Source organism: Dermacentor albipictus, chromosome 6 (genome assembly GCF_038994185.2).
Source record: "Dermacentor albipictus isolate Rhodes 1998 colony chromosome 6, USDA_Dalb.pri_finalv2, whole genome shotgun sequence".
Classification (NCBI taxonomy): Eukaryota; Metazoa; Arthropoda; class Arachnida; order Ixodida; family Ixodidae; genus Dermacentor; species Dermacentor albipictus.
The window spans coordinates 124,638,429-124,926,786 of NC_091826.1; the positions used below are offsets into that span (position 1 = coordinate 124,638,429).

At 46.7% G+C, this 288,358-nt stretch overlaps 2 protein-coding genes across 2 annotated transcripts; one reads left to right on the forward strand and one right to left on the reverse strand.

Annotated features, from left to right (window-relative positions):
* Positions 1-71,796: 71,796 nt before the first annotated feature.
* Positions 71,797-96,200, reverse strand: LOC139047091 (uncharacterized). The gene is made up of 3 exons (XM_070521050.1): positions 95,529-96,200; positions 73,508-73,585; positions 71,797-71,868 (listed from the first exon to the last, which is right to left on the reverse strand). Exons 1-3 carry the CDS (start codon positions 96,198-96,200, stop codon positions 71,797-71,799), a joined length of 822 nt encoding a protein of 273 aa, XP_070377151.1.
* Positions 96,201-98,352: 2,152 nt separating this feature from the next.
* Positions 98,353-231,569, forward strand: LOC135899414 (putative sodium-dependent multivitamin transporter). The gene is made up of 11 exons (XM_065428660.2): positions 98,353-98,411; positions 105,266-105,406; positions 134,388-134,517; positions 142,599-142,687; positions 156,745-156,854; positions 164,805-164,872; positions 181,711-181,797; positions 184,434-184,654; positions 184,876-184,982; positions 187,763-187,848; positions 230,220-231,569. Exons 1-11 carry the CDS (start codon positions 98,353-98,355, stop codon positions 230,364-230,366), a joined length of 1,245 nt encoding a protein of 414 aa, XP_065284732.2. The 3' UTR covers positions 230,367-231,569.
* Positions 231,570-288,358: the final 56,789 nt, after the last annotated feature.

A 288,358-nucleotide genomic window follows, 5' to 3' on the forward strand; every position in this document is an offset into this window, starting at 1 on the left:
TGATGATGTTTTCTTCCCATTGTTCGTTCGTGATGAGTGTGGGGGCGTTAAGGGCTGGGCACAGCCAGAGCATGTGTTCAAAAAGCATGAGTCAGGACCACATTTGGGGCACGACTGTGAGTGGTCAGGGACTATTCTGCTAATGCATAGTTTTAGTTCACCGTCAGGGACTATTCTGCTAATGCATAGTTTTATTTCACCCATACATCATTTAGTAGGAGAATGGACGCTCCCATTGAGCTATAAAAGACGCGGAACACAACTACTAGCGCTCAACTTCCCACCGGTGTTCGGCGTCAAGAGCGTGCGGATGTGCAGCATTCTTGCTGGGGCATGCACGAAAACAGCAGTGAGAGGCCTCGTTTTGGCCTAACTTCAGCTTTCGGTTTCCGGGCGCACTTACGGTAGCTCTGTGGCGACGTGAACTAATGAATAGTTTAGTTTATTCCTTCTTTAATACGAGACCTTCACTGTACCATGCCTATCGGCATACTAAAGTTTACTTTAATGAGCAATAAATTTTAGATTCGATTTATAATATCAGAACTATGGGTGCTCTCACGTGAGTTATTCTAAACTTTTCTATTCCAATTGAGCAATAAGTACTCTATGACTGATCGAAATATTTTCAGGCCAACCCCACTTCACCTGTCTCTCACAATACGTCACGAGAACTGCGAATACATCCCATCTGATATGATATGCGGAAAATATTTATGCATGATTAGACCAAACAAAAGAATAGTAATTATTTCTGATTCCACGCCTTTTTCACCATAATCCTCTGCCATTCATCATACGTTCTTGGGCTGCGACCACTTCGCCTGTCTGTCACACAACGTCAAAAAACCGCAAAAACTCACTGCGTCGAAGTGACATGTGCGCGTTAAAAACTCATTAATATACCGAGCAAAAGTTAATTTTTTTTCTAAATAGGACACTGCGCCATTCCAAAAGGAATAGGAGATGGCTGCCCGCCGATTGCTTTGGCACTTGCTACTTGGAGCGGCCGGGGAGCATAGATCTATTTGCTTATAATAAAGAGTTTGCCGTGGCAGTATAGCGTTATCGAGCCATTTCGGCACGTATACGACATCATTTTGCGAACTTTTCTTCGTTGAGGATTCGTTTTATCAGTATTCTTAACTTTCCGTTGCAAGCCACCACAAGCTAAGCCACCGCAAGCTAAATAAAGGGAAACGGGCCAATCGTAGACGCCCGCATGACCCTCTTCGTACGGTTATATAGTTTGCTGTGGTGACTCGGCCCTATCGAACCCCTTTTCACTTGAGTGTGCTGCTCGCCTATTTTAAGGCAATTCTATAGCAAATCTGCTCAATGTAGGCAGCTTTATTTGCTTTGCATGAAAGAAAAACTGGCCTCCTATAAACGAGGAACGCCTTTGATTGGACTTTTCAAACTGCGCTGCTGGTTGCCGCCCGATGCTTGTGTGGGCATTTAAGTAGAGTTGGCGTCAGGAGATTGGAATAAAAACAGATTGAAGTAGTTTTATGTTAGATGACCCTGCGCTTGATGCACTTAGTTTCTATTGTGAGGTAATTAATCTCGAATACTTCCTTCATACACCTCTCGTAAGCAAAATTCTGTGTAGACAATTGCACGCATTGGACAGCCTCGTGCAAACACCAAAGCGTCGCACAACCTTAATTTTTAATCTTTTATTTGGGTGCTTTTCGTAATTATAAGAACAATGCGTGTTTAGGGCGGCATTTCTTATCAACGTGTATTTTTAGTTATTCATGAGACGCTGAATCTGAAGGAACAGATATACTTGTTATACTGATATACTTGATAGGTACTTGTTTTCTTTTATGGAACATTCCGATCACAACGAAATAGTATGTTAAGGTGGAAATTTTCTAGTATGCCATTAATAACGCACAATTCCGGAAACAACCAACACGCGGCAGCAGCTACGAACTGTTCTATCTGACATCAGTGCTTTGTCCATAATGACCGCTGTGTTGCGCGTCACGACTCGCGATTGACCTATTGGGAACACTTTTTACTCTTCTTTACGCACTAATCACCGGCAGAAGTCATGTTAATAAATGAACATTCGCAGAGCCGATCACGTATAAAGATTTATTGTTAGAGCTCTGTGGAATCTGTTTTAAATTCAGCAGCAGCGTAGCTACTGAAGCAACAGAAATGATACACTACAGCCTGCACAAAGTAGGACTTAGCTTGAAGCGAGCAACGTCTTTCGTTACCTCGAGGCGTTTTCTGTACTGACGGGCTTTGGCAGCGCGTTCGCCTTTTTTTATTGAGGCGAAGCCATCAAATGGCACATTGAGTGAGTAAGCCGGCGTCCGTAGCAGCGAAACAGCGCCTAACTTCCCATCTGCTGTGATGCCACATCACGTACGCGCCTCAACGGAGCAGAGCGGACAAAAGGCGCCACCTGCTGCCGAGCTGGTGCGCGAGCTATTGCGTTAGGGGAGAGGGGATCACCGTGACGCCGCGTTACGGTCGCGCTCGGAAGCCTCTGTTATCCGCGTCTTCCTTGTCAGTGCAAGTTTTGCCTGCGCTCTAATGTCGCCTTGGTAATTGCTATCAGGAAATTACTTAATAAAAAAAAGAGAATAAATAAAAAAAGGAAAACGTTGGCGGTAGAGAGTTTCGAACCTACAACCCCACGTTCAGGGAGACGAGTGCCTTGTCTACTGGTCTACAGCGCTTCCCAGATAGCAGGCCTGTGCATTCTGCTTTATGACGTCATGCCACTTGGACCAAACATTCAATTGCTAAGCCCTGCGTGAAGAAAGACGTGACGTCAGAATCACCGCGGCTTACTCGGGAGTGTCCCCATTAGTTTATACGGAAGTCGGGCAAGATAGCATGATTCCACGGATTGAAGTGCACTGGGCGTGTGCTATGCAGAATGCGTTGACCAAGCTTCTCAACATCGTTGCTTGGCCGCGAGGAGCTGATAACTCGAAGGAAGACTCAGTGGCGCTTAACTGGACATTTATGCTTGCGCATTAACACATAAGAAGCGCTCAGGCGTCCTCGGAGTTTTTTTTTTTTTTGCACGCGTTCTTAAAACGCTCTTAAACCACAAGTAAATGACGCCTACCGCACTCCTGAATGAAACTACGATGAAGATAAGGGGCGTAAAGGACACAGCCAGTGCAGGCTCGGCTATGGACTCGGCCTGTTCCTGATCGCGGTAGCCACTTTGTGTAACTCCGTATGCGCCGTGTTAAACAGTGTTGTTTTGTTGTTCTTTTCATTCAATATTTGATTAACTTTCGTGCAACACTATTTGATGAACTTCGACATTGCCAGCAGCTTACATTTCTAACAAAAAACACCGCCCTTGGTAGTCGACGTAAAATGAAAATACACGACTGCGGCGCCATGTGTGAATGAATACTCGCGCCGGTATGCTAACTCTAATCCCTGTCGCTCTTGGACCACTGCCAACTTCTCGCTGCGCCCTAACTAAGCAAGAAGGCATAGGGCGCGCGCACAGCTGCCACAAAAGAAAGAATTCACGCTTTGGAATTCGTTTGGAGGCTAGTTTATTGTGAAGCAAACGCCTACAGTGGGGAACGGCATGGTGGAGGAAAAGGGTAGAAATAGCTGAGGCAAGAGGCGTAGTACCGGCACCAGAAGCGCCGCGGAGAGGGTTCAGTGGAAACACCAATTAGGTGTGGTCAGTGGCCAGTGCCATTTTGGTGGCACGGGGCTGAGGTGGAATTCTTTTGTTCGGACGGTTTCGCTAGGTATTCCGTTCGGTTCCCGCTGCGACCAGCCTGAACATATTGTCACGCTCTAACACATGAATAAGTGACAGTAGGATCAGCCAGAGATGAAAAATGCCAAGCACTGAGCGATGGTTCTCCAGCTGGCGCGGGGTCTTCGACTTCGTCGTCTTCTTCGCCGTTTTGCTGGGCACTCAATGCTGAATGTTCGCTGGCTCAAAACACCAGGTGGCATTATTCCCCCTCCCTATGAAGCATCGACTCGATGCTCAAACACAAGACGTACACGAAAGGTACGCGCATTAGGTAGGACATAAAAAAAAAGGGGGGAAACGCGCTAGCACACATACGGGCATGCACACGAGGGAAAAAAAATGGGTTCCGTCGGCGGGAGCAAAAAAAGAAAAGAAAAATCACTTCGCAGTTCTTTGGAGGACGACGCGACGACAGCAAAAAACAAGAGTTTGTTTCAACAGTAGACTTAACATCACCGTGCAAAATACGGCTTGAGGCGGACGACATGTACAGTCTCTGCGCGTGGTAAACGGCGCTTGGACGATGGTAGGTCTCCGTCTGGAATCACTTCATAGTTCACGTCGCTTACACGCCTTAGTACTGTGTATGGTCCAAAGTACTTGCTCAGGAGTTTCTCGCTGAGGCCTCGCCGTCTAATGGGGGTCCAAACCCAAACTTGGTCACCAGGCTCATAGGTAACTTGTCGATGGTGAAGATTGTACCTTATGGCATCTGTACACTGCTGCTGTTTATGTGGACACGGGCCAGTTGACGTGCTTCCTCGGCACGCTGAACGTACTCCTCGACGCCAGGAGCTAACTGGTCGAGCTTATCAATGTCTTCATACGGAATCATGGCGTCTAGCATAGTTTGAACATCTCGACCATAAACGAGGTGAAACGGCGTAAATCGTGTAGTTTCCTGTGTGGCAGTGTTGTACGCAAACGTTACGTACGGCAGGATTTCGTCCCACGTTTTGTGCTGCACATCGACGTACATAGAGAGCATGTCTGCCAGTGTTTTGTTTAGTCTTTCTGTCAAGCCGTTAGTCTGAGGGTGGTATGCAGTGGTCTTTCGATGAGTCGTGTAACTCAACTTCAAGATGTCGTCCAGAAGCTTCGCCGTAAATGCCGTCCCTCGGTCAGTGATGATGAATGATGGTGCGCCATGCCGAAGCACAATGTGGTGCATAAAGAACTGGGCAACTTCCGATGCTGTCCCGCGTGGTAGTGCCTTCGTCTCAGCGTAACGCGTCAAGTAATCAGTTGCGACAATGATCCACTTATTGCCGGAGGAAGACAAGGGAAATGGTCCAAGAAGGTCCATTCCAACTTGATCAAACGGCGTACGCGGAGGGTCGATGGGTCGTAGAAGGCCTGCAGGCTTCAAGGGTGGTGACTTTCGGCGCTGGCATTCACGGCATCCTTTCACGTAGCGTTTGACGCAAGCAGTCAGGCCAGGCCAGTAGTACATTTGCCGTACCCTGTCCAGAGTCCTTGAGTAACCCAAGTGACCAGATGTCGGCTCGTCGTGGCAGGCTAATGGGATGTCGTCGCGAAGGGCTTGAGGAACTACTAGAAGATGTGGCTTGTCGCCGGCACCTGTGTTTCTTTTGTATAGGATGCCCTCTCGAAGGCAAAATGACGACAACCGTCGCGAAAGTGGGCGAGGAATGGGCGCGATGCCGCCTTCTAAGTGATCAATGATGGGCCTTAACTCAGCGTCCGATCGTTGTTTAGCAAGTAGGTCAGGTCTGCTGAGGGCTCCCAGGAAGGCGGTGTCGTCTTCCTCGTCAGGATTCTGAGATGCAACAGGTGCTCGTGATAGCGTGTCAGCATTTTCATGTTTCCTACCAGACTTGTATACGATGGTGATGTCAAACTCCTGGAGTCGCAGACTACAACGTGCCAATCGTCCAGAAGGGTCTCGGAGGTTGGTCAACCAGCACAAAGCGTGATGATCGGTCACCACTTTAAATGGCCGCCCGTAGAGATACGGCCTAAACTTTGTAGTAGCCCAAATAACCGCAAGGCACTCCTTCTCTGTGGTGGTATAATTTGACTCTGCCCGTGACAGAGTGCGGCTCGCGTAGGCGATAACTCGTTCAGTTCCGTCTTGCCGTTGCACCAGGATAGCTCCGAGACCGATATTGCTGGCATCAGTGCGTACTTCTGCGTCAGCATCCTCATCAAAATGACCGAGCACGGGAGGAGAAGACAATCGACGTTGTAGCTCCGCAAAGGCAGTCTGTTGTTCATCAGTCCAGAGGAATGGTACGTCGTCACGTGTAAGGCGAAATAGCGGCTCTGTAATCTTCGAAAATTTTCAATGAAGCGCCGATAGTAGGCACACAAGCCCAAAAACCGTCGGACACTTTTCTTGTCGGTTGGAGTGGGGAAAGCAGCTACGGCATCAGTCTTCTCGGGATCGGGCCGAACACCTGCCGCGCTCACGACGTGACCAAGGAACTTCAGTTCCTCGTAACCGAAATGGCATTTCTCTGGCTTGAGTGTAAGGTCAGCCGATCGAATGGCTTCGAGTACATTCCGAAGCCGTCGAAGGTGCTCGTCAAAAGTCTCCGAAAAGATAACGACATCATCGAGATAGACGAGGCAGCTTTTCCATTTGAGGTCAGCGAGAACTGTATCCATCATTCGCTGGATTGTGGCTGGCGCGGAACAGAGGCCGAAAGGGAGTACTCTAAATTCGTAAAGGCCGTCCGGAGTCACAAACGCGGTTTTCTCACGGTCCCGCTCATCTACTTCAATTTGCCAGTAGCCACTTTTCAGATCGATAGAGGAGAAATACTTCGCGCGCCTCAATCTATCCAGAGAATCGTCGACACGAGGCAACGGGTACACGTCTTTCTTTGTGACGTTGTTTAGCTTCCGGTAGTCAACACAAAACCGAAGCGTGCCATCTCTCTTTTTAACGAGAACGACTGGCGATGACCAGGGACTGCATGAAGGCTGTATTACGCCGTCTTGAAGCATTTCCTTCACCTGCGTTTGAATGGCATGTCGTTCGGTCGGGGAAACACGATAAGGCAGTTGCCCTATGGGGGACACGTCGTCATAGGTGATGATACGGTGTTTCGTAATCGACGTTTGACGTATCTTCGACGACCGTGCAAAGCAAGAGTGGAACTGGAGCAACAGCTCACGGAGGTGTTGTTTGTTCTCTTCAGGAAGCGTAGGACTAATGTCGACGTTGCGTATAGATGGTTCAGCATTGTCGATTGCCTCGGAAACAAAACACTCCGTGACGTCAGCGATCGGGTCGGCGTAGGCGATGACAGTACCGGGGAAAAGGTGCCGGTGTTCGTAGCTGAAGTTCGTGACAAGAACCTCACAGTGGCCATCATGGAGATCAATAAGGCTTCTTGCTACGCAAACACCTTGAGAAAGCAGCAGAGAGCGATTGCTTTCTGCGACCGCTTCACCGTGCAAGAGTCTGTCACATGCCACCTGAACCACGACACTTGCACGTGGTGGTAACAGGACAGCGTCGTCGACGACACGAAGAGGTGCTCGAGGGTGGATGGTGTTGGTCGCCACTGCCGCGCTCTTTGTCGAGAAAGTGACGAGGCGTTGGCGAATGTCGATGATAGCTCCGTGCTCCCGGAGAAAGTCCATGCCGATGATTAGGTCTCGAGAACACTGAGGCAGAATGCTTAAGCTGGCAACAAACGTAGAGCCGCGAATCTGTATTCTTGCCGTGCACATGCCGAGTGGGGTGACGATGTGCCCGCCAGCTGTACGAACTGGCTCTTGATTCCAAGGCGTTGTCACTTTCTTCAGAAGGGTGGCCAGTTTTTCGCTGATTATAGAATAATCCGCTCCAGTGTCCACTAAAGCAGTCAACTCGCGACCGTCGAGGAGTACAGGAATGTCCAAGGAAATTCTTTTTCTGTAATCAGCAGGTACCGTCGTCGTCGATGTATCGTCGGTCCGCGTACGCGTCAGTAGGGGTCCTTGAGCACGTCCAGACTGAGCGGCCTCGCCCCCGAAGGTCGCTGTGGTTAGTTTTCCCGGCGCGGGATGGGCGACCGACCCCGCACCACACTCGAATACGTACGGCGAGTCGGAGAAAACCGCCGCGGCGAAGGGGAGCGTGACTGGTGTCGAGTTGATGGGGATTCGCACTGTTGGGCAACGTATTGTTCAATTTCAGGAGGACGCTGGCCGAACCTAGGTCGCGGCGAGTTTGCTGAAAATCCGCGTAGCCCGAACTCGCGATAGGAGCACTGTCGGTAGACGTGCCCAGCTTCGCCACAGTGAAAGCAAAGGGGACGGCGATCAGGTGCCCGCCACACGTCTGATTTCCTTGGGGCCTGTCGGTGGTCCTGGTAATACGAGGCCGCTTGGACGGGCTGTAGCATGGCCGGGCACGCGGTGCGAAGCGGGGAGGGAGGTGGGGCAGGTTGCCTCAAAGCTTGCGCATACGACATGCGGGAGCTGTCAGTGCTTAGTGGTCGAGCTTCGGTGTTGAAGGGTGGTTCTCTTAGCGCTTGCTGGACTTCGTCACGGAGAACGCTGGACAAGGAGTTGAGCGTCGGCTGTGAGGGTACCGACAGCTTCTGCAGTTCTTCGCGGATGACGGAACGAATGAGCTCTCGAAAGAAATCGACGTGGCCCCCGAGAGCTCCGAAGAAGTCCGTAGGTGAGGCAGCGTTCACTTGGCGTTCGTAGGATGGTGCCCGCTGCCGAAGCGTCTGTTCAATGGTGACGGCCTCGGAAAGAAATTCTGACACTGTTTTGGGAGGACTGCGCACGAGGCCGCCGAACAGCTGCTCTTTCACACCGCGCATCAGGTACCGCACCTTCTTTTCTTCCGACATGCTGGGGTCGGCTCGGCGAAAGAGACGCGTCATGTCCTCGACATACATTGCGACACCTTCGTTCGGCATTTGTATACGGGACTGAAGATCACGCTCAGCTCGCTCCCGGCGATCAGGGCTCGCGTACGTCTCAAGAATCCGGCGTTTGAATTCTGCCCATGAATTTAGGGCATCTGCACGGTTCTCGTACCAAACACGTGCACCATCGTTAAGGCTGAAATATACGTTTTTCAGTTTCTCTGCGTCATCCCACTTGTTGAACGCGGCAACACGTTCATAGTGGACCAGCCAGTCAACATCCTCATGTATGGCGCCGTGGAAGGGATTTGGCGTTCGCGGATTCAGCAGCGTACAATGAATCGGCGTTGGGCCTTCCATACCTGTTGGCGTGGTCGGGGCTGCCATTTTCTCTGGGAGGAGTCCAAACTCAGGGGCTTGTCCACGGATCCTTCTGCTGGCGCGGTGTACAGGCGTAACCACCGGTACAGGGCTGGAGCTCCTACTGCTCGGAGGGGTGTGGTGCATAGATTAAATTACCCAGCACCTCCACCAGTTTGTCACGCTCTAACACAAGAATAAGTGACAGTAGGATCAGCCAGAGATGAAAAATGCCAAGCACTGATCGATGGTTCTCCAGCTGGCGCGGGATCTTCGACTTCGTCGTCTTCTTCGCCGTTTTGCTGGGCACGCAATGCTGAATGTTCGCTGGCTCAAAACACCAGGTGGTAATATCACATCTCTACTCGTTTGTGGCGTCTTTGCCGTGTAATGAGGGTCGCGCTGTCCTCGCAGGTCTCGATGAATACCCCCGCAACGACCACCGGCTCATTCCTGGCCGCCATTCTCCATACAGGCTGGCTATTGGTTCATTGAGCTCCAAAGTGTTCAATACGTGTAGGGGCTGTCACAGCTCGCTTTCGTACGGAAGGATTGTACAAGCGCGTATTTGGCTGGTGCTTGCTGGAAAGGTTTCCAGAGCGTGGCATATTTTCCAAAATAGAGTGTGTAAGCGTGACTCAATGAGCACGTAGAAAGAAACAGACACACAGAGACTGCCTAATTTCAACTATACGATTTTATTTTTGCATGCATACATAAATATAGACCATGCGAGCAGAGAGAAACGATACAGCAAAAAAGAACATCAGTGGTGCATATCGATGAACCGTACACATGTCGAAGGCACTGCAAAAGTTACAACGATAAACGGAGGAATCCTATCTTTCTTTCAAATAGCGAGACTGATAGCTTGCTCACGCACCTGTCCTCTCATTTTTCCAATTTCATATGCCTCCACAATATTTTTGTCATCCTGCTATGAGGCCTATACAAAATAGAAGTACTTTCAAATATGCGTTTGCAAGGACATTTTCGGCAATGAATACCAAAATGACTCGAGATTACTCTAGTGACTTCATATTATTGCTCTTTCGGTCTCTCATTGAATAAATTCCCACTCTCGCCAACATACGTTGTTCCGCATGAAAGCGGAATGGCATAGACAAGTTTAGAGTGCAGGTTACAAATTGTTCGCAATGTTAAGTAGAACACGTGTTCCTTTTGTTATTCGCTGAATTAACCTGTTTGCATAGCTTTCGTATACGCTTAGGCGCAGAGAAAAAACCGCGTCCACCTCCCACTTTGTCGCTATTCTACGGAGATTATGTGAAAGACAATGAATGTATGGTACCACAGCAACATTATTTGCACTAGCAGTGGTACAGCTTCCCTTCGATGCGTTCTTACACTTCCTTCTCAAGCACTCCACGACAGAGGTGGGCACACGCATCCGGTAACCAGAACCTGCCAGGCGCTTGGCCTGATCTCTAAAACTGGTTTCCACTTCGTGGTCACGTGACTTCGTTAAAGAATTATTTAAACATGATGTTACTACTGCGCGTTTTACGAGTTTTTAATGAGCCGAATGAAATTTCCTGTCGACTGATAAGTCCAGCAGATTTTCGTGGTGAGAAGTACACTCCCAAGTCTAAAAACCATATGAAATCGGTTACGGGGACATCATGTGTCAACGACAGAGGAGACAACACTCCAGTGAACGAGTTACTGTTTCTGAAACTACCGAGTCAAATTTATGTGATTAGGTTTTGAAAATTAATAAAAATTATTCAGCAAATGGGAACACTTTCACATCTGTGTTATTTTTCATGCGTTCATCAAGAACCTGGTCATGGTTCGGTAGTTACAAGTCACTTGAACCAATGCATGAACCAATGAACCAATGCATACATGAACCAATGCATATGCCATGTTTTGGTTTAATAACATTTTCCTCCAAAATCGCGTAAGTCGAGCTAACATAAAAACTAAGCAGTTCTAAAAATTTGTCCCAAGTCGAACCGGAAGCGTTTTGAAATCGAACCAGTCAAAACTTGTCGATCCAATCAGTTACATATTTCATCAGGTCATTCTGCTGTAGAAACCTGTACAATAGAAAATAACGACAAGGTCTGACATTATCTCTTGAAGGAGACATTCCGGCTTGTGTGTTTTTCTGAGAATCGAGATCTCCCTTCGCGCTTTTTTGGATAGACCGGGATAAGCCATCTAGTTTGGAACTTTTACTTAGCTTTTTTGCTTCATTTTGTACTGTATTTGTGGACCCTGAAAGTTGTAGAAATGGCTACACGAGCCTTTGCATGATACATCGTTCTGTTCATCACCACGAAACCACCCTCCTTATCCGCAGGAGTAAGTGTGAGCGCATTGTCTTTCATGATCTTAACAGTGTTATTCAAGGAGAGCCTCTTCTTAAGGGGTTGGAAGGCGTTAGGTCATCCACTCCCTCTGATACACACCCTTCGGACTCGGCTTCAGGTACTCCTTTTGATACTTTTCGTACCATTGCCGAGACATCTGGAACAGAATTCATCGGCTAAGTCGCGAACTTCGGGCCACATTTGAGTGCTTGCTGTACGTTCTACGGTAGTACGACATCACCAAAGATGTGCACCTGGCTGCTTGATGCTGAGTTCTTCTTCTGTACACCCTTCCTAAGGCTTGGTAGAACATGCTGCCATAGAAATTCCATCGTGTGGTCGGTGATCCAGAAGAACTGTCGCCACGAGTGCTCACTTGTTGCAGGTTCCAGAAGTAGCCACAAGTTTTCTCAGCACGTTCCCTCTTGTCGGTGTCGAATGTGGTCCGAAGTCACGACTCAGCCAAAGAAGTCTGCTCCCGATCGGTTGGCAATGGAACAAGAATCAAAGCGAGTACCTGAAGCAAAGTCGGAAAGGTGTGTATCATAGGGAGTGGATGTGCTAACACGGTCCGCCCCTTGGCGAAAAGTTGTTCTTGAATAAGGCTGTTAAGTTCATGACAGACAATGCGCTTACAGTTAGCCCTGCGGATGAGGGAGGTGGTTTCGGGGTGATGAACCGGACGATGTATGATACAAAGGCTCTTGAAGCCATTTCGTCAACTTTCAGGGTGCACAAAGACATAACACTTAAGAAAGTACAAAATGAAGAATCTATGTGAAGGTTTCCAACTAGATGGTTTATCCCGGCCTACCGAAAAAACAAATAAAAAAGGAGACCTAGATTTGCTTTTCTAAGCGAAAGCGAACAAGCCGGTATGTCCCCTCCGAGTGATAGTGCCAGGGAATGAAAGCTAACAGAAAGATGTAGGGAGGTTTTTACAAAAGTCCCTAAAGCGCTTGCCCATCGAAGACCCATTTTTGGTAACGAAGTCTGAACAAGTCATCGAATTCTTTAAAGACTGGGAAAGCAGGACCTTTCGGTTTTTATATTGACTGAACAGAGCTGTACTATTCTCTCCCACAGAATGACGTGATGATGTGTGTGACTGGCTGCGTTGACAAGTTTGGAGATGTTCGATATTAAAACGCTTTACATTGACTTGCGACAGATTTTTAGAACTTCGTGTTTATGTTAACTCGACTTAGGGACTTCGGAGGAAAATGTTGTCAAATAAGAAGACGGTATAAGCATTGGTTCACGTATTGTTTAAGCCACTTGTAACTACCTAACCGTAACCAGGTTCTTGATGAACGCCTGAAAATAACACCGATGTCGTGAAAGTGTTTATATTTGTTGACGATATTTAATTATTTCTTTAGCGAATCAGACAATTTTTACTCGGTGGTTTCACGAATGTAACCTTGTACACTGAAGTGTTGTCTCCTTTGTTGCTGAAGCATGAAAGCAATTTCACAAAGTTTTTAGACTTGGGATTGTACTTTTCACCATCAAAAGTCTCCTGAAGTTGTCAGCCAAGAAGCAATGAGCCAGTCTTGCCAATTCATTCCGCTCATTAAAAACTTCTAACACACGCATTAGTAACATTCTGTTTCAATTATTGTTCAAGGAAGTCATGTGAGCAGAAAGTGGAAACCAGTTTCAGAGATCAGGCCATGCGCCTGGGAGATTCTGGTTACCCGATATGTTTACTCACCTCTGTCGCTACGTGTTTGAGCGGGAAGTATAAGAGTGCGTAGAAGGGAAGCAGTGCCACTACCAGTACAAAGAAAGTTGCTGTGGTACCATACATACATTGTATTTCACATAGTCTCAGGTTGTGGACACAGCTTTCTCTGCCCATTGAACGCCTACAGAAGCTATGCGAACAGGTTAATTTAGAGAATGACAAAAAGAACGCAAATTCGACTTACCTTCGCAAACAATTTGTAATCTGCACTCATAAGCTTGTCTATGCCACTCCGCTTTCGTGCGGAAGAACGTATACTTGTCCAACTAGCAGATTCATCAATTAGAGACCAAAAGAACAACAATATAACGTAGGGTAATCTCCAGTCATTTTGGTATTCATTGCCGAGATTATCCCTGCAACTGCACGTTTGAAAGTAACTTCTATTTTGTACAGGGCTAATAGCAGGATCACAAGGGAGATTGTGGAGGCCTATAAAATTGGAAAGTTAGAGGAAAGGTGCGTGAGCAATTTTTCAGCGTCGCTATCTTAAAAAGAGAAAGGATTCCTCCGTTTAGCGTTGTAACCATTGCAATGTATTTTGACCATGCCTTGGAGACGTTTAAGGTTTATCGACAGGCACCACTGAATGTTCCTTTTTGCTGCCACGTTTATTTCCGCTCGCATGGTATACATTTATCGTGCGTGCGAAAATAAACATCTATAGTATAAAGTAGCGTAGTCTCGGTGTGTCTGTTTCCTTCTACGTCCTCGTTGAGTCCCGTTTACGCATTCTATTATGAATTCAAACCAACTAACCTTCTAACGTGTTTCAACTCGATATTTTCCACATCTGGCAAAGTGGAAAATTAGGCCTTAGTTTTGTGACCTGGGCTTAACGAAGCTGCAGGTGGTATTCGCGTCTCCACCGCAGCAAGAATTGGTGCACAAACCCGACGCACCTACTCCATCATTGTGTTCGCCTCTGCTGTGAGCCGGACTTAAGCGGCTTATCGGAAGGGCGGCAATCTTGCAAACCTGCGATCGACGAGGAAGTGGGCTGTGGTAATGGCCATAAGGTGCCCCGTGTCCGGACAGACGAAAGTCAATTAAGGGATGACAATTTACGAGAACTTCGGCCGGCGGTAAAGCCACAGAGAAGCTATCGTAGTCAAGGCAGCTCTTTCCGAGCACTTTGCGAAGATTGGCCTGACGGGTTCTCCCCAATCTTTCGCAAAAGCCATGCCACCAGGCAGAACTTCCGACAATGAATTTCCAACTTACATGACGTGAAGAATGACTGAACGTCGCTTCCCTGTACGGCATGATACATACGGTTAAAATCTTTTGACGCTGGTTTTAAGGTGAATGCATTGTAGGGGAACACAGTCTTGCATATTCTCTTCCTTGATAGAAACATTTTGAATGCCACCAGAAATTACAAGCACAAAGCATGCGGCTCGTGTTGTCGCACAAATCTGCGAAGCAATATCAGCTGTGTTCGGAGCCACTCTTGTACAATATGGGCCTCACAAAGTCTATATTCGCTGCTTAAAATAGATCAGCATGGGGGACTTGTCAGAAGCAAGTGGGGCAGCACACTCTTTTGCGGCCCGGCAACTCTATGACACCGACGACCGCGTCTAATGACCGATTTGATTGAGTGTCTTCATTGAACAGTCCGACAGTCTTCTCGGAGTTCGCATAACTTGTCCCGTAATCCAGCGTGATGTAGACGTCTATACCCCCCTGCAATAAGCGAACATGGGAGCAGATAAGAGGGTGGCTATGTAAAAAGGTTCTTAGCACTTTCTTCTGTGCTGTACTCTCATTATGCCGTCAGTGCCCAAGAACGAGCTCAAAGGCACCAGTGAAGATCCCCGGCCGAGTGGCCTGGAAACATGCAGCCCGCTAACGTCGTTCCGAACGTGGCTAACTGACGTGCTCTTTGGAAATGATTTTGTGCATGGGTTACCTCTTCAGCCGTCAGCCGCCAACTTCTGCAGTTTCGAATGAAACTTCTGACCCTAACAGTTACGCCGAGAACTATTCTCGGTGAGCTGTCGTCTTCCAGTTTCAGTAGAGCCTCCACTATGCCCTCTGTTGTAATGTGCAAAATGTGGGCAGTCCACTCTTCTGCTATGACAAGCTGGGTCTTCCCGATATCTGACAATATAGGGACTCATTCTGCTTTTTTTTACAACCACTCTGGACGTGTGCCCCGGCTCTAGCGTCAGGTGAGCCTCACCATGGTCTTTCGCTTCCTTGGGGTGTCCGGCTTGCATATATTTCCGCTTTGTGTGCTCGTAGACGACAAGTGTTTTACAGGGAGTCGATCTGTTCAACTCTAGTCTCTGTTGTGGGGAAGCGCGACTCTCACGCGTCTTCTGACATGTTATTTTGCCGCATAGATCTCGTGTCCTGTAATGCGGCTTCGCCATGTGGCATGGTGTCAGCGGCAGTCGGTCTGGTTGAAGTGCATTGTGAGATATGGCGCGAGTGTGGCTTTGCCAAACTCACCTAACAGCGCGGTTACTTGGGGGCAGAAGGAGAAGGCTCTTCCTGTTTGGTTCGCGGTCGTCAAGCGGCGCTGACGATCTGCGCGTCCGCCTATCCATACTTCTGTGAGACCATCTCGTGAGGCCTACTCCGGAATGAACAAATACGATCGTTCGAACGCGCCCGCGTTCGCGTGACCTTATGCGCGAACGACCAGGCGTTGGTGTCAAGCGTGGGGCAAACATATTCACTCCTTATCCGGTCGCGGTCGCATGAAAGTTCGTTATAGGCAAACGCAAAATCGTCACACGTGGAAGCTTCGACGACTCACCGTCTGTTTCGAGCAATGAAAATCGCTGTTAAACACTGGCGGACTACACATATGCAGACGCTCCACCTCCTGAGTTCTCCCTTCATAGCCACCGAAAGTTGTCCGCGAGTGTAGTTTGCTTTGTTTACAGGAACCTCCCTGAGAAATTTGACCTCAATCCGAGTATTTCGGACGTGTTTTTACTCTTTGCCCATCCGCCATTTCTGGCACCATGGCTCGGTCACACCGTCGCCGACGACGTCGGATTTTCGCCCAAAGGGGCATATATATCTTTCGCATTTCTAAGTCTCAAACTACAATTTCATTAATACGCAAGACCTTTTAGTATTAGCGGAAAATATCAAAAAGAAAATAAAACATCATCTGGCAATTTCGTTTAACTTTTTATTTTTGCCGATACTCGCGTCAATTAACACATGGTAGGAATGTTGCGAGTTTTTGCAGACTGCATGGTTATGGTGAAGGTTAATACTGGTACCGGCGCACGCCTGTGCCGTAGCCCTTTCCTCTCGTAGGGAAAGTCAAAAGCGAGTCACTGATGGCGGCCCATGACTCCTGCACATCAACTAGCCTGCCTTTTTTACGTCACCTATGAGCTCGTCGATCACCTTTTTGTCGGCACTTATTTCTCGACATGATTGTTGAAGTCAGTGTCATCCCCACTGCACGCACTGATTGTCAACGATCTGCGATTTCCCTACCGCTTCAAGTCATCAACCATTCCAAATTCTGCAGTTGCGGACGACGTTCCCTCACGTTTGACCATGACCTAAAGCGCACTTTTCGGCGCGTGTTTGTATTCGCCGACGTGCATTTTGGCTATTTTGGGAGCAAACGTCTTCAGCGCTTTCGGCCTCAGCGTCGACCTATGCTCGCGTCACCTCTTACACACCAAGTCACGCGTGTTTGTTCAGGGACTACTTACGTCAGTCACATCCACAATATGGACAGCACTACACGTGCCTTCGACGACTTTCGCCTCGATTATCGCCGACTTTCCCGTCAGCATCTGGCTAAGGAAACTGGAGCTCCCCATAGGCCCCTCTCTTCGGCATGACTTAACCTGCACGATTTTTGTGGACCAGCCGAGGGTACTTCTCAGTGATTGCGACCCACTTCTTCACGGGTGCCTCCCACTCAAGAAATCTTCGAGAGCGAGGACGTGCCACAGCGATCATCATTTTCGTCCACGGGCAAGGCATTCGACTGTCCCTCGCGCCACGTTACGACGGCTAATTTTTTGATTTCCACCGAAATGATAAAACGCTGACTATCCTTGTTAACCTTGAGGAGATTGCGGCACTCGAGCGCGTCAAGCCAGCGCTTTTATAGAGCGCAGCGCTCACATCAGCGCCACATGACGCATTATTTGCCTACTTCAGTCATTTTAGGACAACCTATCTACTATATAGCCTGCTACGCGGACCAAGTGGCCCAAGTTGTCTACCTGGTTGGGCCACTTGGCATCTGCTCCTGTTCGTGATGCCGCCGTGGTCGTTCTACCATGGTCATTCTAGCTTCGTGATGCCTTACCCCCTTCAGGGCGTCGTCGTCATCATGGCTTTCACTCCAACCCAACGGTCGAAATTGCCTAATAGCTTGACCCACTAGGTATTGACTCGTGGTCGTGATGACGTTGTGGTTGCATCGTCCTCACTGCAACTCTGTCATCCGACACTCATCATGCCATCGTCGTCATACAGTCGTCATGCATTTGTTGTCGCACCGCCATAGTGATGCCGTCATGGCTGATTAAGGGCCATCATTCCAGCTTCGTCATCTGATTCTCGTCATGCTGCCGTGGTCACGCCCTCCAGACTGACCCAGTGGTCTAATCGAAAAGCTCATGGCACTGGGTATGTGTTTGGAGCCATGAAGCCACCAGGGTGATTGCACCCTCGTCATTTTAGTTTTGTCATCTGACTCTCCTCATGCCAGTATCACAGGTTCATCATCACGCGGTCGCTTTATTATTTTCATCACCTCGGTAACGTCATCCCATTGCCATCATGCAGTCATCGTCATCGTACGTTCATCGTTCCACTGATATCTACCTTCGTCATTGTATTGTAATGATTCCGTAATCATTCAATTGCGATTATGTTACCCTTGTCTTGACGTCATCGCCATCCAGTCGCTGTCATGCCTCCTTTGTCAGACCGTCACGTCCCTTGTCAGGCCGTCATGTTATGCTGTCGTAGTCGCGCCATCGTCATCATTCCAGCTTCATCATCCTACGCTCGTCATTATGTAGTTACGCCATCATCGTCCTCCAGGTTTCGTGACACTGTAAAGCACTCATTGTCATCCTATTGTCCTGATGCCATTGTCATGCCATAGTCGTCACTGTATCGCCGTAAAACAGTCGTCGTCATGCATTTGTTGTCCTGCCGTCAATGGGTACCAGTGGTTTTATCACCCTCAATATAACTTCGACATCCTGCTCTCGTCATGCCATCGACGTCATACTGTTGTCGTCATCCCATCGTCGTTACGACGTCATTTTGCCAACGTCTTAACCTCAGTATTGTTATAGCATTGTCGTCATGCCGTCGTCACCATGCCGCCTTCATCGATACATCGACGTTATTCCTTGTTCATCACTCTATCGAAATCATGGTTTAATTCATTGTAGATTATCTAACCATTGCCATTGCATCATCGTCACAGACGTCCACATCGTCGTAACATTACACCATTGTTATGTCGTCTTGGCCGTGCCTACAACGTCAGTCCTCCTTCTTTACCCGGCGACCACCATACCATTACCATCATGCCATCGTCATTGCAGTCGAAGTCATCTTTTTGTTCTCGTGTCACCGTCGTCACGTTCTTGTTATACCAGCCTCATGATTTTTAAAGCCAGGACCTCATGTGCCCCATGACATATGACGCAAAAAATCTGGCCAACGTCCAACGTTAACCTACATGACCATTGATTACGTCCCGTTCCGGGCGTTAGGCCTCCGTCGACTCGCACTGCGAAATCCCACAGTCAACAGCCACGACATCGGATGGACACCGTGGCCCACACCTAAAAAATTGACTTTGCTCAATTAGAAAATTGACTTTACTAACGTTCAAATTCGACCTGACGCACTCCCAATATTGACATGGCCCAGTCCCAAAATTTCGGAGGCCCATTCCCAAAATTGACCTTGCCCAATTGGAAAAATCAGTTGACCCATGTAATAATCCTGCCTGACCGACTGCACAAATTACCTTCGCCCGCCCCCAAAATTTGGGTAGCCTACCCGAAAATTGACTTTTGCCCAAATAGAGCACATAACCAAGTGAAAAGTATAGCGCGGACGAGTCAGAATGCTTTTTCTTTCAATGCACCTAAAGAGACTTAAGTGCCTTAAGTGACTTAAGCACATAAGAGACTTAAGTGGAACTTAATTACCATGTTAGTGTCTTAATTTCGTCGTTGTTATGCGCCTTTGTACGTAGTTCAATGGATATATTTCTTTCTTCATTTTATCATCACTGATTGGGTGTCGCATGGCCGTAGTCATGCATACGCGCTCGTGGGTGACATTGGCAAGTGAGCGCCATAGTAAACTGGTATGATATGGGAGTGTGTGGGATATACACGAAGCAATGAATGTCTCAGAATCACCACTACATCTATCGAATAAACGTGACATTAGTAATAGATATTGTTGCTACATTCGAATTGCCATCGACACTCGTGGTCATGTGAGTTCTACCGTAATTTGTTAGGGTTGGTTTTTTAACAATTGTGACAAGACGTTTAAAAATTTTCTTTCACTGCTACAATGTCCCTTTGCACAATCTTGACTCTTCACGACAGCATTGCCAGTCTCGGAAAATACTGAATGTTTTGCCTTTGAGTCGTAAGCAGATACTGCCATCACTCTTGTCATCACCCTGCCATCACTCTTCAAAAGCAGATACTTTTCAAGAGTGATGGCGGAGAATCCTGATCTGAACGGAGGTGTTAGCTTGCATCCGCACTGGAGCCGTGTAACTAACGTAAATAAACCCATGTTCCTTCATTTTCTACAATTGGACATCATAGTCGATGAGCTTCGTGGATTCTATGCACTGAACGCTACCCTAGTCGCAGCTAGTGGCTGGCAGTGGTAAGATCAAGAAGGCAGTCCTCACGATCTGGGATCGGCGGACCTGTGTACATGGCTCCTAGAGGCGCGAACTTCGCAAGATCGAGCAACACTACGGCTGGAAGAGCGACTTCTGCGGATCCGGGATCAGCAGACCTCCTCTTCGTGACTCTGGGAGACACAAACGATGCAGTAACGGCGTGGAGTCTTGGCCGACTCGAGGAATCTGGAAGGAAGAGATCAAGAAGGCAGTCCTCACGATCTGGGATGAGCGGCTTGTGTACGTGGCTCCGGGAAACACGAACATCGAAGATCGAGGAAAACTATGACGGAAGAGTGACTTCTGCGGATCCGGGATCAGCAGACCTCCTCTTCGTGACTCAGGGAGGCACGAATGTCGCAGTAATGGCGTGGAGTTTGGACGACTCGAGGAATCTGGAAGGAATATGTGCAATTAGCTATGATTGATTGCCACCGGGTGTGTGGGCAATACACTGGAAGTTGTAGTCGCCTCTCGGAAATATAGAAATGACAGCGTCATAGAAAGAGGAGCTACTGCTTTTGCAGCAGAACTCGGTATGGAGAATAAACATAGGATGAGGAAGCCCAAAATTCGTGCGGCGAATGTGGAAGTGGGTTTGAAGGGGAAGAGCTCACGGATGCCTGGGAAAATATATGTAGCGAAAAGGAAGAAAAGGAGCGCAAGACGAAAATAAGGCAGCAAGAAATTGAGCTTGAGAGGGAACGAAGGCAGAATGGAAATAAAGTGATGGAAATAAGTCTAAACATCGCGAGATTAAGCCGCAGGGCCCCGCCACAATTAGAAAGCGTGAAAGTGACGACTTTGCTTCAGCCGTACAAAACAGACGATGACATCGGTCTCTACCTGAGTAATTTTGAACAGATTTGCGAGAACCTGTCATTTCACCAAGACAAATAGCCGGAGCAGTTGTTTGAGTTCATGCGCGAAGAGGTCGCGGTAGGCCGTAGCCCGATTGAGCGCAGACGAGGCAGGCAGGTACACTTTAATGAGGGCGGGTTCGCTAGCTAACTACAAGCTCACCGCAGGGGAATGTCGGGAGGAACCGATTCCCTCAGCTGCAATTCAGGAAAAAAGTCTGCCGCTGTGTTACGACGAGGAACACAGTGCAGAGAAGGATGATGAAGTAGCAAGCTCGGGAGGCGTAATTAAGTCGGAGGAGAAAATGCTTGCGAATTTCTTTACAGAAAATGATAAAGAGAAGTAGGTGCTGTGTTGCGATGCGGAACACAGTGCAGAGAAGGAGGTTGAGGTAGCTAGGTCGGGAGACGTAATTCAGCCGGAGGAGGATATCTTGCCTATTCTCCCTCCCGCTTTTCAGGGAGAGACTCTGCTGCATAAATACGGTGAAGAACTCAGTGCGAAGAAAGTGGAGGAAACGGCAAGTTCGGGAGACATAGTTATGCCAGAGGAGGAAACCTTGCTGACTTTCCAGAGAGAAATTCAGCGAGTTGGACAAGCCTAGGAGCTACCAACGGAAAGAAAAAAGGCACCCGGAACGGAACACCAAAAGCAGTGTGAAGAGAAAGAGGTGTCGCAAAATCAGACTTGCTGCAGAAAATAAAACACGACCTAGTAAATCTAAAGCCACTAAGCCCTTTGGGGAGTACCTAGAAAGATTAAGAAAGGCGCGTTTGTCATTTCAAAAGTTTTGAGTCAGAGTGCATATGAGTCACCAGACGAGGTTGAAAGGAAAGCGACGTTCGGCGAGGAGGAGGAAAAAAGCCAGGGTGCAGTTATGTTCCCCCTTGTTTAGCTTTTTTTTGAGGTGTAGCCTGTCTGACAGGACAGATCGCGGTGGTTGGAACATGTGGATTGCTCGAGAAGGAAGCTTGGCCCTCACAGCCAGTATTTGTCGTGCCAGACTTCTGCAGAGAATGTATTCTCTGGTTTGACGCCAGCAACCGTGGGCAAGGTGTCGTCCGTGCCCACATTAACGAAAGTGGTGAAGCGCACCCGGTGTGGTACCTCAGTCAAAAACTGACACCGCGAGAAGAGGCATTTAGCACCTCGGAGAAAAAATATTTTTGCATGGAATGAGCAATTGAAAAGCTAGGACACGATATCCAAGGCGCTAAATTCTGGGTCGAGATTCTCGGCTGAAGCAAAGGGTGAAATAAACGGGAGACGAATGAGATGATTGCATTTGGCCGGAATAAAAATGCCAGTGAGCTGGGCCGAGCCCACGGGCACAGAGCTTTTTTTTTAAGTTCGTGTTTTGTATGTATCGCTAGGCATGATACTGAGTTAGGCAGCCTATTTCTGTCTTGTAGAGAGCTGACCACGACTAAACATGAGGAAGACAGAGAGAGGGATAAAACATTGTAAAGCGATACGGAGATCATAGTGTCAGGTAAGCGTGTCGCTCAGCCACGCCGGCGAGTGTTTGGGCGCGTGTGCCTGTGTATTCCCAGGGAGGTGAACACAACGAAGCGAACGCTGTGCCTTGCTGCTGGCGTGTGACACCAACCGTCTTAACTAGAACTATCCTCGAGGCCGCGGCCGAACACCGACGCTTAGGGCAACAGGATATCTGGTCACCCTCAGGTGGGTCCTCGTGACGGCTGAGGTGTTTGTTAGGTCTGAACACCACAAAGTGTATCAATTGAACGTTTGAACGTGTCATACCACAACACCTCCTAACAAGACATCAGCGCTGCGTGGACAACGACTAAAAGCGCTCATCCCATCATTACTTGAAAATCGTAGAAACGAATGAACGGGAGGAAACCACGACAACAAATGGAGAGACACAGTTAATTAGAAGAGTAAAATAGCTACCCATCCCTCGGCACTTATCCAGCCAGCATGACAGCGCGTAAACCGGCTGTTTGCAGGGTTGCACGAAGGCACCTCAGCCGCCCTTCACCTTGCAGACTGAGCGAACAAAAGGGTGGGCAAGACGAACGAACCAGGTGTCGCTGGATGACTTTATTCTTCCACAAATTACAATCCAGTTTGTTCGAGGCGGAGTTACTGCGGTTTATGGATAGCATGGACGCGGTATCGCAAAGAAGTCGACGATGGTGATTTGCTGTTGGACAGTGTTCAGATTCCTTAGTCGGCTCGACCAGGGAAGACGAAGGCTTGAAAAGCAGACCCTTATCGAATGTGATGGCAGAGGGTCCTGATGTGAAATGTGAAGTGAGACATTAACTTGCTGCTGCATGGAGAGGCCTTGCGCACTGAAGCCGTGTAACGAAGCTAAATTAACCCTTTTTCCTTCCATTTTCTACAATTTAACTCCGTATTCGCATGGCTTGATGGATTCCATGCCCTGAACGCTACCCTAGCCGCAACAGCAGCCACAAAGTTCTTAGAGCACAATTTACGACCGCGTTTGTTGCTGAACTCATCAAGGCTATTTTCATTATCGACATCTCAATATAATTTACAACCAAAATGTTTTCTCTCCAGCCACGCTGTCATAAATATCGATGTCAGGTGCAGATGGCCGAATCGATAAGCAAGAAATGCGCATTCCTATACAGAAAAGCACCTTATGCTCCGCAAAAGAAATGAAGCAGATGTATGGAAACGGTTGACTGTATATAACCAACTTATAACAGCGAAGCTGCATATGGCTAGCCGATTCGTCAGTCCATCCATCCATCCGTCTGCCGGTTGCCTGTACGCCGAAAACTCCGGTGCAGCCACATGCGCATGCGCAAAAGGAGAGAGAAAGGGGCCCGCGGTTAGTCAACACCACCAAGATAGCACAAGGTCTGTTTACTCTGATTCAGTACGTCACGCTACCTGGCCCGAAATTTCGATTGACAAGGCTGGCGTGATGAAAATGGTGACGTCAAAATCACTGTTGTCTACTCGTGAGCATCCTCATTAGATTTGATGGCACTCGGGCCATGTAAACATGGCGTCTTGGATTTGACAGGAAAGACCTAGTGCTATCTAGGCGGCATTGGAATAGCTGCGCCAGTAGTGACATCGTTTATTTCTGTCGCAGCCGATTGTGCACGCAGCAGTTTCTCTCCGGCTCCGAAATGAGTCAGCTATGCGTCATACGTGCTCCTTAGCGGTCGGCAGCTTTCGATGAGCAACACCACGAACAGAACTAGGAACGAGCTCATCTATGCCGTGCTGATGCTGCATCCTGGGCAGAAGAACAGGCTCGCGCAGCCAAGCGCAAGCAGCTACTGCGTACCAAGGAGCCGTCGTGTATTGAACCGTAGGGATTAGCCCAGTGGTAATCATCGGGGCTGCACGTTTCCGCTTCGCTGGTTAACCATTCGCCCGGATTTCTTGGGCGATGATTTTCTTTATTTGGCCTCACGAAAGTGACAGGAATAGTAAATGGAATCATTTCTGCAATGGTTGCTGCGAAATTAACTCTATGAGCCATAACCATTCAGAAATGACAAAAAGGAAGCCCTCCTTGTTTCAGCTCACCTCGGTGTCTGAAACCTTGCCAGCCTATAAGTGACATTAAAGAAACGTGCAGTTTTTTAGGTGCGAAATAGGTTGTGGAGAATTTGGCTTTTTTAACACATTTTGCGCAGTCCCAAGAAGATGGCCACCATGGCCTGGAAGTACACCCACGGCGCTTACATGCCGTGACTGCACATAATCCTGCGTACCTTCAGATCCTGCGGGCGACAAGAATAGCTAGACTGTGTACAGAACTGAGGTGACGCAACTGGGCTCACGCTGGACTTTAACAGAAGTGCTGGAGCAAGAAGGTGCCTGGCGCGTCGAATATGGGTGCAACCAAGCGATATTGCAAGATATCAACCAGACCTTACAAGAATTCAGCCATCTGCCAGGAGACCGAGGAGGAGGCCCCTCTAAGTCAAGTGAATGGTGGTCAAAAATGCAAAGCGTAAGGCTGCATTGAAAGACACCAGCCTAATGGGTTCGATAAATGATTTGGGAGCCGTGCCAACTTGTGCTTTTTACCATATATGAACCTTGGGATGACCTACGCCAACGTCACAGTCGAGCACAACACTCCTTTCTTCCCTCCATAGGACGAAAACAACTGAATATCACAGTGCTCTGCTTACTTAACAACAAATAATAATTGCAGTGGAACTAAAAATTTAGTACTAGTGTTTTTATGAGCTTTGAAACCGAGAATATTGCCTATAAAATCGTCATAGCTACTACAAAATGCGACAATTGATCACTTGCTCAGACGGCTAGACCCCTTATTGTTGCAGTAGGTCACTGAGACTGGGGTGTCCGACCCCTGCCAGCTCGTATAACCTCTAGCATAGGTGTACAACATCCTAAGGAAAAAGCAAGGAAACCTATCCTATCATCCTACACATTGTAGTTGCGTTTGCTTGTATCAAAACTGCAGCATTACAGGTAAGGAAACGGAGCATCTTAGGAGACAGATAAATGAAGGATATATAATAGACCTACTAGTGCGGCTATATGTCAGAGCCCCTGCCATTTATTTATTACACAAAGAAATTGCTTTTCCGCTCAAACGTGCAGAATATTGCCTAAAGTTGCATGTTGTGCTTGTTGGTATGTCATGAAGTTGGCAATGTTGCATTGATTCTCTTTTTCCTCCTGTACAACATGAGCATCACTAGTGTTTCCTGTGCCGATAACTGAGCTTGGAAGTCAGCGCCCAGCTTCTCTGAATGCGATAGCATGAAGGGCCCCGTCTCGCAGAAAATCCGATGTCGATGTCCGACGTCCCACACCCCACTTCAGCTATTTAACGTCGCTTTGGCAGAAAAAATTTCGAACCAGGAATACCCAACTGCGCAAGCCCCTGCATATGGTGCAAGTAAATTACCGAACTAATTCAATTTCACAAGATAAAATACATATAAAAATCATAAAGCTCAACTTCCACATAACCTACAGACATGACAGCATCGGATTGTATTTTCAGTATACGAGAAAACATAATTCCGTTAAGCGAAAACTAAGAAAATCCACAAACCCCTTTTTCATCGTGGGACACTTGCAAGGTGGCACACTTTTTCATAGGGACATGTGGAGCATCGATGACAAAAGGCACGCAAGACTACTGCAGAGCATGCAGACACCATTCCCATGGCAGCACAGGCAAACTGTCAGAGGACAGCGAGAAAAGCAGAATGGCAGTGCTATCCTGCGGCTGCAGGTGAGCACTTCCATTCTTCTAATAATAATTAAACAATTAATTAGTTGAATAACTAACTAACTAATTAACTAATAATTAATTAATAAATAATCACTTAGTAAAATAATTACTAATTATTACCTAATTAATTATTTAATTATTTCTTCCATCCATTCTATCATCCTGCCATAAGTCCTTTGGAATCGTGTGTAAAACAATACCAATAATGTGTAAATTGATTCTGTAGTCTCCGTTCTGCTCTAAAGCATGCATCCAAACCCCTTTCATTTTCTTGCCTTGCAAATGCATGTCCTTAAGAAGGTAAATTAGATGCGTTTGCTATACGTTTGGATATTCTAAGATCCAGTGCGAGTAATCTGTGGGAGAGTATACGCTTGTCTGCTCGCAAATTACCTGAACGGCTTCATAGCGAAAAGAGCTAGGAAGCACGGATAAAAGAAGAACGCGAGGACGATCCCTGACTGCGAAAAGAAGATTTTATTATGCGTGTACAAGTTTATCTGTAGAGTTCGACAAAAGCTCTTTTGGTCAGGTGGCATGCTGTAGCATGTTTTCGGCTTGGTTAGCGACCGTAATTTTTTGTTAGTGTACATACATATAGGTTGAAAACTAGCAAAGAGGAAGGAATAGAGCGAGTGATTACCAAATAAATTTTACTACGCATGCGTCGAGTAGATAAAAAGTATTTATTGGAAAACCAGCTGGAAAAGTTCGGTAGAGACGCTTACGACTGCTTACATGCGGGAATGTGAAAGCATTGTAGCCACTTTGCGGAGATATGTTCGCTAAGATATTCATCTGTATGTCGTCGTGCACGTTGTAAGCTTAGACGCCATTCCTTTTTGCGTTCCCTTGCTTTGTTCTTTGCGGCGCGCTTCCGTGGGTGACTACGTTTCAGAGATGCCGTTGAGGTAGACGCTTAGGAGTGCATTCAGTGGACGCAGCACCGATAAAATCCGAAGAGCAAGCGCGGGAGGTAGCGACGTGACCTGTACAATGACGAGAGCACTAGACGCGCTTCATATTATATAGTCAGGATTTAATATCGAGAGTACATCGCAGCAGACAGCACCGATGAAATCTAAAGACTAAGTGACACGTGAAATCCAGTTATGGTTACAGTGACGTGACGTGTGAATTGACGCGCGTACTAGGCACAGCTTTAGCCAGCCATAACAATTGAGCAAGCGCAGCGTCGGGGAAGCGTGCTTGTCTCGCATTCCGGAGGTCTGGGTTCGATTCCCACCCACACCGAAGTGCGCGAACCTTTCAATTCTATTACTTGTGTTTGTTTTACCGAAACTTGCCTGACGAATTTGACGTCAATAAGAGCATTTTTACGTGTCACGTCACGCCATCAGTCATTTTTGGTACCATCTTTAGGTCACGCCATAATGCATAATGGGGCATATAACACTTTCACATTATTTCATTGGAGAAAACTGTGCTCGTTGTCTAAGAGGGCGATCGATGCGAACTTACGCAAGACATTGAGAATGCTTCGAAAACTTCCCTGAATACAGGATCGTTGTAGCGAAAAATTTGTGTGTCTGCGAGTGCAGGGGCGCGGCAACGCTTGACACAAAGAATACGGAAATTACTGCCATTGTTAGACGCCATGTTCGGCACATGCTCCCGCAGACGGTCGATTAGACAACATATCGTTTGGCATATGCATATATAGGATCTGCCACAAGACGTGGGAATGTCGTAGACGACGTCTGTGTTAAAAAGAAAAAAACAAGAGCGATGAATGCTCACCTCATTTCACCTTGAGTTCACCTTAATGCACATTCACCTTCACATTCACAAGGTGCCTAATTTGTTGTGGCCTGAATAAACAACACGAACACGAACGCGCCAAGCTGCTTTCTTGACTCGACGTGAGGCATTGTGTGCATAAGGCATGACCATGAACTTGCAAAGGTCCTGTTTTGGTCTTGCCTTGTCATTAGTGGTCGGAACTTCCCGTAGTAGAACTTGACGCAGTAACGAAAGAAGGTGCTGCTTGGGATAGCGCCTTGCATGTAGTCGTAGTTTGTCGAAGCTCCTGCTGATAGGGTGGCTACAGGAGTCAACAGGGAGGTCCTGAGCGCCCCAAAAGCAATAGCTCTGCTCGCTACGTTGAAATAATTATAAGCGCTGCCTGCACAACCAACAGGTGTGGCGTTTGCAGAGGAGGATCTCGAGGTTTGAAAAGTGGCTGCAGCCTTCAACAGGCAATTCCCACGTGAAGGACAACCCTATGAAAATGGTATGGAAGGCGCAGAACACAAGTTCAATTTGGCGAAAGTATTTCTCAGATTTGGCTCCGAATTCCACAAAAGAATTATCTGCGTAGTGAAACCATTTTTGTGACCGACCTGCTTGAAGTGCTGCAGTATGAGTCTATCATAGTGCTTTCTTCACTATCAGACGCTCTACTGCAGGAAGTATGGACCACCAAAGACGAGGCCAGATCTTAAGAGGACCTTCCCAAGGTTCCGTTCTGCTATCGCGGTGATAGCATAGGTACACATTGTCTCACATCGAGTCAAGTAAACAGCTGGGCGCGCAGCTGTACCTGTTGTTTTTTCTTCAGGGCGCAACAAATCAGGCGCCTTGCGCAAGAAGTGAATGCAAGGCAACCCTGTCACAGGCTGTTCTTTGCAACAGAGAAATCTACGAACTCCCATATATTGTGGCAGATAGTATATAGACCAAACGGGACGCTGTCTAAACGACCATTGTTGAGACCATGCGAACAACTTGATGTGCAAGAATGGAAGCAATCTTGCTAGTCGTTGTGTCAAGTGCGGCTGCGCCGCTTCACTCGAAGACACACGAGCTTTGCGCAGATGAAGAGGTCCTGTAGCAAGGACAATTTTCGAAGCATTGTAGATGTTGAAAGGCCCGTCCTACGTAAGTGCCCAAACAAGAGAAAGAGGTATCTGACAATCACTCGACCCTTACCGCCCCCCTTTCCCAGTTTCCAAGGAATACATTTATTCACTTACAGTAACACTTCTTGTTGACAGTCAGCGCTCGTCCTTGCGTTCTCTTGTCCGTGTACTTCTAGCACAATTTTACCTTTAAGGTATCGAACTAGCTAGCTCTCTCCCGGGCCCTACTAAGCTACCTGAATGGCACTGCAGGCCTGGAATTGGATTCACTGTTCACAAGCGCTTCTATATTGTGCAGCAATTCGTTTCAGTGACTCCCCAAATGCCAGAGCTGCCAACCTGCCACCCCCAAAACGATAGTCCCAGAGTGTCCCAGCTTGCGCTGCCAGAACAAACCCTTGCGAAGATGTCAGTAGCGACAGTTTCACAAAGATACATGGGAATTTTTGTATTCAACGCTTGCGCAAGTGACGTGGGCTCCTTGTCAAGAGGATCCTTTGTATTGCTTTGTGGCAAGGATATCTGATATCGCCTCTGGGCGAGTTCTTTCTAGGCAACAAGCTAACCAGTTATTTTGTCGGCTTTAGCAGAATGAGTCATTTTCTATGCTACTAGGAAAGTTAACGTTGCCAAAATAAGGCAGCTGTCGTTTAAATGGACCGCACTATATACAGTAAGTTATTCAAGAACATGGAGCTATATTATCAATTACTAAAATGGCCGGTACCAGTTTCGGAGTTCATTTATTCTTTCAGTGTATTTTTCTGTCCCTGCCAAAGTTGATTGCTAAAAATCCCGTGCACTAAAGCGGACTTTATAAGAATTGAGTTCTGGTCAATTTGGACAGATTTATGATTCACATTGCAAAAAGAACATGCTCGAGTGGTCCCTGCTATAATTTATCTCCCTCCATTTACATTGTAAATGATGGAGCAGGCTTGATGGCACAATAAATGCCGACACATCTGATTCTGTGTCTGCTGTTGTCTATAAGGGCTGCGCTCTTCAACATACTTTTCTTTCAGAAACGGTAACTTTCGATGACCGCATTTTTTTTCTTGAACCTCTCTGTGCATAAAGCGAAATGAGAACAAGGTGAAAGCAGGATGCAACGTTTACAAAAGTGGACTTGTATACCTCAAGGCAAGTCCTTGGAGAAGACATGTGGACTCATTTCTAATCATCTTCAATTTCCATTTCATGCTTTCCCCCTGTTTTCCCTGGACCTCTCTGTGCATATACGATAGAACTGATACATTTTGCTTGAGCCTGCTTTGAGAATTTGACGAAGTAACCATTGCTTCCATATCTAACACAATTTCCTTCCTACACTAGTTACCCGCCGTGGTTGCCTACTTGCTATGGTGTTGGGCTGCTAAGTACAAGTTCGCGGGAGTGAATCCAGGCCATGGGGGCCGCATTTCGATAGGGGCGAACTGCGAAAATAACCGTGTACTTAATTCAGGCACACGTTAAAGAAATTCAGAAGGTCGAACTTTGCGGAGTCCTGCACTACAGCCTGCCTCATAACCAGATCGTCAGTTCGGCACCTAAACCGCATAAGCTTATATTACACTAGTTGATTCGTCACAGAAATCGTCGAATAATTGAAGCTTTATTCTAATATAAATACGATGACCTCTCCACTTGCTTTGTTTTGTCAGGTGTTTTTTTCTGAAGTGGCTTTTTAAGCTAACTTGTGTGGGTGAAGTATTTGCAGCTGCTGCCTTACTTACAAAATTTTGTAGAATCCTCAGCACATCCTTGCTGATCATTTCAATTGTGTGCTTAAACATTGCTTGTAAATATTTTTCATTAAACGATGTGAAAAAATAAGACGGGTTTGTACATTCACAACATGATCTGTGTGGAGGGTCCTGCTGTTTCTGCTCTAAATGTCATGGCTCGCTTTTTTGTGTCATTCGTTGGAAAGTTTGAAAGCTTATTTAAATTATGAACTTATACAATGGTAAAGTACACACTTTTGGCACCCAAAGAATTTGTTAAAGGGTCCCTACCGATTATTATTAGGAAAAAACACATCTATGGCAGCTGTTTTTTTATGCTGTAAAATTACATAAAACTGAAATAGCTGAATAAGTAAACAAGAAAATTCAGTAGTAGAGGAAATTTCACAAATGAGATATATTTCTCTTAAAATTTTCTTTGTTACGTCATCGAAAACATCGGCACAGGAAAAAAAGAAAATTGAGGACAAGTGCAAGCATGCGCAGTGTTAGGCATTGTTAATAAGTGAATGTTTGAATTGTTTAAGAAATGTATGCAATGTTCTTAGAGTGGTTAGGTTACTATCAAGCTTATTCGAAACCGAGGTGCCTGTAAACTGTAGTGTAGAGCAACCGTAATTAGTGTTTACCTTAGGCAATAAAAAACGGCAGCGAGATGCGTTTCCAACGTTGCGCAGTGAGGGAAGGGGCGACGCTGTTGTCAAGACTAGTTTGTCATTAACTATTTGAGGCATGACGAAGGCGATGTTGTATGTTGTGAAATCGTAAATGTTGAGGATGTTCAGGGTTTTCAGTAAATCTTCACTCTTAGTACGCATATTGATGGGTGCTATAATGCGAAGAGCTATTTTTTGAAGTGTGAACGCCGGTGCCAGATGGTTTTTGTATGTGCAACCGCAGATCGCTAAGCAGTAATTAATGTGAGAGGGAACAAATGCGTAGTAAAGATTGATAAGTATGTGCGGAGGGAAATAGTTTCGCTATTTCGACAGCACATGAAAGCCATATGAAGCCTTATGAACTACGGAACGCACATGAAAGCGGAATTTTAAATGGTAACCGATATCTGAATGAAACGACGTTTTCCTTTTTTCAGTGTGAAATAAGATAAAAACTATCTTCGTTGGGTTAAGATGAAGGGCATTCAGTGTACACCAACCGGTGCAAAATTTGTAATTTACGGTTAGGCTTATTAATTTGGTTGCATTCTTCACGATCAGCTATAATAAGGTTAGTATTTTCTGCATAGAGTACAGGGGTAGCACACACAAGCTGCGTAGCCAAGTCATTTATATAGAGTAAAAAAGAATTAGAGGTCCAAGTACGGATCGTCAATGGGGAACGTCAATGTTAATAACGGTGCTGTTGGACTCAAAGTCACCAATTAGAACAATTGGTTGCTGATTTTCTAAGTAACTGCGAATTAACGTCAATGGTATTCCATTAATTCCGTAACGAAGCAATTTAGCGCTCAATAAAAAATGATTGAGGGAATCGAAAGCTTTCGCAAAATCTATGAACAATCCCGCGACAAGATAACCATTGTCTATTGATTTTCTAAATAAGTCTGCAAATGTTGAGAGTGCAGTTTGTGTGGAAAGGCCTTTCCAAAACCAAATTGGTGCCGAGAACAAAATGATGTGCTTTTTCAGGTAGTCATTAAAGCGCCTCGCGAATATTTTTTCGGGTATAATTGCTGAACAATTGCTGAAGGCACCTTCCCATCAAAAATGAAGGTTGCTAAAGTCATTACAATATATAAGAAGGCTGACAGGCTCAATATTCAAAATTATCGCCCCATATCAATTTTACCGCACTTTTCCAAGGGACTTGAAAAAATAATATTGATCCAGTTAACATCCTTTTGTGAAAAATATCGTGTAGTCACGAAAGCTCAGTACGGCTTTCAAAAAAACAAATCAACACAGTTAGCACTACTGCACCAGAAAGACCATATACTGCAAAATTTTGAAAGGAAGCAACTGACAATAGGTATATTTATAGACTTTACTCAGGCATTCGATCACATTAACCATAACCTATTAATAACAAAGCTTGATACGTATGGTATCAGGGGCCTCCCACTGCAGTTGATTAGGTCATATTTAGAAAAAAGACGGCAATATGTGCACATAAATAACTTTAAGTCGTTTTCTGGGGAAATAAAAACAGGAGTCCCCCAAGGAAGCATTCTTGGACCGCTACTTTTTAACTTATATATAAACGATATCGTTCTCATTTATCCCAAGGCAAAATTTATCATATATGCAGACGACACTAGTGTGTTTATTTCATCGGCATCTTATACTAGTTTAATAAACAGCGCAAACGAGTTTCTCCATAACATATCATCATGGTCTATAGAAAATTATCTAAAATTAAATTCAAATAAGACAAAAGCCGTAATCTTTCATGCGAAAGGCACAAAAATTCCACAAAGCCACACTTTAGAGATGAACAAAGGGAGCATAGAAATAGTAAATGAAATTAAAGTATTAGGTACATACTTCTCTAGTACGCTAAACTGGGATCGACAAGTAAATTCTTTAGTACAAAAGCTTAGCCGTATAACAGGAATGCTGATCAAGAACAGATATCGCCTACCAACATCCATAAAAATATTAATTTACCACTCACTATTTGCATCACACATTAATTATACACACCTTGTGTGGGGCACAACAACTGAAACTAACCTCAGGAAAATACACTTACTACAGAAAAAGATCGTACGTATCATTGCAAATGTGCCATATAACAGTCACAGTGAACACCTCTTTAAACAATACAACATACCTACAATCTACTCTCTATACAACCGCTCTCTCCTTCGTATATGGCACTCAAACTCAAACTCTGAAAACAGCGTATTTAATGAAATTGCTTGTCTGCAAAGGAATACAGCTACCTATATTACCCGTCACGGAGAATATTGGTCTATACCCCCTTCAAGAACCAACTACGGTTTGCAAATGACCAAAAATAAATTACCCAGACTGCTTAATACATTACATCACGCTGGCATCGACATCATTAACATAACACGGTCAGAACTGTCGTTACTTATTAGAACCTTCTCCTAAATGATGAATCAAGCGTAATTTATTTTTCACCTGTATTCACATGTGTCTTGCTAAATGTTTGTAATGAGATAATTTTGCTCGCCCTTTTCTTTCTCATAATTATTCCAATATTAATCGACCATCGTATCTTTTCACTTTTAATTATGCATCGTCAAGTGTACGCGATATTCACTTTTACTTACGTATTGCCAAGTGTATGTAATGTTGTGGTGCGTAATATCTGAATTACTTTTATTTGTCCTTATCCCATTTCATTGTTCCTTTCTTGTTTGTTCCGTTATAGAAAATTCTCTTGAATTGATTGATGATTGTAATTATTATTTATATGCATTGTTCTTTGTGTACGGCTGATTGAGCTACTCACTGCCACCATGTAACACGGGGGCTAAGGGCACCTCAAGCTGCCTCATTGCAGCTTTTTTCTTAGCCCCCGTCATTGTATTTAGCAATGGAAACAAATAAAGAAAGAAAGAAGAACGGAAGCACTGAAATAGGACGGTAGTTTTTTATTCTATGCTTGTCCTTTGACTTGTACAGTGGGAGCACCTTGGCAATTTTCATCCGTTCTGGAAACACACCCATGACGAATATTGTATTGAGGTTGTGCGCGAGAACTGGTGACACGATGTCAGTTACAAGTTTAACGACATGCGTCGAAACATTGTCAATTCCAGAGGCTGTGTTTCGCAAATTAGAAATAACTGAAGCTACCTCCAGCTTACCTGTAGGTTAAAGGTAAAAAGAAACATTTGTACGTTGAATGTACGTTGCATAAAGATCCTTACCAGTTGAGTTAATGTGGGACGAAAAATAGGCATTGAAAGCATTGCAGATACCTTCGGGTGTAGTGTACACAACGTCACTTTATATATATTTTTCTGGAGGATGTGGTTTTACGTCTCGCCCTAGAAAGTGTTTGAGAAGGCACCAGTTTTTTTTTTTCGAATCCTTCCCGTTCTGCTCAATGCGATTGCTAAAATAAGCTTTGTTTTCTGCATAAAATGTTCTATTAAGAATCTGCGAATACGTAGGGTATCTTTGCTTCAGGGAAGTGTTATAAGGCTGTCTTTTGAATTTCCTATACATGTTATATTTCGTTTTAATAAAGCGCAAGAGCGCGCCTTTTAGCCAAGGATCTCGCGGGATTGCATGTCTATTGCGCACACAGTAAGCGGTGGAGTCGGTGGTGATCGCCTCAGTAAACATGTCTACAAACATGTCCTAACTATTGTTACAACATTTCGAAGAGTATACACGTGACCAATCAATTGCACGTACATTACTTGCCAATACGCAGCGTTAAATAATATCCTGGTAAAACACTTCTTGCTTGAGTTCAGGCAGTTTGACATTACAAAAAACAAAGGGTAGTGATCAGTAATATTAACATCTAAAATTTGCGCATATTTGCAAACAGGAGTGATAGAAAACAGGTGGTCTATAAGTGTACTACTGTGTTCTGTTACACGCGTTGGTTTGTCTACAAGGAATGAGCAACCAAAACTAGCAAAACAAACACATATTCATAACAAGAAGAATGAATGCCACTTACATCAATATTCACATGAGCATTAGCACACGAGCATTATAACTCAAGAACGCATTAAATATACAGTCAAGGTCATCGCAAAAGCCGTGATAAGATGCAGGCGGCGACCCATATATAACGCCCACAATAAGGTTGTGTGACGGCTGCAAATGGCTTTTATCCACCTGAATCCATACTGATTCTCAATGAGGTGTTTTAAATTAAGTATCATATTGTCTCCTGTACGTAATGCTATCGCCTATGTACAGGGCAGCACCACCATGGGCGATGCCAGATTGATTGTAGGTTGCGCGGCAGTTTGCTTCTAGCTTTTAAGCAGGTTTATTGTGAAGTCCGACTTCATTTTCCATCAACCATGTCTCTGATATTCCAATAAAAGAGAACTTCTTGTTAAATAGGCCAATAAATTTACGGATTTGGTCCTCGTTTTTTCTGAAACGAGCAGCAGCACGTTTTCAGAAACAGTCTTTTTATTGAAATCGTCTACTAACATGTACGCCAAGATGTCTGTGATTTACTGGCTAGCTCATACGACTAAGATCAGCTTCATAAGTAACACGTACAACAGGGTTATCAGTTGCTTTCTGTGCTTTCATTTGACCTTGATCTGTCCAAAGAAACCCCCACTTCGTTTCCCTTTTTCCTTTCAATGCCTGAGCCAACAATTTCTTGTTTTCCCGTGTGAGATGGTCATTTACGTAGATTGCCTATTTTCTGACCGAAGAAAAGGCTGACGCATCCGTGGAGAGCCACGCTTTTTTCGCTCGCTGATAAAATTCATTTCAGACTTTCCTTGAAGCAAAACGAACAATTATGTTTTTTTTTCAGTGGTATTGCGCGGAAGAGACACACGATGGCAAACATCGATGTCTTCGATATCAATGGGGTAACTAATTTGCTCTCGTATCTTCTGGACTTGTAATTCACAGTTCTGATTTCGGGTCATAGGTATGCCCTTGATTTCGATGTTGTTGCCCCTTGAATATTGTTCTAGGGACATCACACGGCTTAACAGTTCTTCATTTTGTCGCTTCAGATTCTCGTTACCTTTGTGCAAGGTTGCGTTTTCCTTAACTATTTCATCACATTTACTGAGGAGGGATTCAAAGTTTGAATTCATAAGCTTCATGCTTTCTTCAATAACATTGACCTGGTTTGGCAATTGCGGAAGATGGTCCAGACGTATAGTTATGTCATCCACTCTGGAGGTAAGTGCATTCACACTCTGACTATTGGAGCTACCTGTCTGTGCGGTAGCACCCTCAATTTCTTTCTGATCTGCCGTCGTGCTCGCAGCTGCTGAGCTACCCCTTAACCTTGCTAAGCAGCATGCAAATAAAGGGAACACCTGATAGGTGTTCCTCTTATTTTTTCAATTTTTATGAGTGTCTTATATGCGCTGCATAATGGCGGTTGTGCTTTAGGTAGCTTCACTGCAACACAGATGTGTATTAGAGCAAGCTTATTTAAATTTTTTTCTTCATCAAATATTTACGTGATAGCCGAGAAGCCCCCACTAAAAGCAAAGCTACTCAAGAACACCGAGACGGCTCGAAGGAAAGCACGTAGAGACCTCCACAATGCAGCCAGACCGGAATCCAAAGCCCGGGCCGAAAACAAGTATATCGAGCAAGATGGCGAGTAATACCGAGAGAAGATTCCCAGAACTGCCAATTAAGCTGTAGAAATGGAACTGTTGCTCTATCAGAACCAAAAGTGCAAACCTCCAGGAACTGACCAAAGTGGAACAACCAGATATAATCGCTATCCGAAAAATATATCGCACCAATCTGCGCATACAGGGATACGATACACACACCGGATCTCAGAGAACAACCATCCTGACGAAGAAAAATCACACCACGCAAGATCACATAATCCAGGGAACAACAGAGCAACACACTCTAGTGGGAGTGATACCTGTGGAGCAGACACATCAAAGGTTATAACGTCCTATGCTTAGATAGTCCACCCTGGGATCCCTCGTACGACTTTGTAAACTTCATCACGCAAGTCAGAAGACTATCTAAAGGCCATCAACTTGTAATAAGGGGTTTTTTAATGCCCCCCGCACAGCACGGGGTTACCAGCACACGAGCAAGAAGCGCGAGTGCACCGATTGAGCGCAACAGAATCATCTCACCCTCTGGAATGATCCTAAACTAACGACTCTAATAGGCAACAGTTTGTCCAGGGATACAAATTCCGACGTCACCTTTACAATAGGAGTATCCAAGGCCGAATGGACCCGATTGGAAGAAAATCTAGGGAGCGATTACCACATGCTTCAGCTGGAAATCGTGCACCATAAGAAGTCAAGCACAACTGAAGCGACAAGACTGACGGACTGGAAGGCCTTCCGAGAACACGACATAGAAGAAATCATCGAAAAAATTGAAGAGTGCCACTCGGAAGTGGTCAAGACAGCGGAGAGGCACACTATAGCAATACAACTCACAATGGACACGCCGGCCGTAGACCCTGATCTCCTACATGTTTGAGATGCCAAAAGAGGACTACTGAGGCGGTGGAAAAAGATGAAACTTAAACGCAAACTGCATAACAAAGCAAGCAGAAGGATACGGAGGTCAGCTCAGCAGTCAGAACTGGCATAAGCTGTGCGACGAACTTCAAGGCACACTGAGCCCGAAAAAGACCTGGCATATACTGCGAGCCCTACTAGCTACCACCAAAAGCAAAACCCAACAAAGACATGATCTAAAAAAAATCATTCACTGCCGTCCAGGCAGTGAGAAACAAATTTTCGAAGAGGTCAAGCGTAATCTTGTCAGAGACAATGTTCCTAAGGTTACAGATTCCCGACCGTAGAAAGGCGAAACAAACCTGATCCTCGACGGGCCATTCAGGCTTCTTGTACTCATGTCGCACTTGCCAAATTGACCCGTAACACATCGGCCGAAAATGGCAAGGTGACTAACAAGATCCTATGAAACCTCTCAGACATACACCAAGATATATACCGCCCGTGCTGTTTATGTGTTCTCTCCCTGTGTGCCCGTCTTTATTTGCGGTCCATATAATATACTCCCAGACAAGGCCCTAAATGAACTCCTGGTCTACATGAATAACTGCTGGGAAAAAGGAGAGCTCCCGGCAGAATGGAAGCCCGCAAAAGTCATTATGATCCCAAAACCCAAGAAGCTACTACAAATCGGCAACCTACGGCCCATCTCCCCTACTTCTGGCGCTGGAAAGCTTCTCGACCACATGGTTCACGATCGCCTCACCCCATGTCTCGATGACTTAGGACTCATGCCTGACACAATTTTTGGCTTCCGACGGCTCCTTTCATCACAAGGTATACTCCTACAGCTCAAGGAAGACCTCTTGAACTACTAGAGCGCAACAAAAAGTTCTCTATTTTAGCAATAGATGTAAAAGAAGCCTTGGATTATGTGAAGCGTGAAGCAATCATCCAGAATCTCCAAGACACAAACTGCGGAATCCGGACCTACAAATACGTACAAGACTTTCTCAAAGACTGCACGGCTACGGTGGGAATCGGCAACATCCGAAGCGACAAATTCTAAATTCCCAACAAAGGAACTCCACAAGGGTCAGTCGTTTCACCTTTGCTGTTCAATCTCGCCATGATTAGGCTCCCGAAACAACTCGATGGCATCGAAGGTGTAAGCCATGCAATATACGCCGACGATATAACGTTATCGACAAAAGCATGCACAACCGGCCAGCAGCAAACTACCCTCCAAGAGGCAATCGATCGATAGAACATTACGTCTCAAGATGCGGTTTCCAGTGCGCCCCTAAAATATCGGAGCTATTTATAATCATTTAAGGACCCGAGGGAGACCACAATGCTACGTCGCCCCCGATTCCAACGTCAGACTCAATGGAATCGGTATCCCTCAAGTAGGATCCTTGCGCGTCCTTGGCCTCACAATGCATAAAAATGGCTCTGGCACAGCTACCCTTCCGAAATTTCAGAAGACCCTAACGCAAGTAAGTGATCTCATTTGGCGTATAACCACCTAAAGAAGGGGACTTAAAGAGAAAGAAACCATCCATTTAATCCAAGCACTCCTTATCAGCCGGATCACATATGGCACCGCGTATATACTCCTCAAGAAAGCTGAAATTGACAAACAGAACATCGTCATCAGAAAAGCAATCAAGAGCGCACTAGGACTTTCCAGTACGATCTCAGCCACGACACTCTTCAAACTTGGCCTTCATAACATCTGGGAAGAAATGAGTGAAGCGCACAGAGCCAGCCAGCTCGAATGCCTCAAACTGACTCAAACAAGCAGAGCTATACTTCGCTAACTCGCATACAGTGAAAACATCATAGCAAACTCAGACGGGAAAGCCCGATGGCCGCCACGTCTCAGCGACTCTATCTCAGTCGCTCCAATACTTCCCAACATGCATGCAACACACCACAACGACAGAAGACAAGCAACAGTTAGAGCACTGAGCATGAAATACTCAAAGGACCCCAACACGAGACATGGATATGCGGCAAAATATCCAAGTAGAAGTGCATACGCAATTACCGGGACAAACAGCCATGGGAATGAGCTAGTCCCTGCCACCATACCGGCCAGAAATCCAGAAAAGGTGGAGGAAGTGGCCATCGTCCTCGGCATCGGCAAATGCAAAGACACAGCAAACATCTTGAGTGACCCGCAAAGGGCATCTATAAACCTACAATGATGACAATTTTCTGCCGCAGCAGTGAAGATTCTGAAAGAGACAACAATACACCAATAACTACCTGAAACCTACGTCGCATGTACCCCAGGCCATGAACACATGGCAGGAAACGAAGCGGCACATGAAGTCGCCCGAGAGCATACCAGCCGGGATTTCCTGCCGCATGTTCTCCCGAAAGCGACGAGGGTAGAGGATGTTCCCATCAACTACGCCGTAATATTGCAGCGCTACCAGTTGGAAAGAAAACAATATGCTCTACCACATCCAAAATTAAGCGAGGAAGAAGCCACCGCCCTCAGCAGACTACAAACCTATACGTATGTCCATGCAATCATGGTGCACCGGATGCACCGCACCAAATTCACACACATATGCCGATGTTGTACTGTACCAAATACCCTTCAACAAATGGTGCTGGTATGGTTACACCGCGAGAAAAACAGCGAAGATGATGCGTCATAACCGCTACAAGCCATCGAAGAAGCAAGGGAGGAAATGTTAAAGGCACATACCCTGGAAGATCAGCAAAGTCTGGTGGATCGGGCCAGGGCTGCGGCATTAGCCAACTGCTTTCTGGACTAATACAGCCACCACCTAGGCTGAAGCAAGAACGCTTTCTCGCTGCTTCTCACAAAAAGTTTCGTTCCTCCTCGTCCATCAAATATTTATATGGTAGCCCAGGAGCTCCCAGTAAAAGATATCTCTTGATATGTTGACGCAGGCGAGGACACCTATAACACCTTGGCGGAATTCAAAGATGCAAAATTAAAAATGCAGACTGACGAATACCTCAGGAGAGCATCTGAGATTATAAGAAAAACAGGTGGTGCCAGATCTGCACAGAATTCGAGGGGATATTGAGAAATCAGAATTGGAACCATGGACCAGCCTATGCTGCAGTTCAGTGTGTTCATCACCATTTAATAGAATCAATTGCGGTGAAACTACTATTAAAACTCGCAGAAAAGTGTTGATGTCTTTTTTTGCTTTCTCATAACCCACAAAGCTGCGTGTATTACTGGTTTCTACTGTATGTCCTAAGTACTATATTGCAATAGTAAGCCCCCATACCATGTTGTACGTATACTTGCCTTTTTATGATAACGCATCCTCTTCATTAATTGTGAATATAACGTTTCGTAATTGTTTAATTGGCAGCACGATATTCTCTTTGTAGGCTTATCTACACACAGCTTGTAATATGTGCGTTTCTCATTTTGCATTGGACGTCTCACTCACTTTGCGTAGCGCCAAATGATATTGCACAAGTGCTGCGCCAATAAACGGAGCAACTGTATGCCCGAGTAACATTTCTGGCCGTGCTGTCATTCTCAGGAATATGCAATTAATTCCTGTATGTTTAACTAAGCCTTACCGTGTCGCTGCTGATGTTGCGCGCTCAAAACATCACTTCGTCATCAAACCGCATTCTTCGTTGTCACTGCGAGCGTATTGATTTTTCGCATAAATGTTTTCCGTGTCGTTGGAAATTAAGCGACGTGGCTCTCGGCAGGGAAGCCTACTGTTGGAAGGGCATGCGCACAGCGTTTCTTGGAGCCTTACAAGTTCTTCACGTTCCTTGCATTCACCGCACTGCAAGCGGTGCGTGAGCGTATCACCTAATGGTTCCAATGCCCATTGCTTTACCGTGTCTACAACTGCGTCTGAGCGCAAATAAACGCGTGCATGGCTACAGCGAGCGCGAGCAATCCCGTACACAACGTCAGAGGCTCCGGCTCTAGATGCCGCCACGCTGGTGGGAGCGGGTTGCGTCGAAAGCCAACAGGCACGCCGCACGTGACTATTCAGGTCACATTGCATTTTGGGAGCATGCAGGGGATATGATTTCGTTTCACGGAGCCAGGTTCGCGTATCCTACGACACACTCGGGAAAGCCGTCCTTTCGTTGTGCAAAGACAGCACCGAAGCCAGTGCCGCTCCCATTCATATAAGCATCGGTAGGAGCGTGAGGGTCGTAATGGCGGAGTACTGCGAGGAGGGGGGGGGGAGGCGAAATTAGAAGGCGGCTTGACGTGGCAAACGTGTCGCACGACGGCGAGCATCCAGAGATGTGCGCATCACATGTCAGCAATTTGTGAGTATGGCGACGATAGGAGGAAATTTCTTCTCAAAGCGGTGAAAGTAGGAGCAAAGGCCACCCGCTGTGATTAGGCTGTGGGGGCTATGGTGGGCTATGGTTTTGGGCTGCTATGCACGAGATCGCGGGATCGAATTTCGGCTGCGTTGGCCCCATCTCAATGGGGTCGAAATGCGAAAACACCCGTGCACTTATACTTGGCTGCGCGTTATCCGGAATTCCTCACTACGGCGTGCCTCATTGTCAGATCAGGGTTCTGGGCCGTAAAACCCCACAATAAAATTTTAATTATAGGAGAGAAGGCCCAAAAAGCTACGTATATCTTTCACAGTAGTCAGCTTCGGAAAATATACGACTCCAAGAAGCATTTCAGGATCTTGAATGTCAACTTCATTAAAGACGACTTGGCCGAGCTTTGTTAGCCTGAGGGCACCAAAGCTGCACTTTTTGAGATGAGGCTACGTCAGCCATCTCAATATTGCGCATTGAAAAGTCATAAAATCATCAGAAAGCACAACATTGTCCAAGTAACACAGCCAAGTCTCCCATTTCAGGCTGCGTAAGATGCTGTTGTTCGGCCTCTCGAACGCCGCCAGCGCTATACAGAGGCCAAAATGGAATATGTGTTATTCATAGTTCTCATCGGGAGTTAAAAATGCTGTTTTGGGCGAAGAAATAGGGCCATGAGAACTTGCCAGTCATCTGATTCCAAGGCCAGATAAGAAAATAAGTTGGCGCCTTTCTAAGTGTATATCAACGAGGGTAGGAGGGTAAACATCTACGCGAGTAAGTTTGTTTAAGCGAAGGTAATCGACACACAATCGAGTTTGGCTATCTTCCTTTTTGAGGAGAACTACAGGTGACGACCCACGACTATCAGATGGCTGGATAACGCCTCGCTGCAGCTTGTCCTCCACTTTGTCAGTAATTACACGTCGTTTAAGCAGTAGAAACGCGGCAGGAGCGCCGGCGCTGAAGTTCATGAGAGCCAGTGTCGATATGAAGTGCAACTGCACAAGTTCAACCTAATGACTTCTGCTTCCAGTAGAATTAGTTGCGGAACTTTCGTAGAAAGGAAATACTCTGTACTCGGTGGCTCGTGTCTAGCTAGCTCTTAATAGTGCAGGTAAACACATCTAGTGTCTGAGAATCAAGCGCAGTAAATGAAGGAGTCAGTACACTGGGCAGCGGGTGTAGTAGCTCATTTGTCAGGATTTCAGAAGCATCGAATTAAAGGATGAAGGTCCGCAGGCTGCATATGGCCTCAGCTGCATCACGAAGGAGAATTGAAGGACTTGGCAGTGTATTGAGAACCAGAATGATGAAAGGGTCATTTTAAACTTGGAGAACTGTATAAGGAAACAAGAAGCTCCTACAGCAAATTATGATATCGGAAGGTGGTGCAACACAAGGGTATTACGACTGCCTTATTGGCGGTATGTCAACGTCTTCAGCGGCAAGCGCTTTATCGGCGTTGTGACCTTACTGCTGGTGACGGGTAACTTGGAATCCCGCGCAGCGAATTCCACCTCAGCACTGGGGCAGTCGGTTACGCCATGGTGAACTATAAGAAAACCCCAGCTAAGGGATGACTTGGTAGGTGCAAAGAGGGCGCACAGTAAGCTCGAAGACAGGTGACAGAGCCTGAGCTATGACGCGCTTGGTGTATGCAGCTGCAGGTTCAATGTGAAGGGCACTGGCGGTGTGAAGCGACTGTCCGGGTAACATCGTAGTCGCCTACAACATACTTCGGCAGCAACTGCTGCATGGCACTGCCGCAAGCAGTCGCGCAGGCTTGAATTTGGAAGCGATCTGCTTTGGGGACACAGTCTAGGCTGGTTGATGGCTCGCAGTTTTCAGTGTGCAGTGTTCTTTCACGCAGCTCAGTTTGCGATTTAAGTGATAGACAGCACGAACCACTTCGCTTGCTGCTGCTGCCGCACTTCCTCATGCCAGCGTTTTGACAGCGAGTGTCTTCGGTCATCGAATTTAATGTGTTTATGCTTGCACGTGCGGGTGTACGCGCTGACAGCGTGCTTGTTCATTTATTTAGTAAGCGAATGTGTACAGGTTTACACGGCAGATAAAACTGCTATCCCTACTTCTTATGACTGTCTAGTGATCTGCTGTCGCAATGGATTTTTGTCTAAACTGAGACATGTTTGATCACTGGCACAAATAGCGGCCCCAGTATTTACGGGTACTGGGGTAGGAGAATCCTTAAAAAAAGGCTTTCTTCTACGACTTCGATGCAATTTAGTACATCGGGAGCTTCGGCGCGTAGTATTTCGTCTCAAGAGGAGGGTGGTCGGCGATGGCGCGGTGGCGGGCGATGGCTGATGAAGGCTTGGTTTGATGGCGGAGAGCACTCACGTGGTGACTCAGGTGGCGCACGAAACCATCCAGCGTCGCAGACAGCCGCTCGTGTAGGACCCATAGATGTCTGAAAGCGGCGCCGGCAGAATCTTGGTACATGTTCAGCGCATGCGCTATCGTAAAAATAGGACGGTTGTCTTCGTTACTGCATGTATTCACATTTGTTGGAGCGGCACGCTAAAGAGGAACTAGTGGTGGTCGAGCATGAGGGGGCACGCAAGAAAACGCCGGTGCCGGTGGTCAAAATGGAATAGCAGAATGTGTTCAGCGGAAAGGGATCAAATTATCAGGGCGGGAGGAAAGCATTATGAAACATTGTTCCAGTGCACAAATAAACATCGACGAGCAGAGAAAGACAACAAGAAAGTCGGATTTCAACTGGGTTTGATTCAACGGAAAGGACTTTGTATACACTTGGAAGCGCTGCTATCCAATGCTGAAAGTTATTTGCTAAACCTGGCCACAATTATTAAAGACCGCAATATTCAAACGAGGGCAATAGTTCGATATAGCTCAAGTACATTGTTGAACATCTCCAGCGCTACCTGGCTGACGCGTCAAGCACATTTGCCTCATATAATAAGTTCATTTCTTACAAGCGCAACTGAAAGAGCGCTGACGCAGTATTATTTTTCATGGGAGATACAAAAGGCTTCGAAAGATTCCCGGAGTTTGTAAGCGCCGTATTTGCGCCACACACGTGTTTGCTCGAAGAATGCCTTACTTTCTGGTCTATGCATGACTGAGGCTCATGATACAAGTATTGGCGAGAGGAACTTTCTTGCTATTTTTCTTACTAAAGCTTTTGAAGTGAACTTCACGCAAGAACTGCCACATGATAGTCGTATCCAGGGGCGTAGCCAGGGGGGGGGGGGGGGGCTTATGGGGCTTCAGCCCCCCCCCGAAATTTTTTCGTGCTGTCCATGCACCGCCGACCAAAGCGACCCCCGGCGCCGGAAATCACTCTGGATTTTGTCTAGAATGACTTTTTGACGCTTGAAAAGACATTTAACCGAGAAGATTTCAAACTCGGGCTGGATTTCGTGGCAACGCCCATACACCGGGAGTCACATAACGCCAAGCAGTCCCATCCTAGCACAAAGTTTCAAGGGCGCTTTGATGGTGAGCGGGCTCGCCGCGGCATCTCACTGAGGCCACGGAATCTATGGAGCGCATGGATATCAATTGGGAAATTTTATGGGTATAAATCTCATAAGCTCTTGATGTGAAAGGTGCATTGACATTTCCAAAGTCCTGCTTTAGATTTTCAATTGCGGAACTTTGTGGGTTTAATGTTGTTATAAACATTTGACGCCAAAGGTCTATTGACTTTTCTAAAGTCTTACATCGGAACATACAACGAGACAAGCCAAATCAACACACTAGCAGACGAGTTGACAAAGCAGGCAGCGAGGTCCAATGAGACGAAGCGTTGGGGTGGTTCATTTGTGCCGTCATGTGACATAAAAAAATATCAACATTTTTTTTAACCTACGCCAGAACATCCATGTCAAACACTAAAGCCAGCCAAAGTAACTACGTTCTTATTTATTTTTTCTACTTTGACTTTTATTCGCGAGGACACACTGAGCCTCTTCAATTTTTTATTTTTTTTTGTTCTCGCTACCCTACCCGCGGGCTGCCAGAGCCAGCCAGAGCGCAAACGTTTTTCTCGTATGGCCCCGACCACCGTGCGGTGCACTTCGGTGCGCGTTCGGTTTGCTCTGGCCAAGTGGATTTTCACCGGACAGGGTTTTGGACGCTTTCTGGCTAGCAGACGAGAAAAAAAAAAACAATGGTCGCTCGCCGCCATCACTGTGGGGACTCGAAGGATTGCACCGCATTCCTTGAGCGGAACCTTTCCGGAAAGTCTTGTTTCGCCGCTGTAGGATACTGAGCAGTATGCGTATGGTTCTCAGTGGACCAAGCGTCTCATGTTTTCTTCGGTATTCCTTCCGTAGCCCCATTAGGTGCCCGAAGTAGGTATTAGATTCTGGCCAACATACTTCCCTATGCGTTTTTTTATTCATTTTGGTGCCTCCGCCTCACAGAAAAAAAATACATTGTTGCGGCGCAGCGAATTGTCGCATGGTGAAAGTTCGATTTTGATACTTCTTTTGCGGAAAGTAATGGGCGACGGGACGCTTCAGTTGCCGGATACGTTTATTATATTATTGCGAAAGCAATTATATGGACACTCATGGCGCATTCGTGCCATCGCCCTCATGTTTCGTATAAAGTCCAAGGGTGATAACATCGTGACCACGCGCTGCATGCTGTATGTGCGAGTGAAAGCGTAGGAGGGGAGGTGGAATGGGTGAGCCGACGATGGTGGCTCAGTCTTGTGTGCGCAAAGAAGAAAAGCGGGGAGCAAGCGCGCCGCCTTCCGTCGGGCGCAATACATCGGGGGGAGTGGATGGAATGGGGGCGGAATCTAGGATTCTGTGAATCTGTGATTGTGCAATATGTTTATTTGCCTTGTTTGACGGATTATATACAGTTACTTCTTCTTACATACATAGACTCATTGGAGACTTATACGTATACTTAAATATCTTGTTGCGAGGTTTTGTGTACACATGCAGTGAAGTTTGTTTCCTGCGACACTTTTTTGTCCTTTATCAAGCCGTATTTTCGCATTTGCATATCCCATTGTATCTTTGCATTTCTAATGTACGAGGGCGAGTCAAATGAAAGTGAACCTACCCTAACCGCGCAATAATGGTTCGGTTCATTATCTGCGAGGCATGCGCGCAGGAGAACGGCATGTCTCATTTACAAAAGTGACACGCAGGTGTAAAGATAAATGTTCTTTGATGTTCTCATACACAGGGTTGAATATGGTTGCGTCACATAATGGACACTTCAAAAGTTGAACAGCTCGGTGTCGCGAATTTTTTGACAGCTGAAGGTGTTTCCAAAACAGAAATTAATTACCATATGACTGCCATGTACGTTGAACACTGCATTTCATTGACCACTGTGAAGCGTTGGAGCAAACGGTTCAAAGGACGCTGCAAAGACATTGCAAGACCGGGCGAAAACCATCGTGCAATCACCCCCCACACAATTTCAAAGGTTCATGAGCTGCTGAAACAAGAACGGAGGATAAGCATCGATGAACTGGCAGGCCGTCTGAACATCAGTCATGGTTCGGTTCACGCCATAATTCATGAGCTTCTCGGTTATCGGCTCTTTGGTGCGCAATGGATCCCCAAGATTGTTATCCATCGCGAGAAGACGGAGAAGTTTCACGCTGCCTTGACTCATCTGATCGGGTATCACAATGAGCATGACGACTTCTTGTTTGCAACTGTGATCGGGGACGAAACTTGGTGCCACTACTACAAGCCTGAAACACGACGGCAAAGCTTACAGTGGAAACATTCGAATTTACCACGCCCAAAGAACGTAAAGGCCATCATTTCCGCTGGAAAGGTGTTGTTGACTTTTTTTTCGATCGACAGGGTCCATTACTGATAGAATTTGCTAAATCTTGAGAGGCTATCAATTGTTTCCGGTATTGTGAAACGCCAGAACGGCAGCGTGTCGCAATCAAGAACGAAAAACGTGGAAAATTGACGAATGGGGTCATCTTGTTCCACGACAATGCCTGCCCCACGTCGCTTATGTGGTTAATGCAAAAATGGCAAATTTCAAGTGGGAAACGCTGCAACATCCGTCATACAGCTCAGACCTGTCACCTTGCGACTTCTACATTTTGGGGCAATCGAAAAAACAGCTCAAGGGAACCAGATACAGACTTTTTGAAGCAGCAACCCAAGGTGTCTTATAAGACGGGAATCACGCAACTCGTTAGTCAATAGGACAAATGTTTAAATTCTCATGAAGACTACTTTTAAATAAAGTACCCCGTTGTTGGCTCATTCATTTGACTTGCCCTCATATATCTTGCAGAACTCCTGCTTTTTATACGTGCTCTCTGTCGCGACTATAACTTCGGTGCAGTTACTACGATACACGACAAGGGACAGCTGCTCCTGCATAATACATTGGAACAAACGACAGCGTCATTGAGATTTTTCACTGGCCATTGCGTATATACAAGAATGTAAGCACGGTTCTTGAATGACAGTTTCATTAACATATTTGTCCTCAACTTGTTCAGTTCATTGCCTTTTAATTTTTCATATCAGCGGCATGCACTGCTTTCCTGGTTTCGAACTGCTATAGTTCTAAAGCTCGTGTGATATTTTCTTTACTTAATAAATAGACAAAAAACATGGAAGCATTGACGTCAGTTATGTTGGGCACAATTTTTGGCACATACGAGTATAGTATTTTATGAAAAAATACATATTTTACTTGTATTTACAGTGTGTAGCTTTCAAGAATTCGTTTGCAGCATCTTTGGAAATGACAATGCAGTTATTATTCATGTATTTGATCCCTCGATAAATTGTTTAAGAGGAAGCTTTAGCTCGGGCCCATTCCGACGCGGCCTATTCAAATACTTGCAAAACGCAGAAACGCTTTTCTGAGATAATCCTGCTAATCACTTTTATTGAAATTGGTTGCATTTGAGAAAGTTAAATCCTAGTGTCTGTTGGAAACAGAACTTCGATTTAGGGCCTGAATTTTGTTTAAAATATTTTGGAAAATTCGAAAGTTTGAAAAAATAGAAGCATGACGTTTACAAACTAATAGCTATGCATGAAGAACAGATATTGTGGTTCTGTAAACGGCATTTATTATAACAGTCAAAGCGGACAAGTTTGCTGTGTCAATTTGTGTCTTACGTGAATTGGTTAGTTGTGTACAAGGGTACTGCAAAAGCCGCATTTCCACAATACTGAATTTTTTTGAGATTCATGTGTAACATATGTATTTTGTCCGCTGTAGATGTACTATTAGATGCAATTCACAGAATTGTGATATCATTTTTCATTGTTGAGTCACGGAGTTTTCAACTTGATAGTTTCGTTTTCTGAAAATGTTCAATTTTGGCCAATTTTTAATGAATAATTGACCACCTAAATGAAAAATTCGAAGCCAGTAGTCACTAGAAATAAACTTTTTATTTTAAATGCAACAAACCTCCTCAAATTTGGTGAAGTGGTTGGAGGGAAAAACAAATTCCCCTTCTACATGTACTTAAGTAGGAGCACCCGAGCTAAAGCTTCCTCTTAAGGAGGAGGCTGAGCTGCAACGTGCAGCAGGGGCGTAGCCAGGGGGGGGAGGGCTTATGGGGCTTCAGCCCCCCCCGAAATTTTTGCGTGCTGTCCATGCACCGCCGACCAAAGCGACCCCCGGCACCGGAAATCACTCTGGATTTTGTCTAGAATGCCTTCTTGACGCTCGAAAAGACATTTAACCGCGAAGATTGCAAACTTGGGCTGGATTTCGTGGCAACGCCCATACACCGGGAGTCACGTAACGCCAAGAAGTCCCATCCGAGCACAAAGTTTCAAGGGCGCTTTGATGGTGAGCGGGCACGCCGCGGCCTTTCACTGAGGCCACGGAATCTATGGAGCGCATAGATATGAATTGCGACACTTTATGGGTGTAAATATCATAAGCTCTTGATGTGAAAGGTGCATTGACATTTCCAAAGTTGTGCTTTAGATTTTCAGTTGCGGAACTTTGTGGGTTTAATGTTGTTATAAACATTTGACGCCAAAGGTCTATTGACTTTTCTAAAGTCTTACATCGGAACATACAACGAGACAAGCCAAATCAACACGCTAGCAGACGAGTTGACAAAGCAGGCAGCGAGGTCCAATGAGACGAGGCGTTGGGATGGTTCATTTGTGCCGTCATGTCACATAAAAAAATATCAACATTTTCTCTAACCTACGCCAGAACATCTATGTCAAGACACTAAAGCCAGCCAAAGTAACTACGTTCTTATTTATTTTTTCTACTTTGGCTTTTATTCGCGAGGACACACTGAGCCTCTTCAATTTTTTTTGTTCTCGCTACCCTACCCGCGGGCTGCCAGAGCCAGCCAGAGCGCGTACGTTTTTCTCGTATGGCCCCGACCACCATGAGGTGCACTTCGGTGCGCGATCGGTTTGCTCTGGCCGAGTGGATTTTCTCCTGACAGTGTTTTGGACGCTTTCTGGCTAGCAGACGAAAAAAAAAAAAACAATGGTCGCTCGCCGCCATCACTGTGGGGACTCGAAGGATTGCACCGCATTCCTTGAGCGGAACCTTTCCGGAAAGTCTTGTTTCGCCGCTGTAGGATACTGAGCAGTATGCGTAAGGTTCTCAGTGGACCAAGCGTCTCACGTTTTCTTCGGTATTCCTTCCGTAGCCCCATTAGGTGCCCGAAGTAGGCATTCGATTCTGGCCAATATACTTTCCTATGCGTCTTTTTTTTTTTCATTTCGGTGCCTCCACTTCACAGAAAAAAAAATACATTGTTGCGGCGCAGCGAATTCTCGCATGGTGAAAGTTCGATTTTGATACTTCTTTTGCGGAAAGTAATCGGCGACGGGACGCTTCAGTTGCCCGATACGTTTATTATATTATTGCGAAAGCAATTATATGGACACTCCAAGCGCATTCCTACCGTCGCCGTCGCCCTCATGTTTAGTATAAAGTCCAAGGGTGATAACATCGGGACCACGCGCTGCATGCTGTATGTGCGAGTGAAAGCGTAGGAGGGGAGGTGAAATGGGTGAGCCGATGATGGTGGCTCAGTCTTGTGCAATACATCGCGGGAAGTGGATGGAATGGGGGCGGAATCTAGGATTCTGTGAATCTATGATTGTGAAACATGTTTATTTGCCTTGTTTGACGCATTGTATAGAGTTACTTCTTCTTACATACATAGACTCACTGGAGACTTATACGCATCCTTAAATATCTTGTTGCGAGGTTTTGTGTATACATGCAGTGAACTTTGTTTCCAGTGACACTTATTTGTCCTTTCTCAAGCCGTATTTTCGCATTTGTATATCCCATTGTATCTTTGCATTTCTAGTGTACGAGGGCGAGTCAAATGAAAGTGAGCCTACCCTAACCGCACAATAATGGTTCGGTTCATTATCTGCGAGGCATGCGCGTAGGAGAACGGCATGTCTCATTTACAAAAGTGACACGCAGGTGTGAAGATAAATGTTCTTTAATGCTCTCATACACTGGGTTGAATATGGTTGCGTCACATAATGGACACTTCAAAAGTTGAACAGCTCGGTGTCGCGAAGTTTTTGACAGCAAGGTGTTTCCAAAACAGAAATTAATCACCATATGACTGCCGTGTACGTTGAACACTTCATTTCATTGACCACTGTGAAGCGTTGGAGCAAACCGTTCAAAGGACGTTGTAAAGACCTTCCAAGACCGGGCCAAAACTATCGTATAATATTTTATGAAAAAATAGATATTTTACTTGTATTTACAGTGCGTAGCTTTCAAGAATTCGCTTGCAGCATCTTTGGCAATGACAATGCAGTTATTATTCATGTGCTTGATCCCTTAATAAATTGTGTAAGAGGAAGCTTTAGCTCGGGCCCAATCCGACGCGGCCTATTCAAATACTTTAAAACGCAGAAACGCTTTTCTGAGATAATCCTGCTAATCGCTTTTATTGAAATTGGTTGCATTGGAGAGTGAAAGTTAAATACTAGTGTCTGTTGGAAACAGAACTTCGATTTAGGGCCTGAATTTTGCTTAAAATATTTTGAAAAATTCGAAAGTTTGACAAAATAGAAGCACGACGTTTACAAACTAATAGCTATGCATGAAGAACAGATTTTGTGGCTCTGTAAACGGCATTTATTATAACAGTCAAAGCGGACAAGTTTGATGCGTCAATTTGTATCTTACGTGAATTACTTACATTGTGTACAAGGGTTCTGCAAAAGCCGTATTTCCACAATACTAAATTTTTTTGAGATTCATGTGTAGCATATCTATTTTGTCCGCTGTAGATGTACTATTAGATGCAATTCACAGAATTGTGATATCATTTTTGATTGTTGAGTCACGGAGTTTTAAACTTGATAGTTTCGTTTTCTGAAAATATTCAATTTTGGCCAATTTTTAATAAACAATTGACCACCTAAATGAAAAATTCGAAAATTCGAAACCAGGAGCCACTAAAAGTAAACTTTTTCTTTTAAAGGCAACAAACCTCCTCAAATTTGGTGAAGTGGTTGCAGGGAAAAACGAATTCCCCTTCTACATGTACTTAAATAGGAGCACCCGAGCTAACGCACCCTCTTAAGGAGGAGGCTGAGCTGGAACGTGCAGCTATATATATATATATATATATATATATATATATATATATATTGGGCCAGTGGCGTAGCCCCCCCCCGAACAAAATTTCTGGCTACGCCACTGACGTGCAGCTATATATATAGATATATATATATATATATATATATATATATATATATATATATATATATATATATATATATATATATATATATATATATAGATTGGGCCAGTGGCGTAGCCCCCCCCGAATAAAATTTCTGGCTACGCCACTGGTCGTATCCAATACCTGGATGTATGCATTATTTTTGACGACAAGTGCGTGCACTGGCAGTACAAGCTGCCATTAAACAACAAATTCTGAATTATCACTGAGCCCATTCCAAGCTTGTTAAGAGAGCTATAGGAAAATAAATTGACCAACGATTACGATATTCCTTAACGCGAAATTTGAACACAGCTTTACACGTGTTTTCATTTCGGGGTATATTGGCTGACGAGGACTATCGGTCACGTCAGGCACGTTCCAAACGGAGCAAAGTGTGGCGCGACTGTCTCGCTTGTCGGGAGAAGGCGAGAGGCAGCACGTGGGTGACGCCTGGGTGCGATTCAGAGCAGCCGCCGGAGACAGACCTCCAGTCATGCAGCGCTATCGGGACCAGACGACGCGCGTTACTTTAGCGTTATCTTCTAGCAATCGTCACCGCAGAGTTCGTCTTGCGCAGCACTACGTTTTCCCGTCGGGCTTTTGCCCTACCCTCCTGCTCCGCTTTCCGCCTCGTGGTTCCGATGGACCCATCTATTTCGTTTGCTGCTCCTGCTCTCTTAGCTATCGCCATTTTTCATCTTTCACTGGGCTCCGCGTTCGCTTTCATCTTTGCTTATTCGCTCGATGACAAGGTACAACGTCGACGTTCGCCGTATAAACGGGCACCTAAGAGATGCCCTCAAAAACTGCGTCCGCTCTGCTCTATCCAAGTCGTGAGAACGTTCATGTCGTGAGAACGGTATAGTGTCGATGCTCTACTAATGCGACTGAAGAAGGCTGGGCTCCACAGAGAAATCGTGGCCTCAGTGGTAAACTCTTAAAAAAAGGGAGCGAGAAAGGAGGAACTAGCCGTTTTTCTCCTTCTATGCCGGTGAGTTCCTCCTTCACACGCACTTCACATGTCGCGCCATCTTGTGCCAATCAAATGGGGAGGAACGTTCCTCCCTTGTGTGTTTATCTTGCGTCGCTGCCACCACTGACCTAAATATCCGCTACAATGCTTTCTTTCCTACGGAAAGTAATGGTCAGTAGCAAAACATCAGGTCTCAACGTTTCAGGACAAGCTACCACCAGTGTCAAGCCTCTAGCTAGGGTAAGCCTCTATTCGGGCATCTTGGCCTAGACACCACAAATACCAGCCATCCTTTCTCGTTTTCATGCGTGAAATTAGGATGGGGTGAAGGTTAAGTCATCTAAAATGTATGCATTTGTGGCTGTTTTGAAGCGCCATCCGTGATGGCTTCGAAGCTAAAGCAAAATACTTTTGCTGGCGCTGACGGCACGTAGCTGGGCGGTGAGAGCGCATCACCACCGCAAGCGATGCCGTCAAATCCACAGCTGTAACAGAAACTCTGGAACCAGAGCAAGGAATTGCTCGAGCGCACCATGCAACCACATATACACCTGTATATCAAGCGTCACATCCGTGCCGGTTCGTCCGCGTCTCCGGCCGCAAGCGGCGGCTTCTGCGTGATCCATCGTGTAGCGCGGACTGCACTAGAAAGACAGGAAGCAGCGACCAACAATAGAAGATGTATTTCCTAAAAGGTGGGATACAACCAAACGTACACACAAAATGAAACCAGAAAGCAAATTTCAAAAAAGCTTTTTCAAATGGCTGACTTCCGCGTTACAGGTTTGCACATACGGCTGTCGGCATATGTGAAGAAAAGGGCACTCTCGAAGGTAACATGTAGTGGGCAATTGAAACTACAAAGTACGAAAAGCCTAATGAAAGACACAAGGGTACGGTGCAAACGGACATTCCCAGACGGGAACGGGAGACCAAGCTAATGGGACACACATGGGTACGGCAGCATTGCACACTGTTTCGAATGCCGGGATTCCAGAAAGCTACAGGACGTTGTCCAATTCGAAAGTCGGTACGAAGCGAAACCACCCTCTCTCTAGCAGAAAGCACGGAAAGCACGGTGCAGATCCAGCTTCGCAGTAGAGGCGCTCGGAGAGAGACGGCATACTTCAATGTCGGAGCTATCCTTCCCGGTCACTTGTCGTGACGGTTACGTTTCATTCAATGTATTTACGCTATGGCTATTTATAGTAGTTGTAGCATAGTAGACTGGTATCGCAACAATGTTCGTTACCATGACTCTCCTGGAGGGTGATATAACACAACGGACACCAGCAGTTAGCCTTCTTATATCGTCAATGGTGTGCGGGGCCAATCACGCAAACCGCCGTGAGTAATCTTTGGTTCTCGTATGTAGCATTATTCTGACATCACGGCAAGTAACTTGTATCATAGCCTCCTTGGATGCAATGCTAGTATTTACGTTCGCTCCCCTCCAATATCCTTACAAATCGCACGCAGCTGCTGAACGTGTACAAGCGAACGACATCCTCGACGAAGCGGAATACTTTTCTCTGTAGACAGGAAGGCAACACATGATCCCTAAGCCTTGCTCGAAAGCGGTGGCTTTGGCATCCGGGCATGTCCGCCCGCCGGCAGCCGCCGGCAGATTGCAGATTGTTTGCCCTTTCTGTATGCTATTAGGAAATTTGAAGCGATCTTAACAGTATGTGCTTTCTAAACGTCAGCCGTTCTTGAAGCATCATCCGCGACGGCTTCGAAGTGAAAGGCTTAGATCGCAGTCGCCACCGTGTTGATAATTTAAAACCACTGGTGAGAAGCAGTCATAGTGCGGTTTTGTAATAACAGGTCTGTTTGGAATTGCCGTGCCTATCAGGTGACTGTACCCAAAGAAATATTCTATCGAAATGTATTGCTGAATAACGTATAACAGAGAGTCACTCACTGTAAGCACAGTGGAGGTCGAAAAATCATGGTCATATAAGAAGGTTCCAATTGGCTTCGCTTGCCTGGAGTCGCCCATGCTGGTTTTGCAGAGGGAGGAACCGTTGCTCCTATGCATGAGGGAGCAAACTTGCTACAAGACGAACATAGGGGACATCGCCTTTTCTCTTAATGGGGCAACAGTCACTCTTTTTTTTCTTAGAGTGTAGAAAACCAGATTCACGATGTGTGATCTGGTGGGTGGCGCCTACTGCAGGAAAACGCGCGCCTGCTACAGCAACCTGTCTTAGTGCCCAACTGGCGTCACACCTCCTCAAAAAGGTCGGCGGCAGGTGTGGAGTACGTCTTGTGTTTTCAGCCGCGGAATAGATGGGACGAACGTGCCCTTTAGTGAACGGTAACAAGAAAAGCCCAACCTGCGAAATACAGCACACCAAAGCCCTCGTTGATTGTGAGGTTGGTGTGGTGTATAGCATTCCCCTGGCCTATGGGAAATCCTAGATTGGTCAATCTTGGTGCTGTCTGAAGTATGCTTGCCAGAGCGATGCGGGAATGCTGCTCACTAAGAGGCGAAGGTCATTTAGCTGACAACATTCACTGTTTCTAGCATAAGCCAACATGCAACGCGTTTTTTTCGCGCAAATACGTGTGTGGCGAAAATTCGGCGCCAAGAAAAACTGAGAAATTTTGAAGCCGTTTGTATCTCCAATAAAAAAAATTGCTGCGTCAGTGCTCTTGCTGTTGCGTTCGAAAAAAAAGGAACTTGAATATTTTATGACGAATGTGATCTTCTTTGGTGGGGGGGGGGGGGGTCGCATGTTACAGGTAGGGCAGGAGATGTGCTAGATTGTACGTGAATGATGTGAAACGTGTGCCCTAATTTGGCGTCGGCCACCTTTCATAAGGGTAGCCTGGAAATATATTAGAGCGTTCGGGCCCACTAGCAGCGCCTACCTGTGTACATAAAGCCCTGTTTCCGTTGAACATAAATTAGTGGAAGTCTGGCGTTCTTGTTGTCTTTCTCAGCTGGAATGTTTATTTTCTTTTTTGTGCGCTGGAACGAAGTTTCATACTGCTATTCACAACCCACCAGCCCAGCTGCCTACGCTTAGCGCGGGAAAAGGAGAGACTGCGGGGCTGTACTTTTCTGACGCCCTCTCATTTTACGCTGTTTCCGCCCAAGCCATGAACAAATCAGCTCAAATGCGAGCACATCTGCTGGAGAATCTAGGGAAGGAAATGCTCTAGGTTGGGTATCCTGGTCATGGCCTTCGCAATAGCCAGCGGAGTAGTCACGGTCAGAGGCAAATCAGTGGATGCAATGACTTCAGGGACTTGTTGCTGAATGACATGTCGGATGGCTTCAACCACACACTTTGCTGCTTCCAGCACTGGTTTTGGCAGATTTCGCATAACAGAAAGCTGGCGGGCTACCTCCACTCTCACTAATTCCTTTTACGGGTTGAGCAGCGAGTTCACGTCAGTGGCAAGACGTAGCGCTCCAAAATAGTTATGAGCCAGTGGCCACCACGCGATAATGCGCTGATTGCATAATTTGTCAAAGCTTTGACAGAAATTCACGACTTTAGCCATGGTTTCTGGGTCTTTAGCGAACAACATTTAGAAAGAACGTTGTGTGATTTATTCAAGTATTTGCTTAATTTTGTATGCTCCTGTAATTGCTGGGTTCATGCACTTGCATAAATTCCAACTCGTGTTGAATGTAGCTAGTGAAGTTCTCACCCTATTGTTGAGCCCGTGATTGTTCTGCGCGAAGTTTGCTTACTGCGCGGTGGCTAAAGGTTTCCGCGAAGTTGATTCCAATGTAGACTAGTTGGTAATGTAGGCTACGTGTTCGCGGGACGAAAGATTGGCTGCATTCGTCAAGTAGAAGATTAGCAAGGTTTGATGTGCCATGCCTATTATTTTGAGCATCCACCCTCTGGTGCGATTCCAACCAGTCCTCAACTTCTCGGTTAACAGCGCCGATGAAGATTGCGGGGTGACTCAAAGCCAGTACGCCAGGACCGAAAATTGCCGGAAGCGGGCTGCAGCCTTATCCGTCGGCTTTATAACATACCATCGAGGCAGGAGACAACGTGTGGTATCGAAGTTACAGTTTGGAAGTACCCCGCGCATGCATCACATCATCCCAGGGGTTTATTGAACATCACGAAAGGCCAGCGAACGCAGTTACAAAGAGCAGCGAAGCTAGAGAAGGTGTTGCGCGTTCACAATTGCGGCGCAGTGCCAACAGCTTCATCTCTTTGACTGTATAAAATATATTGCAGTAGCTATTACAAAGCGCGCATTAAAGCTACAAAACTGAATAGCTGCAGAAAAAGTATGAATGCTCGTAAATTTGGTTCAGACCGTGAGAGTGATGCCAAATTTGATGTCGAATGTAATAATAATGAATATCTCGATTTGCGAAAAGCGAGTTGCCCGATTGTCATAATTTATTTGTCTTGTTGAGTGAGTTGAAGTGAATGTTGAGTGAAACATTCTTTCACGTAATCTTTTTATAGTTAGCATATAATATTAGGCCCACGCATAAGCCAATAACATTACAAACATTATTACCTAAAGATATCCGGGCAGTACATTATTATTTATTTGGTATAGAATGTTACGCGTATTTTACGTATTCCTACGAACTCACAATTATGTGTAATTTTTATTAAACCTATGCTACAATAATGGATTAGCATTCTTTGTCTACTTCTGGCGTTTTAAGTCTGTCTGTCTGTCTGTCTGTCTGTCTCTCTGTCTGTCTGTCTGTCTGTCTGTCTGTCTGTCTGTCTGTCTGTCTGTCTGTCTGTCTGTCTCTTTCTTTCTGTCTGTCTGTCTGTCTGTCTGTCTGTCTGTCTGTCTGTCTGTCTGTCTGTCTGTCTGTCTTTCTGTCTCTCTTTCTGTCTGTCTGTCTGTCTGTCTGTCTGTCTGTCTGTCTGTCTGTCTGTCTCTCTGTCTGTCTGTCTGTCTGTCTGTCTGTCTGTCTGTCTGTCCGTCTGTCTCCTTCTGTCTGTCTGTCTGTCTGTCTGTCTGTCTGTCTGTCTGTCTGTCTGTCTGTCTGTCTGTCTGTCTGTCTGTCTTTCTGTCTGTCTGTCTGTCTGTCTGTCTGTCTGTCTGTCTGTCTGTCTCTCTTTCTGTCTGTCTGTCTGTCTGTCTGTCCGTCCGTCTGTCTGTCTCTCTGTCTGTCTGTCTGTCTGTCTTTCTGTCTCTCTTTCTGTCTGTCTGTCTGTCTGTCTGTCTGTCTGTCTGTCTGTCTGTCTGTCTCTCTGTCTGTCTGTCTGTCTGTCTGTCTGTCCGTCTGTCTCCTTCTGTCTGTCTGTCTGTCTGTCTGTCTGTCTGTCTGTCTGTCTGTCTGTCTGTCTGTCTTTCTGTCTGTCTGTCTGTCTGTCTGTCTGTCTGTCTGTCTGTCTGTCTGTCTGTCTCCCTTTCTGTCTGTCTGTCTGTCTGTCCGTCCGTCTGTCTGTCTCTCTGTCTGTCTGTCTGTCTGTCTGTCTGTCTGTCTGTCTGTCTGTCTGTCTGTCTGTCTGTCTGTCCGTCTGTCTGTCTGTCTGTCTGTCTGTCTGTCTGTCTGTCTGTCTGTCTGTCTGTCTGTCTGTCTGTCTGTCTGTCTGTCTGTCTGTCTCTCTTTCTGTCTGTCTGTCTGTCTGTTTGTCTGTCTGTCCCTCTGTCTGTCTGTCTGTCTGTCTGTCTGTCTGTCTGTCTGTCTGTCTGTCTGTCTGTCTGTCTGTCTGTCTGTCTGTCTGTCTGTCTGTCAGTTCGAGCTCAAGTTTTCTACTAGCATGGGACACTAGGTATGTGCTCGTCGTCGTGAGGCCGTCGTAACTGCATTGTCGTCATTCCAGCTTCGCCGTAAGACACATTCCATCGTCGTCATGTGTTCAGTGCCGCGCCAGAGGCGCACGTTGTCTAATACCTTGGAATACTAGGTATACTATACTGGTCGGAGCGCCGTCGTGGTCGTTGCATATTCTTCGCTCCAGCTTTGTCATCCGACACTCATCTGGCCGTCGTCGTTAAGCGATCGTCGTCACGTATTCATTGTCATAACGTATTTGTGAGACCACTTGCTGGTTCATTCGTTGTCCCCCCAGCTTTTTTGAGTCGCCTCTCATCATGCCGTCTCATCATGCAAACATCACACAGTCTTCGGATGCGTCATTATCATGGTATCGTCATGCTATCGTCGTCATGCACTCGCCTTGATCCCACTGTCTTCATACTGTTGTCATGTAATTGTCGTCATTGCCTCGTCCTTATGCATTCGTCGTCGTGCATTCGCTGTGACATCGTCGTGGTAGTTGCGTCGTCGTCATTCAAGCTTCGCCATACGGCTCTAGTCACGCCGACGTCATCACACCATCTTCGTCACTGAGTCGTAGTTATACCGAAATTTTCTTGTATTGTTATTGAATGATTGTTTTACAATTATTGTCATTTACGAAACATCATTCGATTTTTACCATGCCGCCATCGGTGTGCCACGTTTGTCGATCTATTGTTGGATCTGGAGGACAATAGCAATTGCTGTCCCCCAGATTTTGGACCTTGCCGTTGGGTGCGGGAGTTGGCCGAAGTTGAGGAGCACTTTGAGATGAAAACTGGAAGTTTATTTACAATATTTACAGTGAGAGTTCAAAGAAATTAACAGTCATAAAGTCATTACGGGCCGGCAGCAACTCGGACGCTGCGACCCATGGCAAGAAGCTCGAAAGAGATGAATGAAGGAATCCTCCCTTGCTGCTCCCGTTCTGTATCCTTTAAGCCCTTCGGTGTCTCGAAGTCACGTCACGTGGCCAATCGGTGAGCCCGCTCAGGTGATGCCATTTTAGGCCAATCGGCGAGCCCGCTCAGGTGTCGTCATTTTCGGCCAATGGTAGAAACCCGTGAAATTGTGTCACACCCGGCGCACAGGGTCGCTTCTTGGGCCCCAATTGTCCAAGTGCTCTCTGCGGTATTGCAATCCTGACTTGCAAGCACCGTCACAAAGGCGGATGGGGGGATTGCTGCTAGAGCTTCACGGTGCATTACAGCCGTCTTGCCTCGGGACCCACGTTACCTGGAACAGTGCCAGGCTCTCGCTACACTTTCGGGAAGAGTCAAGCAGTAGATAGCTCCACCTACGGCGCACGAGTTGGGGGACGCCAACTCCTTTGCACGTGCAGCGTATCGGGAGCGGGGTAGATCTGCTTCTGCGTTCCTTACTTAGGTGTGGTGCGATTCGATGTGGTCTAGTGAACTCGAAGGAGGCTCAGGGAAAGGTCCCGTATCTAACAGCTCCTCCTCGCCCCGGAAGTTCGGAATCGCCGGTGAAATCAATTCGCTGGCCATGAGGAACGCTGAAAGAACCTGCAGGGTACTGGTGTCGAGCCTCGTTTGACGCACTTCGGGATCTTGGGCCCTGGAGAACGTACGTCAAACAAACAAAACAACACAGCGCTGCACCACGCGTAAGCGCAGGCTCTTCACCCCTGACTCACCAGGCTATTACTGAGTCAAAATGAACCTTGATCTTTTATTTCCCCAATTTTGACAAAGCAGTTGCAACCACCTTTCCAAACCGCTATCCATTTCTCCCCGAATGTCGACAAGGCCAGAGTGACATTGTTGTTGCAAAACAAAGGGCCGTTGTCGTTGCAAACAAAAAAAAAACGAGAACAGCCGAACATAACTTAATTGGCCTAACTACACAAACAGCATGTTTCCAACCTATCGCAGTGGCGTACTTATCGCTTGTATTGGGGCCACTGAACAGTCTGGCCATCGTCACAAGTACGTAATCACAAGCGCGCGCGCCTTGTGGTAACTATTCAGAACGCGTATTTGCGTCGTAGGCAAACTTTTCATTACGCTTACTCCTGTTTCTTCCTTTAGTCCTTACAGGACAGGTAACCTAAACAAGAACTTAATTTGCATAACCTACGCTCACCGCAGAACCCTTTTAAAAAATGCGTCTCCTAATAACTTGTTCAAAGCATGCTTATTAGAGAAGTCAGATTACACCTGCCGTCTACACACACGAGCTACCCTGTCATAAATCTGCTGCCTTCCGTGCACACAGGACACGCGCTAATGGAACTAAGAACGCTTCTCAGTGCAAATGATGCACTTACTGAAAACCTACGTGGTTAACCTTAGAAAATAAAAAAAAACATATAAAAGAAAGAAGGTTACTTAATGCACACGCGCGTTACGATAGACCTCTCACCGATAACCTTGACGCTCAGGTTACTCACACACACACACACAAAAAGAAAACCTATCTACTCGCTAATGAACAACTCCCGGTCTGCTCCCGGACTGTGTCCTTTAAGCCCTTCGGTGTCTCGAAGTCACGTCACGTTCGGCCAATCGGCGAGCCCGCTCAGGTGACGCCATTTTCGGCCAATCGTCGAGCCCGCTCAGGTGCGTCATTTTCAGCCAATGGTAGGCGCCCGTGCGATTGTTTCACAACCGGCGCACAGGGTCGCTCCATGGACCCCAGTTGTCCGAACGCTTACTTCTCTCTGCGGCATTGCCATCCTAACTTGCAAGCACCGTCACAAAGGCGGATGGGGTGATTGGTGCTAGGGCTTCGGTGCATTACAGCCGTCTTGCCTCGGGACCCACGTTACCTGGAACAGTGCCAAGCTCTCGCTACACTTTCAGGAAGAGCCAAGCAGTGAATAAGTCCACCTGCTGCCCACGAGGTGAGGGCGCCAACTCGTTTGCACGTGCAACGCCTCGGGAACGGGGTAGATCTGCTTCTGCGTACCTTACTTAGGTGTGGCGCGATTCGATGTGGTCTGGTGAACTCGAAGGAGGCTCAGCAAAAGTTCCCGTATCTAACACTATCAACGTCATTCCTTCATGAATTTATCGTAACTATGCTATTTTTGCAATTATATGGTGCTTAGGAAATGTTGCGGCATTGAATTGCCGCCGGCTACTCCTTTCCCATAGAGATGCGCAAATGTAGAGTCCTACAGCTCTCAGAAATAAATGACCTGAAACCGGTAGAACTGAAAGTCAACTCAGAAAAACACCAATACAAAGTCCAGTTACAATAAATACAATAACGTGAACACAAAGCCTTGTCACATTACTGCACTAGTCTCGCCACACAAGAAAACACAAGTATAATCACAATAATGCACACGAATTCAAGCATTCAATGTACCAAAATCGCCTCAGAATAAACACAATGACTGAGCTTATGACACATAAATACTTAACTCAAATATTTTCGGTGACATCCGTCACTTGTAGAAACTATTGGATCGTCAGTAGCGTCCCTCTTTGCAATGAATATGTAACTCATATCCCTCATGGTACAGCATACGAAAAAAATAAAATCTGCCTGACGCTGATAAGCTTGCGATGCAATGGTATTACATGGAGCGCTAAACGCCGCCTTTGTGAGTCATGTCGCGAAGATTCCTCTAGAAGTTGTTATATATTCTCATCCAAGTGACCATAAATGGATTGCGGACTATTAGTTCTCGTTATATTAAACTAAAGTCTATTGTATACAAGGTACAGAGCGCCGCCCGTGCTGAACTAGCGTTTCAAAGGTTGTGTTTGTATCCAGTTTGAGCGGAATTTTAAATCGTGTGAAAGCAAGAATGTAAAATAAATGTGAAGATCTTGAATTCTGATAAAATCATGTCCCTCTGCAACCACAAGCACAGATCTGTCTGAGTACGTGCTGCAATTCGCCTTGCGTTAGAGGAAGCCCAGATGTGACGTTGTTAAAATGCGTTTGTCCAGCAGCCTGCTCCGCAGAAATTTGGTCAGCTATCCAGGAGAATATAAATATAAAATTGTATATAGCTTTCATTGATTAAGAGAGAACGTTTGATTCAGTCGAAACCTTAGCGTTCATTCAGGCATTAGGGAATCAGGGTGGAAACGAGCTGTATGTAAAAATACAGAAAGATATCTATAACGGCTTTACAGCCATCGCACTCCTCCATAAAAGAAGCAACAAGATCCTAATAAAGAAGGGAGTCAGGCAGGAAGATATGATCTCTCCAACACTATTCACAGCGTTGTTCCAGGAGGTATTACAGGAGACCTGGATTGGGATGAATTGGGAATAATAGATATTGAATAATACCTTAGTAAGTTGCGATTCGCTGACAATATTGCCTTGCTTAGTAACTCAGGGGACCAATTCCTATGCATGCTCACTGACCTGGAGAGACAAAGAAGAAGGGTAGGTCTAAAAATTTATCTGCAGAAAACTAAAGCAACGTTTACCAGTCTCGGAAGAGAACAGCAGTTTACGATAGGTAGCGAGTCACTGGAAGTGGTAAGGGCACGCATCTACTTAGGGAAGGTAGTGATCGCACATCCGGATCATGAGACTGAAATAATAAGACGAATAAGAATAGGCTGGGATGTGTTTGGCAGACATTCTCAGGCCATAACCAGCAGGTTGCCATTATCCCTCAAGAGAAAACTGTATAAGAGCTGTGTCTTACCAGTACCCTCCAATGGGGCAGAAACCTGAAGGTTTACGAAAAGTGTTTTACCTAAATTGAGGACAACGCAATGAGCTGTGAAAAGAAGAATGATGGGTGTAACTATAAGGGGGGGGGGGCTATAATGATTGGGTGAGGGCATGAACGCGAGGTAATGACATCTTAGTTGAAATCAAGAAAAATCAACGGGCATGGGCAGGACATGTAACGAGGAGGGAAAATAACCGATGGTCAATAAAGATTATGGGCTGGATTCCAAGAGAATGGAAGCGTAGCAGGGGATGGCAGAAAGTTAGGTGTGCGGATGAGATTAAGAACTTTTCAGGGACAACATGGCCACGATTAGCACATGACTGGGGTAGTTGGAGAAGCATGGGAGAGGCCTTTGCCCTGAAGTGGGCGTAGCCAGGCTGCTGCTGCTGATGATGATGATGGTAATGATGATCCACGAGAATAATATTTTTGGATTGTTTTCACTTGCTTTTGTGAGTTCCATTAGATTCTAGTAACCGAAAGCCATCCTATGCCAATATATAGCTGGTGTCACTGTGAAGCAATGACAAAGCTGCCTGCGAGTCACAATGATGATTCGTTCTCACCAATTCTGCACTATTTCAGTGTAATGTAACTAAGGCAATATTGCGAGAAGTTCTGGTGTAGTTGATGTCGTGTGAGACAGCTTAAACGTCTGGATTTGGTTGGATCATGTAATGATAAACGTGGTGGTAGAAAAATTTGTTTGACAAGAACCGTCTCTGTCCGCTTTATTATGACCCATGTATGGAAATTACATCCGGCATAGCGCTAGTTATTCTGCTGCTAGGGTAAATATTACTCTTGCGCAAAGTTACTTCAACTGAGAGTTCAATTTTCGGAGTGACTGGTCGGCATGCAGGGTACGGGACATCTGAGTTCCAAATTTGTGACATGGTCACAGATTTGTGTGCACATGAATCGTATTGTTGGTATCAGCTCTGTCTCTTTAATTAGGAGAAGTTGCTTGTGGGTCGCTTCACTGCTGCATCGAAGCACGATGTAATTGCCGACAGGTTTTGGCTGTCCTCCTACATGAAAAACGAGCCTCTGCTATTACTGAGAGATTCTAGATTGCTCGAGAAGCGCCTAAGCATACTCTTAGGCTCATAGTTAATAGTCGTTGTAGTCGCTCTCCAGATAAACAGCTCATACCATGCAGAAGAGGTGAAAAATATGCTTTATAAGTGCATTATGAACTTTTAGTAGTTATGTAACTGACCTTCCCCATTTCGCGCCTGCAACACTGCCAAGAACATATATCATTGAGTTTTGTGTGTTCTTCGAGCACATTAAGGTGATAACCACAATGAAGTTGTCTGTCTAATGGAAAACATACAAATGTGTGTTGCCATACTAAGCACGAAGACTGTTCCTAAAAAAAGAATATCTGAAGGAAAGACCTTTAGATATCCGTCTAGACAGCCGTCTTACTGTAAGACAGTGCCATTCCTCTCCCCTTTAATAATTTGTACACAATGTCTCCTTGCTACGTAGACTGAACAAGGTTGGCGCATGAACCAGTCTTAAACACAAACATAATTCGCATATAGAGAGTCGTGAATGGCAGGTGGCATATAAATAAGCATGACTCCAGTACTACAGAATTTCGTTAGATTGATTCAATGATAATCGCATTACCCTCGACAGTAATAGTGACACGGGTTCTGGTACATTTTTTTTCATTTCAGAGTGCGTAATGAGTCCTGGACTGTTCCCTAGGGTGGATGCTTGTGAACATTCTCAATAATCTGTGCTAGGCGGTGGCAGAAAGAGGACATTTTTTGTGTGCGTCTGAAGCAGACGTGCGACAAGTGATGCGCAGTGTGTTGTCTCGTCATGGTGGCGGTGAAGAAAGAAGCAAAACTGTGAATGGCGAAACTAGTTCGTTATTGGGTGAACCTGTGCCCTCAAAAACAGGCTACACTCAAAGCACAACAATAGCGGTGAACACAGTCGGCGATCGTCGAAAATCTGATCAGCGGGTCAAGCGTGCCAGCTTTTACACATGGGCCATCGAACGTTCCAGGGTAATTAATGGTTCCCACGTGTCTTCCAGAAAGTTCTACACAATTCGCGTTGCACATGCAATCAGATTACACAAAGTTTCGTGATTTATGCCATAATGCCCTTTACAGCATTTCATAAGAGGAATGAGAAAATAAGCAACACTCAGTTGATTATATATTAGGTTACACAATGAATAAGAAAATTATTAAGTTTTACATACCAACCGGTATACTGAAAAAAGTACGGTATGCTGAAAAAGTAAAAAAGAAAGCCACATCTTTGCAACAATAGAACGGCGGAAAGCAGCTGGACCAAAGACAATAAAAGGTGAGGAATGTTACATATCCAAAATTGGTAAAAAAAACCAACTCGAACAGTTAGGCTTTCGGGAGAGAGACCGACTATCTTAACGTGGATCATTTGGCTAGTAATAAATGCAATTTTTTTACAGATATGAAAAAAGGGGAGCCTCGTAGTCTGTTCGCTTGGGCAAAGATACACGTTTGTTCTAAAAGCCAAGAAGAATTGCTCGTTAGGCTAGTCGATCTGCCCTTCCTGACGGGGAATTATAGCGCAGAAATGAGGAAGACAGCGCACGTAGGAAGTAAAGGCAAAATGAAGCGCTACACATTTCGGAGTACCGCTAGTGTTTGTCTTTTATTCACGTAGGCGCTGTCTTTTTGTTTGCGCTAACTTTCCACATCGGTTCTAAGAACGATTGCGATGAATGCGCTTAGAATTATGATGACGCTGCTCAGATTGTGTCACGGTAATTTGGGATTCGCAGGTTAAAGTTATGAAAGTGAGCGTAGCGAGAACAAGGTAAAAGCTTGAACCAACGTTTCGACAAGTGGACTTTGACAAGTGGACAAGTGGACTTTGATAAGAACACAAATTCTCTTGTCGAAAACTTACCTCCCGCTTTTACCTTGTTTTGGTTTTGCTCATTGTGCTGAATTGCCGTCTCCCGCCTTCCCGGTGTTTTCACAAGAGAAAGAGAGAGAGAGAGATAGCAAAGAGAGGAAAGGCAGGGAGGTCAACCAGATGAGCGTCCGGTTTGCTACCCTCACAAGGGATGAAAGAATGATAAGCGGAACGATTTTCTGCGCACTGCAAGTGGCGGTATTTTCAGTCTTTCTGTCAAGGCACTGTGATATTGCAAGTAACATGATGGGAGGAACCTGGCCACCCTGCTTTGTCGCGATTCATGTTCATGCATGCTGGTGAGGCTATCGTGGTGAAGATTCCGAATGATCGATATGTACTGAATTGATGGCCTCATGAAATGGACACCTGACCAAAGTCTTGTTTCACTATAAGCAAATTATAGGTGCCTTTTGAGGAGAACGAGCATCTTCAGTGGCTTATCAGTATTGTAATCAACATGGGTACACCACGGCTTAGGTGGTTTGTCCCGTGTTCAACGATTACGGATTGCTTGGATTCTTGACAATTTTTCTTCTAAAGAAACGTCACTTGAGACCAACGCGTGTCCTGTGCCTTTCTCCTTCCTCCGTCGTTGATTTTTCAGCGCTGCACAAAATGCATCATGATTGATATTTAGAATTTTGCTGTTAGTCAGTGTCAATCGTGGCGGACTCTGAAAAGGTAATGTGTATATGTGCTCTGCCGCGCGTGCGTATGAAGATCGTGTAGTTTGGATGTTAAAAAGATTGGCACTCACTTTAGCCTACCCTAAAGTCGATGAACCCGAAAGCTCGTGCGCTCACGAGAAATTCATTAAATTATTGAACATTCGCATTACAATGCGTTGTTACTTCCTACTACATTTCTGTAGATTTATTTTCATGCGAAAATATTATGCGTCTCTGGAGACATAAAACCCGGCAAATTTTAAAGGTCAAGGGTTCGATTCCTGCTAATGATCGCAGGTTCAAGTGCCCTATTATTTCTAACCTAATTACGAGTGCCTTAATTAGTTTCGCCCTAGTTGATACCAAAGGTGGTGGCTTTGAGTGCTCATTTACATCTACCTTAATCAACTGCGCTTTAAAAACCTTCCCCCTAATTACCCCAAAGTTCGTGTGCCTAATGAAGTGCCTTCATGAACTCTTCCTTAGTCAACTGTGCCTTATTTACCTTGCCATATTTAACACCGAAGATGCTGGGTTCGACTCCCACTAAAGGTCAGTGGTTCGAAACCCCAATTTTTGTGCTATTGCCGCGAAGTTTTCCGCCTGTGAGTGATCTAAGGCTTTCGTCATAATATGAATTTGCAGTTGTGGTTGAAGTGCCATCCTGCCTGCTTTTATGCCACATTACGTCTGCATTCCGGTGCGTTTCACGATCTATATTCATTATAAGCTGTAATACGCCGTGCATCTGACCAGAGGCAGACGGGTCCCGGAGGGTCACCAGCGCGAGTGAGATATTGTGCTATGTCATTGCCAGAAATGTCCGTGTGGCCCATTCTATGTCGAAGCGCAGGTAATGCTTGGCGCGATTGTAGCGTCAAGCGAATGCGCGTATTGCCTGGAAAGCTTCCATTGTTGGAATGTGCGTAAAGCATCCTCAAAATGTGCGAATGATTGACAGTTCATATACGACTGCTGGGGACAAATAACGCACATCAATCACTTTAGGGAAGCATCAACCTCGTTTTCTTTCTTTGTGATCATGAGTTGTGCAACCTAAAGGATGGCAGTCCCACGTTTCTGCGCGGCTGGACGTGTAGCGGTTGTTTAGACGTAGTTTTCATTTCGCGATGTTTCACTGGCCGCGTCCATTGTTTGTCAGATATAGCAACCAGTGGAAGCGATCACATTCCTAGCTACCTGAATACAGAGGGCATAGGAAAATTGGCTTCGCCAAATCTTCAACAAAGAATAGATTGTTCCCTTTTTAAATCACTTATGGAACACGCATGCAACGAACGGTTTTCGTCCACACTGGAAGTTTAGATAGCCAAGGCCATGCAGGGTCCCATGCGTTCATTTTGACTATTGGAGAAATACACGGATTTTGAGGTCTAAATACAGCACCCAGTGCAATCCGCCGGCGAGTGGAGCGACGATACGGACTGTCTAAATCAGTTTACGACTTTAGACCGGCCAGACCCATTGAAAGGAAAACTCAGCATCACATTACTCTGCTGCTATATCAACGGCGGAGATGTTTTTGAGTTTCTCGATCCGCGCGAAACTCTATCGCTACTCTTTCTTTCTTTCTTTCTTTCTTTCTTTCTTTCTTTCTTTCTTTCTTTCTTTCTTTCTTTATTCATTTATTCAAGACATTCCTTACAGAAATGCCTGGGGGGACGCGACAAAAGGCACTGAACGTGCCTGACTGGGCCTCGCCACCCTTGGCAGCAGCAGTCACACAAGAACATAAATTAATAACAAAAAGTATTGACTACAATAGGCTCAATTTGGAACACGGTAGAACTTAAACATCAATAGGTGTTCTTTCTTTTTTTTACATCAATAACATAAATACACATACAATCTGATACATTGTACAGGTATGCCGAAGCAATCGCCCGGGTACAGAAAATTTATCGGACTTTCACAGTGAAAAGCCAGGACCCAGAGTAAGCGGAAACCGACTGGGATCAGCCCGGCACGATCTTTTGTCTGTGTTAAGGAAAACATTTTTGAGCATTTTTTCGAAAATGTGCACTGAGGTAGTTGTAACGAGTGCTTCAGCAATTTCCGGGTATTCGTTGAGAAGGTCTGGTATCTTAAAGCTTAGTTTTTGATCGCCATATTTTGTACGAAAACGTGGCCTGGGTATTATATTCTTTTGTAGGCAGTATGGACCAGGTCTCATTTGATATTTCTTTGTTTAGGTGTTGTTTGGTGCTGATGCAATATTTCAGGGGACAATTTATATTTATACAATTTATGAATAGGCAGTATTTTATTTTATTTAAAAAAGGGTGTAGTGTCTTCAGAAAGTTCTAAATTTCTTATTGCACGCACCGCTCGCTTTTGCAAGCAAAAAAGACCGTCTAGGTTGGTCTTGGTCGTTGTTAAATATACTAAGAAACAGTAACATAACCGGGAATGAAATAGCGCGTAGTATATCTGCCCATTCGCCGCAGACAGGATATAATATCTCACTTTATTTAAGATTCCAACAGCTCGCCTTAGCTCACTTAGGAGCATGTCGACGTGAGGCGTCCATGAGAGGTTTTCCTAAAATGTCACCCCCAAAAATCTAACTAATACAGATTCAATATTGTTCTATGGTAACGTTTTGAAATTTTAAATCCAAGTTTACAGTCAGGTGGTGTCCACGCGGCCGGAAGAGCAAGTATTTCGTTTTGCTGATGTTTAATTGAAGTCTGTTAGTTTCAAGGCACAAATCCAGACCTTTTAGCCATTCGTTAGCTCGTTGAAATACCACTCTTACCTGAGCACCTGGGAAGAATACATTCGTATCGTCTGCATATAAAATTAACTTTGTATTTTTGTTAAAGTTTAGAATATCGTTAACGTATAATAAAAATAAAATTGGTCCTAGCAATGATCCCTGTGGTACGCCAAATTTTACAAATTTTAAGTCCTAATTTACGCCATTTATGCATGTGAAGTGAGCTCTCGAGGTTAAGTAGCTTTTTATCAAAGACCAAGCTTTGCCGCGTATTCCATAGGATGGCAATTTCTTTAAGAGCACATCGTGTTGGACACAGTCAAAAGCCTTTCTAAAATCCAGAAATATTCCCAGGGTAACTATTTTCCTTTCGATGTTGTCTAGTATGTGCTCCTTTATTTCAAGAAGTGCACTTTCAGACGACTTGTTTTTTCTAAACCCGAACTGTTCGCTTGCTGTTATATTGTTTGCCGTCAGAAAGCCAGAAAGTCTTTTATGTATTATGTTCTCCGCTATCTTTGCAAAGATAGGAAACACTGATATTGGTCTGTAATTGTTCTTGTCTTTAACGGAACCACCTTTATGTATTATGACCACACGGGCTAGCTTCATTGCGTCTGGGAACACTGCGGTTGAAAGAATAAGGCTGAGAAAGTGCATAAGCGGGATGCTTACCATCGGCGCGACAGCTTTCAGTAGTCTAGCTTTAATATCGCCAGCTCCAACGGCGCAATCGTTTTTCAAAGCCAATATGACATCAGTTACCTCATATTGATTGGTGGGAAACATAGATATAGTATTTTGACAGTGTGTTTTCACAAAATGTTCACAAGGCATTTTGGCGCGGTCATCTGCCGAAGCACCCACATTATAAAGTGTTGGTTAAACAAGTTTGCAACCTCGATGTCACTCATGGACTCACTTTCATACAAACCACGTTTTAGCGTCTAGAAAAGACGTCTAGAACACGTCTAGAACAAACCACCGTAGATGTTGATGAGCCGTCCATTTTAATGGACGGCTCATCAGCAGCGCTGTCCATTAAAATCTCAAGCACCCCATAAAGCACGCCGAGAAGTCAAGGTAGCAGATTACTGAGAAAGGATCGCGGGCCCAACACACCTATTCGAATTGTCACCCCAGGCTACCGGGACACCCGCATGGACGCTCTTCTCTCCATATCAGAACTGGAAGCCCATTGGCTAAGTGCAGGAAATCTTCGTCATCAGGACCCAATGGCTTCGCATACTCTGCGCTTGCAATCCTTGATGAAGAGGTCAGATATGCACTTCTCGGCCTATACAGCGCATCATGACATGAAGGCTTGACCCTACCACATAAAAATACAGTCGCCTTGTCCCATACCTGAAGCCTGACAAATCGCCATTCGAATTGTCATCTTATCATTCAATAGTACTGGGCAGCCGCGTCGGCATGATATTGCAGAGAATGACCCTTACACGGCTACAATGATACTTGGAATTTTGCAACATCTATCACGAGGTAATGGCTGGCGCTCGACGCGGAGACTGGTCAATAGTTAGCGTTGTTCATCTTGCAACGTATGCACCGCACTAGAAACGCCTGAAACGAATCACTGCGGCCTTGCTTATTGAAGTTAAAGGTGCCTACGACAATGTAGATTATCATGCGGTTTTGGATGCATTAGAAGCTGTAGGCATTGGTGGACACTCCTTTTGCTGGATACGCACCGTTTTGAATGAAAGACCTTTGTTTATATTGAATGTACTGTCATCACTGATAGATACTTCTCTTGGAGCCCTCATGTCTCGGACTTGACAAAGCGTTTGGACGTCATCGTGGACATTCTCGTGTTTCTCGGCGAGAAGTCTTGGAGCGATACAGTATACAGTACCATCAATTTTGCAATTACATAAAGCCCTGTTTCGGATTTCTGCAGTACAGGTTATTCGTACAAGGAAATACTTGCACTACAAATATCCGCATACTTCAGAGTGTGCAAGTGCAAGCACTCAGAACTTGTCTTGGTCTCCCAAAACCTACGTCATCGATTGCGGCAGTGGCCATTCCCAAAGATTCTCCTTTGACAGTCTACAGTGCTACAGATGTCCTAAGAGCACACATCGAACATCTGACTTGGATTCCTTCACACCATCTTGCTTGCTTACCAGCAGTGAGGCCACATTCAACTTTTGCCAAAACTATTCGAAGAAATCCTAGTTACCAACGCGATTCACGCCTTCTGCACAATTATCAGCCTCATTGTGATATGTGCATCGGCTGCAAGGGCTATGGACCACTCCAGGCATCAAAAAGAAAGCAAAAGCCAAGTTGCAACCTTTGAAGTAAGCAACATTGGAAAACATTTAAAACGACCACAGATTACGCCACATATAGACACTTGGTTCGATAAAAGTAAATGGCACTGCTGCTGCAGTCTTCATCCCGGTAAAATATGCACAAATCAAGTTAAGGACTTCATGTTTTACCACCTCGACGGGTCCAGAACTCGCGGCACTCCATGCCGCGCTTGAGTTCAATAATCAGGAAGCATCACAACAATGGACAGTTTTTAATGATTCCAAAGTAGTACGTACAAAGCCAAATGCGCCGTGCACCCAATGAACAATCGGGTTCAGAAATTGGACAGATATATCATCGCACCGTCGACAAGGGAGAGAAGATAAAGTTTCAATGGCTTGAAGGACGTCGCAACCTCAGGGGGGATGAACATGCCGATGAAGCCGCCAGATCTGTGCATGAAATTGGTCAATGTGCCTTGAATCCACTCTCACGAACTGGCGCTGCGGCTGGGCTGCGATTGATGCCCGTGAAATTACTTTGCCTCTGTGGGACCCGAACATTATCACTATAAGTAATTTGCGTTTGTCCCCGGACATACATTTTCATTTAGCGCCTGGACTGCCTGATGCGTGATGCTCGTGGTTGCTTACCTGCACCAGCTTTTTCGTCCGGTCTATTGTAGAGTCCAGTGGCTTTCCAAAGGCAATTTGGTGCAGAACTAGGCACTCCTAGAGTAAGACAAGAAAATTTGGGTAGTGCTGTTTCAAGTTGATTCTTTGTGTTTTAGTGAGTTGGATGAAGGGAAACAAGCGCTTTTGAGTAAGAGACCAGGGTCTCTGTTCTACGTCATATATAAGGTTCCTTAAGCCCTCTTTCCTCCGCCGTAATTCTTCCACGCATGCGGTGGATTTCAGACAGCTGTGGTAGCAGAGGCCTGACATGGTGTTTGCGCTCCCCCGCCCTTTGTCCACCGAACATCTTGTAGGCCGAAGCCAAGCAAGCGCAGGTTGTCTGTGGTAGACGTTAACATGGCGCTAATTTGTGGATTATTTCGGTTCCCTACTTCGGACGCCTTCTGTTTTTTGCGCTTGTTCAAACACAGCATACAAGTAGAATTCAGCCGTGAACCACAGAGCTATCAACTCACTTGCCAACATCAAAGTTTCGTTCGAGAACAAAAGAGAACTTGAGACTTCATCTAGGCTTGCTCATTGTCTCAACGATTTGTATTGTGTTCCCCTGTTCGCCTAGTAACAGCATCTTGTACTGTCGTCAGCACAGATGCAGGGTTCAATGTGTGATAAGACTCTGTAATATGTTATACCACGTGGTCTATTTCACGTTTACCTAAATCAAAGTGCTTCATTGTCTTTGTGTTATTCTCCATTGGAGTACGTCCACTGGAGCAGAGAACTGCCCCTGTGGTATCGTGTTTAGCAGGAGAAAGCCATAACACTCAGCCACGATAGTTAAGAGCTTCCTACGCCTTTGTATTTCTCATAAAAATTAGCTGCGTTCCCTGTGGACTCCATGCGGAACTTCAGGATGCCCATAAGCTCTCTGTACAGATGGTAGCTATTACCAACCTGACACTGGGGCGACAGAACTTTAAAATGACAGGCCGCGAGGTCTAGAACACCCCAGCCTCTAAATAACCATTCAGTGGTTTCTTTCCTACTTTAAACGAAATATTCTGAGCACGAGAGCGCCAGTTTTAACACTTAGCTGCAGTGGCTGTACGTTTATCGGTGTGAATTGTAAAAATGGTGCTTTACTCTCTGTTCGGTGCATGTTAAAGAGCCAATGATGCTCGTAGTTATTCTGGAGGCCACCGCTCAGTCATGCTTCACACTAAGATAGCACGTAAAATTTTTATTTAGTCGCAACCATATAATGCAGCACTTTTCGCCATGTAACAGATATCCGATTAGAGATGAAAATACTGGGAAAATGCAAGCGCAATTTGAAATAATTTTCTTTTTATATGTCACGAATCATAAACAAAATGTTTGGGCTTTTACTATTCATCAATTCACCGCAAGAAACGCAAACAGCGGTATGTAAAACCAACTAAACGCACTTTCTGCGCGTTCAGCAGGTGCCGAAGTACTCAAACAACTTCAAACGAAACTTTCTCTTACAGAAATGATTAAAAATAGGCAGAAAAGGCAAATTTTTTAGCCTCTTCTTGAAAAGCTAATAGCGTTTTTTTGTTTGGTCCATTTTCTTCCAGAGGTAATTGAGTTAGTGTTACTTGTGATGCCGAGATTCTGAATGAAATGACTGAAAGAGAAGTGGTGAGGCTAGAATGTTATTGACAACGCAAGAAAACTAAGCAACCCAATGAAAAATAACTAAGCGCTGTTGCCTACAGTTTATTTTAGCATAGCGAATAGATTACCAAGCTCCCTTCGAAATGTTTATGCCTAGTGGTTGCAATGTCCTGAACTAATGAACGAAGTATGATTCTCTGCATTTTCCGTCTCACGCAGAAGAGAAATTTGGATGTAAGATCTAAAGTTTAAGTGGATCAAAATTATGACCTGATATGTTGAATAGCTGGGCGACGGCTATGCGAAGCTTTTAACTGTGTCCGAGCAATGTGCGTTTAACATTTATTTGTGGTCCCGTTTCACCGATACATTGTTTCTTACAGAAGGAACATTCATGCATATAAACTATATCTGAACTTGTGCAAGTAAAACTAGTTTTCACGACTTGTGTATAGCTTTTTACGGTGCTTTCAATTTCAAGGTCACGTTGAAGGTGCTGAGACAATTCTTCGGAGCTAGGGAGGAAAACTTACTAGATAAATACCAGCGCAAAGAGAATGGAGCGGCAGGTCCACCCAGGAATGCGCATATATGACTCCTACTGCACAGCTCCACCAATAGTGCTTGGCTCGAGCCTCCATAGCACTGCAGAAACGTAGCAGACAAATCCCAGAGTTTGAATCCCGATGATGTTGATCTGAAAGATGGTCTAAGGTTTACTCCCACAAACAACGCAGCAAATGTATATAAACTCCACAAAGATATAAGAAAGTTTTCAAGACGCATGCGCGTGAAGGAATTCGTTTTGTATATACGAGACGTAGGAACACAGGATAGAGACTCTCTTAGACTATCTAGCGCGGAAACACCGGAAGCCGAACAATGCCCAGATTTCGATTTATAGATAAAGCTAATCTCACAGGAAATTCTACTGTCAATGTGGCATTTCGGCAAGCGCAAGAAAAATTGTTAGAGAACTCTCGGAAACAAAGGTGATTATAACAAAACAAGCAGACATAAACGGCAGTATCATAACCTGGCATATCGAAATGTACGAAAATGAGGCGTTCAAACAACGGAGCAAACACACCCATTCCAGAAAACTTGACTGCAACTCAACTTCTGATTACAGCAACTTTGTGCAGATTACAATAACGGAGCTCCTCTACAAGAAACTATTCACCCTGTCTGAATATGGCTTCATAATGCCCATTATCAAGAAGCGGGCCTCTTTCACATTATTTCTAAAGTAACTAAGGTTCCAGTAGAAGAAATATTTACTGCAGGTATCCTAGACAGGCCTATAGCGTCTAATAACACCGCACCTACCTAGTCCCTACCTTGATTCTTAAATCATCATCTGTGATGCATCCATACTATCCTCCCACTTTTTGTTCAAAATATGCTCCACTCCCTTTACGTTATCGACTCCCTTCCCGCCAACAAAGCCCCCACGGATCGCGTTATGATAGTAACTTTACATATTTATGCTCTTTAAGCCCAATGTGCGGGTCAGTGAAGGAATTCAAGCCGTATAGAAATCCCTCGCAGTCATTTCTGAAGCGGACACTCCTGAAATTCAGCTGTCACTCCTTGAGTTAGTTCCTACGCTCAACTTTTCTCTTTCCATTCTATTCACTGGCTATAAACTTTCGGCACAAACATTGGAAACTCATTCGTTTAGACGTACTCCAGAATTTCCTTTAGATATTCGTTCAGAATACCCTTTAGAACCCCGCACCTATGAGCGTTACGTTGACGACATATTCGTAATAAGGGAAAATGGCACAAACGCGCTAACCAACCAATTAGCTATTTCAACCACTTTCAACCGCGTATTCAAAGTACTTCTCACAATTACCGTGTTCAAATCAACATGCTCGACATGACGGTTTACATTCAAAATAGAAAACTGAGAGTGACACTTTACCGGTAGCCTGCTGATTGGTAGTAATATTTAGACCACAATAGTCATCCCTCGCGACACTGCAAGCGAAGATATTTTGTCGGAGAAACAAAACGAATAAAAACAATCTGCAATGAAAACAAAGATTATCGTCCCCACCTCAACAACCTAAACAACGCTAGTGGATAGAAACTATCTGCATATTCGTCTTGACGTGGCTTATGACGTCGCGTTCAGATTGCAGAGGCAGTTGGAATTAGCTAAGAAATAACCTGCACCAGATTATGAGAGACCACCCGCCTTCATAACACCATGTCATAAAGCCCTCCCTAACTTAAAAAAACATACTACGAAAATACCACCCAAGATTAGTAAGTAAAGAGCGTTTGAGAAAAGTGTTCACGGTGTTACCAAGGGTCAGCTATCACAGCAAGAGAAACTTGGTAATGCACGCAAAAGTCAGCCAACATTATTCCCCAGTAATAAAAGCATTCATGGTTATATATTGCGCTCAGTTTTACACAGACGATATTAAGAAAGGACAGGACGTAGACGGACGTAGCGCAAATCCCTCCTTCAAAGCCGTCGCTGAGCACTTCAACCGAGCAAATGATAATATTAATGCAATTAAACTCTACATCTTACAGTCAAATCTCGGTTCTGCACGAGACAGAAAACAAAGCGAATCATACCTCATCTATAGGTTCAACACATATCAACCACTAGGCGTAAACATTCAAAGGAAGCTTCAGAATCTATTCCCTAGATTAAATTCCATGCTACAGGCAACAACTCTTAGTTGTTTGCATTTGGTTGCTTAGTGTTTTGTTATTGAGTTGTCAGTAATTTTCCAACCTCTCCACCTACATTTTCTCTGATTCATTCATCTCTCTCGTTAATTTAATTATGCTTTGACTTTCATTTTCAGGATCACCATTTTCTTCCGCTACATTTATCCTCTCTTTGAGGCAGACGAATGTTCACTGACATCCAGTGAAGCAGATAATCCCCCCTCCTCCCCAAGTCACCCAGGCCACTTCCACAAAAGGAGGAACCCACAGTAACATGTCAACAGGTTCACACACAAAGCTACCAAACTTTCCTCCTCTGACGTTCAGTAGCCTATGTTTGTTTGCAATTCTACACGCCACCGCTTACACCCGTGGTCGTTGCCTCACCCACCTGCCTTACCCTCTTTCTCCTTTCGAAGAACATTGCCTATTGGTACTGTGCCAAGGAGAGCATGCGTCGGCTTGAGAAAGACAAGTCCACTTGTCAAAACGTTGTCTCGTGCTTGCATTTTATTCCTGGTTTGCTCACCGTTTTGAGTTTTCATCTCCAGCCTTCCCCTTGTTTTCGCTGGATTACAAACTCAGGTTATGTAAAACAAGTACAAGCGGTAAGAAACATAAGTTATAGTTTCAGTTTTAAGATACTCTGAAATTCAGAACATCGTGCGTAAGCAACATTTCCCGCCTTCTTTATCCTAATAGTTTTTCACGGGAAAACAATGGTGTGCTTGGTTTCGATGTGTGCGTGATTTCGGTATGTCACACCAAAGTTATTTGCTGTAATGGAAAAAAAAAGAAGTCCATAACATTCTGTGACTGGATGGATGGACATTATGAGTGTCCCCTTTGGAACGGGGCGGGGGGTTGCGACACCAAGGTTTTGTTATCACACTGCCTAATGTCCTGCCTATAGGTAAAAAAAAAAGCAAAAGAAAGGGGAAAAAAGAAAAAAAAAGCGCACGATGAATTACCTTAGCCGAATTTTCTTACTCCCTGTTGTGAACTTTGTTTTTGTACGTCTCCGTTTTTTGTCGTTTCCCCACTTATCATCCACCAATCTTGCAATCGCCTCTTAGTAATCTCTATTGCGGACAAGTTTACTTTTCCCCTGCTCTCGCTGAACCCAAGGGCTTCAGGGAGTCCAAAGAAGCCTTGAAGGATTAAGACTGTTGGTATCTAAACAAGCCTTCCATACTGTAGCGCAGTAGACTCGAAACGGAATAGACAAAAGCCTAAAGAAAAAGTTTTTTCGTAAATACCAACATTGTCCGTAAATAATGACATCGATGACGACAGCACTAGTTCGGTTCTCCAAGTTATTTACATTCATTTTTTTGGATGTTGTGTCCCTATGTGAGGATAATTTAACAAAAAGTGAATGTGCTTCAAAAAAGGTCATGAAAATTTTCGATTTCGTATGGGTTATGTGCCCACATTCTTCAAATATATATATATATATATATATATATATATATATATATATATATATATATATATATATATATATATTCTGCACATGCAATATTTATTATGACTTGTAATATTTAATATTGTGAAAATATTATTATACATAACGGTAATAATTCTTCATATAGTATATTCTTCAAATATATATTGCGGCGTAAAGAACAACCTTGCCTAACTTAAAAGTAGCGTTTCGTTGTGAGTGCTGGTTACGGTGACCACAGACTAATTCATGTTGCTGAAGTTTGGTCACGCGCAGTTTGCAAAGAAGCAGCGCCTAGAATTTTGCTTAGTGAGAATTATCCCTAGCTGCAAATCACAAATACTTCGGCGCTATATACTTCGGCGCTAACGCTATATATTTCCTCGAGGTAGTCCAATGGCTCATTATTATACGCTTACTTATTCCATTCAACAGGTATGTGAACATCAAATAAGCAAACCTTAGCAATTATAAAGCAAAATGGAAATTAGGAAATTAGGAATTAGAAATTAGGAAAGCCAGGTTTTTCATAGCTTCACTTGCGCTAACGCGATTTCCTCGATATTTACCAAATAGGCTTTCTTTATAGCATTGATGTTTTCTATTGTGAAGAGTATTTGCCATCGTGCAGTGATAATATATCTAATTAAAGGCATGTCATACGTACATACACAAATTCACTGAATTTTGTTTCTTTAGAACAGCTTAAAGGTGTTCTGGCGCGAATGGTTTTGATATTTAATTGAGTCTTGTGATTATTTTATGCGGGACCACTACAGCTAATTTCCATACATTTGCGCAGTAAAATTCATTGGAGAGTAAACGACAAATTCGTTTTTTATATCCCGTGACATAGTTGCACATGGCATTGTTTACATCGCATGGGACAGTTGCGCATTGGATTGGCAGCAAGGCACAATATAAGTGGCATACTCTCTTCTCTGTTTTCACGCGCCTGCCTAGTGATCGCTGAATGGCACTTCTACGAACTGCAACCGGCGAGAGTTCGCGTCCCTTACCACGCGGATATGCTCACCCTCGAGCGCATTCTTGTGTAAAGGCACCTTTTCAGTAGAGGCTAGAACGACTGCAAGCCGGCATACAGCGGCACCGGCGGCAACCTTCAGGCCAGAAAAACAGTTGTGCTTGACGGCATGCTTGACTTTGTTATGAAGTCTAGCGGTCATAGTTTGGCCATATCAGCACGTGTTACACTTCAGCTTGATTGTTTTGCAAGACAGAAACGTTTGAACCTATCTGTCGTGCCACTGTGATATCGCCTGGTTGTGTGGAACAATGGAACTCCTGCAGCGTAGTCGTAGTTATGCTGCGGCATGGTTTCAGAGATTGATTTATCACGTATACTTCTAAAAATTTCTGTATAATCAGTAATTGATAGTCGGAGTAAGCAAGAAACGGCAACATGCAAAGCATATTGGTGGGATGTTGTGCTAGCAGAAATCTTAAAATGGATGTAGTGCTTGTTCGCAACTGTGCACTGGCTCATATCGACGTGGCCTAGCTAGAAAAAGAAAAGCTACTGGAGGCGGCACGACGTGCAACTAAAAACGGCAGGGAGGCACTGCCAGTTTGGCACTGCCAGCTAGAAGGAGAATGAATTGATTTCTGTGGTTTTAGTGCCAAAACCCCCATGTGAATATGATACATGCCGTGGTGTAGGAGCCCAGATTAAGTTTGACCACCAGGGGATCTTTAATGTGCCACCGATGCATGTTACAGGGGTGCTTGCGCATTTCCCCTCCATCGTAATGCGGCCTCCGCGGAGGCGACTTGATCCCGCGACTTTGTGCTTAGCAGCGCAACGCCATAACCTCTAAGCCACCGAAGCAGGTAGAGGCGCCTGAAGGAGGCGCCACGCAGCGTGGCGCTACCGGTCGAGTCGACGGGAACCCCGCGCCACAGAACTCGCGGACCGCTGGCGTTCAAAAGAGCACCCAGCGCCAAAAGATTACAATGAAGTGTATGGTGCTCTGTAACTAGCTTTTTAACGTGGACATTGGAAATGACAAATAAAGCTTGAGCGTTCTAGAAGTTACAGCATCAGTGATATTGGAAACAAAAATTAGGAAGAACTCCGAAGCAATAATTTTGTAACTTGTTTGGGCAGCAAATAGCATATCTAATGCACCCTGCATAAAGGGTTGGTGGCCAGAGGCTACATTTTCTTAAGTTGTGACTAATTGCCCGGATGATCTCATTTCGTTCTTGCATCTTGGCCGACTGTTCTCATTTGAGTGCCCGGATAACAGCGCTGGCGTTTAGCTCAAGGTCACTTCAAGGTCACCGACAAGGGGACGTAAAAGCATATGCTCAGAACCGGGCGCTTAGGTCTCTTTCAGGGACTAGGATCAAGTCCAGCAGTGCACCAATCCGCGGCCCACGCTACCTCCTTTACACTTTCGCCATTGTTCGTCCATGTATGGCAGAGTTACAGCTTTCTTGTTGTCTATTGATTTCGCATTAAAAGAGTTCCACCAGTGGTAGACTAAAAAGCGCTGTGAGTCATTGAAGACCGAAGAACACAGATTTTAAAGGTCCCTCCAAGAGGAACCTGAGGAGGGACAGACAAACAAATAGGCTAGGAAAACAGGCACTTTTACTAGCAGTCATTCTGGTTTGCTTGTGTACACTGGAGGAAGGCTAAAGGCAAATGAAAGAAGGAAGGAATAGCGAAGAGATAAAGCATAGGCGTGGAAACTATAGAGGAGGTGGGGAACGTCCATGAGGACTGTAGTCTCTCTCATAGAAGCCTGTGATAACTTATGAGATGTCATTCTGCTAACATGCCATAACGCAGTTTGCTTATTTAGCTCGATTAAGTTGAATCTACGTGCACGCACTCATAGTCCCACAGTACATAGCTAAAGCAGCATGTGCGTCAGAGCTTCAGCGCTGGAGATTTGGTTCGTGGACGGCTAGTTTGATTTTGTTTGTGACAGCGCAGCTAGAATATTAGGGACATAAAAGACACACGAGACAACACACCCCACAATGTGTTTCTATGGCCTTGACCACACACTATGAAATGTAAACAGATGTATTCTTGCTGTCGCGCCGGTGCTACAAGGAATTGGAAGGTGACCTACCAAAAAGCCCATACAGCTGTTTTTGCCCTTCTTTATTAAGAGACACAGACACACAATATGAGTGCGATGCCATATGTATTGTATTATAGTCATTCCCACAAAGCGATGCCGTGTCTTTCGCCGAGAGGAACCTTTCAGCACTACTCCGTTAGGTGCCCTGTACTCAGTCTACTGGTACGCCAATTTCGGTTCAAGATGCTTCGGCATAAGATTTCATGAAAAAATACCTTCGCGAATACACTCTAATATGCCTAGATATAGACTAAAAAAAGTATATGCCCCTAGCTGCTACTCTGCACACAGCACGGAGTTTTATCAGTGTGGACTACTCGAACACAGCACCGCATCTCAAGTGAAGGATCATTAATGCCTCAAAGTTAACATGCTGGCTTGTGTGTACCGAACAATGTCATCGACGTTAGCCGAACTTTCTGTGATGAAATAGGCCATGAGACACCTATGAGCATTTTCTCCAGGCAACTGGATCATTTTTACAGAGTTGAAGGCAGCTTTACAAACTCTGAACATGAGAAAAAACTCATCTGATGACCATCCCCGCTTTAACATTACATACTGAAATCTCTTGGAGCTTAAAAGCTAGTCATCTTGAAACACATTAGTGATGTCAGGCAAACGAAGAACACATAAGGTGGCTTGCAGCGGCCAGGCCGAAGAAATTCGGGGAAGATGGCCTCCTCTCTTAAATCTAGCTGTTATTCGGAGTACATACATTGTATAAAAAGCTAGCACTGAAGTCAAGGCAGGTGACTCATATACCAGACAAGAAGAACTCCCCCCCCCCAAAAAAAAAACGAAAAAAAAACGTGGCATCGAGCGGTGTTAATATTTTTATGTACATTCTTCTACCCTCTTCTTCTCAGGCCTTTCTTTCGCCGCCCTTCCAGAGTAGCTTGTAGGCGAATATTTCTACGCAGGCAAATCTCCATGGTTTTAAATGCGAGGGTCTCCCTCGCTCTACACTACACGAATGCACACAAGTATTTCCCTGGTGCAATATTAACGCTTAGGCAAGTACATTAGCAAGAAGAGCATAGTTGTAAAAATATTCCTCGTTTATATTGTCACACGCTAACGACGTTAAAGAACACAGTAACAATACTGTGAAAGACAAAACTAACCTTTATTGGGCGAACCTGCGCTCACAAAAACAGGCTAGACACAAAGCACAACAATAGCGGCGAACACAATCGGCGATCGTCGAAAATCTTATCAGCGGGTCAACTGCGTCGGCTTTTATACATCAGTCTTCGAATGTTCCAGAGTAATCGCTGGAACCCGCATGTCTTCCAAAAAGTTCTACACTATTTGCGTCGCGCATACATGCAATCAGGTTACACATGGTTCAGTGACAGGCAGCGGATGGAACCATCGATAACATTCCAGAAACTTCCAGTACATGCAAGCGCGTCATGCGCTGTGCGATAACATTTGCTAGGCGGTGACAAGCGGTCACCCGGATAAGATAAACAAGTACACGTGTCAATGTACTAAATACTGCAGAGAAATGTAAAAAGCAATCTACGAAATTGCGGTATACGCGGTCAGTGGCCGGTAAGTGAAATCACACTGCCTAAGTGCGTCTGCATTAGATATCATGAAGTATCGGGAGTTTGTGTATGATGTTTAAATAGATTCCAAAAGCACTGCACTCAGCCTTGCACGTAGAATCTGAATAGACGGGCCTGTTTCCCTATCAAATGGGCGAAAACGTACGCGAAGTATCGGATAGAAGAAGCGCAAGTTGCAGACTCGATAAGGCTCTAAACGTGAAAATTTCTTCTAAACCATGGCTGGAAAACGAAAAACAACGCAGGCGTAAAATATACATTAGCTTAGAGGGAGAACTTGAAAACACAGAACCGACAGTTTATCTTAAAAATAAGAAAACTTCATTTTTGAGAGTAGACAGCCAGAAGCCTGGACAGCACCGTGCACTTTAAGAATTACGTTGGTGGACCCAGAACATTACACCTACACTGCACTACGCGCACAAAAACACATTGCTCCATGCTTTGGTGCCTGCGCTTTCAGCACCTTCACTGCACCAGAATTCGGCGAACGCATGAACAAGTGACGCATTAGCAGTAACCATGGCACGAACTAAAAGCTGTTTGTAAATTTCCCGCTCTCTTTCTGCCTACTTTAAAAAAGATTAAATTGATGTACGGAGTTTTGCAGGCCGAAACCACCATGCGAATATGAGGCACGCCCTATTGGGCTACTCCGCATTAAATTGCACCAGCTTGAGTTCTTTTACTTGCACGTAAATCTAAGCACACGGGTATTCTTGCATTTCGGCTCCATGCAAATGCAGCTGCCGTGGCCGGGATTCGATCTCGCGACCTCGGCTTTAAAGAAAATAAACGCACGTAATGGTATAAAAACTGAACGAGTCATGGCTCACGACAAGGAATCAAGAGTAAGGTTTCAGTTGCCTGGTTTTTTTTCTCCTTCAACTGATGATAACGGTCGAGTGGATTAATAGAAGCTAAGTAGAAAACCAGACACCAATTCTGCGCAGCTACACACGCAAATGCTGAAATAGCTTGACTGAGAATGAAACAATGCAGCCAGTATGACCCTCCCGCCGCACGCCATGTCGCAGTGTGTACTCGCAAAACTGAAACGAGATAAAGTTAAAGCAACACTAGCAGCTGTTCAGAATCTATTATGTGATGCTGCTGAACGTTCATTTTTTTAACATTTTCAAGATGATTTTGTTTTTTGTCATCTTTCAGCTGTCACCGCATACGCAGCAGTAGAGCACATGGCCTCCTATTAGGATGAATCACATTTCTTGTTTCGTTTTAGCAATGGGGGAACGCAGGCTGCACACGTGGCGTTTGCAATTAAAGCTTGTAGATATCCCTGAATACGCATGACATGGAAAGCAAATGCTCGCTCAAATTAGTTTAAGGTCTCTTTCTGAATACGACTTTGATACTTAATACACTTGTCTACTATGAGCACTTATTCCGGAAAAGGCGCACTTGTCTGTCTTCGTATGCTAGCAATGTCATCTTTGTGAAGGTGTAATGAATGTTTGTTCTGAATGTTGAAGTATGTGAGAACACATTGTTATCACATACGATGGTTCTCATTCCTAATAAACCAAAAAAGTAAAAGAAACATGGGTGGCTACATTTAATTTTTTATGTGACACCTTTCGCTGCCGCTGATACTTTTAAAATGACTCTTCCTCTGTGAACCTTCGTAGACCTTCCCGACGGCGGCTGCTGCTGCCGTGCTGAATAGTTCATCATAGTAAAAATTATTTACGGTGTCAAACCATCGCTGATCTAATAATGAAGCCAGAATCGCATGTGTAATTCTGTCCTTTGAGTTCCTTGCCGCGTTTGTCCACCTTGTAGCACAGTGCACACGCGAGTTTCCTTTGCGACAACGATCCAGTAATTAAAAGTGCAAACCAAGGGCGTCTAATTGAAAAATTAAATTATCCGCTTTTACGTGCCAAAACCAGAATATGGTTATGAGGCACGCCGTAGTCGGCGTGTTTGCAGTGATTTCAGAAATTATGCTAGAGCTCGGCGAAGTTGATGCAATCACCGAGGTTGGCAAATGTGATCGGAACCGCTTGCCTGTTCTCGCATCATCGAAACTTACACATGCGCTTGCGGAGACGAGGTAAGTTCTAGAGCGTGCCAGAACCACCCACATGCTCACCTACACTGTTCTTTTTTTTTTTTTGCAAAGTGCAATCCTGTGCAGGATTGCACTTTCTTTCTTTTCTTTTTTTTGTCTCAGTGAAATGAAATAGTAATAAAGAACAGCTAGATAATATCATCTTAAAACCTATGTTGTTTTCCCGTCACCTGAAAGTCCATTCGAACAGACTTTGCGTTATAAAGCGGTACAGCTGCATGACCTGTTCGTCTATTAACGTTCATGCGCCGGATGTGTAATGCGCATGTGACGCGGCCTGACTGTTTCGTCGGTGTCATCCGCTCGGCTCAGTCGACCAGGCACGCATAAACCGACCAAAGCGACGGAAGTGGAACGCTGCGCAGCTGTGTCACGTAACTTTGTTCCATCTCTTCATTCTGGTCCCTTTAAAGCGACGACCCCGTCGGGTATAGAGTCAGTGGCGCCTGTTTCGGAGTGACACGTTTGCTGGTGCAAGAAATAATGGCTCAGGTAACTAGCAGCTTCCACATGTTTTAGAAATATATATTATCATAAGGAAAATGGTGAATACTTCTATGATTCTGGTAATTACTTGGAAATTTTCCACAGTGCCACAACAGCAACTTCAAAAGGTTGCGATCTAATACTGTGAAGATGTAGGCGCTGGAATTCTAGAGTGATGATTTTGAGAAAACTTCGTCGGTTTAGGTTCTGTTAACCTGGCATTGGTGTGCCTGTTTGGTTTAATGTCCCGTGATTCATTACAGCACTTCCATGTCCTCATTCTAGCGAGGGATAGCGGCGGGCCCCTGAGATAACGAACATTACGCCACCTAAGTACACCAAAACAAGGGTGGTGACTTCCTGCGCATTGCATATAACGCTGTGTTGCATACACATGGGATGTATTGCAAGAATTAACTTGAATTCAGTTCAATCCGGGCAGCAGGGGATTATTTCATTAGTCTTGCATGATCGTGCAGAAGGCAGCACCATCAACCTGCTCACTTTCCTCTGCAGAGAAGAAGTCAATAGTAGGAATGAAGGGGAGAGTTTACATAACACTGTAATTTCAAGAAAATGAACAAAAAGTGGTTGTAATGCGAGCGAAATTGCGTTTTGCGGAAAGCGCCTACGTTTCATCGCATTTGATTGTAAAATATGCTATATTATTTGCACCACTGCAGAACGCATGTCTTAAGAACAGCTTCTATATCGCTTACGAACCAGTGCACTCGTGACATCGGCTCAACGACAAATGACATGCTACGGTGTCGAATTGAAGCGCCGGTTCGGTTTCAGATAGCGACGGCTGAATTATTATGGGCACAGAATTTATAAATGCTCGTGCACCAAGCGTTGGACTGATGTTACAAAACGCAAGGTTGTTAACGTAGCTTCGAATGCCCCATCTTCACGTTGTTCTCTAATTAACCAGTGTTGCTGAGAAGTGGGCATGCCACCCACAGGCGTGTCCTAGGGCGTCCAGTGTGTGCCTCTGTCCCCATGATCGGCACTAAGGCTGACTGTCGTGGGTCGTGACGCTTATTCTCCACAGTGCAGAGGAGATACTGTGAATTAAAATTGTGAAAATGGAATTGCTGTAGACTAGAATAGACCCACCTAAGGGGGTTTTCAAAGGGCAGCGACGTTGGTGAGCGACGACTCTCATTGGCTGACGCGATAATAAGGACATTACTTTTCAGTCACACCGTCCAAAAGAACGTACAATATAAGTAATGTCCAATGTTTTCAGTTAGTTCTTTCATGAAAATTTCCCTGAAATTTGTAGGCTTTTTTATTTCAGCCCGAACATTTGCGTTTATTTTTGGCAAGTATTTTCTTCTAGTTATGTTCAATACACAAAATAACAAGCGTTCGAATCTAGCAAGGCCACAATGCGTATGCAGAAATGTGACTCCTCTGGAACTAGGATAAGTGCGTTTGGTATTCGAACATAATTCCAATTATACTTTATTGGTAACAATATGCAAGGACAGAACCCCGATCATAAATAGCGAAAAAAAAAAGAAATGTTAGGTATGATCTCGCATCAGCGTGCGTAACCTTGCAAAAGTCTCATCTGCCGCAGTGGTATCGCAAATCTTGTGAGGAATCCGGCAGTTTAAAGGTTGCCAAAATTATTCCGGAGTCTTCCACTACAGCGGGCCTCATAATCATACCATCGTCAGGCCATCTGAAACTCCGTCATTGAGATTAGTTTCTCCAGGTTTGCGTTGCGCACACCCGAAAGTTTCGGGAGTGGAAACATCCCGCTTTCAGACAGAATGGTTTATTACTATGGCGCAGCGATGCTGAGAAGGGGTTAGTGGGTTCGGTCTTGGACGCGGGGGCTGTATTTACATGAGGACATAATAAAGAAACGCCTATGTAGCATGCATAAGGTGAGAGGTAAGGAACACCGGCTGGTGAAAATTATTCCGCCTAAGGGGTGCCTCATATTAAAATCTATATTTATAATAGATTAGATTAGATTAGATTAGATTAATAATAGATTAATAAATCTATATATTAAATATATTATTGCAGGTAAAATCCCATAATCTTTTTTTCTGGTCGTGGTATTAGCTCCAAACACAACCTAAAGAGGCACTGCGAGCACCATTCTTGCGAGGTCCGGGCAAAGACTCGCGTGTGTCGTTTCCTACAGTGTGGGCGCCGTCTTGGCGTCTTGATGATCCTCTCGTTCTGCAGGCTATCAGAAATTCGATGGTTCTTTGTATGTATGTTTGGCAGTATTTTAGCGAAGATGACCAATGCTGGCCAATCATCATCACCAGAGCTACGAAAGGGGCTGGGCGCTGGTGCTGGAATTTTTGCTCCTGTTCAACATCAGCGTTAGCAGCTATTTTTTGTCAGTCAATAAACCACTCTGCAATTGGAGGAATGTGTACTGTATGTTCAAAAGGTCCTACCTGGATCTCCGGTACCACACGCTATTGTCTACCATGCCTGAGGACGCATCCCAGCAGGTGCCGGCAGGTCGTGGCATCTGGTGTGCTGCGCCGAATTTACTTGCTATATTAAGCGGCGCCGATGACAACGACGAGGAGGAATGCATTTCATTGTAGAAGAGGGCAAGCGCGCACAACAAATTGGAAGAAGAGACATAAACCAACAACGAGATTTTGTTTCTTGCGGGCGCTGCAAGCCTCTGGAAGAAGACCCATGAGAGAGGTTTCCATATGTGGTCAGCGTGTAAGACATCTCTTGTAGTCGTGTTGGGCAACCAGCAGTGGGCAAGCTGAACGCAGAGGAACGCTTGCAGGAACGAGAACAGCAACAGGGCGAATGAGTCACGCGCAACAACGATAATATTCTAGACTTTTGTCAGAGGTTCACTACCACCATGTCAGAGTGGGATAGAATCAATAAAGTTATGCAGCACATAGAGGACGACGTCTTTAGTATGCTGCTTCCAAAGAATCTGCGCACGGTAGGAAACAATACTCTTTGCCAAATCTGGTCAAACGCGCTGCGCAAACATCAGTGTTTGAGTCGTCATCTTCCTTAGCATGACCAACATCTCGCTGGAGTGGCTGCCGATTCCGACCAGTCAACGCTGCTCTCAGCGATAAAGGCGCTTGTGCTCTCCTCAGTGCGCATCGCTCAGCCACAGCATTTACAACAGCCCGTTTAAAATTTTGAGCCCAGGCTCCATCATGCGATTGAACAAGCAACCACCCAGGTCTGGTTGTGAACTGCTAACAGATATACTTGCAAAGGCGCCCCTCAGTTATGCTGAATTCGTCACAAGGCCCCCATTGCTCCCTGCGGCTCCACGACTCAGTTATGCAAGCGTTGTATCTAGGCACCGACCACGTGTCACCGGCCCATTGTTTCACCAGACGCTTTATCCACCATATCCTCTTGCCTGAACTAGGCCTGCATCGCACACTTGTGGCGTATGTCTGACGATGGGCCAATAAGCTTTGTGTGACGCAATGCCAGTCATATGTTCTGCCATTGTGGACACGCTCAATCACCTTGTGCCACATCACTCGTGATATCTCGCGATACAAGCGGGCCAAAGCCATTTCCCATCTCTTACGACCCATTTTCGTTCCTTCCAAGTGTTCGACCGATGCCTGTTACACGCCGCTCACCTTCGCTTTGTTGCCACTCATCAACGCGGATGCGACCTCATCCTACAGCTCAAGAGGAGAAACTGATTGTCGCACTACGCGAGAGAAAGGCTACGGCGTCGTCGAACTACAAAAGCTGTCACGATCGCCCACCAAGTAGTATGAAAGTTTGTGTTGAAGCTGTTCGCACGTCGACTCTCGTGGACACTGGAGCCACCGTTTCTGTTATATATGCAAAACTCCGTCACTCGCTTCGCAAAGTTGCTACGCTACTTTCGGTATTCCCCCTTCACATAAAGCGCTCGGCATGTTCACTCTGTAGGGCATGCATGACGTGTGTGGTCATTGAGCATGTCCTGCGCACCATCGAGTTTATTTTTATTCTTGTTCTCTTGACCCTATCCTTGGCTGGGACTTTCATGCTGTAACGCCGTCATTGATTGCACACGTACTGCAATTGAACTATCACCGATAATAAATGTAAATTCATCTTACGTTCCTGCCTTTTCCTGTAAAGTAGTAGTGAAAAGAAGATACCAACGTTCCCCCAAGGAGGTTAAAGAATAACTGCTGCTAAAAGGTGAAGCCGCCGCATCGCTAAGTTGGGGGGGGGGGGAGGCTAAAGCACGCCCGTCACCGCAGCCTATGCGTTTGAGGTCGGCATGTGTTGCCATGTGTGGTGTTGTGGCGATCTCAAGAGGTGCTAGCGCGCTCAGGTGTTTTTAGGAAAGTTGACGTATAGGCAGTTGACATCTTAGTGTTATCCTGCTTGTTTAAATAAGGGTGCAGATTAGCATCACCTTGCTCTAGAATAAAGCAAAAATATTACTTCAGAATAAGAGGAAACAACCGCCACCAAAGTTCTGAGACTCTCCAGGCAATAGGGATGCTAAAGCACCGGCCACCCCTGACCACAATGAAGATAATAATGAATACTTACGCTTATTGCATGTGCGGCTATTTCGCATGCTACATTTCCAGTTTTTAATTTGTTTTTGTTCTGACAGCTTTCATGGTCGGTCAACTTCTGCGTTATATTAAAGAAGATGAATAAACACTAATTATTGCTCCAATTTTTTTTCTAGTTTGTGGCAGCTGCCTATTCATGCCGATAGAAAGGAAAAAATATCCCAGTGCTTGGATATCTGCGATCTGCAGACCTCCAATATAACTCGCCTCATAGCCCACACTATTGCATTAGAACTTGAAAATCCGTTAAGCAAAAACAGCTGGAAAATTTGGTGAAAAGTTGCTGCGGAGCTCTTAGAAGGCCGCTTCTTGGCCCTCACAAGATGGCCGCTACCGGCATCACCCGAGCCCATATGCCGGTATAGGCGGCTTGCACTCCAGCAATTTTCTTTACCCTCCTTACATTCCCCCCAACGCCTCAGCACTTCGCCCCGTGTGCTGCTGCAGCGTCTCTGGCGCAATCGTGTTTTGTTCTTCATCTGGTTTGTTTCTTACACGGAAAAGCGCTGTGCTACCTTTTTGTTTCTGATTACACTACGGTAGGCTGCAGTACTCTTCTTTTTTCGAACCCAGTTCCATACCATGTGATATGGCTTCGAGGAGAATGCTTGCGCAATGCGGAAGTCACCAACAACATGCAGTTGGCGACATGTTGGATGGCGCAGCCTCTGCCGCCTACCCATAATTTATTTATTCATTTATTTATTCATTTATTTACTTATTTATTTAATTACCTAATATGCCCGAAGGCGTTACAGAAGAGTGTGGGCAAAATTACATAATTGTTGTGATTGTTGGCGGCTGGTATATACAATAATTATTGTCGACAGCGCATTGAAACGCAGAAACACTTGCAATGCCGACGACGGAGGTGGGCAGGTGGTTCCATTCCTTTGATGTCCTTGGCAAGAATGAATCGAAAAATTAGTTATTGTGGCAAAAAGGGATTTCAACTTGATCACGGTGATTACTACGAGAAGACAAATTAGGTGGCTAATTAAGAAGCTCATGTTTAGATGTGGATTATGAAAAATCTTATGAAATAAGGATAAACGAAACACTTTTCGGCGCAGAGAAAGATTAGGAGGTTTCAAAGTGCGTTCCATCAACGATACGCTTGAAAGCGGGAACAATTTGAGAGAATGAAACGCGCACTACAATTTTGTACTGATTCCGATTGAGTATTAAGAAAACCTTTACTGGAATTCCACAAAGCGCGCAACATATTCAAGCCTAGACCCTTATTGTTTTATCGGCATCTGAATCATTCTTCATGGATGTGGTTGGTCCTTCCATCGCTGCAGACCTTACACTGATTCAGAGCACCCAGCTTTTTTGCATGTAAAGCAAATTTCGTTCTTCTATCTATGTCATGCAATTTTTCGCAGGGCCCGCACGTCCACCGTCTTGCATAACAAATACAGCGGCGACCACGCACCATTATGATAACGCCCGTACAGTGTCATGTTACCAACGGAAAGTCGACCTCACGCTTTGCCACCAAGTGATTAAACCTTCATATAGACCGCGGATGCCTCGAAGAAGAATGGCTTTGTTCGCTTGTGTAGATTATGGAGGCCTTAACCAGATCTTTCGCAAGGACGTCCATCCCCTACCACGATTATATGACGTCACTGACTATCTGCGAGGAGCATGATTCTTTTTGTTTTATTAGATTTGCGGTCTGGCGGTTGCTAGCGCCAGTGCAAGAAGTTGATCGGCTCAAGAAATTACTTGTTACACCTGATTGTTCGCACAAAGTTAACGTCATGCGCTTTTAACTTTGACCTGCACCCACAAAACTTCAGCGCATGATGGCCACCTGCTACGTGGCTAGTGCGACGTGACTGGTGCAATTCATGCGATGGTTCATTCGAAATTCACCGTCATATCCCCCTTGGCAAAGCTGCTCGAATGCAACGATACTCCCCCTCGTGGTCATCGGAGTGCGAGGACGCATTCACAAATCTGCGTTGTCTTCTTACTTACCCATTAAAGTCCAGCGTGACCATATGGTCACGTTAGTCTGCATAGTGGATTTCAATTAATTAAGATTAACAAAACGGCACCAAAATCGCATTTGACATACCGTTAGGCAGGTGAGAGTTCCCTTTATGGATATCAAGTGGCAACAGGTGTCAGTCGTTTTGTGGGAGCCCCTCACGAAGGCAGGAATAAGTGTTGCTGTGCGAGTAGCGTCGCCATGCATGACTCTAAGGGGTAATGCGTTTTTTTTTCACTACTTTTTTAAGCAATAGTCGGATATCCTTATCACCATATTGCTCTTTGAATATGTGACCTTCGATGAGCATTTGTGAAAGATTAACGTTTGATTTCTCCATGAACGAGCGTGTTATCTTTCGCGCTGCCATATGGTCACGCTGGGCCTTTAGGCTACGTAACTTTTTATTTAAAAAAAAAACTGCATTCTCATCTCTTGCACGGCTGCTGGCGCGTCCCCACAGTGGTTATTTCTTATTTTATTGTCTGAATAGGTTCATCTTGGAATAAATAGCAAAGATATTCGGAGAAGACGATGAAGACGTGTCAGTGATTTATATCGACCCGCGAGAGGGTAGCACCTATTCGGATGAAGAGTCGGCCGATGAAGACTCAGGCCGGCTCATTGACAATCTAATCGGGCGGCAGCTATGAGCAGGCGCTGAAACTGTTTTCTCTGACGGACGCCGCATTGGTGGATCCGACTCGGACGATGACGACCCCGCCAGGCAAGGTCACGGAACATGAGAGGTTTCTTTTGCTGTAGTTGATGCGGCCATTCCTGCGAAATTATCCAGTACTTCTAAGTAGACGAACGGTGACCTCCAGAGAAGCCTTGGCCTATTTCCCTACCCAAACTTTGCTGCTTACAGGGACTTTTCACCTGTTGAGTTGTTCGAAACCTTTTTTTTTTTGACGAAGCCGTCGTGTAGCTGCTAGGCGAAGAAACAAGAAAGTATGCATTGTTTTTCAATACGCTAAATCCGGAGGTTACCAAAGAAGAATTAGGTTTTCTTTGAGCGCTCGTTTTGTCCGGCTATAACCGCTTGCCAGGGAAAAAGTGCTATTGGGACAGCGGCTTGGATATGCGCAACAAGATGGACTACAATGCTATGCAAAGTAATCGCTTCGTACAGATAACGCGATTCCCGCACTGCGCGAAATACAAGCCTAACGCTTAGTGACAAGTTGGCAGGGTTGCGTCCATTGGTGTCACTATTGAAAGCAAGGTTTCTGGGGCCCTTTCAACCTGTGCGTCACCTGAGCTATCATGAAAGTATGATTGAGTACTATGGTCTTCATGGTTGTAAACAGTTTATACGCGGAAAGCCTATTCGCTTCGGTGATAAAGTATGGTGCCTAAATGCCAAGAACGGATACCTTGTAAACTTCAAAGTGTATCAAGGCAAGCAGGGGATCCCGGAACATGTGAAAAATATGAAAGGACTTCGGAAAAGCAGCGGCGCATCTTCTTCAAATGGTGGATGAACTCGCAGCAGAGACGCACGACCTTCCTTTCTTTTTCTATTTTGATTATTTATTCACAGGCATGCCGCTACTCAGGCGTTTGAAGGCACAGGGTTACGAAGGCACGGACACAGTGAAGCAGAACCGTGTTACCAAAGAGTGCCCTATCGCTCGGCCACAATTAATCAAGCGCCAACATAGCGGGCACGAAGAGCCCGTGCTGAGCGACAATCGGATAGTTGTTGTCCGCTGGATGGACAATTCTGTAGTAACAATCGTAAGCACCATTCACGGCGCAGAGCCAATGTCACCTGCAGACAGCTACTTTCGTGTTCAGAACGAGCAAATCAAGGTGGCTTTCCAAAAACACTGTTGCTCAGTACAGAGAAGTGGTTCTTGAGGGGAAGGAGAAAAGGCTAGCGCTATTTTCTGCAACCCATGCGGGAGCACGGCTCAGTGCCAGCAGGGTGGAGGGTATGGGGTAAAGAGAGAGAGGGTAGTAGAGAGAAAGGTAGAGGGTCGTAGAGATGGAAGCGAAGTAGTGGCCGATCAGGAAGACCGAGGTGGTGGGATGGCCGTTAGGCCATCCGCCTTTGTAGAAATGTCCTATAGTCTCGCCGAGAGCCCCGACGAGTCGAGGTACTCGACGACACTTAGGAAGGCTGGTAGCTGATTACGACAGGGGAAGAGGATATCTTCCTGTCGTGAACATGGGAGCCCCAGGCGGTGGAACTCTTGCAGAAGTCGACCGCGGTGCTGCAGGTGGGCAGAGTTTCTGGTTCACCACAGGAGGCACAGGCTGGCGAGGTGGCTTTCCCAAGACGGTGCCGGCGGGCTGCCGTCCAGTAACAGCCAACTCGCAGTCGGAGCAGCAACGAGGCATCCCTTCGTAGGAGGCCGTGCTGTGGAAGAGGCCATGCAGGCCGGCCCAGGGATACCCGTTTGTCCGGGTGGCAGGCGATGGTGCGCCGGCGCAGCCTGTGCCTAGAGAAGTCTGCCGCTGTTACAGCAGGGCTGAGGGGGACGCTTGAGTAGCGGGCACTTTTTGCCAGAGTGTCCGCCTCTTCATTGCCCGGGATCCCCACGTGTGCCGGTAGCCAATGCAGAGATACTGAGCATCCTGCGTCCTGAAAGGCCGTCAGTCTTGAGGAGAGTAGTGCTACCCCAAGGCTAGCCCTGTCAGGGTTCTGCAGGCAGAACATCGCCGCCTTTGAGTCGCAGAAGATGGCTGCCGGGGTCGCTGGTAGCTCCTCTGCAAGTAGGTGCACAGCAAGGTGGAGTCCTGCTAACTCTGCTGCGGTAGAACTTGCGTGCCCCGGGAGACGGCACAGCTTGGTCTTTCGTAGGGCCGGTGCAACGCAGGCTGCTGTGGATGAGCCAGTCTCCGGTATCACGGATCCATCGACGAAGATGTGAAGAAGGTCCCCATGTCTCTCTTGAAGGAGAGAGGCTGCCGTCTGCTGTAGGGCACATGATGGGGAACGGTTCTTCGAGACACTTGGCAGCTCCGTCAAGATAGGGATTGGTGGTCGATGTGGTGGGCGAGGCTGTACAGCGTTTACAGGCGTGTCCCCTATGACCTCCTTATAGAGGCCACACAGCCGTCCCATGTGTGATGCTGGCCAGGAGTGTAGGCGGGTCAGGAGTGCTTGACCATCTGCGGCATGGTGTAGGTGATCAATGTGTCGTAGCCCCTGTTGTAGGAAGAGTAATGACAGGGGCAAGACACCTGCCTCAGCCAAAGAGGCGGCCACTTGTGAGGTTCGGGAAACGCCAAGACAGAGCCGTATTGCTGACCGATGCTGTAGCTCCAGTTTCCGCAGGCGGGGTGGGGGCAGCGCCACAAGAGGGAGGGCATACAGTAGCCGTGAAGTGACTTCAGCTTCAAATAGCTGCAGGGTTCACCTGGTGGCACAGCCCTGTCCACGGGCAACGAGCTGTGAGATAGCCTTGCGGACCCGAAGCGCCTGGGCGCACAGGGTCTTGGTAGCCGGCAGCCAGTTCAGCCGATGGGCAATGCTCAGCCCTAGGTAGGTGACTGCCTTGTTCCATGGGATCTGGACGCCCTCCAAGCGCAGCCGGCCAGCTGAGCGGTGGGCTGATTCTCTGGGGTGCAGTAGCAAGGCCGCGATCTTCCTGGCCGAGATGGTAAGGTCGATGCCGCACAAGTAGGCAGCCGCAGTGTCCAGGGCTCTCTGTAGGGCCGCACGTGCCTTGCGGATGTGTTGCGGTGGTCCCCGCACACATAGGGTGGTGTCCTCCGCGTATATTGAGGACTGCACGGGGTAGTGATGGTCGATTGGCAGGGCAGCAGGCAACCGTGCCATGGCCAGGTTGAAAAGGAAGGGGCTCACCACTGACCCCTGTGGCATGCCTACAGTGACTGGACGGGGGGTGCTCTTCGATTGACCCACACGTACCCTGAGGGTGCGGTTGTTCAGGAACGACGAGAGGAACTCCCGCAGGTTGCCGCAGATGCCGAGGAGGTCCAGGCCCTGCTGGACAACTGCGTGAGGGAGGCTGTTGAAGGCACCCTGTACGTCGATCAGCAAGAGCATCACGAGGTCCCCGCCGGCCTTGGCGTCCTCCAGGGTGGACACCATGTCAGCGATGGAGTCCGCAGTGCACCGCCGCCGCCGGAAGCCCGTCTGTTGGTCTGCCAGGAAGCCGCGAGCACGGGCCACCCAGTCCAGTCATGCCAGGGCTATGGCCTCTATCACCTTGCAGGCTGCGGAGGTGAGAGAGACCGGTCGATAGGATGACAGTTCCCTAGCCGGTTTTCTGGCCTTAACGATGGGTGCCACAATGGCTGTGCGCCATGCCTCTGGCACCTGCCCTGACTGCCAGATCTCATTGAAGCACTCGAGCAGGCGCTGTTGCTCACTGGTGCCCAGGTTACGGAGCATCTGTGGCGTTACACCGTCTGCTCCGAGTGCGCTGCGGCGTTTCCCTCTCCTCAGAGCCGCCTGGAGCTCGTGCAGGGCAAGTGGCTCTTTGCAGAGGGCAGCGACCTGGCTGGACGTACAAACAGGGTGGATGCTGTGTAGACAGGTGGGTAGCTGACCAGAGGGGTGTCTGACCGGTAAGATCCCTGCACTTTGTGGCACGGGAGGGGCAAACCGGTCCGCCAGAAGTTCTGCAAGTGCCTCTTCGCTGATTCCTAGCGAGATGGCCACAGCGAGGACGCGTTGACGGCTCGTCCTCTTGCCGGTGAGGGACTTGAGTAGTCGCCAGGCTAGGGGGCCCCTTGAAGGGTCCTTGATGCTGGAGCACAGGCTCACCCAGCTCTGATTCCTCCTGCGCCGGGCCTGTCTTCTACAGCAAGCATCCACCCGTCTGTATTCAGTCCAGTGTTCTGCCTTCCCTGTCCGAAGCGCTCTGCGCTCCGTGCGGCGCCTGGAGGCGCGGAGATTGAGTAGGCGGAGATCCGGGGCAGGGGTGTCCAGTGGTGCAGAGCACTGAATGGTAGCCGCCTGGGCACACTCCGCGATGGCATCTAGAAAGTCACAGCGATCGGCCTCCTCACTGCAATGCTTCCTAAACAGAGACCAGTCTATGACGTGGAAAGTTCTGGTCTTTGGCTTCCTTCCATGTACAGCGGTGATCACAATGGGGAAGTGGTCCGAGCCCCAAGTGTTCAGAGTTGTGTCCCAGGAGTAGAAGCACTGTTCTGTGGTGAGGGAGAGATCGATGGCTGAGTTCACCCCTCGGCGGACATAGGTGGGTCCTCCGCTGTTCAAGATCACCATTCCGGCTCTGCTGATGGCGTCGCGGAGGCTTCGGCCTCGGCTGGAGCAGCGGCGACTTGCCCAGTCTGTGTGGTGGGCATTGAAATCGCCACACAGGACTGCTTGCCTCCCGAGGCGTAAAGCCAGCTGGTCAAGGATGGAGGAGTCCCATGTCTTTCCTGGTCGTATGTATATGCTCGCCACGTGGCAAAAAGGGGTGGTGGCCGATTTTCACTTGACTTTGTGATGTATCTATCAGCAACGATTGGGCCCTAATTCGTAGCACAGGATTCAACGTCACGCTGGTGGAATTCCGCAGGCAAATTGCACAAAGCTATCAGATGCAATGGGACAATAAGCATAGAGGGCCTGTTCAACATAGAATCCCAAAGTCTGGTGATGTCCTGACTGGTACGCGCTATGACCGCGTGGCCCACTTTGTTGCACCAGTACCTAATGGGAAGAGGTGGAGGTGTGCATGAGGTAATTGCAACAGCGCAGAGCACACACAATACACAATGTATGACGACGGCACGTGTATTGCATGATTTAAACAATGCCACACTAAATAAGTGCTCGAATACATGGAGCTTATGGTAGCGACCGGAAAGTGCTGACCGCTGGCTTTCCGAAATTCTCTCAGTAGTTTCCTAGATGCGCTAGTGGTAATGCACTAATCGTCTGAAACACCAAAGCCAGCTGTATTCAGTTTTGATCGAACTGTATTGCATTTTTATTTCTATAAAAAGTGTATATTTCACTTTTAAGCTCGAAAATTGGCGACAGTGGGACGGCGTTTATTTGCCGGATGTCTATCAAGTCTGTGAGCTCTAGAAATAGACTCGTTCGAGAACTGCAAATTAAGCGTGGACGTCAGTACGTCAGGTAAGATTCTCTTTAATTCTACCCTCGATTCAGACTGTTCGTCTGCCAGCCTGCAAAAAGTAAATTTCAGGATGGTGACAGTCCTTCAGAGTCATCTAAAATTCGACTGATTGCAGCTGGTTCATCGTGCGAAGCAGTTGATAAAACAGCGAAGCTGCCGACTCCAGCACAACCTTCTAAAGAAACCATTTTTTTCCTCGACGGCAGTGAGATGATCATTGTTATCAGTTAACTGTTTTACAAATTCAGTTGAATTTCTTCCAATTAGCTAAGCTGAGCAACAAGCTTGGCGGTGTTTTATGTATCTAGACCTTTAGAATTTGAGGAGGGCCACAGTATTACCGTTTGTCAAGATGCGCCCGGGTTCGTGAACGACGGGGGGCTCGAGCCAACCACCGTTAGAGTGACGCTCCGTAGCATGGTAATGGTCAGCGATGACTCTCCGCCAATCAGCTGTGCTCGCGGGTGTTTATTTGGTGCGGAGAACAATCTTGCCAACCAAACCTGGCAGGCCACCGAAGATTATGCCGGAGGGGGCGTCGCATGCTTGTCGCGCCATTTTCTTTTGGTCATCACTTGTCTGACCTGGGTTTAGCTCAATATCTCTAGCCGCAAGCTGCGTTTTTGTAACATCGTAGCACTCGCATAAAGCGTTAAAAAAACATGCGGGCATAGAAACAGCAGTGAGGTTATATTGATCGTATGCTTACAGTGATAGAATATTAGGCTACACCAGAATAAGCAAAAAAGTTGACGGATTCATGTGCCTGTCACCTTCTCATCCCAATTGAAGGAACATGCAGACAATCCGCGCTTAAAGAGTGATGGAATAGGGCTTCATCACAGCGTTGCTGCAGCTGGCATTGATAGGAGTGCATTTGAAGAAAGGCGATGGCATGGGCATCCGAAGCTGGCAGCGCTGCGAAAGAGTGAGGCACATGCCTAGCAGATTCCGCGAAACATCAGGCGCTTATTTAAATACAAGCGTGCAAAATGTTCTGGGTGATCACATCTGCACCAGAAAGCACAAGAAAAGTTTGATGGATCGGCATGCCTGCTGCGTTTTCATGCCTGGCCGATATTGTTGATGGAGAACCGGACATGGCGCTTCCATGTGGATTACCTCCATATGAAGAAAGTTACAAAGAAAGACGTGTACCCGTTGCCACGAATTGACGACGTGCTTGACTGTCTGCGGTGCCAGCTATTGCTCTATTGACCTCATACTGTCAGGTCGCTGTCGACGATATGAACAAAGAAATGACCGCATTTATAGCATCCGATGGTCCTTTCCAGTTCAATGTGGCCCTGTTTGGATAAAGTCATGGAGTTTTACATGCCAAAACCACGAACGGACTATGAGGCATGTCGTAGTGAGGGATCTCGGAATAATGTGGACCACCTGGGGTTCTAGTATACTTGTGCTTTCGCATTTCGCCTCCATAGAAACGCGGCCGCCGTGGCCGGGATTGTCCCCTCTGGGTTATGTATCGTGCCGGTCAGGTTTCAGAATATGATGGACTTCATGCTTCGGGGTTTTAACTGGTCCACGTGTGTGTGCTAATTCGACGACGTTATCGACTTTTCACAAACATTTGACACTCACGTTGCATGTCTCTCTACCATACTTCATGTTTTTTGTTACGCCAGCCTGCAACATAACTCATCTAAATGTCATTTTGACCGCTGCTAGATTACACTCTTGGGTCATCTTGTCCCCGCTTAGGGAGTACAACCTGACCCATACAAGCTTGTTCCGTCGAAGTCTTTCCGCAAGATTCGCAATATTTTTGCGCTGTGCTCTTAGTTCCAACGATTCCTCCGAGGGTTTGCCGCCTTTCCTCGGCGTCCCACTGACTTTGCGAAGGACAGCGTAACCTTCCCACGGGGACCTCGACAACCTGCCGCCTTGTCTAGTCTCATCGTACATTTGCAATCAGCAACGATACTCGCCCACTTCTAATCTAATGTCCCAACAAAAATGCCTATTTATGCCGGTGTTCATGGTGCACGTAGGCGCTGTCCTAGTCTAGCGTCAGTGTGGCGACGATCGCATTATAGCTTGGGTGGAAGCTCCGTGTTATATGTCAGATATACGCTCTAACGTCAGCTGCCGGGGGTTGTACACGCGCACATGTGGTCGACTTGGTATAACGTGGCTTTCACCGCCTTAAAAATCTTCTGTAAGTCCCATTGAAGCGATTTATATTGGCATGGTCAACATTTCTATTGTTGCCGGAGAAATAGACGCAACACCCTGTGCTAAATGCGCGCATGTTTGAGCCTACCATGAGGCCCATAGATCAGTTGGGTATTTCTAAAAAAGTTGTTTCGCCAATACACTCTTACTGCAACGACGCTGTGGATCAATACTGTGGTTTGATATCCATGATTAAAAAAAAGATATTTGATGGTTGTAACAACGTGGGTGCTCTTCTGCTACGCGATAAGCTCTGCCTTGTTCGACGAGCGTTCGATTGCTCTCTGTCGATACATTGTGCAATTAGCTTGTTTGTTGGACGTGTTTTCTGCACGCAAATAAAAAATTGTGCCTGTTAGTTATACCAGTCAACGGTACAGTGCGAATCACACTTGTCAAATAACGAGCTGCGGACTGCGGACAGCGCGGGAGTCCCAAGCAGTAGTAGCAGATGTGTTATAAATGCGTTTGTTCTATAGGATTCCCAGCAAACGTTAGCCAAGCTGCTAGAAATAAAAATATAATGAACACGGTTCGAGATACAATCAAAAGATCTACGGTGTTTGGACGTCACACCTCTCACAACACATCTTATAATTTATAATTTTACCTTGCACCGCCTTTTATAAATCTTTTTTTGATTGTTTATCTAGAACAACCTGGCTAACGTAGCGGAACCTTTTGTATAGCACGTTCGCCAAGCATGCATCGTCACCATGCGAGGCCTTCTTGTGGCGTTAAACCGCATTTATTTTCGGGAAAGGCGGTGACAAATAAGCCGTTTGGCCACTTTATCCAAAGGTGATTAAGCTTTTCCAGCTAGAATGAGATGAAGCCCGATTTTATTTTCTTCTGTCTTTTTCTGGCCTCCCTCCGCGACTCCCCAGCTTTACGGAAATGGTGTCCTCACAAACATACGTCGCATTCTTTTTGTGTAATCTCTGGATACTCGTGCTTAACTGGGTAGGGGCATTGTCGAAGAAGAAAGTGTGTATGTACCACGCTTGCTTAGCAAGACCAGTGATCTCTTTGTTGGAACACGCTATGAGCCTCATACTGCAGGCACAGATAGCACAATAGGCTTGAAATGCTTAAGATGATGCCTGTGGCACACACAAACATTCTAAAGCCATGGGTGCTTAGGTGTTTCGTGGTTGCATTAGGTTAGCCGTTCACAAGCATTGTTCACTCTTGTTCACAAGCACAGGCTCCTTGAGCAAGGGATTACGCAGTGAGAATGTCTTACGCTTCACGCTGGCAGTTCACAGACGCCACTGTTTTTTGTCCAAAGAAAACCGATAACCTAACCAGTGGACAGCACCTACAAACACCGCGGTAGATTATCGCAATCAAGAGACATTTAAGTGTACTGCAGCTACTGGTGCAGCCAAAGGCGTGCAGTGGTTCCCCGATGAGCTTGTATGAAACATCACGTAAATTTCTCGGAAAACGAGAATCTTCAAATCGCCTCTCCAAAGTGTTCCGCACGACGCGATAGCGACACATACACGAATCGCCACGCCGGCTCGCACAAGCCGACAGAAAGAAAGGCTAGTGGCGCGCTTTTCTTTTCCCCCTATTGAAAGGTCTATATCCGCAAATATATCTGGCAAGAGATTACCCACGCTAAACCACGCCAACGCAGTAAATAAATCACCAACCACTTTAAAATGTCTGTTGCTTACACAGTATTGCTGCAGGCGGTCGTCCCATTGGCTTATCTCTAGTTTTAACATGGCAAATTTTTCAGGAGCTGGTGCAAAGTGGCGGCAATGTGTTTTCAATTATTTATCTAAACATATTTTGTTACATAGCTTGTAATTAGTGAAAGGCGCACGAAATTTTAGTCTGTCTAACACCATGCCAGCATCAATAGGAAGGGCTGAAGCGGGATATCTTTTTAAGGAGAACGGCTTCCTTTGCCTTTTTCGCCCCTTTTCGTAGTTGGCGGTGGCAGATGGCCGGCGGCAATTCACAATCGGTGGTGCGACTTGCAATACAAAGGCGCCGACGGAAAAGGCGCCTGCTCTCCTGGAACACAGTAACGAGAATAGCAGCTTGGGCTTGTTGGTTTTCCATCCTGCTAGTAACAGCGCAAAATATAGACAAGGGACGAGACAAGAAGACACCACAAGCGCTGCTCGTCTCGTCCCTTGTCTATATTTTGCGCTGTTACTAGCAGGACAGTAACGAGGAAGGCTGGGGCAAGTGGGAGAGGGGGATTTGTGCGTGTGAGTTTTCGCGCAACACATATGCCGGGAGAGGCGGGAAGGAAGAAAATTAGAGAGGTGTTGCTCTTTCCTTCGGTCGTCTGCTATCTCGTTCAATTGTTCCGCCTGTTAGCTTACATGGACAATCATTGTCGATGGTTTCTGTAAAACTTTTTCATTGCACACCAATCGGACCATTGTTAAACGGCAACCACCCGCACCATGGTCGATGCTTCGTGACCGCAGTATCATGGCACAACAAACTCGATGTTAGAATTTGTGCAAGTTTCTGAACTTGTTGTTGGGCTAGTTGGTATATGAATACTGATCCGTATATTGAAATCATTCCATTCGAAGCATGTACAAGTTAGTACATGCTTCAAACGCTGAAAAAGGTGCAAAATACTAAGAAAAAGACAGGCGTACTTTCCTTTCGCCGTACTTTGCTTGGTGTTTTGCGCCTTTGTCGCTTTATAACATTTCTTTAATAGTTTGGGCAGTTCGCGGCATCCGCTGTTAAAGTAGTTTTGTTGAGCGGAAGGTGAAACAGACAAGATGTGTGTGAATACGTTAACAAAGTATTTTACCTTTAGCTACACACCGTGCACAGCTCCTTGCGTGGAGGATAACAAAGAAGCTTTAGGGGAAGGTAAATGCATTGTACCAAACTCCAAAACAGAAATTCCTCGAGGTAACTTCAAGACAACAAGACGGCAGCAAGTATTCCAAAAGAAAGCGATCTGAATGATAGCACAGCCTAAATTAGGAACAAGTGGAGCTGGGCATCTGATTTATGGTGTTTATTGGTTAACCGTGGTCTATTAGAGTGACCGACAGATACCAAATATAGGAAAACATTTTTTCAGTGTGCCGGAAGTTTACATGCGCTAATGAGATTATGACGTCAGCATAAAGGAATGCAACGCAATAAGCAGAGTCTCTACGTTCCACCATGTTCCTACACTGTTAAGTGGAACCCATCGATATAATGACATCCCCTTTCCATTACTCCCCATAAGGTAAGTACCGATAAGGGAGGTCGTACTCGTAATAGCGAACAAAACATTTTTACCACGAGCGCCACTTCACTGTACCGATTAGCCTCGGTTGAATTTGATAAGCAAAATTTCCACACATTTTATCTAACGATATGTATTGATATTACCGGAAAGTAGCACATATATTTCCCGCACTTTAGCAGTGGTAACAATGCGGGAACTTGGGCAACATAAAGTACGCTGATATGTGGATAATTGCACCATTCAAATGAACATGAATAAATACGATATTTGAGTCACGAACGCAGTACACGTGGAAGGCCGATGTTGATCGGGGCAACACGAAGGCAACTTGGGATTATAGGAAGGATTGTTTACGTTGAGCGGGGGTGAGATGGGCCCGCATTCGTAACTTCTATTATAATGCCGCACTTTATTCGAAAAGTAGGCTGAATGGAAAAGAAAGCATAGTTGCGCAATCCATATCTCCGGTTGGTCGCCGCTATCACAATATTGAATTGTAAAAGGCTAGATTGCCTGTGCATGTAAAACAATGGGGGTGCGGGATGATATTGCGTGGCGGAAGGCGCAAATTGAGATCATTGGTTCACTAATCAAAGTAGCTGCCCTTTCCCTGTGCTCTCATTTTACTAGGTTTGAAGCGGACTTCAGCAATGACGAGACCGTGTGGGCACACGCAGTTGGCACAGTGCCATTCCACTTGGTGCGTGATGGCCTGGACCAGATAGTCGCCCAAAGGTTTCTGGCTGCGAGTAACTTCGATAGTGCGCGAAGGTGAATTCCATTTTAAACAATCTTACTCGGTTGTCTCGCGAATTCTTGCATCTCAAATGTTTTAGTGACGCAAAGCCAACCGCTTACCTTGAGAAACATGCTGTTACCTGGCTTATCGTACAAACGGTTAGTATCACGACTTAAAGCGGACAGCTGGCATAGCGGGAATAGCGACATTTCATGCACTTCCAGACCTTTAAAGAAATACGAAAAATGAATGGAAGAAAGACCAATACAAATAGGAGTCTGATAGGTCCAGCACTGTTCTTTTGTCTTCTTCCCTCAATATATTCTATTTCTTCAAGGAGCTGGAAATCCATGAAATTTTAGTATCGGGATATAGCTTAAGCTGTGCAAATACATTTTGCTAGAAGCAATGGTGGAGGACCTAGAAGGTGCGCATGTAACAGCACGATCAACGGAGCGGAAGGTGTGACGTGCACTCTGAAATCTGGCATTTTTGAGTTTCTCTGCGCAAATATAGACAGGCACTGCTGTCCATCATTGGGCAAGGGGACAAGAGAACTCTCAGCGATACGAGGTAGAATAGAAGTTACAAAACTGCAGGCTACATGCGTTGCACACAGGGCATGTGGGTGACAACAGAACCAACAAGCAAATCATGGCATACACTTTGAAAACTCACTTGTTTTTAGCTTACTTTCAATCTTATATCTCACCACTTAAGAGACTGTTTCAGTTATATTATAAATGTAGCTTTACTTTTACATTTCTCGATAAATCATGAATGCTTTGCATTACGTAGACATCACCTAAACCAAGTATAGAAAATGTGTCAGCAATTTCACGGTAATAAACGTACAATTCAATTATTTGGCATCTGTTAGACCACCAAATCTTACTGACACTAAAACAGTGTGCATGCATCCAGCGATCCTGGCGCAGCTGTTGACGTCGGAGCGGCTGCCGCGCATTCCTCAAGTAACGCATGTAAAGCGCATGGGTTGTGCCAAACATGCCAATAAAAGTGTGTCGAGCAGCCCACCCTCTCAAATAATGCATTCTAGACTGCGTGTTTCGGGGCAGTCCGTGTGGAATGGGGTCGCCGTCACCGTCGAGCTAACTACTACTGCTGCTGCCGCTGTCGTCATCACTGTCATCGCCTGGTTCTAGTCACCCTCAGAAAGGCGAAGGTTGTGCTACACAGCATATGCCGCGACAATGTTGGCTGCACGTTCCGGCTCGTAGAGGAGGGGGCGGTACCACTGCAGACAGCGGAAACCACTCTTTAGGAGCCTGATCCACCTCTACAGCACGGAAAGCATGGCGGCATGTGCTGTGTTGTACTGCCCCTCGGCTGTCTGCACTGGAGGGTGACCGGAAACTGAGGTCCGTAGCCACGGCTCCAACGAGTAGCCACTGTCGCCCGCACGAAGATGGAAATATTGCATTGAGTACGCCCTCGACGAGAGGCAAGTTGGCAACTGAGGAAAGTTACAGCATCATTTAACAAAAGTAGAGTTCATAGGTTGTGAGTCCCAAGTAAAAGTCCCAATGAGTGAGCATGTCCGTACTACACACAAACTGTTAATCAATATACAAGCGCACTACACGGTGCCTACCATGACCAAGATAAATCATCACTTTTCGTGCTATGAGTCACACAGTAGGAGCACGTATGTGTTTTTATTTGTTCTGATTTTGGTAGGCACTGGGTACAATAGCAGCACTAATACGTGTTCCTTTCGTTTGCTCCTGTCAGGCACCTGATAACATGCTTGTAACCTAAACATTAACATTGCCAATGGTGGCAGTAAATGTTTTCATTTTCTCTACTCCTAGCACACACTCATGTGCTTCTAATTCAGTTAAAAGATTGTGTCGGTGCGGACATGGCGTTCTCTTCGCTGCGGAGGCGGGACTGCGCGAAAAAAAATTTTTTCCGTCTCATCGAGGAGGTATTACCTGGGATTGGCGATGTGGCCCGCTTGGAACGACAGAAAGCTGAGCTAGTTGGTAAGGATTCATAACCTAGTGTATCCATATCCTAGTGTAGTGGTGGCCACTGTAGCTGAGCGCCTAAAGAAGTCGGTTTCGAGAGGGACGGACGTAATTACAGAGAGCAGTAATCGCAAAAAAAGAGTAGTGGCTATTCCGTATATTCATTCAGTGTCGCACAGGCTTAAAAAAGTTGCTAGTAGATATGATGTTAATGTTGCTTTCACTGCTCCCAATAAACTAGGTAAGATATGCGCTGCCGTACAGAATAAAAAGGAGCGGGTTAAAGGCAAAAAACGAACAGATATTTGTCCAGTGAAGCACAATAAGAACAACAGTTTTACTGAATGTCGTATGGGTGTGGTTTATCAAATTCCCCTTAGCTGTGGCCAGTTCTACGTAGGGTAAACGGGACGGTGTATCAATCAGAGGCTAATGGAGCATAAAAGGTCGTTAACCGGTGGATCGCCTTCTAATCTTTCGCTACATTGCCGAGATTGTAACTGCAAGCCAGAGTTAGATGAATGCGCGATACTGTGCAGGCATAAGAATGAAGATACGCGTCTTATGGTAGAGGCATGGCATATCTATAATGGTGGAAGTGCGTGCGTGAGTCAGCCTTCGATTACTTTACATAAAGAAGAGATTAAGTGCCTTAACAGTTATCTCTCACGTAGACCAGCACGTGTACCCGATTGACACGTGGTGTTAACATTCCTGAGCATGCGCAGATGAGTTTTGTGTCTTCTTTCATTTTCCGCCTCAGTGCTCCCTTCAGTTGATAGTCGGCGTTCGTGTTGTCCACTTCTCTACTCTTGTGTCCTGTCTGCACGCCTCACTTATATTTTGCATTATGGCCCGCTTGGAACCACCGGCGCAGCCACGTCGTCAGCCAGAGGAAAAAGTCCTGGTCGGACCCCGGTCGCATCGCGTCAACGGCCAGGATTCTCATGTCGACGTCACAGATCTGAGGAAATATATGAACAGAGAAAGTGCCTGAAAAAAGAATCTGCACAGAAAGCGTGAGGTATCCTTGCGAACGTGCTGTTGGGGGCGTAGTGTCGCTTGCGGCAAGCGAATGCAGCCTTGCGCTCACTCTTGGGTTCAGTTAATAGATACAAGGCTGCCGTCCACGCATCCGATCACGCTGGGAATAGCAGCGCGCCACAGGGGTGCCTTTTCGTCGGCGATCTTCGGCAAATGGACCCTCTTTTTGTGGGCCCCTGTGTTTACGACAGCCTCTGCCACGCGTCGTACGCACTCGCTCACAGTAGGCTGCGACACACGGACCGTCTCCTCGCACCCTATGGACGCTTGGAAGCTCCCGGTGGCGAATAAGCTCTACGCACACAACACCTGCACCACCGACAGTCCTGTTGCTCTCTCCGCTACTACCTCCCCCGCCAGTTCCTTGCAGAACAACCACACCGTTTTCTTCGAGAGGCGAAAATGCCGTCAAAAATGGTCATTCGGAATGTGAAACGCGTCGTCTGGCTCTCGGTGTCCACATCGTCCACGGCAAAGAGCCACTGCTGTTGACCGTTTTTCCATGGGTGCTACCATGTTGCTACGCAGGGGCGCCATCTATGGGCAGTCGGCATGCTAGCTTGGGCGAGCGCTCCGTTTTGCATTGCCGATATACGCTGGGCGATAGTTTCTGGCGTTTGTTTTCGCGCTCGTGTGGTCTGTTTAGTATGACGTGGCGCCTTCAACGTGAAAAACGGTTCTGTGAGACGTACTCAAGTGGCTGAAGTCGGTATGGCCGGACTTTCTGCTGACGTTGAGGCGGACGGAGCACGCAGCGCGATGTGTTCGCGCATGTTTGAGCCTACAATCAGCCTCGGAGATCAATTCTGTATTTCTGAAAGTTTCATTCACTAATGTGACCTTAATGCAGTATAATCCTCTAGTTCTGAGCGGTGGTTAAGGAGCAATGAAACATATTGGACGATCGTAACAGCGTGGGTACCGTTCTGCTACTATAGGAGCTGTGCTTGTATACTTCGTCAAGTATTCAAACTGTTAGCTGCAGATAACATTGCGTGTCCACTTCGTTCGGTGGATAAGGTTTCCGCCCTTGAATAATGTAGTTATGCTTAGTAATAACAGCATACCTTACTGTGTGAACTACACTTGTGCAGCAAAGCGACCGTTTACGAACTGCTCGAGCATCCTAAGCAGTGGTAGGTGCTGTATTACAGATATATTTGTTCTACATAGCGCATGGTCCAAGCTTGTGGCATCAACGTTTAGAGATCTGTAAACGTTGTGCGGCATGACTATCTGTATCATGCTGGTTCACCAACTGCAGTGATCGTCGTGTTGAGCAGCTCCATCGACCTCTCACATGCAGGTGGCTAGCGCAGACATATAGTGATTTCAAGCCTACTAGACTTGAATTGCGTCAAACGGATGCCGGTGTAACACAAATATTTGATAGCGCCTGCCGCTTAGATGTCTCGTGGTTGCCTTAGGTTGGCCGTACACGAACATGCGCTCTTAATTATGTTTTTGTCCCTATGCCAAGCAATCGGATAGTGAGCATATTTACCATTCCATGCTGGTAATACAGAAACGTCGGTTCTCTTCTTTGAAATAAAACTGATATACGCAACACAACATACACACACCGCGGCTGATAATGCACGTCGCGTGTTTGCGCCCCCAAGAGATATATCCGCGTACTGTAGTTACCGATGCACCAAAAGGCTTCTCTGACGACCTTATATGAATGGACATTCTGTAAATCACACAAAGTGCGATCTAAAACGTCTCGCAATCGTTCGGCAGCACGCGTCAGCAATAGACGAGAAAACCATGGTCAGGCAGCGCTACTGCGCCTCCTGACCACGCCCCCAACGGAAATACGTAGAGAAGCGCCTTCGTGCCATGGCGCAGTCTCCACTTTGTTTACTTTGTTTCGTACGCGCATTTCTACGCTGCTCGTGCTCACGGCGCCCCGTTTTCGACGGCGGCAGATCGCCTGCTTGAGCAACAGCGATGCAAAGATTGCAGTGCAGTTTAAAGAAGGTAGCCTACGCCGACAGCTTATTTCGTGGCGGCAACCTCACGAAAGGGGATGGTCTGCTTCCGCACGTGGACGGCATTGAACAAATTGGGGACGGTGATGTGACAGTGAAAGCCAAGTGCGTGTCACAGGTGTCCGACAAGATCGTATACGACGTCGAGTTAGAGGTATGCACCGAGCTCACAAATTTAGCTAATTTTATTTCAAAAACAACATAAGTCACTCTGGCAACAGGAACTTCTGTTGTCATACTACTCGATGACTGCAGATACCGTGGGCTGCTTGTTGACGGTTCTGTCACTTCAGAGAGGCATCCTCTGGAATCTGTTTCACATGCGTCTTGCTGCTGCTCAAGAGCTGTGTCGCTGCAGTACGAAAGCACATGTCCCGGTGGTGAGGACTGCTGAGAAGACTGCTCTGATTGCCATTGGTCTGTTAGACGCCGCTCCCATCGGCATCGCATAGAAATGAGACAGTATGTGCGCCAATTTGTTGTCGAAATGAAATTACTCCCAATATGTTTGCAAAGGTAACGTTCCTGTGATTGTGTGCATATATTATTCTGCAAGAGTGCTACCACTACAAGTTATGATACTTGCGCACTGCCAGTCATAACTTTTCGCCCTCTCTCGATCTGGTGCGTTCTTTCTGCATACAGGTGAAAAGATGGTAGGGATGTATGATGGATGCTGACTTAGGTTACTCTTGCAGTTGCGACCGAAATGGGTGCTGCAAATTCGCGTGCTCTTTGATGGCTCCCAGGGAGTGTCATCAGCACTGCGAGCACAGAAATAACTCATGCATTAGCAATAAGCATGGCCCAATACTAACGAGGAAGACCCTCTTCCAATCTTCAGCAACGTGGCCTAGCTTATGACTCCTTATAGCCTCTCAGCTTTAGGTTCAGGCACACCACAAACTAAGGAGTTTTTGGCAAACTATACCCGCCTTTATTATATGGTGATTCGGAGATGCCTGTAACTTGTGCTGCCTATTTCTTGTCACATAACATCATAGCATGGCACGAAGAGAACTGCATTACTATAAAGCTAACGCAGTAATGTGGAAAGTTGGGCGAGTTGGTGAATAATAACCATACCGTGTTGATGAAGCGGCGCACTGACCAATACAAATCGAATCTTACATGCACAGCGAGTGTCATGTATTCATGTGTGTCTACGTTGTCCTGGTCAGTGCTCTGCTTCACGAGAACACTAAAGCAGTTTCCTTCCCAGAGTACACAAAATCCTACAGCACAACAGCCAAAAGACACATCTGCTCAATATTAACAATTTAAGAACTACATAGGTGCAGATTGCCTTATATCATGCTGCAATAAATATTTAATTTATATCACGCCTTATCCATTGCAGATGTTGGAGCCATTGCAACTAATTGCATTAGTCAGCAAGGTATCTTTTCACTTCTCATGAGAAATGGCTCGTACAGACTGCTCCGCGAAATGAACCGAGACCACATTAACAAGGGATTAACATGGGACCAGCAGCACGAGCGCAAGCATTAGCGATACATGCCTCACCAAAGCAAATCAAGTTCCTCGTCGGGCGAGCAGGGGCCGAATCTTATAACGGTTCGGTTGGGGAACCGTTCCTTTGGCCTCACCTGATTGGCCAAAATTTTTATTACGTCACAGGTCGTCGGAGGCAGCGGGGCGGTATCGCAATTTTCGAATACGTCACGCATCTGTGAATCATCTTCAAAGCGAACCGGTCGTAGGAACCGGCGAAGGGGTAGTCCGCTTTGGGTTCCGTTGCTGTGGCTTGGATTTGGCTTGTGACCCTGGCCGCGCGCGCCGGTCGCGCGACCCCGGAGACAAGCGGGCGTCGCGCGCGCGTGCGTTGGTTGCTTCGGAGGCTATTACTTGCCTTCGTCGTCTGCTTGGCGTTCCTCTTTCGGTGTCGACCACGGCTGGAAGCGCGATACGCGTTCGACGAAGTGACGGATAATGAGTTGCACCGCCCTTACTGGCTTTCTAAGTAAACCTTTTGCAGGCTACGCTATCAAATGCAGGGGACTCAGGTGCAAGCGTACGAGTGGCCATTCCACGCAGAGGAAGGAATATTGCGCGCTACGGTTCATCGCCACTGGCCTGCAGCTCCCAGAGGTCGGTCGGACGTGAAGCATTCATCGGAATGACCTAGATCTCTGCTGCCGACACCGTCCGCAAAGTTGCTCTCGCAATTACTGTGTTGGCTGGTTGAAGGGCTGGGTCAGCTTTCCCGTGACCTCAGCTTCAAAGCCAATGCCAAGGAGATATTTGCATGGTGAGATCGAATTCTCAGTGCTATCGCCAGCGTGAATAGCTTGCAGATCACCGTTCAGCAGTCAGAAGGGTTCAACCTAGGCTGGTTCAGCACTTCCATCGTTCGGCTGATAAAACTATACAGTCAGGACGGGAAGATATTGTGGAGATCTCTTATTTGGCTGCCTTTTTTTCTCTGGTTCGGGAGTGCCGCACTTTGTTACTCAATTTTACGGCACAGCGCGCACCGTCAGCACCACACTATTCGATTTGACTTCGCGCAGGCAATGCAGGGCCCGTGTATCGTAATGTTCGATTTCAAGTTCCATTGCTTTTATCACGCGACGCGCCGTGGGGCTTATCGCAGGGACAGCGGCAGCGCGGCGGTGAGCGAGTCATGTCCGAGCCGATGACAAAGGGCGAAAAAAGATGGAAAATTGATATAGTCGGCTAGTAAAGGTGCCCCTAAGAACCAGTTCACGGTTTTGTCGCACTCGCTACTTGAGAAGTGCCGGCAGTGCGTTCCTGTTGCGTGCATCCTGCGAGCTCCTGGTAGCAGACGACATAGCGCTGCGCTCTGCCAACTCATTTACGCTTGCGCTACCGCCTGTCGGCTGAGAATAAAAAGGATGACATTAATTAATTACTTCTGCATTGCGCAAACGCCCGGCACCACACGTTTATACTTCAGAACTTGGCGTATAATATTAAATTTATATTTTACATTTGTTTAGCAAGCAGAAGCATTCTGCAATTCCTCGATTAGCTCGTCATATAGTGACGTACACTTCAGAGGTGGCACCCTCTCATCTATTGGTCGCGTCCTCCCCTTCTTGCACCGCCGGCTTGGGAGTGGCACATCAAGTGACGTAAGTGGCGAAGCGAACGGTTCGTATTCCGAACCGTTATAAGATTCGGCCCCAGCTAAAGTAAGCTCGCGTCGATGGCCGGATCCTACCGGAAACAAAGATTTTCAGCAAGAATAGTGAAACAGGAATGTGACCGGCGGTAATTACCTTAAAGCATGCTTGGATATTTTGAACTTGAAAAGCTTGGCCAAACAACAAACATAACGCGCACGGCGTGAAACATCAGAACATCAGAACACTGGCGTTCTGACCACGAGTGCTCACCAGATTACGCAAGCGCGGCAGCAGCAGAGCGCGAAGTAACCTTCGTCCTGCCTATCGCTTAAACGCAAACAGCGGTGAGAACACAGCATGCACAGACGTATGAACAGCCTGCAAATCGCATTCAAGATAGGGTGCGCGCGACCGCGCGCCTGCGCCCACAGAACGCATTTGCTGGCAGAGTAGAAGCCGCCCTCCCCCTCTCTCTCTTTCCCGCGTTGCCTCTCAACTTTCCTTCGCTTCGCGCGTGATTGAGCCGCAATCATCGGTTCCCCTGGCGCCCGGTCGCAATATACGCATTTTCGGCCACAGTCCAATCCCGTCCCCTCCCTCCCCTGCACCCAGGGCCTTTCGCGCGACGGAAGACGGCGCGTTTGCTCTCTGGCTTATGCCCCAACCACTGGCACGCGCCGAAAGCTTCGGCGCGCGCTGGCAAGCGAACGCGTCGCTTCGCTTCGGCTGGAGGGAAAGGGCGCGCAACCACTGGAGACGCGCGCCGAAGCTCGCTCCTCGGCTGCGGCGCACTGTTGCTGGACTATTCCGTCTTCATCCGTCCAAGTCCGGCCTAAGACAGCCTGCTGTAAACTAAGCTTGAAACAATAAGTTAGTGATCTGTATGTGCTTTTAGATATAAAAAACACGTTTGAATAATGAATATACACCTGCCGCAAGTTTGTTTTTATTTTTGAAGTAACAATAGTGTACAAAATATCGACATCAGCGCACGCGCGTCGTCTGTCTGCAAGATCGCTTTGCAAACACCTGCACGACGATGCCATATATCAAAAACTGTTGTACCATTTCATTTTTTGGTAGCTTATTGCACAGCCAACTATGTAAGAATTGGGCGTGCAATGTATAACTGAAAAAAATCTGTGTTGGAAATATTGCCACGTAGTAGTGACGGTAAATAAATAGTGCCGGCTCAATCGCAACGATAGCGGCGAGCAATGTCGGCAATCGTAGAAAATCTCATCTGCGGGTCAAGCGCGTCGGTTTGCATACGTCAGTCGTCGAAAGTTACAGCCTATTCGCTGGTGCCCGCGCGCCTTCCAGAAACTACAACACAATTTGTGTCGCGTATGCAATCAGATTAGCAATGTTCGTCAACAAAAGACAGAACCATCGATAGCATTCGCGAAACTTGCGATACGTTCAGGCGCATCCTGCACCGAGAGATAACGTTTAACATTTTTTAGCCGGTGAAATACGGTAACCGGATACAGATAAAGCATCCGTGTCAATATAATTATGCTTGTTGGTGCACGAGAGAAACGTGAAAAAGTGGGTTCTGAGAAAATCAGCAAAGCGAAATTGAAACACCTGTAGCACTCACAAAAAAAAACTAGAATAGCTAAAATGTATGTAATTCGTATCTTGTCTCCCCCCAATTCTTGATTCTGCCAAATCTAGCCCATGGAGCACCTCCATTATTCTAGGTTGTTTTGATGCATCAACACCGCATCCGGAGGCCTTCACGTTGAGTGTATTGCTACAAAACATTTTCACAGTGCAAGTGCCATGTTATATTGTAACTGGTTTCCACATATCAAGTTTGCCTTTCTTTACATTAATGAAATGACATACCGTCAGATAATACAAGCTTGAGAATTAGAGGGTTTTGATAGGAGTCTTTCGTTGCCCTTTGCCAAGCCATACTATTGAAGCACTTATTCGAATGTATGGGAGCAGCTCATTTGCATAGTATCAGAAATATGTAAACAGGTTATTTTCACAATTTACACACTTCGTCACTACAAAAAGAAAAATTGCAGTTTATTGTTTTCAGCCTGCCATGATGTTTTGACTGAGAAATATATATTCAATTTGTTCTGCAAGGCACGCAATAATTGCTGTGGCATATTATTTTATTGCACAACACTACATACAGTAGCCAGCCATTATTAAAACTCAGAAGAAATTAATAGCACAATGCATATGATCAGGCACACAGCATATTATTGCACTTTCTTAATTCATGCCAGAACGACGACTACAGGCGTCTTTCTCCAACAAGGTCAGCATCCATCGTGCCTCCTTACCATCGGGCTTCAGACCCTCAGCATGTTCAACCTCAGCTTTGTGGTGTTTAAAACAACCTCAAGTGCGTCTTACGGTTCCAGGGATAAAAAAGAAGACCGTCCTGCCTACCTTGGCCTTGAAGCAAGCAGCTCTGGATTGTTTGCACACTTTCTACTTTGATTGAGTCCACATATATACGGATGGTTCTTCTACTCAGACCAGCTCCACCAGCGCAGCGGTTATACCATCACGATCACTAAGCATCCAATACAAGATTTCTTACTTGACAACATCGACCGGTTCGAAGCTTGTTGCCCTCCGAGGTGCCGTTGATTATATTAATAACCAACCGGCTAATCGGTGGGCAATATTGTGCGATTCAAAGGCGGCCTTACAATGTCTTCTGTCATCTCTTCGTCACGGGTCATGTGAACAACTCGTGTCGAAGATACGAGAAATGCACCATCACATGATCATGAAAGGACACGACGTCGTGTTTCAGTGGCTGCCTGGTCATTGCGGTATCTCCGGCAACGACCTCGCTGACGAAGCTGCTAGGAAAGCCCACGAAGGAGCAACCCTTATTTCTATACCTTTATCGTGGACCGACGCAGCCCAACACTTAGGCAAGCTAGAGCACTCTTTTGACATTGGAAAAGTGGCACACACCTGAATTCACTCAACATCGATTGCATTCCCCCGATCCCTCTATGCAACTGCGGCTGTTACCAGGTCTTCCGCAAAATGAGGAAACAGTGCTGTGCCGCTTACCCTTGGGCGTCGCATTCACTAATGCGTATGCATTTTTGATTGGAATGGCTGATAGCGCCGAGTGCAATGCCTGCGGTGTCGAGGAAACCATAGAGCACCTACTGTGCTACTGCCCATCTTTTGAAGATGAAAGGCAAGACCTCTGCACAGCTCTCAATCAGCTAGATGGAAAGCCGTTCACCTTGAACTAGATCTTGGGACCATGCCCTCGCATGTCGCAGCTACAAAAGGCCACAAAAGCGCTGCTGCGATATTTGCAAGATATCGGATTGAGTCAGCGTCTGTGATCCAAACTGAGTGACCGACTGATATCCCCAGTGGACTTTCTTTTCTTTTAATCTTTCCGTCCTCCTTTCCCTTTCCCCACTGTAGGGTAGCCAAACGGGCTCAGTCCTGGTTACCCTCCCTACCTTTCATTTATCACTTTCTCTCTCTCTTCTTAATTCATGCCCTTTTTTTAATTGCACAAAAACTACTGCACTGAAATAGTATACTAGTACATACTTAAACAGCACAATTTTATACTACGATAATAATCAATCATTCAAAGTTTTATTGTAGTGCCCAGGAACAGCTAGAGAGCCTTTGTACAGGTGCACTTAACGAGCACTATGTGAGACAAAATGTACAGAAAACATGAATGTAGTAGACAAAAAAATGGAAGATAGAGAAACAAATAGGAAACAAAGGAAACGCGGAAAAGTAAAAGGGAGTTAATCCTACATGATTATCTACAGATACACAAAACACAGGAAATGAACTCTGAAGTATGTTTTGGAGTCGAGTCTTATTAGCACAATCTTGTAACAAGCCCAGGCAACGAATGTGGAATGCTACCTGGTATACTATTGCGGCACAAACAAATGCATATGATCAAGAAGCTTTAAGGAATGTATAATGTCATGGACCACCTTATACAGGAACAAAAGGTGTGATTTATTAAGACTTGAATCTATAGGTGCGAGTTGAAGTATACTTGAGAAGGCTCAACTGTGGTCGCCAGAATGGCAAAAGTGTGCTTTAAGATAGATATCAATTTATTCTGGATGCGTTCAATGAGGTCAGAATTAGATTTGCTCATTGCACCCCCCTCCTACAGAAGCATACTCTAGTAGTTTGAGGCACACAGCAGAATTTCCGAAACACAACAGGTGAGTGGAAATCATGCAATTCCAAGAGCGTGAAGAGCATCTTGTGTAATTATCTATGTGAAGAGAAGCTTAGCATTTTGTCGAAGTACACACCAAGATCTTTCATTTCATCGACCCTAAGAAGTGGAGCATCACGTAGGGTGTATCAAAATTTCACATGGTGCGTTTTGTGCATATAACTTAATGCCATAGTGTTGGAAGCATTTAAGAGTACTTATTGTTTCTGCATCAGTTTGAGAGTGAAAAAATGTCTTTTTGGAAGTCGATGCAGAGGTGAACACTGTTGACAGCCTGAAATGTCGGCACACAAAGTCATGCTGTTCATTTATTAAAATGCTCTTAGCACTAACAGAAAGCGAGGAATCCCATATAGATTCAAACACCTGACGCACTGAAGAGGATAGATGTAGGTCGGCAGTTAGTAACTGCACATCTAGCACCTGATTTTTGCATGGGCAATGTTCATGCTACCTTTCGAGTGCTAGAAAAGGTACTAGACTTTAGGGAACTATTGAAGATGCTTGTGAGAACGAGGAACAAGTATGCTTCCATACGTCTTAACCCTTTCAGACACCACTTTATCCCATTGATTGAAAAGTTGCTTTCACCACATCTCTTGCATCCTCAGAATCGTAGAAAGTGTACAGCTGCAGCAAATGTTAAGAATTTTCAATTGTTTAGCGAGTTTTGTCAAGTTTAGAAAATTTCGACTCCATGCGAAAACTCACTACAGGAACACAAAATATGAAAACATGTACTATTTCGTGTTTTGAAAAGCTTGAAAAGCACTTATCCAGCCACTTGACAATTATGCCTGGTGCACGACATTGTAAAAAACAATGAAAGAAGTGAACCCGCTACATACAACATACTGACACAGAGTAACAACACCCAGCCGTCTACCTTCCCACTCATTTTGCTAAAACATTCTGCACATTATTCAAAATTGCAGTACAGTTCCAATAATAAGTGTTTCAAATGTATGAAACACATCTTAAATACCATTACTTTCATCAGTGCTTTTGCTATTGATGCACGCTCCTGCTGTGCCCAATTGTGTAGACGGTGTCTCAAAGGGTTAAGCTCTGTGGAGGAAATACCATCAACACCACAAGAAAGGGAAAGTTTAAGGCAAAATTTAAGGCACTTCATACACTTGGAAATGAGGTTTTCATTGACTGTTAGCATACACTGCGCCAGACTGAAAAGGAAGGTTACTTGAAGCATATTTCACACCATATAGCAAACAGAAATGTTCTGCAAAGGCATCAGCAGTGTTCGAGACAACACCACTATTTTCATGAAGACGTACATCTTTGACACTCCTTTTAGAAGAGAGAGCCCACAAAGGCCCAGAAATATTTTGAATTATGTGTCACACTGGCTTCAACACAATCAATCTGGTCAAAGTGATGATTCTAATAATAATAATAATAATAATAATAATAATAATAATAATAATAATAATAATAATAATAATAATAATAATAATCTTAGTGGTAACTTGACACACTAGACTGAAAAGAAGGCTGATGCCTGTATGTTAGAGCATCTGATAACCAGCCATCTAAAGCAGGAATTTGCAGGATGCAGAAGAGACTTCCTTCCCCTCCATGTGCACACACACTTACTCAATAACACAGCACCGCACACACGCACACATTTGACAGGTGCACAACACACAGGAGTGCCAATGAAGTCTGGTTCCAAGGAAGGAGAATCCAAACCGCCAGGGGGGTGGAGAGAAAGCTCTGCATGCCAGATATAATCATGGAGTTGTGGTGTCGGGCCATAGAGGCGTGATGAGGGCTCGGGCTGTGCTGAACACTTGTTCAGACGAACTGAAGAAAGATTAGTGCTGTCCAGAGAGACATCAAACACCCTGCAGTATAGACTAGTGCAATGTTGCGTTGGTATTGCAGGGTGTGCTACTTGAGAGGTTTGAGGCAATCCTCGAAGGCTGGCATGAGCTTGTGACAACCGAAAAGACGGGAGTAAAGGGTGCCTATTGTCCGGCGCTGAACAAGCTTAAGTTTGTTAGCGTCGCGAGTTTGGTACGGGAACTATACTGATGAGCAGTACTCAAGTCGTGACAGAATGATAGAAGTGTAGAGTGCTCGGAAAACCTTAGGTCATCAGGGAAGGGAGACACGGGACACAAACCCAAGAAAGGGCTGGTGCTTACATACAGTGCTGGTGACATAAGCGGAAAAGTTGAGAGAACAGCTAAATGCTACACCCAGAATGGGAAGGGCCCGAACAGTCTTTATAGAAGTGCCTCCAAGGAAGAAGGTTGGACGTGCAGCAGTTTCGTTGTGGCTGATATGCATGGCAGCACTTTTGCGGTGCTACTACAAAGTTTGATATTGTAGGCCCAGTCGTTCACCTTTACGGAATGTGTTTATTGTAAGCACACATGCTGGTGCATCGGCATATTGTTGTTGTGAAAGCGTTAACTTGTTAATCAAACACATTCTGCGCAGATGCATTAGTAACTTGGTTTTGAGTAGATCTTTGTCCTGACTACAATCTATAGTATCGCAGCAAGAAACATTTTAGTAGAGGCTGAAGGGATTCCAGCAGTTTAAGCATACTGACTGCACAAAACACTGATGACACCTTTTCACCTTCCCCACAATGCACTCACACCATCTACACTTTCCATAAGCAAAAAGTGAGATAAAAAATCAATTACAGTTTCATTGACTCAGTACTTGCTGATTATGAAGCGGGCATCGAAGCAATCGTGATATACGCTGCTACATGCATAGGTCTTGCATGATGCAGGTCCTGCTATGCACTGCACACAGGGCACATGTTGCAAACAGATAATTTCTTTTTGCAGTGCTCAACTATAACGACACACTGACTCAAACATGACTGTGTTGTCACGTATGCTTCAGTGCGTTAGTGTTCTTGATTGCTACACGAGCGATTTCTGCCCAACTAGCCTAAAAGACTTACGCACTAGAAAGAAGTTAGTGAATGAGTACAGTGAACTTGTACTGCACTGGATTCACATGCCGAATAGAAGAGCGCAGTGTCAGCTGAAACAGGCGGCACGGCTGATTATGTAAGTACTTCCAATAGTTCGGCGGCAGTTATCTTTACCACTGGAAACAGCGCAGAGCTTGCCCGTTAAACTTGAGTCAACCGACACCACACGAAACACGCCGCGGTTGACAAACCCAACTTCCACACGGTTCATTCACCACATCACAGGTCACACGAAGTCAAGAGTGCCATATTTTAAATCACTGCAGCACCAAACGGACCTGAAAATTCATTTCCTTCGACAGAGTTTCTCAGGTGAGTTCGTTCACTCGCCAGCTACGAACTCGATGGACCCGCTAGGCCTACGCGTAACGTAAACAACATCGGCGATAGGCGAGGGCTAATTATCCAGACTTCGGAACTCGTAAACATGTTTCCATTCGTTTTGAGCACAACAAAATGCACACACAACAAGCACGGATGTTGCGGTAATCGTGATTCGGTTCGCTGTTTTAGCAGACGACCGCACTGAGCCCGGCGGAACCCAGTGGGCAGGTTGGATTAGTCGGCGTCGTTCGAAGTCGCTTCGGATCCACGTCGCACTGCCACAACCCACGGTCGTCGGTCGTGTCGTCGTCGGCATACTATTACAACACTGTTTTTCAGGAACACTGTCGCGCGCGTCGTACGCCCAAGGAACTCGGACGATCGTTGGTGCCGTCGCCTTCGTACGGGCAGGTACGGGCGGCCATGTCAGGCCTAGTAGCGGAGTCTCCGCAGCCTCCGATTGGTTGACGCCTGCGACTCGTCGCAGCCTCTCATTGGTGCACGCCGGCGCAGCTTCGCCGCGCGTCGCCAAACTTCAAGCATCGACAGAAGGCATAATCGCTGCGCGACGTTCCGCTTCAGCGCGTTTGCGACCGACGCGTTGACGCATTTGACCCTTCGGCGCGCGCCGAAGCTTTCCAGCGGGTGCCAGTGGTTGGGGCATTACTCCCTCGCGCGAGCCAGGAACAGCCGCGTCAGTCGGCTGCGATCGCGCGCTTCCACTCACACATACACCATGCGGTGCGTGGCGACAGTGTTATGGCCCTTGCACATTATAGGGAACATTAGGTCGACGGTGGCGGCAAAAATGTGCCTGGCTTCTCTTTATATTTGCTATCGCAGTAATATGATTTCACAATATATGCAACCCATGTATGTTGCACATGTGCGCGGCTTAAACAGCTTCACTGACAATTTATGACCACATGAATGTTGCAGCCCCACTAATTTTTTTTACAATAAATAAGAAATGAAAAATACAGGAAATACAAAATTTGCCACTATATGTCGCACAGGTGTATATGCGCACGCTATTTCCCGTTAAGCCAAAGACATAAGCACTAAATTGGCAAAGTTAAAACATTTATTTAACTGATTCATGGAGTCTTCACTTTATATCGACCCGAGCAACTGCGCTAGATACGCACATTTTAGTCATCCATTCGCTTATATTTGCTGATTAATACCTTCATGTGCGATTAGCAGACTAAATGACGGCCACATAACTTTCTCGCATAAGTTGCGCTGTAAGTCCGTTTCGGCTACACAATTATCAAAGTATCTTAGCATGTTCGTGCCATGTCCACTCCTAAAGCTAACCAAGTTGAACACCTTGGCACTTTAGAATTCAGATTAGAGAAAGATTCATTGAGAGCGACGAGAAAAGTCTGCTGGCTGCACCGTAATTATCTGGCATGCGCGGATGATAGCTGAACGTTGGTCGACAGTGTAGGGAAGGTAGGAGCGACGGAAAGATGACAGAAATTGCTCGCAAATGTCGATCCAAATTAGACTTTTTATGGTATAACTCCGAACTAAGTTCGAAGCAGTTATATCCCGAAAACTGGCCTCCCGATGAACTGCTTATAAACCTCAAGCCTAGCTTTAGTTTTAGCTTGCATTCCTGCATGGACGTTTGTGGCATCACGAAATTTAAAAAGAATGCTGAAGAATACTTGCACAGTTGAAGACGACACTTTATTCTAACGAGCACATTAAAACAACTTTACACGGGCTTGGCAAGGTACGGGAAACTTAAAGAAACGCGTCTGTGTTTAAACTTTATACAAAGGACGAAAACACCACATTATCTTTGCCTTTGAGGGAAGTGTTAACGAGGGTGCATCGCCAAAAAGAACGAGCTGTGCTTCAATGACTACTTGCGCTATGGAATGAGTTTCGCGTGACATTTCCTAAACAGAAACATAGCGAGGCTCAGTAGAATAACGACGTAGGGCATTTTCCAATGACGCAGTTTTGACGCTGTTTCGATGACTACAGCCTTCAGGATATACAGATAAAAAGAACTAGTTGCCTTGTGCCACTGGCCATGCTTACTAATGAAGGTAATGTAGGTTGAAGTTGCTTTCAACCTTTTTCGGGAAACAAAGTTATATCATGCGTATATTGAAGCTACTTTTCTCAGTTGTGCTTTTACTTACGCTTGGCGTAAACTTGTCTAAACACAAAACTTTGACCGTAGTTGTTAAACTCTTCCGCATCTTAAGGCATTCTCAGTCACTCCTTGTAATAGAAGGGAGAAATGGCGGCAATGTTCAATATTCGATTTTGAATGTTATGACAGAAAGTGCCATGCCAGCAAATTGTATTGCATCACCAGATTTTTTATCTGAAACACTTTGACAACCTTCTGAGACACCGTACGTAGATATTGAGAGCAGCGTTTATTTGTATCTACAAATGCCCGCTGTCTTCCTATAGGATGTAAAATCTCCCGTAAGTTATGTGATTTAATGTCCCAATGTAAAAGTATGTGTGGTTATGAGAGGAGCCATGATGGGAGCTGCAGGCAACTTTTAAACACCCGAGGTTCATTAAAGAGCACCAATATATATATAAACACGTGCTTTTCCAGCGGGAAGAGTGAAAGTCCCTTTATACCCTCGAATCTCTATCGGCCGCAAGATTTTACAGTAGGAACGCAGATACATATACCGGAATTGTACAACTTCAACAGTTGTGCAATGTGTTCTGATATTAACTTACTAAGCAAATGCTTAGCTAGACAAGACTTGCTGTGGTTTGTCTCGCTCTTCGACAGCACCAGACCCAATATCGGGAGTTATTTCGAAGCAGTGAGTGTTGATCGAGCCGGTGTAAATTTGTGATGAGATCACAGCGTAAGGGAAGGTATTACACAGTGAAAAAATATTCGTCGGGCCATAGCATTCATATGGGGCGCGTTATTATTGACGCTGTTCAAGCTGCACGCTTTCACGTGGACTGCATGCATTAAGAAATCATGCATTTTCTTTTGATACGGCACCGCACTAAGCCAGCGCAAGCGCTGCCGCGGTCACAACACCTGCTCCAATGCATATGCCGCAACTGCTGCTACAGGCGCACCGGCAACTCCGACGTGGCGCATGACGTTTTAACCACAGAAGCCGAGGCAACGCTCTGCGCGTCGCCACACTCTGTCCCGCTTTCATTATTCGTCAAACAGGACTTAAAATAAACAGAGCACATGAAAGCCAACTTCCTACACTAAGTGCAATTTATAATATATATATACATATATGTTACTGCGCCAAATCTCTGTGGTTCTATTTGTACCAGCTATCTCAAACTTAAACACAAGTTTCTAGCTTACGCACCACTCTTCGAAATCAGCTGGTCTCGGGAACAGAATGCGTTGCGAAAAAGAAGCGGGCGGAATAATCTTATCTCAGTTATAGAGGTCGAGTCCACGAGGGAGAGCTTCAGGAGTGCGGTTGCTATGACAGCGTCGACGTTTAGGGTACCAGTCCATACGCTCCTATGCGAAAAACCGCACCTGACTTCCAGCGCACATTCTCCAGCAGGTCAATGTTCGCCGACTCCTCTCCTACGCTTTCCTTCCTCTGTCGAGTAGCCCGACAAATTCATCATCAGCATCATCAGCCATGTTACGCCCACTGCAGGGCAAAGGCCTCTCCCATACTTCTCCAACGACCCCGGTCATGTACTAATTGTGGCCATGCCGCCCCTGCAAACTTCCTAATCTCATCCGCCCACCTAACGTTCTGCCGCCCCCTGCTACGTTTCCCTTCCCTTGGGATCCACTCCGTAACCCTTAATGACCATCGGTTATCTTCCCTCCTCATTACATGTCCTGCCCATGCCCATTTCTTTTTTCTTAATTTCAACTAAAATGTCATTAACTCGCGTTTGTTCCCTCACCCAATCTGCTCTTTTCTTATCCCTTAACGTTACACCTATCGTTCTTCTTTCCATAGCTCGTTGCGTCGTCCTCAATTTGAGTAGAACCCTTTTCGTAAGCCTCGAGGTTTCTGCCCCGTAGGTGAGTACTGGTAAGACACAGCCATTATATACTTTTCTCTTGAGGGATAATGGCAACCTGCTGTTCATGATCTGAGAATGCCTGCCAAAGGCACCCCAGCCCATTCTTATTCTTCTGATTATTTCCGTCTCATGATCTGGATCCGCCGTCACTACCTACCCTAAGTAGATGTACTCCCTTACGACTTCCAGTGCCTCGCTGCCTATTGTAAACTGCTGCTCTCTTCCGAGGCTGTTAAACATTACTTTAGTTTTCTGCAGATTAATTTTTAGACCCACTCTTCCGCTTTGCCTCTCCAGGTCAGTGAGCATGCATTGCGATTGGTCCCCTCAGTTACTGAGCAAGGCGATATCATCAGCGAATCGCAAGTTGCTAAGGTATTCTCCATCAACTTTTATCCCCAATTCTTCCCACTCCAGGTCTCTGAATACCTCCTGTAAACATGCTGTGAATAGCATTGGAGAGATCGTATCTCCCTGCCTGACGCCTTTCTTTATTGGGATTTTGTTGCTTTCTTTGTGGAGGACTACGGTGGCTGTGGAGCCGCTATAGATATTTTCCAGTATTTTTACATATGGCTCATCTACACCCTGATTCCGTAATGCTTCCATGACTGCTGAGGTTTCGACAGAGTCAAACGCTTTCTCGTAATCAATGAAAGCTATATATAAGGGTTGGTTATATTCCGCACTTTTCTCTATCACCTGATTGATAGTGTGAATATGATCTATTGTTGAGTAGGCTTTACGGAATCCTGCCTGGTCCTTTGCTTGACAGAAGTCTAAGGTGTTCCTGATTCTATTTGCGATTACCTTAGTAAATAGTTTGTAGGCAACGCACAGTAAGCGGATCGGTCTATAATTTTTCAAATCTTTGGCGTCCGCTTTCTTATGGATTAGGATTATGTTAGCGTTCTTCCAAGATTCCGGTACGCTCGAGGTCATGAGGCATTGCGTATACAGGGTGGCTAGTTTCTCGAGAACAATCTGTCCACCATCCTCCAACAAATCTGCTGTTACCTGATCCTCCCCAGCTGCCTTCCCCCTTTGCATATCTCCCAAGGCTTTTTTTACTTCTTCCGGCGCTACCTTTGGGATTTCGAATTCCTCTAGACTATTTTCTGTTCCATTATCTTCGTGGGTGCCACTGGTACTGTATAAATCTCTATAGAACTCCTCAGCCACTTGAGCTATCTCATCCATATTGGTAATGATATTGCCGGCTTTGTCTCTTAACGCATACATCTGATTCTTGCCAATTCCTAGTTTCTTCTTCACTGTTTTTAGGCTTCCTCCGTTCCTGAGAGCATGTTCAATTTTATCCATATTGTACTTCCTTATGTCAGCTGTCTTACGCTTGTTGATTAACTTAGAAAGTTTTGCCAGTTCTATTCTAGCTGTAGGGTTAGAGGCTTTCATACATTGGTGTTTCTTGATCAGATCTTTCGTCTCCTGCGATTGTTTGCTGGTATCCTGCCTAACGGAGTTACCACCGACTTCCATTGCACACTGGTTAATGATGCCCACAAGATTGTCGTTCATTGCTTCAACACTAAGGTCCTCTTCCTGAGTTAAAGCCGAATACCTGTTCTGTAGCTTGATCTGGAATTCCTCTATTTTCCCTCTTACCGTTAACTCATTGATCGGCTTCTTATGTACCAGTTTCTTCCGTTCCCTCCTCAGGTCTAGGCTAATTCGAGTTCTTACCATCATCCTGTGGTCACTGCAGCGCACCTTGCCGAGCACGTCCACATCTTTTATGATGCCGAGGTTAGCGCAGAGTATGAAGTCTATTTCATTTGTAGTCTCGCCATTCGGGCTCCTCCACGTCCACTTTCGGCTATCCCGCTTGCGGAAGAAGGTATTCATTATCCCCATATTATTCTGTTCCGCAAACTCTACTAATAACTCTCCCCTACTATTCCTAGTGCCTATGCCATATTCCCCCACTGCCTTGTCTCCAGCCTGCTTCTTGCCTACCTTGGCATTAAAGTCGCCCATTAGTATAGTGTATTTAGTTTTCACTCTACCCATCGCCGATTCCACGTCTTCATAGAAGCTTTCGACTTCCTGGTCATCATGACTGGATGTAGGGGCGTAGACCTGTACAATCTTCATTTTGTACCTCTTATTAAGTTTCACAACAAGACCTGCCACCCTCTCGTTAATGCTATAGAATTCCTGTATGTTACCAGCTGTATTGTTATTAATCAGGAATCCGACTCCTAGTTCTCTTCTCTCCGCTAAGCCCCGGTAGCACAGGACGTATCCGCTTTTTAGTACTGTATATGCTTCTTTTGGTCTCTTAACTTCACTAAGCCCTATTATATCCCATTTACTGCCTTCTAATTCCTCCAATAGCACTGCTAGACTCGCCTCACTAGATAACGTTCTAGCGTTAAACGTTGCCAGGTTCATATTCCAATGGCGGCCTGTCCGGAGCCAGTGATTCTTAGCACCCTCTGCTGCGTCGCAGGTCTGACCGCCGCCGTGGTCAGTTGCTTCGCCGCTGCTGGGGAGTGTGGGCCGGGGCCCGACAAATTAAAATTACCTAAACGAATATATGGAATGAATAACTATTATGCCTTTAATTTACTTATGGCTCATGTTGCTAATGCAGAGTTAAAGCTAAGCATTACTGAAATCATGCTTTATTAGGAGAAATCCTGAAACCAGTGTCATTTCTCACACATCTGTCTTTAATATGTGCTACGAATACACTGGTGTGTGAACCCACCGTGGTTTCTTAGTGGCTATGGTGTTGGGCTCCTAAGCACGAGTTCAGGGGATCGAATCCTGGCTACGGTGCCCGCATTTCGATTCTTGTGAAATGCGAAAACATCTGTGTACTTAGATTCAAGTGCACGTTAAAGAACACCAGGTGGTACAAATCTTGGCAATCCCCCCTACAGTGTGATTCATAATCAGACAGTGGTTTTGGCACGAAAAACCTCGTATTTTAAGGTTAATTGGCGTTAAGAGTTTCACAAAAGCATGCGTCCAACAGTAGGGGAAGTTATTATCTGGATGACCAATATACTTTTTAGGAGACTCTCAACACGGGCAACTTGAAGTCCGTACTGATCTTTATATTTCTGTTGTAAAGACAAAGGTTTATCATTCCTCTAAATTTCTTCTGCAATTGTAAAATGTGACAGAACTGTGTAATTAAAATTTATTATTGAATGTTTTACTTTGCTACGTGGACGTTGTAGTTTGTACCACTGACGTTTCGGTCGTACGTAATCGCTAGAGGCTATAAAAATGAAACCAGCTCCGACCGCCATTTACAAAACTTGTTTGAGCTGAAAAAAAAACAGAAGATCCTCTCGGGTACGTTTAGATCGCTTGACCTTATAGTATCAAGTAAATAATGATAATATTGTTACTGGAAGGAAGAAGCGTACGGCTATTCACAGATGGCTTTTAATGGAGGAGCCAACAAGCGTAGAGCAGCGACAAAAACCTAAACTCTTCTTCGTCGTCTTCAAGGCCACCATCAGCGTCCTATTCTTCCCACATTTTACACTGTGACATGACCCCTGTCAGAAAAAGTACCTCACTGGCGCGGCTCATTGCTGCGAGAAAGGTACAGCTTGAGAGGGCTGACGTGGATGATGTGAGAGAAAGGTGAAGACACGGTGCCATCCAGTGGAGACACTTCATATGTGACAGTGGTCACCTGGCGAATGATGCGGTAAGGACCGTAGTATCACTAGAGGAGTTTCTGAGAAAGATCAGCACGACGAGTTGGAGACCAAACTAGCAGGAGAGCACCTGGTTCGTGCTCCACGTCGTGATGGCGGTGGTCGTAACAACACTTCTGTGTCTATGAAACAGAAAGACGAATGCGGGCAATCTGTCGTGCTTGGGTCGCTGCGGCTATGACATCCCGAGTGCACTCTGTCGGTGAGTCGAGTGTGGTCGAAATAGGAGTCTCAAAAGGGAAAGTGGAATCATGGCCGAAGAAGAGGTCGAAGGGTGAGTAGCCAGCTGTATCGAGGTGCGAGGAATTGTAAGCGAACGTGACAAAGCAATGTCCCAGTGGCGATGATCGGAGTAAACATACATTGATAGCATGTCAGTTAATGTGCGGTTCAGGCGTTCGGTAAGACCATTAGCTTAAGGAGGGTACGCGGTAGTAAGCTTGTGTTTAGTAGCACATGATCGAAGTAATTCATCTATGACTTTGGAGAGAAAGTATCTGCCGCGATCGGTGAGAAGTTGACGAGGTGCACCGTGGTGCAAGATAACGTTGTGAAGCAAGAACTGAGGATGAACTAGCCCTCGTCACGATCACCAACTAGCCCTCGTCACGATCTTACTGAAGCAAGAAGTCAGCGTCGTCTGTAGCGCAACTGATCCATAGGGCTCCAGTAATGGCATAGCGAGTTGTATGGTCCGTAGCGACGGCGATCCGCCTATTTCCGACATTTGATATTAGGAGTCGTCCGAGAATATCGACGCCAACGCGAAAAAAAAAGGGTCGATCGGTATATCTAAAGGCTGCCGCAGACGAGCAGGATTCACAGCTGGTCGTTTCCTGCGCTGACACGACTCACACGCGGCAACGCAGCGCCGGACGGAACGGCTCAGACGGGCCAGAAAAGCCATCGTCGAATTCGGTCATAGGTCCTATTTACGCCAAGGTGTCCAGCGATGGGAACGTTGTGCAGTTCCTGGAGTAAAATCTGTTGAAGATGCGATGGAATAACGGTTAGGAGCTCGGGTCCGTAGTGGTACATGTTGCGGCGATACAGGATGCCATTTTATAGCGCGAACATATGAAGGGATGGGTCAGACGTATCGGAGATCAGCCGTTCGATAATGTGTCGTAACGATTCATCGCGTCGTTGCTCCCTACCAATGTGTTTCAAGGCGGAGAGCGAAAGAACGCAGATCGCTGTGACATTCACTAAACCGTCGGTGCATCCACGGGATGACGAGCCAGACGGCGTCCTGATGTAGACGACCCGACTTGTAGACCGCAGTGTATGTGTATTCCTGCAGCCGTAGGTCCCAGTGACCGAGGTGTCCGGTGGGATCCTTGAAAGAAGAGAGCCAACAAACAGCATGGTGATCGGTTGTAACTGTGAATGGTCGACCATTTATATAGGGTCTGAACTTGCCCACCACCCAAATGAGGGCGAGACACTCGCGCTCAGTTCTCGCGTAATTGCGCTCGGCTGGAGAGAGGAGGCGGCTGGCGTAGGGGTTAACGCGTTTGCGCCCACATTGGCGTTTATCTAAAATTGCACCGACGCCGTAGCCACTGGCGTCAGTGTGGATTTCAGTCCGAGCGAATGTGTCAAAATGGGCGAGAACAGGAGGTGTGGTGAGCAGCATGATGAGCTGCAAGAAAGCAGACATTTGTTCAGAGCCCCAGCAGAAAGGAACGTCTTGCTTGAGAAGCTCAGTCTGGCGACGGGCGATATGGGCAAAATTTTTCACAAATCTGCGGAAGTAAGAGAAAAGGCCAGGAAAGCTTCGAACATGTTTGGCACAACTTGGTACGGGGAAATTCCGCACAACATTAATTTTAGTGGGGTCGGTGCAAATGCCTGGCGAATCGACGAGATGTCCGAGCATGGTTATTTGGCGGGGACCGAACTTGGACGAGTTCAGCTGCGAGCCATCGTTGCGAAAAACCGAAAGAACAGATGAAAAGCTTCCAAGATGAGTCGGAAAAGTGGAAGAGAATACGATGACGTCATCCAAGTAGCACAAACAGATGGGCCATTTGAAGCCACGCAAGAACATGTCCATCATTCGTTCAAAGGTCGCCGGGGCATTGCACAAACCAAAAGGCATTACCCGGAACTGATATAGGCCGTCTGGTGTGACGAATGCGGTCGTTTCACGGTCCATTTCATCCACGGCAATTTGCCAATATCCAGAGCGAAGGTCTGTCAATAGATGAAAAATAAGTGGCAACGTGAAGACAATCCAGAGCATTGTCAAAGCGCGGTAGTGGATATACATCTTTCTTGGTGATAGTGTTTAGGTGATGATAGTCAACGTAGAATCACCAGCTGTTATCCTTCTTTTTGACGAGAACAACAGGGGAAGCCCACAGGCTGAGAGAGTGTACAATAATTCCTTTGGGAAGTATTTTATCAACCTCATTCCGGATAACTTCTCACTCAGAAGCAGACACCCGGTATGGGCATCGGCGCACAGGTGCTGCATCACCGGTATTTATAAAATGCTTCACGACCATAGTTTGACCCGAAGGGCGATCGTTCAGGTCGAAAATGTCGGAATACGACTCGAGGACACCACGTAGCTCTGCGGCTTGTAGGGCTGAGAGGTCCGGGGCAGTCATCTTTGTAAAGTAGTCGGGCGGGGCAGATGCGGAAGGCGCAGAATGAGCACTGGTCGAAGATGGCACAACAGGTAGAGCAGAAATGTGGCACTCGTGCGACGGTGACAACGTGTCAAGGGACATGCTCCGAAGAAGTACTTGTGGGCACTGTCCGAAATTGAGGATGGGAAGACATCTCTGATTGTCCGCTACAGAAACGATGGTGTGTGGGAAGGTGACAGTGTGAGAAAGCAGAATTGAAGTCGTGGGAATAAGGACATAGTCTCCGACAGGTACAGGTTGGCGGGCTAAAACAGTGATGCAGGTTGCTGCTAGAGACGGGAGGTGAATAAAATCCGCAGAACAACGCTGAGTTGGAGCTTGGGAAGGAAGGGCAATGGGAAGGGGTAGGTCAAGTTGTGCAACACCCGCTGAACAGTCAATCAGAGCAGAATGGGCGGTCAAGAAGCCAACTCTGAGGATCACATCGTGAGGGCAACGTTCGAGCGCACTAAACAAAACAGACGTGTGGCGGCTGCCGACAGTCACACGTGCAGTACAAATTCCATGCGTAGCCGGAGTTCCACCGTCGGTGATTTGGAGCAGTAGAGTCGGAGCAGGAATGAATACTTTCTTCAAACACCTTAGAATCTCCGCACTCATGATGGAAGTTTGAGCTCCAGGGTCGATGAGTGTTGCAACGGACAAACCATCCATCTCCACGTCCATAAGCTTGCGATCAGTAGGCAGGGTCAGCAGAGGAATTTCAGGCCGAGGTGCTAGAGCAGCGCCGCCTCCAGGAACTGCCCCTGTTAGTTTCCCGTCAGAAAGCGGTGATGCTAAGCTGGGGACGAGGAGCGACGCAGGTGGGGCGAACGGGTGCGGCGACTGTGAGGTGATAGCGAAAGCTAGTCGCAGTGACTCGAGCGCTGTCAGGTGCGTTCCACCTCGGTGGAGAGTGCAGGTGTGCGAGAGTTCACTGAGGAACGGCGGTAGGCGGGAAAGCTTGGTCGAGAGTAGGCTGGCGAGGAACTCCGGCAGTGGCGAGAGATGTGGCCCACATGTCCAGAATAACGGCAGATAGGCCTATCATATTGTGTGCACCATTCGACCGGGTTGAGACAGCTGCAATATGGACCGTGTTTGCTCGGGTGAAGAGGGGCAGAGGCAGCATACGAAGCGAAGTCAGGATGGCTGGCGGAGCAGATGGACGGAAGACCGACATTGGCAAGTGCTTGGCGAATGACCGATTCAATGAGAGACGCGAGATGCCGCGAATCTTCAAAGCACTGCGATACTGGCGTGGCAGCAGACGCTGCTTCGATTTCTCGCCGGAAGATACGTACGACGTTCTCGGAGGAGGTGGGCTCACGCGGTCTTCGCACGTCGATGAAGCTGCGGTATTGGGTAGACGCGTAAAATGTTGAACTGTGCGGCGGCTCTTCGCGTTTTTAAAGCGGCGACATTCGTTAATGATCTCATTGCCCATTGTTATATTCTTGTAAACAAACAGTTTAAACGCGTCGTCCGCAATGCCTTTTAAAACGTGGCTGACCTTGTCTGCCTCTGCCATATTATTATCGACCTTGCGACAAAGAGCGAGGATATCCTGGATGTACGCCACGTAAGATTCAGTGGACATCTGTGCACAGATTCCAAGATCATTCTTAGCAGCAGGTTAACAGCCGACGGGCTTGCGGAACAAATTTCTATGCTTCTGCTTGCACTGGTCCCAACTTGTAATCTTTTCATGTATCTGGAACCAGACCCGTGCTGCTTTCTTTAGGTAGAATGTAACCCAGCATAGGCGTGTTATCCCACCTGTTGTGCGCACTGACCCATTTGTAATTCTGAAACAGGAATCAACACCAAGGTTGTCAATCCAGGAAAACATGCCAGGGTTGCGACGCTGGGCTAGAATGACCGTCGGTGGGGACGACGGGGCCGTAGTTGAAGACTGTCCTTGGAATGACATGGCGGCCAGGTAACGTCCGCTGCGGAACTCCATCTTGCGCAAGTGATTACCCAGCAACTCCATCCAATGATGTTACAGGAAGGAAGAAGGGTATGGCCATTCACAGATGGCTTTTATTGGCGGAGCGAACCAGCGTAGAGGAGCGACAAAAACGTAAACTCGTCGTCATCTTCAAGGCCACCATGAGCGTCCTCTTCTTCCCACATTATATTCTGACAACCTGAGTACATTATTGACTCATGCAAGTAATTTAAATGTATGAAGGTTTAGAGATTAACCTGGAGGTCTCGCGACATTGTGGACATTGCGTTTAAGCAGTATTGGCTTCATAATTGATTGAAGCAACTACTGACAATTGGTGTTAATATGTTTATTTACGTGTTTTTAGTCAGCGAAATTCGACATGTACATAGTACAACACAAAAGTGAACCCTTTGGAATAAGCTAGGAAACAAAGCTTTCTGCCATAGCCAAAACCCCAAATAAACGATAAGTTAAGCGAAATTACGCTATTGTTGATCTACTCGTGATCAAGCACAAACTTGGCAAATTATGCTTTCTTTTTATCATTTATTATACAGTACAACAAAAAATTATAGTTCAACGAAAATAGAACATGACTTATGATAAGCTGCTTTATAGTCTGCCGTGCTGCGGATTAAAATTGCGGACAAAGAACTCTTTGTGCATACTTTGCTTTCTGCCTTGATTATTGGGTTAACCGGTTTTAGATTCTGATTTATTTTCTTTAAGTTTCGTAGGTTAAACCTAAGTACAACTCCTCTATTGAAATGGCCATTTATTGCACAAATGTATCGTTCCTTTTTACATTTGTTACCACTGTGCTGAAACCACTTCCAAACCATGAACAAACTGTTGCAGTGTCAGTGAACTTATTTGAATAGAAATTAAGTATCGCTTCTTTATTTACTAGAAAAAGTTAGATAGACACATTAGGAAAAGTGTGTAATGTTCCCAGGGAATGCTAATTGCAATAATGACTTGCTCTTTCACTCTCTTTTACCTTCAAACAGGGTTGTCTGGGCTGGAGCCGGCATGGTAATATTTTACATAACTACAATATCGATGACAGGACTCGCCTTGACCTACTGGTACAGGGACTGTGACCCTATGCTAGTTGGCTCGATTACACGGTATGATCAGGTACGTTCCTCTCCAATAATAGCCTGAATTGAAGCTGCAATGACGTAGGTGCTCCCAAATGAAGCGTCCTTTACGGCAGGTTACTTGCCGTGAGCGGTAACGAGCAATGAAAGCGGCTTTACGGAACCAAGCACTGTAATTTTAACTAAAATATCGCGTACTCCGGGTTTCTGTGTAATAATACATCGCCCACATGGACGTAAGCTGTCCAGGATATCGCCCGAAAACGCATTTTAAGCTGGCAGCCATATAGGGCAATTTTTGCCATTATTTAGGGGCATTCATATTCAAGAGCTCGTATTTCATTCTCGTAAAAAATTTAGGACTCAAGAATTGCTAGTGACGACCTTACACGAGAACGTTACACGAGAACGCTACACGAGACACAAGCTTTCAACTCGTTCAACTCACTAATCACTTATCTTGCACGCGCAGGAAATATATGTACACACAGATACATCGCACTTGCAAAGAAAAGCAACCAAAATACAAAAAAGAGCGTCCGAGGCACCTGTGTAACAATGATCAATTAAGACGATGAACAAAACGTCAACAAGGTGAATGCAGGAGCCAACGTTTCGACAAGTGGACTTGTCTTCTTCAAGGCGACGTATGCTTTCCTCGCCACAGTATATATAGGTGGGGTTCTTCTAAACGGGAGAGGGTGTGAGGCGGGAGGATGCGGAAACGGGGGAAAATGTGTTAGCGTGTCGAATTGATAGTAAAGGAACGCTGTGTACAAGGTCAAAGTCCTATTTCCTAACTTCATCACGCAACCTTATTTTCTGCGGTCCTCGACTGCGCTTCTCTTCTCTTTACGGCCACTCTGTAACTCTGATCGTCTACTTGCTGCCTGTTCCACACAATACATGACCTGCCCAGCTCCAGTTTTCCCCCTTAAAGTCAATTTAACACACCACCTATCAAATCAGGGTTTCTATCAACTGGAAAAAAAACGAGAAAACCGGGAATTGTCAAGTACTTTGAATAGCCTGGAAATACTCAGGAAAAACACAGGCAATTTCGCTTCTATAGAGAAAAAATAACTTTGATTTTATTGAAAAGGAACGAAAATTACGGTAACGCTGGCTCGAGTAACAGAGAGGAATCGTAACGAATGGTCTATGACACCGTCTCGATGGCTGCAGGAGTTGTCATTGTGCAGTCAACGCGCCACTTTTCAAACGTCTGATTGATCGGATGGCTTCGTGGTGTCACCACCTATCGCATAGGTTCGATGTATTGGCGGTGAGCTCGACCACTGGAAAAGCTAGCGGCACCTTCGGCGTGACGGGGCATTAGGGATCACGTTGACACAGCGGCCACGTCGGCTGCTTCGGAAGCGCCGAAGCGAGCTGAAAACGAAAGTTTAAAGTCGAACCTGTGCCACAGTTCTGATTAGGTGCTGAGGATTTACCGTCATGGTTGTCTGCTTGAGAAGACTTGAGGAGGAGGAGGAGGAGCAATAAACTTTATTTGTGCACAGCAGATTTGAGACCTAGGCCTCTACCTAAATGACGGCCTCGAGCCCTTGGGCCTTGGCGGCATCTTAGGCCTGCTGGATTGCCTTGAGTTGGTCTTCCGGTGCACAGCTGAACAACGCGGTCTCCCACTGCTCTCTGGTCTTAATTATATTATTCTGTGTGGGTGTACGAGGACAAGCCCAAACCATATGTTGTAGGTCCGCCCTTTCTTCACAGAATCTACATCTATCCGTGTAAGGGTCCGGGTAGTAGCGGTGGTAGGCCACCGGGTTCGGATACGTATCTGTTTGTAAGAGGCGCCCTGCCGTCGCTTGCCGTCTGTTTAACGAGGAGTGTGCCGGGGGGAAATGGGCCCTTACCAATTTATAGCGTTTGGTGACCTCGTTAAAGCTGGTCATCCGGTCTCTCTCCGTTCCCAGTATTTGTTGCGTGTCACCTGCTCGGCCTGTCAGTTCTCGAGCCAGGTTGTGCGCTATTTCGTTCCCGGGAAGGGAGGAGTGTGCGGGGGCCCATATAATGTGAATGTCGCGATCTTCACGAAAGTTGTTTAAAATTTTCAGTGCTTCCGGCGAGATTCTTCCTTTTGCATAGTTCTTGACGGCTGTCTTGCAGTCGCTTACTACGATGTTAGCTTCCGTGCAGGCTATTTCAAGTGCTAAGGCAGCTTCCTCCGCCACCTCTGCCTTCCATGTTTTTACCGTCCCACTAACTCTGCAGTCACCGTCTAGACTCGTAGCAACTATCGACATACTCTGTCGATTTGCGTACTCCGCCGCGTCCACATAGACCACGTCCCTCGCACTACGGAATCTTTTGTGGAGAGCTCTCACTCGTGCGTTTCTTCGATCTTGGTGAAACTCCGGGTGCATATTTCTGGGGATAGGGGGTATTGATAGATGTTCCCTTATTTTCCTTCGGATGTCTCTCCGCACTCCGTGCTGTGCTTCGTAGGTTATTCCGATGTCATCTAAGATTTGTCTCCCCGTCAAACTCTGTGTGAGCCTTTCATACTGCGCTGCTCTCTAGGCCTCAATAAGTTCGTCTAATATGTTGTGCACGCCGAGCGCCAAGAATTTCTCATTTGAAGTATTTGCCGGAAGTCCCAAGGCTTGCTTATACGCCCTTCTAATAATCCAGTCTATCTTGGCTTTCTCCGCAGCGTAGAGCTTGAGGTAAGGAACCACATATGCAATACGACTGATTACGAATGTTTCTATTAATCGGATGAGATTGTGCTCTTTCATGCCATAGTGCCTGTTGGATATCCGCTTTATTAATCTGATTGTTTGTTGACCACTATTGTCAAGTAGTCTAATGGTTTCTCCGTTATGGTCGTTTTCAGATATGCGGAGTCCCAGTATTCTCAGGCTCTCCACTATCACTATCGTGGTGCCTTCCACTGTGACCACAATGCCCGGTCTTTCCCTAATGCTTTTTCGATCCCGGCATGTGGGCCTATAGAGCAGAAGTTCTGCTTTTTGGGAGGAGCATCTCAGTCCCTTGTCTTTGATGTAGTCTTCCACCGTGTTTACTGCTGTTTGAAGGATCTCTTCCACATGCCCATCGCTTCCACCCGCCACCCAAAGGGTGATATCGTCCGCATAGAGGCTGTGTCCGAGCCCTTCTATCTTTTCGAGTCTAGCAGGAAGACCGATCGTTGCCACGTTGAATAGAAAGGGAGATAGGACTGAACCCTGCGGGGTACCCCTATAACCTAGTTTGAGCGCGTCCAATTTGGATTCTCCAATTGAAATCTTTGCGGTACGATCTGTCAAGAAGTCTTTGATGTACGCGCATGTTTTACGTCCTACATCCAGCTTTTGGAGATTTTGTAGTATGGCCTTGTGTTTGACGGTGTCAAAGGCCTTAGTTAGATCGAGACCTAGTATTGCCTTAGTGTCTGGACTTTTCTTACCCGCATCTATGATCTGATGTTTTAGTTTGAGCATAATATCCTGCGTCGATAACTTTAGTCGAAATCCAACCATGGTATGTGGGTAAAGTCCTCCATCATCCATGTATCTCGTGAGACGTGTGAGAACCACATGTTCCATGAGTTTACCGACGCAGGAAGTCAGTGATATGGGCCTTAAGTTCATCAGTTGTGGTTTCTTTCCAGGCTTTGGTATAAAAATGATTTGGGCTGATTTCCATTGACTTGGAATGCTGCCTTGCTCCTTGTAGTTATTCATGTAGGCCGTGAGAGCTCGGATGGATACATCGTCGAGGTTCCTGAGTGTTTTGTTGCTTATCCCATCAGGTTCTGGTGAAGATTTCGAGTTGTGCCTAGTAAGTTCATATCTGACTTCTGCTTCCGTAATAGGGGTATCAAGATCAGGATTCTCGTTACCTAGGTAATCCGGAAGTAGTTCTCTATCCGCATCTCCAACGTACATCTTTTGGAGCTCTCGAAAGAGCTCTTCTTCTGTACCGTTGTAGCTGTGTATAACCTTCTGTAGATTGTGTCTTTGTATGGTTTTTGTACTTCCGGAGTCCAAGAGGCATCGGAGAATGTTCCAGGTCTTGGACATTCCTATCTGCCTTTCCATCAAGTCGCACGTGGCTTCCCACTTCTGTTGGGTTAACCTATTTGCATATATCTCGATTTGTTTGTTTAATTCCACAATTATTTTCCTTAATTTCCGATTATGTTTTTGCTTTTTCTATCTTTTCAGCATGCTACCTTTCGCTTCCCACATGCGCAATAATCTGCTATCCATCTCCTCTATACCTGCCTCCTCTGGAACAGTTTTGGTAGCTCGTTTAATGTTTTCTTGCAGTTTCTCTGCCCATTTCTCAATGTCCGTTATAGTGTCTTCCGCATCATTTTGTCGGATTTTGTGGAAAGAGTCCCATTATACTAGCTTCAGTTCTCTCCCCCTCTTTTTCCTTGGGCCTGCTTGTACCGTTGTGACGACGATGTAGTGGTCACTACCTAAGCTTTCCTGCATGTTTATCCATTCAGAAACTGCTACATTCTTCGTAAATGTGAGATCTGGTGTCGTGTCGTTGGTTACGCTGTTTCCTATTCTTGTTGGTGCCTGAGGGTCAGTTATGAGCGTTAGTCCTTCGTGCTGAGCGTCTGCCCATAGGCTTCGGCCCTTAATGTTCTCTATGCTTTATCCCCAAGCCGCGTGTGGCGCGTTAAAATCGCCGACCACGACTAGTGCCTGCTTGTGCGCTACGCTCAACACTTTGCGAAAGAGTGGGGCAAATTTGGGCTTGTGCTGGGGTGGACTATATGTGTTCAGAATAAATAGACTTCCCTCTTCTTTACCGGAGGGGATTATTTCATTCAGGACGTGGTCTATGCCGCGCACACCAGTATCGTGCTCGACAGCCGAGAGGTTTCTGTGTATCAGCGTCGTGACGGTTGCCTTCTCGCCGGAAGCACTGTACGATTTATACCTCGATAATTTTGCGATCCCCCCGGTTTCCTGTAGGGCGATTACATCTGGTGCCTCCTTGTTATGTGCTTGGCGTGCACTTGGTGTGTTACTTGGCGTGCAGCATGGTAGGCTACAGCTCGATGCCGCAGTGCCGGGCGCACGCAACGGAGCCCGGTGTCAGCCTTATGCACACGTAGCCACAGGGCAAGGAGCTGCGTGAAGCTTGGCTGGCGAAACTTAGAACCGACAGGTAGCCATCGTCTACAACTCGGGCATGCAGCAAGCACAGGCGTGAGGAACATTTCTGCTACGGCGCCGGGAATGCGCGATGTTCGGCGAGTAGCAGAAAACGCGCACTGAGACGCTCGCCTGCGCCCACTGCGCGGCTATTGTCATGACAGTGTGGTCTATAAACTTGTTGATGCTACATACTAGCAACTTCACTGGAACGAAAAGGGAGCGGTAAGACGCACATTAAAAAAAGGCAACGCATATGGTCATGTTTGTGTTATGAATTAATACACTGGATTACGAAAATCAAGGGAAGGGAAATCGCGCGCTGAGAAGACCGATAAACATACAGTGCGACGCAACTTGAGAAATAATATTGAAATGTCCAAGAATTTAGAAGACAGAAAAAGATTGAATCGTTGTGACGGCACATCACAGTCGCCGTAGCTAGGCGCCGAATTCTCTATAACGGAACTATTTTTGAACTGTTCGGATAGCGTCTACGCAACAATGGTTGCTAGTGTACTGTCAAATGCTCATATGCTGCGGCCTAAATCTCACGTTATGGTGCGAAAAACGCCCTCCCATCGAAATCAAAACATTGTGCGCGGACATGCATGCAGACGCATAGTCGGTCGCTGCGAACCCGTGCGATCGCTTGATTGAGGCTCCATTCTGTTATGCCCCATTTGGTTATACAGACAGCCCACTATAAGAAGATATTTCACACAGTTTACTCTCAGAGTTTGCCTGCCTTTCACGCAAGAAGCCGCTTCGCGAGTCTCCATCGGAGCTACCGCGCGCAGTGGTGTTTATGTACTGTACGTATTCGGTAAAGAGAGCGTCTGTAAACGATTCTGTGCTTTCAGTTTGCCCAAGATTATTATATCGGCAGTGAAAAACTTCCCTCGTTTTGAGAGTACCTGCATAAATGTCGAGGCTGACGGCGGCGTGGTGTTCTTATTGAGCGCCGTAAGCGAAACCTATGAGGAGCGCGCCGCGTGATCCCTCATACTACGCAAGTGAGCTGCTTCCGACAGATGGCGACCCCGTAACTCCTCGCCGCCAATAGCAACGTCTGTAATTTTGGACGCAAGAACCCTTCGCCGTCCGTTTGTCTGGACTTTTTGCTGTGTCTGCGGGTGCGAAAAGGTATTAAGCAAAGCCACTACCTTTGATTTTCATTATCTCGCCGCCTTCAACCGGCGCTGTCGCACGCAGATCAGCACGCAGATCAGCCACCACCGTGGCAACACTCCGCCGAGCTGCTCCGGAATTCGTCATTAAGCTTCTTGCCGTTCGGTGCCTTGATTTTCACTGAAAGAATTCCACGCTGTCAGCAATGGCACCGACTCCGCCTTTCTAGTCCTCGCGATTGGCTTCGAAGCTCGGAAAGCACGACGCGTTGCATAACGCCTGTTCCTGAATGGCAGCTTCGTCTCCATACAACAATGTCACGCAGTTAAGCATGGGCAAACGTATTGCGGTGAAGCATAAGAAACGTGAGGAGGGGCAATTGTCACGGGACACAATATGTATTCCTTAATTATACAAGCGTGCACCCGCCATCTCCTGTCAAAGTACGAGCACGATTATGCCTAATCAGTGAAAAGCTTTTTTGGCTGTGTCTGTAGCGAGTATGAGCCCTTAAGTCCAGTAAAAAGCCTTTCAATAATTTTTTGTGATCCTCCCTTTTCCGAACTGCCCGGATTTTCGGACGTTCTCGCAGCATCTAGGGAGTCCGAAAAATCGAACGTTTACTGTACCAATAAGAGGGTGCTTCAAATGGTCCGTGAGGCTAATGCGCGGCAGAAGGAGGACGAGAATAGAAAGCGCAGGTGCATTGAGAAATGGACGGGAGAGGAAGCGTGTCGCCACTTCATTGGGGGAGTTGGAGCTCTAAAAAAAGTGTTGGCTGACGGCGAGAAGCATGTCCCTCATCCAGACCAAAAAACACTGTTTAAATCAGTGAAATCCAACACCAAGACTTGTTGTAGGGGCTGAGAGTATGTCAAGACAGTTCAGGTTGATGTAATTACCAGTTGTTGGGTGAGAATCTTACTTGTGACAAAGTTTGGGCCTCAAACAAATGAGCTTGCTATCAGTTGATAGAAATAGCTCATATTCGAAAGTATTTGCCTCGATATACATCACCTTTTTATTCATTTTTGAGAAGGTTCAACCCAATTTGCAATAAGTTTTACTATTCTTTTTGAAAGTATTTTATTTGCCGAGGAATTTAGTAACGTCGTCCTCCTGTTTTTTTTTTTCTGAATAAAATAAACGCCATTCCTTACCATTGAAATTGGATGAAGTCATTTTTATTCTTAGCATGCTTACTAGATAGTGACAGCATCGGGAAACTTTGGATCAGCCCTTCTTCATGTAAAACGAAGTTCTGTTTTCTTTCGCTCAGGGCATTTTGCAAAAGCACTGCCGGAAAACATGGAAAACCCAGAAAATTTGGAAATGTCAACTTGGTAGACATCCTGAAGATAAATTACCACTTTTCCAGAATGTTAGGAGACATTCTTCACGCACGGTGTTATCTACACCGTTTTTGATGCTGATTAAAGAAAGGAAGTGTCTGAGGCAGTGCATCAGTAAACCAGTTGAAAAGGTAAAGAAACAACGAGGGGAAATTAAATGCTTAAGCAACACTCAAGAAAACATTGAAAATGAGCACGGGTTCATGACGCTGAGATTGGTTGATTCAATTTCGTCGAACATCTAGCTTGTCGAACAAGAGTTCATATTCTACCTTTTAAACAGCACGGCGCTGCCTGTCCAGGCTTTCGCTCGCTACGCAGGCACTAGCGCACATATACTAAGCCCTAAATATTTGTTTCTAAAGTGCAGCATGCTCTAGAGCAGTCGGTTTATACAGATATGAAATTTCACTAAGGTATGTGCCTTTCCTGAAAACGTGTAATATCGGAGCTTCCCCTGTGCTCTTTTTTTTTTTTTACCTTCACAGGTGGTACCACTCTATGTTGCCCAAAATCTCGCAAATGTTGCTGGCCTGCGTGGTTTGTTTCTCGCAGGACTCGTAGGTGCTTCTGTCAGGTATATTGCCCTCATCTATTTTTTTCCCGTTGTGACAGCTACATAAATAAAAATAAGGGGCCGTTATTTGCTGCAACTGTGGATAAATAAAACTAAAGTGTAAGTTATGCATTACCGATTTCGTTCAGTAAGAGAAACAGACTTGTAGAAGCATTGATAACGATGACTGATCTAATGCTTAACGCTCACTTCATGTGTTCATCAGTCTCTCATCTAAGGTACTTAACTATAGCTTAACGAAGTTGTACGAAAGGACTCATAAGTATTAAAGAGTGTGGTGCCGATATCAAAGGAGCTCTTGAGTATCTTGAAGGACATCATGAGAATCTCATTCTCGTGATTACCACTAGACTGAGGACAATCGTGGCTACAGATTGACAAATGTACAGTTGCATTTAGCATTTTACTATTCACGTACTTTCCGGTATCTGTGCTTCTATATTCGTTTCTAGCTGTGTTAGCGCCAATTTGTGTCACTGGGCATTTGTTTATTCTTGTCGAATTGGGTGTTGGAAACCAACCTCTGGACCAGCTTGGATCACTGAGTATGTGCCACGGGTTATGTGCCACAGACATTGTGCCGCTTTTCACTGACAAAAAAAATCCTTGAATTATTTTCAGTAAGAGGCAGAACTGAAACCTGATGTATCCATATGTAATTATCTGAATATATATATATATATATATATATATATATATATATATATATATATATATATAAATTCATGATACCTCCAGGCCGAAAGCATTACAGAGGTTACAGAGGGGAGTGGATACACAAGCAACAAGAAATGAAGAGATGGGCAGTAGGTTAAGGTATATACGAAAAATTGCCTGCTAACACAATGGTAGTTTTTTTCTAAAAACGAGAAATGTAAGCTTACAACCAATCAGGAACCAATGAACAGAGTAATAAGCAAAATGCAGTGCATAGTGCAAATCATAACTATTTATACAATGTTAGCTAATGCTTGGGTAAATGCATGGTTATCGTTGAAACACATGTCAGCAGGAAGGTGGTTCCATTCTTGGGATGTAGGAGAAAAGGCATTGAACGAGTTTTCGTGTTACATAATGTAATCCATAACACGGTATTTGCTGAGCAGAAGTCTTCAATTATTCTGATGGCTTGCTGTGTTAGCGCGTTGCGGGAAACACACTTTTTATTCATTTATTTGGAAGCAGCTGAGATTGGCTGTAATGGACGACACTTCTTACGTGAAAATTGGCCGGTACGGTGGGCACATTCGATCGAATCAGGTGAGAATGGATCTAGAATGGTGGTTAGTATGCGTAGTAACTTCGATTCACGTTATTCCCTGGTTTCTTTACTGTCAGAAAGGCCAAAAAAGATTAAATGGCCGCGTCTTGACCTGTCCTTGTAGTCAGCAAGGCATGATCACATAGTGTCTTCGCCACGTGATAGCTGTTTAATCGAGTTTTGCACAATGGCTAGCTCCTCATTAAAATCGTCCGTCATCTCCCAGTTTTCTTATAATTGTGTAGTCTGTCTTTAGGTGGAAGCAGGTGGAAGTAATTTTAGAGTTCGTGTTTTTATCGTTATTTCTATAGGCTTAACATCAGGCGCCACTTTGAGCTTTCTCCTGCGCCTTCACGTACGTTCTCAGGGAAGTCGAACGACTTTCGTTTGTTCAGCAGGATGGTCAAACAAAGACTCGAGTTCTAGGGAAGGTCCTGGGTTTGTCTCTACGTCCCCGGAGCACAAGAGCAGAAACCACATCGAAAAGCACTTGCAAAAGGATTCGCAAATAGCAAGCTGGCACAGGAACCGAAGTAAATGTGGATCTGAGAAGAGGTTTATTGGCGGCTCCTAATGCAAAAGTGCAGTGACCGGGAAAGGCGAGACAGCCAGAAGCACTGTCCAAAAAGGCGACAGTAATCAACAGCGCGAACAGAGCCGAGCCATGCATTGGCGATGCGGCTGTGTCGCGAGACATCCTGGCGCCTTAAGAATCGGGAGGCAGAGAGTCGTGGCAGGGCTTGAGACGCGAGGCGTGGACAATGTCACGTCCATGCCGGCACAAGTCTTCAGGTGGTGACAGTGGCTCAATTAGAAAATTCACCGGAGATTTTCGCTCCAAGACTCGGTAAGGCCCTTCTAATTTTGGGACGAGTTTCTAGGAAAGCCCCGGCGTCTGGAAAAGGACAGACAACCACACAAGAACGCCTGGAACGTAGGTGGTGCTTAGAAGCGTGTCGGTGCGGTTTTCTTTCTGGCGCTGCTGTTGCCCTGCCGTAACGGAGCGTGATAGCTGGCGGCATTCTTCGACTTGTCGGGCGATATCGGACACAGGTAGACACTCGGAGGCGTCAGAACGGCATGGAAAGAGCGTGTCGATGGTATGCGTAGGCTCGCGGTCATACAGGAGGAAGAAAGGTGAAAATCCTGTAGTGGCCTGGATCGCGGTGATGAATGGAAGGATGCGGTCCCAGTTACGTGATCAGATGCCACGTACATGGACAGCATGTCGCCAAGTATGCGGTTAAATCACTCTGTGAGCCCGTTAGTGTGGCGATGGTATGCCGTGCTTGTCTTATGAATAATATGGCATTCCCAGAGCAAATTTTCGACGACTTCGGAGAGGAAGGCGTGACCTCGATCGCTGAGGAGTTCTCGAGGTGCGCCGCGTCGAAGCACGAAGCGATGTAGGACGAAAAAGGCTACATCTTGCGCTGTAGCACTTGGTAAAGCAGTAGTTTCGGCGTAGCGTGTCAAATGGTCAACAGCAACTACGATCCACCGATTGCCGTCTGGCGTCATAGGAAGCGGGCCGTATAGGTCGATGCCGACGCGATCGAAGGGTGTGGCAGGGCACGGGAGCGGCTGCAAGGCACCAGACGGGCGTACAGGCGGCGATTTGCGGCGTTGACAGTCAAGACACCACCGAACAAACTTTTGTACAAAATCGTACGTGTCGCGCCAGTAGTAGCGGTGGCGAATTCGTTCGTACGTCTTGAAGACTCTGGCCTGGCCACACTGCGGATCGTTGTGGAAAGCGGCAAATATTTGTGACCTTAAGCTGCGGGGAATCACCAGAGGCCACCGACGGCCTTCAGGAGAGTAATTGCGTCGGTGTAGGAGCTGGTCACGAATGGCGAAATGAACTGCTTGGCGTCGGAGGGTTCGGAATACAGGGATGGTCGATGATCCAGATAGATAGTCGAAAAGAGAAGCGATCCATGGGCCACGACGTTGTGTGGTGGCAAAGGCGTCCATGTCGAGAGATGACATGGAGTGTGCGGAATTTGTTCCGCAGGCCGAGTCTGGAGGTAAAGGTGAACGAGACAGGGCGTCTGCGCCGGAGTGTGTTCGCCCGCTGCGGTATACGACGCGAATATCGTACTCCTGGAGGCGTAATGCCCAACGGGTTAGGCGGCCAGTGGGATCTTTCAAGTTGGCAAGCCAACAAAGCGCGTGGTGATATGTGACCAAGTCGAATGGGTGCCTGTACAGGTATGGTCGGAACTTGCCAAGGGCCCATACTAAGGCCAAGCACTCTTTTTCGGTCACGCTGTAATTTGCCTCAGGCTTCGTCAGCGTGCGACTCGCATAGGCGACTACGTATTCGGGGTAGCCGGGCTTTCGTTGGGCGAGGACGGCGCCGAGACCGACCCCGCTGACATCTGTGTGTGCCTCAGTTGCAGCTGACGGGTCGAAATGGCGAAAAATAGATGGGGAGGTGAGAATGTCTGCATTTTGTTGTTTTCCTGTTCGTGTTTTTCGTAACTTGTATGACAACACTATCTCTGTATTCATGTCAATTTTTCGCCGCAGTGTGAAATAACTTTGTATAAATAGTCCCATTTATCCACATATTGTTTATATTTTTTATTGTTCATCTTGTACTTGTGCACGCATTGCTACGTGATGCCAAAGAAACCAATAAGGGACACACACCTAGTCAAGCCGATTTTATGGCTTCTTGTCTGTGCCCCTGATATCTGTACGTTGTATAGATACAAATAAAGTTCAAAGTTCAAAGTTCAAAGTTCAAGTTCAAGACGACGCAGCGTAGCAAAGGCGGAGTCAGATGCAGGGGACCAGGAGGAGAGGGCGGTGTCACAGCGTAGAAGCTGAGTCAATGGCGCCATGATTGATGCGAAATTCCGAACAAAGCGCCGGAAATATGAGCATAGGCCCACAAAGCTTCGAAGTTCTTTGATGGTCGGAGGCTTCGGAAACTCAGCGACTGCTCGATGTTTTGCAGGATCGGGTAGAACGCCGTGCTTGGACACAACGTAGCCTAAAATGGTGAGCTCTCGCGCGGCGAAGCGGCACTTCTTGAGGTTGAGTTAGAGGCCAGCGTTCGCTGGACAGGTCAAAGCAAGTCTGAGGCGGAGCAGGTGAGTCGGAAAATCAGGCGAGAAAACCACGACATCGTCGAGGTAACACAGACATATTGACCACTTGAGGCCACGCAGCGTGTTGTCCATGAGTCGTTCAAAGGTGGCAGGGACGTTACAAAGCCCGAACGGCATTACGTTAAATTCATATAAGCCGTCAGGCGTAATGAATGCGGTTTTCTGGCGATCGGCTGCAGCCATCGGTATCTGCCAGTACCCTGAGCGCAAGTCAAGGGACGAGAAGAATTCTGCTCCCTGAAGACTGTCGAGGGCGTCGTCGATGCGCGGCAAAGGATAGAAGTCTCTTCGCGTTACCTCATTTCACCGACGGTAGTCGACGCAAAAGCGAATAGACCCGTCCTTCTTGCGAATGAGAACTACAGGAGATGCCCAGGGTCTGTGCGAAGGTTGAATAACGCCAGGGCGCAGCATATCTTCGACTTGGGTGGTAATGACACGACGCTCTTCGGCAGAGATGCGGTACGGTCGTTGACGCAACGGCTGATGTGAACCGGTGTCGATGCAGTACTGCACTTCCGACGTGCGGCCCAAGTGAGGTTGTGAAATGTCGAATGAACTTCTAAAGTGGTGCAGGAGATCAAGAAGGTCGGCGCGTTCGGCAGGTGTGAGGGTATCGGCGATGGCACTCGAGAATGCATCCTTGGACGTCTCCTCAAGCGCGGACATCGAAGATGACTGGCCAGAGTCGACATCAAAAGAGTCTCCGGGCACGTCAACCAAAGACGAAGAGTCGAGGAGTTCCACGATTCCAAGGCATTCACCAACGAGCAACGTAATAGGCGCACAGAGGGGTTTCCAAAGGATATACTGCTGCAGCCGCCAGCCATGTCAAGTGTTGCGAATGGTAGTGGCAGAGATTTACGGCTCATGAAGACGTCGGACGGTGTGAAGAGGACCGTTGCATCAGTGACGGCATCGCAAGAGACGGGTACGAGAGCGAAGGAGCCAGGTGGAATATCTGTGCCCTCGCGCACGGTAAGTTTAGAAGGGTGGTCACAATCTTCGTGCAAGGGTGCGTCACAAGGCGAAAATTCAACTTCGGCGCAGGCGCATTGGATCACGGCTTTATGACGGGATAAGAAGTCCCATCCGAGGATGACGTCATGCGAGCAGGTGGGAAGAACAATACACTCGACTATGTAAGCAGTGCCGTGAATAAGCACACGTACAGTACAGGCTGCGTGCGGAGTGACAGGCTGCGCGCTTGCCGTACGAAGCGAAAGTCCCGAAAGCGGCGTGGTCACCTTGCGCAGTGAACGGCACAGTTTGGCGGCTATCACAGAAACGGCTGCGCCGGTATCCACAAGAGCGAATGCAGGAACACCTTCCCCACAAATTTCGACCCTGTTAGCAGGACAGGCGCGAGGACTTAGATAGTTCGAATGGGGCGCTGTTCTTTCCTCGTGAACTGCGACGTTCAGTTTTCCTGGTCAGGTGGTGCGGGTCGCCGACGCATTGGGGAGAGCGAGCGTCGGCGTGGGGATGGCGAGCGACGCGAAGGAAATTCTGGAAGGTCCGCACGAGCGTACGGTTGGGGGGAAGGAGCGGCGTATTAGCAAAAGTGCTGGCTACCGTACTGGAAGGGCCGAGAGGCGTCGCCGAACGCTTGAGGCCGACGGCGGCAATATCGGGCGACGTGTCCGGGAGTGCGGCAAGAATAACAGATGGGACAATTGTCAGGCGTCCTCCAAGGATTAGCTCTCAGTGCAGTCCAAGATGCAGCATGGGCTTCCGGTGGCACCGGTTGGGAATGGGTTGCGAAAGACGCAGTCAGAGGCCTGCCTACTGCCTGCGCGTACGTAAGAGGCGCGGCCACAGGCAGGACTGGCTGCGCATAGGTGGGAGGCGTGGCGACAGGCTGCACTGCCAGCGCAGAGTTGAGATTCGTGGCTGCAGGTGGCTGATGGTGTGCGTAAGGGACAATTTGAGCGACCTCTTCGGAGATGACAGTGCGGAGCGTGTTTGGAAGACGGGAGGTGGGCTCCTGAGTGAAGGGAATTAAATAAAGTTGGCGGGCAACTTCCTCACGCACGGTGTCCTTGACCCGCAGAAAGAATGAGGATGGGTCGTACATGCTGCCAAGGCTTGCCACCAAGTCATCGCTTCCCAGAGCATGCCGAGTCGAAGCGCGTTGCTTCCTTAACTTATCATAACTTTGGCATAGGCTGACGATTTCGGACACAGCGCGCGGATTCCTGGCTAGGAGCATCTGGAAAGCGCCGTCATCGATGCCCTTCAGTATATAGTGAATTCGCTCAGCTTCGGGAATTGCGGCGTTGACTCGTTTACACAGGTCCACGGCGTCTTCAATGTAGCTCGTGAACGTTTCGGCCGTCTGCTGTGCTCGGGCGCGCAAGCATTGTTCAGCGCGCAGCTTGCGAACAGCGCGTCGGCCGAACACTTCCGTAAAGGTTGTCTTGAAGATTGACCATGTGGGTAAGTCACTTTCGTGGTTGTGAAACCAGAGTTGGGCAACACCAGCCAGATCAATCATGATGTGGGTTAACTTCGCTGGCTCATCCCATTTGTTGTGCGCGCTCACCCGTTCATATGACGCCAACCAGTCTTCTACGTCTTCGTCGTCTGCACGGCTGAAGATCTTGGGGTCCTGTTGTCGTGGAACGCCGGTGCAAGTGACGGACTGTGGCGTCGGTGCCGTTTGGGATGAGCTGTCGGTCATAGCGGGCGATAGCGTTCTTGATCGCAGCTCCAGGGTTTCAAGCGACGGGGTTTGAGTCCCAGCACCTCCACCAATTGAGAAGAGGTTTATTGGTGGCTCCTAATGCAAAAGCGCAGCGACCGGGAACGGCGAGACAGCCCGAAGCACTGTCCAAGAAGGCGACAGTAATCAGCAGCGCGAGCGGAGCCGAGCCGCGCGTTGGCGATGCGGCTGTGCCGCGAGGCGCGTCTTCTTCTTCACAGATCATCTAATTTTTCGGCACACATGAAAGCTTTTCCACATATATGCACACAGACTAAGCCAAGTTTTGCAACAATTTTGTCAGTGGGCACTGTTTCCGTACCTGCTGAAGGTCAGACAAACGTTCCACTCAACTAAATGAATGAGGAGAGAAGATGCTGATGTTGATTGGGCTGGCAGAGTATGGACGAGTTGCACCGAAGTCGGATGCACCACTGAGCACTTGTTTTATACCATTGTCATGCAATCATCGTTATACAGTCGTAATTATGCAATACGTTATAGCATCCTTATTTTGACGTCACAGTCATTAAGCTTTATAATTCTTCTACCTCCGATTTTCGTCATTCCGTCGTCATCATAAATTCGTCGTGCTGTTATGGTCACGCTGTAGTTTTAACATTGTCATCACTTCGGTAACGTCAGCCCATTTCCACATGGCGCATTCGTTCTACTGCATTCGTCTTTCTATCGATGTCCGTCCATCTTTGTCGTTATATCTGTTAATCATGGTGTCGTGATTAAAGCGTTGCTACGCCATTGTGATCATGTTGGTGTCGTCACTGCGTCGTCGACAGACTGAGGCAATTATGCAGTGCTTCCCATTTGACTGTCGTCATACAATCGTCGATGTGCCATCGTCCTCATGCACTTGTCGTCATTCCATACGAGCAACACAAAATATTTTTTTCCAGCTTAAAAGCCCGCAAAATCACGCGATTGGTCGCACGCGTATACTTGCATGGCACTTTTACGCGTTTTGTTGGCTTCCTTCAATGCTGGGAAAATCTTTTATGTAGCACGTATAACGCAAGACAAAGATGGATTGGGAATTTTTCATAGTGGCTTAAACTTTTCTGATTTACAATAGTGCTCTTCCTATAGTGTTTGATAACTGAATGATCGATTTGTAAAGATTTGTTTAGTTAAATAAAGTGCATAAAAATTGTGCGACTTGCTCCAAGCGACGGCAAAAAACATGTCCTTGGTTCTTCCGAGCTGCGTGGCAGGTACATTTTTGTTTTATTTTGACAGTAGTTATGCGGGAAGTCAGACAGCCTGTATATTCAGACACGCGGCACGCGCGTACTACGCGGCGTTGCCAGAACGTTGTGCCGTCTGTCGAGAGAGGCATGTGGCTGCACACACCTCTTATGCACGACGCGATTCGGTGATGGCAGTGCGCCGTCCCTACATTGCTTCAAAGCTAGTGGCACTAACGTCGACATTCATCATGAGATTCGTTGTGCCGAAATTATTCCAGTGCTATGTGGCTTTCTGACGATGACTACAGATGAAAAAGAAATAGCTAATTATATGAAATAACATTCGAATCTTAGGCGGCAGCATCTGCTGCAGCCACTCTTAAATTTGTCTGCAGGTTTGGCACAACAACGCGTACTCTTTCGTTCCACAGCTGTCACGTTTCCCTGCCTTACTACAAAGCATGGGATACATCCCAGGAACTTCTACACTGAACTTCGCACGTTAGCAAGAGAAGCGTCAGCACGACAAAGAATGTTCGCTGGCTTCTCTTACACTGAGCAAAAATGATGCCATACCCAGAGTGCATTCGGCGCGTCGCTGTCACTGTGACCAGAAAGCGTAAAAGTGTTTTTATAACAAGTCAATGAACATAACAGGAGTTTTTGTGAAATTTTACATTTTGATAATATTTAAACACCTTAGGTGAGGCTACAGTTCTAAGAAACGCGATAATAGGCGCACTACTACGCGCGTAAATAGGCAACAAACATTCATTTCACTGCGGCACGTCTACTAGTGTAACATTACCTGACCTCCACCGAATGGTTTGCTGCAAAGCCGCACGCATGGCGCAACCTGCCTTCTCGGTTCGTCTTCCGCCCTGATACCCGCTTCAAGTCACCTCCAACACGCTGCGGGGACCACGTTGGGCGTATACGGGACCACTCGGCCAGCAGTCACAGGTTAGGCACGGCCGAGCCTGTGGCAACTCCCGAGGTGCGGGAGTTGTCAATGAAGGCCTAAGAGGATTTTGTTACTCCAAGACGTAAAATAAGATAGAGGTATGGCGTCTTGCAGAGCCCGCAACTCCAACGAAATGCAAAGGACAGAAGAGGGGCTTAAATATATGTACACGCTATTTACAATGCATTCCCTAGAACACAAGATGGAAGACAGGCCGCGCGACATCAGCGAGTCTCGTTGCCTCCTCTACTGCCCTCAGCTTCATCTTTGGCTGTGCTTGGTAACAAAATGGTGCCTTCTATTTTCTTGTAGCGCAGGCAGAGTGAGAGCTAGACGGAAAAACAAATTACACCAACAAACAGCGCTACCTTTCAAAACAATTGTGTTTCTAGATCTCGCAGGCGTAATTATAACTTCATAGGAAATGTCGACATTACCTGCCGTGGTTGGTCAGTGGCTATGGTGTTGGGCTGCTGAGCACGAGGTCGCGGGATTGAATCCGGGCCACGGCGGCCGCATTTCGATGGAAGCGAAAACACCCGTGTACTTATATTTAGGTGCACTCTAAAGAACCCCAGGTGGTCGAAATTTCCGCAGTCCTCCACTACGGCGTCCCTCATAATCAGAAATTGGTTTTGGTGCGTAAAACCCCATAATTTATTTTTTAACATGTCGACATTGTTCGGTAAAGAACAAAAAGGGGAAGACTACACGCAGATACTTTTTGGTTCAATGCTAACAGAGATGTTTTTTATTGATAAAAAAATGCTGGCTCATGCATTACAATGTTGGTGCCATAACGCCGGTCCATCAATTTTTGACTGATAAGTCAACTTTGCTTTTCGCCTTTGTAAAATATTATTTAAGTAAGCAAAAGCAGTTATTCCCTTTAGTATGCGATTTTACAAAATAATAGCTGCTTATAGGTAGTTTTCTTCAGTGCATATAGTCGAACATACGACCAAGACGCGCTGGAAAGAGGCAGCGCGAAAGAGAAAAGAAAGGTAGTGGTTGTCACTCAAATTTTCTCTGAAAACACTAGACACATTCGACAACTCAGTAAATGCTGCCCCTCGCGATTGAACAATACCTGAAACCTACTAAGAAATAAAAAAGGAACCTGCCGAACGTCCAGAGAAGTCGCTGACGCACACCATCGACACGTAAAGCCCTATTTATCAGTTTGCGGTTCATTTAAATTGCATAAAACCTACATCACATTGCCTGAATTTGCCCTGAAGTTTCTATGATGAAGTATTCTCAGTAACTTTATGTTTTTTCTTCAATGCTCCCGTTGAATCCAAAAGAAAATGATTCGACTTATTCACTACTGGTATGTTTTGTTCAACTGCAATTATCAGTGAGAAATAATTATAAGGCCCTTGAGGAAGAAAAGCCGCCTTCTTACGCAACGAGTGGTAAGAAAAATCATCATCAGTGACGACATTAGCATCTCATATGTCGCCAGTAGTAATACATATTTAAGGTTAGAACAAGTTATAGTAAGCTCACTTAAGATGGCGTAAGTGAATTAGGGTGAACTAAAGTGAACCCTTATATATAGCTGTCATTGATTACGAGAAAGCGTTTGATTCAGTCGGAAGCTCAGCAGTCGTGGAGGCATTACGGAATCAGGGTGTAGACGAGCCGTATGTAAAATTACTGAAATATATCTATAGCGGCTCCACAGCCACCGAAGTCTTCCATAAAGGAAGCAACAAAATCCCAATAAAGAAAGGCGTCAGACAGAGAGATATGATCTCCCTCCAACGCTATTCACAGCGTGTTTACAGGAGGTATTTAGAGACCTGGATTGGGAAGAATTGGGGATAAGAGTTATTGGAGAATACCTTAGTAATTTGCGATTCGCTGATGATATTGCCTTGCTTAGTAACTCAGGCGACCTGCTGCAATGCATGCTCACTGACCTGGAGAGGCAAAGCAGAAGGGTGGGTCTAAAGATTAATCTGCAGTAAACTGAAGTAATGTTCAACACTATCGAAAGGGAACAGCAGTTTACAATAGGCAGCAACGCACTGGAAGAGGTAAGGGAATACATCTACTAAGGGCAGGTAGTGACTGCGGATCCGGATCATGATACTGAAATAATCAGACGAATAAGAATGGGCTGGGGTGCGTTTGGCAGGCATTCTCAGATCATGAGCAGCAGGTTGCCATTATCCCTCAAGAGAAAAGTGTTTTACTGCGGTGTCTTACCAGTACTCACGTACGGGGCAGAAACCTGGAGGCTTGCGAAAAGGGTTCTACTTAAATTGAGGACGACGCAACGAGCTATGGAAAAAGAATGATGGGTGTAACGTTAAGGGATGAGAAAAGAGCAGATTGGGTGAGGGAACAAACGTGAGTTAATGACATCTTAGTTGAAATTAAGAAAAAGAAATGGGTATGGGCAGAACTTGTAATGAGGAGGGTGGGATGGAATGTTCGTGTACTCAAAGGTTCTGACGGTTCTCTTAGGCGGATCCTCCGAGAACCCAATTGAGGACAAAGCCATTGGTTTCGAAAGTACACACAAACTTTTAATGGAACTAAACAGAGGCTAAAATAAATAGAAGAAAATTGGACACATAAAAGAAACACTCAAATAGACATCACGGTAGTAAGAAACACACTTGGGGCTAGTATGAAGTTAACTAGTGCGCGTGTCAGGGCTTGCCACGGCAGCAGGGACGCGCAACAGTCTCGACGCGGAGACGCGGCGGCAAGTTGACGAAAGTTGTGCCGGTCTCACCAAAGGTCGGGGTGTGCGATGGTTGACCGGGCGACCGGAGTGGACCAGCTCCGGCTTGGAGAGGTAAGACAGGCGGCTTGGTGAGAACGCAGACGGGGGCGGCGTTCTCGCAGGGCAGCTGGCGTAGAACTCGGGCCCGTAGACCGAGTGTTCTCGTCGTGTGCACGAGCGCAGAAGCTCAGCGGCCTGGAGCAGCTGGCGGCACGCTTCGGTAGACGGGCGATGCACAGGAACGGGTTGGCAGGAGGCCCCGGTCGGGTGAAGTCCTGTTGGCTCGGGTCCGGAACCTGACGGCCCGTCTTCAACTCGCGGTCCGGTGGCCGACCTTCTCCTGGTGTCGCTTTCTGGAATTCTCCCTCATGTCGCCTGCGTCTCCCGGCGTCTCCCCCCTTCTGCCAGCGCACCACGCTTTTAACGCGATAGCGTTAAGGAGCTCGTGTCGCAGAAAAGCCGGTGTCATCGGCGTTGGTGTCGGCGTCGGGGTCGGCGTCGGCGGCGTTGGCCGTGAGCGATAAATCCCAGCAGGCACATCATGAATAAAAAACAACTTACAAGATGGGCTGGGTGGGAATCGAACCAGGGTCTCCGGAGTGTGAGACGGAGGCGCTACCACTGAGCCACGAGTTCGATGCTTCAAAGCGGTACAAAAGCGCGTCTAGTGAATGCGGTGTTGCCTTAGAAACGAGCTGTTTCTAAGGCTCAGGCGTGCGTCGCTTGCTCAGGCGCACTTTTTGTTGCCGCGCCGAACGCTGCGTTGCTCAACGCTCACCGCGTCCGATGCGGGGCGCGTTGTCTCTGCGCCGTGGCCCACTGTCTTACACCCATTGGCGGTTCGAGGGGAACGCTGTCGCGTTCCACTCTTTGAAGGCGAAGCTTAAGCGTCCTCCAATTTTTTTTCTTCTGCTCTTGCCGATTTGTCGTTTTCTCATTGGTTGGTTGGCGCTCCATGGATTTTCTTAATTGGTTGGCTTTTCTTTCTTTAGTTGCTTTTCTTGCGCCGCGCGTTCACGTGCCGGACGCTCTTCGGCGTTGTCGTTTTCCTCCTTCCAGCATGGAATTCGCCTCGGCACGCGCACTCCTTGTCGCCTGCTCCTGTCCGTCCCGATCACCGCACCATGTCGTGCACCACACATCACAGAGGGAAGATAACCGATGGTCATTAAAGGTTACGTACTGGATTCCAAGGGAAGGGAAGCGTAGCAGGGGGCGGCAGAAAGTTAGGTGGGTGGATGACATTAAGAAGTTTGCAGGGACAACATGGCCACAATTAGTACATGACCGGGGTAGTTGGAGAAGTATGGGAGAGGCCTTTGCCCTGCAGTGGGCGTAACCAGGCTGATGATGATGATAATGAAAATAAATGAAGGTGATTGGAAGGGGAGTTAAGTTCATTAAGTGGATTAATGTAAAATAAGGTTCGTACAAATGAGAGCGATGTTTACTACGGAGCACTAGGGTAGAATAATAAAATTAATACGGTATATGACGGGTTGAGGCAAATAAAGATTAGGCCAAGGGTGAATTAAGGTGGACAACAGTGGTGTTATTTAGGGCACGCGACAATGTATAAGGTCACGTATCATGGACACAAATATTTAATTATAGAATTCAATGCTCTTACATTGAAATAACGTAACGATACCTAATTGACTGGCAAATTTTCGGCCGCAAAATCTTCACAGCATTTTGCACAACTCCGGTATGATATTTTGTCCAGCGAATGTCCACTAGCTGCGGCTCATACACCATGCGATAATTGACTATCTTTGTTGAAAGTAAACCACTGCAAGAGATATAGTATTTACTCTGACAAGGACCTGTGCACCTGTTTCTTTGATCACCATCTACCAGCAGGGAGCACAAGCTACGCCATAGAGCTTTTCTATTATTTACTCCTCTTTTAACTCATATGGATTGTAGGCACCCAACAATAATACGGGCGCAACAGATAACAGACCTCGAAAAAGAATGATTCACTTGTGGAAACCAGCGTTGTTAACAACGGTGTACGTGCAACTCCCATAGCATTTTTTTTCGCTTTTGTTCCAGTACAGTGTCATCGGTGATCAACTCTCATGCCGCTACTTTCTACACTGGCATTGTGGCACCGCATTTTAAGATGACCGCCCGACAAGCCAGCACGGTTACCCACGTTCTGGGTGAGTGACACACTTGCCTGTAATGAATCACAACAACGGACGCTTGATGAAAGCTCTTTCTTTATCTAACACACCACAGAGAACAACAGGATCAACATCGAGTGACCGTGGTAGATCCTGTAATCATTTATAGCAATAGATCTGCAGCGGTCTTTTCCGCCATCACAAAATTACCCTGCTTTTATACTTCTGGGATAACGCAAACAGTGAGACGTAGTTCGTTGCGCATCCAATCAATGAATTTGAATAAGAAGGAGTAGAAAACTAGCTCTAGCGGCGGCCTTACTTACTTTCTTTTCACACCACTGATCGGCCTCTGGTAGCCTAACCAGCTCAGTCACAGCTTGGTTCAGCACACTGTCTGACAAGGAACCCAGGTGAACTGACGAGGAGATTTATATCCCTGCTTCTCTGCGTGTTTTGTAAGTGTACTAAAGAATCAAATCGGGCACATTGCGTTATGAGTGAGAAGAAGCGTCTGATCAAGTTAATACGAGAATATGCAGATACCATGTAGCTGAACAGAACAAAGTTATTGTTTGGCGTCGCTTGGAGATATTCATTTATTTGAGTCCGCTTATAATGATAATTAGTTGTAATTTCAACGAAAATATTATTATTAGATAAAAAGCGTCAATGAGAAAATTGTAGAGGGACATAAAAAACTCCCGATGCAGCTTTCTTTTGGTCAATACGTGCTACATAAATGTGTTTTCTCGAGCGTGAAACAAGCCCGCGAATACGCAAAACGTTCCTCGAGCAGCCAGTCGCGCGGCAATTTTGCATGAATTTGCGGGCTTCTCTTAGGCTCGGAAAAACACTTTTATGTAGCACGTATTGAGCAACAGCAACCCTTATAAGGAGTTTTTTTTGTCGCTCTACAATTGTCTCATGACACTTTTAATCTAATTATGATATTTTACAAATAGAATACTTAAGACAAATTTTCTATTTAGGTAGAATTAAAAGAATAGTTTGAGTGTCTCCAAGAGAAGGCAAACAACCTTACCTTCGTTGTGACCAGGTACATGGCATTGGCATATTTTTAAGCTACGGCTAAAGTTTGCTGGGACACCCTGCATATTGCCGACGATGGTGCTCTACTTTGTCGGGGGCTACTTCGGGAGCTCTCCTCCGGGAACTGGCGTTCAAGTGTCGAACACGAAGTACTGAATACGCGTCGCTTCATCGTTAGACCATTAGCTTTCTTAGGCTACACTTTGACTACTACCTACAATAAGTGCCAGAAGATACGGTGTTGTCGGGAAAAAGCAAAAGATACCGTCATCCTGAAGAAATCTTGCCAAGTATGGAACCCCTAGAGAAAAACAAAGTCGCTGTGTAAAAATCATAGCAGTGAGGACTAATGCTATCAATGGATACGTTTGCCGCTCAGGCACCCGTTGTCTTCAACATCCCCGTGTCTAATAAGTGGCCGAAGTGGAAGAAATGCTTTGAAAGCTGCAGCAATTTCTCTGGACTGGGTAGCAAGTCCGAGTAATTCCACGTGATGACTCACCTGTACGTCATGACTGATGAAGCGGCAGTAGTCTCTGCCATGTTTAACTATATCGGAGACGACGCCAAGATAGTCATGCCAGCCGTTCAACACTTCCACGTCAAAAACACACGTTCGCACATGTCTATTCCAACACGCAAGTTCAGCAGTAAGGTATGTCAGTAGAAGATTTCATCAATTTGTTCCACGCAGTCTCTAAAATCACTAGATTTGACACCATTCAGGAAGAGTTCATGCGCAACCACCTCTTTGTCTGCACACTGGAGATGGCAATCAGCAAAGGTACAAGTCGACAGTGACCCTACAATACCTAAAGCTTTTTCAGTGGTGAAACAGACAAAGAGGCTTCGAGAACAAGATGAATATCACCGTAAGGAGCAGGCTGTCAACGAAATTAGGTCAGATAGCAGCACAAAACAAGGGAATAAATTTTTTTTAAGGAGTCGCTCACAATCGAGGCGCCATGCCAAACTGAGAACAGAAGCGTTTACTTTCCCACAAAACAAGTGTTGAAAATGGTGCGGTTGGTGCGGATGCCACCGACATCCTCGTTCCCATTCCCCAGCTCAGTCAGAAACATGCGAATATGCGGTCAAAATTTCTCTGCTGCGTCTATGCCATTAAAGCTTACCCTCTACAAAACGGCAGTGCGACTAAAGCTAGAATATGCATCCACCGTGTTGGATCCCTATCGAATCACACTGATAAACAGGCTAAAATCCATCCAGAATCGCGCAGCACGTTTCATCTTATCTAACTATTCCCATTACGCCAGCATTACTTCCATGAAAAACACACTTACATTACCGGAGCTTTCATTGCGCCGCAAATGTTTTAGACTGTGTCTTTTCCACAGGCTGTATCACCACAAACCCCTCAAAGGATCATCTTATTACTCGCCCTTCATACATGTCATCCCGTTTCGATCACATGTTTAAAGTTGGGGTTCCATACTTTAGAACAAAAGTGTGTCATGGTTCTTTTATTCCTAAGACCAGCGCCGACTGGAACGACCTTCCTCCCTCCATCGCAGCCATTTCTGACGTTGGCCATTTCAAGACTGCTGTACTTTCCGCCGTTTTGTAAATACATATTATTGTATAATTATGCACTGTTTTTCTTTCACTTACCACTCCTTTCTGTAATGCCTTCGGGCCAGGAAAGTATCCGAAATAAATAAATAAATATGCGCGAAAATGCTGCTACGCATCAGCCTCCATATCTCGAGCAGTTGACTACGTCGAGAAACAGATGAAAGGCAATGAAAGAGCGTCCTTCGGCATCGATAAATAGTAGAGAACCGATCTGTGAAACTTCCTGTGAAACTATCGTCACCGCCCAGGATGAGCCGATCAAGTTCGAAATGGAGAAAACTGCTGAATGAACAGCAATACCTCTCGGAATCTTCGAGATGCTACAGTACCATCCTCAGCTCAATGGCATGGCAACGTCTGTTCGGGCAAGACTGCAATATTTTGACTACCAAATGAGTAATCAAACACAAACTTGCATGCAAAAATCTTTCCGCTACCAAAGGCATCTAAATCTTGGATGGTATACACACAGCTTTGCTTGGAGGACTTCAATACGGAGCACCACATTTGCTTGCATACCTGAGCACAGCCATTCACCTTGATCTTACCTCGACGCATTCCGATTCCTCTATGTACCCTACGCAACAGCAGATGCGAAGTAATAAGGTAATTTAACCAGTATATAACCTGTGGAGTGCTGCGTTCCAACTGAAGTTGCTCTCGAAACCAGGGGAAATGTCAAAGTCTGCGTGTATATTACAGAACTAACCCGCGACTTAATAAGCGAATGCCCACTGTAGATACTCTCGAAATCACGGGAAATGTGAAAGTCTGCGTGTATATTACAGAACTAACCCGCGACTTAATAAGCGCATGCCCACTGAAGTTGCTCTCGAAAGCACAGGAGATGTCAAAGTCTGCAAGTTGTTGCAAATGGGTCGCAAGCCCCAAGGGTAGCGTTGGCCTGGTGGCCTGGAGCACAGCTGGAAGCATCCGAAGGTCCTGGCAAAGGATGAGTCGACTGCTAATAGAACAACTTGTTTATTCTAGCATCGCAAAAGAGCGGCTGGTCAGGTCGACCGAAGTGGAGAAACGGGAGACCACGTTACTCGACTGAATAAATCGAAGCTTTCTCTTGGCGTCCGGGGGCAGCTGCTTTTATACTCTCGGAGTCGAGGGCGAGAAGGAACGGCTCGGAAGAGGCGCACGTGACGGCGGCGCACGGACACGTTGTGACAAGTGACAAGTATCCGCCGGGCCGGCGCCGGTCAGACCTCCTCGCTTCACAGTTGGGGAGCTCCTCTTCAGGCTACCGCGCTTTGACAAGCATGGGCACCAACACACACACACACACACACACACACGCACACACACACACACGCACGCACGCACGCACGCACGCACGCACACACACACACACACACACGCACGCACGCACGCACGCACACACACACACACACACACACACACACACGAAGACACGCGGCCTGGACGCGCTTAGCAGGAGGCGTTGGGACAGCGCTGAATTGGCCAAAATGTTCGCCGCTGTGAACAAAGCCCCGGCGTCCATTGCATCCGCGACGGCTATACTGCACGTCGGAGGCGAAACGTAACAGTGTGTATTACAGAACTACCCGCGACTTAATAAGCGAATGCCCATTGAAGTTGCTCTCGAAAGCACGGGAAATGTCAAAGCCTGCGTGTATATTACGGAACTAACCCACGACCTAATAAGCGAATGCCGACTGCAGTTGCTCTTGAAAGCACGGGAAATGTCATTGTCTGCGTGTATATTACAGAACTAACCCGCGACTTAATAACCGAATGCCCACTGAAGTTGCTCTAGAAAGCACGGGAAATGTCATTGTCTGCGTGTATATTACAGAACTAACCCGCGACTTATTAAGCGAACGCCCACTGAAGTTGCTCTCGAAAGCACGGGAAATGGGAAAGTCTGCGTGCATAATACGGAACTAACCCGCGACCTAATAAGCGAATGCCCAATAAGTTGCTCTCGAAAGCACGGGAAATGTCAAGTCTGCGTGTATATTACAAAACTAACCCACGACTTAATAAGCGAATGCCCACTGAAGTTGCTCTCTAATGCACGGGAAATGTCAAAGTCTGCGTGGATATTACAGAACTTACCCGCGACTTGATAAGCGAATGCCCACTGAAGTTGCTCTCGAATGCACGGGAAATGTCAAAGTCTGCGTGTATAATACAGAACTTACCCGCGACTTGATAAGCAAATGCCCAATAAGTTGCTCTCGAAAGCACGGGAAATGTCAAAGTCTGCGTGTATATTACAGAACTAACCCGCGACTTAATAAGCGAATGCCCGATAAGTTGCTCTCGAAAGCACGGGAAATGTCAAAGTCTGCGTGTATATTACAGAACTTACCCGCGACTTGATAAGCGAATGCCCAGTGAAGTTGCTCTCGAATGCACGGGAAATGTCAAAGTCTGCGTGTATATTACAGAACTTACCCGCCACTTGATAAGCGAATGCCCACTGAAGTTGCTCTCGAATGCACGGGAAATGTCAAAGTCTGCGTGTATATTACAGAACTTACCCGCGACTTGATAAGCGAATGCCACCCATTACCTTGTGTCGAGCCCACACTTGGACTGATTGATGGTGTCACTGAAGTCGCCCATTACCTTCATGCGAGAAACACAAAACCTAACCACCTTCACCTTACACTTCGGATGTTTTGTTTATGAGACCGCCATGAGCGCACACATGAGCGTTGCAATATTTCCATAGGAAATTTCTAAATTCCTGCAAAGAGTCAATAAAGTGGTGTGCGTTATGGATGGTATTCATCTGTGGGGCTCAATAGATTTATACTACAAGGAGCTATTCTCTACTGCAACGCTTAACCTATGCTTGACTGGCCCTGAATGCTAAAAACTGGTTCTTTGAGCGCAATGACTGACCTTTCTGGGCCATAGGCTTGACCAAAGTGGCAATCGTCCAGATGGAAAAACAGTTGAAGCTGTTTCGTCGATGAAAATAAAACGTATTTGCAGATTATTCCAACAATGGCTACCTATAATGCACGCTTTCTGCCTAACCTTGCAGAAGTCCCACAACCTCGGATTATTTTGTTCGCAAAGAAAGAAGCCTTCGCAGTTACTGGTCAGAGCGACGACCATGTGACACCTGGACGCGCTTATTGCCTTCTAGAACTGTTAGCCGTCCCCGATCCTGCAAGCAAGACGAGAATTTCTCATGACGCATCATCTTTCACACTTACAGCAGTGCTACAATAGAAACGTATGCGAATTACGCAGTCGTGGTTTACTCTTCGCGATTATGTTTGGAGACGAAAGAGCCCTATGCTCATACCGAAAAAGAAGCTCTCGAGCTCGCGCGGGCCTTCGGAGAGTTCACCGGAAAAGGACGTTCATTCTGGAGACCAACAAAAAGCCACTGGTACGTATCGTCACAACGAAAGTTTTTATAATCTTACTGCGAGGTAACAAAGCCTCAAAATGAGGTGAAGACATTGTCTATGTTCCTGGCAAATAACTCGAACCCGTTCACACACCTTTAGAAGTCTCACTTTCCGACACAAATCATTCAGGCCTGTAGCAAGAGGATGAGAAATTTAAAAGGCTGTATAAAAAGTTCAGTTCCGATCAAGAGATATTGTATAAAAGAATTTGGTGAAAGTTAGGTGTCCGATCCAGGCTTCCAACAATCGCGCAAGCTGTGTAAAGGCGAATGACCATCACCGCAAGATCTATCTCCAGACTTAAAAGCCTTTTTTTTGGAAACAGACACCATTTTCCTGTGGATGATGAGCTCCTCTGGTGTGGTATGCATGTAGCCTTTCCCAAGCATAACAGACAGTATATTCCAGGTTTCTACTATATGAAAGACCTCTAAAGAAACAGTCTTATAATATTTTAAGCGCGAACGAAGACGGGGCCATGGCTGTTCACGCTTAAAATCTTATTAGGGTATGGAACACCAGCTAGCCCGAACTTTCACCCTGCAAAGACACAACCACGTACGAAAAAAAAAAAAATTGCCCTGGTGACGAAGTAACGGAAGCGGCAAAACGCTGAGAGTAAAAATTCACCAATATTTATGATACTCCCTAATACAAAATTGCAATGCAGCCCTATTCATGCTTTCATTTCCCAGTATATTGAGGCTACGCACCAATCACCGCACCGACTGGCAGTGCCGCGCCGTGCTGCGCTACACGATACAGATTGGCAACTTAGTTGCCGCTTCCTGGTAACTGCACCTTATGAAACCATAATACTTATCGGGAGAAGCTTGCCGCGAACGTTATGCGTGCTTTCTGCTTGTTTTCCTTTTTTCCCCCCGCTCTGCCGGCGTCGCCGTGGATGTGCTGTCGTCTTCCATAGCCCACAGCGCTGCGCGTTTGCTCTTAATTTTTCACTGTACTCGTTTGGTCGGTTACGCCCAAGGACAGTGTCGATGCTCGCCGCAGGAACGGGCGCCTAAGAGCTTCGCTAAAAAATGAATAGAAGTGTGGTAAATTTACCGTCCACAGATATATGCCAATGCTCAGCAGTGAGTTCACCAACATGTCATGGTAGCGTTTAGCTATGGACGCATTTCACATCGAAGATACGTGGTAGTTTACACTCACTGAACACTTTTCAATATCCCTCGAACTGCTGCACCTAGAGGATCTAACAAATGCAGTACTCGCAAATCACCTTATATCTATTTTGGTACGTCGTGGCATTCCGGAAGAAGCGATGTGAGACAACCGACCTTACCTCTCGTAATCAGAAATTGGGAACTTCACTCATCAATATGATTTCCAGCACGTTACCTCTATCCGACGCTGCATGGTTGACCGCGCCGGTGAGCGAATTGGTGGCCCGCTCGTGCTTTTCGGAGGTAACCTGCGCCGGGTGGAAAGGTAAGGGCAAGCGGAAATGGCTCGTTGTTCTACGTGCAATGTCTTTCTGCGCATCTTGTAAAATAGATCACGCAATCTAAGCTATCAATATTTTGGAAACGTTCTCACCTTTCTGCCTGCGGCTCTTCAAAGCGCCAGCGTTCCGACCGCTACGGCTGGCGGTCAATGAGTGAGATGTGTTCATGTATTCCTATGCCCACGTGACAGCATGTATGGTCGTTTTGCTATTTTGTCAGTGAGCTAATCTTTACTGCAAATTACAGCCCTGATAAGACTATGAGACCAATTTCACGTAGGTGTCTAGTACTTTTCAATTGCTGTTAATTCCTCGCCTTTACGGCGATACTGCGGCTTATTCTGAGGGTTGTCGTGCTATTGCTTGCGTGGTTACGCTAAGACTGATGTCTTGTCAGTCGAAGTAATTATTATTCTAGCTTACTAGGTGAAAATTCATTCGATCCATATTTATCGGTGCTTACAGAGGCTACAAGTGGTGGGCTTATGACAGTGTTCTCCCTGGTGGTGCCTTACATGGGTACAGCGATCAGGGTAAGACTTCAAGTGTAAACGAAATCGATGATTCTTGCTTTTCCTGTTGAAACAAGAAGGGCGGCTTGTCTGCAGGTGCATAACTTACCAGCAACATTTCCGCCAAAGCACCGCATTTCAGCACATTTAAGGAAGTCTAAAATATATAGGTGCCTCAGGGCGTTCTTCTTTCAAAGGGCATCCCCAGATGTTCAAACATGACATCCATTAAAGATATTTACGCGTGCATTATAAAGCACTGACTAACGCGGTTGTAATGGACAAGCATAGCAGGAGTCATTAATAACCTTGACCAAGTCGCTACAATTTTGGTGCAGAAGGCTGAAATTTGGAAAGAAAAAATGAGGTGATACTCTTTGCTTATAAAAGAAACCGTGATGTTTTATGCTGAACGAACATACGAGATAAAAAGTACATGATAAATACAAATTAGGCACTCCACTCTATTTAACAACTTAAGAATTTCTAGCGGTCATGTGATTCCAATCTCTCGTGGACTTTCCTACTTCTGAATTGTGTGTCAAATTAAAGGTTTACAAAGAAATTGAAAATGAAGTTTATTCAAAATAGAAAAGTACACAGGAAATGTTCTACAGGACATCTGGATCCCTAGCTCAAGGCTAGTTGGGATCCATGCTAATTATTAATTCACAATCTTAACATCAATACGAAGAAGTATAAGTAATTCATATATATATAAACATTCATTTAAAACACAAGGCAGGGTACGTGTATTAGCTACGAGAGACCCACAGAAAGGAATTTGTATTCAGTAAATTATACACTGCAAGTGAAAAAGGTAAACATGTGTACACCATCCAGATGAAAACTATGCAGATAATAGTAATGAGTGATAATGGGATTTCACTGATAGTGAAAAACATTTTGCTTGTTTTACTTCTGTTGGTAAGCTGTTCCATAGGAGTGCTCCAGTGTTGCTTAACCTTCGCCTTCCGTATACATTATGCATTTTGGCAAGAGAAAATTTCCCTGAATTGCGCTGCGTGTATTGCTTCTGGAATGTAAAAAATTTGATATACTCAAAGGACAGTTAGTGGTTATGCTGTTATGAGTATGCAATATAGCTTTAAGATTCAGTAATAAATTAAAAGGCAGTATATTGAAACTTTGAAACAGCGGCATTGATTTAGCATTGTAGTCCGAAAAAGTCATAAATCGCAAGGCCCTTTTCTGAAGAAGTACGATAGGTTCAACATATGAAATGTACGTATTACCCCAAGATGCAATACAGTAGGATAGATGGCTATGGAATATGATAAAGTAAACTGTTCTCAGAGTGGCAGGGTCGAAGTAATAACGGCATTTATACAGCATAAAACAAGCCTTGCTCAACTTTTTACACAGCAATGCAATGTGAGGCTTCCAATGAAGATGCTCGTCAAGTCTCACACCCAGGTATAGAATTGAACTCACCCACTCAAGGATATTATGGTTTAGAGAAAGCGAATGACAGTCTTTTATGGTGCTTTCCACGAAGAAGTAAAGAGGATATATTTAGTTTCCTTGATATTCAGAGTTAGCTTATTTGACGCGAAGCGCTGGTTAACACTCCGAAGTTCATTATTAGCCACTTGAAATGTTTTGTCCAAGGAGCCTAGCGCACAAAGTAGAACAGTGTCGTCTGCATACATCACAGCAGAGAAGTTTTCTAAGGTATCAGGAAGATCGTTTACAAATAAAGAAAAAAAGATTGGCCCTAGTACTGAGCCTTGTGGGACCCCTGTAACAATGTCAGAAACGTCGGATTTGGTATCTGCAATGGAAACTAGTTGTTTCCTGTTATTGAGATAGCTGCGGAAAAATTGGAGAGTTGGACCTAGGAAACCATAGCATTCTAACTTATTTAGCGGTATGTCATGATCCACAGTGTCAAACGCTTTTCCCACATCTAGAAATATGCCTAGGACACTTTTGTTGTTGTTCAAGGTAGAATTTATGTAGTCAGACAGAACTAATACCGCTGTGCTTGTCGATCTTTTAGCTCGAAAACCATGCTGGCAGTAAGATAAAACGGATTCACGTTCAAGAAATGAAGTGATTCGTTGGGCGATAAGTTTTTCAAAGACGGTGTTTAAGCAACTTAAGACGGATATAGGACGGTAGTTTACTAATAAGTTATGGTCCCCATTTTTGTAAATTCGAATATCCTCAGCGATCTTTAGTAAATCTGGATAGGTAGCAGTATAGAAAGATAGATTGAATATTTTTTCTAATGGCATGCAAAGTATATCAATACAATGCTTTAAGGTCACTGTGGATATTCCAACGTGACCAGTAGAATGTTTGAATGGCATGCCGTTAACTACGGACACCATCTCCTCCGCTGTAATGTCCACAAAAGCAAATGAGTTTGTCGTCCTTTCTGGGTAAATAATGGATGAAAGAAGAGGTACATTATTAGATATTGCGTGACCAATCATACATAAGTACGAGTTAAACGACGAGACTAAGGATTCCATAGATATTCCTAAGATTTTCAAGTCTGGCATTAAATATTCTGTAACCGATGGCTTAATTACCGAGTTGATAATGCGCGATGTAGCCTTTGAATTACCAGAATTACGGACTATTAAATTTGTGTAATACTCTTTTTTACGAATACGTATAGCGCTAGTTACTACATTTCGAGCTATACGAAATTTTCGTTCATAATATTTGTTACCCCTATGTGACTTTACTTTGGTGTGCCAAAAGTCTTTATCTTTAATTAATTTTAGCACTCCTTTCGTCATCCAGGGACAGATAGGAGTGCTATAATATATTTTTTCGAAGGTGCTTGACAATTGCGCTAATGCATCATACAACGCTTTGCGGAAACTGTCAAATCGCTGATTTGAATTTTTCTGCGCATCTATATTTAAAGAGCAAAGGCATTCACGTAATACGGGACAGTTAACTCGATGATAAATATGAGCATGGCCCTGAGAATGAGTGAATTGATGAAAAAAGATGGCAGCAGCAGAGTGATCTGTTACAGCCGAATCTTAAACATTACACCAGCTTGAATTGGTGTTAAAGTTGCACAATATATGAGCGATCAGTGTGGATGTCAGTGAAGTTATACGTTGGGGTTTTAATGACGTTATGAAACCCATATGATCTAACAAGATTAAAATAATCGCTCTCATGTTCCTTTATAGCATAAATATTAAAGTCTCCACATTATTATTCGTTTACTTAAATTGGTTAAATAAACTAATAAATGTTCATAATGTTGTATGAAAGCTGATTTGTTCTTGTTGCGAGCATGATAAATTACCGCTGCAACGAAGCAGTGAGAATTCACAACAAGCATATCAAATTCATTCGCGTATGAGTAAGAGTACTTTTTAACGACTGAGCACGATATAGAAGACCTCACAAATAGTGCAATGCCGCCACGCCTAGTTCCCATACTTCGAGGAGTGAAGGAGAATGCATAGCCGGGTATATGGTACAGCTCGTCTGAGCGCAGCCATGTTTCGGAGGTAGCAATAACATCAAACGGGAAAATATGTAATGACAAAAGAGAGCAAAGATTGTCAATATTTTTGAGCAAGCTACGCATATTACAATGAATTAAAGTGTAACAGAAGGAACTGTTCGGGAAGTCATTAGCAGACTGAACTAGGGTCGTTATCATTACGAATATTGACAACCCGTGCATTCTCAGCCTTTCGGGCGAGAATTTTTCCGTTTGCTACCCAGACAAATTTCCAGTTGTTTGTCTTTTTCCTGGTGATAGCTTTCCCTAATAGTGTTTTCATTTCGGGCCAGAGGTGCTCGTTAAGGTACACATTCGCTGAGCCATCGTATCCAAAATTCTGAGGGCTTATCTTTTTCTTTTTGAAACCTTTAATTATGCGTTCTAGAATAGAACGAGACATGCACTTAACTACAACATTTGGCCGATCCTTATTTTTACTGGGAACACGATGAATCACATCAAAGTCCGTTTCACTAACAGAAATGTCATGCTTTTGAGAAACAGATGTCAATACTTCGACGAGGTTTTCGTTTCGTTTTAAGGGAAGTCCCTTGATTTCCAAATTTTGTTGTCGTGTATATTGCTTCAGCTCGATTATTTCATAGCGTGCTTTCAAGCTTACTTCGTAGCTCATTATTTTCCTTTTTTGGCAACGCTTGTTCTTTCTTCATAGCATCAATTGCTGCCTTGAAACTTTCAAAGTGAGAGTTCAAGAAATGAAGGGATTCCCTTATGTGTTGCATCTCACCTCTCAGAGTAGATCCACACGAGTCAACCTTGCCTGATAGATCAGTAAGCAACTTTGCCAATTCCTTAATTGTATTCGGCGGCTTGTCCGTCATTATCAAAGGCAATTCGCACTGGACAGACAGTAAACAAAAAACGCGCTAAAAGAGCAGTCACGGAGCGATCCAGGCACTTCTGGTGGGTTATGATGAAAAGATCCAAGTTGATTTACCTGCAAAATTTGAAGAAAACGATTAACGCTTGCCGATGCTTGCAGTTGCCTGGACCGCTCTGTACTGATGAATTTCGCACTTGTTACAGCTCCTTTTATAGCTGATGGGAGTGGGCGTCCGTGATTTGACGATCAGAGCACCATTCCATGACGCAGGCGCAGTCGGTAGCTACCATGGTGGCAATCTTGAAGATGAAGGCTGATATAGTTGATCGGATGAAACAGCTGGTCGTTTGTTGACTGTACGACCATCAGCGAATTGGCCCCGGAACCTGCACGATCTGAAAAAAACGATTAACGTTTGCCGATGCTTCCAGTTGCCTGGACCGCTCCGTACTAACCAAGTGAAAAAGTGCAGGGCTCCAGCCGATTTCGCGTAGCAAGTTAACACTCGTTTCGCTGCTTGCTGGACGCTTTTATCCTTTATGCTCTGGTTTTAACTCGCTATTCCGCTCATTTCTCGGAATTCTACAGTGACACCAAAGGGCCGAGCTGCTGTCAAGTTTAGAAGTAATGTCGCAAGCCACATAACTAATATTATTAAATTCTCAGCGGAAATGGGCGTTTGCTTCGAGACTTGACACAATTAGTGGTGTTCAAAACATAGCGACCAGGATGTATTTACTGCTTTACAGTTGCTTCCGACGCATGTATACAGGGTGTCCCAGCCAACTTTAGCCAGAGTTTCAGGTTATGAAAATACCACCTAGCTGGACAGAACAAAGGTAATGTTGTTTGCCGTTGCTTGGAAATACTCAGATCATTTTTTTCCTTTCTATTTAAATATATAATTAGTCCCAATTAAAAAGCCCAGCTTTCATATATTGTTAGAGATCACGTTTTAGCATAGCTTCACTCAGGTAGTCAATGAGCCGACCAGGACACAGGGGCAAAATCAATCCATTTGTTATTTTTGACTGACGCTACATTTAATTATAGTGTCGACATAGAGCATGGCGTATCAAATCCTAAGACATTTGTAGCAAATTCAAGTATAGGTAACATGCAATTCGAAGAAAAATACCTCTGTAATAATTTTAATCAGCCGGACGGCACGATTAAAATTAGAAATTAGAACTTAGCGCTTAGAATGTGCTCTTGATAATATGCCGGTTGATAATGACAGAAATATTGTTTGGAGATACTTTGTATCAGTTATTCACCCCGGTTTAGAAAGATATGTGCCCAAGAAAATCAAGCCCACAGGAAAACCCAGTCCATGGGTAACTAGAAACATTATTTAAAGTGGTGACTGAATCATGTACGCAGAAGGACGCCAAGGCCTCGTGCAGGAATAGCCAGTCTCAGTACGCAAGTTAGAAAAGAACTAAACCATGTGAAAGTGGCATTTTTTTCACAACACTGAGGGATTACTTGCAAACCTGGCCTCAAAAATTCTGGACTTATTTATCTGGTTCTATGTGCAAAATTATTGAAATTAAGGTAGACGGAAATGTTCGTAGTAGGCCACCTTTGATCGCACAGGTTTTTAACAGTATGTTTAACTCTGTATTTACACCTGGCAGGAATAGGCACCCCATAGATGAGAGCGATGGTTTGCTGCCGTGTGAAAGTACAAATGCGTTTGTAATTGCTCCAGATGTCATTGTAGCGTTGTTGTTAAAACTGGATACCAAAAAATCTTGTGGCCCCGATGAAATACCCATTGAGTTTGAGGCGTTATTGTGAATGGATATCACATTTCTTGTCTAGATTTTTTGCACTGTCATTACGTATCAGAGGTGTGTCAGAAGATGGGCCCCTTGCACACATTGCACCTATTTCTAAAGCGGGCAATTATTGGCAGAAAACTATAGGCCAATTTCCATTACACGCACTGTGTCTAAAATGTTACAATACATAATATCGGAACACCTAGTTCAATATATAGAAAATAACAACCTATTATACAGCAAGCAGCATGACTTTCGCCAACGTTTGTCAACAGTGACGCATCTTTTTGAAGTGTCTCCTGCTTTCGGCGTCGCAATTAACAACAAGGAGCAAATTGAGGTTATGGCAATTCATTTTTCGAAGGCTGTTGATCGCGTGTGTCACACGAAACTTATTGAGAAATTGTATAAACTTTGAGTTAATCAAATAAACCCATGCGTACTTTACAAATAGAAATAAATAAATAGCAGGCAAACGATCATCCTCCTTACCTGTTTTATCCGGTGTACCACAACGTTCAGTTTTAGGACCAATATTGTTCCTATTATATGTAAATGACATTGCTAATAACTTGCCTCCTAACATTGAACTGCAGCTATTTGCGGATGATTGCCCTATTTATTGTCGACTTAAAAGGGTAAAAGTATAAAAAATATATATATAAAATATATATAACAGTGTAAATGTATTGTCGCGTTAAAACAATTTCGGACTGGCATATTACGTGGGGCATGAAAATTAATTTCGATAAATCAGCTTAGATGACTATATCTAACAAGAAAACTATTCCTTTTTACTTACAGAATAAATAATGGCCCACTTCAAATCGTTAGTAAGCTTGAGTATCTCGGGGTCACAATCACTGACAATTTCAATTGGGACGAACACATAGAAAGCATTTGTGGATCTGCTTAAGGCAAACTCGGTCTGTTAAGGCGAAAGTTGAAAGATGCTACACCCATGATAAAGCTCAAGGCGTACAAAAACATTGTACGGCCCACATTGGAATACGCATGTACAGTCTGGGATCTGCACCAAGTGGACTTGATAAAGAAACTAGAACGGATTCAAAGACTAGCCTCACAGTTTATCTTTATTCGTTACCAATGAACGCAGTCTGTAAGTGCGTTATTATCTCGTGCCTGTTTGCCCGAACTCGCAACGCACAGACAAATGGCGAGGTTGAAATTCTTGTACCACCGCTATAACAATAAATTCAATTTGGACTCCAGACTATACTTGCGTCGCCCACGACGAGTGACCCCACGTGCAGGTCACCCTTATGGTGTAATGCCCTATGCGGCACGCGTTGATGCCTTCAAAATGTCCGTTCTTGCGAAAACTGTTGTCGATTGGAACAGCCTTAACGCAGGTGTATTTATTGAAACACACATAACTGAATCATTTGAGCGTAAACTGTCATGTGTTTGCTGAATGCATTGTTTGTGTGTTGTGGAACTGGCGTTACATGTTTATAGAAAATTCTTTTTCCCCACCTCTGTAACAGCCCACAAAGGCTAATAGTAATAAAAATAAAGAAATTAGTAGTAAATAATTATTCTACTTCCGAAATATTATAATTAAATGAAAAGTGCCATGAGAAAATTGGAGACAAACATGAAAAACTCCAGTTACAGCTTTCTGTGGCTCAATACGTGCTAAATAAAGCTGTTTTACCGAGCATGAAAGAAGCCCGCAAATGTACCGAAAATTGCCGCGTGACTGGTCGCTCAAGGCACTTTGCGCGTATGCGCTGGCTTCTTTCACGCTCCGAAAAACACTTTTAAATAGCATGTATTGAGCAACAGAAAGCTGTATTGGGAGTTTTTCATGTTGGTCCCCGTGTTTCTCCTTGGCACTTTTCATTTAATTATTATTGCTACAAGCGTGTGATATTCGATTGTTTGAACGAGGCGCGTAGGCGCCATCACTCGCAAAAAGAGCAGGAAGTATGAACTGGGTTCGCGCTGTGAATCTAACCGGTCAGCCCTGCAACCGCTGTTGAAAATATAACATGTAAATAGTTGCTCGTCTTACTGACTCGTCCTTCGCGTAACAATATATTTGAGAAGTTCATTAAATAATTAAGACGGAGCTCCCATGCGGCCGCACAGTCCCACTTTCCGCCATAGCTCCCAGTGATGACAACTCGTCTCCTTCTACCACTGCGACCCCGACAACAACGTATGCTACGGTTAAAATTCCCCTTGATCCTGGCATATTCTCCGGCCAAGATAATATCGACGTTGAGGACTGGCTCAACCAGTATGAGCGCGTTAGCCAAAACAACCGCTTGCACCCTACCATTACGCTAGCAAATGTCCTACTCTACATGGGTGGAACTCCTCATGTCTGGTTCCGGACACACGATGACGAGATCTCTAGCTGGGATGCTTTCAAGGAGAAGCTCGTCGACCTATTCGGAAATCCCAACGGGCGTCAGCTGGCTGCTAGAAAAGTGCTTGCAACGCGGGTTCAGCCTTCTACTGAATCGTATGTCTCGGGCATGCAAGACGTGCTCGCTCTTTGCCGGAAAGTAGACGAGAAAATGGGCGAAGTTGACAAAGTCGGCCACATACATAAATGGATCCCGGATGACACCTTCGAGTTGGTCATCAACAATGTGTCCATCATCGACGTCATCGTCAAGGAATGCCGCCGCTTTGAGCTCGCCAAAAGCCGCCGCGTCATTCCACAGTTCTCCCGGCTCCCCAACACGGCTGCGACGTCGACTTACGTTGATTTTACCGCTTCACAACCTTTAAATGAGCACGTCACAGGTAATGTTCACCGCGAACTAGAGGCTACAAGTCCTGCGCCGTTCCATTCACGTCCACTTGAACCCACCATTGACCAACTAGCCCCAGTGATCTCCCTCATTCAGGAGGACGGAGCAGGGTGCCTGCTCTGTCTTCAGACCTGACTCCCTACCGGTGCTGACTGATCCACCTCACGGCGATCTGTATTCGCCTCCCAGATACCGCAACCCTGCCGAGCAGAAAATTCCGGACGGCAAGCCCATTTGCTTCCGTTGCTTCCGCAGTGGCCACGTCGCTCGCCACTACTCCACCCCCTGAACGTCGCCACATTCGCGCTCGTTTCCCCGTTTCCTCGTCCATATGCCGACCCGCGCCGTTACTCGCCTCGCCGTATGACTCCTACCTCTGACGCATCCGTCGATGACATTGTTCACGCTTTGTTCACCTCAGTGCCTCAGTGTCTGTATGAGATCTCAGCCGACTGCCAGTAACACCACAAGCACTGACACACTGTCAACAACCATGACAGTCCATGGCAAGCCAAACGGCCCCTTGCACACTCGGGAGCCCTCAAAGTGCTGCTGGGAGGGTGGATTGGGGGCTTCGAGGGTACTCACGAGCATCTTCAGGCGACAGGCAGCCGCAGGCGGGGGGCTCTGCCTTGGCATTGCTCCGCAGTCGCTCAAGTCGCTCCCACCAGGGATCGGCACCTGGCAGATTAAGGGAGGCGAAAGATGCCCCAGGTGGGCCCATGGGGGGCAGAGGGAAAGGGGGGCCCGCATAGCCTAGAGGCCCCTCAGCATATCCTCCAAAGTGAGGGGGTGGCGGCCCCCCAAGAGGCGCCAGGCCCAACTCCAGTCCTCGGAATTCGCCCACAGCAGCAATACGACCAGCATCTACGTCGGGCGCCCCTCCCGCCCGAGCCGCCCCATCTTGGGCACCATCACCACCAAACTTGGACCCCCCCGCCGCAGTCAGCTGCTGGTGGTGGTGGTGGGGCGGCTGCTCCGCTAGGTAGGAAGGAGCGCACGAAGTGGCGAAGCTGTTATATGTACTGATAATACTTGTATATGTACTCATAGATGTGGTCGTATTCGATAAAAAAGGCTGCTGCACTGCATCCGTAGTAGTAGGCTCACTCTCACTGCGCGGCTGTTGCTGGTGGCTGGAGTCACTCTCATTTCCACGCTGCACGGGCGGCACTAAGTGGGGCACATATGGCGGAGCCCCCTGAAATGCTGCTCGCGGTGACTGTCGCTCTGCAAATGGTGATGATGGTGGGGCTGGTCCATTGCAGGGCTGCTTAATGTGGCTGGCAGCTGTGCTGGCCGTCGTCGTTGTGCCAATGGAGGCTGCTGAAGTATAGTGATGACGTGAAGTATAGTGTATAGTGTATATGTGTATGTGTATGTGTATGTGTATGTGTATAGTATAGTGTATGAGTATAGTGAAGTATAATGGTGACGATGAATCAGGCACGGTTGCCAACGAGGCGAATTCGATGAAGATTAGGGCTTTATGAGGTAAGAGAACCAACGCTGTAGTGCAGCGGGTGTTCGGAGTGAACATCTGAAAGAAGAGGAAGCTCGAGGCACAGCGTACCGGTGGAACAGTCGATATGGGCAGAATGCTTCGTCAGAAAGTCGAGTCCGAAGATATGTCGTCGCACCTATTCGTGATGTCCTCCAGGAGAGCGACATCTCTGTGCCACACTCCGTCGTTATACCTTGCCGCTAATCGCATGTGTCTCCCCTTTATCAATTTTGTCTTGACAAAGCAAGTGTTACTTGAAGGCATAGCGGTGGCCACGCTCCGGTCAGTGACAGACGACCATGTCACTGCTTTTGCAGCCGACTCGTCTCCAGATCCTCCTGATTACCCGCTAGATAATGGACCTCAATGTAATGGACCGTAATGGACCTCGATGGCCCATTACGCCCCACGGTCGCTCCGGACCTCACACCTGACCAAGCAGCCGCCCTATACCGCCTTCTGCTTCCTACGGCGACATATTTAACATTGACAGTCGATCGTTTGGTCAGACGTCCCTGGTTAAGCATCGGATAAACACTGGTGATGCAGTTCCCATTCACCGCCGACCATATCACAGGTCCACGGCAGAGCGACAAGTTTTTCAGCATGAATTAAACAAGATGCTCACCAGCCGTATTGTTGAGCCCTCGTCGAGACCTTGGGCGTCACCGGTCGCGCATATCGAAAAGAAAGATGGCTCATGGCGTTTCTGGCTTGAGTACGTCCACCTCAACCGCATTACTAAAAAGAACGTCTACGCTTTACCACGAATCGACGACGCTCTTGATTGCCTGCTTGGTGCCAAATACTTTTCGTCCATCGAGCTGTGATCTGGGTATTGGCAGATTTCCGTCGATGAGCAGGACCAAAAAAAAAACACCGCTTTCGTGCCACCAGATGGCCTCTACCAATTCAGGGTATGCCGCACGGTTTATGCAATGCCCTCGCCACGTTCGAACGGATGATCCACTCTCTGCTTCAAGGTTTCAAATGTTCAACTGGTCTTTGTTACTTCGACGACATTCTTGTGCTTACTCCTACATTTATGACGCACCTTGAGCGTGCCGCAGCTATCCTTGACGTATTTCGCAAGGCTGGGCTCCAATGAAACTCATCGAAGTGTCACTTCAGGCACCAACAGATTCCAGTGCTAGGCAATCTAGTCGGTGATTCCGGAGTACAACCCGACCCGGAGAAGGTTCGAGCAGTAATGGCTTTTCCTGTACCTCAGTCTGTCAAAGCTTTGTGAGGCTCTGTTCTTATTTCCGACGGTTCGTGAAAGATTTCGCTGCAATCGCTCGACCACTAATTGAACTTCTGAAGAAAGACGTGCCTCTTACGTGGGGTTCCCCTCAGGCTGCCGTATTTTCACGGCTTATCACGCTTCTCACCAATCCACCAGTCTTGGCCCACTTTGACCCGGCCTCACATACAGAGGTGCGAACCGATGCCAGTGGTTATGGGATCGGCGCCGTCTTATCGCAACGCCGACACGGACATGACCCCGTTATAGCCTACGCTAGCCGGCTCCTGACAACTGCAGAGTGCGGATGTCTTTCTCTTGTCTTGGCTGTTTGAAAGTTCCGCCCATACTTGTATGGCAAGCCCTTCTCAGCAATCAGAGACCATCATGTGCTCTGTTGGCTTTCGTCGCTCAAGGATCCTACTGGACGCCAAGGTCGTTGGTCCCTCCGATTAAAAAATATCCCTATAGAGTGACTTACAAGTCTGGACGCCAACGCCAGGGCGCAGATTACCTCTCTCACTACCGAGTCAAAGACGCGACTTCTACGTCTGATACTGACAACCGACGCCTGTGTTCTCTCTGTTTTTCCACTGCTCCATGTCGCCGACGACCAGTGCCGTGACCCGTCCTTGCGTATCATCACTGACCGCCTGGAATCGTCACTTACCCACAGTTCCCTTCGGTAATTCACACTTCAAGATGGCGTACTTTACCGCCAGAACGTTCATCCCCACGGCCCTGTATTACTCCTAGTGATCCCTAAACACCTTCGCTCGGCTGTTCTCCACGAACCTCATGGCCTCCCCGCTGCCGGTCATCTGGATGTGCCACGTACCTACGACAGGATACGCCGACGCTTCTTTTGGCCAGGGCTTGCTCGCTACATTCGAAGTTACGTAGCTGCGTGTGAGAAATGCCAGCGAGGCAAGACACCGTCGACGCTCCCTGCTGGCTATCTTCAACCACTCGACATTCCCGCGCAACCATTCTTTCTGTTGGTTTGGACTTACTTGGCCCTTTTCCTCTTTCTACCTCTGGAAACAGGTGGATCGTTGTGGACACGGATTAAGCCCCGCACTACGCCATCACCTGAGCGCTTCCTACAAGCTGCGCCACAGATGTCGCCGATTTTCTGCTACCTGACGTGATTTATTACATGGAACTCCGCGATAACCTCGCACAGACCATGGTCGGACATTCCCATCAAAAGTTATCACGGACATCCTGCAGTCCTGTGCCACGAGGCACAAGCTGTCCACGTCATACCACCCGGAAACAAATGGCCTCAATGAGCGTCTCAATCCCACTCTGACATACATGCTAACGAAATATGTCTCTTCAGACCACACTGACTGGGACAATGCTCTACTGTTGTGAAATTTGCTTATAATTCCTCACGCCACGACACCGCCAGTTATTCCCCCTTTTTTCTTCTCTTCGGCCGAGAACCACCACTGACCCTCGCTACAACCCTCCCTGTTCACGTGGCACCGACCAGTGAATATGCACTTGACGACATCGCCCACTGTGCCCACTCAAGGAAATTGCCCGTGACAGCCTTTTTAAGTCCCAAGAGAGTCGAAGGCGTTCGTACGACCGGTGACACAGAGACGTGCACTTCCCGCCTGGTTCTTTAGTGCTTCTATGGTCTCCGTCACGTCAGCTCGGCCTGTCAGAAAAACTGCTGTCTCGTTACAGTGACCCATACCGAGTGCTTCGTGCCGTGACCCCCGTCACCTACGAGATCGCCCCTGACGCCCCATCTGCTTCCCGGTCCAGTGATATAGTGCACGTTACACGACTGAAGCAGTATAACCATCCCACTGATCACATTTAGACGCTCCGCGACGTTGCTTCTACCGCTGGGGATTACGCTACACGTGTGAAGTATTTGTTTGTTTAAACGAGGCGCGTGGGTGCCATCACTCGAGAGAACAGGAGCAAGAACGAACTGGACTCGCGCTGTAAATCTTACCGGTCAGCGCTGCAACCGCTGTTGTAAATATACCTTGTAAATAGTTGCCAGTCTTACTGACTAGTCCTTCGCGTAACGATATATTTGAGAAGCTGATTAAATACTTAAGACTAATAATCTAACTAGGTGGAATGAAGAAGAAATTTCAGTTTCTCCAAGCGATGGCAAACAATATTATCTTGGTATTGTCCACCTACGTGGCATTCCTATATTTATAAACTCTGGCTAAAGATAGCTGGGACGTCCTCTATATTAACAGCATAGCCTTCGAGGCTGGTTTCCGTTATTCGCTGGGAGCCGTCGCTGGGGCGAGAATGTAGACGCCATTATCAGTTGATGCGTCAACCATCATTACTTCGAAGCTTGTACATTTTATTGCCTTTGAGATGTTCTTTTTGAATACAGATCCGAGTTTCATTCATGTTTAAAAGCAATTTGTTCTACTACTGATGAAACTAGCCAACTGAGTTGCACATATCACAAAGCCACCTGTCCCAGTGGAACAGAGTTTGCAGGCTATCCAAAAGGAACGAGCTCATAAAATGCTGAGGCGCCATCCAATACAATAGTCAGAGCATGACTGCTCGCATCACTATGCATAGAAAAACATTCAACACTAAGTTTGAAGTCTTATTAGACGCAGTCTTTGACTGCGCACTCATCGTCCGCACCGGTCACGAGAACGCACGCCACAACCTATGTCAGCTTACCAGAACTTTTCTTTGCTTAAAGACAAATTAAACATTTCCTTCAGGACCGTTGTAAGTATGAGTCCATTAGGTACAAAGGTTTCACATGATTTTTTATCTAAATTTCATTTTTAAGGGTTAAAATATATTTTTTTTTTATTTGAGGGCACCTAAGTACATCTTATGAGTTTTGAATGCGAAAGCATTGATGTACAATTAAACGCCGATGAGCGGTACATCGAATACTGAACACTTCGCGGGCAAGCCTGCACGTTCAGACGTTTTTCCGACACATTCTAGGTAACAAGGCCAGTGCACTTTGGTGACGTCATGGTACCTTGCCCGACTGTCATAGAGTCTATTGGGGACCCTACCGAGTAAGCCGCAGTGATATTAATGTTGTACTGTTTTCACGCCGGGCTTGGCGATGGAAATTTAGGTCTGAGTAGCATGGTGTCATAAAGCACAGGGCACAGGCCTGCTGTCTAGGAAGCACTGGATTATCCAAGTGGATAAGTCACTCTGCTTCTGAGCATGGGGTCGAACGTTCTGACCTGACTACCACCAACGCTTTTCCTTTCACATTTATTCTATTTTTATGCATGAATTCCTTTATAGCGCCGACCAAGTCGCATTTTGACCGCAGGTGAGGGCTTCCGCGGACGAGCAACGCAGGGATAACACATGTTTGGCAAGCAAGGTTGACGTAGCGCCCCGTTTATGCCCCTTGCCCTCACCCAACACGTGGCGCGCCAGCTCTGCAACAGGTGTTGCCTTTCGCCCGCTCTGCTCCGCCGAAGCACGCACGTGAAGTGGTGTCGCAGTCAAATTATTATTAGTCAAAGAGAATTTAGGTGCCATTTCGCTGCTATAGATGCCTGCTTTTCTGCTCAATGGGCCATTTTATGCTTTCGCCTCAAAACTACTAGCATGAATTACAAAAACAAAAAAAATTGTGCGCGTAATAAACTCCCTGGCTAGCATGCAGGGAAAAACGCATTCGGAAAGCTATCAAAAGGCTGTCTTAGAGTTTTATTCACGCAGCGTGGTCCTCAAGCAAATAATTGAACACCTGAATAACATTTTAAAACATACCGAGTTATGAGCGAAAACTTTCAGAAATGTTTTGAAATTGCCTATAGCAGATAGCACAATTCTGGTCCATGAGCTTGTTTACTCCAACAGACAGACATTACTAGTAGAAACAATTTACATGCATAATCTGATAATCAACAGGTGCACTGATTAGGTTTTTAACTAATTATCTTGAGGCACATATTGCAATTTACGAATTCCAGCCGGAGAGTTGGCAAGGTGAATCCATTTGGATTGAATTCACAGGATCACACCAGCTTCGAGATATTGTTTCCCGAACTTAGAGGATCAATGTGTTGGCGTTCCAGTTATTTTTGTGTATAAATGCATAAAACTGTGTTTTCTGAAGAAAGTAAGCGGAACGATAAAATATTTTTACTGCAAGTTTGAATGTTCATATATCCTAAATAATTTCACCCACACAATTTGTTCCAAGAGGATATGCCTTGCCGTCACACCCGCTAGAATTTGTAAATAACAATTTAGGCCATAACATTATTAGTTAAAAACTGCATCAGTGAATTTGAACGAGGTAGCGTTAAGGGCACCGTGTCGCAGAAAATCCAGCGTCGGGTGTGTCTTGTCGACCATCGTTTCCGGAATAATTATTCCAAACCCTGCATACCGAAACATGCCCGCTCTCCGTTTAGCGCTATGAAGTTACTGAACTAATTGAATTTCTTAAAGTAAAATGCGTCAGAAGAATCATAAAGTTCGGCTTACACGCAACCTACAGACATGACAGCGTCGGATTGTAATTTGGTTATACGAGGAAGCATATTTCTGTTAAGCGGGAAGTCAAACACAAACCCCTCTTAACGCGACAGCATTTTCCAGCTGCCGTTTGAGGTCTGACTTAGTAGGGGTGGCGCGGTCCCCTTTTTAGCTTGCACTTGATCACAAAAAAAAAAACTACAGAGCTCGTCATCGGGCATAGCATTCGCGGCCAGTGTTTCCCGGTAACCAATGCGTTTACATAAGCTGCAATTGCCTGGAAGCGTGGGAAGCATTCATGTGTCTTTGAATGCTACCGCGTTCAACTCTTAAAGGCAAAGCATAAGCGTCCTCTAAATTTTTAGCAGCAAGTATATTAGGCACGTCAAGTTTTGTTTCCAATTAATGTCCGCCTCTTCGAGTAGACCAGCTCATGAGCTAGCATTGGGCTATGTGCCAGAGGCAAAATAAAAAATAAATGGAAGTGTTGCCTGGAACACCCTGTATATAATGCTACGCTGCAGTATACGAGCGTTTTAAAATCACCAGTTTAGGTATACCATCTTTCGATATTTCGAATTTGATACCAGTCGTACAGGGTCCTTCATAGTTAGTGTTCCCGGAGTGTCTCATATCATATGTCACTGATACTTTTTTTTCACTTGCATGAAGTTAATAGGTCGTACATGAACACCTTCCGAAGCACAGGTTCTGATGACGCTGTACAGTGGAGCATCGGGACCTTTTGCGGGGCTGATTGCTGTCGCCATCTGCCTGCCGTGGGCAAAGACCAGGGTGAATTTTGTTTTTGCCTTTTTTCGTCAAATCATTTCTCTACTCCCGAATCTCCGCGACGTGCACTTCCGACATAACGATACATTGGGCGTAGTAAATTGTCATTCATCAATCGCATCTACTCGTGACTAGAATGAGACAAGTTTTTCATGCGTGCGGAGCATGTTTCATGCGTATCGAAATAGGAGACATTGACGACAGTCAGCGGCGACGCAGTATCACGATAAAAATTTACAAGCTCTCTCGATCGTTTAACATTTTCTCAGCTGACCGCTCTTCAAGGTAAGCCCATAATGTTTGAAATCTGTGCTGCTTTTTCACGAACGTCTTTGACGTCAACTTGGTCACTGGGTATGGGCCATTGGGGGAGTGTGCTTCGCTTCAGTTAACCTTTCTTTATCTAATTTGGGTCACTGGCTATGTGCAATGGGGTATGTGGTGCCCTTCAATGAAAAAAAAAAATTACCGACGATTACGTTACTTCCTAATGCGAAATTTGAGCGCAGCAAATAAGCTGTTTCACCTTTTCGATAGATTGAGGCAAAGAAATCGAGCAACACATGTATGCGCTATCACAGAATTTCACAGGCCTCGGCCGCGCGAACGGTAGAGTCTTCTCTGCGACGGCGATGAGCTTCTGCTTCAGCCTCGCTTACTGCTGGTTGCTCTCGACGGTGGCGATGAGCCTCCGCTTCGGCGGTGCGAACGGCAGGGTCTTCTCGGCGGCGGCGATGAGCTTCTGCTTCAGCCTCGCTTACTGCTGGTTGCTCTCGACGGCGCCGATGAGCCTCCGCTTCGGCGGCGCGAACTGCAGGGTCTTCTCGGCGGCGGCGATGAGCTTCTGCTTCAGCCTCGCCCACTGCTGGTTGCTCTCGACGGCGGCGATGAGCCTCCGCTTCGGCGGCGCGAACGGCAGGGTCTTCTCGGCGGCGGCGCTTAGCCTCTGCTTCGGCGACGCATGCTCCTGGATCATCTCGACGGCGGCGACGGTAAGCTTCTGCTTCGGCGGCACGCACCTCTGGATTCTGACGGCGACGGCGCTGGGCCTCTGCTCTGGCAGCTCGTTTAGCAGCAGCAGCAGCAGACGGAGGACTTCTATCGGTCGTCTCGCTCATGGCTCAGAAAGAACTGGCAGATAATTTCGCAGTAGCGAACGGCAGCGGCAATTTCGGCTCGGGCGGTGCACATATACAGATCCGCCGCCACCGATCTGGCTCTCTGATTGCCACCGCACAGGGCGAACGGCAGCGGCAATTTCGGCTCGGGCGGTGCATATATACAGATCCGCCGCCACCGATCTGGCTCTCTGATTGCCACCGCACAGGGGTTGCATTGGAGGAGGCGCGAAGAAAGGAATTAAGTTCGAGCCGGCGCTTTGACAACCGGAGACTCGCAGGAAGAGGGGGGAGGGGGGCGGCGTGTACACCCAGCGGCAAACGATGGGGGCAGAAGCGCGCGCAGCAAGCGGACAACACGATAAAGGGAGGAGGGAAGAGATAGCAGCGACTGACTGATGCCGCTGACGCCGATAGTGAGTCAACCCCAGCTGCGGAGTTGGTTTCAGGGACAACGCCGCCGATGCCGACACAAACAATATGATACCCTCGCTTCCGCAGCGCTAAGAACCAGGTCTAGCCGTGGGAAGGTGGTCACGTATTCGTCGACGAGCCGGGGCCTACGTGAAATAACCGGCGCGTCGGCAACTGAAGAGCACCCTATCCGCCACACAAGAACAGGGGGGGGGGGGACCCTTTCCTCCTCTTTCTGCATGGCGGCGACGGTGTTCTATGCACTCACGTTATCTTGACTCTCTAGCGGCGTCAGCGGCATCCAGCGGTATCAGTCGGTCGCTGCTAGCGCTGGGGGGATGAAAGGGGGGCGGAGCTGGTTACGAGGCCGACGACAACGCCGACGACGACGCGAAACCCAGGAACGGACGCCAAAGAGCTGCGCTCTAAAATATATTAAGAGCTTGACCGGTACTGGGTGGAATCGAACCCGGCCTGTATACATGTATTCAGACAATGTTATCTGAAAATGAGCAGTACGCCCAGAATTCGTGGGGACGCCACCGATGTGTAGACGCCGCTGCGTGTCCGGAGTGAAATGCGAAAGAAGCCCGGCTGTACACATGCTTTACGGAAAAGCGATTTCTGCGGTGGCAGCATGCGTGTCGCTACGTTTCTGAGGTGCTAATCGCATTGATGCCCACTTTAGTCGTGGCGTGAGTTCTGTTGGAATTTTTCATATTCATATTTCTTTCTTGTAGCATAGAGTGCGCCACAATATTGAATGTGAACCTTTCGTATTTACAACATGAAATTTATTAGCGCAGGCATTGGAGGGTCCCATCATCAACATTTCAAAAATCTACCGCAATTCTCCTAAGTAAAAGTGCTAAGGTCAACGTGCATGAATATAGAAAGGTGCCTTGGCAGTTTTTTGAAACATTGCCCAAGCTTCTATCCTTGAAAAATAGATGCACATCATGCTTATTTTAATATCTCTGCCATTTATTCGCGTACTTCTGCAGAACGAATATTTGCGGAAAATAATTACTGCATATTGTATTCTTAAGCGACAACAGAACCGCTCCATAACCTCGACCTACTAATTATTTTGTCAAATGACTGCAGGGTACCGCAGCTGCTACTTCTATAGTGTTCGCGCTCGTACTGTGGCAGACAGTGGGCAGGACACTGTCTGGAGCAGAACCACCGAGGATGAACACCACGCTGCTTCGCTGCCCTCAAAACACCACACATGGTGCCTTAATCCTAAATGTGGGGCGTGGTCCCACTGAACACGCGTGGACCAAGAATCTCACCAGCATCAGGCACAGTGCGTACAAAGATAGGTCAGTTCTGCACCTTACGGTAGCAGATTTCTTCATTTTGACCTCATGATACAACTGGGGACCATGGACGATATAAAATAATAAGTGTTATTATTCTAATTATAAACCCCATTACCACATGCGAAAGCATTGAACATGAGTCGAAAACCTGTTGCGTTTGTTCACAAAAGCATGCGTGAAAAGCCATGACAGTCTTTTTTTTCTTTTTTCTCTTTTTGCAGCATGCACGAAGATCCATTCCTGCTATACTACCTGTCTTCCTACTGGGTTTCGCTCATCGCCTTTGTAGCTACAGTTTTGCTGAGTCTTGTGTTCAGTTTCATTCTGGGTGAGAAAAACAAGTGCTTATTTTTACCCCAGACACTTTTATCTTGACTTCACTACAAATATAGGCCCTATGCAACAAGAATACTCTGTTCAAAACAAATACCATTTCGTCTACTTGACATCCAATAACCACACGATTAATACCTATGGCTTACACATTATGCACATAAAGCATGCCGATATTTTGCACCTAAATACCAGAATTACTTAGAATAGACTTGATTAGGGACTGCTCAGTTCACCAGAAATTATGCTCATTTTATTACACCTTTACAAGGCATGCATACATTTAAAAGAATAAGAACATATCGCAATTCTACCTTCCGGTCAATACATTTTGCGTGGTGAGTGCCAAATTGCAGGTCTTTGGATACTGTTAGCCACAGTTTCTCTGGCAGGGGAAAAACAATGCAGGCTGCACGTTCGCACCAGAAAGAAAATAGATAAACAGAAATAATAAAACCAAGGCTTTGCATTTTGCAACGCCTGCGAAACGCTTAGACGAAATTCGTTGATGTTTTTTAGGGTTTCGAGCTATATAAACGCATTTAGTAAATCAAGCGAGACTACTTCCTATTTACCAGTTCGAAGTGATGTCAGCAGCCCAATGTTGTCCGAAAATACCAGGTAGCAATAATTCACAACTCAATCAGCAAATGTTCTGCGCGTCACAGTAAATGAGTCCACAGGGTTGTTTTAACGAAGGTAAGCAATATAGCGAATATCGTTGGTGTGAAGTCACGGAGAAAAAGGCTCGCGACCAATTGGCATAAGAGAAAGCACAACTTACTGTCATATTTCCATGGCCAAAGTCCATCATTCTGGCACTTCACAATCTATTGGGAATTTGCTGTTTGGTAGCCGCTTTAAACGTATGCGAATATCGCTATGGCAAACAGCAGTTTCAAGTATAGCACACTGGTTGCCTTGTGCTGTCATTGCATTTGTACCCGGCTGTCTTAACTTAGCACTTAGCGCGAAAGTAACTTAGCGCGAAAGTAGTGGAAGCACGGCACCAACAAAATTTAATGTAATTGTGATACTCTATTATAACACTCGATACGAAAACATGCGATGGACGGCATTTAACGTTGAATGAGACTTGAGCTAATCGAAACACAATTCAGTCTTCTTAGTGGGCAACCCTGGACGAGTAATTTATTTATGCCCATAGATCCCATCTTAAAACCGGTTCCACGAGACTGGTTACTTTTATGTATGCCAAACAAGACTACATAGTGCTCTGTAAATGTTCAAGGAAAAATTAGCTTTAAGGTTCATGTGCGTGACTGCTATGTATGCCCTCGAACAGACCATTTCAGTCCTTACCCTGAGGTTGACGTTCCGGAGCTCAGCGCGAAGGCAGCACCTCAAGAGTGAATATCATGCGAGAATGCCGTCACACATTATGTCTAGAATTCTGACTGCACGGGTGATCGTGCTTGTGTTATCCATTGGTGTAAATATTTTGGCCGCACCGTATACGAAGGCCCTCTGTAGCGGAAAGTCAAATTGAACATGTCCCGCCAACAAAATAATCGCAACAGAAAAAAGATTTATAATTCTTATAACTTATTACATGGTCTCAAGTAGTTACCCACAATAATAATGTGACTCCTTCACATACAATTTACGAGCTATCCATCGAGGTACACTTGCAATCGCCTTAACGAATCGCCATTAGAAATGCGTCGGGAACGGCTTGGTTCCGGGTCATAGGGGTGCGATAAAAGCATGTTCGATGAACAGACATGGTGGCATGTTGAAAAGGTTCCAGTTAACTATTCTCGCAAATTTTGTAAAAGTGGTTAGCCTTTAGTTTCCGGACACAAGTTCACCCACAATAAACCATTTTGTTTATCGTGCTTCGTTGAAGAGTCCTAAAATATTGGTCCCGCTGCTTGCTCCTTGCTTCATTCCTCTGGTGTTCATACCACTGGTGCCAAAAGAAAGCTAATCGAAGCGGTCACATTTTGGACCTTCCCAAGCGTTGTCTTCTATTTTTGTTACTTCTTAAAAAATAAATATTTGTGCCATTTTATAGAAAGCAACCTCGTCTACGCCTGATGCTATGCACGCAAAAATCCAAGAAGCGCACAGCATAATCAGCGATATATAGTCTCCTACACGCGTAGCATAGTACACGCTTCCCTCAATACCACGAAATACTTGTCATTGATGAACACATAAGATAAGATTTTTGGGACAGTGCAGGGCCATTCAACTCATCATCAGAGGCATCCTCATGGCCTAAAATGTGATGCGTAGCAGATAGCCTTAATATGTGCTTTGCTTCATTTAAATAGTTTATAATGTTGCGTGCAACAGAGGATGAAGTTCGCTACACATAGTTGTACAACCAAGAGGCAGCCATATCGCATAAATGTTCACGGCAATATTCAAAAGTGTAGGGCCTTACCGCAGTTGACAAACACGCATTGACACTTGATGCAAAGCTGGTCATTTTTTGTTTATCTTCATTCCCCATTGTACGCTTGTAGTCAAAACGCTGGGTTACACTCTGTACGCCCTGCAATGTTCAGGGAGAAAAGCCTGCTTTTTTGTTTAGTCAAGCCACCAGTTTAGTCTTGCTCATAAACACATCTCTCTCTTAAAATAAGGTTGTTTCCATCCATCTCGCTCTTTTTCCCCATACTGCTTTGCTAATGCTATGTGCTGGGCCAGAATGTTTATTCGGTCTAACTTTGTACCACTTAACTGCACTAGCTTTTCTATCCTAATGTATGTCTCTTTGTGCTTTCTTCTTTTCCCATTATCCAGGTGACAAGCGAGAGCAGGAAGGAAATCTGCATCTTTGCAGCCCTATCTTTGTTCGGCTATGGAGGAGACTCGGCCTTCTCACAAAGGTGCACTGCCATTCCAGTTTTATCCCTTTCCGAATGGCGTCGCATGTGCTCCCGCGGATTCTTGCTCAATGGTGGCTCCAGCAAAGAAAATGTACTTGCTGGGCAGTTCAGGAACCGTGGGCTTACAATATAATTATACCACAACTGACTGCGAGAATGGTATCTTGAGTTATTGTGAAGCGATAGTAATTATGAGTATAAAGATACCTGGTTTGATAAGATGCGCTTAAGAGATTCAGAAAACTTCAAATGTGTAATATTTCAGTGTCTAATATTTGTTTATTATGCTTAATGTTTATTGAAAATATTTAAAGTAATTTTTCTCGCTAAAACATAGGAAGCAAACACAAACACTGACGCAGAAGCCCATACGCACACATATGCGCTAACGCCACATATCCACGCCCACGCAAATACCTTGGCATTCGGAACCTCATACTGACGTAAGTAAGCAGTGGTTTAGTGATGTTTAGTGATCTCCTTTATTATTCTTTTAACTAGGAATAATGACAATTCATAATAATCCTGCCACGAAAGTGAAGCCCATGTAAAAAATCAAGCAGTGTCCTTACGTGGGCTAGTTGGTCCCGCATAAACAAAGCATTCAATGACGCTTAAGGAGGGATACAACAGGAGTAAAACTAGCGAGGTGCCACTTATTTATCTTTATTTAAAGATGCAAGCTCGTTTTATGGCAATTCTCTTGAGACAGAGAACGTAATCACCGCAGCTCACAACAGTATACCAAGCACACAAAACTGATACATGAGCTATACTTATTCAGAATGGTGTGAACCAAGCCAATTATTTAAGAAGACCATTTCTATTATGCAAAAAGGCACAAATGTCATGCATGCACAGTTTTCACCTTTCTCTCTGATTTTGTGCACGCGTGTGATACGTCCCACTACGTTTTCTTTTTTTCATATTGCCACGTAGTAGCGACGATGAAGAAGGCAGCAAAACTATGATTAACTGAACGAGCATTTTATTGGGTGAACTTGTGCCCTCAAAAGCAGCTACACTCACAGAACAACGATAGTGGGCTAACACACTAGGAGATCGTCGAAAATCTCATGAGCGGGTCAAGCGCGTCGGTTTTTATGCATGAGCCGTGGAATGTTCCGAGTAATCGCTAGGACGTGCGTGTCTTCCTCAAAGTTCTACACTATTCGCGTCGCGCATACATGCAATCAGATTACACAAGGTTCGGTGACATACACCGGATGGAACCGTCGATAACATTCCAGAAACTTCCTATACATACTGGTGTGTCCTGCGCTGTGCAATCACATTTGTTAGGCAGTGACAAGCGGTCACCCAGAAAAGATAAACAAGTAAACGTGTCAACACCCCCTTTTAAAAAGCATCGACCCGATGCGGCAAACAAACGAAAGTACTAAACAAATACACCCATATCAAATAGAAATAAACAAGGAAGTTCGTCAGCGTGCGTTAAAGGTCTTAAGGCGCACCACGTGGACCACTTCAGATCGTGCGCGGCGCCACTGTGAATGCGAAATGCCGTCTGGCACAACCTCATAGTCCAGTTTGCCAATACGTCGGGCGATGTTGTAGGGTACGAAATGGCGTCGCCATAGTTTCTCACTGAGTCCTCGTCGGCGTATCAAGGTCCATACCCAAACACGGTCCCAGGGCTGGTACTCGAGGTAGCGTCGTCGGAGGTTGTAGTGCGGGCTGTTTGTACGCTGCTGGTTATTGATCCGTAGGTGGGCGAGCTCTTGGGCTTCTTCGGCGCGCTGGAGATAGGTAGCGACGTCAAGATTCTCTTCGTCGGCGACGTGCGGCAGCATGGCGTCGAGAGTCGTCATCGGTTTCCTGCCGTACACCAGCTTGAGCGGCGTGATCTGTGTTGTTTCTTGCACCGCCATGTTGTAAGCAAAGGTTACGTACGGCAGGGCCACGTCTCATGGCTTGTGATTGACGTCGACGTGTATTGCTAGCATTTCGGCGAGGGTCATGTTCAGGCGCTCCGTGAGAACATTCGTCTGCGGGTGGTAGACAGTTCTCGTGTGGCTTGTGTGTCTGTATTGCAGAATGGCTTGGGTGAGCTCTGCTGTAAAGGCCGTTCCTCTGTCGGAGATGAGGACTTCTGCGGTCCCATATCGCAGCAGGATGTTCTCGACGAAAAATTTTGCCACTTCGGCTACGCTGCCTTTCGGTAGAGCGTTAGTTTCAGCGAAGCGGGTGAGATACTGCTTCGCCCCGACGATCCACTTATTTGCGGATGTTGATGTTGGAAACAATCCCAACAGATACATCCGGATCTGCTGAAATAGTCGGCGAGGAGGTTCGATCGGGTCTAGTAATCCTGCCGGCCTTGTCGGTGGTGTTTTGCGTCGCTGCCAGCCTCAGCATGTCGTGGCGTAACGGGCGACGTCGGCGGTCGGACACGGCCAATAATACCTTTCCTGTATCCTGCACAGCGTCCAGGAGAATCCGAGGTGCCCAGCGGTTGGATCGTCATGTAGGGTGTGCAGTACTTCTGGACGCAGCGCTAAGGGAACAACAAGAAGGTAGTTGGCGTGGACTGGTGAGAAGTTCTTCACGATCAGGTTGTTTTGTACCTTGAACGAAGACAATACGCGGGTAAATGCCCTAGGCTCAACGTCAGTGTTCCCTTCCAAATACTATACGAGGCCTTTTAGCTCCGGGTCTGCTTATTGCTGTTTAGTGAAGTCTTCCGCGCTTATTATTCCGAAGAAGGCGTCGTCGTCCTCGTAGTCTTGCGGCGGGTTATCGAAGGGGGCACGTGATAGGCAGTGGGCGTCAGATCGCTTTTGCCCGGACTTGTAGATCACCTTGACATCATATTCTTGCAGTCTGAGGCTGCACCGCGCCAGCCGTCCTGAAGGGTCCTTTAAGTTAACAAGCCAACCCCACCGCGGGATGGTCGCTGACGACCCTGAATGGCCTGCCATATAGGTAAGGGAGGAATTTTGCTGTAGCCCAAATGATGGCGAGGCATTCTTTTCAGTCGTAGAATAATTGAATTAATAGCATAGGGTGTCACCCGTTCAAGTCCATCTTTCTTCTGGACTAGGACGGCACCGAGGCCAAGGCTACTGGCGTCAGTGCAAATTTTGGTATCGGCGTCTTCGTCGAAGTTTGCAAGTACTGGCGTTGTCTGCATGCGTCGTTTTACTTCTTGAAATGCGTCGGCCTGCGGCGTTTGCCACTTGAACTCGACATCAGATTTCTTTAGATACGTTAGCGGCTTAGCGACACGTGCAAAGACATTGACAAAGCACCTGTAGTAGGCACACATGTCAAGCAATCTACGCACTGCCTTCTTGTCGATGGGCTGTGGGAACTTTGCGATGACAGCTGTCTTCTGCGGTTCGGTGCGTACTCCAGATTTGCTGATGTCATGGCCTAGGAACAGAAGCTCATCGTAAGCTGAGCGCCACTTTTCCGGCTTCAGAGTGAGCCCTGATGATTGATGGCCTCTAATACTGTCGGAAACCGCCTAAGGTGATCGTCGAAATTTCCGGCGAAGACGACGACCTCATCCAAGCAAACAGGAGAGGTCTGCCACTTCAATCCTGCTAAAACCATGTCCATCACGCGCTGAATCGTTGCAGGCGCCGAGCACAGTTCAAATGGCATAACTTTCAACTCATAGAGGCCGTCTGGCGTGATGAAGGCGGTCTTTTCGCGATCTCTCTGGTCGACTTCTATTTGCCAGTAGCCAGACTTGAGATCAATCGACGAGAAGTATTTGGTGTTGCAGAGCCAATCTAATGCGTCGTCTATCCGTGGTAGGGGGCATACATCCTTCTATGTGGTTTTGTTCAGTCGACGATAATCCACACAGAAACGTAAGGTTGCGTTCTTTTTCTTCACCACGAAAACAGGGGATGCCCATGGGCTTTTCGACGGCTGGTTGACGTCGTTGCGCGGCATTGCGTCGACGTGTTGCCTAATAGCTTCGCGTTCTCGCGTCGAAACTCGGTAAGGGCTCTGGCGGTGTGGTCGAGCGCACTCTTCGGTTATTATGAGGCGTTTTGCAACTGGTGTTTGTTGAATGCTCGATGACGTCGAAAAGCAGTCTTTGTATCGTCGGAGAATACTTCTGAGCGGTTGCTGTTTACTCATTGGGAGACCTGGATTTACGCCTAAGTCTGGTTCGGGAACTGTGGTCGTCCGGTTAGATGCGGGAGAATCCGTGAGAACAAATGCATTGCTGGTTTCCACGATTTCGTCGATGTACGCAATTGTCGTGCCCTTGCTGATGTACATCAACTCTTGGCTGAAGTTGGTTAGCATCTCTTCAGCTTTCCTTCTGTGGAGTCAAGAGATCCCTCTGTCGACGCAAATTTCACGGTCAAGATGTAGAAGTTGGTTGCCGTCGATGGACGCCTTCTACGCCAGCGGGGGTTTCGGTGCCATCGAGAATAATAATGCTGGAGCGCGGTGGTATGCTCACTTGGTCTTCCAGCTCCCTCAAGGCATGGTAACTACGGGAGCTCTCAGGTGGTATCGCTTGATCTTCCCACAGCGTTATCGATTTCAACTTCAGGTCGATGATTGCGCCGTGTTGGTTCAGGAAGTCCAGTCCATGCCGAGAATGACGTCTCGTGATCACTGTTGGAGGATAATGAAGGTGGGAGGGTAAGGCCGGTCATGAGCGGTAATTCTTAATGTTCAGATTCCAGTCGGCGTAATGAGTTGTCCTCCAGTGGTCCGAATTTGAGGGCCTTCCTATGCACTTTCGACTTTCTTCAACTGGACGGCGATGCGTCATCTCATTATGGAGTAATCGTCCCTTGTATCCACTAAGGCGGCGACTTCGTGGCCGTCGAGAAGCACGTCGAGGTTGGTGGTTCTTTGTCGTGGGTTAAAGTTAGGCCTTTGCATCGGATAATGGCTGCGTCGCGTTGACCTGTGGCTAGTATGTGAAGTCGTCAGGTAGTCTTTCGGTGGCATATTATTTCCTTCCAGACTCCGTCGGGACGGTGGCGTGTCGTTGTTAAGTCTTTGAAATGGTCGCTTCGGCGTCTTCGTCGGCGGCGGAGGGTCTTGGTCAGTTCGACGAACAGCAACCGCACTTCCATCAGAGTCTGCTTTTAGTTTTCTGAATATGGGCTGGCAGATCAGCCCCGCGCTGGGCCAATGCGTAGTCAGCAGTGCGGCGACAGGTAGCGGCCTGGTGACGGCAAACGGGTTGGTCGTCGAGGGCTCCACTGAGTGGCGGCGTGGTAGTCAGCGATATCACGAGGTCGTTCGCCGATTTGTGGTCGTGGCGCGTTAAGGGCGAAACCTCGCAGTCCCATCTCCCGGTATGGGCATCGATGGCAGATGTGAGCCACTTCTGCACAGTTTGAACCCAGCGGGCGGTGGTCAGGGGCACACAATACGTCTGTATTCCTTGCGTAGCTTCGCTGGACGACGGGTGGGCGGCGCAACTCCGTCGTTACAGCGCTCTGGCGCAGGCCTGGACTTTGACGGCGGGTGACGGCGGCATAGGTAATTGCTTTAGGCGGGGCTTGTGGCGATTTTGGCTGGCCTTCGGAAAGTTCCAGTGACCGCTGGATTTTTTCCCTCACGACTTCCACGATCGACGCAACCTGAGGTTGGGATCTTGGCAAGATCCTCTGAACTTCCTCTCGCATCACCACTCTAATTGTCTTGCGTAGGTCGTCGGTGGCCAATGATTGAACTTCGGCGTAGTTTGCTGGGCTTGCGTGGCAGTGGAATTACTGGTTCCGCATTTGCAATATTTTCTCGATGCTCGTGGCCTCGGGAAGAAACTCTTCGACAGTTTTTGGTGGAGTTCCTATCATTCCGGTGAAAGGTTCTTGCTTGACGCCATGCATGAGTAGGCGAAGCTTTTTCTCCTCGGATATTTCGGGGTCGGCGTGGTGGAACAGGCGCGTCATCTCCTTGGTGAAGAACACTATGTTTTCGTGGGGTAGTTGTACTCGGGCTTGTAGCATAGCTTCGGCCCTTTCCTTACGCACGACGCTCGTAAAGGCCCGCAGGAAGGCGCTACGGAACAGGTCCCACGTTTTCAGATTCGAGGCCTGGTTCTCAAACCACGTCATGGTGGCGTCATATAAGGCGAAGTATACATGCCGCAACTTGTCGTCGGAGTCTCAGTTGTTGAAAGTCGCGATTCATTCACATGTATCGAGCCAGGTTTCCGGATCCTCAGATGATGATGCATGAAAGCTTGATGTGTCCCGAGGCTGTTGCAGCAGAAAGGGGTACGCTGCGGCAACCATTGGAGTTTCTGAGTGGGGCATGACCGGGCATGACGGGAAGAGGTCCGTATTTCGGTCGCAATCTTTGCTGCCTACGGAGTGTTCGCTGGTCCTTGGCGACCTTGGTGTTTTCTTCGGGTTTCAGGCTTAGATGCCGGCCTTGCGGGGGCGTTCGGTACATGAACGCACTAGCACCTCCACCAGATGTCCTGTAGTAGTGACGGCGAAGAAGGCCGCAAAACTGTGAAAAACGAAACTCGCGCCTAATTGTGTGAACTTGTGCCCTCAAACGCAGGCTACACTCAAAGAACAACGATACCCGCGAACACACTCGGCGATCGTCGAGAATCTGCTAAGCGGGTCAAGCACGTCCGCTTTTATACATCAGTCGTCGAATGTTTCAGAATAATCGCTGGGACTCTCGTGTCTTCCACGATGTTCTCCACTATTCGCGTCGCACATGCATGCAATCACATTACACAAGTTTCGGTGGCAGACAGCGGATTGAATCGTCGATAACATTCCAGAAACTTCCTGATAGAAGCAGTCGTCTCCTACATGTGCGATAACATTTGTTAGGCAGTGACAAGCGGTCACCCGGAAAAGATAAACAAGTACACAGGCCAATATTGACACGTCTGCTGTTTATCTTTCTCGTGTGACCACTTTTGCACCGGCTAAGAAAGGTTAAAGGCATCTATGGAAGTTTCTCGAGTGTTATAGATGGTATTTCCAATGTCTGTTCCCATCAAACTTTGTGTGATCTGATTGTATCCAGGAAGTGAATGGTGCAGTACTTTCTGAATGACCCGCGGTCATTCAGAAAGTACTGATGAGTCGATGATGAGTCGATGAAGCTTTCGATGAGTCGTATGTAAAAGCAGACGCCCTTGTCCTACAGATCAAATTTTCACCGTTCAACGATTGCTATCACCGATATTGTACTTCGACTGTAACTTGTTATTGCGGGCACAGGTTCACTGAATAAATGTTTCTTCATTCACTGTTTTTCGACTGTTCTTTTCATCTTCACTACGACTCAACCATACCCTATCCCGAGATACTAGAGAGTTTTAGTATAGCGTAAAACCCTTGCGTTAGTTATAGCGTGCGACGCAACGCTAACGCAAAGAAAGACTGCACTGCGCGGCACAAGGTAGTGTTTTAGAATAGCGGAACGGAGAAAAGCGTTAACGTTAACGCAAACAAATACAGCGCCATCTAGATGTAAAGACACAAAGTACTGGAAAGCCAAATCCACACGAAATGTCGAGCTTATCGAATGCCGAATCCGCAAGTGTGTCCCTAAGTCAAGCTTATCGAAAGCCACAGTCGCTGCGTTAATTACGCATGTAGGTGTTTGGTTTGAGCGTTGTTTTGTCGAGAGTCGCGAAACATACCGATTAATCTTGGCATGCTGCGATCGAGTGTTCTGTGGGACCCATATTACGTGTCCTTTTTAAGTTGGGATGACATAGACACCCTCATGCTTCGGGAACGAGAGCGACCGCGCAGGTTCTACGTGTCCTCAAGATCCACTCAACGTCGAAGCTATACCGGAGGGGACGTTTCGCCGACAATTTCTCTTCCAGAAAGCGGATTTCCCACTTCTTTCCAATTTTTTGCAAAGGACGCCCACCTTGACGTCCATCCGAATGGGTTCAAGGCGAAAACCTCCTTCACGAGGTTCATATCGTCGTCGTTGGTAAAACGCACACGCATTGTGACCACAGCACCGACCACACTACTGTGTTTTGCCGCGGAAAACATGACATGCATCGGTTCCACATGTGGCTTTACACCAAGCGAACGAGCGAAATGCACTTGGGCGCCATCTCGAGGCGAATACAGCAAACACATTTAGTAAACCCATAGAGTTGCTCTACTAACTCTATGAGCCAACCCTCTCGTTAAGCCTACTGCGCCGCTAATCGAGAACGTATATCGTAAACAACGCCCATTTGTCACCTGTGCACCGCTGCCGAAGCATCATCACACAATTCTAAGGCGAACACGAGCATTTGTGGGGAAGGATAGAGCCTAGCAGTGCAGGCAGACGGCTCGATAGATCCGAAGCGGGCTGCTCTCACTTCGACTGGCGCCGCCATCTTGCCGTACGTAAGGCTCCCCTTGCGTGCGTTAGCGTTCAACGCTAAATCCTGAAAATAGCGTACGTACGTAAGAGCTCCAGCAGCGTTTACGTATAGCGCATGCGCAGTGTGGTGCACGCAACGCTAACGCTAACGCTAACTCTTTGCGTTTGCTGCTTTACGCTATACTAAAACTCTATACTCTTTCTTACGGAGAAGCGGATAGAAGCTGCATTCATTGCGGTGCATAGCTGAAGGTTGCCATGGTAACTTTGCGTCCTGACTTGTGTCCTCTTGCTAAATCAATGGGCGACCTGTGCAATGAACCTTTATTTATTTGCATGCCAATTTCATGAAAACACAGCAGATTAGCATGCACAGTGGGCTACTATGAATAAAACTAATAATAACTGAAATCAAATTGCAAATACAGCTACAATAATTTAATGTAAAAGTGCGGTCAAGCTGAATTACTTCTTTGAACAATATAGATAAAATAGCACAGAAAACGTTTAGCGGACATAAAATTTAACAAAAAAGAGATTACTTATAAGAAGGACACCGCATTGTTATACGTGGTGTTTGAAAGCGACAAAGGGGAATGCAAGTGTGACAATTCACTGGGTGAGGTTCGAACATAAAGCAACACACATGACACAAAGTTATCAAGAAGTACGATGTAAAGTGTCTTTGTCACAGCTAGGCGAAATTAATATGACAATACCAGAAATGCACTCTTTCAACTTGATCACGGGCTTCGTAGTGGAAGCTTGCTTTATTTGTAGCGCGTGAGATACAACAAATCTCGCAAGAGCTGACAACGTTAGGGCAGTTCATCACAAATCTTGTCATGTTTTACTACCCGTCAAGAACAGAGCAAGAACACTACGAGTGGCAATACTAACTTTTATGGGAGAAATGGGCCCGCAATGCAAGTGACTATGAAACGACCACGAAAGCGGCCAGTAAGTCGGCGATGGTCGGGAATCGGATCAGCGAGTCAAGCAGGTCGTTTTTTTTATACATGGGTTATCGAAGGTTCTGGAAAAATCGCTGGTGCCAGCGTGTCTTACGGAAAGTACTGCGCAGTCCGCATCGCATATACATGAAAATGAGATTACAGAATGTTCGGTGACCATAGACAGCCGATAGAACTGACAATAACATTCCAGAAACTTCCTATACACGGAGGCGCGTCCTGCACTGTGTAATATTCGTTAGACAGTGGAATGCGGTCACCCGATGAAAGATAAACCAGTGCACACGTCAACACCACAATCTAAAGAAAGCACCGTCTCGATGCTACAAAGAAACGCGAAAGCGAACAAAAAGAGGCGTGGTAAACATACAACAAGATAACAAAGCTCGTCAGCGGGTGTAAAAGTGCTTAAGACGCGCCACGTGGACCACTTATTTATTGGTTATTTATTTATTTCAAGAGTACTGCCAGCCTTTGATTAGAGGCCTTAAGCAGGAGTGCTTACATAAGTGACGAACAATATATTGAGTACAAGTCGCGAAGCGTGAGCAAAATGAAATCGAACTGAAATTGAAAATATGAACAGCGTGTCATTTTCGAAAACGTTGCATTTAGGGCTAACAATGCGAAACCATTCTAGAAAAAGAAAATGCAAACTGCTCTTAGCGCGAAATTGACGAACATTTAAGAGACAGAAAAACAGAAAACTAGAAGAACACATGTATACAACGCGTGGCAGACGATTTCAGAACATGGATCATATCAGACAAACATAATATACCCCGCTCATTTATGCAATTTCTTTACACAGTTTTAAGAATGATTCAATGGTTTCGCAGGCAACCACCGCAGCAAGTAATACATTGCATTCTCTAATGGTTCGGAGAAGATATGAATTTCTAAACGCCTTTGTTTTACAGTAGTAGTATTAAGCTGCTTAGCGCGGATAGACCGAGCTGATCGATGAGCGAAGCCTCGATATACATGTTCTTGTCTATGCCTAATTTTCCATGACAGAGCAGACACATGTACTTCATTCGTTATTTATATCGCCGTTTTGTAGATTAACTAGTTCTGCTGTTTCGAGCATCGCACTTGGTGATGTATACCGGCTAAAAGAATTGATGACAAGTCTAATCGCCTTTCTCTGTGTTTTTTCAACCTTTTTATGTTAATATCGCTATGTGAATCCCAGACGACGGAACCATACTCAAGAATCGGGCGGACGAAAGTTTTGTAAGCTAGTAGCTTTATATCGCGGAGTGAATTTCTTAAGCGACTCCTCAAGTAAGCAAGCTTCTGCATGGCTTTCTTTTTTATGTATGACACGTGCTCATTCCACTTTATTCCCGAGCTGATAACTACGCCCAAATATTTATAGCTTGTCACGTGGTCTAAAATTTGCCTATTGATGAAATACCGATTTTTGAAGGCCTGTCGTTTCCGTGTCATGGTCATCGCTACAGTTTTTTTTCGCATTGATTTTAATTTGCCATGCGCTGCACCATGATTGCACTGTACTTAGCGAGGTATTTAACAGCGATTGGTCAGCGGGATTACGGATTTCTTTTTATAAAACGCAGTCATCAGCAAACAGTTTTATTGTACCTGGCAATTCCTGTTCAATATCATTAATGAAAATTAAGAAAAATAAGGGCCCAAGCACTGATTTCTGTGAGATTCCGTATAGTACAGGCCTTGAACGTCAATGATTTCCTTCAATGTTTACAGTTTGCCTTCTGAAAAAAAAAATGCTTGAATCTAAGATAGAAAGGACTCATTTTTAAGTATACGTTTCAATTTGATCATGAGTTTGATGTGTGGTACCCGGTTAAATGCTTTCTTGAAATCTAAAGAAATAATATTAATTTGCCCTTGCTCATGCAGAATAACTGCGAAATCTTGAATAGTTTCTAAAAGCTCAGTAATGGTTGAAGGCCCTTTACGATATCCTTGCTGCCTGGGATCGAGAAAACCATGAAGCTGAAGAAAAACTGTTAGATGTTTAAACATAATGTGCTCAAAAAGTTTGGAACATGTTCAAAATATAGAACTGGGTCGATAGGAAGCAAGAAGTGATGAGTCGCCTTCTTTTGCACGGGATTAATCTTTCCAAACTTTATTCATGAGGCAACTCGGATAGATATAACGACTTCTTAAAACTCACACATAAGAATTTAGAGCACCACTCGGCACTCCGGAAAAGCAATGTGTTGCGTACCGCATCGACGCCAGATGATGTTTTCGTATCAATGTTAAGTGAAAGCTTCAGAACACGTTCTTCCGTTATTATAACGTCACTAATAGGCGGAACGCTTTGTAATGCCGAAAATGTGGGCTTTTCAACGTTGCCAGCTTTAAACACGGAACACAAAAAGCTGTTGAAGGACTCTGCTACTAGTAATTTCTCCGAAAATGTTTCTCCAATAATGTAAAGGGTGGGAACGGTTGTTGATTTTGAAGAAAATGCCGCCAGAATTTTGCAGGGGACGAAAAGAGAATTTGCTTCATAGTGACGCTGTTGTAGTAATATTTTGCTTTTTATTTATTTGGCTTAAATGAGTGTGCAGCGCTGAAAGTTTCCGCATTTTACTTTCAGAGGGGTGCTTCCTGTGTTATTTCGTAGTCTTCGCCTTTCGTTCCAAGCACACAATTTCTTTCGTTGTCCATGGGCGGGTTTTGCGGACAATGAATACTTTGGTCGGTACAAAGTTATTCGTGCATTGCAACACACGATTTCTAAAGTATTGCCATAGATCCTCTACTGAGCATAAAGCAGACTGGGATAAAGCGACAAAGTTGGAAAACGATGTCCAGAGCATCTAATATATGTACATCATCTGCTAGTGAGAAAACAAACACTGAACGCTTTTCATGCTAGCGACATGGTCCAAACACAACGTCAGACATACCATTTTGTGATCTGATATCCCGTTGACGACGCTAAGTCTCGAAACCCGAGGAACCATACTTCTGCTGACTAAAAAGGAAATATCTAAGATAGATTCTGAGTCATTATGTATGCGTGTCGGTTGTTTTTCTAATTGCGTTAGGTTATGATACATTATAAGGTCAACAAAGGGTACAGCGATTTCTGCACCGGGCTGAGGAAATGGACCGTCCCATACCAGTGATGGAAAATTAAACATTTAGACATTAAACATCAGTCCATGCATGGCACCACTGTGATTGCAAAGTGCAGTCTGGCACCACCTCATAGTCCAGTGCACCACTACGCCGTATGATATTGTAGGGTCCCAAATACCGTTGCAATAATTTCTCACTGAGTCCTCGTCGGCGTATCGAGCTCCCAACCCAAACACGGTCGCTGGGCCTGTATTCCACGTAGCGTTGTGGAAGATTGTAGTGCGGGCTGTCATACCTCTGCTGGTTCTTGATCCGTAGGCGGGGGAGCTGTCAGTCTTTTTCGGCGTGCTGGAGATAGGCGCGGCCACATCGACATTTTCTTCGTCGGTTACGTGCGGCAGTATGGCTTCGAGAAACGTCATCGGGTTCCTTCCATAAACCAGCTTGAATGGTGTGATCTGTTGTGTTGTTTCTTGCGATACCGTGTAGTAAGCAAATGGGACAAATGGGACCACGGCATCCCACGTCATGTGTTCGACGTCGACGTGCATCGCTGACATGTAGGCGAGCGTCTTGTTCAGTCGTTCCGCTACGTCATTCCTCTGCGGGTGGTAGGCAGTGATCCTCCGTTCATTTGTCTGGCTATGTCTGGATTAGTCTTGCGGGTGCCTTGAGTAAGCTCAGCTGTAAAATCCCTTCCTCTCTCAGTAATGAGGACTTCTGGCGCTGCATGTCCCAGCAGGATGTTCTCGATGACAAGCTTGGCTACTTCAGCTGCGCCAGCTTTGAGCAGGGCTTTCGCTTCTGCGTAGCGGGTAATGTAGTCAATGGCCATGACGACGCACTTGTTTCCTGATTTTTGACGGCAGAAAGGGTCCCAACCAATCCATCTTTATTTCCTAAAATGGTCTACAAATTGGCTCGGTAGGCTGTAGTAATCCCGCCGGCCTTGTCGGTGGTATCTTGCGTTGCTGGCAGTCGCGACGTGTATTCACGTAATGGGCGACGTCAGTGGTCAGGTGAGCCCTATAGTTTCTCTCTTGTATTCTCGCGAACTTACAGCTGGAAAAACTTAGGTGCCCAGCTGTCTTGTCGTCCAGGGCGTGCAGAACATCTGACTAGAGTGCTGCGGCCACAACAACAAGGAAGTTTGCATGGGCTGGCGAAAAGTTCTTCACTAATACATTGTTTCGTAAAAAAAAGCGAAGGCAATCTCTGCCTAAATACTTTCTGGACAAAGTCGGTCTTGCCTTGCAAGTACTCAGCAAAGCTTCTCAGTGCCGAGGTGGCTCGCTACTGCTCGGCGAAATCGTGTGCACTTAGTGTACCTAAAAAAGGCGTCCTCGTCTTAGTCATCTTGGCGTGGCTGGTGCATGGGAAGTGAGACAGGCACTGCGCATCAGACTTTTCCTCCGGCTTGTAGATTACATAAGTATAATATTCTTGCGGCCGGAATCTCTGCCGCGCCTGGCGTCCTGAATGGAACTTTAATTTCGCAATCCAGCACAACGCGTTATGGTTCCTGACAACTTGAACGGCCTGCCACAAGGGTAAAGGCGCTATCTTGCTGTAGCCCAAATGATGGTGAGGCATTCCTTTTCGGTCGTGGAATGATTGCCTTCTATTTTTGACGGCGACCGGTTACCATAAGCTAAAACCCGTTCAAGTCCGTCTTTCCTCTGGACAAGGACGGCACCGAGGCCTAGGCTACTCGCATCAGTGAGGATTTCTGTATCGGCGTCCTCGGCGAAGTGCGCCAGTATTAGTGGCGAATGCATGCTTCGTTTCAGTTCTTGAAATGTTTTGGCTTGCAGCGATTCCCCAGTCGGATTGGAGTTCACGTTTAGTTAGATGTGACAGCGGCTCACGGATGCGTGAAAAGTCCTTGACAAACCACCTGTAGTAGGCACACCTGCAAAAGCATCTACACACTGCCTTATTGTCGACGGGCTCCTGGAACTTTGTGATGGCAGCTGTCTTCTGCGGGTCGGGGCGGACAGCAGATTTGCTGATGACATGACCCAGGAACAGAAGCTAGTCGTAAACGAAGCGGCACTTTTTCGGCTTCAGAAAGACCTCTGCTGACTTGATGGCCTCTAGTGCTATCGCAAGCCGCCAAGGTGATCGCCGAAATTGTATGCGACCAAAACGACATCATGAAAGTAAACAAGACAGGTCTGCTACTTCAATCCTGGGGCCCTATAACGTAAAATGATTCCAATATGTTTTTATTCCAATCTCCTCACGTCAAATTTGCGTAACCGCCGACGCAAGGATTGGGCGGTCGCCAGCAGGGCTGTCTGAACAGACCAATCAAATGCTCTCCTCGTTCATAGCAAGTCACTTCTGTTTGCTTGAAAAACGAATAACATTGCCTACACTGGGCGGTTTGTCTTATCTAATTGACAGACAAGAGGCGAGGAACATACTCAAGTGGAGAGTTATTCTATGGGGTCGAACGACTGCACTGAAAATCAATGACCGAATCAAGAGGATGGGGCTGGCGTCTGTGGTTGGTCCACTTTGCATTACTTAGGTTGCGGTGGCTCATCGAAAATCGCGGTGGCTTGCAACTGAAGCTAAAAAATGGCGCTAAAACGTATCCTCAGCAAAAAAGATTTGGCAGAACGAGGTTGTAAACGTACCTAAAGCGCTCGAAAACATTACACTGCCACACAAAATGCTTCAAAATACGCCATTAAACCCATGCACTCCGGCAGGTGCGAGTCGCAAGTGCTTGAGCGGTCGGCGCGGCAGCCATCTTTTATTCATTTCGGTGCGGGGCAGCCTGCGGCTTTTCAGAAGAAAATTCAGTTTTGTTAGACATTAATACATTTTATGGCGAACACATCACTTTGACGCGTGAGTTATTGCGGTGTTGCAAAGTCGCGTTACAGGTAGGTCAAGTGGGTGCAGCCAGAAAACTTTTGACCAATAGCCGAGGGCTAATGGCGAAAAGGCGTGGAATCAGAAATAAGTATTTTTTTGTTCGATCAAATCATGCATAATCAGTATGTACACGTCATATCAAAAGGGGGGCTATCACGGTTTACGTGACGTCGTGTGACAGACAGGTTTAGTGGGGGTGGTCCAAAAAAGCTTTTGACCAATCGTGGAGGGCTCATCAAAAAAATCGCACAAACAGGCCTTGAGTGCGGCCTGATCCCGGTGACCAGAACCGGTAACGCACTCTCTCACCAGAGCAGGATTGGCCACCCTCGTGCAGTACTTGGCCACAACTTCCTATATGAGTACAACAATCGAACCCCGGCCCTCAGTTCCCCAGCAGCCGAGAAGCAACTGACCACGGCGTCGTTCAGATCTGTGATGCTGCAGAGGGTGCTCAGAATACCTGGCTCCGGACAGGCCGCCATTGGAATCTGAACCTGGCAACGTTTAACGTTAGAATGCGATCTAGTGAGGCGAGTCTAGCTGTGTTATTGGAGGAATTAGAGGGTAGTAAATGGGATCTAACAGGGCTCAGTGAGGTTAGGAGGACAAAAGAAGCATATACAGTGCTAAAAAGCGGGCATGTACTGTGTTACTGGGGCTTAGCGGAGAGACCAGAACTAGGAGTCGGATTTCTGATTATTAAGGAAATAGCTGGTAACATACAGGAATTCTATAGCATGTAACGAGAGGGTGGCAGGTCTTGTTGTGAAACTTAATAAGAGGTACAAATTGAAGGTGGTACAAGTCTATGCCCCTACATGCAGTCATGATGACCAGGAAGTCGAAAGCTTTTATGAAGACGTAGAATCGGCGATGGGTAAAGTCAAAACAAAATACACTATACTGATGGGCGACTTCAATGCCACGGTAGGCAAGAAGCAGGCTGGAGACAAGTCAGTGGGAGAATATGGCATAGGCTCTAGGAATAGCAGAGGAGAATTATTAGTAGAGTTTGCCGAACAGAATAATATGCGGATAATGAATACCTTTTTCCGCAAGCGGGTTAGTCGAAAGTGGACGTGGAGGAGCCCGAATGGTGAGACTAGAAATGAAATCGACTTCACACTCTGCGCGAACCCTGGCATCATACAAGATGTAGACGTGCTCGGCAAGGTACGCTGCAGTGACCATAGGATGGTAAGAACTCGAATTAGCCTAGACTTGAGGAGGGAACGGAAGAAACTGGTACACAAGAAGCGAATCAATGAGTTAGCGGTAAGAGGGAAACTAGAGGAATTCCGGATCAAGCTACAGAACAGGTATTCGGCTTTAACTCAGGAAGAGGACCTTAGTGTTGAAGCAATGAACGACAATCTCATGGGCATCATTAAGGAGTGCGCAATAGAAGTCGGTGGTAACGCCGTTAGACAGGAAACCAGTAAGCTATCGCAGGAGACGAAATATTTGATCAAGAAACACCACTCTATAAAAGCCTCTAACCCTACAGCAAGAATAGAACTGGCAGAACTTTCGAAGTTAATCAACAAGCGTAAGACAGCGGACATTAGGAACTATAATATGGATAGAATTGAACAGGCTCTCAGGAACGGAGGTAGCCTAAAAACAGTGAAGAAGAAACTAGAAATAGGCAAGAATCAGATGTGTGCGTTAAGAGACAAAGCCGGCAATATCGTTACTAATATGGATGAGATAGTTCAAGTGGCTGAGGAGTTCTATAGAGATTTATACAGTACCAGTGGCACCCACGACGATAGTGGAAGAGAGAATAGCCTAGAGGAATTCGAAATCCCACAGGTAACGCCAGAAGAAGTAAAGAAAGCCTTAGGAGCTAGGCAAAGGGGGAAGGCAGCTTGGGAGGATCAGGTAACAGCAGATTTGTTGAAGGATGGTGGTCAGATAGTTCTAGAGAAACTGGCCACCCTGTATACGCACTGCCTCATAACCTCGAGCGTACCGGAATCTTGGAAGAACGCTAACATAATCCTAATCCATAAGAAAGGGGACGCCAAGGACTTGAAAAATTATAGACCGATCAGCTTACTGTCCGTTGCCTACGAAGTATTTACTAAGGTAATCGCAAATAGAATCAGGAACACCTTAGACTTCTGCCAACCAAAGGACCAGGCAGGATTCCGTAAAGGCTACTCAACAATAGACCATATTCACACTATCAATCAAGTGATAGAGAAATGTGCAGAATATAACCAGCCCTTATATATAGCTTTCATTGATTACGAGAAAGCATTTGATTCAGTCGAAACCTCAGCAGTCATGGAGGCATTAGGAATCAGGGTGTAGATGAGCCATATGTAAAAATACTGGAACATATCTATAGCGGCTCCACAGCCACCGTAGTCCTCCACAAAGAAAGCAACAAAATCCCCATAAAGAAAGGCGTCAGAGGGGACATAGGATATCTCCAATGCTATTCACAGCATGTGTACAGGAGATATTCAGAGGCCTGGAGTGGGAAGAATTGGGGATAAAAGTTGATGGAGAATACCTTAGCAACTTGCGATCCGCTGATGATATTGCCTCGCTTAGTCACTCAGGAGTCCTCACTGACCTGGAGAGGCAAAACAGAAGGGTGGGTCTGAAAATTAATCTGTAGAAAACTAAAGTATTGTTTAACAGTATCGGAAGGGAACAGCAGTTTACGATAGGTAGCGAAGCGCTGGAAGTGGTAAGGGAATACATCTACTTAGGGCAGGTAGTGACCACGGATCCGGATCATGAGACTGAAATAACCAGAAGAATGGGCTGGGGTGCGTTTGGCAGGCATTCTCAAATCATGAACAGGAGGCTGCCACTACCCCTCAAAAGGAAAGTGTATAACACCTGTGTGCTACCAGTACTCACATGTGGGGCAGAAACCTGGAGGCTTACGAAAAGGGTTCTGCTGAAATTGAGGACGACGCAACGAGCTATGGAAAGAAGAATGATGGGTGTAACGTTAAGGTTTAAGAAAAGAGCAGATTGGGCGAGGTAACAAACACGGGTAAACGACATCTTAGATGAAATCAAGAAAAAGAAATGGGCATGGGCCGGACATGTAATGAGGAGGGAAGATAACCGATGGTCACTAAGGGTTACGGACTGGATTCCAAGGGAAGGGAAGCGTAGCAGGGGGCGGCAGAAAGTTAGGTGGGCGGATGACATTAAGACGTTTGCAGGGACAACATGGCCACAGTGCCACAGTTAGTGGTCAGTGGTCAGTGTCAGTTAGTGGTTAGTGGTCACATGGGCACAGTTAGTGCATGACCGGGGTAGTTGGATAAGTATGGGAGAGGCCTTTGCCCTGCAGTGTGCGTAACTAGGCTGATGATGATGAAGAAGATGATGATGATCTTGATGATGATGATGATGCTGATGATGGAGGGCTGATTGCAGCATTGGAATAGTTTTACGTTTTAGCGCCCCTGCTAAGTACATTTTCATCACGCGCTGTAGCATTGCATGCACCAAGCCTAGTCCGAATGGCATGACTTTGAACTCATAGAGGCCGTCTGTTGCGAAGAAGGCGGTCTTTTCGCGATCCTACTCGTCGATTTCTATTCACCAGTAGCCAACGTTGAAATCCATCGACGAGAAGTATTTAGCGTTCCAAAGCCAATCGAATGCGTCGTCTATCCGTGGAGGGGGTATATGTCCTTCTCAATAATCTTGTTCAGTCGACGATAGCACAGAAACGTAGGGTTGCGTCATTTGTCTTCGCCAAGGCTACAGGAGATGCCCGCGACCTGTTGCCGTATAGCTTCACATTCTCGCGTCGAAACTGAATAAGGGGTCTGGCGGATCGGTCAAGCGCACTCCTCGGTTATAGTGCGATGCCTTGCAACAGTTTTTTCTCGAATCATTGTTGTTGTCGTAAAGTCGTCGTTGTATCGTCGGAGAAGACTTATGATCTGTTGCTCCTTACTAATGAGTAAACTTCAACTTCTGTTGCAGTCTGGTTTGGAAACTATGGTGGTCGGAGTAGAGGCGACAGAATCCAAGACGATAAACGCATTCCTGCTTTCCAAAATGCCTTCGATGTATGCCATTGTCGTGCTGTGGTTGACGATCCTTTACTCCTTGCTGAAGTTGATCAGCATCACCTTCGTTTTTCTTCTGTGTAGTTGAGTGATCCCTCTTGTGACGCGAATTTCATGGTCAAGCAGTGAACGTTGGTCGCCCTCGATGACGCCTTCTATGTCTGTGGGTGTGTCGGTGCCTACAGAAATGACAATGCTGGAGCGGTCACTTCATGTTCGGTCACACTCAAGGCGTGGTGACTACGACAGCTCTATGGTAGTACCGCGTGATCTTTGGTTAGCGTTATTGACTTCGACTTCATGCCGACGATAGCGCCGTGTTGGTTCAGGAAGTCCATTCGGAGAATTACGTCTCGTGAACACTGTTGAAGGATAAGCAAGGCGGCCGGGTATGTTCGGTAATGGATAGTAGTTCTCTCGGTGTGGAATTGGGTTTTTGTTATTAGGTGTCCTCCAAATGTCCGGATCGTGCGAAGGGCCTTTCCATGCAGGCTTCACAGGCTTTAACTGGGTGGCCTTTGGGCCAGTCATCATGTAGTAGTCGGCTCCTGCGTCCAATAAGGCCAATAATGTGTGGCCGTAGAGAAGCATGTCGACGTTGCTGGTTCTTGGTCTTGCGTTGCAGTTGAGTCTTGGCGTCGGATCACTGCTGCGTGGTGTTTACCTGTGGCTGGAACGTTGTGTCATCAGTTCTTTTTTGACGTATTACTTACTTCTAGGTTTCGTGAGGATGACAGCGTCTTGTCGACAGGTCGTCCAAATAGACTCTTCAGCGTTTTCGTCGCTACAGGAGTATATTCGTCAGTTACGCGGACAGCAACCGCACCTCCGTCATTTTATGCTTTTAGTTTTCCGGATATGGGCTGACGTACCGGCGCCATGCTGGGCCTATGTATAGTGGCGAAGCGACGCGACGGTCGTGAGGGCTTCATTGAGTGGCGGCGAGGTAGTCGGTGATATCGCAAAGACTTGCTGCCTGCGCGGAGCGCTGACAGCGAACCTTCATAGTCCCACTTCGTCGTCAGGGCACCGGTGGTAGACGTGACCCGCATCTCCGAAGTGATAGCAGCGTGGACGATTGTCGGGGACGTGCCAAACGTCGTTCTTCTTGGGAAGGCTGTGCAGAGCAACGGTTGGACGTGTTGCCAACGGAGGCGGTGGATGACGGAACTGCGGCGCTGTGGGTCCCTGGAGCGGCCACGGAGGGGTACTATGGCGACGGGTGACGGCGGCGCATGTCATTGCTTCTACATGGGGTTGCGGCGATTGGCGCTGCAACTGAGGAACTACAAGTCAGTGCTGTAGTTCTTTCTTGATCATGTCAGTGACCGAGGCCACCTGAGGTTGGGATGAAGGCAATAACTCGCACAGTTCTTCGCGCACAATGGTCCTGATGGTCTCTTGGAGGTCGCTGGAGCCCAGTGTTTGGAATGCGCCCTGCGGCGTGGGCACCTGGCGATTATACTGCCTGGTGCGCATTTACAAAATTTTCTCAATCTTCGATGCCTCTGTTGAAGAATCAGCTATGGTTCTGGTGGGCTGCGGATAAGTCCGGCGAAAAGATATTACTCCACACCGTGCATCATGAAGGAAACAGTGTTTTTGCTCAGACTTGTCCAATTAATTGGCCTGGCGGAACACGCAGACCTTCTCCTCCCTATAGATCGCAGTACTCTCGCTTGGGAGCTTCGCACGAGATTCCAGTACCGCCTCAGCCCTCTCTTTGCGGACGACACTCGTGAAGCTGTTCAAGGAACTGCCATGGAAGAGGTGCCACGTTGTTAGAGTGGACTCGAGATTTTCAAACCACGTCTTCGCGGCGTCTTCCAAGTAGAAGTAAACGTGGCGCAGCTTGTCATCCTAGTTTTAACTTTTGAACGTAGCGACTCTTTCATACGTTTCCAGCCATCTATCAGGGTCTTCAAATGACGATGCGTAAAAGGTCGGTGGTTCTCTGGGATGCTGCAACATGATTGATCTAGGTGGAACTGAAGCTGCCTTCGTTGCTGCTGTCGTGGCCTTGCAGTTTCAAGCCATCTTGGGACACTGCCTGTGCTCGAGGGGTATGTTTCAAAGCCAGAGGCCAGCTCGATGATCCGGGGCCACTTTGTCATGACCTCAGGTTTAGGGCTTGGATTGCGGCTTTGCGGGGGCGTTCGGTAGATGAACGCACAAGCACAACTAGATGTCACGTTGTAATGACCGTTAATAACGCAGCAGGAAAACCGTGAATGCCGAAACTAACTTTTATTGGGAGAGCTCTTGCCCTGAAAAACAAGTGACAATGAAGCCATAACATAAGCTACGAGCACAGTCGGCAATCGTCGGAAACGTGATCAGCCGATGAAGTGCGTGGACTTTTATATATATGCCATCAAAGATTCCAGAATATTGCTGGTTCCCACGTGTGATCCGGAAAATACTGCATGATTCGGGCAGCGCATACATGCAAATCAGATTACACAAAGTTCGGGGACAGCAGACAGCGAATAGAACAATTTATCAGACCAGAAGCTTCCGACACGTGCAGGCGCGTCCTGTGCTGAGCGATAACATTTGTTAGACGCTGAAACGCAGTCAGCCGATGAAAGATAAGCAAGTACACATTTCAGTCTCCTAATTAAATTGTGAGGGATTACGTGCCTAAACTACTTTCTGAATATGAGGCACGCCGTAGTGGAGCATTCTGGAAATTTCTACCGCCTGGGGTTTGTTAACGTGCCCCTAAATCTAAGTACACGGGTTTTTTTCGCATTTCGGCCCCTTCGAAATACGGCCGCCGTGGGTGGGATCCGATCCTGAGGTTTCAATGTTTTATTTGGCGTGTGATGTGCGCATTTATTAATGTTTTTGATACGCACACATGCTGCGCATTATTGGGAACCTGCATAAATTCGAACCGTAGCTTCAATTACTTGTCACAAACTTTCACGCAGGTGTCGATGTCTTTCGAAGATCACTTCGCTTCCTCCGTCTGGGACCTTTTTGCTCAACCTGGACTTAACAAACGCTGGGAAATAATGGCGACAAGGAACAAAGCAATAATGGGAGAAAAAAGAATTTATCAAAGCTAGGACACTTATTCCATTCCTGGTTCGTTTGTCTGCCAGAAAGCAACATGAAGACGGCGAGGAGTTTTGTCGAGCGTTGAGTTCTCTCAGCTGAGCATTCGTAGAATTTGGCCAAACTACTGACTACATCGTTGCAAAAACTGTATAAACATGCCTGCTCAGACTGGTAGTACATTTGTGTTCGATGTAGTTGTCACACAGCGAAGCTGTGTTTGAGTACATTCACTCCTCCTCTCTGCATTTTTGTCGGTCGCTTTATTGCCGTGTAAAATGGACCGATACCGGAGGCAGTATAACTGGGCCAATGCCGTAAATTGTGCAACCAAAGGTGAGCACGTGATGAGCTTATCTTTACAACGGAGCATAATATTTGTCCTTGCAGTATTCTTAATACGTGCGTTTAGTCCTTAAGCGACGCTAGGTATACTTTTCACATCGACCAAATATATACTAAAAGTAAAATAATAATGGTGAACTGAACAAGAGGAAGCTAACCTACGCGGTCAAGTGCAATATACCGTGAACACACTTCCCAAGAGAATTCACATTACACTCAAAGAAGCATGAAGTGATCCCGCATAAATGTAGAAATGACACTTTGCAAAATTTGTCACATAAAACACTATAGCATACCGAGACGTAACATTACTTCAATGAAGGCGAATCTCAACTGAAGTGGCCATAGTTCACATTCGGACGTAGAGTCAGCTCTCATAGATACAATAATTAAAGAATACTCAAAGCAGGGGCACTGCTGTGGCTTGTAAGGGGATATGACTTGCAGACAGTGCTATCCTAATAACACTATGGCCTTACAGCCGCTCGGGTAGAGCATATCGACCTAGCTTTCTTGCCCGTTTCTCCGACTTTGGCTGCTGTGTCAAACCGAGTAGGCGCAAGAGGAAGTCCCCCACAAAGCAGCTGTGGCGCGGAAAGCAAAGGCGTGGCTCATTTCGTGGTGTTTAGAAGTGTTCAAGCGTTCAAAAGACAGCGCTGTGCTCCGATCATCTCCTTACGCAACCCACAATGATCGCTATAGCACTCGCAAAACATTGTATTATACTCCAAGCCATCATGGCGCGACTCTCCTATCATGAAGCCGAGGAAGTTGTGTCTGCATTTAGGTGGAAGATTAAAACCGCTGCACAATCTTAATGTAAAATTTGATTACACGCATCATGTGTCTTTTTCATTGGCATTTCGCTGCGGACATTCACAAAGCTTCGCCTAATGTTGATTGCGACAAGTGCTCTCGTTGTGCAATAATTTTGCAAACATTGGTTTTAGAAAATTCTGTGGTTTTTACATTTTATAACGACAATTTGCCTAGGAGGTGCACCGTAGTGCATTAATTTCGACCCACGCACCAATATCTAAGCACGTGAGCGTTGTCGAATGCGGTCCCACCAAAATGCAGCCTCAGTGGCAGGGATAAAACCCATGACCTTGAGTTCCACAGTGCACCACTGTAGCCACTCAATACCAACGGCAGGTTATCTTTAAAAGGCGCAGAAGAATACAAGCAAGTGTTTAGTAAGACATGAAAATTTATACGTGAACTATATTTACTATGACAGTGACCCAGTGCTTTTACTATGCTACCGAGGTTGCAGGGATTGCCAAAGTATGGAACTGCGCTCCCTAACGATGGACTGGCATTTAACGCTAAATACGTCGCTGAGGCTACGGCGTCACATTGGTCACTTCATACTTATGCTATGTGAAAGCAAACAGGGCCGACAATCGAGAAGCAGGTGGCAGAAAAATTCTGGGGGAGACTGCTCGTGAAGGGTGTGACGATTGCACTTGCATGGCTTATGTGCCCCGCAAAGAACAAAGTTAGTCTGATGATAGTTATCGCTATCGTGCACAAGCATGCTCTATGTGTGAACTAGTGTGTCACCGAGTTTTCATTTTGTTGTAAACGAAGTTATTATAAATTAGTAATTCGTTCTGGTCGAAGTCATCCTCCGCGGCTGCCTGCTCTTGGTGAGAGTGGCCCGTGAGCTCCACGACCAAGCCAAAACGCTTGATCAGGCACCCAGTGCGACTGGCTGCTAGGACGTCTTTCACCTACAGAGGCACCTCCCGTGAACAACGCCCGCAAGCAGCATCTTCGTGAGAGATGGAACGTGGAAGTAGAAGCTGAAGTTTGCAAGTTGATGGGCGGGCTTGCACGCCTTCTAAAAGCACAGGACAAGTACTTTCACAGAAATGACTTTGAACAAAAGCAGTGTTACTGCTGAGGCTGGACGCTCTACTGCAGGGCAGAACAATGTAAAATTAAAAGAGCACGAAAATACGCACAGACAATACTGAAGAACAAGTGTTCATAACTTGTAAAATGTTGCCAGATGTTTAGTAAGGTCCTTGTATTTCTCGGTGCGCTTTTAATTTTACTATATACCAACTACCAGCTACCCTAGCAACAAGCCTTGTTAAACCTAATGGTGTGACGCCACTGCTCAGTCCCTGAAGGTTCTAGCACAACGAACCACGCTGACTTAACTGTGACTATTCCAACACCGTTACCAGGGAAAAGTGTGCGATAGTACGGCTACGACAAGGATAAGGGCTAAGATAATGCATGAAAAGCACACGAGACTAATAAGTTGTAGGCACAGCAATGGTGAAAACTGCGTCTACCTTCGTTCCCACCTGCTAAGGTGTGCTGCCTAAGCACGCCTCCTAACACACTAACACAATATTTAGAAAGACAGTGAAAATAAGCGGAACATGCTTAATGGGTAGCACGAAATCTGGGAACCCGTGACGACAACTTGAGAACCTGGCGCTGTGGTCGAAAACGCCGCCCTCGCCAAAGGTAGAAGCCAGTGGTCCCATTACTGTGGGAGTTCAGGATGGCTGCGAATGTTGAACAATAGTAAACGCAAACCTGAAAAGCGGCTCTCGCACCTTTGGTGAGGAAGATGCTGTTTAGAGTTGCGTACATTGCTACAAGAGGAAATTCAGGCGCACCAATCGTTCAGCCACCATGGGAACGATGCGTACCACTTCAGGGGCGTAGGCAGGAGGGGAGGGGGCCTTATGGGGCTCCAGTACTCCCCGAAATTTTTTCACGTTGTCCATGCACCGCCTTCCAAAGCAGCCTCCAGCACCGGAAATCATTCTGGATTTTGTCTAGAATGTCTCTTTCACGTTTGAAAAGACATCTTAGCTCGTACATTGCCAAGTCGGGCTGAATTTCGCGGTGACGTACATGCACCTGGAGGCACATTACCCAAGGAGCACCATCTGAGCCCAAAGTTTAAAGGGCGTTTTGATGGCGAGCGGCCTCATCGTGGCATGTCGCGGAGGCCGCGGAAACTACGCAGCGCATGGATTTCCATTCCGAAACTTTATGGCTAAAAGGTGCATTGATGCGAAGGGTGAATTTGATGCGAAGGGTGCATTTGATGCGAAGGGTGCTTTGACATTTCTAAAGTCGTGCTTTAGATTTGCAATTCCGGGAATTTGTGGGTTTATTGTTGATATAAACATTCGACGCAAATTGTGCATTGATTTTCTGAAGTCGTACATCAGAACACACTATCAGACAAGGTGACAAAGCACGCAGTGAGGTCGGAAGAGGCGGAGCGTTGGGTTGGTTCATGTGTGCCGTCACGTCACAGAAAAAAGACATCAACATTCTTTTCACAGGCGCCAAGGCATCCATGTCAACACACTAAAGCCAGGAGCGCTAATAACATTCCTACTTATTTTTCTGCTTGGACTTTTATTCGTGAGGGAACATTAAGGCGCTTCAATTTCCTTGTTCTCATAACCGCGGGCTGCCACAGCCGGCCAGAGCACACGCGATTTTCACGAGTTGTCTCGACCACCGCTCTGTGCACTTGTGTGCGCGTTCGTATTTATCTGGCCGACTGGATTTTCGCCTGGCAGAGTTTAGGACGCCTTCTGCCTAGCAAAGGAGAAAAATGGACAATGGTAGCTCACCGCCATCATAGCGGGGACTCCATGGATTGCAACGTATCCACGTGAATGCGACCACTCTGGAAAGTCATGTCTCGGCGGTGTAGGATACCCAGCAGTATGCGTATTCTCCTCAGTGGACCAAGCCTCTCATGTTTTCTTTGATATTCATTCGGTAGCCACGTTAGGTGCCCAAAGTAGGCATTCGATGGTGATTAACACGCTTTCCTTTGAGTTTACTTTTTTCATTTCAGTTCCCGCGCCATTAAAAAAAACGTTGTTGCAGAAGAAATCAATGAAGACAAGTGGCTCTCCGCTATCAAGAGCCCTGATGCCGGGGTGCAACTATGGGCTGTCCAGAGGGCCCACGATGCGGCGGTCGGGCAAGGCCTGACTGTCCCAACGTGGGAGCGGCCCGCAGCGCGCTGAGTCGTGTACCTCAGGACCTTATTAAAGTTTCGCATCCATCCATCCATTGCAGCTAAGTGAAGTGTCGCACGGTGACAGTTAGATTTTGTTACTTCTTCTTTGTAGAAAGTAATGGGGCCACAGGACGCTTCAGTTTCCGGATATTCTTACAATATTATTACGGTCTCATCTCGCCCTGCTGTTCCGTATAAAGACTAAGGGCGATAAAATCGAGAGGACTTGGGGAGGAGGAGTGGTCCTTACGATTCTGTGATCTGGGAATCCGTGATTGCGCAACAAGTTTATTTGTCTTGTTTGATGCATTAAATACTGTGGCTGTTTCATAGATACGTACATTTATTGGAGACTTATACGTATATTTGTATATATTATTGCGAAGATTGTGTATACGTGCCCGAGCCGTGAACTTTTGTTCCAGTAACACTTTCTTGCCCTTTATCTAGTTGTATCTTTGCAATATTTGTATAGTCGATTGCATCTTCGCATTTAAAATGCATGAAGGCGAGTCAAACGAAAGTGAGCCAATCATCATCATCATCATCATCCAAATCATCATCATCAGCCTTGTTACGCCCGTTGCACTGCAAAGGCCTCTGCCATACTTCTCCAACAAACCCGGTCATGTACTAATTGTGGCCATGTCGTCCTTGCAAGCTTCTTAATCTCATCCGTCCACCTGACTTTCTGCCACCCCCTGCTACGCTTCCCTTCCCTTGCATTCCAGTCCGTAACCCTTAATGACCATCGGTTACCTTCCCTCCTCATTACATGTCCTGCCCATGCCCATTTCGTTTTCTTGATTTCAACTAAGATGTCATTAACTCGAGTTTGTTCCCTCACACAATCTGCTCTTTTCTTATCCCTTAACGTTACACCCATCATTCTTCTTTCCATACCTCGTTGCGTCTTCCTCAATTTAAGTAGAACCCTTTTCGTAAGCTTGCAGGTTTCTGCCCCATGCATGAGTACTGGCAAGACCCGGCTATTCTATACTTTCCTCTTGAGGGATAATGGCAACCTGCTGTTCATGATCTGAGAATGCCTGCCAAACGCACCCGAGCCCATTCTTATTCTTGTGATTGTTTCCGTCTCATGATCCGGATCCGCCGTCACTACCTGGCCTAAGTAGATGTATTCCCTCACGACTTCCAGAGCCTCGCTGCCTATTGCAAATTACTGCTCTCTTCCAAGACTGTTAAACATAACTTTAGTTTTCTGCAGATTAATTTTTAGACCCACTCTTCTGCTCTGCCTCTCCAGGTCAGTGAGGATGCATTGCAATTGGTTCCCTGAGTTACTAAGCAAGGCAATATCATCAGCGAATCGCAAGTTACAGAGGTATTCTCGATTACCTTTTATCCCCAATTCTTCCCAATCCAGGTCTCTGAATACCTCCGGTAGGCATGCTGTGTATACCATTGGAGAGATCTTATCTCCCTGCCAGACGCCTTTCTTTATTGGGATTTTGCTGCTTTCTTTATGGAGGACTGCCGTGGCTGTGGAGCCGCTATAGATATCTTTCAGTATATTTACATATGGCTCGTCTACACCCTGATTCCGTGATTCCGCTTATTAAATCCTGAACCTCCCATATGAACACAACAATGAAACCCCGGCCCTCAGTCCCCAGCAGCCGCGAAGCAACTGACCGCGGCGGCAGTCAGACCTGCGACGCAGCAGAGGGCGCTAAGAATCCCTGGCTCCGGACAGGCCACCACTGTAATATGAACCTGGCAACGTTTAACGCTAGATTGTTATCTAGTGAGGCGAGTCTAGCAGTGCAATTGGATGAATTAGAGGGCAGTAAATGGGATTTAATAGACCTCATTGAAGTTAGGAGGCCAAAAGAAGCGTATACAGTGCTAAAAAGCGTGCACGTCCTGCGCTACCAGGGCTTAGCGGAGAGACGAGAACTAGGAGTCAGATTCCTGTTTAATAAGAATATAGCTGGTAACATATAGGACACCCTGTATACGCAATGCCTCATGACTTTGACCCCACCGGAATCTTGGAAAAACGCTAATATAATCCTAATCCATAAGAAAGGGGACGCCAAAGACTTGAAAAATTATAGACCGATCAGCTTACTGTCCGTTGCCTACAAAGTATTTACTAAGGTAATTGCAAATAGAATCAGGAGCAATTAGTAGAGTTTGCGGAATAGAATATTATGCGGACACTGAATACTTTCTTCCGCAAGCGGGATAGCCGAAAGTTGACGTGAAGGAGTCCGAACGGCGAGACTAGAAATGAAATAGGCTTCATACTCTGCGCTAACCCTGGCATCATACAAGATGTGGACGTGCTCAGCAAGGTGCGCTGCAGTGACCATAGGATGGTAAGAACTTGAATTAGCCTAGACCTGAGGAGGGAATGGAACAAACTGGTACATTAGAAGCCGATCATTGAGTTAGTGGTACGAGGAAAAATAGGGGAATTCCAGATCAAGCTACAGAGCAGGCATTCGGCTTTAACTCAAGAAGAAGACCTTAGTGTGGAAGCAATGAACGACAATATTGTGGGGATCATTAAGGAGTGTGCAGTAGAAGTCGGTGGTAACTCCGTTAGACAGGATACCAGTGAGCTATCGCAGGAGGTGAAAGATCTGATCAAGAAAAGCTAATGTATGAAAGCCTCTAACCCTACAGCTAGATTAGAAGTGGCAGAACTTTCGAAGTTAATCAACAAGCGTAAGACAGCTGACATAAGGAAGTATAATATGGATAGAATTGAACATGCTCTCAGTAAAGGAGAAAGCCTAAAAGCAGTGAGGAAGAAACTGGGAATTGGCAAGAATCAGATGTATGTTTTAGGAGACAAAGGCGGCAATATCATTACTAATATGGATGAGATAGTTCAAGTGGCTCAGGAGTTCTATAGAGATTTATAGTTCAGGACAACATTTATTTGGGCTAGATCGTGCATACTTGAATTACGAAGTAACAGCGCCAACTAAGACGATAACATGTGGGGAGAACGACACAGGACAAGTGCCACAGGATGGCACTTGTCCTGTGTCGTTCTCCCCACTTGTGATCGTCTTAGTTGGCACTGTTCCTTCGTGTTTCAAGAGATTTATACAGTACGAGTGGAACCCACGACGATAATGGAAGCGAACATAGTCTAGAGGAATTCGAAATCCCACAGGTAACGCCGGAAGGAGTAAGAAAGCGTTGGGAGCTTTGCAAAGGGGGAAGGCAGCTGGGGAGTATAGGGTAACAGCAGATTTGTTGAAGGATGGGGGGCCGATTGTTCTAGAGAAAGTGGCCACCCAGTACACGTAATTCCTCATGACCACAAGCGTACCGGAATCTTGGAAGAACGCTAACATAATCCTAATCCATAAGAAAGGGGACGCCAAAGACTTGAAAAATTATAGACGAATCAGCTTACTGTCAGTTGCCTACAAACTGTTTACTAAGGTAATCGCAAATAGAATCAGGAGCACCTTAGACTTCTGTCAAGCAAAGGACCTGGCAGAATTCCGTAAAGGCTACTCAACAATAGACCACATTCACACTATCAATCAGGTTGTAGAGAAATGTGCGGAATATAAGCAAACCTTATATATAGGCTTCATTGATTACGAGAATGCGTTTGATTCTGTGGAAACCTCAGCAGTCGTGGAGGCATTACGGAATCAGGGTGTAGACGAGCCATTCAACCCGACGCAATAATGTTTCTGTTCGTTATCGGCCATGCATGCGCGTGGAACACAGCTATCTCTCATTTACAAAAGTGACACGCAGGTGCGAGGATAAAGGTTCTCTAGTGCTCTCATACACTGTGTTGAACATGGTTGCTTGATATAATAGACACTGCAGAATTTGAACAGCGTGGTGTCGTGAGGATTTTGACAGCTGAAGGTGTTTCCTAGAAAGAAATTAGTCGCCGCATGGCTGCCGTATATGTAGAACATCGCATTTCATTGGCAACTGTGAGGCGTTGGAGCAAATGGTTGAAAGAAGCAGTGAAAGTCGCAAAGACAATCAAAGACCGGGAGAGAGCCACCTTGTAATCACCCCCAACACAGTTGCACAGGCTGATAAGCCGATTACACAATAACGGAGGATAAGTGTCGATGAGCTGGCACAGCGTGTGAACATCATTCACGGTTCGTTTCATACCATAATTCATTAACCCTTCGGTTATCGGCTCTTGCGTGCGCAATGGTTGCCCTAGATTTTCATCCACCGCTAGAAGACGGAGAAGTTCGGCGCTGCCTTGACTCTTTTGATCCAGAATCACAATGCGGGTGACGACTTCTTGTCCGCAATTGTGACCGGGAACGAACTATGGCGCCACTACTACGAGCCTCAAACACGACGGCAAAGCTTACAGTGTAAATATTCTGAATGACCACCCCCAAAGATAGCAAAGGCCTTCATTTCCACCAGAAAGGTGTTGACGTTTTGTTCGATCATCAGGGGCCATTACTGATCGAATTTGCTAGACCTGCAGATACTATGAATCGTTTCCGATATGGAGAAACGATAGATCTGTTGCATTTTGCAATCAAGGACGAACGACGTGGGAAATTTACGAATGGGGCGATCTTGCTGGCCAAGATGGCAAAACTGGCAAAGTTCAAGTGTGAAACCCTGCAACGTCCACCATACAGACGAAAGCTGTAACCTTGCGACTTGGTCTTTTTGAGGCAATTGAAAAATCAGCTCAAGCGAACCAGATTCGTGTCGGACCATCGCGTGAAAGAGTCGGTTACCGGCTTTTTGAAGCACCCACCCAAGGAGTTTGATGAGACGAGAATCACGCGGCTCGTTAGTCAGAGGGACAGATGTCTGAATGCTCATGGCGACTACTTTTAAAAAAAAAAACTATCCCGTTTGTCATATATTCGTATTGTCTCACTCTCATTTGACTTTGTGCAATCGCTCACAATACACGACCGCTGACAGCTGCTCCTAAGCAATACATTGGAACAAATGACAACCTGATTGATATTTTTCCGTGGTCATTGCATATGCACAAAAATGTAAACAAAGTCCTTGACTGACAAAATTTCACCAAATCATTTGTCCTCAACTTGTTCATTCCATGGCCCATACGTCTTTCATATCAACGGCATGCACTGCTTTGCTGGTTTCGGGCTGATATAGTTCTAAAGGTCGTGTGATACTCTCTTTACTTATTAAACAGACAAAAACATGCAAGTATTGATATCAGTTGTATGGGGCATAATTTTTGAAACACACGAGTATATCTTTTAATGAGAAAAATACATATCTTACTTGCCTTGACAATGCGTAGCGTTTAAGAATTTCTTTGCAGCAACATTCTTAATGGCAATGCAGTTATTATTCATGCATGTGATTTTTCGACAAATTTTATAAGGAGGAGGCCGAACTCCGTGGGAAGGGAGGGAGGCACGGTGTTGCACTTCAGCCACCTGCGCTCGCGCATGATTTATCTTGAAAGCGATCTGCTTTGGGGCATAGTATAGGTGGGCCAACGGCTCGTCGCTTTGCGTCCGCAGTGTTCTTAGCCCTCAGATTCCGTTGAAGCGTCACTTCGTGCACTACTGCTGCCGCGATTCCTCCAGCCAGCGTTTTGACAGCGATTGTCCGCAGTACGTCGAGAGTGAAATGTCCATATATGCCTATGCGCGCTGACACGATGCTTGTTAATTTAACTAGTAAGCGAATGTTTACCAGGGGGCGGTCTATTTCAGCGGCTGCTGCGTACGGCGCAGCCGTGCAACCCCTGTTCTAAATACGATCTGCGATGAGGATAGTGAAGACGTCTAAGAGCCCCGAGGGACGATAGCGTCGAGTACGCAACTGGACCCATACGCTTGCGCGTCACCGGCGTTCACGAGTTGAAATGTCACTGTAAATTTTGTTCCTAGATGAAGAAAAGTCGTGGCCTCATTAGAATAAGCCGACTGCTTTGCCATAATGTGATATAAGATACCTTATTCTCAAGTATAAGTCATATTTTATTTTATGTCTCGGCAGACAAATATTCTTTATGTGCTGAAATTCAGGAAACCGCACACACACGCAGGTATACACATAAACACATGGGCGCGCGCGCACACAGGCAGACACACACACAGACACGCGCATTTAGATATTTTGTTGCACACACCCATACACAAGTGTATTGCTGTTTAAGTAATCCTGTATCAAAATAACGAGTTCATTTCGACGTTTCCGCCGAGGATCGGCATTCTCAACAAATTCTTCACAAAGTTTGAGTTCTGGTGTTTTACGCACCAAAACCACAGTTTCATCATAAGGCACGCGGTTGTAGGCGACTCGGTGTTAATTTTCACCACCGGGGAATGTTTTACGTGATGCCAAAGCACCCGAAACGGGCGAATTTGTATTTTGCCCCCATCGAAATACGGCCAACGGGGCCGGCATTTGATCGCGCCACCTAATGTTTAGCGGGCAACACCAAAGACACTTGGCAGATCCCGGAAGCCACCGTGGCAGATCAGGTTGCAGATCACGTAGGAGCGGAAATCTCCGAATGAACTTGTCGCATTTTACAGCACAAGATTCATTCCTGAAATATTCATCCTTATATATATATATATATATATATATATATATATATATATATATATATATATATATATATATATATATATATATATATGCACATTTGCACATACATGCACAAACAAGCTGACGACGCCGATGACAACCTAGAGTGTGCAAGCTAGGTGCTCGAGAAGAAGAAGCCTGAACTGAGCGCTTGTGCTTATTGTCTCGATAAAATAACGGCCTCCGCTCTTGTCTCAAGTGAGCCGTGACACTGGTGGACGTACTAGGTATCACATAATCGCCTAATGATATTGACGACTCCTGCGACTAGCCCTGCATCCAGCCCTTCAAGACATTATCAACGCGTCGAGGCACCTCGAGACACCTGTGCATCGCGCAAGCCCCCGCTTGTTACCCGCCGTGGTTGCTCAGTGGCTATGGTGTTAGGCTGCTGAGCACGAGGTCGCGGGTTCGAATCCCGGTCACGGCGGCCGCATTTCGATGGGGGCGGAATGCGAAAACACCCGTGTACTTAGATTTAGGTGCACGTTAAAGAACCCCAGGTGGTCGAAATTTCCGAAGTCCTCCACTACGGCGTGCCTCATAATCAGAGAGTGGTTTTGACACGTAAAACCCCATAATTTAATTTTTTTAAGCCCCCGCTTGCAACGTTTGTGCCCGGAATTCAGTCTCTTGCAAGCAACTTCGTCACCGACCTCAACGACTCAGGAAATGGCACTTGCAAGTCCAACACAGATGACTGTTCAAAACAATCGAGTCCCCACAGGCTTCGGCGGTGACAGGTATGAAGACGCCGAAGACTGGCTGAAAAAGTGCGAACGCATAGCTAAGGTCAATCAGTGGCGTCCACACCAGAAGCTTCCCAATGTGTACTTCACTCTTGAAGGTAGCGCAAGGACGTGGTCCAAAAACTGCAAGGCACATTTGACAACGTGGGACGAATTTTCCCGTCGACTACAGGATACCTTCAGACGCACTGACCACCGAGATATTGCACAACGCCTTCTCGAGTTGCGCATTCACAAACCCAACAAAAGTATTTCCATGTTAGCCGTGGACATGTCTCCTTTGTTTTGCCTCGCGGATCCCAACCTTCCTGATTCGAAGAAGCTAAGCCATCTCATGCACGGCCACAAAGAACAGCTATTCGTTGGTCGCATGCGTAACCCGCCTACAAGAGTGGAAGAATTCATTAAGGAAGCCACAGTAATCGAGCGGGTGCTCCAGCAGCGTTGCCGGCAATACGAATGCCACACTAAATGTGCGCCTGCAGGAGCTGCAGTACTGACTGTGACACAGGAGACCTCGCTGCGTCAACGGCTAAGATATATTGTGCGCGAGGAAATTGCGAAGCAAACTGCGATACCAAAGGTGTTTACTGTGGCTTCGGTCGCTGAAGTTGTCCGCCAAGAAATCTGGTGAGCATGTGCATCTCCGGAGCCACTCCCTGAAGCGTGTCCCGATCCGCGCTTCGAGCCACGCGCAAACCGCTACGCAGAAGGCGTCCGTCGCCCGCTTTCTACCATGCCAGTAAAGCAGTACCACTAGCAGCCACCTATTGCTGTCGGGATACAGAAGGATCATTTCAGGTGACCCCAGCTTCACAGTACCGACATATGGCACACTGCTGATCGCCAGCCATTGCGTTTTCACTGTGGCGAAACAGAGCACATTTATCCTTTCTGCCCGCATCGCCAGGGTGGCATCCAGGAAATGTCACCTGCCACTCCGCGACAGTTTCCAAAGAGACATCCACGCTTAGACGACAGTGCCACTCAGGAACAAGGCACCTCAGCTAATCTCCGATCGCGCTCGCCGTATCCGTTACACTATTCTTCCCCGAACCATCGCAGTTTCGCCGACGTGGTAAAAAGCCGCTATCCAAACCCACGGAGGGGAAACTGAAATCAGTGACCTCCGGGGGAAGGTTGCAATGTGTCGAACCGCCGAAAATCCCCATTATTACTGAGAAATGAACAGAGCAACCCGGAGAAACGGAACGGCAACGAATTTGTAAGTGCCGACCTGTTCTTAACAATTGATGGGCACGACGTGACAGCTTTAGTTCATACTGGCGCAAACTTTTGCGTAATGACTGAGCAGTTGGCAGACCGGCTTAAGAAAGTCAAAACGCAATGGACGGGCCCTTATATTCGAAATACCGGGGACCAGATAATGACACTTACAGGAAAATGTACTGCACGACTCCAGATAAGAAATACAGCTTTTGCCGCCACTTTTATGATTTTAAAAGAGTGCGGCAGATCACTCATCCTTGGAATGGAGTTCTTGCGGGAGTACGGCACCGTGGTTAACATACGGGACGGCGAGATAACCTCGACAACTGGTAAAGACACGAGCCACGATGAAGAGCGCCAACGTACATCGTTACGTGTTGCCGACGACGACGTCTGCATAGCACTACTATCATGCAATGTTGCCTCCGTCAGTTGCCGAGAACAATTTAACAAGAACGGTCTAGCCGAACAGTTAACTGCACTTCTGTTCCATCAAGGTGTTGCCATCGCTCGGGGTATCGTCAGCCTAATCGGTGGTCGCACAGAGTTACTACTGACAAATTTTACCAATGAACGTCGGCATTTCAGTAAAGGCACCGCTGTGGCATACACTGACGAAATTGACCACATTCAACACTGCTTTGTTGTAAAAGAGGAATCAACCACCGATACGATGCCACACGCACCCGTCCTTGACGTTGACCAAGGTTTAGCGCCGCAACAGAAACAAAGCCTCAGGGAACTGCGTGACCATGTTGAGGACTGCTTCTCTACGACGTCCCGAGGCGGTCAAGCTCGACTGACGAAACACCGCATTTTTTTGAAGGAAACGGTAATACCAATCCGACATCATCCACATCGCGTGTCTGAGAAAGATTGTGAAGCAATACTAACAGCTAGTCAAGAAAATGCTAGAAGATGATATCATCCAGCTGTCGAAAAGCCCGGGGCCATCGCCCGTGGTACTCGTTAAGAAGGATGGTAGCCTGTGGTTTTGTATCGATTATCGCAAGCTGAATCGGGTTACGAAAGAAGATGTGTATACCTTATCACGCATCGACGATTCCCTCGACAGGCTACGGCATGCACGTTACTTCTCATCGATGGAATTAATACTGGAATTAATTACAATGGAATTAATTAATAATTATTACGGTGTTGAATACTGGCAAATAGAGGTCGATGAGCGGGATCGCGAAAAGACTGCTATTATGACGCCATGATGGGCTCTATGAATTCAAAGTTGTCCCTTTTGGTTTGTGCTCCGCCCCAGCCACGTTCCAAAGGCTAATGGGTACTGTTCTCTCAGACCTTAAATGAAAGACTTGCTTAGTCTACTTAGAGAATGTGATAGTTTATTCTGCCACATTTTATGAATATCTCAGACGGCTACGGTCAGTTCTTCCAGCCATATGGTCCGCTGGGCTTGCCTTAAAACCTCAATAGTGCCACTTTGGATATAAAGAACTGCAGTTTGTGGGCCACGTTGTACGTCACACAGGTGTTAGACCTGATCCTGAGCAAATCGCCGCCGTCGCAAAGTTTTCAAGGCCTATGGACAAGAAGACAGTCAGATGCTTCCGGGGACTATGCGCATATTACCGGCGATTTATTGCTGCTTTTGCACGCATCGCCTCTCCACTCACCTGCCTAACCAAAAAAGATGTCACGTTTTTGTGCGGCGAGGAGCAGGAGGTGGCATTTAACGAGTTGCAGCACCGTCTACAAACTCCGCCTGTTTTTTCCCACTTTGACACTTTGGATGCGCCGACAATGATCCACACCGATGCCAGCAACATGTGTCTAGGCGCCATCCTTGTTCAGCGGCAAGACGGCGCTAAGCGAGTCATCGTTTACGCGAGTAGAACACTGTCACGTGCCGAGTCGAACTACTTCACCACAGAGAAGGAATGCTTGGCTGTAGTATGGGCAGTTACCAAGTTCCGCCCGTACATATACGGCCGCTCATTTCAAGTCACAAGTGCCCACCATTCTCTGTGTTGGTTGACAAACATGGAAGATCCGTCTGCCCGTTGGGCACGCTGGAGTCTATGGCTTCAAGAGTACGACATGACAGTGCCTATAAATCGGGAAGGCAGCACTTAGACGCTGATTGCCTTTCCAGGTCGCCGATAAAGCCGCCAGGCGGAGATGACGATGAATTCGCAGGCTTTTTAGCAGTTGCTGATGCGGCCACCATCTCTCAACAACAGCAACAGGACCAGGAGCTTGCTTCACTAATTGATTTCTTAGAAGGCCACACCACAAACGAGCCCGGATTGTTCCCAATGAATACGCAACAGTGTTCTTTTTAGGATGAACTTCTCTTCAACAAGGAAGAGATACCTATTAGTCGTCCCTAAAACTCTCCGCAATGCAATCTTGCAGTCATATGACCATGAACCTAAATCGGGCCACATATGCAATACAAGAACATTATCGCGGATGAAGAGTAATACTACTGGTCTGGTCACGGTTCGCATCACAGGTTAAGCACTACGTTCAATCGTGCCTTGACGGTCAGCGACGAAAAGTGCCACCTACGACACCTGCTGAACTGTTACATCCCGTTCCGATGCCGGAAACTCCATTTGCCCAAAATGGGAAGGACCTTTTGGGCCCATTCCCAATGTCTGCTGCCGGAAATAAGTGGATCATAGTTTCCACAGACTACCTCACGCGGTATGCGGAAACCAAGGCCCTTATGAGCAGCAGAGCAGCCGAGGTCGCACAGGTCTTCATCGAAAACGTCATCCTGAGGCACGGTGCGCCAGCGGTCATCGTAAGCGACAGGGGAACCGCGTTCACGGCTGAACTTTTGCGAGCTGTACTGACGCTCAGTGGCGCTGGCCCATAAAAGGACGACAGCTTATCACCCACAAAACAAAGGACTTCTGGAGCGCCTCAACAAGACTCTCGCAGACATGATGTGCATGTATGTCGATGTGGAACACAAGAACTGGGAACAAATATTACCCTACGTAACACGTGCTTATGATACGGCTCGGCAAGGAACAGCAAGAATGACGCCATTAAGTCTCCTCCACGGTCAAGATGTGACTACAATGCTGGATGCTATGCTTACTCATGATTCCAGCGATTCCTAGACTTGCGGCGCAGATATTGCAGAGCGCGCCGGAGAAACAAGACAGCTGGCGCGTGTTCGCATAACTAGCCTGCAAGACCGTGATGCCCGAGGTTACAATCAACACCATCGATGCGTCGGCTACCATCACCATCAGCCTGGTTACGCCCACTTCAGGGCAAAGGCCTCACCCATACTTCCCCAACAACCCCGGTCATGTAGTAATTGTGGCCATTTCGTCCCTGCAAACTTCTTAATCTCATCCTCCCATCTAACTTTCGGCTACCCCCTTCTACACTTCCCTTCCCTTGGAATCCAGTCCGTAACCCTTAATGACCATCGGTTATCTTCCCTCCCCATTACATATCCTGCCCATGCTCATTTCTTTCTCTTGATTTCAACCAAGATGTCATTAGGTCGCATTTGTTCCCTCACCCAATCTGCTCTTTCATTATCCCTTAACGTTACACCCATCAGTATTCTTTCCATAGCTCGTTGCGTCATCCTCAATTTAAGTAGAACCCTTTTCGTAAGCCTCCAGGTTTCTGCCCCGTAGGTGAATAGTGGTAAGACGCAGCTATTATACACTTTTCTCTTGAGGGATAATGGCAACCTGCTGTTTATGATCTGAGAATGCCTGCCAAACGCACCCCAGCCCATTCTTATTCTTCTGATTATTTCAGTATCATGATCCGGATCCGCCGTCACTACCTGCCCTAAGTAGATGTATTCCCTTACCTTTTCCAGTGCGTCGCTGCCTATGGTAAACTGCTGTTCCCTTTCGATACTGTTGAACATTACTTTAGTTTTCTGCAGATTAATTTTAGACCCACCTTCTGCTTTGCGTCTACAGGTCAGTGAGCATGCATTGCAGCAGGTCCCCTGAGTTACTAAGCAAGGCAATATCATCAGCGACTCGCGAGTTACTAAGGTATTCTCCATTAACTCTCATCCCCAATTCTTCCCAATCCAAGTCTCTGAATACCTCCTGTAAACACGCTGTGAATAGCATTGGAGAGATCGTATATCCCTGCTTGACGCCTTTCTTTATTAAGATTTTGTTGCTTTCTTTATGGAGGAATATGGTGGCTGTGGAGCCGCTATAGATATGTTTCAGTATTTTTACATACGGACCGTCTACACCCTGATTCCGTAATGCCTCTATGACTGCTGAGGTTTCGACAGAATCAAATGCTTTCTCGTAATCAATGAGGGCAGAAGAAGAAGAGCCAAGCCGCGTAGACGTGCTTCGCATGGGCTCTGTCGATTTTCATTATTCTTTTAGGAAATTCACATCGGAGGACCCAAGTCTTTGTTGGACGACCTTCGTGAAGTCATCCGGAACCCCCTTGAGAAGTTTGAAGACCGTGAGTGCATATTGTTTTGTGGTTTTGGACTTTGAAATTCTCCAGGGTGGCACTGCCGTGTTAAGGCTGACGCCGCCTTACGTAGCAGCGTGGATGTAGGCCAGGCGCTCCGCCGCCTTTGCCGTCGCTCGCTTACTATGATTACTCGACACTTACTAAGGCGCACGTGGCTGGATCCCAGCCGGCCGCTTCTACTTCTACAGGAGGGAGTGGAGGTGTAGTTGTTGCTACAGCCCCACCCGCCCCTGGGGCTATTGTTGGAGCTGCCGCCGGACCTTCGTCGCAAGAAACTACAGCCATGGACTTCGAAGACATCTCAGAAGATCGCCATGACGACCCTGCCATATGGAAGAGAACCATTCTCAAGGGACGCCACCGGAATGTCCTTATTCCAATTGGTCTATACACCTCAAGAGAAGAACGAAGAAGCTCGCCATAGGCGAGCAAGCGTGCGTGGCAGGCAGGGTGATCTCTCCGCTATTGCCCTCCTCCGCGACCACGCTATCATCATCATTCTACGCAGCTGCAGGCGCTGGGGCATCAAAGAAGCCTTCTGTTAAGAGGAGGCGACGACTCCCCCCACTGCCGCGTAGCGACTTCAAGATCTTCATTCGACCCAAGAAAGGCTTTCAGGTGAAGAGTTTCAGCAGCCACCAAATATCGGAAGCGGTCTCGGCTGCCTGCGGAGGGAAAGTTGACGATTGGCATTTCATCGTGCGCTTGAGACCCGGTTCCAACATGATTATTGTTAGTACCCCAGATCAGCAGGTCGCGGATATTGCGCGCAAGATCACGCGGATTGTGCTGGGCGGCAACCTTTACGAAGTTAACTCTTACGTTGCGGCACCGGACGGAGTGGCCTGGGGCGTCATTCATGGGATCGACCCGGATACCCCGCCCGAGGAGCTTATGACTCACGTAACGGTGCGGAACCAAGGCGTGGAAATCGTGCAGGCCCGCATGCTGGGAAAGACCAAGATGGCCGTGATCACGTTCAGCTATCACGTAGTTGCACAATACGTCTATTACTACGGAGGGGAGACTCATTGCCACCCCTACAAGCCCACAAAACAAATCTGCTATGCTGTGCGCGCGTTGTTGCTTTGTCTCTGCGTGTATTAGTGAAGAGAGCCAGTTTAAGGGCGGACAAGAATGAAGGAAAGGAAAGCAAAATTGCAGCGCCGTGGTTTTAAAGCGCACCCGTGGTAGAGAAACGGAAGGCGATATAAGCGTGCGTGGCTATGATACGCACACGATAGCACAGCAATCAGCACTCGAATATAATTAAAACCCTAATAATAATTGTAAATATTCATCTCATCTATGGCATCTGATGCGCGCGTTGTTGCTTTGTCTCTGCGTGTAGTAGTGAAGAGAGCCAGTTTAAGGGCGGAGAACAATGCAGGAAAGGAAAGCAAAAAGTGCAGCGCGGTGGTTTTAAAGCACACCCATGGTAGAAAAACGGAAGGCGATATAAGCGTACGTGGCTATGATACGCACACGATAGCACAGCAATCAGCACTCGAATATAATTAAAACCCTAATAATAATTGTAAATATTCATCTCATCTATGGCATCTAATGCGCGCGTTGTTGCTTTGTCTCTGCGTGTAGTAGTGAAGAGAGCCAGTTTAAGGGCGGAGAACAATGAAGGAAAGGAAAGCAAAAATTGCAGCGCGGTGGTTTTAAAGCACACCCATGGTAGAAAAACGGAAGGCGATATAAGCGTGCGTGGCTATGATACGCACAAGGCAAACTGCCTTAAAATATTTAGACTTGAGGGGAAAGCTTTGTTAACAAACTGTAACACGGCAGTCAGCACTCGAATACGGCGAGAGAAACTATTGAGACATGGAAAATTCCCTTGAAATAAATATGGTTTGCGAGGCAAATGCTTGTAAGTATTGAACCTCTTAAAAGATGAGGGGGGAAATATGCGCTCACCGAGAGGGCATCGTCAGCACGAGACCACCACCAGGCACCTTACGGAGATGTGGGGAGCTTCGCGGCCGGAACGAAGCCTCCCTTCTCCGCCGGCCAAGAGGGGAAAACGCGCTTTCCGATCGCTCAAGGTTGCGCGGACATAGTAGTATAGCTCTAGCGTCTAGGAAAAGCTTAAACAGGTGCGAGGGCGCCACGCATAGTGTGGGAAGCTAGCCGCTAGAATAGCTATCTCAAGGAATGCTGCTGACGAGGGCGAAATACCTTCGTGTAATTATAATAACCCTACTAGGACTACTTTTGAAAGAACAAAAAAAAAGATAGGAAACGGCCCAGAAGGCTATACTACGAGAGCTATGACTGATAATTCTCTGTATATATATGTATTCATCTCATCTATGGGATCGCATGCGCGCGTTGTTGCTTTGTCTCTGTGTGTATTAGTGAAGAGAGCCAGTTTAATGGCGGACAAGAATGCAGGAAAGGAAAGCAAAATTGCAGCGCCGTGGTTTTAAAGCTCACCCGTGGTAGAGAAACGGAAGGCGATATAAGCGTGCGTGGCTATGACACGCACACGATGGCAAATAATGCCAAGTTGGAATTTTCATGGGCGTTTGTTTGATCTTTGCTAAAACTAGAGCACTGATTTCGTTTTATTTTGCAGGAGCCCATTGATGACGACGTTACGGAAATGAAGGATGACGACACAGCGGAGGAAACGTCATCATTTCTGCAGCTAAACGAACTGTACCACGCCAACGCTTTGCAGAATCCTAAGAATGCCCCTACGCAGTTGACAGCGGCTTTCTAGTTCCCTGCGCTATTATAGGGGAAGCTATCACTCAGGAGCTTATTTGTAAATTCATGGGAACGGAGAAATTTTTGTCTTTTTTTTGTAACAGCACCATATTTGACTACATTTGTTGCATTTTATTGGTGTTAAAATGTAGTACACTCTTACGCGAAGTTACAGCATTTGGTGTGTATCTCTGCCACACAACAATAATTGTCCTCTGCCTTTCTTGCAGTTCCTTTCTTCAAAACGCCGCGCCCGCTACTTTCCTGTTGGGAATGCTATGTCATGCTGATAACGCGCGAGCCGTTCTTTACTGGAAAGTACCGGGCTCGCGGTGTTAAAGAAAGGAAATGCGGGCGAGACAGCTGACGATTATTGGTGCGTGGCAAAAGGGCGTAATTTTGCTTAAGAGTGTAGGAACACTTATGCTTGAAATATCTTGTTACATTTTGGAAGTTTTAGAATTTCAGAAAGCTTAAGTATCAAGCTTGCAACTCAGTAACCAAGCAATAAAACACAATGTCACATTTTTTTTGTAAACTGCACCTACTAATCCTACAAAAATGGGCACAACTCATATATTGTACACCATTTCGAAATATATCACAAAATATAGAATAGTGCTTTTGAAAAACTCTCCTAAAGATTATAACTTGTTCACAGAAGCCGTAAAATCACAATTCACAATTGTCCGCTTTAGATGCTGTAATCGTTGTAGATTACACGCCTGCGATAATAATTTTCCTGGAGAATAACGGATTTTTAAACTTCGTGTTCAGTTCTTTTAGGTTATGAGTATTTGGCATCTAAAAAATGTCCAAGGTCCAAAATGAAAATCTTTGAAATGTTCCTAGAATTTAACCTTCTGACTGATATACCACTAATTTCATTCAAATCGGTGGGCCGTTTATATTGCAATAGCATTCATGGGCATTCTCATGATGTTATTAGAGAAATCAGAATTGGCTTCGACATTCCTTTCCTTTTAAGTCAAAGTGGTGCATATTACCTGCGAATTTTCATTTTTTTTTGCCATACATCGCCATCGCATCCGCAATAGAAGCAGTGTGATGCGGTCCCTTTAAACCTCTGGGGAGGTTTGGTTTTTGGTTCTGATAAAATGCTACGCTTCCTCGAAACCGTGAACTTGACAAAGCAACGTCTAATATAGTGGATGACAATGCATGGAGCTGCATAATAAACTTTTTTGCCTTTCGAAGCATGTTCCACTTTCGTTACAAGGATATTCAGACGTCACACCCGAAATTTCCGCAATGCAGCAATCCACGCTGTTTAGCCGTTCGTGCAGGGCAATCATTTCTTTAATATGCAATACTAAGGCGATGTGATTGCTATTCCTTCAAGGCACGCTTTCTCAAGATTTGCCACCCTATCCTTTAGCGTTCCTCCAGTGAACACATTACCTCGACTCCAATAAAGTAGATAGCAGCGCCACCTCTCGACAGAAGGGACCATTGTTATTCATGCTAATCCAGGTAATTTTTGAGAAGTGTAGCATCTTGTATAGTCGAGATGTGGTGCTACGCTGTGCTTAATTCGGTGGAGGGGGAAAAGAGCTTCGAGGCGAGGTTCGTTCGAAAGTGCGGGTGTTAAAACAGTAACACTGAATCTAAAACAGGAACAAACATTTCACCAACGCCTCTATTTAGATATTGAATGAAATGTAGCACAACGGCGCGCACAGAAATAAGGAACGGCCTTGTTTTTGAGTGCCTTAGGTGCGGTATGAAACAGCTACTTCCATAGACTGTGTGCGATTTCGCAGTGGTCTACGTGACCTGCACCCTGCAGTTATCTAGGACCACATTAAAGCATTTTTTATTATACAACAGGATTTTCCATCTGATGTTTGTATGCCAGCCTGCTTTCCTAAGCTGTGAGTGAGTATACGCCTGAGTGGGACGAATGGTAACGGGCCTGTACTGTGGCTGTACTGTGGTAAGGGGTAGTTCCATGTATGGCTAAAATAGCACTGCGATCGCTAAATATGTGCTTTTCGTTTTTTTTGTTACAACTGTATACTTACCACATTTAAATCATCATTACCGTCATCATCAGCCAATTTTATGGCCACTGGAGGACAAAGGCCTCTCCCTGCAATCTCCAATTACCTAACCTAACCGATTCCAACCAACACCTATTTTCTATTTCCTATTTTTATCGCCTCACCTAGCCTTCTGCTGTTCTCAACTGCGCTCCCTTTTCTTGACACCCATTCTGTAACCCTAATGGTCCACCGGTTATCTAAGCCACGCATTACATTACCTGCCCACATAGCTCTTAATGCCAATTAGAATATCGGCTACACCCGTTTGCTCTCTGGTCCAAACCACTCTCTTTATGTATCTTAAAGTTATGCTTAGTATTATTCGTTCCATTGCTCTTCGCGCGGTCGTTAACTTGTTCCCAAGCTTCTTTCTCAGTCTGAAAGTTCCTGCCCCACATGTGAGCACCGGTGAAATTCACTGATTGTACACCTTTCTTTTCAATGATAATGGTAAGCTTCCAGACAGGAGCTGCGATTGTCTGCCGTATGCGCTACAGCCCATTTTTGATCTTTTGTAAATTTCCTTCTCATGACCAGAGTTCTCTATGAGTTATTGCCCTTCGTATACGTATTCCTTCACATACTATACAGGCTGGCTGGTGATCCTGGACTCTTCTTTTCTTGCCCGCCCATTGAGCATTTGGTTTGTCTTCTGCATATTAATCTTCAACCTCAATCTGACAATCTCTCTGTTAAAGTTCTCAAATATTTGTTGTAACTCGTCCCCAGTGTTGCTGAACAGGACAATGTTACCTGCAAACAGAAGGTTGCTGAGATATTTGCCGTTGATTGTCACTCCAAAGCCTTCTCAGCTTAATAGCCTCAATACTTCTAAGCATGCAATGAACAGCGTTGGAGAAACTTTGTGTACTTGTCTGACCCTATTCTTTGTAGGTATCTTCGTTTCTTGTAAATAATTAAGGTAGCTGCAAAATCTGTGCAGATATTTTCCGAGGTATTTACGTAAGCATGCTGTACTTCTTGAATAATAATACCTCTATGACTGGTGGTATCTCTACTGAATCACATGCCTTTCCGTAATGTATGAAAGTGATATAGAGAGGCTGATTATACTCTGTGGATTTCTCAATTATGTGATTGATGACATGGACGTGATTCATTCTAGACTCCGCATCCCTTTCTGAAGCTAGCCTGTTCCTTTGGATCACTAAAGTCCAGTGTTACCCTAATTTTATTTGAAGTTATCTTCGGTAATATTTTATACACTACTGAATGAATACGAAAGGACCTCTGATTTTTCAATTTTTCAACATCTCCCTTTGTTGTAAATTAGTATAATGTTGGCATTCTTCCAGTTCCCTGGGACTCTTGAAGCCGGTAGACGGTTCCTATAAACCGCCACCAGCTTTAAAGCATTATCTGTCCTCCAACATTGAATAAATCGGCTGTTATTCCATCTCCTCATGCCACTTTTCCCCATTTTGTGTATTGCAAGGTCCTTCTAACATTACCGCTAGTTAGAAAAGGAGTCTCTGCAACCCATTGATTACTACTTGGAATGGAGGTGTCGTGGCTGCTCTGGGTACTGAACAGGTCAGTATAGACTTATTCTGCTGCGTTGCCTATATCTTCGAGATTGGCCACTATGAATATTTAAATATCCAATGAATACATGTTGGGCGCGCAAATTCACGAGTAGAATATTCCTGCGGCTGGTACTATACGTAGTTGTGCATATGTTTATGAGAAAGTTTTTGAAGCGTGACAGTGTTTCTTCATAAACTGCAAGGTGTGGCTGTTCCTGCTTCTATAAATGCGCTCGCGTTGCACATGCAATCACAGTATAAGTAAACTTGAACTTGACACAATACTTCAACAAGTAGTGAGCGACTGCATTGCGTTGTGACTTCCAGCTTCGCCTATGTAGGTAATGCTGGCTTATGAATATAATGACTTCGAATTCTGGCAACCCTGACCAGCCATTTGAAGATCAATGACACGTTGCACTCATTTGTCATTGCTAGCCTCGAGCTCTCATGTAAAGTCACAAGCCCATTCTCTGACGTAACACACCTGTGCTTATGCCCCGTGTGTCTGCTTCTTTCATCGCAACTATTACCTGGTGGAGGAAGCTTCATCTTCGGTGGCTTCCTGTTGCGGTGGCACTGGAACAGCAGGTGTGCCGCACAGGCACACCTGCTGTCAGCTGTGCCTGTGCATTTGCAAATCACAACTTTCCAACATGTTTGAATTGCCCAGCTCCTGTGTCTGCATCGAGCATTCCTCACATTTGCGGCGCTACATTGGTACACAAGACATTAGGCATGAGTTGCTCTGGAAGGCCAAATTAAATTTCGGTGTTGCAGATGACTGTACTTGTTGGACAACGTTAAACAAATTCACAATTTCATTGCTACAATGCATGCAACAAGGCTGCAGCCATTTATAGATGCTCTTCCTCTTTGCGACATACGCTGTAGGCTTTGGGACAAACTACTAAAACGAAAAAAGCATTTTGCTACGTATTTTTCTCCTATCCTTGTACTCTATGTTCACGGACACGATCGTAACATGCAAGTGAGCTGCAGTGCTGTTTTCTATAATGCTATTTGTCTGTACATACTTACATACTGAGTCAGTACTCTGACCCTACATGTCACACTGCCCAACGTACTATTCTAAGCACGACTAGTGCGCTTGCCATAAAAAGCTTTGCGGAAATCATTGAATGACACTATCGAAGTATTCATCGTTTGAAATCAACCAGCAACATTTGCGAGTCCCTTGAACTGATTCGTCTTGGCGAAATGCTAGATAATGCTGTATGCCGCTTATTTGCGTTAATCTCTCATCCTTCAGCATAGAGAAACTATTGCCTGCCAGACGTTCACATCGTTTGAAAAGCAGTCATTTTTATGGTATTGTGTTAACTTCAAGTGACAGCCCCAATGTGATTAGAGGCCCATTGCCATGGTGAGAAGCAAATGAGATGAAAAGGCACGCCATCTGACGCGATTTCAAAAAATATCCGACATTGAACACACGTTGACTGCCGCGTTTGCCCCTTTATCCAGAGGCTTGTGAAATTCTGGGCTGTCGCGGTCACCACGCTAGGGTAGGCAAGCTCCAGCAGTCAATGGACCATTCCTAATTCGGCCCTGGCCCGGTGATACTTGGAGTTCCTTCAAGCAAGTCTCACAGCCGACTGCTACTCAGTGCCCCTCTATAGTCGAAGGTGGTGATACTGGCTGCCGAACAATAATAACTATGCTGCAGAGTAAGGAGATATAAAATGTTGCTCGCCTATGGATCACGATATAGTAGCCGCAGCGCAGGTTTCATCCAGGATTCCCGAGTTTGTTTCTTTTCTCAAGGTCTTCAGTATGACTCAGTTGCCAAACTCAAAGGTGTACATCACAGCTATCGCATGTCACCAAAAGCCCCTAGCATAATGAACCTTTCTCATATCAGTTGAAAACTTCTCCCGCTCCCATGGTGCGCTGCGCGGCGCATCTCGGGACCGCTCCATTCGTCGCTCCAAGTCCAGGCCCGGGTCCCGTTCCGGCTCCTGTTCTGGATCCCACTCCGGGCCCTCTTGTCAACGATTGCCAAGCTTGCCGGCAACACCAACAAGCAGCGAGAAACGAGGCACCCTCACCTGGAAGATGTCCGGGAAAGAAGAAATGACACAACATCACAGGTAGGGTCAGGCTCACTCCCAGAGCGCGTTACAGACACTAACACATCCGAGATAGCGTTACTCAAACGCGAATATGCCGCTATGAAAGAGACAATCCTCAAACTTACGGCTGCTATTGCCGAACTACAGAACGACAGGAGCGCGCGCGCAGCCATTATTGCCGCCGAAAACGCCGCCAAGGCAGTAGCCCCGTCACGACCGCCAAAACCTGTTAGTGCTGATAACGCCGACGGCGAGAGCGTGCCCAAAAACGCGCCGTCGCTCGCGCCCTACCAGAACTGAAACCCGAGTTAGAAGAGATTAAAAGTACGCTGTCGGCAATTAAAGAGAGCCTCCGCTTTCTCGGAGAGAATATGGCCCGCGTACAGTCAACCCTCGCAGTCCATGGTAATCGGTTGAGGTCAGTCGAACATTATCTCGGAAACGTCGTAGCCCCCGCCATTGCCGCTGCTAAGCCGGTCTCGCTACAACACCCCACGCCCAATCCACTCACACACGCGGCCTCCTTCCAACCGTCAAGCGCCCGGGCAGAACCCCACAAGTATCAAGATGGCCAGGCGAGATGAAGCGTTCCGCATCTGGCAGTGGAACTGCAGGAGTTTCACTATGCGGAAAGCTTCCCTGCAGCAATACATGCGCAGCCACGAGGCCAAGCCCCACGTAATCCTACTGCAAGAAACTCTAACACACACCGCCACGTTCACCGGTTACCAGTGGTTACTAGGTCTCGCGGGAGCACGAGGTACCACCATGCTGGTCTCTAAACAGCTCACCGGGCTCGCGCATGACCTCAGCACATCCGAGGTGGACAACGTCATGATGGAGATTCTCCCAAGCGACGCGTCCCGACAAAGTGTGTACATACTCAACGTGTACAGCAGCCCCAGAAAAACGAGTCACCGTTTCCGACGTCTCTTCCAGAGCGCTATCCGTCTTGCCGGCTCAAACCTGCACGTAATAGCTGGCGACTTCAACGCTGCGCATCGCACCTGGCGTTGCGTATATGACACCCCCAAGGGCACCGCGCTGTGGCAGCATGCGAACGAGCTCTATATCACCCTAGTGACAGACAAGACGTTCCCTACCCGTACCGGCACATCCACGCACAGAGACACCACTCGAGATCTCTGCTTCGCGAAGAACACAGCCGATGCCCGCTGGTCCAATCTTGCGCAGGATCTTGGCGTCGACCATCTCATATTGGCAGTGCACTTAACCAGCTAATAAGGAAGCCTATGTCGTACACGTGGGTCGACTGGGACCTCTTTCGCAAGACTCGCGCCTCACGACTCCCTCCAGACACTGCCTCGAACCTCGAGACTTGGACGGCTCAGCTCAAGGCCGACGTCGTTAAGGCCATGAAAACATTTAGCACGGATATGCCAACCGAGAAGATGGACAGCCGCCTCGCCCACTTGCTCGAACCCAAACAGTCTCTACTGACACGATGGAAGAGCCAGCGTCTCAACCGCAGGCTCCGCAAACGCATTGCAGAACTGAATCAGACCATAATGGAACACTGCAGCACCCTATCCAAACAGCATTCGGACGAGGTGTGTAACTCCGTCGACGGACAGGCCCACAACGGGAAGACGTGGAACCTCCTCAAACACCTGCTAGACGACACCAACACCCGCATGAACCAGCGCCACTCGCTCACCAAAGTCATTCACCAGGCCAAAGGCACCGTTTCGCCGGATGACATCGCCAGGACGCTTGTGCATAAGTACCTGCCGATACCCACAGGCCCGCTGACCCTACACCCCGATTACACAGGTACCGACAAACAACAGCCTCCTCGACGCCGAATTTTCCGTCGAAGAGATACGCCGGGCTCTCCACGAACTAAACGGCCGTTCCACCCTGGGCCCCGATGGCATAACCAACGAGCTCCTGCAGAACTTAGATTACTCATCGGTCGTGTACCTCACGGGCGCCATCAATGACGTAGGGGGGGGGGGGGGGGCAGGGCGAGTTACCTGATGCCTGGAAACTCGCCCAGACGATCCTCATTCCGAAACAGAGCACGGCGCCTGGCGTCGATAACCTTCGCCCCATCTCGCTCACGTCGTTCGTGGGTAAGGTGGTGGAGCATGTACTCAACAGAGTCGGCCGGTATCTCGAAGGCCAGGACTGTTACACCCAACACATGATAGGTTTCCGACCCGGGCTCTCGGCTCAGGATACGACGGTTCTCCTGAAACACCAGATCATAAACACCGGGGCTACTCGGGGCACTCGCGCCATACTCGGCCTTCACCTGGAGAAGGCTTTCGATAACATCCCGCATTCTGCAATACTAAAGGCGAGCAAGGCCTTAGGGCTCGGGCACCGGTTCTACGAGTTCGTCCGCTCCTTCCTAACCCGTCGCAAGGCCGTGCTCCGTGCCGGAGACCTCTCGTCGGAAGAAGTCGAGCTCTGACAGCGTGGCACCCCCCCCCCCCCCCCCCAAGGCTCCGTCCTCTCGGCGACGCTGTTCAACTTGGTGATGATTGGGCTCTCCGAACGACTGTCGGAGATACAAGGCCTCAACCATACGGTATAAGTGGACGACATCACCATCTGGTGCTCCGCGAGGTCGGACGCCGTTATCGAATCCGCTCTGCACGAGGCAGTCGAAACTGCCGAATCCTACCTCGACCACACGGGCCTCAAGTGCTCCTATGACATATCGGAGTTGTTGTTGTACAGCCCAAAACGAGAAGGCAAAAGGCCTAAGGGATGGAAACCACCAACCGAGCGAAACATCTTTGTCCGCACCAGAGACGGTTGCCCAATCCCCAGGTTCGATTCCATCCGAGTACTGGGAATGATTATCGAGGCGGGCGGATCAAACATCCAAACGGTCCACAAGCTGGCGACAAAGACGGACAACGCAATACGACTTGTACGCAGGGTGGCCAACCGTCCCCACGGCCTCAAAGAAGACAATCTGCTGCGTCTCGTATAAGCGTTCGTCCTATCTCACTTCACCTACCTCGCAGCAATGCATAAGTGGAAACAATCGGAGCGTGACAAGCTCAATGCACTCATCCGAAAGGTAGTGAAGCGGGCCCTTGGGCTCCCGTTCACGACGCCGACGTATCGCCTCCTCAAGGTCGGGGTGCACAATACCCTCGAAGAAATTGCTGAGACTCAGGAGAGAGCGCAAATGATACGACTGACGATGACGAAGACCGGCCGTCACATCTTGCGCAAGCCCGGGTACTTCCCACCAAACACCCAGGATCCACCGGAACTTACACCGGTTCCCTGCGAGGTCCGCGACCTGATCACGATCGCACCCACTCCGCGAAATGCCCATCTGGAACACAATCGAGGCAGGCGCCTAGCCCGGCCACCGCGTTCCTCAAACGAATAAACAAGATAGCGGACGACGTCGCTTTCGCGGACGCGACCGCCTACCGATGCAACCGAGCCTTCGCCGCGGTAGCGGTCTCGCCCTCGCAACGGACTTTAAACGCCGCCACTGTACGCACACGTGATCCTGAGGTGGCGGAGCAAGTGGCCATAACCCTGGCAATGATCGACGATAAGCGAACGACAATATTCAGCGACTCGAGACCGATCATCAAAGCATTCGAGAGAGGAGTCGTCTCTGTCAAGGCGTTACGCGTCCTCCGCGGCGCTGATCCAAGCACCCTCAAACACTACATCGTCATCTGGTTTCCCGCCTACCTGGGTCAGAGCCCGGGCGCCCCGCCCAACCTCAACGAGAGAGCCCACGACGCTGCGCGCACGCTTACCGACCGCGCCGTCGTCCCCGGGCAACCACGTCTCGATGAGTTGGAGCCGAACAGGGACGCCCCAGTAACCTACAGTGAAGTAACCAAACACTTTTACTTGGGACGACGTCTCTTTCCGCCCCCGCACCCTAAACTAAACAGGCCGCAGGCGCTAACGCTGCGCTTATTACAGACAGATACCTATCCAAACCCCACCACCTTACACATCATCTACCCGGACGTCTACCTAGACGATGCGTGCCCCTCATGCGGAGTCACGGTGACACTAGCACACGTGCTCTGGGAGTGCAGACGCGCTCCGCCCAACTCTACCTCCGACAAATGGGAGAAGACCATATGAAGCCCGCTCCTAGAAGACTAGAAATGGGCCGTCCAGCAGGCTCGCGCAGCGGCCGCCAAGTACTCCCTGTCGGTCCCTGCGCGGAAGGCGCCCACTGCGCGCTGACGCGCGTCCTGCAGGACTTTTATCAAAATTTTTCCAATCCAATTCAATCTCACAGTCAACTTGTCTTGAAACAACATGGACATTGTTTGCTGACTGTCAGTAGTCCAGTACGCCAAAACGTCAGATGATGTCGTAGGGTCTAAAATAGTGTATTAAATGTTTTAAGTCCACGTCGGAGTATCGGAGTCAAGACCCAAATACGGTCGCCGGGCATCGTCAAGGATTGTAGTGTAGGCTGCCGGTGTTCTGCTGGTATTTGATGCACAGGCGGGCGAGCTCTCGTACTTCCTCGTTGCGTTGGAGATGGGCGTCGACGTCGAGATTCCCTGCAAATTTGAGCCGTATGTTTGTACACTGACAAGTTACTTTGCACTTTTTATTACCCCCTTACTGAATGCCCTGTCAAGGGGCCTGTAAGGTCTGTTAAATAAATAATCATAAAGCCCAACTTTCTGGAGCCCAACTCCCAAGTCAAATTTATTAACGCGCTGTTACGAAGAATTAAAAAAAAAACATACTTGTTAAAAAGGCTGTAATGAGATGGCAAATCCACTTAGAGATCATTTTATAAAGCGATTGATGACTGCGAGTTTTGTTGTTCGTCGATAACATGTCATTCAGCTAATACCCCAGAAGGGCAGAAGAGCATATCTGGAGTTTCAATTTGAGTTTTCGAACTGGTGCCGCGGAAAGGCTCTGCCTTAGCAGGAGGCCGCCGTCAGGTGGTAGACAGCCACTCGCCTTCGTCTCACCGCTAGGGGATAAGGTCACTTGCAGAGAGAGAGAGCGAGATCCGCCTAAGCTAAAGGTATGATCGAACGCCAGCGCAGAATAAGACCAATTACTTCACTATGGATAAGCGTACCGACGTTTTTCATATTATCGCGTGGTAGTGACGGTCAGGAGTACAGTAGCGGAACTCTAAATGGCGATACTAGCCCTTTATTGGGCAAACCTGCGCCTAGAAAAACAGACTACACTGAAAGCACAACGAAAGGGGTGAACACAGTGATCGTCAAAAATTTCATCTGCGGGGCAGGCGCATCGGCTTTTATACATGAGTCATGGAAGGTTACAAAATATGCGCTGGTGCCCGCGTTTCTTCCAGAAAGGTCTATACTATTGGCGTCGCGCATACGTGCAATCACATTGCACAAGGTTCCGTGACAACAGACAGAGAACAGAACAATCGATAACATTTGAGATACTTCCCATACATGCAGGCACGTCCTGCGCTGAAAAATAGCCTTTCTTAGATAGTGAAACGAGGTAACCAGAGAAAAATAAACGAGTACATATGTCTAACCGACCTTGTAAGAGCATCGTTCTGATGCTACGAACACTAAAGCGAAAACAAGGCCACGCGTATTAAAGAAACAATAATAGCAAAGCAACAAAGAAACTACGTCCTCATGTTCGTCAGCGGGCATAAAAAGGCTTAAGATGAACCACGTGGATGACTTCAGATCGTGCGCGCGCCGCTGCTATTCAGAACTGCCTCCTAACACGACCTCATAGTCCAGTACGCCAAAACGTCAGATGATCTCGTAGGGCCTGAAATAGCGTGATAAATGTTTTTCTAAGTCAAGACGGAGTATCGGAGTCAAGACCCAAATACGGTCGCTGGGCAAGCACTTGACGTAGCATCGTCAAAATTTGTAGTGTAGGCTGCCGGTCCTCTGCTGGTATGTAACGCACCGGCGGGTGAGCTGTCGCACTTCCTCGTTGCGTTGGAGATGGGTGGCGACGTCGAAATTCTCGCCATTGCGGACGTGCGGCAGCATGGTGTCTAGAGTCGTAGTAAGGTTACTGCCGTAAACCAGCTTGAACGACGTGATCTGCATTGTTTCTTGCACCGCCTTCTTGTAAGCGAAGGTTACGTGCGGCAGAACGGCATCTCGCGTTGTGTGCTCGACGTCGATGTACATTGCAAGCTCGTCGCCGAGTCTCATTCAGCCACTCCGTAAGGCCATTCGTCTGTGGGTGGTAGGCTGGTGCCCTCCTGTGACTTGCCCAACTGTGTTGCAAAATGGTTTTGCTGAGCTCTGCAGTTAAGGACCTCCCTCTGTCGGTGATTAGGACTTCTTCGGCACCATGTCGCAGCAGGATATCCTCCACGTAGAATTCAGCGACTTCCACCGCACTACCTTTAAGCAGAGCTTTCGTTTCGGCGTAGCGGGTAATGCAGTCAGTAGCCCGATGATCGACTTGTTTCCAGATGTTGACGACGGAATGGGCCACAACATATTGACACGTGTACTTATGTTTATCGGGCAACCACGTTTCGCCGCTTAACAACTGTAATTGCAGAGCGAGGGACGCGCCTGCATGTATCCGACGTTTCTGGAAAGTTATCGACGCTTCTATCCGCGTGTCTGTTGTCGCCGAACCTTGTGCTATCAGATTTCATCGCGTGACACGAATGGTGTAGAACTTTGTGGAAGACACGCGGGTCCCATCAGTTAATCTGGAACATTCGACGACTGATCTATAAAAGCCGACGTGCTTGACTCGCTGATCAGATTTTCGACGATCGCCGACCGTGTTCGCCGCTATCGTTGTGCTATAAGTGTAGCCTGTTTTGTGGGCACAGGTTCGCCCAATAAAAGTTAGTTTTGTCTATCATAGTCTTGCTACTGTGTTCTTAAGGTCACCACCACGTGACATCTGGTGGAGGTGCTTTTGGTCCATGTACCGGACGCCCCCGACAAGCCGTGATCCAAGCCCCCGGAACGCAAAGACAACACCAACGCAGTCCCGGACCATCGAGCCAGCCGCCGTCTTCAACAACTGCCCCCGGAGCACGGACTTTTGCCTGAGACGACCAGAAAGATCGCCACCAAGTCCACCCCAATGGCAGCCCCGGCATCGCCCATCGTGCTACAGCAGCCCAGGGAGCCTCCGACGTTCCGTGGTTCAACTTTCGAGGACCCGGAAGGCTGGCTTGAGACCTACGAGAGAGTCGCTACGTTTAACAACTGGAACAGCGACGACAAACTGCGATATGTCTTCTTCGCATTGGAAGACGCGGCCAGGACGTGGTTCGAGAACCGCGAAGCCACCCTAACGACCTGGGAACTTTTCCGAAGCGGCTTCCTGCAGACATTCGCAAGCGTCGTACGCCGAGAACGAGCCCAAGCGCTATTGGAAACCCGGGTGCAGCTACCTAATGAGACGACTGCGATCTACACGGAAGAAATGAGGCGTCTCTTCCGCCACGCCGACCCTGAAATGCCTGAGGAGAAGAAAGTCCGGCTGCTGATGCGTGGTGTGAAGGAGGAACTTTTTGCCGGAATGGTACGAAGCCCACCGAAGACCGTCGACGAGTTTCTTCTCGAGGCCACCAGCATCGAGAAGACACTCGAGATGCGAAACCGGCAATTCGACCGCCGCACGACCTCGACAAACTACGCCGGAGTTCAGTCACTGGCCGCCGACGACCTACGCGAGACTATCCGAGCTGTCGTGCGGGAGGAGCTACAAAAGCTGTTCCCATCATCACAGCCTCAAGTGGCTTCGATTGCCGACGCCGTGCGTGAGGAACTCCAACAACAACTTGGAGTAGCCCCTGAATCGCCGCAGCGTGAGCCGCAAGCGATGACCTACGCCGCCGTCGCACGCCGTCAAGGACCCCCTCCGCGACCGCGCCAGGGCCCTGTCACGCCGCAGTTTCGTCGTCCGCCGCCGCCGCCGCCAGCACGACCACCCGTCCCCCAGCGCACCTACGCGAGGAAGACGGACATCTGGCGTGCTCCTGACCACCGCCCGCTCTGCTACCACTGCGGAGAAGCGGGTCACGTCTACCGACGATGTCCGTACCGGGAGATGGGACTGCGAGGTTTCGCCGTCAACGCGCCGCGTCCACAGCTTGGCGAGCGCCCACGTGACATCGCCGATTACCTCGCCGCTACTCAGTGGAGCCCTCGACGGCCGTCCCGTTCGCCGTCACCAGGCCGCTACCTGTCGCCGCAGCGCCGACCATACACCGGCCCAGCCCGGGGCCGCTCTGCGAGCCCATACCCGGAAAACTAAAAGCAGCAACCGATGGAGGTGCGGTTGCTGTTCGTCGAACTGACGAAGATCCTCCGCCGCCGACGAAGACGACGACGAAACGATCTCGACGACATAACAACGACACGCCGCCATCCCGACGAAGTCAGGAAGGCAAGACTACACCGACGAACGACGACTTGACGACGCGACGTTCCAACTTCAGTTCAACACGACGCAGCCGTGATCCGACGCCAAGACCCAATTGCAACGCCAGACAAAGAACCACCGACCTCGACGTACTTCTCGACGGCTACGCAGTCACTGCCTTAGTCGACACAGGGGCCGATTTCTCCGTAATGAGTGGACACATCTCCGCCCAGTTGAAGAAGGTTAAGACTGCATGGGAGGGCCCCCAAATTCGTACCGCTGGAGGACACCTGATTACGCCGACAGGGATCTGCACGGCAAGAATTACCATTCATGACCGGACTTACCCTGCCACCTTCGTTATCCTCCAACAGTGTTCTCGAGACGTCATTCTCGGTATGGACTTCCTGAACCAACACGGCGCAGTCATCGACCTGAAGTCGAAGTCAATAACGCTGTCGGAAGATAAAGCGATACCGCCGGAGAGCCCTCGTAGTCACCACGCCTTGAGTGTGCTCGAAGACCAAGTGAGCATCCCGCCCCGCTCCAGCATTGTTATTTCGGTCGGCACCGAAATACCCGCTGACGTAGAAGGTGTCATCGAAGGCGACCAACGCCTCCTGCTAGACCGTGAAATTTGCGTCGCAAGAGGGATCGCTCGACTGCATGGAGGGAAAACTGAAGTGTTGCTAACAAACTTCAGCCCGGAGTTCAAGCACATCAACAAGGGCACGACGATCGCGTACATCGAGGAAATTGTGGAAACCAGTAATGCGTTTGTCCTCTCGGATTCCGCCACATCTACCCCGACGACCACGGTTCCCGAACCAGACTACGACATTAATCCAAGTCTCCCAGTGATTAAGCAACAGCAGCTCAGAAGTCTGCTCCGACGATACAAAGACTGCTTTTCGACGACATCGAGGATTCGACAAACACCAGTCGCCAAGCATCGCATAATCACCGAGGAGTACGCTCGACCACTCCGCCAAAGCCCTTACCGAGTTTCGCCGCGAGAACGCGAAGCTATAAGAGAACAAGTCGACGAAATGCTGCGCGACGACATCATCCAGCCGTCGAAAAGCCCGTGGGCATCCCCTGTTGTTCTGGTAAAGAAAAAAGGACGGAACCCTACGTTTCTGCGTCGATTATCGGCGTCTGAACAAGATCACGAAGAAGGACGTATACCCCCTCCCACGGATAGACGACGCATTGGATCGGCTCTGCAACGCTAAATACTTCTCGTCCATGGATCTCAAGTCTGGCTATTGGCAAATAGAAGTCGACGAAAGAGATCGCGAAAAGACCGCCTTCATCACCCCAGACGTCCTCTACGAGTTCAAGGTTATGCCATTCGGACTGTGCTCGGCGCCTGCAACGTTCCAGCGTGTGATGGACACGGTTTTAGCAGGATTGAAGTGGCAGACCTGTCTCGTATACTTGGATGACGTCGTCGTCTTCGCCGAAAATTTCGACGTTCACCTTAGGCGGCTGGCAACAGTACTAGAGGCCATCAGGACATCAGGACTTACTCTGAAGCCGGAAAAGTGCCGCTTCGCTTACGAGGAGCTTCTATTTTTAGGCCACGTCATCAGCAAATCTGGAGTCCGCCCCGACCCGCAGAAGACAGCTGCCATAGCAAAGTTCCCGCAGCCCACCGACAAGAAGGCAGTGCGTAGATTTCTTGGCATGTGTGCCTACTACAGGCGATTTGTCAAGGATTTTTCACGCATCGCTGAGCCGCTGACACAGCTAACTAAATGTGACGTCGAGTTCAAGTGGGAAACGCCACAGGCCGACGCATTTAAAGAACTCAAACGACGCATGCAGTCGCCGCCCGTACTTGCGCACTTCGACGAGAACGCCGATACCGAAATCCACACTGACGCCAGTAGCCTAGGCCTCGGCGCCGTCCTGGTCCAGAGAAAAGATGGACATGAACACGTGATAGCTTACGCTAGCCGGTCGTTGTCAAAAGCGGAAGGCAATTATTCTACAACCGAAAAGGAATGCCTCGCCATCGTTTGGGCTACAGCGAAATTTCGCCCTTACCTATATGGCAGGCCATTCAAAGTCGTCAGCGACCATCACGCCTTGTGCTGGCTAGCGAATTTAAAGGATCCATCAGGACGGCTAGCACGGTGGAGCCTCAGACTACAAGAATACGACATCACTGTAACCTACAAGTCCGGACGAAAACACTCCGATGCCGATTGCCTATCACGTGCCCCAATTGACCCGCCGCCGCAAGATGACGAAGATGACGACGCCTTCCTTGGCATGATAAGCGCAGAAGACTTCGCTGAGCAGCAACGGGCAGACCCGGAGCTAAAAGGCCTGGTGGAATATTTGGAAGGGCACACCGACGTTGTCCCCAGGGCATTTAAGCGCGGACTATCTTCCTTCACGCTTCAAAACAATCTCCTCGTGAAGAAGAACTTTTCACCAGTCCGCGCCAACTACCTTCTTGTTGTCCCGACAGGACTTCGTCCAGAAGTATTGCACGCCCTACATGACGATCCGACCGCTGGACACCTCGGTTTTTCCCGAACACTCTCGAGGATACAACCAAAGTATTATTGGCCGCGCCTGACCGCCGACGTCACCCATTATGTCAGAACATGCCGAGACTGTCAGCGACGTAAGACACCGCCGACAAGGCCAGCCGGATTACTACAGCCAATCGAACCTCCTTGCCGACCATTCCAGCAGATCGGGATGGACTTGCTGGGACCCTTTCCGACGTCAACAACCGGAAATAAGTGGATCGTCGTGGCGACAGACTACCTCACCCGCTTCGCTGAAACTAAAGCACTGCCGAAAGGTAGCGCAGCCGAAGTGGCGAAATTTTTTGTCGAAAACATCCTGCTTCGACATGGCGCCCCAGAAGTCCTCATCACCGACAGAGGAACGGCCTTTACAGCGGAGCTCACCCAAGCCATTCTGAGATACAGTCAGACAAGGCACAGGAGGACCACGGCCTACCACCCGCAGACGAATGGCCTTACGGAGCGGCTGAATAAGACCCTCGCCGACATGCTAGCGATGTACGTCGACGTCGAACACAAGACCTGGGATGCCGTCCTGCCATACGTAACATTTGCTTACAACACGGCGGTGCAAGAAACAACACAGATCACGCCGTTTAAGCTGGTTTACGGCAGGAACCCGACGACGACGCTCGACGCCATGCTGCCCCACGTCACTGACGAAGAGAATGTTGACGTCGCTGGCTATCTCCAGCGCGCCGAAGAAGCCCGACAGCTCGCCCGCCTACGGATCAAGAACCAACAGAGGACTGACAGCCGACACTACAACCTCCGACGACGCTTTGTTGAGTACCAGCCCGGCGACCGTGTTTGGGTATGGACCCCGATACGCCGGCGAGGACTCAGTGAGAAGCTGCTGCGACGCTATTTCGGACCCTACAAGGTCATCCGACGTATTGGCGCACTAGACTATGAGGTCGTGCCAGACGGTATTTCGCACTCACAGCGACGCCGCGCACGATCTGAAGTGGTCCACGTGGTGCGCCTTAAACCATTTTACGGACGCTGATGAACTTCCTTAGTTTATTGTTTTCTTTGCTACGAGTGCTTTTCTTTGTTACTTTCGTTTGTTTGAAGCATCGGGTCGATGCTTTTTAAGAGGGGGGTAATGACACGTGTACTTATGTTTATCGGGCAACCACGTTTCGCCGCTTAACAACTGTAATTGCAGAGCGAGGGACGCACCTGCATGTATCCGACGTTTCTGGAAAGTTATCGACGCTTCTATCCGCGTGTCTGTTGTCGCCGAACCTTGTGCTATCAGATTTCATCGCGTGACACGAATGGTGTAGAACTTTGTGGAAGACACGCGGGTCCCATCAGTTAATCTGGAACATTCGACGACTGATCTATAAAAGCCGACGCGCTTGACTCGCTGATCAGATTTTCGACGATCGCCGACCGTGTTCGCCGCTATCGTTGTGCTATAAGTGTAGCCTGTTTTGTGGGCACAGGTTCGCCCAATAAAAGTTAGTTTTGTCTATCACAGTCTTGCTACTGTGTTCTTAACGTCACCACCACGTGACAATATCCATCCCGGTGTGATGAAGCGGTCGGCAAAGAGGCTCGTTCGGCTGTAGTAATCCCCCCTTCCTTGTCAGTGGTGTCTTGCGTCGCTGGCAGTGTCGAGATGTCCTGACGTAACGGGCGACGTCGGCGGTCATGAGCGGCCCATAGGACTTTTCTTGTATTCTTGCGAGCGTACTGGAAAACACGAGCTGCTTAGCTGTCTTATCATCGCGCAGGGCGGGGGCACTATTGACCGGAGTGCTGTGGGCACAACGAGAATGTAGTTTGCGCGGGCTGGCGAAACTTTTTCACTAGGGCGTCGTTTCGAAAGAAAAGCGAAGTCAATCCGTGCCCGAATGCTCGAATGAAATACTGTGTGGTCTTGCAAGTACTTAGCAAAGCTTCTGAGCTCCGGTCCACTCGCTGCTGGTAGTTCAAGTCGTCTGCACTTACTGTTCCTAAAAAGGCGTCGTCATGTTGGTCATTTTGAGGCGGTAGGTCCAAGGAAGCGCTAGACAGGCAGACGGCATCAGAGTGTTTCTTCCGGACTTGTAGATTACAGTAGCGTCATATCGTCATGTTTACTTGTTTATCTTTGTCGGGTGGCCGTGTTTCGCCAACTGACAAATCTTATCGCTTAGCGCTGGACGCGCCTGCATTAATGGGAAGTTTCCCGAATGTTATCGATGATTCTATCAGCCGTCTGTTGTCCCCGAACCTTTTCTAATCAGCCTATGCCCGACACAAATTGTGTAGTGCTTTGTAGAAGACACATGGGCACGAGCGATTACTCTGGAGCATTCGATGACTCATATAAAAACCAGACTCGCTTGACCCGCTTCTCAGATTTCCGACGATCGCCGACTGTCTTCGCCGCTATCGTTGTTCTTTGAGTGTAGCCTGTATTTGAGAGGAGAGATTCGCCTAGTAACATGCAAGTTTCATTATTCACAGTGTTGCTGCTTTCTCCATCGTGACTACTACGCGACATCTGGTGGAGGTGCTTTGCGTTCGTGCACCCGACGCCCACAACTAGCCGTGATCGAAGCCCGAACACCGAAGGCAACACCAACATTGTCGAGGGCCAGTGAAGCAGCAGCAGGCTGCAAGGACTTGCCCCTGAGCACGGAACTTTACTTGAGACGACCAGCAAGAATGAGGCCAAGTCAACAGCCACAGTAATAGCCACAGCGCCCTCTATGATGGCTAGACGACCAAATGAGCCTCCAGCTTTCGCGAAGCTTCGTCGGACGACCCGGAAGCCTGGCTCCTAAAGTTCGAAAGAAACTCATCCTTCAACAACTGCACCTCTGAGGATAAGCTATGCCACGTGTACTTCTCCTTGGAAGATGGTGCGAGGACATCGTTCGCGAACCGGCAGTCCACCCATACAACATGGGATTGGTTCCGCAGTAACTTCACGATGACCTTCACGAGTGTCGTCCGGAAAGAAAGAGCGGAAGTTTTGTTGGAAGCATGAGTACAGCTACCTAACCAGAATGTTGCCATCTTTACGGAAGAAATACGCGGCCTATTTTGCCATGCCAACCCGGAAATGTCCAAAGAGAATAAATTCGGCCTAGTCATGCGCGGTGTGAAGGACGAACATTTCGGCGGAATGATATGAAGCCCACCAAAGGCCGCCGAAGTGTTTCTTCAGGAGTTCTCCATCATCGGGAAAACACTGGAAATGCGCAACCGACAATTCACCTACCACACGAACTCAACAAACTACACCAGTGTTCAATCACAGGGCACTGGTAACTTACGTGAGAGAACGAGCGGTCCTTCGAGAGGTGCTTGAGAAGTTGTTCCCTTCGTCGCGCCTGCAAGTGGCATCCATTACTGTTATTGTCCGAGAGGAGATTCAGCAGTCACCTCGAGTTGCCGAATTGCCGCGGTCTCCATCAAAAGCAATGACCTATACCGCCATAGCACGCCTTCACGCTCTCTATGCACGTCCGCGCCAGAGTCCGGTAATGCCGCAGTTCCGTCGTTCGCCACCGCAGCCTTTAGCTTGCCTTCCCATCGCCCAAGGAAGGCAGTTGTATAGCGTGCTCCAGAACACCGCCCACTCTGCTACCAATCTGAAGATGCGGGTCACGTTTATCGCTGGTGTCCATACCGCGACTTGGCACTGCGACGTCTAGAGCTCCCCGTCAAAACCCCGCGTCCACAGCTTGCCGAACGGCCTCGATATCTCCTACTACACCACCGCAACATAGTTGAGACCCCTACATCATTCCCGTTAGCTGTCGCCAGGACGCTGCCTGTCGCCGCAGTGCCGACCGTACACTGACCAAGTACAGTGCCAGTCCGCAAGCCCCTATACGGGAAACTAAAAACAGCTACCGATGCAGGTGCGGTTGCTGTACGTCGAAATGACGAATATCTTCCACCGCTGACGACGACGCTTCAACATCACTTTTGACAACACAGCACCAACCCGCCATCATCCCGATGAAGCCTGGTAATCATACACACGCCTACGAAAGGCGACCTGACGACGCCACGTACCAGCCACAGTTAAACGCGACGCAGCCGTGATCCACCGCCAAAGCCTAACAACGAAAGAAAAAGATGTATGGATCTCGACGTGCTTCTCAAAGGGCACAAAGTCACCGCACTTGTAGATACTGCAGCCATCTACTACGTCATCAGTGAATTATTCGCCACCAAGTTGAAGAAAGTAAAACCCGCATGCGACAGCCCTCAAATTAGGACAGCTGGAGGACGTGACTGGAGTCTGCATGGCAAGAACTACAAATCATGACCAAATCTGCCCTTCGACGTTCATTGTTCTCCATTAGTGCTCGCGAGACGAAATTCTCTGCATTGACTTCCTAAATGAACTCCGCGCACTCGTCGACCTGAGGACGTAATAGATAACTCTGACCACAGACCAAGCGATACCGATGAAGAGGCCTTGCACTTAGCATGGCTTGAGTGTTCTTGAGGACCAAGTTAGCATCCCGCCTCGCTCCAGCATTGTTATTTCCTTCGGCAGCGAAATGCTCGCAGACGAATAAGGCGTCAGCCAGGGTGATCAGAGTTTGGTGCTCGACTGTGAATTTTGGTTCGTAAAAAAGGATCCCTCGACTGCACGGAGGGCAACCGAAAATGATGCTGTTAAATTTCAGCGAGAAGTTCAAGTACATCAATAACGGCACGACTATTGCATACATGGAGGAAATTGTGGAAACCAGCAATACATTTGACCTCTCGGACTCTGCCTCATCTACCCCGACGACCATATTTCCCCAACGAGACTTCGACATAAATTCAAGTCTCCCCTTGAGTAAGTAGGAACAACACAGAAGTCTTCTCCGACGATACAAAGACTGGATTTTGACGTCATAGAGAATTCAACAAACACCAGTTACAAAGCACCGCATAATACCTATCAGTGCGCTCAACCACTCCGCAAGAGCTCTTAATGAATTTCGCGTGAGAACGTGAAACTAGTAGTCGATGCAATGATGCACGACGACATCATCACGATTTCGAAGAGCCCGTGTGCATCTCCTGTCGTCTCAGTGATGAAAAGGGACGCAACTCTATGTTTCTGCGTCGATTAGCCTCGAATAAACAAGATCACCACGAAGGACGTCTACGCCATGGACAAACGATGCATGGGATCAGCTCTGCAGCGCTAAATACTTCTCCTCAATGGATCTCAATTCTGGCTACTGGCAAACAGAAGCAGACGAAAGAGATCGCAAAACGACCGACTTTATCCCACCAGACGGCCTCTAAGATTTCAATGCCTTTGATTCAGACTGAGTTCGGCGCCTGCAACCTTGCAGCACGTGATGGTCACTGTATTAGCAGGATTGAAGTGGCAGACGTGTCTTGTTTTTTTTGGATGACATTATCGTCTTCGCGGCATTTTCAGATGATCACCGTGACGTCTTCCGACACTACTAGAGGCCATCAAGTCATCAGGGCTCACTCTGTAGCCGGAAAAGTGCCGCTACGCTTCGAGGAGCTTGTGTTCGTGGACCACGTCATCAGCAAATCAGGACTCCACCCTGACACGCACAAGACACCCGCCAGCGCCAAGTTCCAGCAGCTCATCGATAAGGAAGCAGTGCGTAAGTTTCTTGGCATTTATGTCGACTGCAGGCACTTTGTCAAGAAGTTTTCACGCATCGCTGAGCCGCTGATACATGCAACTAAATCTGATGTCAAGTTCAAGTGAAAAACACCGCAGGCCGACACGATATAGCCGTTATATAATTGTACATATCCATATGCCAGTTCCTGAATGCTTTCCATTTTATCAATGTCAGTTTCAGTATAGGAATAACAAATCAATAAAAATACCCAAATAATATAAGAATACAACATACGAAAAAATACCAAAGAACTTACCAATTACCGAAGAACTTATCCGCAGCAAGTTGCGAGGTACGCTGCCAAAACGGGCGTTCTTTGAGGATGCGAAATTTTGCACAGACCGAACAGAGAAAAATGACGGGAAGCTTTTTCTTTACAGTATTCACGGAAAGAATAAGGAAACGCAAGCAGAAAAAACATCTACCTATAAAGTTAACACACAAATTTTCAGCACTTCAGAACGATCGCATATGCGTCCTTTCCTTTCATCTACATCTGCACTTACTCTTTCTTGGCGATGTTCGTTTTTATCCCGAGAATAGTATTGCGACCGCGGCGTTAGCAGAGCCGTCAACTGCTTCCAAGGGCGGAATGTTCAAAACATCTCTAAATGATGGAAGAAGGCACCACTGCAGGTTAAAGGAGGCATGCAATTCCCAACTCCCTAGCATTTAGGCCTGCAGCGTTCCTAGAAAAACTACGGGGTCAATAACAACCCTCCCTCGTTTGCTCCTTCTCAATAGCTCTAATATAACCGCTGCCCAAAGCTGCGGAGAGGCTGAAGACACCATAGGTAGCTGTCCAGGTAGCCTGCTTTGTGCGAGGCTCAGAGCGGTATCGATACGGAGGCAGGTCTCATTATTCTGAATCACTACCCGGGATCGCTAGTTTTGGGACGCCAAGGGACAAGTAGATGTGACGAGCGTATGATACGCGATTCGGGGCCTCTTGGCAAGCGCTGAAAATTTTTCTCTTTTTCTTTTCTAAACACAAATGTGAAGTGCTGTTCGAATTCAGCGAAAATATATCGTGAACCTAGGCACATTCAAGACCACATGCATCCCTGAGATTCGGGTAACAAGAGCTTAGGGCCACGGATATGTGTTACTGTATCGTGCAACCTATGACGGACAAATCAGGGGATCTTTTACGCATGTGGGCATTTGAGCCGTACTTCTCGGTGACAAGGTAGCCTAGATGCCTGCAGGATTATCTTACTGAGTTATGTCGAATACTCGGTTGCGGCAGCCTGAAGTTCGAATCCCGCCTCTCGCTTTTTTTGACGATGGTGGATCTGTTCTTGGCATTCGCCAGTGCGCTGTATCTGCAGGCTTGGAATAGCGCCTGACACTGGCGAAAGACGCCAAAAGCGAGTGGGGCTATACTAATCCAGGTACAACCAAAGTAGGAAGGCTCACTAAGCTTGAACAATGATACTCCCTCACCAGAACAGGAACTAGCCTCTCTGGTGCAGTATTTGACCACACCCTCCCTGGTGATGATGATGATGATCATCATCATCATCAGCCTGGTTATGCCCACTGCAAGGAAAAGGCCTCTCCCATACTTCTCCAACTACCCCGGTCATGTACTAATTGTGGCCACGTTGTCCCTGCAAACTTCTTGATCTCGTCCGCCCACTTAACTTTCTGCCGCCCTCTGCTACGCTTCCCTTCTCTTGGAATCCATTCCGTAACTCTTAATGACCATCGGTTATCTTCCCTCCTCATTACGTGTCCTGCCCATGCCCATCTCTTTTTCTTGATTTCAACTAAGATACCTTAAACTCGCGTTTGCTTCCTCACCCAATGTGCTCTTTTCTTATCCCTTAACGTTACACCTATCATTCTTCCTTCCATAACTCGTTGCGTCGTCTTCAATTTAAGTAGAACCCTTTTCGTAAGCCTCCAGGTTTCTGCCCCGTACGTGAGTACTGGTAAGACACAGCTGTTATAAATTTTTCTCTTGAGGGATAATGGCAACCTGCTGTTCATGATCTGAGAATGCCTGCCAAACGCACCCCAGCCCATTCTTATCCTTCTGATTATTTCAGTCTCATGATCCGGATCCGCAGTAACTTCCTGTCCCAAGTAGGTGTATTCTCTTGCCACTTCCAGTGCCTCACTACCTATTGTATACTGCTGTTCTCTTCCAAGACTGTTACACATTACTTTAGTTTTCTGCAGATTAATTTTTAGACCCACCCTACGGCTTTGCCTCTCCAGGTCAGTGAGCATGCATTGTAGTTGGTCCCCTGAGTTACTAAGCAAGGCAATATCATCAGCGAATCGCAAGTTACTAGGTATTGTCCATTAACCCTTATCCCCAATTCTTCCCAATGAATTCTTCTATGAATACCTCCTGTAAACACGCTGTGAATAGCATTGGAGAGATCGTATCTCCCTGCTTGACGCCTTTCTTTATTGGGATTTTGTTGCTTTTTTTAATGAGGACTACGGTGGTTGTGGAGCCGCTATAGATATCTTTCAGTATTTTTACATACGGCTCGTCTACACCCTGATTCCGCAATGCCTCCATGACTGCTGAGGTTTCGATTGAATCAAACGCTTTCTCGTAGTCAATGAAAGCTATATACAAAGGTTGGTTATATTCCGCACATTTTTCTATCACCTGATTGGTAGTGTGAATATGGTCTATTGTTGAGTAGCGTTTACGGAATCCTGCCTAGTCCTTTGGTTGACGGAAGTCTAAGGTGTTCCTGATTCTATTTGCAATTACCTTAGTAAATACTTTGTAGGCAACGGACAGCAAACTGATCAGTCTATAATTTTTCAAGTCTTTGCGTCCCCTTTCTTATGGATTAGGATTATGTTAGCGTTTTTCCAAGATTCGGGTACACTCGAAGTCATGAGCCATTGCGTGTACATGGTGGTCAGTTTCTCTAGAACAATCTGCCAACCATCCTTCAACAAATCTGCTGTTACCTGATCCACCCCAGCCGCCTTCCCCCTTTGCATAGCTCCAAGGCTTTCTTTACCTCTCCCGGCGTTACCTGTGGGATTTCGAATTCCTCTAGACTATTCTCTCTTCCATTATAGTCGTGGGTCCCATTGGTACTGTATAAATATCTATAGAACTCCTCAGCCACTTGAACTATCTCATCCATATTAGTATAGATATTGCCGGCTTTGTCTCTTAACGCATACATCTGATTCTTGCCAATTCCTAGTTTCTTCTTCACTGCTTTTAAGCTTCCTCCGTTCCTGAGAGCATGTTCAATTCTATCCATATTATACTTCCTTAAGTCGGCTGTCTTACGCTCGTTTAATAACTTCGAAAGTTCTGCCAGTTCTGTTCTAGTTGTGGGGTTAGAGGCTTTCATACATTGGCGTTTCTTCATCAAATCTTTGGTCTCCTGCTGTAGCTTACTGGTATCCTGTCTAACGGAGTTACCACCGACTTCTATTGCACACATCCCTAATGATGCCCACAAGATTGTCGTTCATTGCTTCAACACTAAGGTCCTCTTCCTGAGTTAAAGCCGCATAACTTTTCTGTAGCTTGATCTGGAATTCCTCTATTTTCCCTCTTACCGCTAAATCCTTGATCGACTTCTTATTGATGATATCCCTGATGATATCTTTCCTGATGACAACTTCCCTGATGATATCTACAATTAACCCATGGCCCTCACTGCCCAACAGCTGTGGAGCACCTGACCAAAGCAGTGGTCAGACCTGTAACACAGCAGAAGTTGCTCAGAATCTCTGGGTCCGGACAGGCCACCAATGGAAACTGACCCTGTCAACATTTAGTAGCCGAACTCTGTCGACTGAAGCTAGCTTACCAAGACTCTTTGAGGAAGTATCAGGCATTGTTTAGGATATTACCGCCCTTAGTGAGATTAGAGGAACTGGTGGCACCTATACATCGCTTAAAAGCAGTCATGTCTTCTGCTTTAGAGGTCTTCCTGATAAAAAGCAATACGGCGTAGGATTCCTAATCTATAAGGACTTAGCGGGCAACGTTGACGGATCCTACAGCATTAACAAGAGTGTAGCAGTAGCCGTAATAAAAATTTATAACAGGTATAGAATAAAGGTAGTACACGCACACGCTCCAACATCCAGTCACTACGATGAGGAAGTAGATAAGTTTTATGAAGATAGCGAATTAGCCATGAGAAAAGTGAAACTCGGTATGCAGTAGTAATGGGCCAATTCAATACACAATTTGGGAAAAGGCCGGAAGGTGAAGAGGCAATTGGCAACTACGGCGTCGATCTGAGCAATGCTAGAGGAGAGATGTTTGTAGAATTACAAGAAAGGAATAAGCTGAGAATAATGGACACGCTTTTCAGGAAACGTAGCAATAGAAAGTGGACCTGGAAAAGCCCTAATGGTGAAACAACAAATGAAATTGACATCATACTTTCTGCTGATCCCAGCATAGTGCAGTATGCAGAAGTGATAAGCAGGGTAAAGTGCAGTGATCGTAGGTTAGTAGGAGCTAGGATTCACCTCAATTTGAACAGAGAAAGAGTAAAATTGGTCAAGAAGAAACAGGTTAACTTGGAGGCAGTAAGGGCAAAAGCAGATAAATTTAGGCTAGTACATACAAACAAATATGCAGCCTGAGAACAGAGAGATGATGATGATGATGATGATGATATTGTAGAGGTAATGAATGAAACCGTAACGAGGCTGGCTTCAGAGGTAGGAACTGAAGCGAGAGGCAAGGCACTGAGGCAACCAGTAGGCATGCTCTCCCAAGTAACAAAGGACAAAATAAAGAAACGTCAAAGTATGAAAGTGTACAACTGAAGACATAAGAAGAATTCGCAGAACTGCTAGAACTGATCAACAAGGCGGGAATAAGTATTATTCGAAATTATTACGCGAGAAAGAGTGAAGAAGCCGTCAGAAGGAAACTTCACATGGGACAAACCAAGATGTATGCACTGAAAATTAAGCAGGGTAATATCATCAGCAATCTAGAAGGTGTAAGAAAAGTAGCTGAAGAATCCTACACTGACCTGTACAGTACCCAGAGGATTCGAGAGTACCCCTTTCGAAACAATAGTTAACAGGATACACAAAATGCTCCTATCACTAGAGATGAGGTCAGAAGGGGCTTGCAAGGCATCAAACGGGGAAAAGCGGTAGAAAAAGATGGAATAACAGTCGATTTATTCAAAAATGGAGTAGACATAATGCTAGAGAAAATGGCTATTCTCTATACGAAGGGTCTATCGACTGCAAGGGTCCCAGAAAACTGGAAAAATGCAAACATTATACTAATACACCAAAAGGGAGACGTAAGATACTTTAAAAATGATAGCCCCTTTAGCTTACTCCCAGTATTACATAAAATATTTACGAAAAGAACTTCAAATAGAACAAGGGCAACACTGGACTTTAGTCAACCAAGGAAACAGGCGGGCTTCAGGAGAGGTTACTCTTCAATGGACCACATCCATGTCATTAACCAGGTTATCGAGAAATCCGCAGAGTACAATAAGCCTCTCAAAATGGCTTTCATAGATTACGAAAAAAACATTTTCTTCAGTAGGGATACCAACAGTCATAGAGACGTTACGTGATCAAGGAGTACAGACCGCTTACCTAAATACCGTAGAAAATACCTACAGAGATTCCACAGCCACCGCAATTCTACACAAGAAAAGTGGGAAGATACCTATAAAGAAAGGGGTCAGACAAGGAGACACAATCTCTCCAATGCGGGCTTTCACTGCGCGAACGGAAGGAGTATTCCAGCTATGAAACTGGGTAGGTTTAGCAGTAAGGATCGACGGCGAGTACCTCAGCAATCTTCGGTTTGCCTATGACATTGTTCTATTCGGTAACATTGCAGACGACGTACAACGAATGATTGAGTACCTTAACAGAGAGAGTGTATTTGTGGCGTTGACGATTATTATGCAGAAGACAAAGATAATGATGAATAACCGGGCAAGAGAACAAGAGTTCTGGATCGCAAGTCAGCCTCTAAAGTATCTGAAGGAGTACGTTTACGTAGGTCAACTTATCACAGGGAACACTGGCCATGAGAAGAAATTTCACAGAATGAAAATGGGTTGGATCGTACATGGCAGACATCATGAACTCCTGACTGGAGGCTTATTGTTATCATTGAAAAGGAATGTATACAATCAGTGCATTTAAGCGGTGCTGACATATGGGGCAAATACTTGGAGACTGAAAAAGCTTGGGAACAAGTTAAGGACCACGCAAAGAGCGATGAAAAGAAGAATTCTAGACAGAAGTTTAGGAGACAGAAAGAGAGCGGTTTGGACCAGAGAACAAAGGGGTATAGATGATATTCTAATTGACAATAAGAGAAAAACATGGCGCTGGGTAGGTCATATAATGTGAAGACTAGATAACCATTGGACCATTGGGGTAATAGAATGGTTACCAAGTGAAGGGAAGCGCAGTAGAGGACGGCAGAAGACTAGGTGGTGCGATGAAATTGGGATATTTGCGGGTGCAAGTTGGAATCGGCTGGCGCAGGACAGGGGTAATTGGAGATTACAGGGAGCATCCTTCGTCATGCAGTAGAGGTAAAATACGCTGATAATGATGACCACAGAGAAGTTCATTCTAGTGTATCTGTAGAATTGCGTTAAATGCTAGGAGACGAACCTCAGTAGCATTCAGCCTCAATACAGAGTAAGAAATGTTTTTGATTTCCAGAATTCCATATGGAATTAATGTTGTTCCATTGCAGATACATGGAAATCCAAATGCCAAGATATTATGCATGCTCGACCTCACAGAGGAAGACATTGCTTGCCCTGTATTGGATATTGAGTAGACTACGCCGGCGCGGCGTTTTCATAAAACTAGTTTTTTCAGGGTGGTAGCCATGTGCCATTCATCATACCATATAACAGCCTTTCCAAAGGCTTCGTTTAGACGTAGCTGGTGATTTACAGTGTCTATTTCTGAATACATAGTGCAATCGTCTGCGTATGATTTAACTGGTACCTATGTTCGTGAACAGTGCCATTATCAAACAGAGAAACAAAAAGGGTCCGAGTACGAGACCGCTGTGAAGGCCTGAGTGTATGGAAAGATACGCAGAAAGCCACTTTTTAATTTCGGTGTTACGCAGTATCACGTGTAGTATATGGAGCAACATGTCGTAGCAAACCTTGTGAAATGCTATTATTGTTAAGAGGTGCAGTTGAGAGGCAAGAGATCGGTAGGGTGCTCAGGGTACGTGAAGCGGTTTCAGCTAGACATCAAGGGGAATTTACCATAACACAGGAATCCCTGACACTTGGCGCACAAGCGAAACCTGGCGAACAACACGAGGCCGGGAAACATCTAGAGACAACAGAGCATTGCACGGACTCGGGCACTGCAGGTTTCGCTTGGCGTTCGACCTCATTTTGCCGAGGCGCTGCGCCGACAGTAGAAGCATTTTGGTCTGTTTCTGAAGTGTTTTAGGCGGCGCGGTAAAGGCTCATTAAAACTAGGCTAACATGACGCCGATTTATGTGCGCCGACTATCGGTAACAGCGGTTCTTTCCTTCCTGTCAGCGCTTATTTCACACTGTACCGACACCGAAAATCTACCGACGGTCGGTGGAGAGCCTCGTGTCGGTAAAGTGTGACAGAGGCTACGAAAGAAAAAAAAACGCTAACGCCGACAGTCGCCAGACCGAAATCGGTGTCATGTCGGCCTAGTCAGAAGTCAGTCAGCCTAGTCAGTGTCGGCCTAGTCAGTCAGAACTGCCAGCGCACTCAGCTCCACGTATGCGAGAAGCATAGATCGTAGTGCGGGCCCGGTAAGCACCAAATGTGTTGTGCTTGCTGGTGTTGTGTCCTCAGTGGTCCAACGTGGTCTACTTTACGACATTTCCCTGTCGACATCACTGCCTCTGTGCAGGAAAACGTTCGGTATACAATCCGGTCCAGATGAGGATTTAGTTTTCATATTAGGAAGCACGGAAAGCACGCCTGGTTGCGAAACTATATCAGGCGTGCAATATATGACATGCCACTTAAAAATGGATGATAACAAGAACTAGAAAAGATATTGTGAAAATACTTGTTGAAATGTTGAAATCAACGACGAGGCACCCTTCGTGCATAATTTGATCAATTGACCTAGATTTCTCCTTTAGAATCCCCGAAACTTTTCCGGTGCATTGAGGATGAAATTTTGCAGAGTGTGCAGAAAATAGTTTTATAGCTTATGACGTGGTTTGCTTGAAGTTTAATGTTGTGAATAGTATTACGAGGGGCACCTTGTCGTCTGAAGCGTTCGATTTTTCTTTTAAGATGTAAGGCTTCTCGGTTTCTCCACGGAGTTTGCTTTGCTGTTATTTTCGTCTTATTAGGAATAAAATTATTAAGACAACCCATGCGTACATTTCGAAACTTGTTCCAAAGGGGAATAACATCGTCGCCACGAAATTTACTGAGACAAAAGTCATGATTGTCTAACACACTCTCGTCCCTGGAGCGCGAGAAGTCTTCTACAGTAACCTTGTTGCATTGACTTTCATTACTTGAATAGAGTGGGAAGAACAAACACACCATGTAATGATCGGAGATACCAGTCTCAACAGAGAGAGAAAATTTGCTAATAGTTTTACAGATGAAAACTGTGTCAAATACAGTCGCTGAAGTGCCTTGAATGCGTGTCGGTTGATTAACAATTTGTTGGAAGTTGTGACACAGTATGATATCACTCAAGTACCTAACGTATGAATTTAAATCGGATTCAAAGAAATTATGCTCCCACTCACTTTGCGGGAGATTATGATCCCCAGCAAGAAGCATTTTGTCATGAGGAAACGTTGCGGTGGTGAGTCAGGAGGGCGGTAGGCGCAAACAGCAACAATGACATATCGTATGTAAGCTTTAAAGTGACGGATTGGTTATTTTCAGCCTGACGTAAAAGTACAACAGAAATCGCCGATTATTTTTTCAATAATGTAAGTCACCGAAGAGGGCAGCAGCATATGCCAGGAGGAGATGGATATAAGCGAAGGATGGAAGGAGGTCAGGCAAAAAAGATCAGACCGGCAAACCTCCCAATATCGCGAGAGCACCTTATTGCCGACGCGGCTCGGCAAGCGCAGCAATAACCCAAGGAAAGGCAGGCTAGAAAAAATACACAAGGCAAGCAGAATGCCACATTTGCCAAGAGGGGTTACAAGGTTGTGATCCAACCACGTGGAGCACTCAAAATAGCTGAGCATAGTTCACGTCACAGCAGCGGTACAAGATGCGGCAGGCTACCTTCGAGACGAAAGGGAGGAGGACATTTTCTGCCCTCACAATTATTAAAATATCCTGATTGTCAGTACATCGAATTAAGAGCATGTAAACAAATATGAGGAAGTAGCACATATCATGATTGAAGACAAGTTTTACGAGACAAATGCTCACAAGACAGCGCCTGACATGACGGCCAATGGAGTCATCACAGGAATCCCACTGAACGAGCGCCAAGAGACATCACAGCAGCGGTGGCAGCAAGGAGACAGAGTAATACTACCACAGTTACCGTGCTCTTTGAAGGACACAAAGTCCCCATGTACGTCCGGTGTTACCTACAGAGGAAGCAGGTGGATTTCTATCAACATTCCTACAGAATTGGACACAGAGGATATGTATGTCCCAACTCCATCAGCAAGATGTGTGCGGGATGTGAAACGCCAAACCCAGATAGGAACTATAGGTGCCAACCTAAGTGTCAGTTACGCGGCGAGGACCATCCAACCGCACACAAGACGTGCAAAGCCAAATTCAAGAAGCCCTTCATCGTTAAACAGATGCAATGACACAGATTGCAACGACAACGACAGGGAGTAGATGAAGACGCTACCTCGAGGGAAGACAGGGCAGAGTCTCGTGGAACACGTGGCCTTCCAAACGGCAGGAAACGACGCTTCAGATCGAGAACAACGTCTGCATCCACCACCAAATCCTAATACGTCCGGCTTCAGAACACGGGGACACAACCCGGATCAAGATCTAGGTCCACAACTAGGCCAGCCTCTTCGGCGAACCAGCCAACCACGGTGACTGGGAAGACGTGTTGGATGGCGTGCGCCCGGGGTCTTTCCGAGACACTGCCATGAATAACGAGATAAATCAACTAAAACACGAGACCCGCAGTTGGGGATTATGCTAGCACGTATGAGCGAATAAATTAAAATTCTCCAGCAAGAAAAAAGCCAAATAAATCAGGTAACTCCTGCTCCACGGCCGAGCACGATGGAGCCATCTGTAATCCCGAACACTAAGATGGACGAAGTGGTAACCCCGCTCCGCTGAAGCGCAAGGCCCAAGATAAAAGTGAAAACAAGGTTACAAAGTGGCAGATAAAGCATTAGCCGGTGTTCGAAATGTCCTAGTAGGTATATAAAAGCCAAATGAAAAGGGGGACGAAATGGTGAACCAAATGGCTAAGGCAATCCAGCAATTATGAGTTGATTAGACATTCTTGAGGAAAACTGGTTACAAGATCATGAACTCCCCTCCGTTGCCTCACAAGCACGACAATCCTTACCCACTTCACAACCATGTAAGTATGTAAGGTTAGCTTCTCTTCAACCTCGCGCCTCCCTCCCATGGTTGCACAAAATTAGGCGCACCAAAAAAAGGTGAATGATATGGCAATGGAGCTGCAGTAGTTAGGAAAACACAAAATCTATTTTGTTGCAGTTTAAAAGAAAAAAAATGAAATGAAATTATGGTGTTTTACGTGCAAAACCCACTTTCTCATTATGAGGCATGCCGTAGTGGAGGAGTCCGGAAATTTCGACTACCTGGGTTTCTTTAAGTACGCGGAGTTTTTAAAAGACTACGATACACCAGACGTCCTAATTCTGCAATAAGCATATGGGAACGCAAAGCTAGTAGGATACACACCTTATCGCTATGACCAAGAGGAAACCAGCTTAATAACCACGTTAGTAAAAAGAAACATAACGTGCGCGCAAAACAGGGCAGGCATAACGCACATTCACAATATTCTATTGGAACTCATCCTGCAAACGAAGACAGGACGTAGCTTATTTATTCTCAACATTTATAGGAACCCCACGCTACATAAACACAAATTCAAGAACTCATTACAGAAAACACTTAAACTATCTGGAGTAAATCCGGTACTTATAGGAGGAGAATTTAATGCACCTCACACCGCGTGGGGATATTTATATACCAGACCATAAGAAAGGGGCTTTTGGTCGCAAGAATTAGGCCTCACGCTCGTCACAGGCACTAGCACTCCAGCCAGGGTAGGCACGGTGCTAAATAGGGACAGAACCCCAGACATAACCTTTACAAAAATACCGAAACTCCGATGGGGCGTAACACACTGAAAAATTTGGGTAGCCACCACCGCATATCGGGTTTACACGTCAGAGAAGGGCCGAATAGACGCAAGGTACGACAGATCAAATTAGTAGACTCGGAACTATTTTGTATATCGTGAGAGACGACACAGCGACGATCCATCACAGACAACACAAACAATGGACTGAGGGGCTCAGCGATGACTTCAAAGCTGCCATATTAACAGCATCCCCTGAATCTAATGTGGAGAAATGCGACAGCAGACTTCTCCAAATGTGGGAAGCTAAGCAGACGCTTCAGAATAGACTCAGAGGTGAGAAGCATAACAGAAAGTTAAGAAGGCGCATAGTGTTCCTCAACAAAAAAGTAGAAGCACATGCTAAGCAATTGACCAAACAACAATGGTATGAGATTTGTAAATCCATGGACGTGAAACTAAGCACCAGCAAAAGGAGGCACATGCTCAGGTTCTTTCTTGACGATGAGAATAACAAGAAAAACCACAGGCAAGCCATTAATAAGTTAATACACGCATATGAGGGCGCAGAAAAGAAATTTCTCAATGAATTAGAGCAGAAATACTCACAGCCACCCCCTTGCAGCCATCCTAGCTACAACGGGTATTTAAACGCGAAATTAAGCGAGGAACTCACGGAGGCAGAAATCCGCGCGGCCCTACAAAAGGTAAACACCAAATCAGCCCCATGCCCGGACGGTATAAGCAACAAGACTCTCAGGAACCTCGATGATGAATCGATTGCCAAACTAACAGAATACATAAACGAGTGCTAGATAAAGAGAGAAGTACCTGCTCAATGGAACACAGCGACTATAAGGCTCATTCCAAAACCTGGTAAGAAGCTTGAGATCGACGACCTCAGATTGATCTGCCTAACATCCTGCGTCAGAAAATTACTGGAACATGTAATTTTAAACCCAGTAGATACCCTCTTTCCGGATAATAAAATGTACTCAGATACAATGATAAGATTTCGCAAAAACCTTTCGACGCAAGATGCGATGCTTCAACTTAAGCATCAGATAATCGATTACAAAACGTGTTCTACAAGGGCCATTTCGGGCCTTGATCTTAAAAAGGCTTTTGATAATGCAAACTACGCAACCATAGTGGAAAACATTGCATGAATAGGACCAGGACAAAGGACGTATAACTACATTAAGAGCTCCCTATCCGATAGGAAAACAGTAATCTCAGTCGGAGGGCTCACGTCGCCCAAGATGGGTATAGGGGGGCCGGCACGCCACAAGGCACTGTCATCTTCGCGATGCTGTTTAATTTCGTCTTGAGGGGACTCCCCGAAACGTTTAATCCCGTACAGTCCCTGAATCAAACAATCTACGCGGACGATATTACTATCTGGGTCTGTGATGGCAGTGACGAATCAACTCCAGACTGCAACAAAGGCAGTAGAGGAACACATAGGCATAGGCCTCACATGCTCTGTAGAGAAATAGGAACTTCTCTGATACCACCCCCCATTTAGCGGCAGACCTCTAAAAGGATACGACAAAAACGAGGCTCATGAGTTAATCAAGCTACACACCAAGAAAGGCCGAAATATCCCTATAGTCAACTAGCTCAAGGTTCTGGGTCTAGTAATCGAGAACAAAGGTGAAGCAGTCTGCGCTGGATGCATTAAAGAAAACGAAGTGGGCTAGGGGAGAAGGGTGAACGAATAAGTTGGAATCAAATGGTCGACGACACCTGTCTCAGTGAGATTGACATCTCTGCTGCCGTTCCAGTTAAGAATGCTACATTTTGGCACAGCCAACAGTTTTCGAAGACCAGCCATGCGGGTGACGTTTTTCTTCGACCAGGCGTCACTGGAGTCTATTGTGTTCACCCGACACCACCCGATGCACGGTGAGCCAGCCGCGGACCTTCCTCTCGAAGTTGGTTCTACCGCGCTGATCAACATCGTGCTCCAACAAGCTGCAATCAGCCGCCAAGTCCTCGGGCAAACAGGATCGGGGATAGTGAATCTATAGCTGCAGACACTGAACGAACTCGTTCTTGAACCCATACCACGTGGCATCCTCAAAGAGGAAATGCCTGCCGGGAAGGTGAGCCTAGACTTAACTGTTATGGTACTGCAAAGACACATTATGCAACAGAATAAAATAATGAGCACTTTCGTACAAGCGTTTATTCGAGTGCAGTCAGCACGAAGCGTTCTTGAACCGGATGTTTTTGAAGGAAACTCGCTAATTACGCACTACTGGCTGCATTTCTTCGAGTATGCCTGTGACAAGAATATGTGGCACCCCGACGACAGAGGTATGTTGAATATGCGCCGCTATTTGGGCGGTATAGCCAGAAAACGGTATGACGTGCAACTCATGGACTATGGACCAACATGTTGGGAACTGTGGAAAAGCCACTTTTTAGCGGCTTTCGCAGGCAATGAAGTAGAAAGATGGGATGCTGCACTACTGTTCAGGTGTACAGTTGGCTCTCTGCTTGAGTACTGTCTTCAAAAACGTCGCCTATTGTATTCGGCAGAACCGAAGCTGTCCTCTCGTGCTGTTGTAGCTTTAATAACGCAAGGGTTGTGTATCGAGATCCGTAGTCATGTCCAGCTCAAAGGTCCAAGAATATTTGATGACCTTCTGAACTTTCTACAGTCGTAGGTGCCAAGAATTACATTCAGAAGATACCCAGGTAGTAGGACAGAGCAAGTTGATTCTCGTAAGCTGAATAAGCATCTAGAGTTGTTGCCGTTATCTGAATGTGAAGATAGCTTCGTAAACAAATCCCTGGGAGTCGTTAATCACGACTGTGAGGGTGGTGAAGAACCAATGACCGCAGTTAACGGCAATCTACTTCCACATATTCTTACTACCGTGGATCCCCAGAAAAAAGAGCTTCAGGGAAGCAGTGTATTTAGCGTCGTCAAGCTTATTGTGTGCCCCCCATTAAGGTAGATGGCATTGAAAGGAAAGCTCTCATTGACAGTGCAGCTTCGGTATCAATTATGAAGAAGACTTGAGAGGATGCCGGTCCTCTGGCTGCTGGTAGAACATTGCGTGTCCAAGCCTACGATGGGTCAGTGACCATGCATAGTGGATGGGTAGCCCTGGCGATTGAATTTCTAAGACATGCAATTACCAGTGACGTATTGGCATTTCCCAAGGTCACCTATGATTTTTCTTTTGTCCCGCCCAGATACGAAAAAAAACTACACATAAACTTCTATTGGGACCCCAAAATAAGGGCCCAAGATACAATATGAACAGGAGATCCTGGTGAAGAACCTAGTGTATCAAGGCTAATCTTTCACCAGGAAGACACCAAGACAAAGTAACCAGAGCTTACATGCACAGCAGCAATGAAGCTACAGCATGAGTCAGAGCTGTGAGTCACAACTCACAGCCCTCCAGCAATGAAATCACATGTCGTTCCTTTCGAGCTTGCAGATAAAACTGTGGTTTGTAGAACCACTATATTATGTCCAGAAATAAAAAAGGTGTGACTGAAAAAAGGAGTTGCAGGAAATGTTGGACGCAGGTATTATCTGGTCTTCTGTATGCCAATTTGCTCCTCGTATAACCATTGCACCAAAAGAAGACGAGACAATCCGCCTCTGCACAGACTACCAGGCTTAGTCGGCAAACTGAATTGATAGCTAGTCCAATGCGAGAATCAACGACATCATTGACGAAACTGGTGGTTTTAATTGTTTTCACGAATAGATATCTGCGTGGGCTTTTGGCAGATTCCACTAAGTGAAGAAACGAAAAAAGTACCCCGTGTTCATAACTCCATTACTTGTTTGAGTACAACCACCTAGAATTTGGTTGGAAAAACTCACCGGTGTGGTTTCAAAAGAATATGATCGACATTCTTAAACCTTACCTGGGCACATTTTGGAATGTGTGCAACGAAGACATCGTCATATACTCAGAGGCAAAGGATGAACACCATAGTCATCTTTCAAAAGTTCTTCACGCTCTCAGTCTTGCCGAACTCAATCTCAACCTAAAGAAAAGTACGTTCTTTCAAGATGGCTTAGTATTTCTTGGCAGGGTGCTTGACGAACACACTAAACGCACTGAGCAACAATTGTCAGAGATAATCTCCAAGGCTGATAAAGCCTTATGACATGCATTCCCTGCGCGTGTTTCTTGGCCTTGCAGGATACTTCCGGAGATTTGTCAGAGACTATGCACTGAGAACAAGGTGCCTCACACGTCTTACTCAGAAAGACGTGCCTTTTCAATGGGACGAGAACTGCGAAGCTGTCTATTGTGAGCTTGTAAAACTAATACCGTCGGACCCCATCTTGCGAATACGGGATTTTTCTCTGCCTTTCGTGCTGAACACGGACGCATCACATTATGCTAGCGGTGAAGTTCTACCACAGTAACCCTCCAAACAAGCTGATCAAATCAAACACTGCATTGTGGGGCGCTACAGCTGTACCCTGAAAACCCGCCGAAATCAATTACTTTACCAAAGAAAAATGAAGCTCTGGCCGTATGAAAAGCTGTGCAATACTTTCGTACTTACCTGGGTGGTGCCAAATTCATAGTTTTCATTGACCATCAAGCACTGACTCAATTATAAGCATTACCCAGCCAAGATGCCACATTGCTAGATGGGTGAACTACCTGCAACAATTTGATTTCGTAATTTCACATCGTCCTGGCCTGCTCCTCACTGACTCTGACGCACTATCAAGATGACGTGTACATGAATCGAGCAAGTATCCAGAGGAAATCAATCATATTAAGCAGTCGCAAGGTACAGAAGAGCTCCAGTTTATCAATGGAAAGTACCACGTACCACCAACTATGATTCCAAGGATTCTTCATCTATACCACGACAGTCCTGGATCGGGCGGACATGATGGCTTCTGGCGCACTTGTAAGAAATTGCTCATGAGATTCACGTGACTGGACGTGAGAAACAACATCAGCCATTACATCCGCACATGCCACCTCTGCCAGGTGAACAAAGATAAATTCAAGCAATCGACAGACGTATGACAAACCCTGAATATTCAAGCGTCCCGTTCGAAGTAATTCATTTGGACTTCGCGGAGCTCAAGAAGAAGGGGTGAAGGAGTCAAGCGAACACAAGCTTCCTTGTTCTCCATAGATTAGTGCACAAGGAAAATTGCGGCTAAAGCTGGCAAAGAAGATCTCCTCAAGGCTAAATGTTTTACACACACAAAGACGCTCGTTTGCGACAACGGGCCTGCTTTCCGGAGTGCCAACTTATCAAAGCGGGCACAGGAGCACGGCATAGTGATCAAGTATTGTTCTCCATAGCACCCGGCAGGAAACAGACTAGCGGAACGTGCCATACGAGACCTCAAACTATACCTGAAGATGTATCCAAACTTTGCCTGTAGCTGGAAGTGCTGTCTCGAGGCCGCTGTGAAACATCACAACCAATAGTACACCACTTCTTTAGGCTACAGCCCTCATTTTTGCAACTTCGGGTACAGCGCTCACACTTCCTCCAGATCGTGAGCTAGGCCTCCTAGACAACCTTGAACTCGCTGAAGTAAGGAAAACTCTCAAAAAACAGGAAGTCTACAAGCGCGGAATGAAGAGAAACTTTCATAAAATGCACAGTAGCGAGATGCCAGACATACAACGTGGAGGCTATGTCCTTGTAAGGAAAGGAGCCGTACCTTCAAATTGTAAATTTTGCAGACCATTTCAAGTGATTAAGGCTGCACCTCAGCATGGAATATTGAAGAATGTCCGGTACACCGGAGCCTCGGGTCAACAGAGTGTGCCTCTATCGGTAATATTTTCAAGTATTACCCCTGGAGGTGTAATTGAAAGAATTCCGGAAGATCCAAGAGGTCTGCGCTGGATGCATGAAAGAAGACGAACAAGTAGGCTAGGGGAGAAGTTAGGCCGAAGAAGTTGGAATAATATGGCGGACGACACCCGTCTCACTGACATATTGTTATTTCGGCTGCCGTTCTTGTTAGGATCGCTACAAAAGGTACTAAACGGCGAAACCATAACGAAGTTAGACACAAGGGCAGCAAACACGTTGAGAAAAATTCAAACGAATTATTATTTATTTAATATTTAATAATACTGAGAACCTGGCAACGTTTAACGTTCGCACGTTATCTAGTGAGGCGAGTCTAGCAGTGTTATTGGAGGAATTAGAGGGTAGTAAATGGGATATAATAGGGCTCAGTGAGGTTAGGAGGACAACAGAAGCATATACAGTGCTAAAAAGCGGGCACGTACTGTGCTACCGGGGCTTAGCGGAGAGACGAGAACTAGGAGTCGGATTTCTGATTAATAAGGAAATAGCTGGTAACATACAGGAATTCTATAGCATTAACGAGAGTGTGGCAGGTCTTGTTGTGAAACTTAATAAGAGGTACATATTGAAGGTGGTACTAGTCTATGCCCCTACATGCAGTCACGATGACAAGGAAGTCGAAAGCTTTTATGAAGAAGTAGAATCGGCGATGGGTAAAGTCAAAACAAAATACACTATACTGATAGGCGACTTCAATGCCAGGGTAGGCAAGAAGCAGGCTGGAGACAAGTCAGTGGGGGAATATGGCATAGGCTCTAGCATTAGCAGAGAAGAGTTATTAGTAGAGTTTGCAGAACAGAATATTATGCGGATAATGAATACCTTTTTCCGCAAGCGGGTTAGTCGAAAGTGGACGTGGAGGAGCCCCAATGGTGAGACCAGAACTGAAATCGACTTCATACTCTGCGTGAACCCTGGCACCATACAAGATGTAGACGTGCTCGGCAAGGTACGCTGCAGTGACCATAAAATGGTAAGAACTCGAATTAGCCTAGACTTGAGGAGGGAACGGAACAAACTGGTACGCAAGAAACCAATGAATGAGTCAGCGGTAAGAGGGAAACTAGAGGAATTCTGGATCAAGCTACAGAACAGGTATTCGGCTTTAACTCAGGAAGAGGACCTTAGTGTTGAAGCAATGAACGACAATCTCATGGGCATCATTAAGGAGTGCGTAATAGAAGTCGGTGGTAACGCCGTTAGACAGGAAACCAGTAAGCTATCGCAGGAGACAAAAGATCTGATCAAGAAACGCCAATGTATGAAAGCCTCTAACCCTACAGCTAGAATAGAACTGGCAGAACTTTCTAAGTTAATCAACAAGCGTAAGACAGCGGACATCAGGAACTATAATATGGATAGAATTGAACAGGCTCTCAGGAACGGATGCAGCCTAAAAACAGTGAAGAAGAAACTAGGAATAGGCAAGAATCAGATGTGTGCGTTGAGAGACAAAGCCGGCAATATCGTTACTAATATGGATGAGATAGTTCAAGTGGCTGAGGAGTTCTACAGAGATTTATATAGTGCCAGTGGCACCCACGACGATCGTGGAAGAGAGAATTGCCTAGAGGAATTCGAAATCCCGCAGGTAACGCCCGAAGAAGTAAATAAAGCCTTAGGAGCTATGCAAAGGGGGAAGGCAGCTGGGGAGGATCAGGTAACAGCAGATTTGTTGAAGGATGGTGGTCAGATTGTTCTAGAGAAACTGGCCACCATGTATACGCAATGCCTCATAACCTCGAGCGTACCGGAATCTTGGAAGAACGCTAGCATAATCCTAATCCATCAGAAAGGGGACGACAAAGACTTGAAAAATTATAGACCGACCAGCTTACTGTCCGTTGCCTACAATGTATTTACTAAGGTAATCGCAAATAGAATCAGGAACACCTTAGACTTCTGTCAGCCAAAGGACCAGGCAGGATTCCGTAAAGGCTACTCAACAATAGACCATATTCACACCATCAATCAGGTGATAGAAAAATGTGCAGAATATAACCAACCCTTATATATAGCTTTCATCGATTACGAGAAAGCGTTTGATTCAGTCGAAACCTCCGCAGTCATGGAGGCATTACGGAATGAGGGTGTAGATGAGCCATATGTAAAAATACTGGAAGATATCTATAGCGGCTCGACAGCCACCGTAGTCCTCCACAAAGAAAGCAACAAAATCGCAATAAAGAAAGGCGTCAGACAGGGAGATACGATCTCCAATGCTATTCACCGCATATTTACAGGAGGTATTCAGAGACCTGGAGGGGGAAGAATGGGGGATAAAAGTTGATGGAGAATACCTTAGCAACTTGCGATTCGCTGATGATATTGCCTTGCTTAGTAACTCAGGAGACCAATTGCAATGCATGCTCACTGACCTGGAGAGGCAAAGAAGAAGGGTGGGTCTGAAAATTAATCTGCAGAAAACTAAAGTAATGTTTAACAGTCTCTGAAGAGAACAGCAGTTTACGATAGGTAGCAAGGCGCTGGAATTGGTAAGGGAATACATCTAGTTGGGGCAGGTAGTGACCACGGACCCGGATCATAAGACTGAAATAACCAGAAGAATAACAATGAGCTGGGGTGCGTTTGGCAGGCATTCTCAAATCATGAACAGCAGGTTGCCACTATCCCTCAAAAGGAAAGCGTATAACAGCTGTGTGTTACCAGTACTCACATATGGGGCAGAAACCTGGAGGCTCACGAAAAGGGTTCTGCTGAAATTGAGGACGACCCAACGAGCTATGGAAAGAAGAATGATCGGTGTGACGTTAAGGGATAAGAAAAGAGCAGATTGGGTGAGACAACAAGCGCGGGTAAGTGACATCTTAGTTGAAATCAAGAAAAAGAATTAGGCATGGGCCGGACATGTAATGAGGAGGGAAGATAACCGATGGTCATTAAGGGTTACGGACTGGATTCCAAAGGAAGGGAAGCGTAGCAGGGGGCGGCAGAAAGTTAGGTGGGCGGATGACATTAAGACGTTTGCAGGGACAACATGGCCACAATTAGTACATGACCGGGGTAGTTGGACAAGTATGGGAGAGGCAAGTATGGTATGGGACAAGTATGATGATGATGATGATGATGATGATGATGATGAATACTGAGAACTTATGGGAAAACCTTCGCATGGTGGGCATACCATTTAAATGTAAACATTGGTGGAAACAATTTTCAATATGAGCGAAAATCTTCAGTGGATTTCAACAATCAAGCAATCAAGAAACGGATATGAATGGAAAATGAAAGATAAATATAAATAAAGGCAAATACATAAATAAATAAATTACTAACAAGTACCAGCGTACGAAGGAGCAAAGTATCATACGGCTGATACAATCATTTGTAATCCGTCAGATCACAAACAAAGCAGCCTTAAACAATTGGTGTGGAGATGAGAAGACCAACACGACTAACCTGATAAAAATGGCATACAAACTAGCTCTAGGAATACCCATCACTACGAGCCCGAACCTCTTGCTAAAGTTAGGAGTCCACAACACACTGGACGAACTCATAGAAGCACAACAAACATCTCAGGTGGAACGACTAACCAACACCGAAATGAAACAGCAGATACTATGAAAACTAGGAATCAATTGCCACACTCTATACGGGAAAAAAAGGCCGATAACGAAAGAACCTTATGACACACTCCCAGTAGCAAATATAGCCAAGGACATGCATCCAGGTTACAGCGAGGGCAGACGCACTAGTAGAGCAGAGAAAAATGATCCGGAGCTATGGGTCCGACGACTGGGCAACTTTCGTAGACGCGGCTGAATACCCACACAGAACTAGCTACATGGCAGTAGTCGTCGATCACACCCAGAAGCCACTTACATGCGTGTCAGTTAGCCCTTTCAGACGCCACTTAATCCCGATGATTGAAAACTTGCTTTGACCACATATCTTGCATGTTCAGAATCAGAGAAAGTTTACAGCTGCAGAAAAGATTAAGAGTTTTGAATTGTTTAGCGAGTTTCGTTTGTCAAGTTTACAAAATTTCGACTCCATGCGAAAAACTCTCTACAGGAACATCAAATATGAGAAGATATACTATTTTGTGTTTTTAAGAACTTGAAAAGCACTTATGCAGCCACTCATACTTAAAAATTATGCCTGGTGCACGACATTGTGAAAAAACAATGAAAGCAGTGAACCCGCTACGTAGAACACGCTGACAGAGTAGAAACACCCAGCTGTCCACCTTCTCACTCATTTTGCTAAAAAATTCTGCACATTACTCAAAATTGCAGCACTGTTCGAAAAAATAAGTGCTTCAAGTTGAATGAAACACATTTTAAATACCATTAGTTTCTTCAGTGCTTTTGCCATTGATGCACTCTGCTGCTGTGCACAAGTGTGTAGACAGCGTCTGAAAGGGTTAATACCAAACATTCCGAGACAGCAGAGGAGGTAACCATTGCACTAGCATTGGTCTCCACGAATGATAACTACATCATTAGCGATTCTCAGGTGGCCATCAGAAATTATGCAAAAGGTAGGATCGCTCCTGAGGCGTGGCGCATCATCAGAGTCAACGAAGCATCATTCTCCAACGCACTGATGAACTGCAGGGAATTGCTCTGGTTCCCAGCGCATATGACTCCAGGCATTCCCACAATCAACCCCAACGAGGTAGCACACCGAGAAAGTCGGGGCCTTTCTCGCCCTGTTGAGCAAAAGGGTCACTTCCCTCGGTCAGGAGAACGCGCAGGAGGAGATCTGCAGAGAAAAAAGATAGAATAACAAAAATTTCGCGATATTACCAAATTCACTTGTAGACAAATGTACACCTTTTGGAGTGTATATTTGCCACGCAACAATAACCGTCATCTGCCTTGCTTGCGTTTGCTTTCTTGAAACTGCTGCGCTCGCTACTTTCCCGTCGAGAATGCTCTGCCATGCTGATAGCGTGCATGCCGTTGGTGATTTGGATGTACCGCGCTCGCAGCGCTAACGAAAGGAAATGTGCACAAGACATATGACGATTACTGTTGTGTTGGAATTATGACCCAAAGGTGTAACTTTTATTAAAAGTGTCCTATAAAAATCGGAGGCGAATGTTACCACCGGCTTTCACTAAACTGAAAAGAGCTGAGTTAGTTACTTGGGGGTGACTACAAACAGAAACTTACACAATTCCCAGGCAACTAAAACATTTTTACCCCAATATATACGAGAGCAATATATGCATGCTAGGCAAATCTGCCAGAGCCACCCTTAAATAGATGTTGTGGGGATGTAAACTATATCAACATTAGATGGAAGCCTCCCCGGAAAATCTATGGGCGTGGTGGTAAGCCGTGCTGTGAGCTCAGATCTCCCAAACAAGCTTCGGGCCGTCCAGCGAGCCATGGAGGCCGTACGGGAGCACTAGCTCCCAGTGGCCATCTAGTCGGCCCCAGGGCCGGGCCTCCCAATAACCGGATTCCAAATAAGGTTACCGCACTCACTCGTTCGTTCGCAAAAGTGCAACTGAAATATGTTCTTTCACCAAGTGAACCAATTCACCTCATCTCGTACGCCTGTCTCAACGGTAAGCCCGGTAAGAAGGGGGGAAAAGGACCGCATCGTCGACATCTTCGTGTAACCACGTTTCACTTATCACAACTACCCAAGAGGAGTTTACCTAAAACACTCACCTAGGTTAACAATACTGCGCGTATTTACATTAAGAATTCTCAATTCTTTGCAACTTGTAGGGCTAAGTCAGTTTTCACTAGAAGTAGCTTGACGGTTCTGAATATTTGTTCTCGGGTTTTCGGCGTCATCCCAGATAAATAGTTTTTGTCTACACGCAGTTTGTCATCTTTCAAACTGACTTTCTTTCCCAGCCGTTCTCCCGATTTCGCACTATCCCAAAGAAGCTTGCGCTTCCTTGATGTGACACGTGAATAATCATTTTTGCGGAAATATTGCAGTTCCTTTCATTAGGTAGGCATTCTTGAGAATTAGCGGTTTTTTCGTTGTAATCGGGAAAGTAAATAATTATTGGTCACACTTTTTAAGTGGTTTACCGAGACGGTGGATTCTGCCGATGACAACACAACGTCTATAACTCTAGATCTTAGTGCACAATCTGTCTCATCTTCTTCCTCCTGAATACCGAAAACAACATGGTTAGAACGCCTACTTTAGTCCTCCAAATGCACTATCTTCGCTTCTAGCGATATAACTGATCGTTCCAGAGCGTCAACGCACGCTACTCGTTTTTGTGATTCAGAAAAACGAGCGACCCATTAATCTATGGGCAATGAGCCATGAGCCGTGCTGATCGTGATGGTGCCATCGTGACGAAATTCAGAGCAACAATATCGATGTCACAGGCGCTTTTATAGTGCAGCTGTACACCTCTGCCCCGCAATGCTTTAGTGTCCGTGGGCGAAAATCTGGGCCGATGCCGGAGGTTGCAGGTGAGAAACATGCGTACTATCTGTTCGCTGTCGATGCGTTTCTCTTTCTTTGTCACTTTCTTGAAATATTTGACTGAAGGGTGACATCAGAAACTGTACAAAACCCTCGCTGATGTGTTATTTCCCGTTACATCGAACCGTGAAGTATGCCTTGTAAAACCGCGAAAACATGTTTTTAGACGCTTTAAAAGGGTTCTCGTAGTGCGTCGGGGTTAACACTTGTTTGTTTGTTTTTTGCTGCACACTGGAGCTTTACCGGTTCACACGTAGTTAGAAGAAACGAACTTATTCGTTTCAAGTGACACGCATTGTTTATTATGCAGGACACAAAATAGAACTACACACGTTTTTATTTTTTTAATTTGCTAGAATTTCTCGGACATATTGCAGAGATCTCTAAAATACTTTTAACACAAAATTCACAAGTAATCTGTTATCTAATGATTCAAAGAGAGTAGGGCATGGCTTTTGATCTTGTTGTTCTCCGGGACCCTCATACCAAATGGGAAATACCTGCGGCGGTGCGAAACGCAGATGTTGATGTGCGCGAATAGCTTTCTGAACTTGCCTCCAAACTTGTCGTAGTGCAGAAAATGCATGCATATTGATCTGGCCTGCCAACCTCAAGGATCCTTCAGGCAGACTAGCCAATTGGAGCCTGAGCTTACACGAGTACGATATTACAGTTGTCTACCAATCTGGAAGGAAGCACAGTGACGCGGACTGTTTGTCAAGCGCACCACTCCCTACGACGTCATCGGAGCCTGACCATGATTTTCCATTTTTCGGCGTTATCGATGCCATAAAGATGGCTGAGTACCAGCGCGCTGTCGCTGAGATCCTGCCGCTGATCAAGCACCTCCAAGGAGTTAAAGGTCTTTTACCCCGCTTGCTCGTGCGTGGCTTATCATCATACTACTTGCACAACAACGTCACTTGCAGGAAAAACTGCTGAAGCGGACCGAACACGTACCTCCTTGTCGTGGCGTCAGCGCTACGCCAAGACATTTATAAGCCTGCCATGATGAGCCATGCGCGGGACACCTGGGATTCGCGAAGAGATTATCAAGGAAACGAAAGAAGTATTACTGGCCCCGGCTTTATTCTTCTGTGCAACGGCAAGTGAAGACGTGCCGCGATTGTCAGCGTCGCAAGAAACCACCACTTAAACCAGCTGGCTTTCTCCATCCTGTGAACCCTCCTAAAGCACCATTCCAACAAAAAGGAATGGATCTACTTCGGCCATTCCCATTGGCCTCTTCGCGCAACAGATGGATAGTCGTCGCTACCGACTACTTAACGCGGTACGCCGAAACCGAAACTATTCGGCAAGCAAATTCGTTTGAAGTGGCCAAGTTCTTTGTACGCCACATCGTCCTACGACATGCTGGACCATCTGTTCCCATCACCGATCGCGGTACAGCATTTACAGTGGAACTTACGCAGGACGTTTCCCAGCTGACGCATAGCTCTCACCGCAAGAGCACTGCGTATCACCCCTCAAACCAATAGATTAACGGAACATCTGAATAAAACGCTGGCTGATATGCTCTTCATGTATGTCGCAAGACGTGGGACGAGATCTTAACCTATGTGACTTTAGCGTGTAGTCTCCTGCTGTACAGGAGACTACACAGTTTACGCCGTTCGAACTTGTATATGGGCGCCACGTCACGTCAACACTTGACGCCATGCTACCTCTGGCTGATAATAGCCCGACCAGCGAACACGTAGAAGAGTCCGTACAAAGTGCCGAAGAGGCAAGCCAGCTTGCTTGGCATCGTATCAATAGCCAACAGCATACTGACACCCTTCGATACAGAGGGTCGATGCGAGGTCCATTACAATACCGGCGCCTGCGTGTGGGTCTGGACGCCCGTCCGTCCCCGCGGACTCTCGGAAAAGTTGATCTGCCGGTATTTTGGTCCCTACAATGTTACATGCCGCCTCAGTGACGTGACCTACGGAGTCGTCCCCTGTAGTTCTAATCCGGGTTCACTCCGTTGTCGTCCTCACGCTGAAGTTGTTCATGTAGTGTGCATGAGACTATACTATGCGCGTACGTGAACGCCAAGATGCACCTGAGGAGCTCCATTTCTTATGTCGCTGAAAGACCTTTTGATGCGACCGAGACGGTCGCTTTCCGCATAAGGGGGGGTGGGGGGGGGGCATTTGACAAAAAGATGTGGGGCTCCCGCACCGCAGGACGGCGCACGCCAAGGTCGGCGCCACGAAAGACGATGAAGTGCGCAAGCTGCGCGCTCTTTTCTGGCCCACCATTAAACAGACAGACAGACAATGAACTTTATTTGATCCTGAGGAGCTTCAGCGGAGGCCCCTATCGGGTACGCGCGGAAGCCGGTGGCCGCGTCCAAGTCGGGGCAGGAATACCGTGATGTTCCACCCTTTCTCGGGCCCTCTGGATTGCCTCTAGTTGTGTCTGGAGCGATGGGCTCCGGAGTGCCTCTTCCCAGTCGGCTTCGCTGGAGAGAGGGCCGTTAGGTAACGTCAGGCATTGTCAGAGCATGTGCGTTAATGAGCAGTAGATCTCATTACAGTCCGGACAGCTCGAATCGACGTCTGTGTAGATACGGCTGAGAAAGCCCAGCGAAGGGAATGAACCCGTCTGGAGCATTCTAAGTAAAACTGACTGAGACCTGTCTAACTTCGGGTGAGGAAGAGGATAGGCCCTTCTGCTAAGCCAATAGTGCGATGTTATCTCGTGAAAAGTAAGGAGCGGATCGTTCTGCTGGATTTCATCCTGTCCCCATAAGGCCTCCATGCCGCCGCGTTGCGTTAGATCTCGCGCATGGTCATGGGCAAGCGCGTTGAAGTTAGGTATGTTCTGATGAACGTCCGCACGCATATGGGCGGGAAACCAAGAGATGAAGTGAGTGCCAGGGTTTGTTCTCTTTTCCAGAATGGAGGCAGCCTCGTGGGCTAGGTTACTCGATTCGAAAGCTTTGATGGCCGCTCGTGAGTCGGTGAAAACGTTGGTGCGCGAGGGGTGGGTCATGCCCAGGGCTAAGACGACCTGTTCCGCGACTCCACTTGAAGCAAACCTAACCGACGCCGAGGAGCGTAATTCCCCTTTGCCGTCAATGATTGCCAACGCGAACGTGCTAGAGTTGCCGTACTGAGCTGCGTCAACAAAGACAGTCGAATCTTGATTCTCGCTGGCCTTCTGTAAAAACGCCCGTGCTCGGGCTTTTCGCCTCCCTACATTGTATTGCGGGTGCATATTCCGAGGGAAAGGGCTGACCACAAAGGTTGCCCGTGCCTCCCTGGATAAGGTGATTTTCCGTTCATTGCGTATTCTTGGAGTCATGCAGGCCTCGTCTAGGATGCGTCTCCCTGCCCTAGTTGACGAGAGCCTGACTACCTGAGCGGTGACCTGCGCTTCGATCACTCCATCAATGTCGTTGTGCATACCGAGTTTGCTTAACCTGTCCGAGCAAGTGGTTACTGGTAACCCCAGTACCTTCTTATGCTCTTGCACATGAGAATGTTAAGCTTATTCTTTTCGGTTTTGGTCCAGTTAAGGGCCGAGGCTACATAGTTGATGTGGCTCATTAGGAAAGTGTGATGGATCCTGAGGAGGTTGCCTTCACCTAGTCCCTTCTTTCGCCCGGATACTCTAGCAACTAGTCTCAGCATGCTCTCGGTTTTCGCCGAGATGCGCGTGAGCATTTTGGCGTTACATCCACGCGCGTCAATCAGTAATCCTAGGATTCGGATAGATTCGACTTGAGAAATGGGCTGCCCGTTTCTTGCAAAGAGGGATGTGGGAAGTTGGTTTAAGGGGGTGAGCCCCCGAACACATTGCCTGGCCGGCCTGTACAGTAACAATTCAGATTTGTTTGGGGATAATTGGAGGCCTACGTCTTCCAGATAGGACTCCGTTGAGTCTAGGGCTGATTGTAGCGAGTGCTCTACCTCTGCGAGTGATCCTCCGGGGCATCAAATCGTGATGTCGTCTGCGTATAACGAGTGGCTTATATTAGGAAGGGATCTGAGCCTTTCTGACAAGCCCTTCATGACTATGTTGAACAGTAAGGGGGAGATGACTGCTCCTTGGGGAGTGCCTCTGGCCCCTAGTACGAACTCATCCGACTTGAGTCGTGTAATCCTGATGGTGGCTGTTCTGTTCATGGGGAATGATCTAACAAAGGCCTGAAACCTTGCCCCCAGACTTAGGCTGGCCGTGGCCTGCAGGACAAATCGATGAGATACAGTGTCAAAGGCCTTGGTCAGGTCAAGGGCTAAGATGCCCCGAACGTCCCTAGTGCTGTTATCGAAAATGTGCTTCTTAAGGAGTAGCATTACATCCTGTGTGGAAAGGCCGGGCCTGAAGCCGACCATGTTGTGCGGGAACAGTTCGTTGCGTTCTATGTAATCCGATATCCTGTGCAGGATCGCATGCTCCGCTACCTTGCCTGCGCAAGATGTTAGCGATGTCGGCCTTAGGTTGTCACGGTTTAGGGGCTTACCCGGTTTCGGGATAAGCACAACCGAGGCGGCTTTCCACTCGTCCGGGACGCACCCGTTCTCCCAAGTTTTGTTGACCTCTTTCGTTAGCAGCTCAATTGATCTATCATCCAGGTTCCTTAGCAGTCTGTTTGAGATGCCGTCCGGACCTGAGGCCAACCTGCTATTTAGGTTGTGAAGTACTGCTCTGATTTCGGACTCCGTGAAGGGGTCATCGAGCTCCTTTACCGTGTCATATTCGATGTTGGGATATTCCTCTGAGTGTGCTGCGCCTAGCGCGAGATATCTATTGGCTACCTCGTCTAAGAGCGTTTGTTCGGTTCCTCCTTCTTGTTTGTGCCTGTGAATGAGGGGGCACAATGTCTGTCGTTGACTGCTTTTGGTTTGCGTGTCATCTAGCATGTGCTTAAGGAGATTCCATTTTGCGCCTGTGCGCATGCGCCCATCGACTGCTTAACAGATTTCATCGCATTGTAGCCTAGCTAACTCGGTGCAGTACTGTTCAACCTCCCTTTTAAGTGCGGCAACCCTCTTTCGCAACCCCCGGTTAAGCCTTTGTGTTTTCCATCGCCTCAAAATAGAGGCTTTAGCTTCCAAGAGATGTGCGAGGTGCAGGTCCATCCTGGAAACCTCGAGCTCGGTTTCAATAGTTTTTGTAGCCTTTTCAACGTCCGCTCTGAGTGTCTCGACGAGTTCGCAGAAGCTGGCGTATTCGCCAGTGTCCTCCTTTCTGAGCTTACGGAAAGCATCCCAGTCCGTCACTTTAAATTCCCTGGCCTGTGGGGCTCTGACCTGAAGGGTAACACCAATGATGAAGCGATCACTGCCCAGGTTTTCTTGCTTGTTATCCCATGTTGTTTGTTCTACATTTCTGATAAGGGCAAGGTTGGGGGTTGTGTCTCTAGGCACCGATGTGCCCAGTCTCGCGGGGAAACGGGGATCGGTGATGACTGTTCGCGCTAGGTCATCGATGGCCCACGCTAGATTTGTGCCCTTAGCTGTCTGCCTGATGTACCCCCATGCGTTCTGTGGGGCGTTGAAGTCTCCCGCGATTACTAAGGGTGACTCTCTAGCGAGCGAAGCCGCCTTCATAAACAGGGAGTGGAAAGACTGTCTCTGATCGGATGGTGGGCTGTAAACATTGAGGATGAACACGCTTTGTTTAAGCCAGCTGTTGGGGATAACCTCAACCAGAAGCGCCTCCATTCTGCCGCGACCTGGCTGAATGTCATGTTCAACGTATGTGAGCTTTTTGCTCACTAGCGTAGCTATACCTCTCTTGGACTTCACCCTTGCCGCCACCGATTTGTAGCCTGCGAGGGTGGGTGTAACACACAGTGTCTCCTGTAGCAAAATTACTTGCGGCCTTTTGGCCTCAGCTGTAATGTACTGTTGCAGCGAAGTCTTGCGCCTTTGAAAGCTCGCACAATTCCACTGCCAAATTACTAGATCCTTTTGAGTGCCCGCCACTTTGCTAGTTTAGATTTTGATGACCCTTCGGGGCCGTCCCAGTACCGTCATTAGCTGCAGCTTGCCTACGAACCTTTGAATTGGCCTTTACCGCCATCTTGTTTTCAACTGCTACTACTTTGTTCTCTATAGCTCTTACTTTACTTTCAAGTACTCCCATGCGCTGCGCGAGCTGGTTGATGCTTGCTGATTTTCTTTGGAAATCGTAAGTAACTTTTGGAGCATTTTGTTCTGCGCGCTTTCCGCACCGGCCATATCCGACTCGCTCATCTCCGAGTCGTCCTCAAGTGGAGGGGGGGCCTTACGTTTGGCTTTGCTGACCTCGACTTTGGGTTCCTGCATGCTTTTCTGCACTGCATTATCCGCCGCTTTCGCAGCCTCGACCCTGCTTTGAATGGCCTGCGAAACTTTCTGCTTGCATAGCTCTTCTTTGAGACTAGCAATTTCCTGACGTAGTAGTTGAATTTCCCGCTGTGCACTATGCTCTGGAGATAGCGACCGCGTTACCTTTCTGGGTTTGGGCGTCTTCGCGACTCAATCCGCCCAGGTGAGCTCCTCCTGAAATCTCGTTCGAGACGCCGAGCGCCCTCTGGAACGGGACCGGCTCCGCTTGGCGTCGCGCCGCCGCGTAGATGGCGTCCTGGAGCGACCTCTTCCGAGGGTGCTGGCGACGCTGGTACATACGCTGGAGTCGCGTGACTGCATTCTACGGGCCAGCTGCGTCTTCCCGTCACGCTGGTGGCGTTGGCGTCTTCTCCTTCTGACGATGTAGGGGACGTGAAACCTGTGTTGTCCGCAGTGGGACGTGGACCTTCGCATAGCGAACACTTTGGAATGCACTCATGATCATCCGCTGGTGATTTATGTCCGCACGTGCGGCACCACTTGCTGTTTGGATTAGGGCAAACGTCGGCACGATGTCCTAAACCTCCGCAGCCGTAACAAACCTCCGTGTGTCTCCTGTATAGCTTGCAGCGAAACGTGCTCACGCCGCAAGACACAAACCTGGGCACCTTCATACCCTTAAACAATACTACCACAGCCGTGGTGTTCTTGATTCTTTTGGCCCCGATGGCTCCTGGGTTGCGGTGGTTCACCATTCTTGCTCGGAGTTGAGCCTCGTAGACATCCACGTCGACACCCCGTATTACTCCTTTACACGTGTCGTCGGGGGGAGCCGGGTACACAGAGATCCGGTACGTGCTTTCGCCTAGTCGGACTTGCTGCGCCTTTACGTAGGCGCACGCATTTTTTTTCGTAAGGAGTACGCACCACGTGGACGTTTTGGGTACCGTTGGGGCAAATGGTGTTCTCTTCAATTTCGGCCGGAGCCAGGGCCGCCGCCATGGCTAGGGCTTGCTCGAAACGTATTTGGCTAAGCTTGGTCACGTTCAGGCCGTCCGTTGGCCTGACGATGATGCGATACGTGTCGCTCGTCAGTCGAAGGAGCCTTGAAGTGGCGACGATGCGCTGGTACGCGCTCCGTGGGGCGGCAGTGCAGCCTCCGCCCTTTCGCTCGCCCCGTCTTGCGTTGCCTTCACGGGTAGTAGTCGCCGCTCTCATCCCCTTGCCATTCTTGCGGCCATATACCGTCATCCAGCCAGGGCTGCTTGCTTCTTCGTGAGTGATGTCTTCTCCCTCCACGATCTCTATCTTGCGCTCCATCTTGGCCCGTGGCCGCAGGGCTAGGCCCAGGCCTACCCGCGCTGCCTCGCCGAGGTTAGGCCTAGCTGCCGCGCTACGGCTGGCTGTGCCGCGGCGCAGTCGGAAATTCACACACTTGTAAAACGTCGAAAAAGTCACCCACCGTGAAACGTCCGGTACCGGTGAAGTCCTCACAACTTTCTGCGTCGATTAACGCATAATTTACTCGGTTTCGAGGAAGGAGACCAACCGAAATCATTTAAAAAACCAGAAGCCGGAATCATTGCATCCGCACTAGTCGGCTTCTTCGTCTACTCCCCCATTAAAGTGAAACACCTATTTTTCAGGACTGCGCCTTCAATGTACGTTAAAATATGTACAGGAATTCATTCCCAGAGTTGAACTTCTTTTACGCATGCCGTAATACTAATAAAATGCATTTTAGAAACAACGCCCGACGGTTCTCCATAGCATGGTACTGTCGTACAGTTGTGTTGAGTTTGTACGCACTGTTACATGCGACGGAAAAAACAAACGTGGCATTGCATTGCGAGACAGATACGGTGGCCTGCAAGAATGAATTTTCTGGGATGCATGTCCAGATTTTTAGAACTTCGGAACGCACAAGGGTGTTTACGTGCATTACTGTCGAGGGTGGAACCCTAGACAGCGCTCAAGGAATTTTAAAATACGGCCATTCCAGCAGGGCTGACATTTTTTGGTGTAAACTTACTGTTTTTTCTTGATTTCCCAGTGAAAGGTTTCTTTTGGAAGCAATGTACTCAAAGCAAGCCATAAGTAGTGGATCAGTTAGAGAATGAGGCTGCTGTGCTTGGAGCCGGAGGTTCAAGCCAACTATCGCACTTCGCATTAAAAGTTTGCTGAGCTGCGTCAACGTTGAAAAGTTCAACGGAATTTCTCTTCAAGAACCACGTTATGTTCTTTTCCGCAGCTGAAGATCAGTGAACAGCGTTTGCTTACCGGCGCGGAGGAAGAGTTGCCGACGCCAACCATCCAGGAGCACCATCGATTCCACCTGAATACAAGCGGCGAAACATTGGAGCGGCGCCTTCTAGCGAGTGAGGTCCCGGCGAGGACACCACTCTCTCGTGTTCAATCAGCTGGTTTGTGTGCTCACTGGCTTCGTGTATGCTGAGGACTATACTCCATCTCGCAAGTCTTTTGCAGCACTGTCGAAGCTACAGAACTCGTTTTTCTATGGGAAGGCCTAATGCCCCTCGAAAAATGTTCATCCATGTGGCATGGTCCACTCAGCAGCAGCTGAAGTCGCTGTATGTGACGTACATGCACAAAGGTTCTAACCTTTCATGTACTGCAGTAACGCACAAGGTATCAACCAAAAAGAAGGCTGTCTAATTCCACCATTTTTCAGACAGTTACGTCCAGGACTATATTGGCACGTAGACTTCTTGTTTTACGGGTGAGCGCTTTTAAACGTCTAACGAATGTTATCGCTCAGCACAGGACGCCCCCGCATGTATCGCCAGTTTCTCGAATTTTATCGATAATTATGTTGTCACCGAAGCTTGTGTAATTTGATTGCATGTGCGACGGGAATTCCGTAAAACTTTCGGAAGACACGCAGGCACCACCAATTACTCTAGAACTATCGATGAGTTGTGTATAAGCCCACGCGCTTAACCGCCAGGTAAAATTTTAGACGGTCGCCGACAGTGTTCACACATATCGCCGTTCTTTGAGTCCAGCCTGTTTTTGAGGGCACAAGTGCGCCCAATAAAAGTCTAGTTTCGTCATTCCCAGTGTTTCTGTTTTCCTCGCCGTCACTTCTACGTGACAATATTTCGCTTCATAAGAATATTGCATTTGTGCACTTAGTGCCTTCGTTAATGCTGCAAATGACTTGTGTGATGGACTATATACACGTGTCAGCGGTGCGTCTTGAATCTTGTTTCAACTGCTTTCCGCTATCAAAGGAGCCTCATGAGCAGTTTTATTTTCAATTCGTTAGAAACCAGCGAGTGGGAAAAATTTTCTTTTAGATATTTCAAGCTAGAAGTACAGTAAAACGGCTGTACTAGTCTTTCAATGCAGCGATTCACCGTGTATGTCGATGAATTTTTCTGAAAAAGAATACGTACCCATCCTGCGTGTAGAGATGTGCATCCCTTCTTGTTCTTCTTGTAGCGTAAATAAAATATTTGCTGCTTAATTACGCTGGACACTGTCTTTTACACAGAACAACCGTGCCATTTGCTGTGAGCACTCTAAACACGCCTGTAAGACGGATACAGCCTGTCAACCTCCCATCGAGCGTTTATGGGCCTGATGAATTTTTCTAGTCAAGTTTGGGCACTATATTGCTACGAGGCGCTACAGTAGCGAACGATGGTGAGAGAACTGATGAAGAGGACGATCGTCGATAGTCTCAAGCATGGTCTCCATCATGCCTTCTGCCCGCTTTATATATCTCGTTTATATATAGTCAAGCGTTTTTTGTCCTCGTAACATTGTGATGGAGAGTTCGGGTGTAAAACGAAGAGTTCGGCATGCACATTCAGCGATTACATTGCAATATCTTTACCCTTTCTCCCCAACAGCCACTACACAAAAGCGTTGTTCAGGGCATAAGTACATCCAATTTTCATATGTAGTACGTACCTTATGAATGTTTGCACACAAATTGTCTTGAATCAAATATGTATATTTTAGAGGAATCTTGAGCTCAAAACTTGGTCCGATTGCCCTATTCAAATACTTGTAGAACGCAGAATCGCTTTTGGTAGAAAACTGCTGGAACTATTCGAAGTCAAGAAAGCAGAATTTTCATTTGCGGCCTCGATTTTTTCAGTTCCGAAATTTTATAGCCTAAAGGATTGAAATGTAGTTTAGAAATGTGTACCTATGAAAAAAGTCATTGTGGCTTTGTAAACTGAACCACTTAGCTTACCTCAAGCAGTCAAGCCTTATATCTGCGCACAATGGTTGCAGTGTTCATGACGATTTCGCAAAAGTTGGACTCACAAATCAACAATAAATTTCAGATTGGTGTATTTTACATAACTTTTCTACACTTGAAATGCACAATTAGGTGCATTTTTCATAATTGTGAGAACATTTGTTTTCGTATTACTGTAATACAGAATTTTATCTGAAACTTATCTCATAATTTTCGGTAAATTGGTTGGCAAAAATATGATTTGTTAATCCGCGGACACTTAGGCAGCAGCTCCCGAGCTTGCTTTCAAGGTTGAAAGCAAAGACATTAAAGGAGGTGAGATGGTTGATATCATGCAGCGGCATGCATGCCACGATGCGGCGAATCACCTTCACAAGGGTCATAGGCGACCATCGAAACGACGAAGCTCGTACTGCTCGCGCAACCCATCCTGTCATTACAACACCCAATCGAAAACGCAAATCAATTTTTTACAGCACTAGTTGGCGTGCTTGGCTTATACACAAGAGTATTAGAGCCGAGCTTGTGCTGTCTTAAAGAGGGAAACTGAAGTAGTTTGTGCAGCGCTACGTTTCTAACCATCATTTTAGGTACAAATAGAACTGTTTCCTTTTTCGAGCACGAAGCCACTTTAGTGCAAGCAAGACATCACATACTTCCAATGGGCGTTCTTCATTATGAACATCTAACTGAAATATTGAAATGAGGGTGTCCTGTACAACTAGAGAGACTCTGACTATTTGTTGCCCGCAACGTACCACACTATCGTATATTTCTGGACTGAGCAACTGGATCACATCTTCAAAATGAATGTCATATCTGTTCTGTAGGCAACTGTAACCTATATATCACTCACATGAGTTTAACGCGCAGCACAAAGATGGAATAACTACTAGCCACTGCATTTTAGTATGTTGACGGCAACAGGCTGAGTCAACTCGTTTCACTTTAATTGACACCTATTATGACCGATGTCGAACAACGAAATTTGGGTAAGCAATTCACAGAGCAATTGTGTAGAGCCAAATGACAATTTCAGGGTTATTTCAGCCCTCTTGTTATTGCCGGGCGTGTCAGCCGACAAGTCGAAAATTCTGGCATTATATTACAGGATGCTTCTGCTCGTAACAAAGCATGTTATAATGCGGTAAAATCCTGGTAAATTATGTAGAAGATAAAGGAAGCAAGAGCCTGTTACATGTTTGTGGAACCACAACAACTATTCTTAGGGTCTCTAAGGTTCTCGATCCTTTTTTAGCGTTTATTGCTGTAATATTCACGTGAACCAAACCAGCATGAAAAGTTGGCAACGCGCAGGACCGAGCTCCGTTGGCAGACTCCGTAAGCACTACCTTATAAAAAGTGGATTGTCGAGACGGTTTCTTTTTTAAATATCAGACATGAAAACAATCAAAGAAAGTTATTTGAATATACCGCTTGAAGTGTACTATAGCATACAAATTTAGAGCAGACATACTGAAACTGTATGGGATAGACGAATACACCACGTGTACTCTAGCAATCGATAGGCGCGGGTCTTTGCCCTGATTTCAAGCTAAAGGCGCTTGCTACACTTCTGTAGGCTGCACTCGTGGATAGTTCGCATATTTTCAGCTTTCTATGAAAACATGTGGGCGGAAAGGTCTAGAGACTGTCGGTACTTTATTGGCAAAAGTTATCG

Excerpts from the sequence above, each read along its gene's own strand:
- LOC139047091 (XM_070521050.1), bottom strand. The coding sequence starts at position 96,200 with ATGGGACGGCTGTGTGGCCTCTATAAGGAGGTCATAGGGGACACGCCT. Across the intron at positions 73,586-95,528 it reads CCTGCCACCCGGACAAACGG|GAGTGCCTAGTTCTGCACCA; the intron begins GTATCCCTGGGC and ends GTCTTACTCTAG. Across the intron at positions 71,869-73,507 it reads GGACGAAAAAGCTGGTGCAG|GCCGAGAAGTGCATATCTGA; the intron begins GTAAGCAACCAC and ends TGCGCTGTATAG.
- LOC135899414 (XM_065428660.2), top strand. The coding sequence starts at position 98,353 with ATGGCGTCGCGGAGGCTTCGGCCTCGGCTGGAGCAGCGGCGACTTGCC. Across the intron at positions 98,412-105,265 it reads CGACTTGCCCAGTCTGTGTG|GTTTGAAGCGGACTTCAGCA; the intron begins GTGGGCATTGAA and ends TCATTTTACTAG. Across the intron at positions 142,688-156,744 it reads CTCGTAGGTGCTTCTGTCAG|TACAGTGTCATCGGTGATCA; the intron begins GTATATTGCCCT and ends CTTTTGTTCCAG.